Genomic DNA, 220,222 nt, shown 5'->3' with positions numbered 1-220,222 from the left:
CTGTGACTTCCTTGCAAATGGAGACAATGAAACCGTCATCCTAACAAATACTCGCTGCTACAGATGACACCGGTATCATCTGCGGTTCACTAAATGTTTGAGAAAACATATGAAGCACTAAAGTACAAGAAACATGAGTAACAAAAAGAGGTAAAAGTGAAAATAAACTTTCTCATTTTCCTTCTGGTTACACTCACCTTTTGAGTAGTCAGACATTTGGTGCACCATGTTTTTCATTTAACTTATTCGAATCGACTTATTCGAATTCATCTACTGCAGACAGAGTTGTAATGACTTGTAACGACTACTTTGGAAGAAATTCAACAAGAGAAAGAACCGTTTACCGAAGTTAAATGTAAATTTGCTAAACAGCCTACACCGATTTTGTGCGTTTTAGCTTGTAGTATAAAATTAAACACTTTACCATTAAAAAAATAAATACATTAACATAAATAAATTGACATCGATTTTGGCTCATGTCGAACGTAACATGGAAACACAACTGGTACCTTCGTCAAAAGCATCAATTTCAACCGAAGGAAAACAGTTAGGTGCATATGGTATGTTTATCTAATTGAAGGATTCTTTAAAGGAGACTTTAATTTTATTTGTATGTAAATTTGCAAATCATTATGTTGTGCTGCGATCAAGATATTAAACTCCAAAACACTGCTAAGTACTGCACTGAAACTACACCACTATTAAAACAGCACTTTTTAAAAAATAATCCATTTAAAATGTAGGTGTTTTTCTGAGTCTACAGTCGCCACCCACATGTTCGATGGCCGTGACGTAATCGTTAACTACGAGTCGAAAACACTGCGCGCTTCCTGCGCGTGATGAATCCAAAAGAGCGGTGGGCGGGACGATAATGTCAATCAACTGGCAGGCAATCAACCTGTCACCCGATTGGTCGCTTTTGTTGGTTCCGATTGGATTAGACCGGATGTTGATTGACAGCACCCAGTTAGTTCCGCCCATCGTGGATTTCCGAAGCTTCGCTCCTTCCATAACTAGATAATGGCGTCTGGGAGGAAAACAACCCTGGTTTGGGAGTGAAAGATAATTTAAGGAATGAGCTAAAGTGACGTTTTCGTGCTGAAGTGGAAAGAAGCGGTCTGAGGCACGAAGTACGGTTTGAAGGGTGTCACTGGGAGCGGGGGGGGGGTGTATGATACATTTCACAAACTGGTCCCTTGGCACGGAGCGTAGCGCATCGTTTGCCATCTTGCTAGCGAACTAATGTTAGAAGCGGGCGGCAGGTGAGATGAACCATTCCGGCCGCCTGGTTAGCGGTGACGTGCGGTTATTAATGTCCGGTGCACGGTGATGTCGCTAGCAGTTTGGTGGACTGCCTGGGGGTGCAGTGATGGTAACCGGCCTGGCGGGGCCGATGGCGACAGTAACAGTAACAGTAACACGAACACCGAATCGTTTTTGACTCGTCCTAGCCGTGAAGATCTCAGGATATCAGCGGGTGACATTAAATGCATCCCTGTGCCGCTGTAGCTGGCCAGCTCCGCACCCTGTAACAGGAATGCCAGTTAGCACCATTCTACAAGTTGCGAATTGGCTTTTTAATCAGACATCTACTTAATTATGTATATTTGCCAAAGTATGGCAGATGTTGCATTGTTTAAAACTTAAAGCATTCCAATTACTGTAATATGTTGCGTGGCTTTGCATCCATGGCTTCCAGTACCCAATCGTTTTAATTATTTCCTTACGCTTTTGTGGATCTCCTCTTGCTAGTTTATGTACTAAGTGAGTTTGCTCCGTTTCAGGTACTGTTTTCAGGAAACCTTTCTTTTTCCTAAGGTGCTCTACTTTCTGCGCCGAACAAGGTAGCTCACTTTGAACATTTCATATCCCCATGAATGGTGCAATGGTACAGAACTGCCATTCGGATCGTCTTACGGTTTTCATACAAGGATGGCTGATCCGAACTGCTCTTTCAGTAACTACAAGCCACAGGTAAGTCAATAAAGTTATTAAATTGGGGGGGTCAGCTGTAAAAGGACAGACCTTCGTAAGAACAACAATGATTTTCTAAAGCTGTTAACTATATTTCACCTGTAAAAAGAGTTACCTGCATTCATTGCTCTAGTTTCTTATTGGTAGTATTAAGAAGTAAAACATGGGGTTTCCCCTTGTTGGCTTACTTCTCTGTCACTGGTCTCCTTGAAGATCCACTTGAAGCAGGAGAGCATGATGGATGCCCAGCTCCTGGTACCAACAGCTCCCAGTGACAGGCTGACCTCAGATCTGTGCCAGAGTGTGCTGTACAACCGCTGGTCGGTGCTTACCGATGATGTCCAGCCTGCAGTTGCCACACATGCTGGCAGTCTGCCTAGGTAATGGACCATAGTGGGTTTGGTGGTAATTCCTGACTCTTCATTTCCGCGGATAGCCGTGAAGCCTAGTTTAGCACAATGTGTGTCAACTTTGTTTTTGCAGAAAACTTTCAATGGTCTGAGTGATAAAATGTAAGATTCTTTTATTTGTTTATAAGGCTCTTTAATAACCCTGTGACCTTTTGACCCCATACTCGGTAAACAGGAAACTCAGATCAGGGGCTGCTTTTTATCGCCAGGACTAAATTTAAGACATGGGGCGACAAAAGCTTTTACTACTTTTGTCCTGAGGACATCGGATTGTCTTCCAGTGAACGTTAGATCAGCTACCAGTGTGGGCTCTTTAAAATATATATATTTTTTTGTACATGCAGGAATTTTTATATTTGATTCTCTGCCTTTGTATTATTACCCGTGATCTTGAAGGATTTAATACAAATGAATTGCAGCCACTAACCAGTATATCACCATACATGTCAGTAACTTTTTAGGTATTTTATCATTGTTTTGAAATTTTTTGTTTAAATTTTTGTAGGCCTCAAAACAACGTTTCTCATTCTGGTAATGGTCCAGACATATATGGAATGGTCTCCAGTATCCTGGAAGAAGCAAATGGATCGGAGCGTTTTGAAGATTGGTATGTTCTGGGGGTGAACCTCTGGTGTTTAAATGCTGGGATAACCATGTGTGCGTTATTTGTTAAGCGCAGAGACAAAGTGTTTTTGTTTTTTGTCATTTATTGCTACGATGTTGGTACACTTTGCACAAATTCTCTTGCAGGGATCCAGTGTATGATATTGTGATGACATATCGAGACTTATTTCTCAGTTTGTTTGGCAATTTAATAATTCGTCGTTTCTGTAGAGCATTTCTGTTTTGAGCAAAATTTTTTATTTTTTTTTCTCTCCCAGGAATTCTTCATCAAACTTGTTTCCATCGTGGCCAGCAGACAGCAGTCAAATAAACCGGCAAGCAAAAATGGCGCACAATGCAAACAGATTTTCTGATGCGGCTATTGACTTCTATCAAGACGCTTTTGAAGAAACGCCAGGGGATGATGTGGAAAAGTTGTACCAAAGTTTCCATGGACTTGGCTTAATAGACACTTGGTTTCTTGAAAATCAGAAATGCCCAGATTTGGCCGCTTTTGAGCCCAGATGTTTTGCTGCAACACCATACACAGACAGCTCTGTGATCAAAGGTCATTCCTTTGAAGATTTTGTCTGCAATAGGGAAGAGTTTGGACCATGTCTGCAAGTAGCTAGTCAAGAAGTCGGTAATGTGGGATATGAGAAAATGCCCGGCAGCACATACGCTTTTCACAACCGTAGCAACAGCAACAATACGCGACTGCAGAAGGAGTCACGAATGGATCAAAACCGAGACAAGTTCTCAAGCCATGGTGGCTCTGTGGACAAAGTTAGGCTTCCGTGTGACCTTGCCAATCAGGCCCAACAAGATAAATGGCCGAAAAGGCAGTACCCTTCCCGAGGTTATGAGGACTACAGAGTCCACCCACTGCAATGGAAGAACACCTCCAACTCTCAAAGTTACTATGGCCAGCAGAACCCCCGGGTAAATGGAAGGGGCTGGAAGCAAGGTCTGGAATGTTCTGATCCAAATATCCAAAATGGTTATTCCTCCGACAGAATACCATATGGTCCTGGTCAGCAGAATTCCCTTGATTTCCCTTGTGATTTCACCCAAGCTGTGACCTCGGAGCTCCAAAACGTGGATTACCTGCAGGGAGATAAGAATGGTCCCACCTGGTCCACCGGGGACATGCCAGGTCCCTCTGTAGCATCTGGCTTATGGAACAGGAAGAAATGTGGCTCTGATAGTAGTGCTCAGGCACCCTTATCATGCAGGCCAAATGAAACCGTCTCCAACCAGCTGCTTACTCCAGGGCTCATGTCATCTTACCACTTCCAGTCCCCACTGTCACCTGGTGGCAGTCAGTACCACAGAGGCAAACCCACAGAGTGTCTTCCTAGTGCTTGGTCCCAAGGTATGCCTCCTGGGAACACGAGTCTGAGCTTCCCTGGCAAACATTCTAAGGTGGATCCACCGGTGCTGGAAGAAAACCCATTAGCATCTGATATTCCTAAAAGTTGGCACTGCGCTCCTGGCAGCTGGGGAACCTCACTTCTGCAAGAATATCCAGACAAACTCTACTCCAGCCGCTACAAGTGTAACTCGGAGGGCCGTGACGACATGAAGGGTATGAAGAAGAACAGCCATTGGTTTTCCCCAACCCCTGGTGCCATGGGCCCTAACCGGAACCACTACAACAACAACAATATCCTCAACAACTGCCGGCGCAAACAAGACCAAGACAGAAGCAGTGACTTGTCGCAGGTTGGACCACCTTTTCCACTCCTTAAAACGGGTCAAAAACAGAGCCCTGGATCGACGCAGTTGGGCCTCCATCCAACTAGTAGCAGGAAAGGCAACGAGGTCTTCTCCTTGCCTCCGTCAGCATTTCCTTTTCCTGACCTTATAGAAGATTTTCGCCAGCTCAGCCCCTTTGTCAGCGAGTTGCTTGGCAGAGAAATGCCGCCTCCTTTCTTTGGGTTTCCTTCACACTCCAGCAAGTATCGACCCATGAGGAACCGCACGGGTCCTGCCAGTGAGCTGTACATGCAGCTGGAGGTGTGCTATGAGCAGTGGAGGATCTTGGAGAAAGAGAGGAAGAAGGTGACTTGAATGATCGCAGTCTGACTGCAACTTGGGGTTTTGCAGATGATTGCTCTTTGATTCATGTAGACGTTAGTTGTGTCGGTTCATTAGATCTTCCTTTCTTTTCCAGACAGAGGCCAGTTTAGCCAGGAACTTTCCTGGGCGGAGAATGACTGGTTCCCACAACAGGCCCGTTCCTACGCTTCCTGCCAATCCATCCAGAGTTGACCGTTTGATTGTGGATCAGTTGCGGGAGCATCAGAGAGTAGGTGGTTGTGTACATTAGGTGTAACAGATTAGTGTGTGGCTCAGTGGGCTAAGCCTGTGTGCCTGTAATCAGAAGGTCACTGGTTCCTGGGTGCCACTACAGGAGGCTGCCCTTCGCAGACAACTTACGTTATACAAAAAAGAAGGTTTCCCCAGGGGGATCAATAAAGTGTTGATGATGATGATTATTAGTATTATTATTATTAATGATAATAACTTCCTTAGCTCCTTCCTTTATACTGCTGGTCTTTCTTGGTGTTTGGAATGGTTCATTTCTGCAGGTTATGACCCTGGTTGGGAAGATGGAGCATCTGCGTGGAGCTCCAGTGCATGCCAACATCAGCACCACCCTGGAATGGCACCTGGAAGCCATCCAGGTCACGCAAGCACGGCGCAAGGATGAGGTCATCAACTCCACCAACCGATACAGGCAAGGGGTACCAAGAGGACACGATGATAAAGGTACGGATCGTCAGTCATGATCTGTGGGGATGGTGACGATGCAGCAAAGTCTTAACTTTTTAATGTTTGTTTCGGTTTCGGAGCAGCAGATGTCCTGGCATTGGCGTCCGCCATCAAGGACTTGGCGGTTCTGACCCGCAAGGCCCGCACGGCTCTGTGGTGTGCCCTGCAGATGACCCTGCCCAAAAGCGCAGCAGGGACCCCTGCCGAGCTGGATCGAGCCCTGCAGGAGCTGTGTGACCCAGGGAACGATGAGGTGTTGGGGGTGACGCATAGGAGGAACCTGCAGCCTGCAGAGAGGAAAGGGGACGTGCAGGATCAGGGCCCGGGAGGTACTGGGGAGGCTGAGGAGGAGCGAGAGAAAGGCTCTGAGAAGAAACTGTGACCATGGGCTTGTGTTCTGTTGGTGTTACGGTTACTATGGGAAGAATCTTAAATGGGGAGGACATGAAGGTGAACACAGGCATAACGTGTATGTGAGCGTGCTTGAATGTTAAATTCTCCACATTACTGTTTTTGACCTTCAATTCGTTGAATGAGTTCAAATGTTCTTTCGAACGCAAACGCGCTCCATTGCCAAGCACCCAATCCTATCTTTTCTACGTACGTTGCTGACTGCGTGACATTTACGTTGAGTTGAGATTGTTTGCCAGTTCTTGTTCTGCAAAGCACTGTTCCCCCCCCCCCCCCCCTACATTTTACCGAAACGTGACACAGATAGACGTGTCTATGGATTGCCGTAGTGCTGTGTGAAACCCAGCGGACGTCTCGACGCCGCGTACCAAAAGAGCAGAGCCGGTTCGAGGTGGGTCGCTGGCACTTCCAAACTACCCAACTGAGGCAGAAGCTGTGTTGAGGTGCCATTGTGGTTGTTGTATCAGTTCTGTGCCTTGTTGTTCTCAGTGGTTTAAACTTCAGGAACTGGAAAAGACACGCTGACGTTGCGTAAATGTCCTAACATGAGATGACTTTAAAGCATTGGTAGAAAATAAGTTTTGTGTGTGTGTGTGTGTGTGTGTGTGTGTGTGTGTGAGTGAGAGTGTTGCTGCTAGTGAGCCTCTCTGTTTAATTAGTTGGGTTATAACCTGATACTCAGGATCACAACTAACACCAGTGGAGAGTTGAAAAGGATCTCTGTCTTAGTGAGCACTTATACATTATGTTATGTTACTGGAATTTAGAGACCATATTTATTTTAATTATTAAAATTGCGTTGGAAAAAATAGTATTAATGCATCTGGTAGTTTCCTACTAGATCAGAATTACATATTTACTCAGGAAATGTGTATTTAGTATATTGTTTTGAGCATGTTTAAATAATCTAACTATACTAAGTTACCAAAGGTAATACATTTAAAATACACTTAATTACCATTTTATGTTGATGTATATGTTTGCTACTTCGGCTTTTGCAGTATACAGAGCTTATCAAATAGTATTTCTACTATGACTTAGACAATCACCTCATTTGTACGACCTTAAAATACAGCATTTTTGAATGTAGGTAACCACACAAAAAACAGGAATGATTAATTTCAGAGTAGTATTACAGGAATGACTTTTTAGTTTAGATCTGATATAATACTTCAAGGAAAATGCATTGTTTTAACCGAAAATAATAATGTCAAAATGCAGAATCAAGAATAAGGCGGCAGTAAATGGATATTCAAACACCACAGCTGACGAACTCCTGTGCGTATTTACTCTCAGCTTCTGAGGTCCGAGGAAAGCCTGCTGGCCACTTCCTGTCATAGTGTTTTATAATAATCTACCTGTCTATGTATTTTCATGGATAAAAAAAAATAACTTACATGAAGGTTCATGCCCTTATTCCCTCTAAATTCATTTTCAGATTTAAAATCCTAGCATTAAACTTTCACTTTTTGTGGGTGGGTCGCAGCATTATTTGGTCTGTTTGCATGCACGCACCCTGGTAATGAGCACGTATAAAGATACCTGTTTTCTACATTTCTCAATTACCATAATGTACGTTGAAGTAGATGATATCATATCTACCTCGTTTTATTGACATTGATAAAGCACTTCAGGTTTTCATAAATGGAGGAAGATACGACGGACCACATAAGATAGCTTTCAGATCTGTATCTTCAGTTTGCTGTCCCTGTGAATTGTGTGGGCATTCGCAGTGCTTAGCTGTCAGACCAATTTTACTTTATTTTTTAACTTGTATAAGGTAAGGTATTGAGAACCCAGTAGGGGGAATTCCCCAGTCTCGCGCTCACTTTCATGCAGAATTTGGGTGGATTGACTGCGTGTGTGTGCTTTGTGCTCCGTGTTTCCCATCTCCAGCTCTAGTTTGTGTGTGAAATGATATGCAGTGAAGCCACTGCAGACCAGTTTGATCTAAAAATGATGACGTGTTTTGTAATAATTGTTGCTGACTTGTTTGTGCATTTGGAATTAAGACTTTGTTTACATTACGTATTAATATGTAGCCGGGAGAGTTTATGAATGTAAAGGGTCACATAGCGCCGATGATGCTATATATAGATCAGATAACACTATATATTTCAGTATTTTTCTTTTTAATATTTTTTGTAAAGTAGCACTGGAGAAATTGAATTAAAGTTTGAGAGTATATGTGCCTTCAGTTCATAATACTCCCCAAATATCAAATTATATATAGTGGCCACTGCACATTTTACCTTTTGTGTCAACTGATACTTTGTATATGAATCACATTGGCAGTTTTTTTTTTATTATTATTTTGCAACGTAGTATGTTGTCGTTTTCGTTTTATTGTAGCAATTGGATTTCACGGTGCATCGCCTCAGGGTGGCTGGTTGGGGTTCCCAAACCAGCAGGGAGATTATTCAATAATGTTGCTTGTTTCTGAAGGAAAAGCCCTGGTTGTTTTCACCTGGGTCCTCTTGGGATGTTTAATATAAAGTGAGGAGCTGCATGTCTGTTCTCTTTTAGCACTGTCCTAGCTTTAAAAAAAAAAAAGTTTGCAAATCGAGTTTTTCGTTTTTCACAGTTATGGACCGTTAGCAATATATGACACTTGTTTCGTTTTTCGTTCAGACAAATGGACTGTGGGACCCCATGAGTGTTGTGAATTATTATTTTTTGTTTTTATAATGTGAAGGTTGTTAGATGTGTGTACAGAGGAAAGAGTAAAAAAAACTTTTCTTAAGACATTGTAGCAGTTTGAGGCAGAGTAAAACGGATGTGTTTCGAGTTTTCGGTTTCTGCTCTTCATGTGCCATTGAGCTTCATCTGTGGAATGACAGGCTCCTGCAAATTGTTCGTTAAACTAGACAGCCACTTAAAATCTCTATGTATCCATAAAAGCCGAAATCTCGGCTGCTGTTTTTCCTGTAGACTTCCGTACCACATTTTAATGTGTGATCAGTCAGAACTCAGATCATGCCTCCTAGTCTTTTCTTTGTTTCGCCATCGACTATATGCCAGGATATCTAAGCTCTTGGAAAACGTTATGTAGGGAAAACTATGCTGAGCAAGGTGACCGTGGTGCAGATTAAGTCTGTGGAATACGTCGCGATGGGTTTGCCGTTGGAATTGGTGGTGGTTCTCGCTGTTGATTATACTGGCATGGAGCTGTGAATCTGTTTGTTGGCCAGCTAGTTCTCGATGACTATCGCATTGAAGGTGTTGTGGATGCCAGCCAGTGTTGGAGCTTCGTGGAGATATGAGACGAGGATTTAAATGCAGGTGGAGAAAAGGTGACGTGAAGGAGGCCTTTGCTTGCATATGCAAGTAGAGAGTTGTTGGAAGATGGTGTCCCCCCCCCCCAACCCCAATTTTATGCAGAGGCATGGCCAGTGATGCAGAGTAAGTTTTTCTTTTTTTTTCTGTATATTAAGGTAATGTACACGTACAGAAACACATGAAGCTCTGTATATTTTTTTTCCTTAGTAAATTTATAACTGGACTTTAAAAATCAGGTTATCATTCAACTGTAGACATAGCATGGAATGTATTTATGCAATAAGAATATGCCCAGTGTCTTGGATACTCGTTTAAGTAACATGGATTCTGTGAAACAAATATCTTGAATATTTCAAAGTTTTAATTGTACTGGGTGCTTGAATGTCCCTATTCTCTGTATTCTGCTACAAGTGGCATTCTTAAATCAATTTCTAGCTGCTTGCTTGTTGCTGTATCGGAACTTTAATTGACCTGAAGCAATAGCTTTGGAGCTCTGTGTTACTACTTCATTGTGACCAGCAGGGGGCAGGATGATTAGAGAAGTTGCTGCATTTCCAAATCCCCTTAATTGCATTCCATGAGACTAAGGCCATTTCTAGTATGAGAAGGTGTTTCAGAAAGACTGGTCTAATGTGATTGGTTACTGATAAAATCATACAGAACCATGAATTATATCATTTCCTGTATTGACTGTGATTTTCAAAAACGGTCAGTTCTGTGTTGGCATTCACTGTTCCCTATCCTTGCACTTTTAACAGAAGTATGTGTGAGTGTGTTCAGTCGTATCTTTTTAAAATCCCGTAATTGGACCACAGTGACCTTACTGCATATTGTTTTGTTTAAATGTCAAAAGTCAGTCAGCGTCTTTTAATCAGTTTTGTCATTTCGGGTTAATTTCTGTTCATCATTAGATGCGCTTAGGGGGAATTGATAGTAGAGTTTTAGTTAAAAGGACCCAAATTTTTCAATTAATGCAACCAAACATTTGGAAGAATATTTTTGTGATTTCTTTCCCCTTCACCTGGCCCACATTATTCTAACATTTGTTTGTTCTCCTGAAAGAGGAACTATCATTTCTGACCGAGACTCAGCACCTGTACCATTTAATAGCTGTATCGCATATTCTCCGTTATACCAGCAAAATGAGTGTCGTCGTTCTGGACTGATTCCGGAACAAAGCACTTATGTCAAACACTGTTCAGCCTCTTGGAACACTGTGATTTTTGCTGAAATCTTGTGTCTGTGACTAATCTTGTGGTGCACAGAACTTTATCAGTTGTTAATTGGAATTGGTAACTGACGTTTCCGTGTTTTTACGTAGCTGGTCATTCATGGCTTTTTGGTATTTGAATTGAAAGCGGATGGTATGAAGAGTAGGCGCCCTGCTTTTACACGGGAGACATTCCACTCGGGTTGAGTTTTTTTACGAAAGCCGTCATCCTTCAGTCATTTGTAAGAGCATTTCAGTAAATGCTGAAATAGGCCAGTTTTTTTTGTACCACATTTGAAGAAATGTTCAGGTTAGACAGATTTCAAAGATTGACACTATTCACTTATCCAAGTTGAAGATTAAGCTTCGAGATATGCCTCTGTACAATGAGGTTTTATTTTTGTTACTCTTTTAAATGAGCTTTAATCGTATATATTGCCACTTGTTTTATTTTGTGCTGTTCAGTATCTGTCTGGCTTGTCTGACACTTGGACTCCTACCTGGATGTCCATGTGAGAGTGTCAGTCTTGAGTTTGATGTTACGGTTCATGTTTATTGCATTGTGTTGCAGAGTTTTGCCTTGAAAGTTTTATGGAAAAACCTGGTTTGTGATGTTGAAAATGATCTAGCACATTACTGACAGAATTAACAAAATAAAAGTTGTCAATCTAACACCCCTCTGTATTCGTGTTTTGCCTTCCACCCAGTTGGAAATGCACATTTTTAAAGGTATTGCTGCAAGAAATCTTGTGAGTTTGAGGTTATTTGTCTGTCCTCTGGACCGACTAAGTCTTCTATTAGCTCCAATCTATTACGTTAAACCTCTCTTACAGCTCACAGCCGATGTCCTCCAGCAGGTCAGCCAGTCTCCGCCCAGCACGGCCAATCAGAACAGCCTGCCCCCTGATTGACGTCATCCTTTGGCATTGTTTACAAGCATCCCCTCTTCCCCGCTTGTAGCTGGAGATGTTTATGCACTGGGGGCATCTGGTGGCTGTTGAATGTTCTCCAGGAGAGTTAGAGATGAATTACAGCCGCCCACTTTCCTATCTCTCTTCATGTTGCCATTTCCTCACACACTGATCGTGCAGCTTGTGACGTGATGGTGTTTTAAATCTGGCCTCTTCTTCTGTCTTGTGATCAAACGGTAAGATTGACTGCCCAGTGATGCTACAGAATCTACAGATTATGTAACCCTTAGGTTAGGTCTGGCTAAGGCTGGATTGGGGGGATTTTTTGCAAGGGACATCTTGGAAAATCCAAGCAACGAAATCCCAGTGTCCGCCAAGACCTCGGAAACTTGCAAATACTTGTACACACGACTAAATCGTCCCATCAGCTAATTCATTTCCCCCAAAGAGATGGGCGCACACATGCAGTGCTAAATGCAGTCCTGCGATGTTTGTGGTGCAGTGATACGTTGCCAACAAAATATATACAATACCCAGGCTGACTATAAAGGGGGTAAAAGAGGAGGAGTTTCAGGGGCCGAGCAAAGTCTATGTGTGGCCCTAGCAATACCTTCTAAATACCAAATACTGGTAGGACTCCTGTCAATAGACTTAACCTAATAGTCACACACGCTTGCGTTTTAATCATGGTCAATGTGTGTTATGTATGTGCCCATGGCCTTTATGAGAGAGGGGAATGTAAACAAAATGGTTAGCCTCTTAAATTTTTGCCTAAATCTCCAATGAACTGAATTCACAGCCATTTGACACATTCCACCCTTTACTGGCACTGGCAATGCCACCCCCCCCCCCCCCCCCGGGACCCACACACACAAAAGACGGTGAGTTGGTCATGCCTTGGTCTCCAGCGATCTCCCTTCCTGCCACGTAACACCGGCTGCGCATATCAGCGGAATTCCCCCACCGATAGAGTTTCACCGCGCTTTCTGTTGCGGGCTGCCACTGTCCGTCAAGCGAGGCCAGGAAAAGCACATGAGGCATGCCCGGGTGGGGACTGCTGCTACTGGAGTTTCCAAAAGCGAGCGTTTAGTCAGTTTGCCCAGCGCCATTGTTTACTTGGAGATGGTTGCAACGGCTTTCCGGGGAACAGAAATGCAGCCGGTTGTGTTCCCTTGAGCCCTTCCTTAACTTCTTCCCAATATCCATTCTCTGTGTATTGCTTTCCTTAGACAGAATTCATTTTCGTCCATCCTTCCATCCATGTTCTGTAACCGCTTGTCCTATTTAGTGTTGCAGGGGGGCTGGAGTCTATCCAGCAGGCTATGGACACGAGGCAGGGAACAACCCAGGATGGGGCGCAGACCCATCACAGTAGAATTAAGTTGGCTGAAGCAATTCTGTGTGCTTGCTTCTAAGGATTGATTCTCCTATCCAGTCTGAGGGTTCTGGTAAGAAACCCAAATGAGTGGCATGTATTCATGCTTCCAAATATAAAAAGGGATAACACATAAATGAGATGTTCCTCCTTGAGGCTTTGACATGGAGACCGGTCAAAAAGGGCAATGCATTGTGGGATGGGTTTGCACCATGTTGGTAACCACGACAAGTACAGTGATGCATGTTCAAGGCAGCAGAAAGTGGTTTGGGCACCTATGCTTTTGCCATAGGATGGTAGCAGTGCCTTAACTACTGAGATTAATAACTTCAAGTGCAATGCTGTCATGTTATTACAGCTGTCGCTGACTTTTTAAAGCAACTGCTAAGTACGTGGTGGACAGATGCAGTGTATAAACAGAGCCATGGCAAAGAAAGTGAGAAGATCTTCATCTGTCCTAGCAGAGTGCAATGCAGAATCAGTCATCCAGAATGCAATAATGTATGTTGCATCTTGTGCCAGTTGTAAATGTAATTTAATTTCCACTGTAATAACTAAAGACATCCAAACAACTCACTGGGTAGCAGGTAATGTAGTGGCTGATGACATGGACTAATGCTGCTTGCGTCTCAGTAGTAACTTTAGTGTCCTACTTATGGGAAAGGTACTTAAGATCTCAGCACATATTCAGCCGTATGACTGAAGATGACACTTGGCGATGCATAGAAACGTCAGCTGAGAAATTAAATGCCCCAGTTTGCAGTGACGATGGATGCACAGTAATGTGTTCACGGCACTGAAATGACATCGGCACGCCCATGGCACACAGACATGTGCTTTGTGCGCTATGTTACAGCGACACGTGGAGCCCTGCGACGCCGTGGCAGGCGCGGACGGATGTTTTACTGACTGCTGATGTGTTGTAAACCATAATTTATGCTACCCTGTGTCCTGTGATCGCACGTAGCAACCATTAAGTACACATGTGGTTGACGGTGTTTGAATATGATAATGACAGAAACTTTTATGTAAAAGTTACGTTCAGTATAATTCCCACTGTTTTAGGATTTATTTAATAAAGTATTATCTATATTGAGAACACACTGGTATAGGCTACTAGAAAGTCGTTATATGTGATGAGTTGATAGTATTAAACTATAGTGTTCGATTAATGATTGAGGAAATGTTCGAATTTTCTTAACGGTGTTTAAACTCCTTTGTTCATTACGGGCCATGGGGTGAAATTATGACTGTAATGATTCTATATATATTTTTTTACCTGCTTTTTACTTTACTTTTTACAACGCCGTCTAAACTTGTAGTGCTCAGTTCTGCTAATGAAACTGGAAAGAGAAGGTCGTTTATCACAGTTTACTGGGAATCCCAGTCGGCTGGGAGCTGCGTTCATTACTACGGGACTCATTCACTGGTGTACTGGAGACGGCTGCAGTGGGTGCCTGCGCTGGGGCGGGATAGCTGCAGCTGGGCTTGCCAAAGAAAGTGAAAACGGCGCATTCCGGATAATTAGCTGGCTGCCATCCCAAGCACCGGTGCTGTACAAAACCCGGGTCTCCCAGGAGCGGCTGGCACAGCGGCGCCGCAATGTTTCCAGCGTGCAGGGGATGCATGCCGCAAAGATGCATGCCCACGTAATGCTCACATGCATTACTCTTAATATTCGTGTTTCTCTCGCAAAGGAGAATTAAGGATGTTTACGGTCTTTTCAGGACCAGTTGGGACTCACTTGTAAAATTACCGCACGGCTCCGTTAAACCGAAACCCAGATGACATCTGCTGACATATGAATATATAAGTCCAGTTTATACTGGAATTGAGCTTGAGGTTCAGCTAAATAGTCTAAGATTGTTTTGCTGCAGTCTATCACGATTTTTGTGAGTCCCCCCCATACACTGGCGGTGTGTGCAGGGGTTGCTTTAAACCCACTGAGAACACTGTAAGTCTATCTGCAGCAAATGATACGGCTATTTTGGAAAAGAGGCTGCACTGAAAAAGGAACGTCAGCTATTTGACATCATGCAGTACTGAAAAAAGGAAATACCCTAGTCAGCCCGCTACAGGGGACTGGGGGATATTGCACAGTGTAAGACGCTTGGTTAATTTTTTTTCTTGCGGAAATTTACCTGATTTCTACGAAATTCCGCGGGGATTTGTACGCAGTGAAGCAAACCATGGATACATGCATGTGACTGCGGAACTTCTCATCAAGTTCTTTACCGAGGACAAGGCGTCTGTTTTTCTCGTGAAAAGCTGAACTTAACGCGGTAAGTACTTCATTCCTATCATCACTAATGTAGCAGTTAAAAAAACACATATGAATATAAACAGTGGTTTTCGCATAAAAAAACTTTTTAAAATATCTTTTAGTCGCTTAATCTTTTCATTCAATCGTCCGTGCTTCTTTTTAAAAATAAAATTTGTACCGTGATAGACTCTAAATGTGATTTTAACAATTACCCGCTTTCAATATGGAATTCAAATGTTTTTATTTTGATATCGTGATGTTTGGATTTGACTGATTATTATGTCTATGCGACTGATTTATTCCCATTAATAAATGGCCTTCGGTGCCAAGCGGGCCCTGTGTTTTATTTATCAATGTACATATATAATATACATTATATTATATATATAATCTCTTGTGGGTGCCATATCAAACGACTGATCTCAGTCTGCTTCTACAAATGGCAATACCGTGAGACGGTTCTGGACAGCTGAAGTTATTTTTGGGACACCAAGCTCAGAGGAATGAGGTGACAAAGACTGTAAATGTCACTGGAAAGGTACATCCTTACGGTTTTACCATCCCCTTTTAACTCCATTCACTCTGTCATTAATGATTGGCAATGTAAGGCGAAAATCAATAGTCTGCAGCATACAGCAAGTAAATTGTAAAAAATGTCGAGCTAATTCTTTCAACGTTGCCTCTAGTAATAGTACACGTTAGTTTTATAATTTGCAAAATAATAACCCATGCGCAATAACTGCATAACATCAAGAATGTAGCACGCCCAGCTTTACGTTAAAATAAGGCCTTAACTTTTCTAAAAGCTTTGAACAAAATGGATTATTAGATATGAGAAAACTATAGGAGAGTTTGCGTGGGTTTCCTAAATCCACCGATCGCTGTTTAAATTTAGCCAATATAATAATAATAAAAAAACTTTCTTATGCGACAATTACCCTGTACTCGACTGACTGTAATTAAGGAATTTCCAACGGCACTGCCTTAAAGTGCGCCTGTTTGTTACACCTGCGGGCAAGACAAAGGGGAGAAAGACGCAATATAACACATATTCAATGGCAGTGTGCCGACTGTCTTTCACTGTTTTAACAACCTTTCCACGCCCTTTAATAAAATCCTTTTCAAAAATCATTTAACATTAAAAATATAATCTTTTTAAAGTACGCTTTTGCGGGGGACACATTTCACTGCAGTACTGCTGCCTTTGGGCAGGTTCGGATACTCAGAAAAAGAAACGCTATTTGGACCTGCTAAACCCTAGGAACGAGTCAGTGACGGCCTTAAGCGATGGCCGTAATATTTTGTAAAATCACCTCGGACACTGGTAACCTGACTATTTTCATTGCTAAGCACCCATCGTTACTAGTACTTGTGGCGTTCGGTGTTATAAATGTTAAAACTGATTTCCTCTTTATCAGGTACTGAAGTGTTTTTTTAAACATAGTTTGTAAATGCACGCATGCTAGACTCCGCTGCATTTTGAGGAACGTCTTCAGTGTTTACTAATGTGTATGAATTAAAAATCCACAAAGCGCTTTGGCAAAACTGAATTCACTGGGTCCCACTGTGATTAGTAAAGCAGAATAACGGCAGCTGTACATTTCACACATTTCTCAGCGCCGTCATACAGATTCCCAGAGGAACACTGCATTCAGGTAGTAATTATGTAGGAAATCACCAGGCAAAAATATTTTTGTGAATCATTCTAGAATTTATCTAAAATCATTAGCATACATTGCAAATGGAAACAGCATTTTTTTTCTCATCTTAATTCCATCATCACTTAGCGGCTGTTGTCAATTGATTGTAACTAATTTTATTCACATTGGCCATGCAGGTAAATAATTTGATACATATTTTCTGTTACCCTTCTAATAACCTAATATTACTAGATTACCACTGGCAGTTTGCAAAAAAAGTCAGAATTGTATAATAGTGTGGTTGAAAGATGAAGTTTCTTAGTTTTTTCCATCAGCAGGGTAACCTTGCTGTGTACAGAAGGCATTTCTGAATGGACTGTCTTTACTATTGTTGCTGCTGAGTAGGATGAGGCTGACAAAATATTGCCTGTGGTTCTGACTTGTAGACCTGGGAGAATATCAACCATGTGTTTCCTGGAGAACAGTCTGATAAGATGAGGTCACGTTGCATGAAATTTTGTGAAGTGGTGAGAGAAGAGTATCGTCTCTTTCATTTGTGATAAACACATGAACATTCTTTGTCCAATGCAGTGCCGAAGTTCTTCAATAAACCCCTGTCAGTTGAAAAGCAAGAGTATTAGTAATCCATTGTTGTCTAGGGCTGTAGGTTGTCTGCTGCAGTGAAACACACTGCAGTACAGATTTGCATTCATTAATTTTTAAACTTATAATAGTGAAAAGGGGTGGCATGGTGGTGCAGTGGTTAGCACTGTTGCCTCACACCTCTGGGACCCGGGTTCGAGTCTCCGCCTGGGGTGTGTGGAGTTTGCATGTTCTCCCCATGTCATCGTGGGGTTTCCTCCGGGTACTCCGGTTTCCCCCCACAGTCCAAAAACATGCTGAGGTTAATTGGAGTTACTAAATTGCCCATAGGAGTGCATGTGTGAGTGAGCTGGCCCCCCATTGTTCCCTGCCTTGTGGCCATTGCTTCCGGGATAGGCTCCGGACCCCCCGCGACCCAGTAGGATAAGCGGTTTGGAAAATGGATGGATGGATGGATAATGAAAAGTAATCTGAGTGACTGCATTTTCCAGCTTGAGACTGATGCAAAACCTAAATGAATTTCCAGCAAATGGCAGGGTTGTGTGTATATATATATATATATTTTTTTTTTAAATATTGCAGTAACATTTTAATTTGTGACTAGTGGTGCTGTGGAGTTTTGGGTGGCTTTCGGATTTGTCTACAACAATGATAATCAACCATATTTAAAACTGATGTAGTCTGGAGAAGGATAAGTAATTCAGCAGTTAGGGGTTCCTGAAGGATGTGCACTGCTGAGTTGGCATGCAGTGTGTCCAGTGGGTTTGTCACATCCAGCTGAGTCGTCTGCAGCTGACGATCTAAGCCACTCGCTGGAATGTCCTGTTCATTTTGGACAGCGCTAATCCCCGGCTCCCGTGTTTCACGTTACGCTTTGCACCGACGGAAACACCGACCCCTTTCACATTCGAGGCCCAAAGAGTCTTGAATGAGGAGAGTTTTGGCAAAACCGTGGGTGACTCGCTCGAGCTCCTGCTGCTCATTCCCCCTCTCCACTCCTCTGACAAAGTTGTTGGTGCCCCTGTTCCCGCTAATGTGACCTGCTCCCTGTACTTTGGGTCAGTGGTGTTTATAGCCGAGAAAGGTCAAAGGTAAATGGCAACCTGTGTAGAAGTTATCGGATATTATTGCCAGTGTTTTTCTTTTAATAGCCTTTTAATACAGACATTTGACTTTTTATATAAACATATAACTCAATCAGTTGGGATAATGTCTCATATGACAAACCACTGCACTAGCCTCTTACTCAGGATTCATATACCCATCTTCTAGATCCAGAGACTCTACAGATAGGGATTGAAAACAGTATTCTTAGATACTTACTGTGGTAACACTTTGCTCAGGTTGATCACTTTCAAGACTTGCACACACAATCCTTACGTTAGGATTGTATTACAGTTGTTTTAAGGTCTTTGAACTCATGACTTAAAAATGTCTCCATCATCATACTTTTGGCCATCAAGTCATTTAGTCACTCAACAAAGGCTTTGTTTCTCCCAACCAGGATGTACAGATGGACCAGGCTCTGTTTGGCGGAGCTCCGCGGTTCCTTACGCGGCCCAAAGCCTTCTCGGTTTGCGTCGGCCGCGATGCGACGCTGAGCTGCACCATCGTGGGCAACCCGGTGCCACTGGTCACCTGGGAGAAGGATAAACTGCAGCTGTCCTCTGGGGGACGCTTCAAGACGGTGGAGGACGGAGATGTCTACCGACTGACCATCTATGACCTCACTCTACAAGACAGCGGCCAATACACCTGCCGGGCCAAAAACAGTGTTGGAGAGGCCTACGCCGCTGTCACGCTAAAGGTGGCTTTGCCGTCTGAGATGGCAGAACAGCCACCCGTGTTCCTGGTGAAGCCTTCGTCTACGCGGGTGGGCCTTGGCGAGGATACCACCTTCCAGTGTCGGGTGGCGGCCTACCCTGACCCCACCTTCGAATGGGAGAAGGACGGGCGCTACATTGGCGAATCCAACCGTGTCAAGATCGTCTCGGACAGCGAGGGCAGCACCCTGAAGATCCAGTGTGTGCGCAACATGGACAGCGGCACCTACACCTGCCGAGCCCAGAACTCAGTTGGTCGGGCTCATGTGGCAGCGGCACTGGTGGTGGAGCTTCAGGACCGGCAGCTGCTCAACGCCGATAAAAGCACCTCCCTCCTGTCGCATCTACAAAAGCGCAAGGAAGAGATGCGCAAGGACATCTCCATCTACCGCACTTTGGATTCCACCTCGTCGTCTTCCTCGTCCTCCTTGGCCTCCCGGACCCCCGAGGGGCTCAGTACCCTGGGCCTCAGCCTCACCCAGGACCACGACCACGTCGCCGCCCTAGTCGTCAAGCTGCCCAAAGGCGTGTTCACTCGCACCTGCACAGTGACGGAGGGCAAGCATGCCAAGCTGAGCTGCTTCGTCACCGGGCACCCGAAGCCGCACATCATCTGGTGCAAGGACGGGGTCAACATCCCAGAGGGGCGCCGCCACGTGATGTACGAGGACCAAGCCGAGAACTTCATCCTGAAGATCCTGTATTGCAAGCAGAGTGACAATGGCCTGTACACCTGCAATGCCTCTAACCTGGCTGGACAGACCTATAGCGCGGTGCTTGTTATTGTCAAAGGTAAGCTTCTCCTCTCTATTTTAATAGCCGTTCTTCCCTAACAGAACAGTACTACAAGACCTTGAGCAATTAGTCCCCGTGTTCATTCATTTAGCAGACACTTTTGTCCAGATTGACATACAAATGAGGATAGCTTGGGGTCAGCTTACTTTCTGGGCACAGTTGGGGTTAAATGCCTTGCTCAAGTGCCCAACAGAGATATGATTACGCTGCTGGCCATGGGATTTGAACACTGGAGACACTCTGAGCTACACACTGCCTAAAGTAGTACTACAAACTGATGGTTGTACCATTAATATGCCTTGGCATATGGGGAGTGATGCTCGGTCTTATGGGACACATAACTTCATGGTCATCACTCACAAAAGCTTGGTGGCCTTTTTTCCAGGAACACAGTGACACAGTCACCGGTCTGAATTCGAGCTGGATGTCACTGTTAGCCAGCGTCTTTCATTTTGCACAGCGTGTGCACGGTCAGATCGTATAGAGTGTTGAGTCCTGATTCCGTGAAGAATTGTAGTGAAATTTCATACGATAAAATCAGCAGATGGATCGGCGGGTCAGCATGGTTTGACTCACACGTGATCAACTGAAGGGCAACGACCTCTGCCAGCGTCCTCATCTCATTCATCTGCCTCCTGTTTTCTTTCATGTGATTATGTGCCGTTTCTGCCTGGAAGAAACCCGGCCCTCTGCCTGGCATGTGTTTGGTCAGGCAGCTATCAAGCCCCCGCGGTTTCAGATTTCAGCTATTTTCTGCCACAGTGAGGATTCCTAACTGGGGATGATAGCCAGGAGCCCAGAGGCTGGGCGCCGGACGTGGGAATGGTTTCCATTAGCTGAGCACAGCCACCGATCCTGGGGCCTCCAGACAACAGTGACTGAGCCCCGAGAGAGTTCAGCCTAATCTGTGACCTTACGTTCAAAGCTGCCTTCGTATGGCACCGCTAAATTAACACCGGGGAATGTGATTTTGTGCTGGGATATGAGAGAATTGTTTGTTTTGGCCAGCTATGGTTGCCCAGGTTTATACCGATAGGAGTGAGTGAGCGAGTGTGTGTGTGTGTGTGTGTGTGTGTGTGTGTGTGCGTGTGTGTGTGTGTGTGTGTGTGTGTGGGGGGGGGGGGGGGGGGGGTTGATTAAAAACCTTGTAGGGACATCTGTTCAGTTTTCACAAGGGGAAATTCAGTTTTACAAGAATCTGTGACTGCAATCAAAAAATTAAAATGTTAAAAGTTTTGTATTTTGTTTGGTTAGTTTTGGTTAAGGTTAGGGTTAGGGTTAGGGTTAAGGTTAAGGTTGTCATTGTTGGGATTAAGGTTTTGGCCACAGTAATGAATGCATGGTCCCCCAAAGATATAACTAGAAACCCGTTTGTCTATGTGAGTGTGAGTGTGTGCGTGAGAGATGTCTGCTTTTCTTATCAAGTGTCTCTCTTTTGTATGACTTAGACATTAGCTGACCATCACTAGCCTGAGATGATTAAAAGATGACAGGCCCCAAAGGAGCTGCTGTTAAGAAAACTGGTGTCTTTAAATTGCTCTTAACACCTTTTTGAGTGTGTGTGTCTGTGATGATCTTGCCTGGACACTGTGATACCCATTATTTTTGGGTATTCAGTAACTCTATGTTTTAAGATGAATGGTGGGGTGAATGGTGTGGGACATGGAAGGGGAAAAATTGTCTGCCGACCAATCATTTGTTGGCAAACCAGACTCGTATTATCGATTGATCCGATTGGCCGATTGGATCTCCGTGACCTTTGCCCTTCCGTCTACGCCTCCTGCAGAACCCAAGGTGCCGTTCCGGAAGAAGCTCCAAGATGTGGAGGTGCGGGAGAAGGAGTCGGCCCTGCTGCAATGCGAGGTGCCGGTGCCCAACGTCAAGGCCAGCTGGTTCATGGAGGAGACGCGTCTGCAAGCCAGCTCCAAGTACCACATGGAAGACCAGGGCGTCTTGCGCAGCCTTACCATCCACAACGTCACCACCAACGACGATGCCGTCTACATCTGCGAGATGCACGAGGGCAGCCGCACTGTGGCTGAGCTGACTGTGCTGGGTAAGGCTAATCTGTGCCAGGCTGCTTATTTAGGTCTGCAGGTACCTTGAGATCTTTGTAGGCCTTCAGGCCTGTCCTAAATTGCTGTAGGCCTTGTACGAAGAGGGACAGCAGAACTCAATAAATCTAAGTTTTTGGGGGCATATTTTAGTTTTTTTTTTTTTTTGCAGACATTTATGAAAAGTTAAGATGTTTATTGTTTACATATATTCATGGGTGTGACGATCGATTATGGGGGCGGCATGGCGGTGCAGTGGTTAGCACTGTTGCCTCACACCTCTGGGACCCAGGTTCGAGTCCCCGCCTGGGTCACGTGTGTGGAGTTCTCCCCATGTCGTCGTGGGTACTCCGGTTTCCCCCCACAGTCCAAAAACATGCTGAGGCTAATTGCAGTTGCTAAATTCTCCTTACATGTGTTAGTGAATGCTCTGTGAGCGTGCCCTGTGATGGGCTGACCCTCTGTTCTGGGTTGTTCCCTGCCTCGTGCCCATTTCTTCCGGGATAGGCTCCGGACGCCCTGCGACCCAGTAGCATAAGCGGTTTGGAAAATAGATGGATGGATAATTCATATAATATATACATTGCAGTTGGTGCAAGACAGGAACCAACCACAGGTTGTAGGGTGCACACTCAGTCACACGCATGCTAAGTTTAGGCACTTCAGTTCATTTAAGGTTAATGTGTTCCTACAGACTGAGGAAATTGGCGGATCTCCTGAAAAGGTACCAGCACAGTGGGTGAACCTGCAGACTCCACACACAATTTGTGGTGACTGTGCTACCCAGTGCAACACCGAACTGCTAGGCCGGCACGATGTGCGATGTTAATACCAACATGGCATTTCATGCTATAGTCTGCTGGCTTCAAACCATCCATAAATTGCGCTAAAACATTTGCGTAGTCACAGGAAACCAAACTTTAGCAAGTTTTGCTATTTTAATGATGTTTCCTTTTCAAAATGATCTAGTACAGGTTTGAAAAATCATTCTGAAGTTTACTGCCGCTGCCTGCGATATCCGAGGCAATAGTTTCATTTTCGTCCTTTTCTATTGGACGGATTCATTGACTGCGTGGTGCATTTGTGAGAAATTAAGCAAAAAAAGTAGGTCAAGAGGAGAAAGGCAAACAAATAGGCATTCTTATTCTACTGTATGGAAATATTTCGTATTTTATAGTTACAGTGAGCAAAAGTAAGTGATTTGCGGCACTGTTTTGTGTCAGTTCGCACTACTAGCGGCAACAAGACTTTTTTTCACTGTTGATAGATAAGTCAAAGGTAGATAAGTTCTACATTTGGCCATATAGTTATTTTTCAACTTCTAAATATCACAATGTGATCTTTTTCTAGTCTCCTTCAGCCCTATTCAAAACATGCAAAATGTAAAAAAGAAATGATTATTGTTAATTACTTACTATGTTCCATATGATGTAAGATGATGCGGTTAAGTGTCGGAGTAACCTTAGTTTTAGCAGGAATTATACATTAATCGCAATAAGCAAAATAAATTAAGTGATGCCAAAGACAGGCTAGGCTACTCTCAGAGGCTAAAGGGGATCTGTCTGTGGCTAACCTCGCATTATTGGGTGAGTCCGTCATACCTTAATGTCTTCTTTTAAGATGTATTTGCACTGCAGTCCTGCCGGGGTGATATTCAACTGCATTCGTGTTCACTTTTAATGTGAAGTGCTTCCTCACAAATGATGTTTTCGCTCTTTAGTGGGATCCTCACCCTGCATGTGCCGTCTACCTTGTGCCCCCCGCCGAGCATTTCAGGAGGAAAATTTTAATCGTATGCTTTTTGATAATCGATTAATCGAGTTTAATCGGGTAATAGTGACAGCTCTGCATATATCTCTCGTCTTGTGTTTTGGTTTGCACCATTTTAGGAGTTAGTTACTAGTTGTGTTGTCCTGTACAATTACAATGACAAATTTAAGTAGAATTCGCAATAACTTGTTTTTTAGTCATGTGATTAGATCCGCCTGAGATTTAGTGCACCATGTGTAGGGCTTTTAATGGAGGGTTACCGCAGACACTAACAAACAAACATTTCAAACTAGTCTGGAACTAGGATACGTCAGAATGAAGGAACTGTCTCCTTACATTAAATGCTCCGATGTTTTTACTCTGATTTGTTTACTGACAAGTAATGGCATCGCAGCGTTTAGATTTATCTCTGCACTGGATAAAAGCACTCAGTTGGGCTCCTGTGGTTTGTGATATCCATTACTTTCTTTCTTGACCATAATTCAAGTGCATCGATATCAAGGCGGTGATAGTGAAATTGGAGACTAGGTCATTTTGCTTACCTTGTTACATTTCTCATAAAGTTTCATGCCCACTATGATTTGAGCTGTATATATAAATTTGATAGTAACGTTTTCGTTATGAAGACAGGGGATGTCCTCATTTCTCAGGCAACATCACCAAGAAGCTGCCCCGCAGGACGGTGGTTCCCGTCAGTGACACGGCCCTGTTCTGCGTGGAGCTGGAGCAGCCCTGCGATGCCGCCTACTGGACCAGGGACGGCGAACACCTCCGGGAGGACGGCCGCATCTCCATGGCCTGTCTGGGCCGGCAGTACACCCTCACCATGCGCAACTGCTGCTCCGCGGACTCGGGGGAGGTCTCCTTCGTGGCCGGAGACTGCAAAACCTCCACCAGCTTCTCCGTCACTGGTGAGATGCCAGCGTTGGGTCTTACCGTTCATTGCCGTGGTGCTGGTGCCTGTGATTTTTCCCTGTATGCAGAGGTGTAATAGGAAATTTTTTCCCCTGCCCAGTTTATATGTACTATTTTACATATTTAAGGACCCCTGTCAAGTGCTGGACCCTCTGAATCTGCCAGGGTATGCATGCCCCTTTATGATAAAGAATGTAAATATCAGATGAAATTAAAAACCAAAACTAGCAGTTTACCCAGGTGGGACCAGGACTGGAATTGGGGAACTCCGCCCTAACAGCATACGTAAATGAGAAATGGAGTTCCTCATGTGTTTGATGTTAGAATCGAGAAATGTGCACGCAGCTTTGTGGTGCTGTAATAGTAATAATCCCTCGTTTGGTTCTCTTTCCCTCCAACCAGCCCCCAGAAAGCATCCACCTGATCCTCCAGTCAACCCGGTGGTGCGGGACAAGACCAACTTCTCGCTGACGCTGTGCTGGTCGCCCCCGGAGACCGACAGACCCGTGCCCATCGCCGGCTACATGGTGGACCGGCGGAAAGTGGGGTCGCAGTCCTGGGTCAGGTGCACCACCGCGGGGGCCATACCCTCCTCCCAGTTCATGGTCAGCGACCTCCCTGAGGAGGCCGCCTACCAGTTCCGCGTCATCGCTGTCAATGACTTTGGTCAGAGTCCCAGCCTGGAGGTACCCGGAACCTTCTTTCTAGGTGGGTCCGAAAATGTTCTTTTTATATAACAAGCATTGTAATACTGGCATTCTGCACATTCTACAGCAGTGTTACAATATTTTTCTCTGTAGTCTATATGAACAATATTTCGACATTGCTTTCTCAATTGACTTCTAACTTAAAATACATATATGTGTATATGCACGTGAATAATTTGAATGTATAAGAATTGAGGTATATGGTGTATAACTATCAGAGATGGGAACTCGAGTTTGTAGACTGGATTCACCCTCGAGTCCCGTTTAAATTGACTTCCGACTTGACGTCATTTTTTTACTCTGACTCGACTCTGACTCGATAGTGACTCGTGAGCAGTACGGGTCTTTATGACTCTGTTGAAATCTGTTGAAATTTCTACATATGCGAAATATTGAGTGTACAACACGTCACGATGTGCGGCTGTGCACAGAGCTTAGGAACTGGAGCTGGACGTGTCTGCGGCCAGGTGATGTCAACAAACAGCACGCCTTGTCTGTTTTGTCACTAATATGGAAGCAATTATTCCGAGTTAGAAGGCATTACTTAGAAACAGGCATTGCTTAACCTGTGTCATAAATTATGTTGTTATACAGTCGTTGTGTTCGTTGGGCTTCAGTTTCCTGTCCGCAACATCAATTTTTTTCTGCACGCCAATTCCGCCCAGTACGACTTCTGGCTGCTATTCCCGGCACACAGCAGTGTAGCGTGCGTACTCCCAGCGTAGCGTGCGTACTCCCAGCGTAATGTGCGTACTCCCAGCGTAGCGTGCGTACTCCCAGCGTAGCGTGCGTACTCCCAGCGGAGCGTGCGTACTCCCAGCGTAGCGTGCGTACTCCCAGCGTAGCGTGCGTACTCCCAGCATCCTAGTTCTTTGTACTTGCATATGCCCTTAAAATGATGTTGAATAACGACTTTCAAGTAACTTAACTAACATTTCAAGTTACGAACGGCTGTTTGGAAGTGTAACCCGTTCATAAGTAGAGGAGCGTCTGTATATATATATATATATATATATATATATATATATATATATATATATATATATATATATATATATATATAGACACACACACACACACACACACACACACACGCCTAAGGAAGTATGCAGTTCTTCAACTGTTCAAGTGCTGATTCCCATTTAGAGGGCCAGTTAACATCTGTGATAACTATGTGTTCAGTTAGTAGCATTGTAGCCTTATGCCTCCAGGGCTTTGGATCCATCCCCAGTTCTCATCCGGTGTGTCTGCAGTTTCCGTGTTATCCCACCTATAGTGTGGGTTTCTTCCCATTAGTTGAAAGCAGTGCTCCTCAACCCAGTCCACAGGGTCCCCCAGTCAGTCAATTCAGTTTACCTTAGCATGTTTTTGGACTGTGGGGGGAAACCGGAGAACCCTGAGGGAACCCCACAATGACACGGAAAGAACATGCCAATTCCACACACATAGAGTCAAGGTAGAGACTCGAACCCGGGTCGCGGAGGTTTCAGGCTACCGTGCTAAGCACTGCACCACCACCTTACACATGGTAGCTTGTAGCCTGTGGATATAGTTTTCCCTTAGCAAAGACACCCCAGGGATTTTGCATAATCGCATGTCTTACTCCCTCCAGAGCCCAGCGCACTTGTGACCACTGGCCTGCAGGGCGGCGCCGTTGTGGCAGGTGAAGAGGCCTCCTTCACGGTGGAGATGTCAGGGGTGTGCTCAGGCAGCTGGAGCCTGAACGGGCGCGTGCTGCGCAGTGGCGTCGAGTACCTCATCACACACACCAAGAGCACGCACACGCTGCTCCTCCATCACGTGGGGACGGAGCTGAATGGGGCGGAGCTAAAGTTTACGGGCGGAGGCTCAGAGACGGCATGCGTCCTCAGCGTGAAGGGTGAGCTGGGAGTAAGGGGCCAGGTTTTACACACTGCCAATTTATTTCTCGTTATTTTCTTACGAGGATTTATATTTTCTTAAGATATTTTAAGATGTTTTAATTTTGGAGTAAAAACCAGTAGGCAGGAGAATTTGATGCCGGTTTCTCTTCTTGCAGCTGCCCCAGGGAGGTTCACCAGCAAGTCTGCGCAGATGGAGGTTGTCAGCTGCAGTATGCACAGCTCCGGCAAACTGCAGGCGGAGGTCTCAAACGCCTCTGTCCAGGTGCGCATGTCTGACGGTACCCGGAAATAGTAATGATGGAAGTTATGTTTGATGGAAGGATCATGTGTTGTAAATCACCCAGTCCTCTTTATTGATTGGGCAAATTGTACAGGAAATCCCACCCACTACTTGGTCCATAGTGGTTCTTTCATTAAGTCATTCTATTCTGTAATACATTTTTGATGCCCTATTAATAAAGACTCCTGTTGTTTAAAAAATATCCTGTTCAGTAGTTGGGTGAACTTTCCTTTATTTGGGATGGATACTGATTGTGTCTCTCTCTGCATCCGCTGACCCAGGTGGTTTGGATGAAGGACGGCCGGGAGTTGAAGCTGGGTAAGAAGTACGAGAGCATAAGTGTGGACCGCACGCGGCTCCTGATGGTGCACAACGTGACGGAGGAGGACGTCGGCGTGTACGAGTGCGTGTGCGACGGCGACCGGGTCTCCCTGCAGCTTGCCCTTAAAGGTGGGTGTGGCTTCCAGCATCAGCGTGTGCTGTCAGAAGTGGCCGGTGCACGCTGCACGGTGATTCACGCCACTCAGTCACGTCCGCAATGCACGGCCGTGATGTTATTTAACATTTTCTACCGCTGTAAACAGGTGTTGGCTGTGTGCCTCAGCAATTATAATGCTGTAAGTGATCAGAAGGTCACCAGTTCAAATCCCAGGGCCTCCGGTGAGGTCACTGCTGGGTCCCCGATTGCTCTTTGGGGGGCTGGAGGCCTGCCCATTTTTGGGTTCCCCCACTTTTAACACATCTGATTTAACTCCTTGCGCCTCCTTGCGCTAATTACCACACAGTTCTTGAGCTGAATCATTTATGGTGGAACAAGGAAAGAACTAAGCTACACAGGGTTCCGGCCCCCCAGGACTGGAGTTTGACACCCCTGCTCTAATTTGGCACAAATGTTCATCACTTTGATTTTAATGTCTCATAAATAAATAGTGAAAACGGCAGAACACCAGAAACTGCTATTTGATTGAATTGAGTTTGACTAGTGAAGCAGATTAGTGAATCTATCCTTCAGGGTCAAGCAGACTTTGTAGTCAAAAAACCAGCTGCTGATTGCATACAATATCTGTGGTGAAGATATTTAGAGGCCTACATTCAGAGGCAAGTAATATGCTTTTATTTATATCATTTGTGTATTTATGTTACCTTAAGATATCTTGCTTTGTGGTGTGTGGCAGTAAAGCTAATATGTATGTCGAATTTTATATTTCCAAATGAACTCCGTATAGCATTTAATTTCTTGATGAATATTAGCATTTTTGTTCATCGGCACAAAGCTTTTTTTTTTTTTTTTGCAAACTGGCAACTAAAAATTCTTCATCTCAGTACCATGCATGACCACTAGGGGGCGGTAACATTGGTTTGCATGCTGCCCGTATCCATGCACCGTAATTTTTGTCTGATGAAAGGTTCTAATATAACAGCTTCCCCAGGGCTGTAGAGGAAGCAGGATTACACATGCTGTGTTACGGGTGACCTTTAGCACATCATGTAAAGCGCCCTGTCTTGTTTGACGCGTGTATGGATTGGAGGCCTTTGACGCGGGACAGCAGGTGCCACTGAGCTCGCTGAGCCACTTGAAATGAGACGCTTGGCCCTCAGCTGTACATTCATGTGCACAGATGTGACAAACCCAGCCGGACGCACTCACACGTAACACATGACCCAGGCCGATCGATTAGATTCCAGGAAATCTTGGTTTCCTGTTTTGTTTGGCTACAAAATGTTTAACGGTTTTGATCCATTTCGGAAAATGGATTGTTTTCATGCTTGTTGTGAATTGGTGGATAACTCTTTCCTATGTCCAAATAACCAGCATGGAGTCTTGTAGGTTAAGATATGAAGAGTTTATGTTTGAACAAAATATTTTATTAAATGGTGAGAAAGTATGCCATTATTTGTATGTAGACAGGATCCCTTTTAACCCCGACTGACAGTATATAATGTAAGTTTTGTCAGTTTCGCAAGAATCTGTGATATGCGTTGGGCTCGTTGAGTTGTTGCATTTTATGCTTGTCTTAAGTACAAAAAAATTTGAAATCTCATGTGAGTTTTTGTACTTCTGTATATTTAATGATTTGCAACTGAATATTTGGATGATGTTTTACAGATTGTGTTTGATTTCTGCACGATTTAGAATGTTCTGGGTCCTTCATTGAATGAGCTTGATAGTGGCTGGCTGCTAGCGTTGTTTTGAAACTTCAGTTGACCAGAGGTATTAGAGTTTAGCCTGCCTGCCCTTGGTCTATTAGAGGAGCCCGGCAAGTTTGTGAGGAAGTCAAAAGGCAGTGCCCCTGGGGTGTCGGCGTCTCTCTCGGATGACCTGATGTTGACCTGTGAGGTGACGTCCGCCGATACTGCCGTGGTGTGGAAGAAAGGTCACGTGAAGGTCGAGCAGGACCAGAGAACCACGCTTATCTCAGAGGGCACACGACGCCGGCTGGTCATCAGACACGCCAAGCAGAGTGACGAGGGCCTGTACTCCTGCGAGAGTGCAGCAGACAGAATGACATTCCAAGTCAAAATAAAGGGTGAGCACAACGGCACACATGGAAGTGTGGGAGACGATGGATCGCAGGTCTCCTCGGTTTTCTGAAGGAAGGGTCAGGTGCCTTGCATAAATGATGGTGGAAAGATTAGCCATGCTGGTTCGGTTCAGTGTCCGGAACGGATTTTAGGTAGAGCACAAATTGTAGAAAAACACTGGTGCATTTCCGTATAGGAACGATTGTTACAAGCATGCTTCCTTTGAGTGGAATTGTCCTAAAATCACTTACTACCATTCATTTCTCTATCAATAATCATCCCCATCCACAGTGTGCAGAATGAAAACTGTAGAACCAAGGAATCAGACCTTCTTGTGTGTACTTTGCTGTGTAGATTAGTACTATTTTTTACTTTCTTGCCGCAGTATAATTATTTCATTATAGTCCTTCTGTTTTAGTTTATTTTGCTGTTTAATGGTAGAGGAAGGTTATACTAGCACTTTAGAATCTCATCCCGGCTGGTTTTTCCGTTGAGGGAGGCTTGTGGTTTAAGGTTTTGCAGTACTTAGCTCGGCTTGCACCCTGCAGAGACAAAGTCAACGTTTGTCCGGAAGACCGTAACGAAGACTGACTTTTCCGTCCTTCGTGGAGAGACTGTGCTTCTAACATGTGAAGTAAACCACACCGGGGCTCAGGGAAGGTGGATCAAGAATGGACAGGAAGTGAAGTCGGGTGCAGATGTTGCCATGGAAGCTGAGGGCACGACCAGGAGGCTTGTTCTGAAGAATGCAAAAGTTGGTGATGCGGGGATGTACTCCTACAGACTGGCCGACGACGAAATTACATTCAATGTGAAAATGAAAGGTAAAGGGACAATTGGTTAAAAGGCGCTTTTAATTCATTATTTTAATCTTTCAGTCTTGTGTATGTTCAAAACCTGTATAGATTTTGGTATTTTCGCTGTTTTATGTCCATACTTAGAAAAACAAAGACCTAAATATTGTAATTCCATGTTGTAGAGCTGTGAGCAAACGTTCTTCCACCATCAGTCTCTAGATACCTTGATGCCTTTGGTTAAAGTTTAAGTTCTTCATTTTCAATTTACTGCATGTGACTTATAGGTAATGTACCGGTTGCATGGTTATTGTAATGATAGTAATGATGGATTTGATGTTTGGTGGGTCAATCCAGTAAGTGCTGTCAATCACCCAGTCCTCAGTTCTTTGGAAAAATCCGAGCAGTATTTCAGTGTATTGGAAATCCCAATAACTGCTTCTTTCATCCATAGTTCTGCTGTTACTGTAGCTGGAAGGGTAGATCTAGAGCAGGCTTGTGAAGCTTCTCAGTGGTCACTGTGATATTTTCTCCTTAGAAACTCAGGCCATGTTTGCCAATAAGGAGGTGAGAGCCACTCTCTCACAGAAGGCCTCTCTGAGCTGTGAAGTGTCTGACATCCAGACCGAAGTGAAATGGTACAAAGACGGGAAGATGTTGAGCTCCAGTAGGAAGATGCACATGGAGGCTAAAGGCAAGAGCCGGCAGCTGGTTCTGGGCAGTGTGGAGAAGACTGACGCTGGAGAATACATCTGTGAAGCTGGAGGAGAGAAACTGGTTTTCAAAATTCAGGTGGCAGGTATGTAGCCGGTATCAAGTTTATTCATCTTAGGATTTTGAGTATATGTGCTGGGATTCATTGATTGTCTAAATACTTATTTGAAGACTTCAATTAGGGCATCATTATGAAGATTCTGGCTTCCAACTTCAGCATGGAATACTAAGGCAACATGAAACTCATTTAGAGACTTTGAGTGGGTCTTCTTGTTCTGGAATGTTATTAAGGACATAATCACAGGTCAGAATGGAGGGATCGTATTGATGCTCCTCTGGATTTAATCTTAGACTCTGTCGGTCTTTTTTGTACACTTGGGAAGCTGTTAATAAGACTGAAGAGTGAACTGCTGTTGCTTTCATAACAATGTCAGGCCTGTATACATTCATCCATGGTCATTGTGCTTTACCTCCAGTCATGGTTTTGATTCTTCACATAATAATTGTGTATATTTGTCTTTCTTGGACTGGTGTCCATATAGTCTCTTGCTTTGGAGGTGGTTAGCTGGATTTAATTATTCCAGATAATCTCCATTGTTAAGAGGTTATCATGGACATGTAATACACAATTGTTGGAGTTCTGAGCCACTCCGTTTATCTTGAGTTTTCAGTTACGCCTATCATGGTTATGCTCAGATTGTGGTATGTTCTGAGCAACAGAGAGGTTAAGGTTCTCCATGCCTGTTTTGATATTTTTCCATCAGAAGCTCAAGCTGCTTTTGCTAACAAAGAGTCTGTGCAGAAGGAGGTGAGTGCCACTCTCTCACAGAAGGTCTCTCTGAGCTGTGAAGTGTCTGAAATCCATACCGAAGTGAAATGGTACAAAGACGGGAAGATGTTGAGCTCCAGTAGAAAGATGCACATGGAGCTTAAAGGCAAGAGCCGGCAGCTGGTTCTGGACAGTGTGGAGAAGTCTGATGCTGGAGAATACATCTGTGAAGCTGGAGGAGAGAAACTGGTCTTCAAAATACAGGTGGCAGGTATGGAGCCGGTATCAAGTTTATTCATCTTTGGATTTTGAGTATATGTGCTGGGATTCATTGATTGTCTAAATACTTATTTGAAGACTTCAATTAGGGCATCATTATGAAGATTCTGGCTTCCAACTTCAGGATGGAATACTAAGGCCACATCAAACTCATTTAGAGACTTTGAGTGGGTCTTCTTGTTCTGGAATGTTATTAAGGACATAATCGCAGGTCAGAAGGGAGAGATCGTATTGATGCTCCTCTGGATATAATCTTAGACTCTGTCGGTCTTTTTTGTACACTTGGGAAGCTGTTAATAAGACTGAAGAGTGAGCTGCTGTTGCTTTCATAACAATGTCAAGCCTGTATACATTCATCCATGGTCATTGTGCTTTAACTCCAGTCATGGTTTTGATTCTTCACATAATAATTGTGTATATTTGTCTTTCTGGGACTGGTGTCCATATAATCTCTTGTTTTGGAGGTGGTTAGCTGGATTTAATTATTCCAGATAGTCTCCATTGTTAAGAGGTTATCATGGACATGTAATGCACAATTATTGGAGTCCTGAGCCACTCCGTTTATCTTGAGTTTTCTGCAACGCCTATCATGGTTACGCTCAGATTCTAGTATGTTCTGAGCAACAGAGAGGTTAAGGTTCTCCATGCCTGTTTTGATATTTTTCCATCAGAAGCTCAAGCTGCTTTTGCTAACAAGGAGTCTGTGCAGAAGGAGGTGAGAGCCACTCTCTCACAGAAGGCCTCTCTGACCTGTGAAGTGTCTGACATCCAGACTGAAGTGAAATGGTTCAAAGATGGGAAGATGTTGAGCTCCAGTAGGAAAATGCACATGGAGGCTAAAGGCAAGAGCCGGCAGCTGGTTCTGGACAGTGTGGAGAAGACTGATGCTGGAGAATACATCTGTGAAGCTGGAGGAGAGAAACTGGCCTTCAAAATACAGGTGGCAGGTATGGAGGAGCCATCAACTTTATTAACCTTGTTGAAGGATTTTTGTCATCAAATGCTTGGATTTCTTCTACCAAATTAAATGGATGTTTTAACATTTGTCACAATACTCATTGATGTGTGTCTGTCTTGGTGAATATGTTGACATTTGTCCATCTGTGATTGCTGTCTATATAACTTTCTGTTTTGTCTTTTGTTTGTTGTACTCAATTGTTTTGAAGTCCAGTCAAGTCTATATGTGGTCATCTTGGATTCATTGTGCTTTAATTCTCATCATGGTGTAGGATCACACATGCACATATGACAGAGCTTAGATTCCAGGTGGCCTGAGAGATGGCCTATCCCGGTATGAGAGGTACTCACTGGCCTAGGCACACAAGGGGGGGTTAGTGACCACACGTTTATACCTTGGCCATCGAGTACTTCTCGTACCAGGCTAGACCTTGTCTCAGGCCACCTGGAATCTATTCTCTGTAGTATGTGCATGTATGATCCTACAATGGTTTTGATTTTTGAAACACAAATTGTTTGTGTTTGTCTATCTGGTGGTGAAACTTGTCATTGTCTCTCTGGAATTGGTGCAATATAAGCTCTTGTTTTTGTCCGTAGTTAGACGAACGTAATTGTTCCAGGCAATGGTAATCTTCTTATTTAGACTGTCACCGTGAGTATGTAATAGAGGTTCCTCTTAGACTGCAGTCCCGCTTCCATGTCAAGTTCAGAGCCGTATCTGCTGTGGTCCAGTTCAGATTCTGGTTTCCCAGAGCAGCAGGTCTGATGTTTCTTCATGCCCATTCCAACATTTGTTTCCCTCAGAAAAGCAGGCTGCATTCGCCAATAAGGAGTCTGTGCAGAAGGAGGTGAGAGCAACTCTCTCCCAGAAGGCCTCTCTGAGCTGTGAAGTGTCTGAGATCCAGACCGAAGTGAAATGGTTCAAAGACGGGAAGATGTTGAGCTTCAGTAGGAAGATGCACATGGAGGCTAAAGGCAAGAGCCGGCAGCTGGTTCTGGACAGTGTGGAGAAGACTGACGCTGGAGAATACATCTGTGAAGCTGGAGGAGAGAAACTGGCCTTCAAAATACAGGTGGCAGGTATGGACCCGGAATCAAGTTTATTCATCTTTGGATTTTGAGTATATGTGCTGGGATTCATTGATTGTCTGAAATACTTATTTGAAGACTTCAATTAGGGCATCATTATGAAGATGCTGGCTTCCAACTTCAGAATGGAATACTAAGGCAACATGAAACTCATTTAGAGACTTTGAGTGGGTCTTCTTGTTCTGGAATGTTGTAAAGTACATAATCGCAGGTCAGAATGGAGAGATCATATTGATGCTCCTCTGGATTTAATCTTAGACTCTGTCTGTCTTTTTTGTACACTTGGGAAGCTGTTAATAAGACTGAAGAGTGAACTGCTGTTGCTTTCATAACAATGTCAAGCCTGTATACATTCAACCATGGTCATTGTGCTTTAACTCCAGTCATGGTTTTGATTCTTCACATAATAATTGTGTATATTTGTCTTTCTGGGACTGGTGTCCATATAATCTCTTGTTTTGGAGGTGGTTAGCTGGATTTAATTATTCCAGATAGTCTCCATTGTTAAGAGGTTATCATGGTCATGTAATGCACAATTATTGGAGTCCTGAGCCACTCCGTTTATCTTGAGATTTCTGCAGTGCCTGTCATGGTTACGCTCAGATTCTGGTAAGTTCTGAGCAACAGAGAGGTTCTCCATGCCTGTTTTGATATTTTTCCATCAGAAGCTCAAGCTGCTTTTGCTAACAAGGAGTCTGTGCAGAAGGAGGTGAGAGCCACTCTCTCCCAGAAGGCCTCTCTGAGCTGTGAAGTGTCTGACATCCAGACTGAAGTGAAATGGTACAAAGACGGGAAGATGTTGAGCTCCAGTAGGAAGATGCACATGGAGGCTAAAGGCAAGAGCCGGCAGCTGGTTCTGGACAGTGTGGAGAAGACTGACGCTGGAGAATACATCTGTGAAGTTGGAGGAGAGAAACTGGTCTTCAAAATACAGGTGGCAGGTATGGAGGAGCCATCAACTTTATTAACCTTGTTGAAGAATTTTTGTCATCAAATGCTTGGATTTCTTCTACCAAATTAAACGGATGTCCTAACATTTGTCACAATACTCATTGATGTGTGTCTGTCTTGGTGAATATGTTGCCATTTGTCCATCTGTGATTGCTGTCTATATAACTTGCTGTTTTGTCTTTTGTTTGTTGTATTCAATTGGTTTGAAGTCCAGTGATGTCTATATATGGTCATCCAGGATTCATTGTGCTTTAACTCTCATCATGGTGTAGGATCACACATGCACATACGACAGAGCTTAGATTCCAGGTGTCCTGAGAGAAGGCCTACCCCGGTATGAGAGGTACTCATTGGCCTAGCCACACAAGGGGGGTTAGTGACCAAACTTTTATACCTTGGCCGTCGAGTACCTCTCATACCAGGCTAGACCTTGTCTCAGACCACCTGGAATCTAAGCTCTGTAGTATGTGCATGTATGATCCTACAATGGTTTTGATTTTTGAAACAATAATTCTTTCTGTTTGTCTATCTGGTGGTGAAACTTGTCATTGTCTCTCTGGAATTGGTGCCATATAAGCTCTTGTTTTTGTCCGTAGTTAGACGAACGTAATTGTTCCAGGCAATGGTAACCTTCTTATTTAGACTGTCACCGTGAGTATGTAATAGAGGTTCCTCTTAGACTGCAGTCCCGCTTCCATGTCAAGTTCAGAGCCGTATCTGCTGTGGTCCAGTTCAGATTCTGTTTTCCCAGAGCAGCAGGTCTGACGTTCCTTCATGCCCATTCCAACATTTGTTTCCCTCAGAAAAGCAGGCTGCATTCGCCAATAAGGAGTCTGTGCAGAAGGAGGTGAGAGCCACTCTCTCACAGAAGGCCTCTCTGAGCTGTGAAGTGTCTGACATCCAGACTGAAGTGAAATGGTACAAAGACGGGAAGATGTTGAGCTCCAGTAGGAAGATGCACATGGAGGCTAAAGGCAAGAGCCGGCAGCTGGTTCTGGACAGTGTGGAGAAGACTGACGCTGGAGAATACATCTGTGAAGCTGGAGGAGAGAAACTGGCCTTCAAAATACAGGTGGCAGGTATGGAGTCGGTATCAAGTTTATTCATCTTTGGATTTTGAGTATATATGCTGGGATTCATTGATTGTCTAAATACTTATTTGAAGACTTCAATTACGGCATCATTATGAAGATTCTGGCTTCCAACTTCAGGATGGAATACCAAGGCAACATGAAACTCATTTAGAGACTTTGAGTGTGTCTTCTTGTTCTGGAATGTTATTAAGCACATAATCACAGGTCAGAATGGAGGGATCGTATTGATGCTTCTCTGGATATAATCTTAGACTCGGTCAGTCTTTTTTGTACACTTGTGAAGCTGTTATAAGACTGAAGAGTGAGCTGCTGTTGCTTTCATAACAATGTCAAGCCTGTATACATTCATCCATGGTCATTGTGCTTTAACTCCAGTCATGGTTTTGATTCTTCACATAATAATTGTGTATATTTGTCTTTCTTGGACTGGTGTCCATATACTCTCTTGTTTTGGAGGTGGTTAGCTGGATTTAATTATTCCAGATAATCTCCATTGTTAAGAGGTTATCATGGACATGTAATGCACAATTATTGGAGTTCTGAGCCACTCCGTTTATCTTGAGTTTTCAGTTACGCCTATCATGGTTATGCTCAGATTGTGGTATGTTCTGAGCAACAGAGAGGTTAAGGTTCTCCATGCCTGTTTTGATATTTTTCCATCAGAAGCTCAAGCTGCTTTTGCTAACAAGGAGTCTGTGCAGAAGGAGGTGAGAGCCACTCTCTCCCAGAAGGCCTCTCTGAGCTGTGAAGTGTCTGACATCCAGACTGAAGTGAAATGGTACAAAGACGGGAAGATGTTGAGCTCCAGTAGGAAGATGCACATGGAGGCTAAAGGCAAGAGCCGGCAGCTGGTTCTGGACAGTGTGGAGAAGACTGACGCTGGAGAATACATCTGTGAAGCTGGAGGAGAGAAACTGGTTTTCAAAATTCAGGTGGCAGGTATGTAGCCGGTATCAAGTTTATTCATCTTAGGATTTTGAGTATATGTGCTGGGATTCATTGATTGTCTAAATACTTATTTGAAGACTTCAATTAGGGCATCATTATGAAGATTCTGGCTTCCAACTTCAGGATGGAATACTAAGGCAACATCAAACTCATTTAGAGACTTTGAGTGGGTCTTCTTGTTCTGGAATGTTATTAAGGACATAATCGCAGGTCAGAAGGGAGAGATCGTATTGATGCTCCTCTGGATATAATCTTAGACTCTGTCGGTCTTTTTTGTACACTTGGGAAGCTGTTAATAAGACTGAAGAGTGAGCTGCTGTTGCTTTCATAACAATGTCAAGCCTGTATACATTCATCCATGGTCATTGTGCTTTAACTCCAGTCATGGTTTTGATTCTTCACATAATAATTGTGTATATTTGTCTTTCTGGGACTGGTGTCCATATAATCTCTTGTTTTGGAGGTGGTTAGCTGGATTTAATTATTCCAGATAGTCTCCATTGTTAAGAGGTTATCATGGACATGTAATGCACAATTACTGGAGTCCTGAGCCACTACATTTATCTTGAGTTTTCAGCAACGCCTGTCATGGTTACGCTCAGATTCTGGTATGTTCTGAGCAACAGAGAGGTTAAGGTTCTCCATGCCTGTTTTGATATTTTTCCATCAGAAGCTCAAGCTGCTTTTGCTAACAAGGAGTCTGTGCAGAAGGAGGTGAGAGCCACTCTCTCACAGAAGGCCTCTCTGAGCTGTGAAGTGTCTGACATCCAGACCGAAGTGAAATGGTACAAAGACGGGAAGATGTTGAGCTCCAGTAGGAAGATGCACATGGAGGCTAAAGGCAAGAACCGGCAGCTGGTTCTGGACAGTGTGGAGAAGACTGACGCTGGAGAATACATCTGTGAAGCTGGAGGAGAGAAACTGGTCTTCAAAATACAGGTGGCAGGTATGGAGGAGCCATCAACTTTATTAACCTTGTTGAAGAATTTTTGTCATCAAATGCTTGGATTTCTTCTACCAAATTAAACGGATGTCCTAACATTTGTCACAATACTCATTGATGTGTGTCTGTCTTGGTGAATATGTTGCCATTTGTCCATCTGTGATTGCTGTCTATATAACTTGCTGTTTTGTCTTTTGTTTGTTGTATTCAATTGGTTTGAAGTCCAGTGATGTCTATATATGGTCATCCAGGATTCATTGTGCTTTAACTCTCATCATGGTGTAGGATCACACATGCACATACGACAGAGCTTAGATTCCAGGTGTCCTGAGAGAAGGCCTACCCCGGTATGAGAGGTACTCATTGGCCTAGCCACACAAGGGGGGTTAGTGACCACACTTTTATACCTTGGCCATCGAGTACCTCTCATACCAGGCTAGACCTCGTCTCAGACCACCTGGAATCTAAGCTCTGTAGTATGTGCATGTATGATCCTACAATGGTTTTGATTTTTGAAACAATAATTCTTTCTGTTTGTCTATCTGGTGGTGAAACTTGTCATTGTCTCTCTGGAATTAGTGCCATATAAGCTCTTGTTTTTGTCCGTTGTTAGACGAACGTAATTGTTCCAGGCAATGGTAACCTTCTTATTTAGACTGTCACCGTGAGTACGTAATAGAGGTTCCTCTGAGACTGCAGTCCCGCTTCCATATCAAGTTCAGAGCCGTATCTGCTGTGGTCCAGTTCAGATTCTGTTTTCCCAGAGCAGCAGGTCTGACGTTCCTTCATGCCCATTCCAACATTTGTTTCCCTCAGAAAAGCAGGCTGCATTCGCCAATAAGGAGTCTGTGCAGAAGGAGGTGAGAGCCACTCTCTCACAGAAGGCCTCTCTGAGCTGTGAAGTGTCTGACATCCAGACCGAAGTGAAATGGTACAAAGACGGGAAGATGTTGAGCTCCAGTAGAAAGATGCACATGGAGGCTAAAGGCAAGAGCCGGCAGCTGGTTCTGGACAGTGTGGAGAAGACTGATGCTGGAGAATACATCTGTGAAGCTGGAGGAGAGAAACTGGCCTTCAAAATACAGGTGGCAGGTATGGAGTCGGTATCAAGTTTATTCATCTTTGGATTTTGAGTATATATGCTGGGATTCATTGATTGTGTGAAATACTTATTTGAAGACTTCAATCAGGGTATCATTATGAAGATGATGGCTTCCAAGTTCAGAATGGAATACTAAGGCAACATCAAACTCATTTAGAGACTTTGCGTGGGTCTTCTTGTTCTGGAATGTTATTAAGGACATAATCGCAGGTCAGAATGGAGAGATCGTATTCATGCTCCTCTGAATATAATCTTAGACTCTGTCGGTCTTTTTTGTACACTTGGGAAGCTGTTAATAAGACTGAAGAGTGAACTGCTGTTGCTTTCATAACAATGTCAAGCCTGTATACATTCAACCATGGTCATTGTGCTTTACCTCCAGTCATGGTTTTGATTCTTCACATAGTAATTGTGTATATTTGTCTTTCTGGGACTGGTGTCCATATACTCTCTTGTTTTGGAGGTGGTTAGCTGGATTTAATTATTCCAGATAGTCTCCATTGTTAAGAGGTTATCATGGTCATGTAATGCACAATTATTGGAGTCCTGAGCCACTCCGTTTATCTTGAGATTTCTGCAGTGCCTGTCATGGTTACGCTCAGATTCTGGTATGTTCTGAGCAACAGAGAGGTTAAGGTTCTCCATGCCTGTTTTGATATTTTTCCATCAGAAGCTCAAGCTGCTTTTGCTAACAAGGAGTCTGTGCAGAAGGAGGTGAGAGCCACTCTCTCACAGAAGGCCTCTCTGACCTGTGAAGTGTCTGACATCCAGACCGAAGTGAAATGGTACAAAGACGGGAAGATGTTGAGCTCCAGTAGAAAGATGCACATGGAGATTAAAGGCAAGAGCCGGCAGCTGGTTCTGGACAGTGTGGAGAAGACTGACGCTGGAGAATACATCTGTGAAGCTGGAGGAGAGAAACTGGTCTTCAAAATACAGGTGGCAGGTATGGAGCCGGTATCAAGTTTATTCATCTTTGGATTTTGAGTATATGTGCTGGGATTCATTAATTGTCTAAATACTTATTTGAAGACTTCAATTACGGCATCATTATGAAGATTCTGGCTTCCAACTTCAGGATGTAATACCAAGGCAACATGAAACTCATTTAGAGACTTTGAGTGCGTCTTCTTGTTCTGGAATGTTATTAAGCACATAATCGCAGGTCAGAATGGAGAGATCGTATTGATGCTCCTCTGGATATAATCTTAGACTCGGTCAGTCTTTTTTGTACACTTGTGAAGCTGTTATAAGACTGAAGAGTGAGCTGCTGTTGCTTTCATAACAATGTCAAGCCTGTATACATTCATCCATGGTCATTGTGCTTTAACTCCAGTCATGGTTTTGATTCTTCACATAATAATTGTGTATATTTGTCTTTCTGGGACTGGTGTCCATATACTCTCTTGTTTTGGAGGTGGTTAGCTGGATTTAATTATTCCAGATAATCTCCATTGTTAAGAGGTTATCATGGACATGTAATGCACAATTGTTGGAGTTCTGAGCCACTCCGTTTATCTTGAGTTTTCAGTTACGCCTATCATGGTTATGCTCAGATTGTGGTATGTTCTGAGCAACAGAGAGGTTAAGGTTCTCCATGCCTGTTTTGATATTTTTCCATCAGAAGCTCAAGCTGCTTTTGCTAACAAAGAGTCTGTGCAGAAGGAGGTGAGAGCCACTCTCTCCCAGAAGGCCTCTCTGAGCTGTGAAGTGTCTGAGATCCATACCGAAGTGAAATGGTACAAAGACGGGAAGATGTTGAGCTCCAGTAGAAAGATGCACATGGAGGTTAAAGGCAAGAGCCGGCAGCTGGTTCTGGACAGTGTGGAGAAGACTGACGCTGGAGAATACATCTGTGAAGCTGGAGGAGAGAAACTGGCCTTCAAAATACAGGTGGCAGGTATGGAGGAGCCATCAACTTTATTATCCTTGTTGAAGGATTTTTGTCATCAAATGCTTGGATTTCTTCTACCAAATTAAACGGATGTTTTAACATTTGTCACAATACTCATTGATGTGTGTCTGTCTTGGTGAATATGTTGCCATTTGCCCATCTGTGACTGCTGTCTATATAACTTGCTGTTTTGTCTTTTGTTTGTTGTATTCAATTGGTTTGAAGTCCAGTGATGTCTATATATGGTCATCTTGGATTCATTGTGCTTTAACTCTCATCATGGTGTAGGATCACACATGCACATACGACAGAGCTTAGATTCCAGGTGGCCTGAGAGATGGCCTACCCTGGTATGAGAGGTACTCACTGGCCTAGGCACACAAGGGGGGTTAGTGACCCCACTTTTATACCTTGGCAGCGAGTACCTCTCATACCAGGCTAGACCTTGTCTCAGACCACCTGGAATCTAAGCTCTGTAGTATGTGCATGTATGATCCTACAATGGTTTTGATTTTTGAAACAATAATTGTTTGTGTTTGTCTATGTGATGGTGAAACTTGTCATTGTCTCTCTGGAATTAGTGCCATATAAGCTCTTGTTTTTGTCCGTTGTTAGACGAACGTAATTGTTCCAGGCAATGGTAACCTTCATATTTACACTGTCACCGTGAGTATGTAATAGAGGTTCCTCTGAGACTGCAGTCCCGCTTCCATGTCAAGTTCAGAGCTATATCTGCTGTGGTCCTGTTCAGATTCTGTTTTCCCAGAGCAGCAGGTCTGACGTTCCTTCATGCCCATTCCAACATTTGTTTCCCTCAGAAAAGCAGGCTGCATTCGCCAATAAGGAGTCTGTGCAGAAGGAGGTGAGAGCCACTCTCTCACAGAAGGCCTCTCTGAGCTGTGAAGTGTCTGACATCCAGACCGAAGTGAAATGGTACAAAGATGGGAAGATGTTGAGCTCCAGTAGGAAGATGCACATGGAGGCTAAAGGCAAGAGCCGGCAGCTGGTTCTGGACAGTGTGGAGAAGACTGACGCTGGAGAATACATCTGTGAAGCTGGAGGAGAGAAACTGGCCTTCAAAATACAGGTGGCAGGTATGTAATAGGTATTGACTTCATTCACCTTGTTTGTTAGTTTTGTGTGAGTTTTTAGCTGGTTCTCATGAAGTTACAGTGGAGACTTTGATTTTATGGCTGAAAAGGAAAACAAATAGAAAACTTCGGGACTCTTGTTCAGAGAGATTGAATCTATTTTGACAAAAATGAATGCTTTATTCTTATATTTCGATCTTTACTTGTGAAGTTTGTACATCCTCCCCATGTAGGATGGGTTCCTGCGGGTACGCCTGTTTTCCTCTGCAGTCCACAGGCGTGCAGTTAGGCTAACTGGTATCTCTACATTAACTGTAATGTATTATTGTCTGTTGTTGGTGTATGGAGTACAACATAAAGCATTTTATGTGGACCTCCGTGTCTCTGTCATTCTCTGTCATGAATAGAAAGTGTTGCCAAATTCCAGAAGAAAGCAGCGATAACGGAAACAGTAATGGTACAGGAGAGCGAGAGTATCATTCTGACCACAGAGCTGATGTCTGAGAATGCCGGTGTCAGGTGGTTCAGGGATGGCGTGGAACTGAAGGATGGTATCAAGTATGAGATCAAGAAGGATGGCCTTACTCGTACCCTTATTGTGAAGACCACCGAGCTGAAAGACAGCGGAACCTACTCCTGCCAAACAGCGGAGGATAAACTGGAATTCAAGGTTCTGGTTAAAGGTTAGTTTTTCTTTTCTAAGCTTTGTCACGTTAAATAGACTAAGCAGACAGGAAAAGTCTAGTGGTTGGCGACGAAATATCATTGAAGTCTTGAATTCACAGATAAAATTTAATTACAACTCTGCCTCATTCATGTATGTTATTACCATGGTGAGAAAACAAAATGAAAGTACCATCACTGAAATTAGATGATATTTAATGGTAGAAGCTAAATGGTCTGAATAGGATTCTGTATCCAAGAATGCTGTATACCAGTAATTCAGGAGAGGATTACACATAAATTCTTTAGTATTTTCCGGTAAATGTACAGTCTGCAATCTGTATTGTATTGTCAATATTCTGTACACATTGTTTAATGGGTCTTAGGACTAATTTGTCATACTTTTCTTCTTAATTGATTTTTTCCCTGTGGTTTTAGAGCCTCCTTTGAAGTTCGTTGTGCCACTTGAACCGATGGCCGTAGAGCTTGGTGGCACCTTGATCATGGCCTGTGAGCTGAATCGGGTCAAAGGTGACGTGGTCTGGCGCCGGAATGGCATTGAGATTAAACCAAGCAGCAAGAACCACATCACCACTGATGGCGTGAGGCGGGTCCTGACCATGACGACTGTTGCCAAAGAAGATGAGGGCGAGTACAGCTGCGAGTCCAAAGACGACAAGACTTCTGCTAAGATGACCACTACAGGTTAGTAGGGCACTAAAACCATTGAATGTTTTTGGCAATAGCCATACTCTACAAGGCAGGGAGAGGTTGGAATGCTACTTACGCATGAAGTTATGATTTTTACATTGGGGATAAAAGGAAATTAATAAGCCAAGAAAATTTGAAAGACACGAGAATTTGTTGATGGTTTTGTATACTTTTATTCAGAAGCTCAGGTTCAGAAAATACAAATCCAAGCAAAAATGTCGTCCAACCAGTTTAGTTGATTGAGTATAAAGAGTCATAGTCACAGAGTACTCAGCTGGTTGGTTAGTCTGGAGTTGTACTATCTGAATTTGAACTTTTCACCTCTGCATTTATTCTGTATTGTTTCATATTAATTACACTGTTCTTGCGTACCCAAAAATGCTGCTTTTCTACTAGGAACGATGGCAGAGTTTTCTGGGTGACATTTATTGTATTAAAAATGTATTAAATCTAATATATGATGAAGAGGATTTGTGCTCTTCTGCAGCACCTAAGCTGGTGCGATTCACAGCCAAGCTGAACAACGTGGCAGCAATGGAAGGCAGAGACGCCACGTTTAAATGTAGCGTGACTCCTGCCGATGTCACCGTGAAGTGGTTCCGCGATGGAATACCTGTCCTCTCGGGGCCCAAATTCAAGATCACGCATGAGGGGACCAGCCACACCCTGACTGTCACTAACATAAGCAAAGAGGATGCAGGGGAGATAACAGCAGATGCTGAGGGCAAAGTCTCTAAGGCCAACCTCCAAGTGCAGCGTGAGTATTTCATAGTGTGCCTTTGAGGGAACTGTGTGTCCATTTATCAGTCAATTCACATTTAGTGTATTTTATTTAATAATCCACATTATTTCGCAGTAGTATGAAATGCCTATAATCAAAATGGCTTAAAATGTTGGTAATTACTGAAGGCCAGTTTAGTGCCCAGGTAAGAGACTAACATTTGTGATTCCTTTGGCAGGCATCCCGGTGACCTTCAAGAAGAAGTTGGAGAACCTCACTGTGGAGGAGGAGGAGGAAGCCAAGTTGGAGGTGGAGATTAGCAGGCCGTCCCCTGAGGTCAAATGGATGAAGAATGGTGTGATTCTGCAGCCTGGGCCCAACGTGGAGATCTGTGTTGACGGAAGCAAGCAGACCCTCGTCCTGAAGAAGGTCACTCAGGGCGACCGGGGCTACTACTCCTGTGAGACGTTGGATGACAAGACACAGGCTAAACTCACTGTGGAGAGTAAGTCAGCCTTCCTGTACTGAAGTATCTTCCACAAGGTCTTGGTCTTCGCTGCCATTACTGCCTATCTGAGAGTGTTCCTTCCTCCTGCAGTGAGGAAGATCAAGGTGGTGAAGGGGCTGGAGGACCTGAAGGCCAACGAGAAGGAGACGGTGACACTGGAGGTGGAGTTAAATCATGCCAACGTAGAGGGTTCGTGGACCAAGGGTGGGATTCGGGTGAGAGCAGGAACCAGCTGCCACTTCACCGTCCTGGGCAAGAAGCACACGCTCACATTGTCCCAGCTCAAGAAGGAGGATGCAGGAATGATATCTTTCCAGGCCGAGGGGGCCCACACTTCCTGCAGGCTTACTGTCACAGGTATTACCTCAAACACCACATGTTATTCACACAAGACTGTTTCTTTATCTCCATGGATATCATTACTGTTACTCTGTCTTAATATTACTGTGAGATTCATACTCAAGTATTTATTGTAATATTGGTCTAAATCCTTGGAAGATAATGTATCACATATTTATAATGTATGCAGGTGTGCCTAAATTTCTAAGATTATCTTTTGCATTGTAACATTATGTGTTTTGTGTGAAAATGTTTGGGAACGCTTTACATTAACTGAACCTTTATAATGCTTTTATAATGCATTCATAGACCATTCAGTGCACCCTCCTGATGCATTTATAATGCATTCATAGAACATATGGTACATGCTGTAGTATACACTAATGTATACTATAAACTATGAAGCTGTTAAGGGATGTTAGGATTTTAAGGTATACTTACATGATGCTTGTTAATGTTCTATGAATTCTTTATGAAGATTGTACTTAATGAATAGTGTTACCAAATGTTTTAAGAAAAAAATGCTAATTAAATGAGTGAGCTTATATTTGAAATATGACACACTGATGTCCTGGGCTTCTGCAGAACCTCCGGTAAAAATTACAAAAACACTTCAAGACATCAAGGTTCCCGAGAAGGAGAAGGTTATATTTGAGTGTGAGATCTCCAGAGCCAATGCAGATGTGAAATGGTTCAAGGTGGGCCAGTATCACTTGCCATAAAATCTGTCCACCAGATGGACCTTATATGCTGCATGAATTCTTTTTAAAATAATCCAGTCATGCTGTGAAACTGCTGGTCAATTTTGCTTTTCATTTGTCGCTTTTATACTTGGGCTGGGCGAAAATCATGATCATGTGACAGGAGTGAAAGGAATGGTGACTTTATTTGGTAGTTGGGAGATGAGATGGTTTTATACTGGGAGGGGAAATGAAAGCAAAGGACCTTGGAAAGCATGAAAGGACAGGGACTAAACAGGCCTGCATGTTTTAGGGTCATTTGCATGTGGTCCCTAATGGAAAGATCTCTTACCTTCAGGATGCGGCCGAACTTAAGCCAGGGAAGAAGTTTGGCATCATCTCACAGGGTTGCAAGAGAAGTCTCCAGATACACAAGTGTGCCTACGAGGACCAAGGCTTGTATGTTTGTGACGTGACTGATGACAAAACCGCAGCCAAGCTCACTGTGCACGGTGTGTTATTCGCAAATTCATTCTTCCTGCAACATGACTATCTTAATCTATCCATCTTCTAACTACTTATCTTAGTCAGGGCTGCAGGGGTCTGGAGCCTGTCCTAAGGCAGCTGGGGTACACCGTGGGTAGGATGCTAGGTCATTACGGGGCACACACACAGACACACTTAACCTTCAAAGACAGAGCTAAGATGGGACTTGAACCCCAAGTTGTAAGGCAACAATTGTTAGGGTCAATTGGGATATTATGCAAAAGGTTTTATAACATTATGATTATAATGTTGTGCTGTACTTGACCTCGGATCAAGCGGGAGATGATGGATGGATGTTTGGATGATCAAGGTTTCTGGTAAAACTTGACTTGGGGAGGCACATGTAATGTTGTAGTGCACTCTTCTTTAATATATCGATTACCCAGAAACTGTGTGTTAGTTACATACTCATCCCATGTTCATTCATCGTTAATCCTAGCGGTTGATGTGTTTCATGAGGTTTGTACTTGAGTGGTGACTCAGTTACTAAGTTACTTGTGCCTCCACTAGTAAAGTGTTACCCTGCTTTATTCTCAAGATTTTACCTCACTATAACCAATACGGCATCTTTTCTATTGGCCTCTTGTACTGCAGCTCGTGATATCAAGATAGTGAAGAAACTCGAGGACACCGAGGTAATGGAAAAGGACAGTGCAACCTTTATGTGTGAGATCTCCCATGACGAGGTGGATTGTCAGTGGTACAAAAACGACACCAAGATCAAGGCTGGCGACAATATCAAGTTGAGACAAGAGGGTGAGTCAGTTTGAGTACTTCAGCAAGCCTGACTTCTGATTAGGATTTATGAAGCTTCTCCCTAGGATGCTACATTTAAGTACACTGTGAAGGAGTATCGCAATAATATTAGCTTTGCTTCATTTTTTGTTATTGCCACAGGTCAAACCTATGTGTTGTTATTCAAGTCTGTGAGTCCAGAGGATGTAGGTGAGATTAAGTTCACAGCAGAAAAAGCTTGCTCAACAGCGAAACTGAAAGTTAAAGGTGAGCAAAGTTTTCTTGTGCGTATCCCTTAGCATTTTATTGCAGTAGCCTTATGAATTTTGAATATTAAAAACATCTTTTGATTTTCAGAAGCTTTAAATTCCGCTGTATTTATGCAAAATTCATGTTGTATGCTTATAATGGTATATGGTCAATGTTCAAAGTATCAACGTTCCTGAGTGAGTCTTTGGAAGACTTTGATCTGTAGTTGTTTTCCTGGAAATAGTCATCGTTGTTGACCCTGTAGTTGTTTTTATGGTGAGCATGTCAGACCATTAACAGTATGAACCTATGGAGCTCATAGTATCTAGTGACGTGGAAGCTCTTAGAAATCCTTCTGCATCAAGGGGAACAGGAGAATGGTTCCACATCACTGGAGCAACAAAACTGTGAGAAAATAGGAAGAGAGATTATAAAACAAAATCATCACTAGGTACAGCAGGAGGAGAAGATGAATCAAAACACTGAACCCTGAGATGCTCTGAGGTACCGCTGAGGTTCTGAGACTCAGCCGGATAGCTCTGTGAAGTGGAACTCTGCTGTGGAGCCTTGCCATTATGTCCAGTCTAACATTCAACGAAGTCAAGAATGGGCAAATATGACCTGGAGCTTTTGGGAAGTTCTAGCTTGCCAAGAAGCAATGAACAACAAACACAGGGAAATAGATGATGGCAATGGAGTAGATGTGAAGTTAGCCTTTCAAAATTTGCCTGTGCAGTTATGTATTTCTATGGATCTTCTTGGGGAGATAAGTCGATAACACACGGAATTCATTGGAATGACAGGAACATATTACAGTGGATCAAGGAAAGACTCTCAGTTCTTTGAAATTATCAGCTTTGCTGCATTCATTGTAACAGCTATGTGAACTGACTCGTTCATGCTATTTCCTGCCATTGCAGAGCTGCCGGTAAAGTTTGTGAAGAAACTCAAGGATAAGATTGCCATGTACAAACATCGTGCCCACTTAGAATGTCACGTCTCTCGAGCTAATGCCAGGGTTACGTGGTACAAGAATAAGGTGGAGATCCAGCCTGGTAGGAAGTATGAAATCGTCAGCGAGAACGTCTACAGGAAGCTCACCATTAACGACGTGGACTCTGAGGACGAGGACACCTACATCTGCGATGCAGTTGATGATAACACGTCTTGCAAGCTGTTAGTAGAAGGTAATGAGTAGCAGTATTGAGATGGCTCTGTAATTCAGAGCATACAAGCAAAAGACCTTGGAAATATCCACCAAAATAATTCTATGGTACAATCCTGCAAAGAAAACCAGCACTTCTCTGCCAATCCCCTGGTTATTTAGTTTTAGTTTTTCATAGCGACATAAATGTAAATGGAGTTAATCTATATTATTTTGCATTTTTCTTCAGATGATTTGAAACAATTGAATCATTATAAATTGAAATCCAATTAAATTTAAACCAATAAAATGAAGCCACCTGCAGTTAAGCCATCTGGTGGCCTTTGCGTGTAATTGAAATGGTGATTAAAGGTTTGTCGCTGGTTTCCACCCACGCCCGGTCCTACCAGAGCAAGCCATCAGCATCGTGCGGGAGCTGAGCGCGGTCGAGGTAACAGAGCCTGGACTGGCGCGATTTGAAGTTGAGATCAGCGTGGATGCAGTTAAGGCGCCCAAGTGGCTGCTGAGCGGTGAGCCGCTTAAGGTAGACAGCGACGTGCAGATCGAGCAGGATGGAAGAATACACCGGCTTACCTTCAAGAAGACTACACCTACAATGTCGGGACCAGTGCAGTTCACAGCTGGAAAGAGCAAATCAGTGGCTCAGCTTACTGTGAAAGGTAAGCCTGGCAGTCATTTGTCATCATGGAGCGTCGTTACGTTTGGATCTGTCACGTTTACGGTTGGATTCTCTGGTAGGAGACTTTCCGGCTTAATAAGACAGTGGACATTCCTGATGAAGAAAGTAAATGGATTTGAAGAGCAATGGCAATAGATTTTATTCAGATAGCAGGTAGAAGTTGTAGGAGATGAGCATCAGGTGGGAACTGTTGGGACACCAGCCTTTGGAGTTTCACAGCAAAAAGAAAATTAATTTCAGGTTTATTTGTCTAGCGCACTTTAACTACATTATATTGTCTCAAAGCGCTTCAGATTATCCCTGCCCAGAGCTCCCAGTGAGCAAGTCAGAGGCGACAGTGGCAAGGAAAAACTCCTTAGAAGGAAGAAGCTTTGGGAGGGACCTAGACTCAAAGGGGAAGCCCAAACCTCCAGGGGCCGGCAGATGAAGTCAAATGAGCAAAATGATGAAATCCTAATTTTTGGCTAAAAATAAAAATGAATTGAATAATCTCAAAACATTCAAATTTTTTTCCCTTTCAACCATTTCTGTGAGACATTTGCATGCAGTTTGTACTGTATTGTGGTTTTGGAAACTTTGCACCCATACAGTATTGTTGCAGTTTCTTAATGAATTTTATTTCGAAGCGTGTTTCGGTTATGGTGCGTGTGGTTCAGTGCCTGAAGACTCTATGCTTGTGGTCAGGAGGTCACCAGTATTTGGGTCCCTGAGCAAGGCCAGTAACCTTTAGTGTAGTTTGGGGAGTCCTGGCCTCACTTTCAATTGTACTTCAAGTTTGATAAAACCATCTGATAAATAAATTGTAACTTTTAAGATGATACAGGTAGCAAATATTTATTAGAGAAAAAGGGGCAAGACTTATTTGTACAGAAGTATGTAATTTTCTAAAAATATATATTTTATAATTTTATGTTTTCGTCCTGGGGTGGCATGGTGTGCAGTGGTTAGCACTGTTGCCTCACACCTCTGGGACCCGGGTTCGAGTCTCCGCCTGGGTCACATGTGTGTGGAGTTTGCATGTTCTCCCCATGTCGTCGTGGGGTTTCCTCTGGCTACTCCGGTTTCCCCCACAGTCCAAAAACATGCTGAGGCAAATTGGAGTTGCTAAATTGCCCGTAGGTGTGCATGTGAGAGTGAATGGTGTGTGAGTGTGCCCTGCGATGGGCTGGCCCCCATCCTGGGTTGTTCCCTGCCTCGTGCCCATTGCTTCCGGGATAGGCTCCGGACCCCCCGCGACCCAGTATGATAAGCGGTTTGGAAAATGGATGGATGGATGTTTTCATCCTTGTGCATGAAAAACATTCATTTATTTTTCCATATTTATTGTGCTTCCTTGATTAGAGCGCCCCCTGGAGATTGCACTGCCCATGAAAAATGCCACAGCCAAGGAGAAAGAGTCTGTCACCCTTACCTGCAAGTTCTCTGCCCCACCCAAGGAAGTCTGCTGGTTTAAAGGCCAGATTCTCCTGGAGGCTTCTAAGAAGTACAGGATGAGGCAAGACACAGCCCGTGTGGAACTCATCATTATGGACCTGGTGGGTGGAGACTCTGGAGAGTACCGCTGCCAGGCTGGGCCAGCGGAGACCAAGGCGACCCTCACAGTGGAAGGTCAGAGGTTTGGATATTTGCATGGGTTACCATCCTTAAGTTCACACTCCAGTGTTGCTGAGCCCTTCTCCTCGACCGGGATGTCCTGCAGCCCCTACAGATTTTGCAGCACACTTTTTCTCGGCCTTAGATCCTGATGCCATGCATAGTGATTTTTCTGTCCTAATGAATTATGTACACTTGTTGTTATTGACTCAGACAGTTTTAAAGCTGCACTTGAAACGATCACCAAGAAACCAAATAGACTAAAATGGGTGTAATCAACCTTAGTAAGTTTGTTATTTTTGACATGTTCAATCAAAAAAACATAAATTATGAAAACCTAGATTGTGAAACACAGAATAGCTGGTGTTTTTCCATATTGTCAATTGCAATTTTTTGTCAGTAGAAGTTAAAAAAGTTAAAATAACTTCAATATCTCAGGTTCCCCCCCATTGTGGATTCTCAAGTTCCTTTTTCTCCTTGTTATGGTTCACTTAAAACTATGAGTGTATCTACAAATTATAGCCTTTCCCCTGTAACCATAGAGAGGAAAGTGAAGATCACCAAGCACCTGCAAGATGTCCAGGTGGATGAAGATGGTGATGCTACCTTCACCTGTGAGTTGAACTACACCGACGAGGAGTTGCAGTGGCTGCTCAATGACAGGGCGCTCTGCTCCAATGATGTCAACGAAATCCAACACGTGGGAAAAGCACACACCCTCACTTTGAGGCGCCTGGCACCAGAAGATGGGGGCACCATTACCATAAAGGTCAGGGAGATCAAAGAATCTGCCTCCCTCAAGGTCAAAGGTGAGAATCATCAATGATGGATCCAGCTGCTGGTCCTTTACTAATGACGCCATAGCCTGGAATAAAGTGGAGCACTTGAGACTTGAGTAATAAGTGATTCTATTGGGACATGTGAGTTCTGTTAAAAGCCAAGTTTTTTCGGTCATCTTAAAGGCCACTGGGAATATATTTTGCTTCCCTGTGTTGGAATCCTACAGTTTTACTGCAGTCGCGTCAATACATACATCAGTATAAATTGATCGAAGAATGTTGGCTACTCCTTGAGGATTTCCTATATGATGCCGTCAATATTATTATTCATTCCCCCAGAGAAGCGTGCAGTGTTCCTCAAATCCCTGGATGACGTGATGGGGGAGGACCAAGGCACGGTTACTCTGGAATGTGAGGCCTCAAAGTCACGAGTCTCTCCCGTCTGGAGAAAGGATGGTGTAGTCCTGGCTGCAAGTGACAAGTACGAGCTCTTGCATACAGGAAAGGCTTTGGGTCTTAAAATTCATGACCTCACACAGGAAGACACCGGAGAGTACACCTGTGACCTTGGCACAGACCTGGCCAAGTCGAAGGTCACGGTACAGGGTATGTATTTAGTAACCTGAGTACAGGAAGCACAAAAACCCGAAAAGTATTCAATAAATCCCAGAATTTCTCCCTGGGATCAATTAAGTTAAGATTAACTTAAAAAACTTTAAAGAATTATTTGAATGCACACTTCAGATGTTGCAGTGAACTGTCCATGTTGATTGTTCCTCCGATGACTCGGTTGAAGGGCACTCATTTTTCTCCTTGGGTTACCTGCAGACTTGACCATCGGCATCACCAAACGACTGAAGTCAATGGAGGTCAAGGCGGGTGAAAACTGTAGCTTTGAGTGTATCTTATCACGGGAAAGCACTGACCAATGCTCCTGGACAGTGAATGGAAAACCCGTGACTCATGGCGGTCGCTACCAAATCTCTAGTAAGGGCCGCAAGTACACGTTGACTATTAAGGGAGTGACTGAGGCTGAAGCAGGGGATGTCATCTTCGCCATCAAAGGCCTCAGTTCCTCAACTACATTATCTGTGAAGGGTAAGCTGTCTCTCTTCTGCTCTTCTTCTTGATGTAATTAGTGCCATGTCTGAGTTTCTCAATTTTCTCCCACAGGGAAAGCCATTGTTGTGACCAAACAGCTACAGAACCTCAGTGTTGCTCCGGGTGAGGATGTTGAGCTTAGCTGTGAGACCACCCGGCCAGGGGTCAATATCAAATGGTCCAAGGATGGAAAGGCTATAAGGAAGGGGCAGAAGTATGACATCACCCAGATGGAAGCCGTTGCCAAACTGGTGATCCGTGGAGCCACAGCTAAGGATTCTGGGGAGTATGCATGCGAGATCGATGGTGCCACTACAACAGCCAAGCTGGAAGTCAAAGGCAAGATAGAGGGTCTCCGTAATGCTGTATTTCTATGTACGCTGAAAGCGTACAGTACTCATATTTTCTGGATTTGTGTGGGAAAGCTTTTACAAACTATGCCCTTGTCATCATATTTATCTGTCAGGAGGGGTCAAATCTACTCTTTTTAAATCCTGCCTCTAGAAAGGGACCATATCTTTATAAGGGAGCTGCAGGACATCCAGGCCGAGGAGAAGGGCTCAGCGACGCTGGAGTGTGAAACCAAGTGGCCTGCAAGCAAGGTGACCTGGCGGAAGGGAGTGACAGAGCTGAAGGCGGGCGGCAGGTACGAGATGAGGCAGCTGGGGAACGTCCTCGCCCTCAGCATCCGGGGACTGCAGAAGAGTGACGGTGACACCTACTACTGTGACGTGGGCTCTGCCCAGACCAGGGCGCGAGTTGTGGTGCAAGGTAAGACCTGAGTGTTCCATGGCTTGGTCGGCACTGAGAGCTGACTTAAAGGTCAGAAGTTAGTGCAGTGATTGGTATCTGGACCTTGGGATATGGTGCCTGGTTTGAAATCCAAGATGACTTGAAGCTGTAGAATGTTCAAGAAATGTACCGCCCAACAATTTAACATCAATGTTACAGTAAGAATGTTGTCTGCCAAATGAAAAACGTCATATAACATTAGCTAGACTTCTGGGAATGTTCCCTTAGGCTGAGATAGTATGTGTCTGGCCTCTTGACTGTTGCTCATGTTTTTCTTACTGTAGTATAAATTACTAGTTGATTCATTATCGCTGGTTTTATGCATGTCTGTTGTGGAGTTTCTTCAGAAAAAGGGCTGTACAACAGATCAGGTTTATGTACATTTGAAGCTATTTTTGAACCAGTTGCATGGCTGTGTTTCTGCTGTTAAATATGTATTCTTGATCTACACACAGTCATCTTGTTTGCTCAGTTCTTGTTTAGAAGATTCTGCAATTCTGCCTTTGCTGTTTTCTCTTGTTTCATGTTTTGTCTTCAGCTGGTTGGTGTGGTATGATGACCTTTGTCTGGTATTGTGTTGGTTGATAGTGGTGGTCCCAGTTCCCAGTCAGTTGGATGCTGGGAAGGGAGAATTTTCTGCGATTCCCTTACCTCTTGCAATATCTGCAGTTTGTCATGCATGTTGCTCTTTTGTTGAATTCCTTTTGGTTTCGACTGTTTTGACATGGATAGTATTCTTCTAACCATGAAAGAAATCCAGTCCGTTGAATCTTGTCAGGTCATCGGTATGCATTCCAATGTTTATGTTGCATCCAGGTCAGAAAGTGCAAATCACGGAGGAACCGGCAGATGTTGAGTGTTTCGAGGGGGACGTGGCCGCATTTACGTGTCGCATTAGCCCTGGCGATTATGTCGGCGTGCAGTGGTACCTCGACAAAACTCCCCTGCACAATAATGACCACAATGAAATCCAAGCCTTTCCTGGTGGGTACCATACCCTTACTGTGAAGAAGCTGACACGAAAAGACTCGGGCACCATCTCTGTAGAGGCGGGGGATAAGACTGCTTATGCCTCATTGATGGTCAAAGGTAACCATATCTTTCATCGCCTAGTATTCCAGTGCTTTGTTGTCCTGCCCTCATCATCATGAAAGTTCTGCCAGGAATCATTCATTTTATGCTCTCTTTGATTCTTTTTTTGCACTGGAATTAATACCTTCTGGACCTTCTTGCACCCTGTGGATAGTCGCAGAGCGCCACACCATTCTGTAGCGTCATAAGACACTGATCTATCTTTGTTTCATCCTTGGTGTCCACGATGTCTATGAATACATATTGTGGAGCTCTAAATGCTCCATCGCTTCTGCTTTTGTGTTGGAATTTTTGTATTATTCATATCATAATTATTTAAAATCTGCTCCCCTTTGGCTGATTATAAGCACACATATTTTGGCTGATTTAAACAGTTACAGAGTGTAATATTGCAGATTCTGTTTTAGAACTGGCTTGACCATTGGTACCTATGAAACATGCAAAGAGACTGGGAAGTTTTCTGAGAAGGAGTGGAGGGACATGAGCGTGACCTGGAATTACAAAGAAGAGCATTGTCTGGTTTGTGTTTTTTAGAGAGGCCTACAGTGATTCTTAAAGGACTGGAGGACTATGAGGCCACGGAGGGTGAGGACTTGGTGCTGTCGTGCTTGATCTCTAAGAGTTGTGATGTCCAGTGGTACAAGGATGGATGCTTGATCCGGGACTCCAGCAAGTGGGCTGTGAGTCACTCTGACAAGGAGGCCATGCTGACGGTTAGGAGGCTGGAGGAGAAGGACACAGGGGTTTATGAGTGTGAGGCAGGGCTGGCCACCACCAGAGCCCAGGTGACAGTGAAGGGTAAGGGAAGACTCTCTTTCAAAACCACATCATGGAGCTCAGTCACCTCTCTCTTTCGTGTATTTCTTTTCTCCTCTCCTCTTACACTGCAATCCCCTTTTCTGTCTTCTTTTTCTAACCCAGCAAATTTTTGCCGTTATACTTCCAGCGGTATTGGTACTCTAGAGCAACGCACTCCTCAGGAATCCAAACGGTCCACATTTTTGCTCCCTCCCAGCACCCGAAACACCTTTAGCAGGTATTCGATGTTCATGATTGGTTTGGAGCTGGGAGAGAACGAAAAATCGGACTGTCTGGGGATCCCAGAAGACTGGTTGAGAAACATTGCTCAAGAGCACTATACAATTTCTGCATCCCTGCAATACATCCAGTACTTCCGACTGAAGGTCCCCTGTTTGTCCATGGCCTGATTTCAGGATCTGCGGCATCCAAATCAGCCATCTTTTCTAGGAGAGAACGGCAAATCATCTTTTTGTTACCTATAGATTTTTTTACGTGCGTGTGTCGCTTTTTTGCTTGCCATTAGTTCGTTATTTTCTTGCATTTTATCACCAAGTAGAACGATTAGGGTTTCAATTAATTGTCCGTGAAAGATGATCTCCTCAGCATGTCATATCATTTTGTCTGTTGACTACGTGTTATATAACATGTCTGTCTCTGTCTGATACCTACCTAGTTTTGACTAATGAAGGAATATAAGTACTATAATATTACCGTAAGTTGTATTACATACATAAAAGGACAGATTCCGTGTGCCTCACCGCTCTGGAGACCAGGGTTGGAGTCTCCGCCCTGGTTCCATGCGTGTGGAGTTCAGCCTGTCCTGGGTTGTTCCCTGATTTGCGCCAGTAGCTTCTGGGATAGGATCCGGAGCACCGTGACCCTGAATAGGACATGCGAGTATAGAAAATCTTTGAAAATCAAGATTTTGAGATAAAATTCCCAGACATCGTCCGTGAAGCAGCTGTGCTTCCCACCATCACCTTTGGGAAATGTTGCTGCATTCGATTCTGCACAGTAAAATGGTGCTTATTGATTTTAGCTGCGGCTGCCGACTTTAAGGAAAGGCTGAAGGACGTGGAGGCCAAGGAAAGCGAGAGCGTCACCCTGCACTGTGAGCTCTCTAGATCTGGAGCCCCCGTTGAGTGGAGGAAGGGTGGAGTGGTGCTGAAGCCGGGAGACAAGTTCCTGATGAAGCAGAAGGACTGCTCCGTTGAGCTGAAGATCAGTGATGTTAGGCCTGAAGACAGTGGGGAATACTGCTGCCAGTGTGGGGACAGACGGACCACGGCTAACGTCCAGGTCAATGGTAGGATGTCACCACTGTGTGCATCACATTATTTTTGTTTCTCCTGGGTGAACTTTTTTTCTGTGAACTTGGTATACTTGTTCACATGTAATTGACTAACCAAAAAGTGGACTATGAGTATTGAGCAGGACTAAGCAACCCTGATTCTAGAATGCCGGTATCCATCCTACCTAATGAGTGACTATCTACCTGAGATCAGGTGAGGTTTTCCTGAGTCCAGGTAGGATGGAAAACCTGCTGGATATTGGCACTCGGGGATCAGGGTTGCCTGCCCCTGATATTGAGTGTCTCTGGCTGTGTACATTGTCTTGTTTTGTGTTAGTTTCCTCATCAGCGTTAAACTCCTTCTAACTGGTTATTAACTCTGTTAATTACAGCTTTGAGCATAAGCATTGGATTTTCTGTAATTGATAGAGGTTTCGCGTCCGGTTTACTTTTCATCGTCATTTTCACTGATGTCTGAAACATCTCCAGCACTTCCCGTAACGTTTAAAGAGCAGCTGAGGGATCAGACTGCCAACGAGGGCAGCGGTGTTACATTGCGGTGTGAGCTCTCCAAACCTGGGTCTACAGTGGAGTGGAGGAAGGGGAAGGATGTGCTCAAGTCAGGAGACAAGTTCCATATGAAGCAGAAAGAGGCCAGTGCTGAGCTGAAGATCACTGACCTGGCACTTGTGGATGCAGGAGACTACAGCTGCGTATGTGGAAGCCAAGTGACTTCAGCACACCTCACAGTCAACGGTAGGAGGAATGCTTGGTTTTACAAAGCAACTGGAACCTATTTGCACTTTAATAAACGTTTGTTCGGTGAATAGATCACTAGAAAAGGAATACACATGGAAAAATGATTATGTATAGTTTCCTGTCGATATGCTGGTATGGTTCTCTGATTGAAGAGTTAAAGAGAGATGAACAGCTGAATGATATTTTGATATGAGGAACAAAAATAGGTCAACATAATAAATCTCCAAGGTGGAATTATGGAGAAGGAGGCAGCGGCCCCTGGTGGAATTGCAAAGAATGATCAAAGGCACGTTTTGTGGTAATTTGAAAATGGTTTTGATTCTTTATCTTTTCCCGTGTTGATCTCATGACCCCAGTTTTTGCAGCCCTGCTCTTTACTGACTCTGCTGTAAACTTGGAGCTGCGACATTCTCTCTGCCTACTTCTGCTTCGGAGTCGTTATTTTCATTTCTGTGGATCTAGTTCACTGATCATTCACATTTGCAATGCTTGTTGTATTTCACACTTCATGGAACCCCAGAACTTCCCATCACCTTCAAACGCGAGCTGAAGGACCAGGAGGCCGACGAGGGCGGCAGCGTTACCCTGCGCTGTGAGCTCTCTAAAGCCGGAGCCCCGGTTGAGTGGAGGAAAGCATCAGAGCCACTGAGGTCTGGAGGAAAAATCCACATAGATCAGAAGGACACCTGTGCTGAGCTGAAGATCAGTGATCTGACACCTGAGGATGCAGGAAACTACAGCTGCCACACTAGGGACAAACACAGCACGTGTAAAGTCCAAGTCAACGGTAGGAAAAAGGACTTGCGCACTGTATGTCTCATTTTTTACCACTTTGAGACAACTGACATCAGTGTTGTTCATCTCGTTACTTCGCGTGCACTTCTGTTTGTTCAGCGCCATCTTAGTCACACGACATCCTTTCACATTGTTCTCCTGCTTACGATGTCTCAAGATGTGCAATATAATTGAAGATATTAATATCAGGGGCGGCATGGTGACGTCATGGTTCGCGCTGTTGCCTCACAGCTCAGGGACCAGGGTCTGAGTCTCCACCGTGCTTCCATGTGTCTGGAGTTTGCATGTTAAGCCAGTGTCAACGTGGGGTTTCCTTGGGCTACTCCAGTTTCTCCCCCCTACCCCACAATCCAGAAACATGTTGAGATTAATTGGAGTGACCAAATTGCCCACAGGTGTGAATGGTGTGTGACTGAGCCCTGGGATGAGTTGGTGCCCCATCCTGGGTTGTTCCCTGTCTTGTGCCTATAACCTCTGGATCCAACCCTGAATAGGACAAATGGCTACAGAAGATGGATAGATGGATGGGTGGATATTAAGATCAAGTTTGGTGTATCTCTAACCTTCCTACTTGAATAGTTTCGTTTTGCTTTATTCCAAAGTCCAAGACAAGCATTACCATAAAGATTTTTTGAAAAAGCGTTTATGAACCTACTCTTCATTTACAAAAACAATGGATTCATAGTACTTGTTGCATTTAAATGAAATGGTGATATTCTTCTGGTTGACTGGCCCTTAGAAGACTCTGTTATTCTTGTTGCATCAGTTTGTTTGTTTTTCTTCTCCCAAACTTGGGAGCCTAATTCAATATCTGGTTTGTTAGCTCTTCCCATCACCTTCAAACGTGAGCTGAAGGACCAGGAGGCCGATGAGGGCGGCAGCGTTACCCTGCGCTGTGAGCTCTCTAAAGCCGGAGCCCCGGTTGAGTGGAGGAAGGCATCAGAGCCACTAAGGTCTGGAGGAAAAATCCACATAGATCAGAAGGACACCTGTGCTGAGCTGAAGATCAGTGATCTGACACCTGAGGATGCAGGAAACTACAGCTGCCACACTAGGGACAAACACAGCACGTGTAAAGTCCAAGTCAACGGTAGGACAATCACCTGGGTTTTACATTTCCTGATGTCTGGAGTTGACACCACCTCATCACCTCATGCCTCATATTGTCTCATATTCAGTGAACTTTATGGAGACGGGTTCCCGATGTGGGAGAGATTTCATCATTGTGCGGATTTTATTACACATTCTGAGTTATCCGTTGTGTTGCATTATAAATAATTTATGAATAATTATATTTTGTTATATTTCCCTCCTATGCGTAGCAAATTTTTTTCTCTTTGTTATGCCTGACTGCAGTTCATGGTATGCAGTCTTTGTAGGTTGTCTTGCCCAGGAAGGAGAGCTGTAGCTGTAATGTATCTGGGAACCTAAGTTGAAACTGATTTCTTTTATGATATATTCATCTTTGAGACTCCTGCTTGCCTTCCAAGCACCTTCAAGGGGATATCATTCACCGAGGCAACAAACTTAGGAATTTTATTACTTAAAAAGGCTATTTCTGGGACTTTGCTTGCCTCTGTTTTCTGCATATCAGCTGTTAACAGTTTCTTAATTACATGCAAAAGAAAAGTCTGGAATTGAAAACCTTCTTTATATTCCTTTGGGCTTCCAGCTCTTCCAGTTATTTTTAAATGTGAGCTTAAGGACCAGGAGGCAGAAGAAGGTGGCAGTGTCAGCCTGCGCTGTGAGATCTCCAAACCTGGAGCTCCAGTGGAGTGGAGGAAAGGTGGTTTGGTGTTGCAACCCAGTGACAAGTATGAAATAAAGCAAATTGGAGCCATGGTGGAACTTGTGGTCCACCATCTGAAGATGGACGACATGGGTGACTACGTTTGTGACATAGGGGAGAAAACCAGCGTGGCCTCAGTCAAAGTCAATGGTAGGAAACTGTCTACATCCCAACAGTCATTTCATCCTAGTGCAGTTTCTGTTCTCAGAAACATGTTCACGCTCTGAAGATTTTCATGGATTCTCTTCTAAACATACAATTCAAAGACATTAAACTTGGATTCCATGTAGGTTCCCCTGATCCTCTCATCATTCTTTTTGTGGCTTTACTGCTGTACTTTTTCCAGCATATCACTTTTAAGAAAATGACTTGTGTATGTTATGGATATGCCTGTGGCATTTCCAGTTAGTCAGTGGAGCAATTTTGTGATTCGTGATTCTGTGCTCATCGCGAACTGAATAGTTTTTAAGCATGTGAGACTGCTGGGGCCTGTTCCATGAAGCAGGATTTCTTGCTTAGCTGGATGATTTATCAGATTTATGGTAGTCTGGGGGTCTGTGCTAAATGAAAGTGAATGAAGATAAAGTCCATTTAAACTGGGATACCTTAAATCCCACAGGTTCTCCAGCTAAGCAAGACATCCTGCTTTGTGATACAGATCCCTTGTTGTTCGTCATGTAACAAACTGAGTTGTGTGTCTCAACCCATGTCCCTTTTACAGCTAAGCTGCATTCAAAATAATGTCCGTTTTGTAGCAGAAATTTTGTATTCTACTTCTAACCACCAAGAAATGGGAGCATTATCAAGTAATTTCCGTTAATGGAAGTGGTAGCTATGCATGATCGGTTTCATTCTGTTCTCTTGTCTTTTATTTTTATGCGTACTATCTGTAGAAATATTTGTAGAAGTAACCCTTGACTGAAATCTTATTTGCATTTCATTATAAAGGTGTTTCATTGTACGAATAATGTGTTTTAGGTATATTAGAAAAATGGCTGATTTTTTTTTTATATATATCTTCCGTTAAATGGCAGCCCTCCCAGTTGTATTCACACAAGAGCTGAAGAATCAGGAGGTTGAGGAAGGGGGTAGCATTGTCCTCCGCTGTGAGCTATCGAAGGCCTGGGCCCCAGTGGAATGGAGGAAAGGAGGGGTGGATCTCTGCCCCTGCTCCAAGTATGAAATGAGCCAAGATGGCCGCCATGTCCAGTTAGTCATCCACTGTGTAGATCCAGAGGACTCTGGGGATTACACATGCGATGCAGGGAATCGGCAAAGTACAGCCAAGCTGACAGTGAAGGGTAGGCCAAAACATTTTCAATCATCTTTCAATGGGCATGTTTTCAGTTGAATTATCCTTTAAAGAAACTAGAATGATGTGTATGGGAAGTTGCACCAAACTACATTTAGGCTACTAATATGGTGAATGTGATTGAGGCTGATGAATATGGAGAAAAGTCATGTTTTCTTGGTCATGTGGAGGGTGCTTTTAGAAAGTGGAAAAAAGTGCCCTTGGCGTGCATCACGCTCTCCACAGCATTGCCGGTGTTCTTCCGAACACCACTGGAGAACGTGGAGGGGGAGGTGGGCGCTAGTGCCAACCTTCGCTGTGAGGTCACCAAGCCTGGCGCTGAGGTGCACTGGATGCGTGCGGGCCAGCCCCTCGAGTCCAGTGGGAAGTACCAGGTGAAGCAGGAGGGTGTCGTGGTGGAGCTGGTCGTCTACAACCTGCAGGTGGCAGACTCTGGAGAATACACCTGCGACACTGGGGACCACACCACGTCGGCCAGGCTGTCCGTGCAGGGTAGGGGGGCGGGGGGTCAACGAATGACTCTTGCCAAGAATCACCTATCAGCATCTCATCCGAATGATTCTGTTCCTTTTCTACTCACTCTGGCACTCTTACCCCTTCTCCATTGTTTCATTGGCCGGTGAACCCGCCTGTGTTCATGCTGAGCATTGTGGGTGAAGTGGCTTCTTTTCTGTTATGTCATTGAATTCTGCTTGTCACCCTGACGAGGAGATGACGTGGCAGCCATCAGTGTGCAAACTCTTACTTTCTACATGGCATTTCATGAAGCCACACCATCCATTTTCATCCCAGTGGGGGAATCTCTTGTTCCTCTTCTTTCCATCAAATCTTTATCTGCTTATTTTTTGTGTTTCCCCTCATTTTTGGATCTTGGGACTGGAATGTTTGAATGCTTGTCATGTATTCTTGCTTTTTGATTTAAAATAGCAAACTGTACTCTGATCTATGGAAGGTTCTTGCACCAACTGAAATTCCCAGCTTTGATCTGTAAGATAGGAGAACATGTGTGTGTGTGTGTGTCTGTGTACACAGTCCCCTGTCTTACTCTGGGTGTCTAACGGACTTTTCAAAACAGAGCTGGAGGTCACCATAGTTCAGGGCTTAGAGGACCGCATGGTGCGTGAGGAAGACGACGTGCGGTTTGAGTGCCACATCTCCCATGACAACGCTCCTCAGGTCCAGTGGATGCTGCAGGGCGTACCACTGCAAAATAATGAGATGAACTTGATCGAGGTGGAGGGCAAAGTGCACACCCTTACTCTCCGCAATGTCACCCAAGAAGATTCGGGCACCATTGCGTTTGCCATGGGCGCCCACACGTCTTCTGCTCAGCTGATGGTCACAGGTGAGGTGGCACTGTGACAGCCATCAAAATCTTGTCTGTTTGGTGCCACCTGAACTTTGAAGGCTTAAAAATATCCCCGGTCAAAGGTCCTTGGTTTGGGCCTTTGATTATTGAGAAAATAGTCCCACGTATTTTTTAATGCTTGAAAATCTTCTTTTTGGGCCTTGTACTTTACTTACTCTTATGTCCATCAACTGGCAGTGACTAGGGGTGGGTCATTTGTCACCCCCCAGTGTTAGGGTTTTCTGTCCTGTTGCTTCAGATGTTTTTTTTCCCCATTTTATGATTTTTTTGACTTCATGACACTAAAGAGGAAGCCTCCTTCATTCTTCATGCACAGCTGCCAAAGTGATGTTCCTTCGTGGTCTGCAGTGCCAGGAGGCACAAGAAGGGGGCAGCACCATTCTGAGCTGCGACCTGTCTGTGCCTGGCGCACATGTGCAGTGGACGAAGGGAGGCCTTGTACTGACGCCCAACAGCAAGCACAAGATAAGGTCAGAGGGCACAAGGGTCGAACTGGTGATCAACAATCTCACGCTAGAGGACTCGGGAGACTATTCCTGTGACACGGGGCACCAGCAGACCACAGCCTCAGTCAAGGTCAAAGGTGTGTGGAGGACAGAGAGGAGGCAATCAGCTCAAACTCGTTGGTGGTCACCTTCAATGGTGCTTTTGATCTTACTACCACCTTGATTGTTTGCAATGGCGCTGCTGTGTATTTGTTTGTGTGCTGTTTGTATGTGTTTGTGTCTTCCTGTCAAAGCTGAAGAAGATTCTGTCTTGACACTTGTATGTTGACTAATGGCACTGAGACTCCTTAGTCTTCCTGCAGTCCATGTGCCCAGTTTCTTCTAGTCCGTCCTATATAGCTGCTATTTTGCGGCTAAAGATCTCTTTGTGCTCTTTGAGACGAGGCACGTCAGTGTTTTCTGTATTTTCAAAACGCTTCAATTTTGTGAAACTAGCTTTTTATCCCAGTGGAAAATGAACACACATTCAGTTTGATAATTTTGTCAGTCTGTAATTAACAGCAAGACCGGGAACAGTGATGGCCATCACTCTCTGTGCTTCTTCTACAGATATGTTCTATAATGCTCATTAATGGCAGCGTGGTTTGCAAATACATTTTAGAAGCGACAGTAGACTTTGCTCGTGTGGTGAGTGAAATTGGATAGGAGAAATGAGAGACTATTTGTGTGGTCAAGTTGAGATCTTACAGCAATTGTGGACCCTGCAGTGTTTTTACTGGTTTTGGTAAACGGTGCAGATCAGATGCAACAATGACCTCTGAGGACTGCTCGTAACAAATGGTGGCCTTTCTTTCAATCCCTTCTGTCCTGGCAGCGGCTCCTGTGGTCTTCGAGAAAGAGCTGGAGAGTGTGGAGGCGAAGGAGGGCGGTGAAGCCTCCCTGTGTTGTGAGATTTCCAGCCCTGATAGCCTGGTGACCTGGAAGAAGGGCTCTCGGGTGTTGTCCCAGGGGAGAAAGTATACCTTTCAACACCGGGGATCCACGCGGGTGCTGGTCATCCACCAGCTGGGCACCGAAGATGCTGGCGAATACAGCTGCAGTGTTGGGGACAGGACAAGCAAGGCCAAACTGACAGTCAAAGGTAACTGGGCAACCCTGCCTTCCAGTTTGAACAGGTAGTTTGTTTGTTTCCTCAGCTTCCCCTTCTGGTCTTTGACATTGAGCAACTCTTAACTTTGCGGCTGAACTCATGCTACCCGAAATCTAACACTGAAACCTTTTATTACTCTTTTTTTGAACATTTATTTTTTGATTCCTTTTGATTAGCACCTCCGTATTTTTATGTTCCAAATAAACTTTTGTCAACGATACTTTTGAGAACCAAAAAAGAACAGGACATCATGTTCATATCTTGAAAATAAACCCCTATATGTCTTCTCAGCTCAAGTTTTATGTGATAGATGACATTTTTTGGGATCTTGGCAAAATTTTGACAATATGTACTTCTGTAATTCTGCTAACATGATATCAACACTAAAATATATATTTACACCTTCTCAGCGTAGGTGAGCTGTCTGCGTGTACTTGTGTGTACACAGTTGATCTGTTTAGGGCGGGGTCTCCAGCTCCGGTCCGGGGGAGCTGCTGTCCAGTAGGTTTTCTATCGTACCTGGCTTCTGATGAGTCACACCTGTACTCAAGTAAATATCAGGAACAGGAGTGGCTTATTAGAAGCCAGGCAGCATAGAAACCCTACTGGATAGTAACTCTCCTGGACCGAAGTTGGAGACCTCTGGTTTAGGGTATGAAAATACTTAAGCTGTCAAAGGGGAAGGTATAGAGCCCCCTCTCCACATTCTTGCCCCATGGCCATCTTCTCCGGCAGAGTGCGTGCGCATCACAGAGAGGCTGCGTGACGTAGCTGTGACCACAGGCGAAGACGCGCGATTCGAATGCGAGCTCTCCCAGCCCGATGTGACGGAGGTCGAGTGGCGGTTGGGCGCCAACTTACTGCAGAACAACGACCTCAACCAGATGTGCTGCCAGGGATGTAGGCACAGGCTGGTGCTGAGGATGCTCACGCCAGATGACTCAGGCCTCGTGGCTTTCACAGTGGGCGAGGAGAGGACTGCTGCCAACCTGCTGGTGCTGGACAAGCCCAAAGGTAGAGGCAAGAAGGCAGAAGGCGGAAGGTGGTCTTGCTCCAGCGATGGCTCGCCTTCGTCCTGTCTCTTGGCCATGAGAAGCTGTATCTCAGCATTGTTTCTCGCATGGCTGGCCCTTGACCTCCCTAATGCTTATGCTGACTGCTGCTACTTCTTTGGATGTAACGGCATGGTTATATTTTTAGAAATTACATTTATATAGGTATGTATACTTTTCCCTGTTGTCCACACCGTCTTCTTCTTTATTGCATCTTCCATGGCTTTCTTTTATAACAAGTCCTGCAAAGCCCTTTGTGATGCAATAAAGACACTGGTGAGTGCTGTAGCAGACAAGAAGATCGGTGTGGTTAGGGGTGCGGAAGGGTGAAGTGTTTCCCCGGCAGACCCTTCTGTTTTGATCAAAGAAAGACTTAAGTCTTCCCGGCCCATAGAGTATGAGCTTCTAATATAGCAGAGCTTCAAAGGCAGATGGCCTGGTGACTTAGAGGCAAAGCAGCTGCAGAAAGAGCAGACTGGTATGACGTATTCAAGGGTGGAGGTGCATGACTCAAGTAAACCCAGTGGCCACAGCATCTATGCTGGAAATTTCCACCAATCCACTGAGATATACTATGGCTGGGGTTGCATCTTTGTAGGACTATGCATGATCTTCATGCCAATTTCGAAGAATGGAACTGAAGAACATTTTCAGCTATGAAACTCAACAGAAATAATGCCCCATCTCTTTTCCTCCTTCTTCTATATTCCTGCCATTTTTCCCCAGCATTGTCTTATCCATTAACTTTTTCTCTTTCCATCTGTTTTCCCCTAGGGGAGCCCATCTTTTTCCAGCAGGAGCTGAAGAACCTGGAGGCAGTGGAGGGTGGCAGCGCCATCCTGCGATGCGATCTCTCCAAGCCTGGTGCCCCCGTGGAGTGGAGGAAGGGAGGCGTGGTCCTGCAGCCAGGAAGAAAGTACGAGATGAAGCAGGACGGCCGTCAGCTGGAGCTTCATGTTCATGACCTCCAACCTGAAGACAGTGGTTATTATACTTGCGATGCTGGAGACCAGCTGACTACGGCTTCCCTAACAGTGAAAGGTACATAGACACTCCAGACAAGTTGAGCATCACTACCCATTATGCGGTAAAAACAGTAAGTTAGGAAGCACTCCATGTATCCTTGGAATGGCAATGCTAGAGTAAAATAAGCTAAAGACCAGGTTGGACGTGCTCATTCTGAATGATGCTGTTCCAGGGCTTTTTGAGGTGCTAAAGGTTCACGGTGGATTGCCTCAGTATATCAGGCAAGAGTGAAATCTTAATGAGGGTCATGTGACCCAAAATGGCTGAGGTTTACTCTCTGTGGCCCGCTCCACAGTGGAGGAGGTGCGGATCGTGTCTGGCTTGAAGAGCACAGATGTCTTTGTGGGGGAGCAGGCCTTGTTCTCCTGCGAGCTGTCCCGCGGGGCTGCCAGGGATGCCCAGTGGTGGCTGGATGGTACCCGGCTGCAGCAGGGTGCCTTCGCCGACATCAGGGTCACCGGTGACAATGTCCACACGCTTGTCCTAAAGAACCTGGCTGCCAATGACTCGGGCACGGTCACCTTCAAGGCTGGCAGCCTGGTATCCTCTGCCAAACTGCTGGTGAAAGGTACCGAGAAACATCCCTCTATGTCTGCCAGTCAACACAGACTTCAGTTCTAGAGGGCAGCATTTGGCAAACGAGTGTAAAACACACTTCAGACAAGGGAGTAGGTTTGGTTTCAGCATTGGTAGGAACCTAATCAGCCCTGGACCCCTAAACCACCACAATATCGGTAGGGAACAGGCCTGAAATGGCCTTTGGGAAGTTCAGGAATTTGTGAGAGCTTGTGAGACGGTCTTTTTTCCTCAGGCCTGGCATTACGTAGCCTACATCCCTCAGCTTGTTTCCAGGTTGATAGCAGGAGATGATTAATGGATGCTGCGCTATACGTATCGTTGGAGGCTATTCTGGCAAAATATACCAATACATGGCAAAATATACCAATACATTAGGGGAGACACCCCTCCTCCCGGACTGCGGCAAAATATACCATGGGGGCTCCAGTCACTGGGCTGCTTTTTGTTGCCAGTCTGTCCCTGGGAGGGACATGTCCCTGCCATAAATACCCAAATCTACGCCCTTGACTTCAGAGCTGCAGTGATGTCACTAAACAAGAATTGCGGGTGGTGTTTGTATCACATGACCTGCTTGGCATTGACAGTGTGTGCAATATGCCTGCTATAAATGATAAATCAGCATCAGTAAATAAATCAGTAACATTTCAACATGTTCTGTTCCGTGACCACAGTAATTTTTATAAGTGCTGTTTTATGATGTTACGCTTAAGGTTGCTGAATCTGAACTCCAACCAAGGAATCTGCTTGAAACAGATAGAATGGTATACATTATCGTACTGTAGATGTTAAAGGAATATTTAGAGAAGCAGAGGCTAAAATTAGTGGATCATCTGTCATGCCATCACATCGTCACACTCAAGTTCTTAAATGAGCCAGATCAGGCTTGTCGCTTGTCGCCGACCAGCGGAGGCTGAGAAACTTAACTGGAGCGAAAGCCGTATCCCCTGCTCAGGGTATAACTGCAGCACCCAAGCTGAAAAGCATTAATGGTCGCCTGGGTAATACTGATCCGCAGGCCAGCAGCTCATGGTGCTGTGTCACTGGTTTTCTTTGAAGTTCTCAGCTGCTTCCTTAAGCCAATTGCTTACGATGGCCTGTGAGATTTTTGTCGAAAGGTCTTTTACTCTTTCTTGTGTTCATCAGCACTTTATTTTTTGGGGAGGGGGCATTGATGTTGCTGGCTCCTGCTATTGCTAAGCAACACTCCGAATTTGCAGATTATCTAAGTTTCTCATGTTTTTGGACGTAAAAAAAATGTTTGTTGGCAGCACAATGTGGCAGAGTCGACGGATTGATTAAGACCCGTGGCTTCTCTCTATATTGTGTGGATTATTTCTGGATGCCTCGTTTTACCTTTCGTCCAACATGTGCAGTTGGATCAATTGGTACATCTAAAATCCCCGTAGTGTGTGAATGTGTGTTTACCCTGCGATGGACTGGCGTCCCATGCGGGGAATTCCCTGTCTGGTGACCTGCTCTTCTTGGAGGCCCCAGACTCACTCTGAAGCTTTGCTAGATAAGCATTTATCAAGGTTGATGTATAGATGGATAGATGGACATAAAGGCACCAAGCTTTTATGTCTTGGGAATTTATTGCCCTGTTTATGCACTAACTTGACAGACGTTTATTTTCTTGCCTAGGAACTTTATTTACTACCTAAGTAGTAAGGTATTGACAGATGTACTAGGCGATTATTAGCCCACTTCACCAAGGGCAGTAAATTGTGTTACCGATGATGGTGTGAGGTTATTATGCCGACAGCTTTGTTTATGAGTGAGTGGACAATGGTTGTTTCTCTCATCAATCTTCTAAAATCCAAGATTTTAACTGAGCAGCTTTTTTAAATGATGGAGATGAAGTGAGGAGGGTGTTATGTGCTTGTCGTTCATGGGGCTTCCTCCAAGTTCTCCGGTTCTCCCCCTACATTCCAAAAACTTGCTGAGGTGAATTGGAGTTGCCAAATTGCTCATTGGTGTGAATGTGTGTGTGTCCTGTGATGGTTTGGTGCCCCCATCCTGGGTTATTCTCTGCCTTGCCCCCCGTGACCCTTAATAGGTTAAGCAGGTATAGAAAATGGCTGGATGGATGGATGTTGTTATACAAGTTTGTGTGAGTGAATCTTTCGTAACAAGGGGCAGCATGTCAAGTCATATAGATATGATTAAACACTAAGCAATAGTTACTGATTTATGAGAAGGGTTGTTATGGCCAGAAAGAGTGTGGAAATGCTGGTTTTGAGCTGGTCGTTGGCAAGTGTGCGTGAAGAGGGACAAGCTAATAACTGACCGCTTACACATCAGCCTTCTATCTACCTGCCCTGGCTATTTGCTGTTCCAAATTTCCTACCACCTGCCGGGTACTAAAAACTGCCTAACCATGCTGGGCTTTGCCTGTGAGCGCTGCCTGCACTTCCACTCACACCCCTCACCCCCTAGCTGTTTAACGTGCAGGGGTGCCAAGTTGACCATACAGCCCTGGAAACCTGGAGTACGGAGTGCAAGATGTTTTGTTCTGGAGATACGGAGTGCAAGATGTTTAGGGCACCAACTGAACAATGGAATGATTTTCGGACATATGCAATTTGTATTCAAATACTGTAGACATGTATTCCAGTCCAGGTGCTGGTGTAAATTTACCAAAACTCGTGGCTGAAAAAAATGATCCTACTCTGAAAATTCCAGGCGTTGTGATCTGGTCTCTGCACTGGGGGGCGCTGTAGAGCAGCACCTGATACTGGTCCTCGCTGTGGGCTCCCCCCCTCCCCCTGTGGCTTAGATCCTACGGTGGAGGTGGTCAGTGCCATGAGAGACGAGCAGGTGCTGGAGGGCGAACCCGTGGAGTTCATCTGCCAATATTCGCGGCCCGTGAAAGCAGTTTGGAGGAGGAATGGGAGGCCGGTGCAGCCGGACGGCCGGCGGGTGGTGGTGGAGCAGGACTGGAACGTGGCCCGGCTGTACATCAGCCGCGTAGCCGCCCAGGATGGAGGCTCGTACTCCTGTGAGGCTGAGGGCACCTGCGTGGTGGCCCTCCTAGAGGTTCAAGGTGAGCCTGTCTCTCATTGGGGGGACCACCTTGCTGCCTTTTGTCTGCTGCTTCGGCCTACTCGTCAGATCTTTACTTTTCATCTGGTTTATTATCCACCCAGTAGTCATAACGGGAATTGTATAGGTCTTAGAAATCAACTGAAGTGACTTAGGAACTTGGAAAGCTAATTATGCTGTCTGGAAAAACTCATCTTCACACTTGTGTTTGGATGTTTGTGTGCAGACACATATTTCAGGGGAATTAAAAAATGTATGCATCCCATTTAAATATATATAAATATATATATGGGGGTGGCATGGTGGTGCAGTGGTTAGCAGTGTTCTCTCTCACGCACTGTGGTATTGTGGGTGATCGTTTTCGAAGCTTGGTCTCAGCTGGCGTGCCTCAATCATTATAGTCAAAATTAAGTTAAAAAAGCACCACCCGAATAAGGGTGTAGCAGTGCGAGCAATGAATCTGTTTAATGATAATGGAATGTCCACATTTCCACGAAATTGAACAGGAGGCAAAAGCAGCTGTCATTGGACAGGTTCCTTGTAAAAGTTGCACAAAAAGAAACATTTTCCAGTGAGACAACAGATAGCAGTGATTCTGTTGGTTATAGTGAAAGTCGTCCTACAAAATAACCCTCCTCTTCTCCCCTCTCTCGTCTACCTTTGAAAAGAATTGTGGATGTTGTGGGGGAAAGTGCAGGTTAATTTGTTTTATGTAGTTTTACTTCATATTTTGTATTAATCATTTTTATATGAATATTTTTTAGTTGTGGAACTAATCATCTGAGTTTCCATTATTTCTAATGGGGAAATTCACTTTCATATACAAGTTGTTTGGGTTACAAACACGTTTCTGGAACGAATAATGCTCACAATCTGAGGTTTTACTGTGTGTAATATATATATATATATATATATATATATATATATATATACACACACATACATATATATATATATATGTATCATACAAACACACTCACGCATATATACAGTGATCCCCCCACTGTATTGCGGTTCAGCCATCGTGCCCCCGCTATATCGCAGATTTTTCCCTGACGCATCACAGTTCTTTGCGTATCGCGTACCTTTCTTGAGGTCTGATTATTGCGAATTCTTTGTGAACCCATACTGAGCTTAAAATCTTTTTATTTTTACATATTTCATTACATATACAGAGAGAGAGAGAGAGATTTGTATATACAGTGATACCTCAGTACTCAAACTCATTAGAATTCAAATTTCTTAAAAGTTGAACCAACCAGTTAAAAAAAAAAGACCTAGAACTTGATCTAAATCTCAGAAGTCGAACCGTGAACGCCGACCTAAGATAACTTGTACGCGCGGGGAGATGAGTCACGCGGCACGTCTCTCAGCGGAAACAAAGGGTAACGCTTCAGTCTCAGCCTCTCATTCGCTGTGATAGCATCGTTTCTTGGTGATAGTGCTTTTTTATTGAAAATATCAGGTAATACACTGCACTTTATATCATTTTGGTAGCCATTGCTCACCAAAAAGTTACACAATAGTTGTTACAACCTAAAAGTTTGCGATTTACAAACAAATTAAGGAATATAGAGTAATAATAAAAATAAACAATGGACCACATGGCATAGTGGAGTGTTGGCGCAGTGTTAGGGCATGGCTTGGTGTAGTCTTTGGGTACAATCTTTATTGTTTTGGAAAATGTTAAGAAAAAAATGTTATGCATGGCATACAATTTTGGCACAGTGTTTGCGAAAAATTAAGACATTTTTTTTTACTTTATAGATTCTTTGAATACCTTTATTTTCTTACTTTACAAATTGCTTAGATGTGTTTGGTATGTGGTCTTCCTGTTTGTATCCTGTTCATTTTATGTTTAAATGCTAAAAAAAAATATTTAAGTGTCATTTTTTGGGGCCGGGAACCAATTAATTGGTTTTTCATTATTTCTTATGGGGAAAATTCGATCAGAACTCGAACTTTTTAGCATTCGAACCTGAGTTCTGAACGGATTGAGTTCTGAGGTACCACTGTATATACATATACATTACATATTATTATTATTATTATTATTATGTTACTCATATCCTTAGCCCGACATCCACATATCATATGTGTTTTAATAAGTTTACATGTGTTTAAAGAGTGTGGGAGGGCTTAAACTATAAAAAAAAAAAAAAAAAACGTAAATTTATATGGTCTTTCTATATCACGGATTTTCACCTAACGCTGATGGGTCTGGAACATAACTTCCGCGACAGGCGGGGGATCCCTGTGTATATATTTATTCATATCTAGCCATATCTGTTTTCTTTTTATCGATGACGATTTTACCAAAATGAAAAAAGTGTGCGCACAGAATTTAAGGATTCCGTAGGAATTCTTAAAATCAAAATACTCTTGGAGCGCTGGTGCATAATTGTAACAGTGGAACTGAAAACTGGATGCGTGAATGATGGGGGAAATTGACACTCGAGGAAGTTTTTTACAGGGTGATAGAGGTGACAGAGAAATCAGACTGGATTTTTAATTCTGCCATTATAGCTAAGATCTGATCATGTTTTAAGGAGTCTGCTGAAACCATATCCTCATACCATGTTCCCACCAACAGTTAAGCCCGTTGACATCATCCAGGGGCTGGACAACGTGGACTCTTTGGACGGTGGGGAGGCGTTGTTTGAGTGCTCGCTGTCCCGGCCCGAGATGCAGAGCTGCTGCTGGCTGATTAACGGCAAGCCAGTGCGTGAATCCGCCAACGTGGAGATCGTGGCCTTTGAGAATGGCCGGCGCCACCTGCTGTTGCTCAAGGAGCTGCACCCGGTGGACAGTGGTAGGGTCACTTTCCAGGTGGGCACAGCAACCACATCAGCCTTGCTGACCGTCAAAGGTGAGCATCTGTGACACTGTGGTCCAGAAGAAGAATTAAACTCAACTAAAAATATTGAAAATTATTCCTAAAATAATGAAATTATTTCTTGTGGAAAAGATCCTACTGCGGATATTGCCAGCAATTTGATTGTTTATAAAAAAACTAATTCATTTTGACTTTGGGGTAAACGGGGAAATCCTGTGTTCATGGGGGCTGTGGTCGTTCCAGGCTGGCAGCTGGATGTCCTGCAGCCCTTGGAGGATCAGGCAGTGGTGGTCGGTGAGCGTGCAAAGTTCTGCTGCACGCTGAGTGAGCGCATCCCCGAGAACGAGGTGACCTGGTACGCCAACGGTGCGGAGCTACAGCCCAGCGACAACTGGACCATGCAGACTGAGGGGCGCTCGCACCACCTGGTCCTGCGCTGTGCCCAGGCTGGGCCCCCCCAGGAGATCACCTTCGCGGCCCGTGATGCTCTCTCCCTTGCCAAGCTCACGGTCATCGGTACGTCTCCCCTCTGCTGGCTCCCCAGCCAAAAAGACCTGCTTCTAATCCACTTTCTGAAGGTTTCAAAACACAAACCAAGTTGAGAAGACGTTATCTTTAAATGTGCTCTGCCCCTGAAAATATGAATGACAAAATATAGTCTTTTATAATGGATTTCTTTTATAATGGAACATTTCTGAAAAACCCTTATGAATTAATAATGCATGAATAAATGTAATGTCGCCTCATTGGATTATAAACGTTAACCTGGACCCATCTCCTGCATCCACAGCCCTCCCTGACCCCCCCGAAGACCCTGAGGTGGTGAATAAGACCAATCGAACTGTGACTCTGTCCTGGTTCACTCCCCTCAACGATGGGGGCAGTCCCATCCTGGGCTACCGAGTCGAGATGCGACTGAGCGACAGCGCCCTCTGGCTGCCGTGCCATTCGGAGCCTGTGCGCGATACAGAGCTTATGGTGGAGAACCTCAGCTCAGGTGTGGGGTACAGGTTCCGTGTGGCGGCCTTGAACAAAGCTGGAACCGGGGAGCCTGTCCAGCTCCCGCAGACCGTATACTTGGGTAAGAGGTCACTACTCTATGCAACAGGTACAGAAAGACCTCATTTTCAACCATCGTCCTTCATCGACCTTCAGGATAGTAGGCTAACACTATAAGTGCAGATGTTCAAAAATAAATCCAAATATTCACATGAATAAATCCGAGAAAGATCTCCTTCCTTCTGCTGTCTTTCCATTCACGTGCATGCTTTTTTGAATCTACGAATTAATTAATCCAGTTAATTGTTTGCCAGTGTTCAATTATTCTGGGTTTTTTTTTTATTCCCCATAACCTGCAATAGGAAGATTTAATCCGCTTATTTTGCTAGTGGTATCGCTGAGTTCAGATTCTGCCCCGTCTTCAGGTGAGGAGGCCTCCCGACCAGCGCCGGTGGTAGAGGAGGACGGCGGACAGCCTAGCCTGCCCCCAGAAGCGGCCTCAGAAGGGGACCTACACCTACTGTGGGAAGCAATCGCCAAAAAGCGCCGCATGAGCCGGGAGCCGACCTTGGATTCTATTTCTGAGTTGCCCGAGGAAGATGGCAAGGAGCCCAAAGGAACTGTATCTAAAGACAAAGAGTTGATTGTGGAACCAGTCCCAAGAAAAGAGGTAGACCATACCCTTTACACCAGCTCTGAGGATGAGTCCCTCACTGGGCCATCTCTGGTATCCTACCTCAAGAAGAGCAGCAAGGCCACTGTGACTCTTGGTGGCCAGGCACAAAGCATTTCTACCAAGAAGTTTTACGAGCACTTCCAGATGACCGAGCAGGTTCAGGAATCGGAGACCATGGAGTTGGGTCAGGATGATGAAGCTGAGTTGAAGGAGGCAGCTGTTAAGATCCAGGCGGCCTTCAAAGGCTACAAGGCACGCAGGGATTTGCGGCCTGTCTTCAAGGAGGTCTTCAAGGAGCAGACAAAGGAGCCCGACGGTACCATCCACCTGGAGTGCGTGACAGCGGGCAGACCTGATAAGGTTCGCTGGCTGAAGGACGGCGAGCTGCTGACGGACGGCAAGCACCACCACATCGACATCTACAATGACGGCACTTGCTCCCTCGTCATCACAGGAGTGACCACCAAGGATACAGGTGTCTATACCTGTGAGGTGTCGAACAAATTCGGAATGACCACCCACAGCGCCAAGGTGACAGTGGGTATGCCACGGGAGTCATCTGGCCGGCGACCCCTACAGGTTGCATATGGCTACAGCGCTGACAGTGAGGCGGAGAGTTCCTCGGGCAGCGAGATGGATGAGTCCCTCCGGCAGGCCAGCAGGCGACTACGGCGTCTTCTTGGCAGCCGGCTATCCGCAGACATGCCGGGCATGGAGGAGGAGTCCTTTGTGAGCGCAGACGAAGGCGAAATGCCGCCCCCGGACCCCCGCTCGTACCGCGAGGACGACAACTACATCTACATTCGCTTCAACACCATCGAAGAAGCCCAGGTGGCTTCCAAACGCTTCAGTGAGATGTTCACTGTACATGGGGTTCCTGTCGAGACCACCATCCTGGAAGGGATCCCCCACAAAATAGAACTGCGCATCATGAAGATGGGCTATGTGCAGGACGGCTCACGGACGCCCACGCAGGACAGGCAGCCTCCTGGATTCATGGCAGGGCCGTCTGGTAAACTTGAGCACATTGCTTGCATCCAAAGATCCAGGGGAATGTTTTCCATCTATTTACCCATCCATCTAGTACAGCTGTAGCCTGAAGCACAGCATACAGACAGAAACACATGCACACCACCATATATTATGGGCAATTTAGAGGAAACTAGAGTACAATTTTCACAAACACAAGGGGAGCATATAAACATTTAATTCAAATAAAACTAAACTAGTAATTTAGCAGTATTGTATTACAATCATTTATTATGCAAATTATTGGCCCAATGCCGCATGATGCATTGTTCAACTGATATATAAAAAATGTTATCAAAAGTAGTTTTCCCCAGAGATCTGACTGTGATTTATTTTCCCCCAGCGGCCCCCGTCTTCCTGACTGAGCTGCAGAGTCAGGACGTGCCGGACGGCTACCCGGTCAGCTTCGACTGCGTGGTCATCGGCAAGCCTCCACCCACCATTCGCTGGTTTAAGGACGGCAGGCTTATCGAGGAGAGTGATCACTACATGATCAACGAGGACCAGGAGGGCTGCCACCAGCTCATCATCACGACGGCAAGGCCCTCGGACATGGGAGCGTACCGCTGCGTTGCGGAGAACAACGGCGGCATTGCCTCCACGGTGGCAGAGCTCAGGGTGGACTGTGAGTCATTACTCTGGGTCCTAAGACGTACAGCCCATCGCCATGTTTGCTTCCCATTCACAAATGCCTGTGAACTGGTTCCAGTTAGTCTTAAAAGAAACAAGGCATTGATCCCTGCAGTAGGCGGGACTTCTTTGTGCTATTAACCAATCCCTGCTATGACCCAGAAGAAAGCAATGAAATAACCAATGAGAATGTCAGAACACGATGACCCTACGAACTATGGAACTTGGGGTCTTGTTACTTCCGTCACTAGAATTAGCTGTTCTTCAAACTTTTATAGATTTTGAGGATTTGATTGGATGATATGTAAATCCATTTGCATGTTTGTCCTTCACATATTGCTGAAATATTTAATTTGATCTCTCATGAGATGTAATTAAGTTATCAAATATATATTTTTAAGTATTGAGTTAGACTACCAAATAAACGTCCTCAAAATAATGTTAGCGGGAACATTGTAATATATTTTAACATGTTTGACAGGCACCGTTATCCTGAATCTGCAGCTATAGCTTTTGTTAAATCGCATATCCTCTCTTTCCTTTTGTTTGGTCTATTTTAGTGTCCTGCAGCTCTGACTATGATACTGCAGCAGACGCCACAGAGACTTCTTCATACATCAGCGCTAAAGGCTACATGTCCAGGTAAGTCCAGTTGGACCCGACCGCAAGCACTGTAAAAGGAACACCACAAAATCCTGGAAGAGTAGGCATAGAACTGGCCTAAGAAACAGAAAAATCAAAATGTAATGTTGCATGTCAAATGCTGACGGTGCATAGTAACTTGGTGTGTGGTTTTCTAATCAGGGAAACGGAGGCTTTCGAGTCTGTCACAGAAGAGGAGCAGCTCCCCCAAGTGGTCGATGAGCTGCGTGACGTGCACATCTACCCTGGGGCACCCATTGCCAAGATGCAGGTCAAGGTCAAAGGTCAGTCACCTGCTTCCTCATTAGATACCACAATTCACCTTAACCTTACAGATTACCTGTAGCAAATATACACCACATTGTCTGTTTTCGTCACTTTTCTTGGGCATTGTTTTAAAGGCATTAACGCAAAATATACTGCCACACTTTTCCCTGAGAAGATTAGCCCACATTTAAGACACCACATTTTTTTTTGTTTATTTATTTATTCATTTATTTTGCATAAATTATTCCAGAAATACTTTCACCGCAAACGTGAAATTACTTTCACTGTCCGCTTGGCCAGGCTACCCCCGGCCTAGAGTTTACTGGTTCAAGGACGGGCAGCCCCTGCGGCCCTCGGACCGGGTCCGCATGACGGAGGAGAGGGGCGTGCGTGGCCTGGAGATCCTCGCGGTGACGCGGGAGGACACAGGGGAGTACTCCGCCTACATCAGCAACGCTGCTGGCTCCGCCTACTCCTCCGCCCGACTCCTGGTGCTGGGTGAGTCTCCAGGCCGTACCAGGCTTCACCTCGACTTTAAACCAAAACATTAAAGGGATGTGTTTATAAGGTAGTAAAATTTATCCTGGAGGACCCCAAAGTCCAACACCAGATTTTGTATGACTATAAAGAACTTTCTAGTGCCTGTTAAGTTTGACTCTAGCATCCTCTCATTCTGGCTCCACGTTTCTGGCCTCTGATGCAGCAGAACACAAATTGTTGTATTGATTTTGCACTTCAGCTCAAGAGCCGCTCAATGTCTAGCTCAGTCGGTACCTGTGGCCTTAATGGCCGTTTAACATTGATTCAGTACTGTCAGGAATTTCATTCATTCTCTTGGAAGTAATGTGCACTCTTCCACAGGGCCTGGAGAGAAATTTCCAGAAGATAGTTCCAAAGTCAAAGGTAAATAGATGCTCTTGTAGGTTCTCCTCCTGTTTCTTCTGCTGTCCTCTTCTGGTACCTGACTTGCTTCGTTGTAGTGAACCCTGTCTTGCGTGTTGAATTGAAAATTGAGTCGTACGTCTTTTTTCTTGACCAGACGCAAGTAGTTTTTACATGTGATTTGACTTTAGGGTGGGTGCCCTGTGTTTGTTTTTGGTGAAAGGTGCCGAGCCCCTGGTGCCCCCCCGCTTCTTAGAGCGGTACCCCAACCGGACCGTGAAGAGTGGAGCTAGCATCACCATGTCTGTGAAAGTGGAAGGTGACCACCCCAGCAGCGGTTTGGGGGGGGGGGGGGTACAATGCTTTATTATTAGTGTTTTCTTATAACATTGTTTCGAGTAGTATTGTAATTCCTGCAACCCTGACTAGAATACTTGGATGGATGGAGGGAGGGAGAGAGTGTAGGTCAGTCATTTAAAGTAAGTTGTGGACCTGGTCTGCTGCTGCCAGGAGGACTTGGATAGAAAAAGTTATCCTGTGGAGTGAAAGAGGAGTTTCCATGTGGTTTTACTTCTGACTTTTTCCCTGCTGCCTTCCCAGGCTCCCCCCAGCCCTCCGTCACCTGGCTGAAGGAGGAGTCTGCCGAGGATGTGCTTTGGATTAAGCCAGAAACTCCCGGGTACAAGATGGCCAGCTCAGGACGGCAGCACAGTCTCATCCTGATGGATGTGAGCAAGACCCACACAGGCACCTACACCTGCATCGCCACCAACCAGGCTGGCCAGTCTGTCTGCACCGCCCGGCTGGAGGTGGAGGACGGTGAGCACTTCCCTTATGATGTCATTTTTGATGTCTTTATGATGTCATTTTTGATACCCTTATGATGTCGCTTACTTCCTTTATGATGTCGTCATAAATAAACCAACATGTCATTCATATTAGCTGGCGTGTAGAATGTTATGCTTTATCCAAGTGCCTCATATTTTTCATATGGAACCTACCCATAAGTTTACTGTATGTGTGCAGTAAATCGTGTTTAGACTTTGATTCTCTTTCAGTGCCAGAAAAGAGGACTGAAGTGGAGAAGCAAGCAGCCAAATCAGTTCAAGAGTAAGTTGATATATCTACAGGATTACAATAACATCCAACGATGCAGAGTTATGTATTTTCCCTAAAGCCACATTCCATACATTCTAAGTCTTGCTTGATTTATTAAATACAATCCCACTCACATGCACTAATGAAACTGAAACAACATCCTCCATAATTAGCTGGGTGCTACGATGTTACCTGTGTCTCCCTCAGGGCTCTCGGGATCACTGTCAGTCCACCCACAGACGAGCCATGCGCTAAAAGAGGTTGGAGCACTTTTCACATTTAAAGATTGTGTTGCATTACACAGTAATTTTAATGCATTGATACGCTCCCGTTTCAAGACGCATAATAATTTCCTTCTCTGTTCCCTGCAGTTGGAAAATCATCTAGCACTTTCCTGGGTGAGGTAGGCACGGAGGAGTTCATTCAGAAGCTTACCACCCAAATCACCGAAATGGTATCTGCCAAGATCACCCAAGGTGAGGAATTAGCACTGGAGTGTTCCACTGAAACTCTTCAGGGGGGGGATTTCTATAGCTGGAGAGAGATTATATTCTTGATTAATAACTGTTAGTCATCAGAAGGTGTTCTTCATTCAGCTTCTTAACTTTGTACTGGAATTTAATTGTTCTGTAAATACAAAGAAAGCAGCTACCTTCCGCGTGAGTGTTACAAAGAATATCTTTAATCATATTAAGATATATTCATGGGCCCCAAATATATTTATATTTCTTAATTGGTAGTGTTGGCTTACTGTATAATTAAACTAATACTTGTTACGTCAAACAAGACGTGTGAAGAGTGCTTGACATCAGAAACCTCTTCAGTTAAGCATGAGTGATTGTTGTGACAGAAGTAACAGGCTGGATATGTGTTGCTGTGCAAGCTGTTAAAAACACCATGCCTGTGGATCTCATGCTGCGTTCCATTTCAACTCGTAACTCGGAAATTCAGAGTTGGAAATTTCATTTGGATCACCTCCTGAAGTTGGAATTCCTACTCGGAGAGTCTGAGGACTCTACTGTCCCCCACCTCAGAATTCAAGATGGCCGCACCCTTTATCAACAGAAAATAAAGCTGTAGTTTTATACGGTTTATTAGCAATTACATCTTATTTGCGGCTCATTAAATCGGTCGTACGCACAGTACTATTCAAAAACTATCTGTGGAAGAGTTACTACAGTATTTTTATACACAAAACACCATATGTTGTCTTATCAACTGATATTGCTAACAATGGCTAGCAGTTAACCACGCTAGAATTGGAACTGGTTTCAGAAATCAGAATTTCTTACTTAGCCGGATAACTTGTTGGATTTAAAGTGGTCTGGGTTCAATGTAATTGAACGAAAATAAAGCCCATTTAAACCAGGGTACCTTAAAACCAACAAGTTAGGCAAGAAATCCTGCTTTATGAAGCAGGTCCCTGGTATTGTTAAATGGCTTTCCGACTTTTCGTACTGGAAGGCGATGAACACGGGTGTGACGTCACTCCCAGCTCCAGCTTCTTTCCTCCGAGGTAAATGGGACGCAGGATAGGAGGGGACCAGCATAAAGGATCGGCCTGCATGTGGTTTGACTTACGGCTTTGGGGCTGCTGCAGGTTCGGCTCATACAGATGCTGCCAAATGTACTGGTACTCCTCCAGTTTTAATATAACAATCTCATTTTTCAAGTTATACTGACAAAATTAGTTGGCATCCGCCGTGCCTTATTCCATATTGCACAGAGCACGGATTTTGCTTTTGAGTTATGACTTAGCACATTACTGTAAATGATATAACAAATGAAAATGACATCGAGATAATTATTGAGAGGTCTAACGTAATATATCGTAGCACAGCAGTTTGAGGCAATAACTGCCTTTGAAACTGTGTAAGGAGTACTGGAGGGAACCTTTTGGGACAGCATTCTCTGTTGCTCATGCTTGGTAAATTGAGGCTTTACAGTGTTTACGTGTGTGTGCAAATATATACGACCTACTTTGTAAACACCTGGAATTGTTGCCCACCCAAACCAGGATGGACCTTCCCACTGACCCCCTGTAGATCGTTTTACAGCCCTGTCATTACATCTTTTATCTTTCATCTCCTTCATCCATCCATCCATGCATCCCTTCACTCACCTGCTCACTCAACCATTCGTTTGTTATTCAGACAGCTTTCAGAACCATCAAGTGATCCAGTGGATGAGGTCATGGCCCAAATCCAGTATGTATCCGCTGTACTCTGCCCCATATACTATACCAGTTGAATTTCCTGGATTCTAGATGTTTCTTCAGTGCACCACCTGGCTTTCACAAGGCAGTGTTAAGCCCCACCTCCCACCAGACAATTGTCCAATCAGTAAATATCTACTTTCTCCCTGATTTATGGGATTTCTGTCCTGCCTTGGACTACTTGCAGATATTGAATCCTAAAATGCCAAAACATTGCAGCTTTAATTTCAATTGGCTGTTTAAAAAGCTAAGAACTTGTGGCAGCAGGCTGTGGATTTAATTGTATTGACTTGCTTTTAGTTTCCTTATTTCCTCCTAAAAAGTCTTTATGACGATTGAAGAACTTGCCTCAGAGGCAGCTATATTTTAGACATTGTAACTGTCACATTTCCTAGCTGCAATCAATATGACTTTTATTACGGTGTATCCTTCGGAGTGGCAGTTTACCCAGAATGCCCTCTAAACCAAACTCATACTGGATTTGATTTTGTTTTTCTGCTGCACATGAACAGTAATGTTTGCTAGCCTGCTATAAATGGAATGGGGCGTTTATACACTTTCACTGTGGGTCTACGGTAAAACTTAGACGAATGCTGTTTCGTTTTGTGGTCCCAGGACTATGTTGTCTGTTTTGAGTTTATACTCCGCATGTCACTAATGACTGTTAGCACTCTCTTCGTAGATGGTTGCATATGAGAAAAGTGCGATGGTGCTGTAGGGTATTTCTTTGACCGAAAGGTGATTTTTTTGGGAGTCTACATTCTCCGTCTTCAGAAACATTAACACTCGAGGTTTATTCAGATCCATTCAGGTGACAGCGAGAGAGATTTTGAGTTGTGTAGTTGATCACCTTCTTATGTGAAGCTCTCTGACTGTGATGTGAAATTTCATAGTTGATATTATTCTTCTCGCCTTCACCCTCGCCTGCTCAGTCATATTTCATATACGCTAGGGGTTCCCAAACCCCTATTCCACTGGCCCACAGAACACTGGACATTTTGCAGAGGGGTTGGTTCATAAAAGAAAAAATAAACTGTATACAGTAACCCCTTCACATTGACATGGGTTAGGGGAGGAAGGTACCCATGAATTTGCGAATAATATTTGGGTACGACCCATAACAGTCTACTAGCCTGAACGATAACATTAAAAAGTCTATTTAACCAATTTCTAAACAAACAGTTACAGACTGTACATTCTCCATGTCCAATTGCTTTGTCACTTTCTTTGTTACTTTTTCTATAATTTACAAACCTGACAAAAAAACTGTATTTGGGACCCATTATTAAACGTTAACGACACTGAAAAGTTTTATAGTTAATGTGAGAAGCGCAAAAATTCCACAAAGACAGCCAACACCTGAGTCAGGCTGGTTAGCGAGACAACGATGTAGTGTGTACTCAAGCCAAGACTTTTGATGTTAAAGATTTACTAGGCATTTACCCTGACAAATATTACATAACACTAGTTTGTTATTTATATAATTTTATGTGATCCAAATGATTTTCATTGTTCTTAGTTTACGCATTGTGTGCAAGTTTCTATGACCTTTTGCCAAGCTCAAAAAAACACCTCCCGCTAATTGTTCAACTCACGAATCACCAAAACCGTGAATGTCAAACTTGCAAATGTGAAGGGGTAACTGTATTTAACTTTTGTTTTAACCCCTCATGTTTGTGTGGGCTGTTTGCATTTTACTGGTCCATGAAATCTCTGTGTCGTTAACCGGACTGCGGAACTGAAAAGGTTGGAAACCCCTAATGTATACCGTGGTATGTGCTGATTTTTCTCTTCTGCCGTGTCCCGAACTCTCCATAGCCTCACTGCGCGTACCGGGGGCCGACAGCGATGATGAGACCAAGACTGCTTCCCCTCACCATGGCCGCTCGCGGCCCCCCTCCCTCATTGCGGACTCCTCCTCCGAGTCTGACGACGGCGATGCCAGAGGAGAGGTGCACCTCTCGCGGACGCATGGGCTTCTATCTGTGACCTGCAGAGCTATTGTTTCTTAGATAATGGTAACATTTTAGACAGGAAACAGGGCAGCCAACAACTCAACCATTATCCTGTAATTAACACATTTTTAGCAGGTAATTGAGAACATTTTCATTGCACTTCTCCATGAGGCATATATTACTAATCTAGTTTCTTCTCCTCAATCAAGCTTCTGTTAAGTAGGTTTTCGTTTGCACTCGTCTTGATAAATGGCAAAATGGAGGATAATAAATGATACGTAATTTCTTCGTTGACTTTATTTTGATGTTTAAATCATCCCTCTCGGCAGATGTTCGATATCTACGTGGCCACGGCCGACTATAACCCCACTGGTCCCAGTAAGGAGGCCATATCCCTGAAGGAGGGCCAGTACGTGGAGGTTCTGGATTCGGCCCACCCTCTCAAATGGCTCGTCCGCACCAAACCCACCAAGACCACACCCTCTCGCCAGGGTTGGGTCCCCCCAGCGTACCTCGACAAGAAGCTCAAGGTTATCCCAACTCAAAACCGACCCCCCCCTTCATAATGTATTTAGCCCATCGTAGTAATTACAGCAGGTAGCTTAACGCTAACCAATCTTGAGACTGCTGGGTAAGTCACACAAAGGGCTTCATGTACATAGCTAAAAATAACATCTACCAGGTACTACATGCAGTCGTTCTGGCAAGTGACAAAAAAGGTTCATGTCCAGATGTTCTATCACGTTAAGATATAACTGCACTGCACAGTAAATTGCTATTAATTTGGTGTTGTCCTTAATGGTCTGGTGATGGTATTCTTTTGTTAAGTGGCAGCCTGCATGCGAGTAATCACACCAAAAACACGTCATATTAAAACCTGAAACTTTTTCAGCTCTCGTCGGACGCTGCTCCCCCTGCTGGAGAGGTGGTGGAGCCTGGAGTAGAGCAGGTTTCTGAAGGAGAATACAAGAAGAGACTATGGTACATAGCCGATTAAATCTTACCCTGACGAAACTCTAGGTGGTTTTGTTTTTAGTCCAAAACACATCTGAGAACGTGCAACACCAACGCCAAAATGTGATGATATCCTGTAACTGACATCACCGGGCATCTAGAAAACCAAAGGAGTAAAGCCAAAGGATAATGGCTGCCTGAACCGTGGTGTGTTGATCCTGTATATTCATGTGTAATAATGATAAATGGACAATGTTTCTCAGCCAGCTGATTCAGGAGATCATCGCCAGCGAGGAGGAGTTTGTGAAAGAAATGAACGTTACTTCCCACCTCCTGAAGCATCTGGAGACCAGCTCAGATGTTCCCGCCAGCGTCAGCAGCCAGAAGGAGGCCATCTTCAGGAACATCACGGACATTGGTTCCTTCCACAGCAGGTTCCTCTTTTTGTTCTATTTATTCAATAGATTCGCTTTATAGCCAAATTTGTCATCTACTTGCATGTTTTTTTTTTGTAAGAAAGAACACTAAATGGGGGGGGGGTGGCCAAACTAGACTTAGTGATTTTACGGGGATGATAGTGGGGTAATATTTTGCCAGCCTGGGGTGGGGTCTCCGTCAGTATATTTTGCTGATCGTGATTTTTATTATGAAATAATTTACTGCGTTGGAGACACTGCGACCAACTGATTAACGAATTTGGCGGTTCTCTGGTGTACAGAAATAAATGCTTCATTGAATGTCCTGGGGGGGGGGGTGTACAATCGGAGGTAGCCACGTATTTACTTCGGGTGGGGGGGCATTTGGCCATCCCTGGCCACCTCTTAGATCTGCCCCTGACTCTACATGATGGAATGATCGTCTGAGTTTTTCAGTATGTTTATGCTTCTATGTATCTGCTACCCTGCAGCTCCATACTGCCAAGTCTGAGCGAGTGTGAGACTGACGATGACGTGGCCGTGCGCTTCATCAGAAATGCAGAGGGCTTCGAGAAGTATTTGCAGTACATGGTGGGCCAGGCAGAGGCCGAAGCTGCCGTCAGTAACAAGAACGTCCACCAGTACTTCAAGGTTGGCAAACCTGGATGTCATGCGTTGGCATCCATTTTGGCTCTTTTGGTCACAGTTTTCTCTAAGCCTTTGGTGTTCCAGCACTGCCTTGCGTAACTGACAGATGAGCGATCTATGTTGTGTACACTGTACTATTTCGTTCCAACAGGAATACACTGAGGCACAGTTGTCAGGTACTAAACCTTCAGAAGGTCCAGTGCTGAGCATGAACGCATATTTACAAAGACCTCTGGAGAGGATACAGAAATACAAGTCCGTACTCAAGGTAGGAGTTTAGGTTAACATACAGTTAAATTGCTCGATTACACAAGTTATGTTTAATTTCTTACAAAGTATTGTCCTTTTATTTAAAGCTGAAATTAACGGAAAATGTGTGAGTAGGCAAAAGCCCAGTTATGTTTTGTGTATGACATTCTGCATTATATTGACAAATGTTGCCCCGTTCTCTCATATCATGGGAGTCATGTGATGTCATTTTACCATTCATCCATTTGTGGCTGACTAACCATTTCTGGCATCTTTGATGTCATACAAGACACATTGTATTGTATGGTTTTTCATATTGTGCTTTGACTAAGTGATTTTTTCCAGAATGTAGACATTGATTCGAAAATGTGCACTACGAGTTCTCAGGTGCCGTGACGTTGCTGATGTATTTGAGTTCCTCGGGTTCTGTGGAGGGTCTGAGGATGGGTTCCTGTGTGCAGGAGCTGATCAGAAACAAGGCCAGGAATGGACAGAACTGCTGCCTTCTGGAGGAGGCCTATGCTGTCGTCTCGGCCCTGCCACGTCGCGCGGAGAACACGCACCACGTCTCCCTGATCGAGAACTACCCCGCCACGCTGGAGGTGCTGGGCGAGCCCATTAGACAGGTGAATCGGCTACGATCGAGAACACAGCTCTCATTGAGTGTCGTCAACGGAACGGGGCCTTTAGGGATGTTCAAGGTCAACTTTATTGTCATTGTGTAGAAGAACAACAAATGAGGTAGCAGGCTGTCCTAGTGCAAGGATCATACATCGTAACAGTAATAAAATAGAATAGAATTAATAACATTGTAACGAGAATGTATCTATGCATGCACGGTTGGTAGGGTGTAAAGATCCATACATTACTGTTCGTAGCAAAATGAGTCTTTATCTCGAGTTCAGTATAGACGTAGCTTGGGGAAAGAAGTTAACATTCACTTTGAGTTTGTTCTCATTCAGTGTCATCTGCCCAATGTGTGCTGTAGGGATGTAGCTGTTCACCTACCTATCTCTGTTCATTAATCTGTTTGGTTGCTTTGATATATGTTCCATGGCGCTGAATGACCTCAAGATTCCTGAAATATCGCATATGTGTTCTGCCTGATCATACTTTATGTGTCTCCTAAGGTACCTTGGACCACTGGAAAAGCATGCATTCCCGCTATTGTGTCTTTGTCCTCCAGTGAACAGTGTGTTTACCATCTTGTGTTCTGGCTCAGGGTCCCTTCATGGTGTGGGAGGGTGCCCCCGGGATTCGGACCTCGTCCAGAGGCCACCATCGGCACGTCTTCCTTTTCAAGAATTATGTCATCATCTGCAAGCCCAAGAGGGACTCCAATGCTGACACCCAAAGCTACGTCTTCAAGAACATGATGAAGGTGAGGGTCGGGCAGATGGAGAAACTGTTTCTTCAGCTTATTTCCTCCTAATGAGGAGTAGCCGTTGAACATTGCCATTCTCTGTCCCACCTTCTATCTTTCGTATTTAACCAAAGTTATAGGTTTTGATGTATTCTAGGTGAATCTCCATGGTAATGTCTGTGGATGGTATTATTGTGAAGGGCAGGGGTTCCTACCAAAAAAATCACAAATCAATGTTGGTGTCTTGATGAGTTACGAGTTGTTATGCCTTTTTGAATGAGCTGATGCTGTCGATATTCTCAACAGCTGACCAACATTGACGTGAACGAGACCGTCGAGGGCGACGACCGTGCCTTCGAGATCTGGCATGAGCGTGAGGACTCTGTGAGGAAGTACACGCTGCAAGCCCGCACCGTCATCATCAAGAACTCCTGGCTGAGGGATTTGCGTGAGCTGCAGCAGCGCTACCACATGCCTGCGTGGAGTGAGTGTCCTCCGCTCCCACCCCCTAATACTTCACGCCGCGGGTGTCTGTCACATGCTAAACATCTTCTGGTCCCAGAGATGTGCCTTATTCGACTTGCTTGTTGTTGACATGGTTCTCTCCAATAACTGCTTCCTCTATAGGTTCTCCTGACTTTGTGGAGATCCTGGCAGACTGCACCGCGGAGCTGGGGCAGACCGTAAAGCTAGCCTGCAAGGTCATAGGCACACCCAAGCCATCAGTCACCTGGTACAAGGGTGAGTCCAGCAAGTCGGCCCGTCATGGAGGTCACAGCATTGGCAGACACGTGCTGGCCGGACTTTTTTGAAGGTGCCCATCCATTGTCCATTCATGTGTGTGTCCATTTATCAGACGGGAGGCCCATAGAGGTAGATCCCCATCATATCATCATCGAGGACCCCGATGGCTCCTGTACCCTTATCCTGGACAACTTGACAGCAGATGACTCGGGCCAGTACATGTGCTTCGCCGTCAGCAGCGCTGGGTCTGCCAGCTCCCTGGGCAAAATCACAGTGCAGGGTGAGTTACCTCTCCCACCCCCTGCTGGTCGTCTAGATAACAAACTTACTTGTTTGATCCATTCGACTTAATTTCCATCCATCCATTTTCCAAACCGCTTATCCTTCTGGGTCGCGGGGGGTCTGGAGCCTATCCCTGAAGCAATGGGCATGAGGCAAGGATGGGCCCAGGATGGGGGGCCAGCCCATCACAGGGCACACTCACACACGCATTCCTATGGGTAATTTTGTAACTCCAATTAGATTGACAGGTCGACATGGAAACTCGAACCTGGGTCCCAGAGGTGTGAGGCAACAGTTCTAACCACTGCACCACCCTGCCGCCCCAGTGACAATTATGTTAAACAAATTTTGCTTAGTGCCTCGAAAAGTTTTGGGCCTGCCCTATCTGTTTATTTTGGTTGTGAGATGTCTTTCACTGGATTAAAGTAATCCAATGTTTTTATGGTGTGAAGTGCCCCCCCGCTTCGTGAACAAGCTAAGAAACACTCCACTCATTGATGGGGAGGACGCCCAGTTCACCTGCACCATTCAGTGTGCCCCACGACCCAAGATCAGGTACCTCACACCTAAACTCCTTGAGCCAGGCTTCGTCAGCTTGTATATATGAGTCTTTGTGCGTTCCAGCTGATTGGCGAATTCTTTTGTACTGTAACAGATGGTTTAAGGAAGGCAAGCTGCTTACAGATCAAGAGAAATACCAGACCTACAGCGAGGTCCGGAGTGGGGTATTGGTTCTAGTCATCAAGAACCCTGGGGAGAGAGACCTGGGCCGCTATGAGTGTGAGGTACTGCTTACGTTCTCCTTTTAAGTGACCTGCTGTCTCTGTATGATGTGTCAGCTCATCTGTTTACCTCTCATGCTTGTTGGTGCCTCAGTCATCTAACATTTGATCGTTTATCTAGCTGTCTAACCGACTGGGCAGTGCTCGATGTGCAGCAGACCTGATCTCGGCATCAGCCATGGCGGCCAGCGAGCGTAGGGGGGAGCAGGCCATCTCCATCGAAGGTAGGAGTGCCCTGGGCTCTGACTCAGGATAGATGTGTATGAGCTTATATTTCCACTGCTGAGTCACCACTGTGTCGTCATGACAACGTGATCACGTGAGCACCATACGATACATCGGCTATCCTTCGAGTGACTGGATGTTTTTCCTTTCTTAATTAGAGATTTAGATATCTGGATTATTTTACTTTTACGCTTTGTGTTGTGTTTTTTTGTTGGTTGGCAAATAAACGTTATAAAACAGCTACTTTTGTGGCATTGTGAGATATGTTGTGTGACTAAGAGAAGGGATAGACTCGCATTTTGCTCTCTAAAGAAATTGGTGTGAAAATGTTTACAAAAAGTTTCAAGTCTTGAAGTATTAAATTCCACTTTCTTGAATGTCGTTTCGCCCAATGGGCACAATGACCTTGAAAGAAGTGTCTTATTACATCACAAATGTGTATCCATGGTAACATGCAGCTTTTATCAGACAGTGGTTATAGCGCGTGTAACTGGTGGGCCCCACACCTCGGTTTCCGGTCAGTCTCCCAGCTGAGAGGAGGCAAGGAGGAGGGCTGACTTGCATTTGTTCAGGCATCTGCGTTGCCCCGTCACTGAAGAATTTACCGTGCCATTCGCAGGCTCGTTTGAGTGCCCGTGGTCTTTCCTCTAGATCTTTGGTGTGTTGTACGCAGTTAAGAAAATCCCAGTCAGCAGTACTGCTATTTCATCCACAAGAATGATTGCTCACTGCTCTCTGTGTCTCGCTTCCCCACTGTGTACTTATTAATCTTCATAAATAAAATGCAGAACACAATGGAACATGCAATGCCTTAGTACGTTCTACAAAAAAAAAAAAACATCCTATGTATTTCTGTATAATATTGATATTCAGTTAAACATAATTGTGCTGAAAATCCTTTAATTTATTGGCTTAAAAACAGGTTAAAAACTAGAATTAGTTATGCTGACTTGATCACACATGTCTAATCACAACAAAGGTACGCAAGAAAATTGTATTTATGTATGGAGGTTATGCATTCATAAGAAATGCATCAAAGAAGGGGTGCATTTCATGTGGGCATTAAAAGCTGTGGAAGAAGGAGTGGATTCATTCTTCAAACTTGGTTGCAATTCTGGTTGCTAAGTACGACCAGCAGAGTATCACAATGTAGAACTTGCACACTGGATTGAATTTTGAAACCTAAACAGTGGTTTTCACATTAGCGGTGGGAGCTAAGTAATGATTGTGGAGTTTGAGAAGGAGTTTTCCACTGTCATTGTCAGGCAGGGGGAAACTTGCTTTTGCTGTCCATTCTGTAGCCTAAAGCTTTGTGGCACATTACCTTCCCACCCCTTCAGCCTAACTCACATCAGCTCATCCGCTTCAGTTATATCCTACATATTAATACAACTTTCACAAATTCAATGAAAAGTGAGAACCCTCTTGTGCTTTTTTTTGGGAAACAAGAGTGTGGATTTATTGAAATTAACCTCCATTAATTTGCTTATTCAATGGTTGTTTGACCTAATTACTTAAAGAATTCAGAATTAAAAATGAAAATGTACTTTTTTTGCATATCGATTAATATCAGTACATTCCATTTTTAAAGCTAATTTTAAAAAGTTTCTGCTCCGCGAAATAACTTATGTACAATAGCTAGAACTTTTAAGAGGCAAGTTGACACATTAAGACCAGACTGAGGCAGACCACTGCATTTAGCTAACGTTGCCATTTTCCTTCTGTTTACCAACCCATCTCTTTCCAGCCCCCCCATATTTTATTCACAGCACTGGAACATCATTCATCGAGGCCCTTAAATATTTTCATGCCCCCCCCCCCCCCCAACCACCCCCACCTCTATATCTTTATTAAAGCTCCAGCCATAACTCGGCACCTTCTCGCACTGCTACAGTGCTACCAATTCACTGACATTGACCTCACTGGTGCCAGAGGGAGCATGGAGATATGAATTCAGTTAAGGTTCGAGTTTGGGTGGGGGAGGGGGGGTATAGCCTACAGATGGCAGTGCATGGTTAAACCGCCCCCCCCCCCCCCCCAAAATTATCTGACCTCAATACATTTGTTTGCAGGTGTTTCATTTCGTTTCTACACTGGCATTCTAAGGCCCTAACTCCAAAGCGAGACGTAGCCAGGAGAGACGGGCCATAGCCATGTCACGCTGGGGGGGGCACCTGGACATCATTTCAGCTCCCAGTTTCTCTAACCCCATCCTTTCCATCCTGTTTTCCTTGTAGTCACAGAGCAGGAGACTAAAGTGCCTAAGAAAACCATCATCATGTAAGTGTGCTCGACTGGCTGAGTGCATGCCCCCCCCCCATGACGGTTCCCCTCACTCACCCGCATGCCTGACGTTGTCGAAACAGCAGCCGTGGAAGGAGCCATATCTAGGGAATCATCTGGAAAGATGCCGCCATTATGGGTGATATCTGGCCAACATCCGGCATCCAGATTCAGCACCACCTACTGCAAAAAAAATGGCATAAAAGTGATTTATTAAAAATCCTTATGTTGACCTCTGGAGCTATATTCTGTAGAATAAGGCAGCATAATGTTCAGTGGTGGAATTTCAAAATTCTAGTGGTCAAGACCCGATTCCCTGCATATGTGCTCATATAGCACTGAACACATGCAGTTCTGGCTTTCTGTGCAGTGGGTAACGAAGCTCAGATTATCACTGTGCTTTTTTTTTAACGGACGTTTTTTGTATGTAAAATAAAAGCATTTTATGTTGTCTGTCTGATTCAGCATAAAATATGGTGGTAAACACTAAAATACAGTGATCACAATATAAATTGAATTCATTGTCTTCAGTGTGCGCACTTAGCTAATTAACAAATTACTATTAATAAGTTTACACTTTCCATATTCATAACAATAATTAACAACCATCCATCAAAAACAGCATTCAACCCGAAGGTAGCACTAACGCTTCTTGTGCCACTGAGCTTTGGCTACAGAGTGGAGTTACTGCTGAAGTTGCTAAAACAAGGAAATCAATTTTTTTAATTTTAGTTGTAATGTAAAATATGAATAAATAGTCTAGGATTACTTAAGGATTAGGAGTATGTAAAAGGAACTCGCATATAGAAAATCCTATGTATAAAGCAAATCTCATATGCGTCTGACATATCAGGTGTAGAGAAAAGTATGATAATATACTATAAACCAATTTAATTTCTAATGTGGTCCTTTGCCACAGTGTTGCATCAATTTATTTCCTTCCTGCTCCATTATTAAACCAGAGGAAGACAGTTGTTTCAGAATGTGAATATGGTCCAGTGACATTGACCTGAAATGAACAGTCATGGTCAGTGCTCTGGTTTATCTGACTGAACGGCCATGTAGTGCTGAAATGTTTTCGATGCACGAGGCTGTTTCTAACACCCCACTCACCCAGTGTGAAGGCAGCATGCCGTGCAGGACCAGTGGGATGGGCACTGTTATCAAACGGCGTGTGCTTTGTCCACCACCAGCGAAGAAACGATAACCACTGTGGTGAAGAACACGCGTATGAAGCGCCGTGCCTCGCCTGGGCGACCTGCCTCGATGACGGCCCGCTTGGAGATGAAGAGGTCTTCCGCTCGCTCCGCCACAGAAGCAGCTAAAAAGCCTACTGTCCCCAGTGTGTACGTCACCGAGCCTGAAGGTGCTTCTGCAAGGCCCGTGGAAAGACCCAAATGGGTCGAGGTTGAGGAGATAATTGAGTACAAAGTCAACAAGTCCCCCAAGCTTCTCAGGAAGAGGGGCTCCTCCCCTGCCAGAGAGCAAGCCCCTTTCTCCCGGCCCAGGAGGTCTCCACGTGAAGACCCGAACTCCAACAACTCCAACAACAAGCTGGTTCAACAGGATGGCCCCTCACTCCCAAGCGAAGACTTGTCCAACGCCAGCATCCAACCTCTTTCTTGGGAAGGGGATCAAGGGGTGGATTCAGCTGAAGGACAGCAAAATGTGGAAGATCTGATGCAGGAGTCTCACCATGAAGCGCCGGGGGCGGCTGCTGTCTGTGATGACACGGAGGAGCAAGACTGGCCAGATGAGGAAACTATCATTGTTGAAGAACCTGATGACGACGCTGATGACATTAGGAACAGGAATCCCAAGATTTTGATACAAGACGGCAGGGTGTTAACACTGGAGGACCTGGAAGACTACATCCCCATGGAAGGCGAGACGTATGGTTCTCCAGTAGACGGCAATCAATCAGTTGCTAATCAGCCCTGCGAGATCTCAGTTGTTCAGAGAGATATAAATGAGCCAATCATTGGTAAGCCAGTACTGCTCAACCTAGGGTGCCCCGTGGTACCAAAACCCAGGCCAGGCTTTTTCAGTCGCTTCAAACAGCATCTGTCCAGCAGCCTGTTTATGTCGGGAACCCCCCAACCTGACAGGCAACCAATGGGGGAGCGTGCGGTTCCCATACATTTTCCTGGTACATCCTCAAAAAGCCAAGTCGAGGTCAAGGTCAAGCCTTCGTACTGCACTGAGGTCCAGAGGGATGCCCACGGGGGCCACCAAAGCTTCAAAACCGAAGTGTCTGCTCGCACCTTCAGCTACACACCAGTGGGGGCACCAGTCACTCTACAGATCAGCAAAAGAGACAGGAGCCAACCTTCAGAACCTTGAGCGGCGTAGTTTCGGAAAAGCCCAGTCAAATTTTTGTTCCAGCATGTAGCCAGAAAGTGAAAATCCCATTATAAAAAGACTATTAAAAAAATAGCCCTTTTAGTCTTAAATGGGAACATTTCTGTAAGTTTTACTTAAATGTTAAGGCATATGTTAAATGTGCATTTCCTGCTAATGGCAGACCATTCCATATGAATATTATGAACCTAGTTCTATTTTTTCTGTATACAGTTTTGGAGGTAATTGCTGAGGATGTGTACTTTTGGGAAGTATGGAATTATAAAGCTTGGAATTTCCTGGGAGCAAATCACTGATCTTGTAAACCCCAAAACTGCATTACTGCCACATGTTATGACGACATGGTACCTTACAGTATGTTCAACTCAACCTAGATTAAGGCGGCCATCTGAATGATCAGTTAAAAACGTTTTCACTTCGAAGCTGAAGTGCACTGAGACGCATATTATCTAGCGACCTTTAAACACGGACGACTGGAAGATGCTTAAATCTTCTAGCAATTATTACTTATTGTACACGTTTCAGGAATTGCAGCACCTGTTTAAAATCCATGGGATTGCAGACATACTGAGAAAAGCCTTAAAAATACTGCTAAGACTCTCCGTGCTGTGAGAGTTCTTCGGTACGGAAATAAGTGCTGAAAAATGGTGAAGTATTGTGTATTAAAATGTTGCATTTCATATAAATTAATACCGATGTACTAAGACAATCATTCAAAATGACAAAAAAAATGCTTCCAATTGAAGTATTTATGTAATGTTTAGCAATGTGCTACATATTTACTGTATATTAAACGTGTGTAAAATGTCCTCATAAACATCTTGGCTATCATCTTCCCTTCATGATATACATTCACCACTAATAGTGATGTATGACTGCAGCTGGTAGTTGTAAAAGACTTAAGGTATGTGTTTGCTCCAGGTCATGTGAAGGACGCATTTATTTAATTTCAGTTTGTAATACTGCACCGAGGAATAGTACATATTTTGACTTGAGTCAGGGTCAATTGAGACAGTGTCCAGTGCTGAAATTTTTGTGTAAGGTGGTAGATTATTTTACTTTTCCCTAAAATTTGTACTATGAATATTTAACAAGTTGCTGTTGGTGTAAGAACACGAAGAGGAACAAAAAACATTTGCAAGGCTTGCATATTTGTACTGTGAAAATCAGAAGTCGAGAAATGCTTCAGTGAAGTACAGGGCGTGAGTTTTAGGACATGGCTGACTGTACAGCATGGGGTCACTCAGTCCGTTTCTCAAATTATTGCAGTAAGATGGGTTTTTATCGGTGCGAGTTTGCACATGATACACAGTGGATTACAGCTGGCTGCCTTGGTTGAAATGTGTGTGAGATTTTTTTGTGCCTGTATTGTTTTGTTGAATATTGTTGCTTGAAGCGTTACTGTAAAAAAGGGGACAGAAGATGACAGTAAATTGTGTGTTGAAGACTGGATACAAAAACAAAAAAAAAAATAAAAATCACAACTGTATATGGAATTATAGTGAATGTTTGGAAATTGTTGGAAATTAGTTGTGTTTGAGGTATTCCAGGTGTGTTACCAAATAAACCTTTTAACTTTGGTGAAATAAAATATCTTGAATCCAAGAAATCAGCTGGGTTTGGATTTCTTTCATTATCCACACCAAACAAAACTTCTAATTTATGAGTAATTTGACTCAGCAGAATATTCTATGTTCAATTTGTCTTTCGGTGTGTTCAATTTGTGCTTTGGACAAACATTAACATTCAGTAGTGTATCGGATCCTTTGGTATACCCTTCTTGATATAAGGAACCGTGCCAGATTGGTTTTTGCCGCATGTCAGATTGTTGAATAATGGACTTTATCTGGTTTAAGGTTCAGTATATGTGCCATATGATCTTACATATCATATGATCTTCAATATAATCCCTACCTAGAAGCCTAAGGAAAGTCTTCACAAAAAGACAATAAGTAGAAGTGTCTTTCTGAATCCGAATTGCTAATTTTAGAAATGCTAGTCTTCATTTACGCTTTATTCAGTGCGATCTATGTTTTCTGTAAAATAAGCTGTAAGCCCATGTGCTTTTTGGAACCGTTGGCCAGAGGAGGGGCCAAGGTTCAGTCTTACATGCCAGGCACCTTAAGCTCCTGGTCTGGAGAAACACAGGAGAAGCCAGAGACACTTTAAAAGGTCTAACTGGTGATGACAAGACAATGTTTATCTGATTCGTGCTGGATAGACCTAGAACACGCCCTGATATTTTTCTGTGCTGGAATTTAAGCAAGCAGCCTTGCGTTGGAATCAACATTCGACAGCTGTTGTAATTGAAGTGCTGATCCAGTCACATGGTGTTTAAGTGGAAAATGGAATAAGGGTTAAACATGGGGATTTCCCTTGTGGGTGTTTAGGGTTATTTTTCTTTGCGCCCTGATTCCCCATGTCTGTAGGTATGTCTGTAATCAGCCTGGCAAAGGCGGAGAACTTCTCACAAGTCTCCCCAGAAGACACCAGTGAGGATGAGACTATGAGTAGCCTTGAAGCTCAGGAAATCTTCATGGACCAAGTCTCCACGAGCAGTACTCCTTTGCATGGTTGGTACTCCACAAACACTTCGTTAAATATTTCAGTAAAATATATATGTAGTATGTTTGGCAACTAGTGTCAGAATATCTAGATTAGCAATAAACATGTCCTACGTCCCCCAGTGAGGTGAGTTAGATGCTGGGCTACCGGTCATATGAACCACAACCATGTTTAATCACCTGCAGATGTGAGCCCTGAGAGCATCCCAGTGAAGAAGTGGTACCAGATTGACTTCAGCCCCACAGCCTTCTGCAAGAGAGTTTTCCATTCCGTCTGTTCAGAGCCCCTGCCCTGGTTCGACCAACCCAGCCTTGACCTTCCGTCGTACAAAGATAAACTTTTACACATAAGTTTTCCTTTATGAAACCATGCATTTCTGTAATGGAAGATAAAACTTCGTTGCATCAATTTAAAGAGGCTATGAAATTCTGCAATGAAATGTCAACTGTAAATGCCAGTATTTTAACAGTGGTACCGTGTCTTATTTTCTGTCCAGGGACAACTCTGCCCTAGAGAAAACGGACGTTAACAGCATCAGAACCACGGCCATGGAGGTCAAAAGAGAAGTTTGTGTTGAAATCAAAGAAAAACTAGTCTCTACTGTGACTAGAGAGGAGTCAGCACCACCTGCTGGTGTGTATGTTCGTTGTGTGTGTAGCTTTGCAGATCCTGTCGTCTTTTCTGGACGTCATTGGCATTCAGATGATGTGATTAGTGACAAGCTGTGATTCCAAAGGTTCCTGGATCATGCAGTTTCTCTGTGACTTTCTAGGCCTTTGCGCCAGTCAGGAGACCATCGTGGACCTGCAAGCCCAGAGTAGTGACCAGACCTCTGTTAACAGTCATATCACTAACCGTCCCACCTCACTGTACAAAGTAATCTTTACCTGAAATACTGTTTGAATCGTACTTTCATTATAACGTGTGGTATGAGTTAAGATTATACCTTGGTGTATCTATTGAGCTACATCACGCACATCCGTGAAGCTTACCGTGTGTTACTGTGGTACATTGTGTGTTTCTCTCCTTTGTGACCGCAGGGTGGAGAACTTTCCTCAGCCGAAGATCACGCAGGAGCGGCAGACGGCGGCCCCTGCTGTCCTGTGATCCAGAGCGGTGACATAAACAACGACTCATCCAGTTGCTTGCCCAGGACCGCTGAGAACGAGGTGTTCTGCACAGCCCAGCCCATTTCAGGAAGTGGTGAGACAGGAAGAGGAAGTGATGTCATCATTTACCCATCATTGCACTGTTCTGATATCTAAATCATCATGGATACCACAATGATGCTTTTTAGTGGGAGCGGATGAGTGTTGAGGATTGCAAAAGCAGAGAACTGGTGACACCAGTGTCTCAGATAGTGGGGGACTAGAGGTGGAAAGTTCCTTTCCAGAAGGTACAAATCCAGACCAAGATTTTGTTCCAACCAACCAGTTCAGCATAAAGAGCCACAGTCACAGAGCTCTAAACTGGTTGGTTGAAGCAAAATCTTGGTCTGGATTCGTACCTTCTGAGCAGTATTTATCTACATCTAGTCATTACATGGAGTCAGCTTTGTGAATTTAAAGGTAGCTGCAGCCAATAGCAGTGAAAGCCAATGTGGAGCCTCAACACTGTAGTTCACTTTGTCTCAGTTGCTGTACATACTTCTGGCGGTACATACTCCTGACGGTACATACTCCTGGTGGTACATACTCCTGTCGGTACATACTCCTGGTGGTACATACTCCTGTCGGTACATACTCCTGGCGGTACATACTCCTGGCGGTACATTCTCCTGGTGGTACATACTCCTGGAGGTACATACTCCTGGAGGTACATACTCCTGACAGTACATACTCCTGGCGGTACATTCTCCTGGTGGTACATACTCCTGGAGGTACATACTCCTGGCGGTACATACTCCTGGCGGTACATACTCCTGACGGCACATACTCCTGACGGCACATACTCCTGACGGCACATACTCCTGGCGGTACATACTCCTGGCGAAGAGGAGTGATGGCACCCTAGGCACATATCAGCATCACCCAGTGGATTGACCGGCACTGACTGTAGCTGTCACACCATCCATGTTGCTGCTATGGCCAGGATGTTGGTGTAATAGACACAGGAGTTTTGGGGATGAGACAGTAATAACTGCGTCACGCAGGTACTCGGATGACGGAGCTGGAGAAGGTCCAGGAAGGCGAGAAGCAAAAGTTGCTATTCCAGTACGATCTCCATGAAGAGATAGGCAGGTACCTGCTGCCCGTGCTGGTTCCCACTCTGGGTAACCAAAGCAGATCGTAACTCATGCTCGATGGAAAGTGGAATTCCAGATATACTCACCTGTTTGTGAAAGTGAGTGTTTTTCTTATGGTTACTGAATATGTGAGCTCCTCCCTCCTCCCTGCAGGGGTGCGTTCGGGGTGGTGAAGCGGGCGACCCACAGGCAGAGCGGAGAGAGCTTCGCGGCCAAGTTTCTGCCCCTGAGGGGTGAGGGGCGGGCCCGGGCGTTCAGGGAGAGGAGCCTGCTTTCCCGCCTCTCGCACCCCCGGGTGGCCTGCCTGCGAGACTCGTTCTGCACCCACCGCACACTCGTCCTGCTCACGGAGCTGTATCCTCCACCTAGCCATCTGCCTGACACCGCCTGTGTGTAGTCGATAGCTCAGACAGCTAGGGGGCGCTGTGGTGTTCAGCTGATCGGAAGATCGCCGGCTTGAATCCCAAAGGGATTCCTTGCTTCGGCCCCTATGCAAGGCCCTCAATCCTTAAATGCTTCACAGAAATGTTCATTGCTTTGGATAAAAGCACTTGATGAGTAAATAAAATGTAATTTTTCTAAGTGTGTTTCTTGATAGCCTCAGCTAAGGAGTAAAGGTGCCTTTTTAATATCTCTCTCAAGTTATATTTTCAGTCGTTACTTTTTTTAATTCCCTCTTACAAATGGACTTTTCAAAACCATATTAATTATACTTAGCTGGTTACCTGGTGCTGTTAGATTGTGCAGAATGTCCCATTATACCTGCAATGCCATCTTCATCGGTAATCTGCTCCTCATCCTCAGTTGTCTCTATTAGGTCGTACCATCCAAAAAACTCCAAGATGGAAATTCTACTCGCTTAGTTATTTAATGCGATGGCATGGTGGTGCAGTGGTTAGCACTGTTGCCTCACACCTCTGGGACCTGGGTTTCAGTCTAAACCATGGCCTCATATGTGCGGAGTCTACATGCTCTCCCTGAGTTGTCATGGGGTTTCCTGTGGGTTCCCCAGTTCCCCCCACCCAGGTTAACTGGACTCACCAAAGTGCCTGTAGGTGTGCATGTGTGAGTGACTGTGCCCTGACATGCGTTGGTCCCCCCAATCCTGGCTTGTTCACTGCCTTGCGCCCATAAAGCTCTGGACCCCCCGCGACCCTGAATAGGACGATGACAGAAAATGGATGGGTGGTTGTTTAATGAATTTGCATAAGCCGGGATGTGGTCTTTTAACACCACTTTATTTCCTAAGTACGTAGAAAGAAAGTCTTGTTGTGAGTCGACAGGCACATACACTTTCCTTCCAGTGCCACATTCTCCTTTACCAGCCCCGCTAGCTGCTCTGAGAGAGGGCTGCTCGAGCACTTATTGTCGAAGAGATCTGTTACAGAGAGGGAGGTAGGTTCTGGTCTTCATGCCCTGTAATTTAAGCAATGCTGCTTTATGACAGGCTCCTCTGCTTTACGTGCGAGTAAGAGAAGCGGCCTGCCTTTTATTTCCAGGTGAAGATGTATATCCTCCAGGTCCTGGATGGGATTGATCACATCCACAGCATGAACATTCTTCATCTGGATGTTAAAGTATGTAATATCTGCTTCCCCTACCTCTTTCCTTCCATGATGTCCCATCACAGCCTGAAGTGTTAATCTTTTGACAAAAAAGGTAACTATTTTACTTGACGGGACACAAATACTTAGTAATACCTCAGCGACTACTGAAGTACAAATTATGATCAACTCGTGAACAAATATAGTCCCTACTTGAAATAGAAGAGGCATCATGATTCATCAACGATGTACTTGTGTTATTCTTCACTTATTCCTTTAGTCGTTCACAAAGGTTTACAGACTTAAGATACAGTAACAAATGTAGTAACTGCTTGGGATGAAAAATACACCGTGATTCATGAATGATAAATTACCTTAAGAGCAGAATGTAACTAAGACTTAGTTTATGGTTAATTAATACACAAGTAATTGCATTGTAATGTATTATTTGTGCCCAGTCAAGTAAAGTGTTACCACAAAAACAAATGAGGAACTGTGTGGTCTTAAATCTTGACAGGCTGCATGTTTTTCCTCCCTTTTAGCCTGACAATATTGTTATGGCCTTGTCCAAGACGGAGGAAGTCAAGATATGCAATTTTGGATTTGCCCAGGAGATAGACCTGTACGGACCCCAGTACAGTGAATTTGGGACCCCGGAATTTGTAGCGCCAGAAATCGTCTGCCAGCAGCCTGTTTCCAAGGCGACTGATATCTGGTCAGAAGAGGTTTTGTTCAGCGCTGTTGCGATATTTATGTCTGACAGTAATTCTAATGTAGGCGTACAAATGAATATCATTGGGAGTAATAAGGAGAATAGCTTCACTATGTTTTCTGTGAACCATTTTTGCACATTAATAATAGACAAAAACATAATGAGCGCCACAAAGTGATTCATCGCTATATTAAACCGCTTTGATATTTATTCGTTTTTTTTCCCCCGATCGTCTTGCCATCGCTGTTAGGTCATTCGGTGCCGTTTCTTACCTATGGTGAGTCATATCGCTGGAAATTTCTTTTGTACCGTTAAAACATCTGCCTGTATTTGCACGTATATTTCTGTATTTGTCATCTATCGTTTGTAAATGAATTCTAATAATGTAATCTATAGAGTAATGCAAAATGTTACTTATGCTAATAAGCAATGGTCTGGTCCACGTGCCCTGCAGTCTTGCGGCTCATTGCCCGTTTTCGGGGGAGAGCGACCGGGCGACCCTGCTGAAGGTGCGAGAAGCCAGGCTGCATTGGGACACCCCCCGTTTGACCTGTAGGAGCAAGAATGCGTGTCGTTTCCTCCAGAGGCTGCTCCAGGCTGATCCTATGTGAGTGTCACTCTGTCCTTGTCACCCTGTCCCAGCTGTGTGGACGGGTATCACATCCATGTGCAAATGTTGCTCCCACGGTACTGGGAAGTCACGTGACTTTCACGACCGTCCCCTCAGGGCGCGGCCCAGCGCTGCTGAGTGCCTGCAGGACGAGTGGTTCCAGGTAAAGGTGACTTCCTGTTTCCTGTAGAATAACCAGAAAATGAAGATATTCCTTAAGGGACCATCTCACCTTGTTTTTTTGGGAATTTGGAACTTGGGGAATTTGGAACAGTTATTTCGGATTTTCGATTTAATTGTTCAATGTGTAGTTTATGTTTAAAATACTATTCTTTTAATTTTGCAGTTATGACATTTTTGTGTGGAAAACCATAAAATACATACAAGTATAGAAGATCTCAGTTGCTGAAAGGGTTATGTATCTTTTCAGGTTCAGCCTGAAGATGATGAATCTAAAAAAATCAATACAAAGAATTTGAAATTCTTTGTTTCACGGAGTAAATGGCAGGTACTGTGCACCTTTAGAATATACGTGTGTGTAATTAACACCTACCATTTAGGACCACCCTCTTTATTTTAATTGAAGGATGGGGTGCAGTGCATTAATATACTTTTTTTTCTGTTTTGGGTCTGGGTCCATTTTCACTTTACTGGTTTGTCGGATGTAACTTGGGTTGGCGTGTGAGTTTGTATATAAACATTCAGTTCATAGTAAGAATTGGCATATAATGTGGTAGTGTGTGGTCAGATGGTTGCCAGTTCAAATCCCAGGCTTGGCAGACTCCTTTGCATTAGAATGTTCACTAAAATAAAAATCACAAATCAAATAGTTTTAAATATTGCCTTTTTGCCTGAAGATACCAGCAGTATGTTGTGCATAATTTGTGACTAAGTTGTGACTATTTGTGACTTTAAGGTTGTGTTCTGTCGCCCCCTAGCGCTCGCTCACGTGCTACGGTTCCATCCTCGTGCTGAGGCCAATCACGGACCTCTTAGCGGCCCCACAGCAGGACGCTTCTGCGCCCGTCTCCCGTCACCACGGCAGCCTGTCCGCTAGTGGCAGCTCCTCGGAATATGAAGAGCTGGACCAATGGGAGTCCTCCTCTTTGGGACGCCACCAGTGTAACGCAGAAAAGGGACCAGGCAAGGAGGCTGGGTGCTCGACTCCAGAGATCTCCAAGCAGAAAACAGCCGAGAAAAGACCTGAAAGTCATTCTGAAGTGGACTCTGTAGCTAAAGGAGCTACAATGGAACAGCGAAGCATCGTAAGTGACCTTATGTCAGCTGTTGATGCATCCAAACTGGCAGCTACTACAGACCAAACGTATGGCGTAGGTGACACTCAGCTAGCAAAAGAGTGCCAGGACAGGGCATCTCCTGGTGTACGGATTCCCAGAGGAAGTATCATCAAGAGCACATTCTTCACCAGCACAGAGGGATCGGAGGAGCTCTCTCCCTTATCTGCCCGTCGCTTACTGCTGCGGCAGAAGACTTTAACCAAGAGGCATGCGAGGACCAGGATGCGGCTATGCAGCAGTCTGTCCGGTAGGCTGGATGAGCCATTGCCGGAGGAGGACGTCCCCGAGGTCGATGTGTGCCGCAGTCAGAGTCTGAGCTCGCTGGCGCCCTCTTTTATGTCAAGCAAATCCTCTCCCTTCGAAAAAGGAGAAACACTTTCTCATTCTAACAGGTGGACGAAAAAGAAGGGAAAGTCGTCGGAGGAGCATCTACCAAGAGCCTGTTCCGTGCCTGAGTTTGCGGAGCTTACAGTGGGGATGGCAGAGAGGTGTGACGTCGAGTGTGAAGGAAAGATCTCGGATAGAGACTCTGAGAAGCCAGCAGAAGTGCCTGCTGATGGTTCCTCGGCAGCCTGTCAAACTACAGCTGCAAGCGACGTCAAGCAAAGCCTCGGCAACTGTCTTTTTGTCGATGAAGGCGTTGAATTAGATACTCCTCGATCAACAGACAATGTTAACAAAATAGGTCCATCGCAGTCTGATACCGGTGTGGTTCCCTGTGCTGAAAGCCTTCCCAAAATGGCTTCTACAAGTTTCTTTACGGCAATGGGAGAAGGAGACCTTTCTTCTGAAAGACTAGAGGAAGAGCCTCAAGAAGGCAACGGGCAGCTAATAGAAATGGAACCATCTCCTGCAAAGCCCTCGTTTATAGAATCCAAAACTCCAGTTTTGGTGGTTCAGGATGGAAAATTATCGACATCCCAGCATGGTCTTGAGTCCTTCGAAAGGCCCAGGCGAAGCGTAATGTGCTTCCTGGCTCGGGAGACTGTTGAGTCGGAGACCAGAACCGCCTTCCCTAAGATTCACAAAGCTATGTCGGACAGCAGGATCTCAAAGCCAGTAGAGTTTGCTGCGGTTAGGGTTTACAGCGCTTGTTCGTATGAGGAACCTTATGGCTGTGTGTCTGATCGAAATTATTCTCCAACTGAGCTGGAGGAGCCATTGGAAGCAACTGAAGATTACAATGAAAACGCAGATATCTATCAAGAAGCCATCTGTAAGGATTCTCAAGAGCCCCATGTGCCTTTTGTAAGATCCCAGTCATTATACCTGGTGCCTAAGACAGTGACATGTTCAGACTATGGAGCAGTTGATTCAGCCGAAGAAGTCTTCTCTAACCATCTTGAAGAGAACTTAGGCGGTGCTCTTGCTGGCTCACAGACATCCATTTTTGAACCTAACTTATTAAGTTCTGAAGAACCTGGGCCACATACCTGCTCGGGACAGTATTCCCTACCCACAAGCCCTAAGGAAACACAACCTGAGAAAAATGAGTTTGTATCACACCATCTGGAGAGGAATCATCAACTTGCAACACCTAGACGAGCAGGGAATTTTGTCAGCATATTGAAATTAGATAGCAGTGATGGTGATTTTCCAGTGAATTCTCCAGTTAGGGTCCCCACTGAGTCTCACGCAGATGCTGAAAACGAATTGTGGCCGCAAGATTCCATTTTACCACTTGAGGCAGACGGACTTCATGGTAAATCGGGGAAGCTGGCGCTCCTACGGTTTTTCCGCAGGCAGTCATGGACAGACCTGTCATCCACGCCTTTGGAGAAGGTAGTGAAGAGACAAGCCTCCGATGGAGATACGCCTGAGTCCAAGCTGCAAGAGCAGAACCGGACCCAAGACCTTTCTATTGCAAAGAAAGTGAAAGTGTCCATTTCCAACATGACCAAAGCTGTTCTGGGTAAACCATCCAATAAAGACAACAAAAGAGAAGGTAATTTATTATAAAACTCCACATCAGCGTCAGACTTTATTCATATGCTTAAATGCATTGAATTATATTATTATGATTCAATAATGAAATTGCTAAATATTTAACATTCTTCTTATTATTATTCATTACTGTGTATGCATTCCTGTATCCATTTCTCATCCTGAAAAGCAGCAGTATTCCTAAGTTCTGCAGAGGCGGACACTGATACCCAAGTTTCAACAAAGAGGTCGTCTGGACTCTTCTCTTTCAAACTGCTTGGGTTCAAGAGGAACAAAGGTTCAAGTTATCATCTATGGAGATTTTTTTTTTTTTTTTAAAGTAACATGCATGTCACATCCAGTACCTCAAAAACAGGGTAAAACGTTACTCGGCGGAGCACAAATATTTAGTAATATAACTGGGTTGCTACTGAAGTGCAAAATCATGAACGAATATAGTCACTTCCTGAGATGAAAGATACGTCATGATTCATTAATGATGAATAAACATGATATCGGTATTTAACTTCAGTAGTTTACAAAGGTTCGCAGAATTAACAAATATAGTAAATATAGTCACTGCTTGAGATAAAACATGTGTACCAAATTAATTAATGATGAATTAACACAAGATCATTATGAAACATGTGGCTCAGTGAGCTAAACCTAAACCTGTAATCTGAAGGTTGCTGGCTCAAACCCATATTCAGCACTTCTGAAGTTCTTGAGCAAGGCTCTTAACCCCCACCTCCCTGGGCTCTGCTGCAGGTGGCTATCCTTCACAGACAACTTACTTAACAAAAATAATAAAGGAGCAAGTTTAAGGGGGCATCAAGACAGTTTCCCCCCGGAGATCAATGAAGAATCAGTTATTATTCTTATTAACTAAGACTTAGTTTGTGGTTAAGTAATGGCATGATACTGTATTATTTGTGCCCCGTCAAGTAAAGTGTTGTCAAAAATAGTGTATAAGTTTCTCAAAAAATATCTGCCAGTTTGTGTAATAATGATAATATTGAGCCTAATGGCTTGAGCATTACAGAATCATAATTGTTCGCCGTCCGGATGGTGTGACTTAGAAATACCTGCAAAAATGTAGCTTGAAGGGAGTCAAGTCGGTGCAAAAATAGACCCTCTCTTTCAGAACCGGTATTCATCCAGGAGCTGACAGACCAGGCAGTGTCCTTAGGCCAGAAGGTCCTGCTCAGGTGCAGGATGACAGGCCACCCTGCCCCCGACATACAGTGGTATAAGGGTAAGGCTTCTGTGAGGCACTGGCAGCTGGTAAATTAGAACTTAACTGACATGATGACCTAAGAGAGGCGTATTTGTGTCCAGTCCAAGGGCGTCACAACCAAGCAGTAACTTTAGCTTATCATAAAACGCGGGCTTCATTTTGCATTGATGCACTTTAATTGAGATACCGACTGATGAGGCAGTTCGGTGCTGGGTGAGATCAAGGTATTTATGAACACCAGAGGCATGCATACCTAGCAGCAAATGAATATCGTGGATCACTGTACCATTTACACTTAATGAGATCCTTCCAGAGAGATGGAAAATGGATGGATCTACAGAGCAGCTAGTTCTTCTATCTCTTGTTGTTGATTTTACTTCTTCCCTTAAATATATTCTCTGTTTTCCTTTCTAACCCAGAGGCAAGGAGGCTGAAGAGTAACAACCAGGTCAGGCTGGCTATTGTAGACAGGGAGCTTCTGTCTCTGACCATCTTTTCAGCCAAAGAAGATGACCTGGGTAGCTATCGCTGTGTGGCCAGCAATGTAATGGGTCAGGCCTCCACCTCATGCACCCTCATCGTGTCCGGTAAGCCCTTGATGTTGGAGATAATTCCGGTAGAGCAAGTTACGGCTAGTCAAAATCAGGTGTGTTCATGTTCAGTCGCACGTGGATATTGCATGGTCAGTGTTTTAACAGGATTTGCAGCCAAAATTTGGTCTTCTGAAACAACGATACTAAAATCAGTAGCTCATAAGGGATGTTCATAGACAACCTGTTTCAGTGTGTGTTGAGCATTGCTAATACTAAACTCTTTGTGCCTCTGTCTGTGTCCAGAGCTGCCTGCATGTCCATCCAATCTTGACGTCTACCAGCTTCATGCAGATGGACTCCTGCTGGTCTGGAGACCTGTAGAATCAATTGCCGAGCTTACCTACTCCATTCAGCACAGCAGGGATGGTAAGGCTACCGCTAAAGCAGCTCTCCCTTCAACAGGATCTCATTCGGTGTCTGTATGCAAGAGCTTTGCAGTAATTTTTTGTAGGATCAGCAGAGTGCCGTAGAATTTGTGGACATTGTCTATGTGGATGTGCAGGTGGAGCGTGGATGCAGCTGGCTGTGGGCGTTGCTGACAGCTGTTACCTAGCCAGTAACCTCTCCAGGGGGGTGGCGTACAGCTTCAGGGTCGCCTGTCTCAACAGAGCTGGAGCAAGCCCCTTCAGCAGGTCTTCGGTTCCCATCGTCATCGGGTCTGAACACCAAGGCAAGCAACAGCACCCTCTGCTGTTCAATTGAGGGAAAACAAACCCACAAATAATACTGTCCTTGTAGGCTTCTCCATTTATTTAAAGCAACTAAAATCTCTCCATGATTAACCTTGGGGGCTCAGTGTTTAACATTTGGCTAAGTTCAATTTCATGATATAAGAATATGAAAGTAATGTATAATTTGGGCATTTTTTCTTAACTCCCAGATTCCCTTGCACCACTTATTTCCATGGACACCCCCTGGCCATCTGATTATGATGCTATCGGCCAGGTCACCCTCCCTTCCTCTTTGCCACAGACCAAGTACACGTTCCTCTCTGAAATCAACAGGTACTGAATCATCACACCTGCCTCTGTGCTGCTAAGAACTTCCCGATCAAGAGCTGCATTGACAGCCTTCATCATTTACTGAAGACAGCATTTGCGAAATGTGAAAGGTTTTGTTATATTGCAGCATACTGAACTCACTGTACTCTGTACTTGTGCAACATGAATCCCAGCATGCTTTGCAGAGGGCATAATGCTGGTTAGTTCTCAGTTAGTTTTTCCAAGTGTATTTGGAAATGTGTGCTTGTCCTGGGTTTGATTCTTCTGTTGCTGCTTTTTGTTCATATTGCCCATCGTCACGGCGATGATGACACCCAAAAACAACTTTAGCGTGTTTGCACTGTATACTATGCCAGTGAGTGGAATCACTTGTTCTTTTAGAAGAGTGTCAGTGTCAATATCGAGCCCCGCCTTGCCACTGCATTTAATATTTTTCCTCCCATTTTTATTGTTCTTGTTAATTAATTGTTCCATATACAGAAGCTAATTCAAGTATAAGCTGTCAATCAAAGCATCGATCAGCCGGTTTGCCCAAAGATTGTGCCTTTTCTCCTACAGGGGGCGCTTCAGTGTGGTTATACTGTGTCGGGAAGAACCAAGCAGGATGTTGTATGCGGCGAAGATCACGCCCTACAGAGCAGAGTGGCGCCAGTGGGCACTGCGCGAGTACCAGCTGCTGAGGAGGCTGTGCCACGCCCACCTGGCCCGGCTGCACTGCACTCTCATCTGGACCCACCACCTTATGCTGGTCCAGGAACTGTGTCCCGGGCGCGAGCTGCTGCGCCATCTGGCGGAAAGGTCTCGTTCACTGCAACTCCCTAATTAGATTATTAATTAGAAGACTGATAGGCTGAAGAGTCCTCACACCCGGGTTTGAACAGCTGACCTACAGGTTATCACGAAGACCTGCACGAACACCCGCCCTTTGTAGATCAGATTGCCTACCCCTCATTTACGCCATCTACTGTTGTATGTGTATAATGACACTCAAATTCCAGTCCTCGAATGTAAGATGGCCGCAGTTTTTTTTAGATGAAATTATGAGAGAGAAAAAAAAAACACTCATATTTAGAATGATAATATCAGACCTGTGAAGGACAAACTCTCAATATAAGATTTAATCAGTGGCACAGAGGTATTCGTGTAATAAATGGTGAATGAACGGAGATTCTGTATGGTGGATGTGTGAGACCGCTGACCCGCCCACAGGGACCTGTACGGCGAGATGCATGTCCAGAGGCTTCTGCAGCAGCTCATCAGCGCGGTCTTTTACCTGCACTGCAACCACGTGGCACACCTGGACCTCAGGTCTGACAACGTGCTAGTGGGGGAGGACAGCCAGCTGAAGGTGGTGGACCTCGGCTCTGCGCAGGTCTTCGTGCCGGGTCAGAGCCTCCCCGGGGGACACCTGGAGGACCTGATCGGGAGTCCAGGTGCGATTTTGACTCGTCTGCTGTATTTATTATAAGCTTTTCTTCGTTGTAGCATCACCCCTCAGCAGACCGAAGAACACAAACTAAACCTTTTGCTGTAACCTTTTTTCATATGATTAGAATGCATTTTATTGGCGTATATACGATGAAAACCAGTAATGGTTTCATTTAATAACTTTCCAAGGAGTTCACTACCTTTGCTGACTGTGGCCCTTTCTGCATTCTTAGTGTTTTATAAAATGAAAAACTATTGTGTGTTTATGCTGATTTTCTTAATTTAGTTTAAATCGATGTGTAATATGTTTTCAAGAATTCCAGGGTCGCACGTGCATTATTGAAGATGACGTGCTTTCGGAATTTCTTTTTCTCATTAGAATTTGTTTTCAGACAAACGTAAGTATTAATGTGAAAAGCTATAGGTTGTCTGTTTAGCAGTCATAGCAGTTTAGACTGTTCTACACCAGCTCCTGAAATCCTAGATGGCCAAGGGGTTGGACCGGAGACCGATGTTTGGGCAATTGGAGTGTTAGCCTTCATCATGTGAGTATACCTACGCAGGAGGTCACACCGTGGGCTTGATGTGAAGTTTGCTTCAGAAGTATTACTATTATAGTCTAGTATAGTATACTATTATTACTATTATAGTCTCGTGTACTTTCACTTTCTGGCTGATCCTTTTGTGATAATGCCTATCATTTCTGTACTGACCAAGTTGAATAAACGTCTTCCGTATCAGTACGATGCAGATGGTAATTACAGTTTCTATGTTAGCAGAAATGTCGTTTTTGCTCCGGATTTCTTTACGCTTTTATAGCCATTTATAGCTCTGTTACTCTCTCTGCTCACACGTTGCACCCGTTTTCACGCCCAGGTTGAGTGCTGATGATCCTTTTCACCCACCTGCTAACATGGAGGGCAGCAACATGGCTGCGACAGTAACCAGCAAACGAGGAAAGGTCAACTTTGGGAAATGCTACCCCAGCCTGTCTGAGGGCGCCCTCAGCTTTCTGAAAAGGACTCTGAGCAGCAAGCCTCGGTGAGCCCAGAAAGGCAGGTGGTGTGGCAGATGATAAAGGAAGATAAATTACTCCCTCCACTAAAATCTGTGATCTGCGATCAAGCCATTACAAAGTAGCAGGCCTTATAGGTAGTATTGCTAGCATTAACATGAATGCTAACACAAATACACATATTAATTTAAAGATATGCGCGGTGTAGACTGCATAGATAGTCTTGTTGACCAACTTCATGTATCAGATTATGTCAGGCAATCGTGGCCAGTGGGTGGGATCAGAACAAACAAACATTCCTGGGGGAATCTACACAGATGAAACACCAAAACGGCAGCATTGTGTCACTAGACTGACATCAATTCTGTTATGAAGTCTACGGCCAGTAGGGAGATCATTTCCAACATCTGTTGTTGCGTGTGTATAATGACATTTAATTTATAGTCCTCGAATATGACACGACCCCAGCTTTTGTAGATATCTTTTGGAAAAAATATTCTGAACAATATGGTATTAGGGTTAAGTCTTTGGCATGTTCGTTAGGCTTAATCTTAAGTTAGGCTCAATGCTTAAGCATTTGGTCTAGCCTTAGCATGTTCATTAGGGTTAACCTTAGCATTTGGTCTAGCCTTGGCATTAGCATGTTCATTAGGCTTAACCTTAGCATTTGGTCTAGCCTTGGCATTAGCATGTTCATTAGGCTTAACCTTAGCATTTGGTCTAGCCTTGGCATTAGCATGTTCATTAGGCTTAACCTTAGCATTTGGTCTAGCCTTGGCATTAGCATGTTCATTAGGCTTAACCTTAGCATTACGCAGCATTAATACTAACGTGTTTGTTATGCCTAGGCTGTCCTACATTTTCATTTGCATTTTGTCACCATTATTACAGGGTGAGGCCATCGGCTGCCGAGTGTTTTAGGTTGCCGTGGATACAAGGAGCATGCCAGCCCTTCAAGCACTGGGATACCGTAGTTTGCTTTCCCACAGACAAACTGCGGGCCTATATCCGGGCCCGGGCCACTGAGCAAGAAAGGTCCAAAACCACACTGCAGGTGCCACTCACAGCCTGCGACGGCGCCGACTGACGCCACAATTGGAGCGATAGTCCTCCTGCCTTGGACTGTTATAGGTACAGTGCGCTTCCTTATGGAGAAGGAGTCCAGCTCCAAGGTGACATCTGAGGTGAGTGGAGTGTGCAGTTTGCTTGTCTGAGTAAAGGCAGAGTGGCCGACCCCACAGGACATTATACATCCAGATGGAATGCCACAAAAGCACTCAGCCCTCGTGGCGGACAATTCCGCAAAACTTCAAAAAGGGAAAAGTTCAATTTTGCTTGTTTTATATTGATTGTAAAGTTTGCCTTATGAAGGTCTTGCCATTCAAAATGTGGTGGTGACTGATAATAAACTACACTCTTGTTTCCCCCCTACTTTTATTTACATGAACAAGGGCAAAATACAGACATGCACAATAAACACGACATGGAGTGTTAATAATCCCCCCCGCTCCGCCCCCACCCACAAGGTAAACTAGAAGGAATCTGTGAATTACAAGACTTCATTAAGGACATTAAATATATATTTTAAAAGCTGCCATAATACTACCAAAACACACCTTAGCAGTAGTTCTTCTGGTGTAGTCAGATTTCCAAGAATAAAAAAAATTGTATTTGAACGGACTCCTGACAAAGCAGCACCTGCACCCAAGAATTTAAAATGATTTAAGATTGAAAACGGTACAGTTCAGTGCTAAACAATTTAAACAAGATTTTTGTAGTAAATGGACTAAAAAAATGTAACCTTTTTTAAAAGACATTTACCCGTTTCAGTCACTACTATTCACGTGGAGGCTAGTTTAGGTTCTTTCCATTAAGAGCCAGAATTCAACTTATTTCCGCCTTTGCGTTAGATCACTAGCAACCTACAGAATAGTTTTAAATTCGCATTGTAGCCAGCATGTTACGGCACTAACCCTGTGGCCCTTGAGGATGAACTCCCTTAAATGTTTCTGCAATGTGCATTTATCGAAAACGCAGTACGTTAATTTGTAACAGCAACCATTTCTTGAGGCAAATTGCGGAAAGCGCTAAAAATGGCATGGATGGACTTCCTGCAGCGTCAAGACAAACCCACATTAACCATTAGCTTCTGTCCTTTGTAACAGAGGCCAGTGGATGTGAGACATTTAGTTGCACTTTTTTTAATAATAATAAAAAAAAAAGTCAGTCTAACTGGACTTCACTTTCTTCACCTAAAAACAGTAAAATGTCTATCTCCATTAAGCAGGTATAGAACAAAACAAAAATAAGAGTGTTCTGGTAGGTATCCAGAGATGGACAATAGATGGAATGGGGGGTGGAGTATGGCGTAACTGGAATGGCATCGTGCTGGTGTCCTCTTAGGACTTCTTGGCACTCTGGACCTTCGTGATTTCCTATGGACAGAAGAGAAAATGCAGACGAGTTTAATTCACAGCCTCATTGTCACTGCAGATGATGCATGTGACATCTTAAAAGGAAGCTATGGATACGCCAGGATTAATGCACTGGCATCAAACTCACCTCAATAAGAGCATCTTTCAGCTGCCTGTATGCATTTTCCAAGTCATCATTAACAATCAATACATCAAAAATTCCAGGTTGTTTGCCTAAAAAAAAAAAAAAAACAGAAAGCAGCCTATAAAAATCATTTCTCTTGCAAGACCATGTTCAGAACACAATTTCCTCTGGAATAAGTTATTACAGACTAAAACGGTAAACCACACAAAACCAAAAATGGACAAATACACACGTAACAATTATTTGCATAAAAAAAAATTGGTGGGTGAATATGACCAAGTAAATATTGTACTAGAAATACAAATATTTGTCAAAAAAATAAAAAATAAAAAATAGGTAGCACTATGCCCTGGGTGATTCACCGATTGTACAGTGATGGCTCTTGGAAGGAATGATTTCCCGAGGCGTTTGGCCGAGCGCTTCATATCGAGAAATCCGCAGCTGAATGTCCTTTTCTGTGTAACCGCAACACTGAAGCGAGTGAGCGACACTCTCCACGAAAAATCGACCAAAGTCTAGACGGTATCAATCTCTGCGTCATAGCATTGATAGCGTTCAGTTCCTCTCCTAGAACTGACCCAGCCTTCCTGATAGCAAAGCAAGGCTGAACAGGGAATGCATACAGCATACAGTGTGCCCCTATACCACCCAGGAGGAACAGACTTACTGAGCTCCATGTCAACACGTGCTGCATCCAGACGCTTCTGCAGACTTTCCTCAGACTCCGTCTTCCTGTCTCTCAAACGCTTCTCCTAACAAAAAGGAAACTAAAACTTCACTTTCCCTGTGCCAGCAGAAGACACTTCATCACTTTGATACTTTCAAAATATCCTACCATAACCCTGCTCTGGCAATGGATGGATGAATGGTTAAAATTTAAGTTCTGTACTGCTATTGGGAAATGTGACCCTCCCCATTAAGAAATGCAGACTGCAGCAACTTTCTTACCAAGGCTTCAAGAGAGGGCGGGTGGATTGTGATGTAAATCGGGTTGAGGTCTGTCTTCTTAATATTCATCACACCCTGCATGTCAATATCCAGGATGCAAATCAGGTTCTTTGCCTGGACGTCCTGCACTGCCGCTTTGCTGGAGAGACAACGATGCCGTACATCGGCCATAAGGTACACAATCGACAGCAACACCGTTTCTTCACTGCGCAGGTTTTTAAAAAGTAACCGATGCAGGTAGCACAAAGGAAAGTAAACATTAAAATTTAGCTTAATGTTGAATTCAGATTGTGTTTGAAGATGGGAAGATGCATAGCTCAGTCACTTAGGGATCCACGTCTAATGTTTAAGACCCGTTGCCGGCAGACCAATCATAACAACAAATTTATTTTTGTATAGCGCATTATAACAACATTACATCGTTTCAAAGCGCTTTACAGTTTCCGCACCCAGAGCCCCCAGTGAGCAAGCCAAAGGCGACAGTGGCAAGTAAAAAACTCCCAAGAAGGAAGAAACCTTGGGAGGGACCAGACTCAAAGGGGGAGCCCATCCTCCAGGGGGCAGCAGGGAGAGTCAAATAGGAGAGATGGTTAAGTGCCAAGTCACACTGTCCAAGTCATGAGATTTGAGAAATAACTGGAGAGCAGGGAGGTGATGACAAGCCAGTGCCGAGTGTTCTTCCAAATCGCCAGGCAACTAGAGGTAAGGCAGCGGGTCATACATGGAATATCACCAGTGGGCCTTTCAGCAAAGGCTGTGTCAACTGATTCTATACTGAAAAACCTATATGTGAGAGGAGAGTTTGCGCGCGCGCACGCGCACACACACACGCACCACGATTACTCAATAAATATTGAAAAGCACCAGTTCGAACATTCTCCTAAAAATCGATCACTTGCCAGTATGGCGGAAGGAAGATCGCACATAGCGGACGGAGATCCAAGTACAAATTAAAAGCATCGGGTGCATGTAAACACGTCACATTAAAAACGAATGAAAATGCAGTCTGTCAATATTGCAACGCAGAGCTTTTATGGCACAGCACGACTGCAATGGAAATACATGTTAAAAGAAGACATTCAGGTTTGACAGATTGACCCAGAAACACGAAGTTAGCCATAGATGTGCATCATTTAACCATTTCCAATGTCATCTGGCTTTCGTTAATTTCTGATGTGGTAATGAATCAGAACACATCCATGTAAAGCGCCTTGGGATGACTGATGAAAGGTGATATATAAAAATAAACTGAATTGAATTTAACCTCCGAGTAGCTTAGCTTGTCTGTCACAGACTTTTGCTTAAATTTACTTACAATCCCTGTACATCAAAAATAAATCACTGCTAAAGCAATGGTTGGCACCATCACTTTACCACATAATCTTATGGTACATATAACGAATTAGGCCTAATTTTTTATAAAGGTATCAGACTTTGTTTTGTACTCTTCTTACAAACGCAATGCAACACAAAGTGCTTTACGTATTTAAAAAAAAAAAAAAAAAAATGTACAAAAAGACATTAAAAAATATAAGTAAACAAAGGACAATAAATACAGGACATGACGAAACGTTATCATGGATGTCAAATTTGCATGAGGAAACAGAGGCAGGTTAACATATCGTTATTGTTTGTTATATATTGATATTGTTTGTTAGTCCTGAACGATATTGGAAAAGGTTCACATTGTGATTGGACGTTTTTTGTGAATGGGGTTGAAAATGTACTATATTCACTCAAAATAACTTTTTAATCCAGCAGAGTCCGACAAATAAGTTAGTGGCGCCTTTGCAAAGTACCAGTCGACAAATCACGTTCTACTTTTCAATATCGCATCTCTGTGGAATACAACACATTTCCACGCAGCAGAAGATGAACGGCTTGTCATGACCAGCTCTTGCTAGCTTTTCCCCTCGTCACTTATTTTGTTTAATTTCTCAAAACGCACCACAAGATCTAGGAGCGAGTCCAACAGCAGGGATGTGAATGATTATGACCGTTTTGGAGGGCACACATGCAGAGCAGTGGCAATAAACTATACGACTAACATATACCTGATAATGTTGAAAAGGAACAATCATTAAAATTGCAGAGCTTGCAAAGTTTGGTTTCCTATGACGGAGTTAGTGTTTTAGCACCGCTTATTGATTGTGTGAATGCAGCAGACTCTCGATCCTTGAGATGTAATCACAAGGACACGAAATACCATATAGATATTAATAAATAATCGCACATCATGCAAGTTTGTCAGGGTGGCGCACTGGGTAGCTCTGTCCCCATTTGGGGAGTGTCCCAGTTCACCCCATGTGTGCTTTCTCGGCAGACCCTCCAGTTTCCTACAGCCGTCCAAAAACATGCGTGTAAGTGAATTGGGGTGCCTACATTTTCCGTATGTGTGACTAAATCAATTGCCATGCATATTATAAACCATTACTCGAATCGTCAGGGTAAATTGGTAGACATCAAAAATTGAGTAAAATCAATGTGACGGCCCTTTATCCCTCTCGCAACAACCTCCTCATGAAAAGCAACCAAAGCATTCCTGTGTAACTTGTACTATCAGTACATCTTAAAAGATGTAAGAAACACACACTGGGATAACAAATATTACCCATACATACAACTGGCATACATACCTCGTCCCATACATATTGCCAGAGAATTCTGCACTCTCAATGAATTCACCCTTAGCAATACCAGCCTGCATGGCCTCCCGGGAAACATAATAGTAATCTGTAAGGAGAAACACGTGACAATTAAAAGCCTCTCCAGGAGGATCCCACAAACCTGCTAAGATGATTAGCAGCCCCCAAGCCCTTGCTCACGCAATAGTGATGGGAGAGGTTTGACAGATGGTGCAGTGCATTAGAAGGTCTTTACAGTGATGTGCATCAGCAATCAGGCTCGGAAGAAATTCATCTCCTTTTACATCCACTGCATTTATCATCAACATTTAAGCACTCTTACCTTTGCCATCCTCTTCCCCCTGTCGCGGTTTCCTCGTCGTGTCTGGAATGAAAAGGAGGGGGGGTGGGGGGCTCTAATTAGCCGGACACATCACAAGTTCACCATGCCGCCCCTGCTTTGACACAGAGCGAACGGCGAGCAGCCTTACGGGAGATGCTGAAGCCAAAGACGCCGTCGTACTCCTTGAGAAGCCTTTTCAGCAGTGTACTCTTCCCTGCTCCAGATGGTCCACTCAACACGATGGGTCTTGGTCCTGCCATTGCTGGGGTTCACAAAGGGACAGACAGATGGAGATCACAAGATTATACATCTAAGAGTTAGAGCACCCCACCCACAGCGCAACCTGACATCTACATAAAGGATGTGAAGAACAAACACTGAGGACGGTCCGGGTGACCACAAGGGGAGCTGCTGAAGATCTGGCATAAGTAAGGAGTGACTAAGCATGAGCTCAAAGTCCCACTGCTGGTCCAGCAATGCAATTATTCATCTAGCGTCAGCCAGCAAAACAGCCACAGATCATACAACTGCATTACATTTCATTATAGTCCCTCAAGCCAAATCGGTGCATCCACTGCCAATTTGGGGGGACGACTACCCTGATCTATTTTTCCAAATAAAAGGCTTACCCTCTCAGTTCCTGTGTACAATTCTGTGACTCCATTTACATTTATTTAACAAACATCTTTGCCTGGCGCAACATGCAGGCGAGTCATTAATACGCAGATGCAAGACATCCTTGCTACTGGTCCAATCTACTACTGCTCATTACTCTCATTTCATTGGTGAGAAAGGGCCAAAAATAGATCTTGTAGCAACTTAACCACAATACAAGCAAGTTAAAAATAAAAAGGAGAGGGGGGCAAATACGTGCATAAGACAGCATAAAATCCATTTTGCTCTGCCTTGCCCAAACAAGCCTGACCCAGCCCAGCTCCTTACACCTGATTGCGGGTCCGCTAATCAACTCCCTTGACGCAAGGTGCCAAACTGTGGGGAAAGATCTTAATTACACATTTTTCGGATTAACCGTTTTGAACTGAAAAGCAGCTGAACTGCTAACTTTAAAATAAAATTCCTGATTGTGTGTGTGTGTGTGGAAATAAACTTATTCCCATTCGCCAAGGACAGAACAAAAGTGCCTAGTCATTCCTCTTCTGCTACCACTCAAACACTGTCTGGGTTACACTCCCCCCCCAATATATATAATATAAATATCGTGTGTGTGTGTGTGAGATATATGTATATATATACATATATAAAAAAATAATGACACATAGATGTGGGAAAGGTTACTGAAATGTATTAAAGTTAAATATTCAGGAAGCAATATCCTCATTTACAAGTATAATGACACACTAATTTATTATTGGCTGCTTCCAGATTTTCAGCAGTGTTCTACAAATATTCTGAGTGTGGTCACAATGCGTTTGTAGTAATATTGGTTAATACCCTTCAATTCCCTCAAACTTTGTTGTTCTGTTCATATCCATATCAAGACCTAACCCAAACCAAGCTTCCAAGACCATCTGGAAGAATAAAATATTTGCTCTTACCTGCTCCCAGACAGTGTTGCGAGTTCAGCTGACTTGAAAGGAATGATAAGTCAGTACTGAGCCTTATCATCTAATGGCCCAAAGGAAGAGTAAGTGGAAGATGCTGCAGCCAAGGTTACTGCCTGAGCCAATCAGCTTTACCCACAGAGATAATTAACAGCGTGCTCGCTGTTGACAAGGAGATAGCTGTTCGGGCCCCACTAAACAGGCAACATGTGACCTGAGAACAAGTCGCAGCTAGAGCAAATAGCAGCGAACACACAGCTACATTAAAGCACATGTTGTGACTTGGGAGAATCATCACATACATATTACCATGATATAAATAAAAACAAACACACAAAACCACCACTCTCTCTCTCACACACACACTACTGGGGGGACCCTCGTTGTAGAAATTCCAAAAAGAAGAAGGTGAAAGGCTACTTTCTGCATAATTATTTACATGTACTTCCGCAGAATAAGAATAGTTCCTAATATATTAAAGCAGTACATAAAACCACATACAACTCAACCATCTGGAAGGAAATTCAGAACAGTAATTAAAGGCAATTATGCGTTTTGTCAGAATGTCATATATAGCTGGAATATCATGGGTATTGAACATGCGGATTGTATCAACTGTACTGTGTTCACAGGAACACTGGACACAGCAGTGTAGAAGGTATTACAAGAATCTTATAATCCAGCAAATAAACCTACCATATAGACCTAAGCATTCAACTGAGCTGAAGATAAAAAAAAAAAAAAGAGACGTGGAATGAGGACTTAGGACCAGGCAGGGAGTAGAACAAGGAACATTCGCTGTCTCAGGCATTGCTGTACTGGATGAATGTCAAGCCATGTCATCCATAATTTGATTCACGCTATTATAAAATTGCTGGCGTTAAAACTGGCTTGGAGCAGCTGCAGGTGACAGAGGCCCTTGAAGCAGAAAGCATCGACAGCCCCCAAGCTCCCTCTGTCACAGTCAGAGCCATGGCCAAAAATAATGGGGCTGAAGCAAAGCTGAGGGTGAAAGGTCGCATTTATCAATACCCTACTGCCCAGCTAAGCTGCGCATCTACTAAAGGGTTCCCAAATGAAAACTCATGGCCATAATTACATGCCTTTTCAAGGTTCCTGTTCTTCTGTTCTGATCTCATGTATATTTCAGCATCACTTAAAGCATTACGAATTAGGGTGGGGGGGGGGTGTTGGGGAAGATTAAGCTTTGAATACAAGACATTCATTTCACCGTAGGCTCGTAGTTTCCATTCCTGACCACCTGATCATCATGTGATCTGTTAAACTGGAATCATACCTAAACACTAATCAAGCCATTTTGATTGACGGAATGTTTCACATTCCAAACACACTGGAATTTTTAAAGACTTAAAAACTTTATATTAATGTAAATTTACCTAACCCTTAATCGTTCACTATTCCTTTAACACTTTTTACCCTATATAGTCTCCATAATAATACAACCAGTAAAACACCTAGACTGTGTATTGAAACAATTAAATCAGTGCTGATATCACTTAATTCTCAAATAATCGAACTTACCATTTCCTGTGAACGCCTTACATCTGCTGCTACCACATTCATTTAAAAACCTCATACACATTCATGTATATACGCTTCAATAAGTCATTGTACATGAATTCTGCACAAAAAGTGAAAATACTTAACTGCTCGTAAGCATTACGATCATGACAAAAAAAAACATCACTGTGAACTGACAATTAACACTAAATCGTTCCGTCCAATTCTATATATTTTAGAGAAGTGGTGGCTAAGCATATGCATTACTCATTAAGATTATACGAAAGATCTGCTAGCGATGTGAAGTCAGGTAAAAATGTAAGTGCAATTGCAGAACTGTATAGCGTCGGAATATTTTTTGCAACCTACCAGAGAAGAGTCTGGATAAAAATTTCATGTACATCTGGACTTAATCGTATGCAGGATCTCTGGAATGTCTCCTGCGCCCCTTTTAAGATTTATACAGGCTTCCTTCCGCAAGACAGCCATTAGCAACACAGCTCTGGCGTCATCACAGTGCGGCGAAAGAAACCGGATCACCATGGTGACTACGCCGCATTCGCAATCGTCCAATTTGGTCGTCAACAAACTTACATATCTAAAATGTACTTGCACTATCCCGTTCAGAAACAAAACCAGGTGAACAGTACAACCAAATCCATGAACTTAAAATGTTACATACGAAATGTCTGAATTATTAGCTATGTATTTTGATACTTTGATCAGTTTTACAATTAAAATTTGCCAAGACAAAGAAAAATTGAAAGAACCCAGCCCCTGAACTGAACTCCATGTTAGCTTTAAAAAGCCATCAATGTATAAAAGCATATTTTATAATCTATTATTCTGTTTTCGATTTCAAGCACGCCGTAATAAACCCCGGCATATGCGGGCGGATCTATCAACAGCATCACAGGGGTATCATGACTAAAGCACGTTGAAAACGGCGCATAAACAGCGCGTTGCCGTTCAGGAACTTAAAACGCTAAAAAGGGACAGACACGTATGAATAGTTTTTTGTTTTTAATTGTACGGTTACCGCGTCGTTTTTCCAATTTCTTACCATTTAAATGCAGCTCCCCCACTGACTATCTTACACGGCCGAGTGAGCGGCGCACAACCCGAGGAGCATAGCAGCAGGAAACATCCGGGACTTTGCAATTCTGAAGGCCGCATTTGGGTGGACTCGCGCCACATAAACGAGGACACTTCAATTACTACAATTTAGGGAAGACTAACTTGGACAAAATGTTTGGCTCGTCCAGAACTGGAGGTGTACGGGGAGGCCAAGACCAGTTCAACTGGGATGATGTTAAGACCGACAAACACAGGGAAAACTATCTGGGTAAGAATTACGAATAACACTCGGTCCCGGTTCGTGCATTTCAAGGGAAACCTTTAGCCCAATTTCAGATGGACACTGTAATTCTCAACACACATGAACTGAAACCGTCAAAAACTTGACTAAATTTTAACGGCATTACCTGTTTACCCTAAACGTAATAACGCGTAATGTCCGATCCCGAATTACGGAGTTATCTGTCAGCCATTTCCGCTGCGGATATCTGCTCCGCACAGTCTCTTTTTACCTTATAACGAGGCTCAGCCCTGCCACCTCATAGTCCTTCAGATCGAAAGTAGAACCATAGGCTGTGGCGCGACCCTAAGCAAAGGCCGCCGCGTGGCTCGCGTGAGGTCCCCAGGTGCACGCGCTAAGTCTCCGGCCCAGCCGCCTTTTATTGTCTGTTTCGGCCGCCACGTTTGCGAGAACCTGGACTGTCGACCAGATCTCCCCACCCATCTATGACAGTGAATGACCGCTACTGATATCATGTGCTCTGCTGGAATAATCTACAGTTTGATACGGCTTTACGAAATTTTGGACAAGTATGAGTGGTTGGGAAGTTAGTAAATTATACTATAAGCTTCAACTTCTACGGAAGCCTGGAAGTATTGCTCATGTATGGGTACTTTGCCTTTACTTAAGTAGAACAATCATTCCGGGTGTATCATCTATGATATTTGAAACATGTATTTTCCTAGTTTTAATTATTGGTTCCTGAGTACTTACACTGTTTGACATAGTTTGTAGTCTAAATAGCAGCTAAATTCTGCCATTTGCAATTACACTTATATTTTTAAACATATGAATTTTGTTGGCCTTTACTTCTCATATGATTTTTTAAAATGCTTGTAAGGGTTGTCTTATTAGGGGGGGTGGCATGGTGGTCCAGTGGTTAGCACTGTTGCCTCACACCTCTGTGACCCAGGTTCGAGTCTCCGCCTGGGTCACACGTGTGTGGAGTTTGCATGTTCTCCCCATGTCATTGTGGGGTTTCCCCCCACAGTTCAAAAACTCGCTGAGGTTAATTGGAGTTGCTAAAATTGCCCGTAGGTGTGCATGTGTGAATGAATGGTGTGTGAGTGTGTGCATGTGTGAATGAATGGTGTGTGAGTGTGCCCTGCGATGGGCTGGCCCCCCATCCTGGGTTGTTCCCTGCCTCGTGCCCATTGATTCCGGGATAGGCTCCCCGTGACCCAGTTAGATAAGCGGTTTGGAAAATGGATGGATGGTTGGTTATCTTATTAACACCTTAGTGTTATCCACCTTCTCCGGCTGTTGCTGATTGTGGCTTATGATGTCCCTGTATCTTAATTCTCTCATCGCTCACTGTGAACTTGTCTTTCCTCCACTAGGGAATTCCCTCATGGCGCCGGTCGGCCGCTGGCAGAAGGGTCGCGATCTAACCTGGTACGCAAAGGACAAGAAGGGCAGGGCGCAGTTATCCCGGGACGCGGAGCTGGAGGCTGTGCGCCAGGCGGAGCAGGATGCGCTTATGGTGGCTTTGTGAGTGCAGGCTCCTCAGTGAGCAGCAGTCACTGCACAATGCGCTCATCTGCTTAAATAACTGCTTTCCTTTCTTTTCTTAGAGGCCACAAGAATATAAAGAAACAACCAACCGGTCTTACTAGAGAGGTCTGTATTTTTAAAAAGTGACACGTTAATTCCATTCTTACTCTATCTCCAATCCACAAATCGGTGGTCTGCAGAGAAAGGGGGTGGACAGAACAGAGTTGCAAGAATGGGTCCATCTAACGGATCGTATGATCTCCTGCCGAATAAACGCAGTGCGAGAATCTCCAGCCTGCAGTGCTGACGTCATTTGCATTTGCCCACAGAGCGTGGCCCGTGGAACACGCTAAGCTTCCTCCTCAAAACTCAGAACACTTTATGTGTATGTGAATATTCTGGAATTGGCTGCGGTTCGGTGCAAACAGTGAACACAGTTAACAGGACACAGTGCAAACAGGAATGAATGACAGCTATCCAGTGCAAACATAGAATAGAATTCCTTTTATTGTATAATGAGATTAAGAGCAGCTCCTTCAGTGCAAACATTTATGCAGAACGCGACAAACAATAGAGTGCAAAAAGTTCTGCAGCGCTATATACATATGGAAGAATAAATAACTAAATAGGGTTTTTTAAATATATCAATATACAGTGTGATATGCAGTGTGGGTTATTGCACATTATTTAGGTATTATACGGTAATGATGATCATGTGCAGTAAGTAGTGGATGTTGGACACAGCAATGATATTGCACAGTATTCATAAGAGTACAATAGGATTAAAAAGATACAGAGAAACACACAGTGCATGCAGGCAAATGCAGTACATGCAGCAGTCCTTACAGTCAGCAAATGTTATGTATTACTTCAGCTGACGGTGACATCATGCTTGATTTTCAGGACTTGTCTGAATTGTGCAAAAGGGAGGAGGCAGACAGCGACACCCGAAACGTGGACCGAGTCTCTGGTCTCGGCAGTTCCAGGTGCCCTTTCCTCTAGGAAGCCGAAGCGACTGATGTTCCAACATTTATTAACAGTAGTAGATAGCAAAGCTGGGTGCAAATCCAACTTTGAGTTTAAACTTCTCTGCGCCTTGGGGTTCTTTGGCTGCTGTTCCCTTGTGATTACGGACTGAGAAAAGCAGTTACCGGCCACCTGAGGGTTTGCTTAGCCAAACATGAAAGAACACGTAGGCTTCTGCTTAAACATTTAGCCGTTCGGTGTTACCACTGCAATAAACAATTTAGTCTTCCCTGCAGATCGTCTGCCTGAAATGTTATTGTGAAATCTCTCATTACATTTTTACGTTTTACTTACAATTCAGTGTTTTACTCTTATTGTAGTGCTGGAGCAAGAAAAGTCATCCTCTCCAAGCAGGAAAAGGAGGCTATAAAAATGGGCTTGCCGGTGTTTACTGTAAGTCTACAGTTTTGTTGTTAGCTGGCCAACTGAATTTCAGTTAATGCAGATATTTAATGTACGAATCGCCTTAATTGTTATCTTAGCATCATAGATGTGAAGAGAACCAGGAGACACCCAGCAATAAGACTTCTGAGGACAAGGGGGAAGGTGCTGATGAAGAAAGGTGACCAGGTCTAATTTATGATCCTGTTTTTATCGTTAACGAAAGATAAAGCTATACGAAAACGGTTTTGTACACTGAAGTAGGATGCCAAAATTAACTACAACTAAAAACTATAAACATTGCTTCCTAAGCTAACTGAAATAAAACATGTCAAATACTTTACATTTTTACACTTATTTACACTTTAGTTAAAGTAATAATTTATTTAGCATTAGTACGTAATGTGCTCTGTGTATTCAAGTAGGGTTTTCTAAATAGCAGGCACAACATGAACAGCTCTGCAACTTTCAGTATATCACTAGAAACACTAAATGAAAGTATATCTTTAAAATTAACATGAATAAAACAATACTGAAAGCTAACTAAAACTAAACCGGATTTCAAGTGAAAATTGAAAATACAAAAATAAAGCTAAATTAAAAAAATCAAGACTTTGATAACCTCTGTAGCGACCGTGTCGCGTGCAACTGTATGCAGCAGGTGTCACCCGCAAATGCATCTCTTGCAGACGGAGTGACTCCGTACAGCGCGATGGCAAGAGGAAGAAAAAGAAGGAAAAGAAGTGCAAATCGGAGAAGAAGAAAAAGAGAAAGAAGAAGAGTCACCACAGAAGGGGGGAGTCCTCCTCAGGATCCGAGTCTGAAGATGACAGCGATAGGTAAACAGCTTCCATTCGTCCTTCCGTCAAGTCAGACCTGACATCCTTAATTAGGGGATTTTGAGCTTCTAAAAAGTATGAGGTGTGGTGGCTTGATCTGTAGAAGCTGAACAGAAACTCAAACACTGACTGGATCTTCCACTTTAGAAGACTGATGTTGCCCAACTTTGCAGGCTAACTGCAAGTTACACACACACACACACACACACACACACACACACACACACACACACACACACACACACACACACACACACACACACACACACACACACACACACACAGGTATTAGCAGTAATGTTTATAAATGGTCCGAGAATCATACATTGGACGATAACAAGCGTTAGTTGAATAAAATTCTGCTAATCTCAAAAAATTGGAAGTGTTTCCGTAATTTGGCCCACTAATGTATGTCTATTTCTGCATTTAGTTTCTTTAAAAAAATAAATCTCTATATTGAGTGTTCAGTGCATTTCATTTGCTATAGGCCTATATTGAACAATGCTTACAATTGATTGAATTTGTCTCCACCAAAGGGTGGCGCCAGAGTCTCGATCACGAAACTGCTCTCTGAAACAGGTCATGCATTTTCTTAGATGTTTATAATGCAGACGAGGAAGAAAGTGGGATTTAAGCAATTTTACATTATATCTCTGTCCAGTCTAAATGTAGCTTAACGTGGTGTCTTCTTACATCGGCAGTCTGTTCTGAGTTCCCTGTGGTACATCACTAACGCCTCCATGCAATGTCCAGTGAATGCTAATACGAATACAGCCACCCCCCGTTTAGCGACATCCTCAGTTAGTGACTATTTGCAAATATGATGATGATAGATTAATTCTCCGACCAATTGCTCATTTATGACCAAATATCGCATGCCTGACAACAGTGCGCGAGGTCTTTGAAGTAGAAGTCGCAGCTGTTCTTAAAAAAGTTGACTTCATGAAGGAAAAAAAAATTGAGTACGGAACGCTGAAGCAAAGTGATAAGCAGAGTCGAGGTCACACCTCGGCTACCGTGATTTTCACATAGCGACCGTTTCCTTAGCGACCTACCCGCTTTTAGGTGCACCCACATTTTTCACAGTGCTTTTAGTGCCGCAATAATACATTTTAAGGCTTCCCTACTCCCCATTTCCCCATTTCATTGATAGTTATGTAAAAGATTGTAAATAATAGAATAAAGGTGCAGGGAAATGTTTGTCTTTTTGAATCACAGCGCAAGCAAACAAAAAAAAACTGCAAAAAACTTTATTTTAAACAACTTACAAATGATCAAAATAATAACAATGATGATTGAAGAGCTTGACAAACTGCACATTTCAAAAACTCAAAAGATTGAAAAGTGTGCTGTACTTGTAGAAAAAGGTTCTGTTTGCCGCTGCCTTATGCTAAATGCGGGGGGGGGCGGGGGGGGACTCCAGTGGTCGCACACTTACCACGATACAGTATGTGTTTCTTAGACCAGTGTTTCTGACAGTGTACACTTCCAAATATTTTAAATGTGCTTTTATTATTATTAAATAATCACTTACATTTAGCCGTTTAGCTTGATAGTATATCTTTAGCTCAACAGCAGAAGCAATCATTAATAAAGCAAGCATTAATAAAATAGGCCCACACAAGCAAATGTTTTTAAAAAGGTGTGTGTTCATTTAAAAACCGTTTACATTTAGCTTGATAATGTAATCGACCTTACACTGATGTAGTCTGTATTTAGCTCAGTGGCAGTAGCAAACATTTACATCAATAAAATAGACCACTACAAAAGTGTGTCTGGATTACTTGTATTTATATAATGGTGTTTGTAAAGTGTTCTAATTTTGAACGAACAGGGTGACTCCATCTATATTTTGGCTGGAGGTGTGGGGGAGAGACGGACCCACGAGGATCTCCATTCATTCATTCATTCATTTGTGGATGTCTGTGTGTGTGTGTGTGTTTGTGTGTGTGTCTGTCACCTTCAGGAGGAGAAAGGACCACCATCGTCCTCATCCATCATCGGGCCGACAGAGTGGAGCCAGACCCCGAGATGGCTATTCATCAGTGGGGGCAAAGGCCGGAGCCTGCCCCTCCTCCCCGCTCCGGCAGCACCAGCAGCGGCGGCGGCGTCATGACACCGGGTCGTCCTCGGATGGGGGCATGGATGCACCCCATCGCTACAGTGGCCGCCCCCCCATCGGACCCGGTCAGAAGAGACGCCACGACACGGACTCTGACAGCTGATGGACCCCAAAGGGGCGCCCTCCCTTCTCCTGCCTCCACAGAAATCCTGGACACTTCAGTCGTTGTGCCACAGTCCAAAAACACTTTAAAAACATCCTCACCCTTTCCTCTCATAGCTGCCTCAAACTCCCAAACCCTCCACCACAGCTGACCAGTAGCCGTTAAGAACATTCACCAGCAGAGGGCAGTGTGGCCTTTTGTGCCGAATCCTAAGTATTCTTGATGTTCTTAATCAAATGCTTCCCTTCTGATTTATAATTCATATTACAACATTCTCTGTTCTTGGCAAGCTTTGTGAGGCAGCGATCAAGATGATTTTTAATGCTTTTATTGTTATCCATTGTGAACGTCGCACATTTTTTTTCTGTGACATTTAAAATTATCGGTTGACATGAGGGAAATTTTTGTCATGATATTGAGGGCTTTTGATACTTCGTGTAATTAATTCGTAAAGTAGTTTCTTTCAGTTGTCATTGTAACACAGTTTTGTATGCTACTGTAACAGATGCGCAAAATAAATTTGTTTCTTGCTGTGGCACAATTGATTATTGACTGATGCCTAATTACACTCTGATCTCTGGCTTCTAACCGTTTGCCTCATTCTTGTCACAGTCTTGCCTCATTTCCTCATTTGCATACAGAGGTAATGAGAAGTGTCTTGTGACTCCTAGAGATGAAGATCAAGGTGGAATAATAGCATAGAATCGTACAATTGTAGAAAAATACAATAAGTATAGAAATCTTTTTATAAAACAGACTACTGTATTTCTTCAAGTATGGAAGTGAAAATGTGCGATATCTATAACAGTGCCTGCGTTGAGATGGACTGAGAGGAGATGTTCTATTGGCTAGTATCTGGGGGCAGGGGGTGCCTCAGGACAGCAGAGTAGTCACAGTGGGGGGGTCTTTATGCAGCTTAGCCCCGAAAGAGTTGGCACAGCCGCGCGCACACACACACCACGATGTCAGGCCAGCAGGGGGTGCCGGCGAGAAAGCAAAAGGGCCTCCAGCGCCGGACACCCGCGTGACCCGCCACCGCTCCCGCGGCTCTTCATTTGTCACTCGTTAAAGGAGCGCCCCCTGCTGCTGGCACCGGCGCTGCATGCCACAGGCCGAGTTGCTAGGCGAGGCCCAGGGGTGGACAGACCCACAGAGAGGTGGTGGCTGGGGGAGGGGGCAGAAAAAACACCAAGACCTCAGGCCTCTGGAGTCACGCTGGAACACAATGCACCATGGGAGGGGGGGGGGGGGCATGAGTGATTGGGGGGCAGGGGAGGTGAGGCAGAGAGTTCAACCCACGGATGTTTAGCACTGGCCTAACCCTGAGTTACTTATAAAAAAACTATGCAGGAAAACTATGAAGTCATACCATTTGTAAATAGTAGTTATCAAACATAAGGAATAAATAAGAAACCAAAGACCACGCCCCAACAGATTTTTTCCCCTATTGGCAGCAGCAGAAAATTTTAGGGGCATCATTCTTGTGAACTAGGTCTCTAGGAATGAGCCTAAACTAGGTCTCTAGGAATGAGCCTAAACTCAAAACAACTCGCTAGCCCCATGGGTATCGATTCCAGGCGCTGAAGCCCAGGAAGGCTGGCCTCCCCATCGGCTTCCGCACCCACATGTGAGCCATTTCCTACCCAGCCTGAATTCGTTGTTAAGTAACCTGGGCAGGGTTATGTGAAACGACTCGAACTCCAACTGCGATAGCGTTCTCAGAATTAACTTTCACGGCTGTGTTTGTTCGGCCAACCAAAGAGTTGATTTTAAATAAAGATAAGAAATAGTATTAGAATTATGTAATACTGTGATTTAATGTGTAACCATGCTGCAAAGAAGTATGTAACTTACTGTTATGTTACCAAGAATATAAAGTTACGGATATTTTGCCCTCTTTTATCAATTAATCTAATGAGATTCTAATGAGCTTCTGCGCAATAATTGCGAATCCCCAGCACCAACCTAAGCACTGAATGTAACATCATAAATAATTATTACAAAAACAATTTACTCTCAAGGCACGTGTTAACACCCCTGCCGGGTGCTGACCCTAACCCTGTTGGTTACGAACTGCACACACTGTCCATCCCCGCGAGCTGGTGGGATGGTCCTGAGTGGTTAACACATTGCTTTCGGCTTTAACAAAGCCATCATTTCTGGGACCAGGATACCGGGGCGAGCGGCCCAAGACGAGATAATTACAGAACGTTTCGTGTAGATGGATAATAGCCTGAAGGCCAAAGTTCATCTTACAAGATTCTACCAATCAAGAGACCTGACACAAAAAAAAAATCTACTTTATAATTTCAGTCCGAAGGTGAGATGTATGGGGAAAAGAACCATAATTACAAGGCAGAAGCTGATTAATAGCTGATTTGTTTGGATGGCTTCATAAAATCACGGCCTTAATGAAAGGCATATAAGCCTGACCGGGCTAGTTATTGAACCTACTGCCTTTACTAAAGTCTACGGAGACAAATATGAGCTGATGTCACATCGAGTGAAAAATAAAATTTAACTTTCTTGATCCAAGCATCGCTCGTCAGATTGTTTAAAAAAAATCATCGTATAAAACTCACAAGAATGCTTAAAGCCTTCAGCGTCACACAAAAATTTGCAAGGTTTGTCATGTATAGCAAGACAAAGCTTATGCTCAGTGTTAAAAGAGAAGCAAATTTGCAGTTCGACTTGAAAACAGGATTACGAAAAAAAACCAGTTAATCTTGTATGCACATGCTTTATGGGTCATTAAAGTCAAAATCACAAAATTACACTTTGGGGGAGGGCAGTTTGTAGCCAGTCACTGGAGTCTGACGACTGGCTTTATTTGTATTGATATGCCCCCCCCCTCCCCCAGTTCCCCACATGTACTGGTCTGTTCCATTTTCTGACCTCCAGGAACCAAGATTCCATTTCGATGGCAAATTCCAGAACCTCTGTTTCTTGTGTTTCATTTTCCCCCCCACAAATCCAGTCCCTTGCTCTTTACACTTACGATGTGTTTGCCCTGCTCACATCACTCTGCAGCTTGGGAAGAGGACGTCTCTTCACGGTCCTGACTGTGGATGTTCCTACATGCACATGGTAAATATGAAATTGCTGTCGGCATTTCAGTGCTGAATCCTGGGTACGTTTCCTGCATAGGTACGTATTCTGGTCCTCCACTCCTGAAACGCCCTCTGATCGCCTCTCCTCTCCCTTCAGTGGACTTAATTTTGCCCACGCGCCCTGGGGGAACAGGAAAGTGGAGTCTGGGAGTCGTTACGTCTGGGGGGTCGTTTTCAGGGCCGGTGCGCGCCTGCGTCACCTAGGTGCAAGCGTGTGTGCTGCGGTGGGAAAGACGCGAGGAAGCGGGTTTTATAGAGGGTGAAATTGGTGCATATGAATGGGCCAGGAGACATAGACTCAATCAAGGGCTTTAGAAGCCCACAGTCCTCCAGGCATTAATGCCACAGAACAAAGGGCTGGGAATCAGGGCCAGACGCTTGTTGCTAACTACACCATGACATGCGGCAGTGGCAGGAACGGGTTACATTTTTGTGACCTTTAATGTGGATTGTGAGCAAATCTAACTCCAGTTCCACTGCACTGCTATTGTTACTTGTGTATTATGTGTAGTTTTCTCTGCATAATAACTCCTGATGTAAACAAAGGCCTCTCCAGTACTTTTATAAATCCACGTCAAGGGATTTATCAGAATCACAATCAGAATCAGATATACTGGCAAATTATGTTAAATCACTCATGGGATTTGGGGTAACACTTTACTTGACGGGGCACTATAACAATATAGTATTATGCTATTACTTAAACACAAACTAAGTCTTAGTTACATACTGATTTAATGTTAATTCATCATTAATACATCGTGATGCATGTTTTTTTCTCAAGCAGTTACTATATTTGTTACTGTATGTGTTAATTCTGTAATTCTTTGTGAACCACTGAAGGAACTATAGAAGGAACAAGTTGTAAACAACAAGTGAAATACCGATCTCATGTTCATTTATTGTGACGCATCTTTTATTTCAAGTAGTTACTATATTTGTTCATATTGTTCATTATTTGTACTTCACTGAATTATTACTAAGTATTTGTGCCCTGTCAAGTAAAGTTTTACCGAATTTGGTTCTGGTCAATGGTGTCTCTCAGGTTAGACAATATACAGTACAGACAATGAACAAATAATTTACAGAAAATATACAGTATACAAGCCATATATGGATTAAATTAAAGACAAGTGATACACATGAAGAGCAAGCAGCAGCAATGATCATTACATATGGGAATGAGATTGTACAATACAGTATTGGTAGACGTGAGACATAACCTGCAGACAAGCATGTAAGAGAAAGTTTAATATTGTGGGGGGACACATTAAGAATTTAAATGCAAAGGTCTATTTAATGAGGGCGGGAGATGAGTGAAGCCAAATTAAATATTGGGGGGTATGCCCTCAGTTGTAAATTTGTCCTGCAACAATCTGAAATCAAACCAAACGGAAATTAAAATAGGCTTTGATCTGAGATGTCATTACGTCATTCAGCTGATGGGCGAAAATGGATGAACAGAAACCTACCAATCAACATGAGATGCCCAGAGAGCTTGTCGACCAATAGCCTCGTCTCGATGTGGATTGGGACTGACTAGACTGCTCCCATGCATGACAATAGTGAAGCCAGAGCTTCAGGAAAGTCTAGTGAGAGTGAAAAAAACACCATAAATATAAATCTCACATTTAAATCTCAAACATATGTTCCTGATTGAACAGACACATTGAGGAAACGCTATTGCCTGTCATTGAATAGAGTGCATCTAGCTTCCTGTGAATTTTGCACACGCAGCTGAAAAGTATCAGTAGAAATATCAACCTACAATTGCAAACCAGTTTGTAAGAGTTCATGTGGGATGTGTTCAGGGTAGCTATGAGTTTTGTTGCATTCACTTGCTCCACTACGGGACTTTGATGCTGCTGGAGTTTTTCCACATTTTTACTTACGGGCATGTCCTTCCTGCTCCTGTCCTGCTCTTCAGCTCCACGCACCAGCAGCGTGGATGTAATGCCTGTGAATCAATCCTCTGGGGCCTTTCGTACAGATCAAAGGCACGCTCACTTCCTTCTTAAGTACTTTCTGGCAAAGCTTATACAGCATGTTAAAGGCCATCGAGAATGTAATTAACTGAAATTATCGTGTTTTATGGCACTTGGTAATTGCTCTCTTATACACATATGCAGACAGCCTTTTATTTGAAGTATGGGGCTTCTCATGAAATAAGACCCTTTACCTGACCTTTTCAATCGCGGGTGGGAAGAGCTGAGATGAGTCTTTGTCCGTCGGCAGACCGAAGTTTAGATACCGCATTGCTGCATGACAGTTAGGGACCTGTCTACCGCTGACAGAAACTGATAGACCAGTGTCAGGTGTCTGGCAAGACCCCCCTCGCCCCCACCTTTGTCTGGCGCTTACTATGACTCAGAGTCCTGCATGTTCATCACTACGGCGTGAACGCAAAGGCGGGCGGGGAAGGTGTGAAGCTGATGCCAATGCAGCCAAGCACACAGCTCTGTGTGCACAGGCAGAGTTTGTATAATAATAGCTTATCCCCCCCTCCCATGCTGGTAACCGATTGGCTGTATTCGCTAACGTTCGCTTCAGCTTTTACAGGCAGCACAATCTAAGCCCCCCTTAAATATGACATGTATTGTTTATCACAAAGGGTATAAATCACTAGTTGTTTCAGAATGAGGAAGCCGGTGAAAGAGGTAGGAACCGGAATGACCACATTAAGACCACAGGAAACTGGGTAATGTGGCGTCAGCTGAATAAACACAGGTTGCGGAGCCAGTAGGTAAAAGAACTAGCCATGCCGAGAGCTTTTTTCTCGCCCGCGCACAAGGGCGTCCTCTTACAGCATGGCAAAGGGGATTTGACTGAGGTTGATTTGAAAAAGCAGCCACCTGCCAACCGGCTGTGCCAGCACAGACCTCACATGCAACGGAACAACAGTATAGTAAGATTTTTAAGGTCATCAGGCAATGGATTTGCAATGTCTAGCCAGGCATTTATCTATATGCAGGTGTGCAGGCTTCATCACATGACAACACATATGCATGGAGCTGAAAGCCACTATGACAACTTAATAGAAGGTTCTTGTTTCCATATAGTACGAGCAGGCCACAAGTTTAAAAGGCGAGACAGGCACAGGAAATCGGTCATACCCGTGCTAATTTAATCAAAACGGACAGATCCAAGCTGAAGACCAAGCCGAGTCTGTTAACCCCAATTTAACACCCAAAATATACGCTGTATGGCTTCGACTACATTCATTTTACAGCTTCGGTCCGGAGCTGCGTTAAGGGGGGGGAGACGAGATGGAGGGAAACGAAAACAAAGACGAGAGAAAACCTTCATTCTACGCTTTAATTACAGTGCTTTTCTTTTAAAATGATTCAAAATATGTTTACATAAAAAATGTAAATCACACCATGAGAGTCTGCTTTGGGAATCCCACATACTGGTGCCTTTCCAGACACAAATCAATCAAGACTTAAAAAAAAAAAGGGGGGGGGGGTGTGTGCTTGGGGGATTGAGGCAATTATATGTTGATTTCCAGTACATAAAAAAAAATATATGTTCTTGCTGCAGTACAAATGCTTGGCAACTGCCACACTTTTTGTTGTTTCTTTTTGCAGAACACTAAGAAGGAAATGGCCTCAGACGTGCTCGCTGGGGCGAGTTTCTTTGCAGATCTGAACAGAGGGGCACCCTCAAGGTGACAAACTGTTTGCAGTAGTGCTTTCAAAATAACACTGCAGCAAGAGGAACGGCAGCAACAAAAGGCCAGAGAGACATGCTGGGAAAGGAACCCCACCACCGAGCTAGGAACAGCGATAGAACAGTTCAGAAAGAGAACCATTTGAAGGAACTAGAGTAAAAACCTACAATTCAATAAAGATTAACTAAAATGCATTATATATATATCAATAAGATTAGGGCACAGGTGAAAACAGACTACCGACTGGCTTGCTGGCACACAGCAGGCAGCCAGGAAGGTCCAGGATCAGAACATTCCTCACATGCATCGTTATCCTTTTCAGAAGCTTGGGGAGCTTTAATAGGTACTTTCAAAGTGCCTCTAATGTAAGAAAAATGACAATTCGTGTTGCAGGTTGTCACTTTTTGTTTTTTTTTTTTTATAAAGTTGACTTGGATGCATTTAATCGAGAAACATAACAGCGTAACATACTATTAACACAGGGCGCACTAAGCAGATTCATGCTTTGTCTGGTAAGATCACCAAAGCCAGGACATACTTTCATGAAGGGTAACCATTGCTACGAGTGGTTCATCGCCCGCCTCCGAGTTCTTCCATTTCTTTCAGTGTTTTACAAGGATGTGCCGTTTCACTGTGGTACCGGGCACCCAACCAAAAATAAGAGGGGAAAATGTTTCAGTGTACTCAAAATAACGTGGAAAGGCTGGCCAATACAGCGACCACGTGGATGTTTAAGAGAGCATCGGCGGGCTGCTTCTATCCCTTTCCAGGACTACATACAATGCAGGTCTGTCCAAGAGTACAGCAGGAACATGAACGGAAAGGCAGAGTACATATTGCATAAGAGTGCCAGAAGCAGCCTCACTAGAAAAGACTATTTACATTAAATAAGAATCCTGACTTCCAAAGCTTGCAAAAAAACAAAAAAAAACAAAACAAAAACGAGTGGCTCATAATTTATATTGACGAGAGATGAAATGAGGACAGCTTCCGGCATTCGATACCACAAAGTAGCGCAGTTTGCAACATCAGAGAAGTAAAGCAAGAGTGAGGAGAAGATGCAGAGGAGAGGGGGCAGGTCGGAGGAGGGAGCTATTTCTGGTTTCGGAGCTGATTGGACAACCAGTCCAGTCCTTCATAGAGCCCATCACCACTGGTGGCACAGGTGGCCTGGATATACCAGTTCCTGTGACGCAGAGAATGCAGTCCCAGCTTGTCGGTGATCTCGGCAGCATTCATGGCATTTGGGAGGTCCTGAAACAGAGAGGGGGGGGGGAATTAGACATGGTGAATCAGGAAAAAGGAGAACTGTGCTGCATTGGGACAAAGGCACGGTACCTGTTTGTTAGCAAATACTAATAGAACGGCATCTCTCAGCTCATCTTCAGCCAGCATCCGCATGAGCTCCTCCCTGGCCTCGTTCACTCGCTCTCTGTCATTGCTGTCCACGACAAAGATAAGACCTGCGGGGGTAGGGGATGGCATGCTCAATGACACCTCAAAAACGGCCGATGCTGAGTCACTGCACTGCATGCACACCACTAACCAGGGTATAACAAGGGGCAGACAGTAGTAGTATACAGGTTGTTGCTATGATACTGGTTATTACTGTATCCTGCTCCATAATTGACTGCCCCACCCACACACTTAAGTAATAAGTTACCAAAACAAACAAGGAACATATTTGAACTTGGAGCCAGTAGCATGGCTGTCAAATGTTAGTGTCGGGATGGGAGGCTTCATACACTATAAAAGTACATTTTAAATGAATAAAACTGTACATCTATTACAAGACTTTTGCTACTTTACATCTGCAGAATAACAATGATATGGTTCAGCCTGGGTCATTTCAGATTTAGAAACTTGAATTCTGGTTTGATTATAAGTCTGGTTATTCTACATTCGAGCCTTTTGCCATTCTCCTTCAGGCTACTGGCAAAAGTCCAGCTCATCAAATTACTCACTCAGAAGCTACAGTGACTCCAGCCAAGGAACAACCAGCCGAACGGCTCTCTCCGGATGCCGGTGCAGAACTTACCCTGTGTGTTCTGGAAGTAATGGCGCCACAGAGGTCGAATCTTATCCTGGCCACCAACATCCCACACTGTGAAACTTATATTCTTGTACTCCACTGTCTCAACGTTAAAACCTTGAGCAATGCGAAAGAGACGGTCCATAAGGCAGGGCACACCAGCATACAAAACACTTGGTATGGCCCACAGAAACAAGCATCACCTCTATGTACATACACAGAATTTGAACACGCACAACATACAAGCAAATCAGTTCATTTTTACACAACCTCTCCCCCATCCTCAGCAGGTTCATGCCTATAGTATTCAGAGCTTTACCTGACATTGAAATTTCAGATAATTTAATTAGATTTAAAATAAGTCATCAAAATTAAGCAAAATAAACACCTGCTGAAGAGATCACAGACTGGGTGGAGACAAGAGTTTGACAAGCACAACAGTGACAAAGCAGCCTAAGGTAACTGCTTACCTATAGTCGGAATGGTGGTTACAATTTCCCCAAGCTTAAGTTTGTAAAGAATAGTAGTTTTTCCAGCAGCATCAAGACCCACCATCAGGATTCGCATTTCCTTTTTGCCAAAGAGGCCTTTGAATAAATTTGCAAATATATTTCCCATGTTTGACAAGATACAAACAGTGATCTGGAAAAAAAAATGGTGAGAGAAGGCCGAGTAAAATATTTATTTCAACCTGGGGTAAAAGAGCAGGACAATGTTTTGTTTCTCAACATCTAATGGAGCTAGAAACCTATGACAACGAAAGAAACTACAAACCATTCCTCTATATGAAAGATATCCCTTCTAAGATCTGCTACGATAAGCCATTAGCAACCTACACATTCCAAGTTATCAAAAATAAAACAATATGTTTGTCTGTGAGCCCACTACAACATATTTTAATATAAAAAAAAACACATTTAACAGGATGGGTAGTTTTCAAAATTGAAAAGGACAATGCAAAAGATCTGATAAACATTCTCATCTGTGGCATTATAGAAATACAGAGTCACAAGACGAAAAAACACTTAGTACCATACGACCTGTCTGAAGCGTAAATATTGACTAAGCACATGGACATATGGTGTATTATTTCCAAGTTATAAGCTGTGACAATGCTGACTTCATCGTGCCCGCCTGAGCCCCCCTTACACTGCTCCAGCAAACTTGCAGGAATTTTTTTAAAGTGACTCACAGTTCAACCTTCATATGCAGTGCTTGTACATACGGGATAAGGATGTATGACCTTACACCCTCCATGCATTGCACAATGACTTCATAAAACATGAGGATTATCACTGATAGGCCGCAAATCTTATCCTACGAGAACACTACCACACTCTGTGTTAACAGATGACTGATAACCAGCGCTCCATAGTTCTCAAGCAACAAGTCAGTCATTATAGAAACGTCACCTGAGCACCAAGACGGTTTTCTTCCCTGTGACCAGTTTCACGAGACAGAAATTTAAACTATCCCAATGGCTGAATGAAAGGAAGTTCATCATTTTGTGCCAGTCAAATGTTATAAATATTCTTGATTAAAAACCTTTATCGTATATAAAGACACAAATCAAATGTTCGCATCAAAGCCTAAAAAAATACTAGACCAGAATATGCTTAAATTCTTAGTTAAAATACAGCGCACATAGAATTGACCAGAACCGTCAAGTCAACCAAAGCTGAGCATCTGACATCTGAAAGGTCACCCAAATTACTGATTTGCAATTAAGACTGTTGTCTGTGACTGTATTGTGTGGTATTTGGCCTGTTGTTATATTTCCTTGTCGATATAACTATAATAAAATTAGTTACGTTTCTTAAACTTGATTAAGCTGGAACGGGGAAAAACAGCTAAAACTTAGTTTAGTTTGCAAAGAGAATCCCATATCATGAACTGGACAGCAAAGTACTTGTTTTTGTTGATGCCGTACGATTAACTGGCCGATAACCTGTAAGGGAATACTGAACAAGCACAGAAACCGTTCATAAGCTAGTTGGAAATACAAATGTTAAAACATATAAAACACATCGACGCACTAACATATTCACAATGAATACGTTTAGCCAAGCACCCCCGCAACGAACAGCCTGCGAGTTTAATCTAAGGTAGCTAAACCTCGCCAGGCCGCAACCGTGAAACCTTTAGTTAACATCTGCCTTAACGTTAACCAGCGAACATCTACGACTGGGGGGTCACTAGCTAGCTGTGGACAAGTCCGGATGGAGGGGGGGGGGGGGCACGTCGTCAGCTTGCCAGAATGACAAAGGAACATAACTGCGGAGATCGCCCCCCATAATCAAAGGTCCCCTAAGAAGGCTAACTGGATAGCCGGCTAAGCGGCTTCTCTTACACATATCTGCTGCTAATCACGACTGAAGACCAAAAATACAATATATCCGCCTATTTGTTACTTCAGACCTGTTCACATATATATTTTATTCCAAAAAAACCTAACCAACATCCACCGTGTGCGCTTCTTGCTCAGCGCATGTAGCCGACAAGCTAAGCCGACTAGCACAACTACTTGTTTACCTTTTAAGAAGAAATCCCAGAATCGACCACGCGGTTATTTTCACCTCGTTACCTCGGCAGGCGTATGATATATTTCGCTTAGTTAATTACTTAAGCCGAAATCTTTAACGAGAAACGTGCCGAAAACGCCTCACCAAAAGCTACGCCGACAGGGTCGTCGCTTCCTCCTCAAGGCGTTTCCACAAGATGGCGGCTTAAAGGCCACGTCGCTGAAGCGCTCGGCTCGTGGGTGTGCGCTGCGCTCGCGGAACCGCGCCGGTGGGTGGGGCTTCGCACTGCAAGCACGAGCAGCGTCCGCACACGTCACAAGACGCAAACATCCCGTAGCTGGTTTTTTAAAGGAAAAAAAGCACGGTGACATTAGAGCTGAATACGACAGGGATGTGTCCATTTCATATCCGTTTTCAATATATTATTAGAGTAATCCAGAAGCATACATAAATCTAGTGTTATATTTGTACCAGGAAAAATCCAGATAAGTAAGCCTACTTTGGATTGTATGCGTACAGTTCATTTAAAATACATGTATTATAAAACAGAACGTTTAAAAATAAATATTGTTTTGACTGAAAAGCGCAATGGATTCACGATTGTACAAGGATGGTACAGATAATTTAGAGATGATAGTAACTGCATGTTTGTGGACTGAGAGAAAAAAACACAGGACTAGAAAAGCATGCAAACTCCACATACAAAAAGGTCAGGGGCAGAACTTGAACGTCCAGGTACCGCAGACTGAGCCACCCTAGTGCCTGAAAAGTATTTTTCCATACATCCATCCATTTTCTAAAAACTTATCAAGGTCAAGGTCGTGGGACGGCCTGGAGACCATCTCTAGGCGTAAGGTCCTATGGACCTAGGGCAGGACATCGATTCTTCTCAGGGCACATACATGCACACACTGGTACAGTCACATGCGATGGGCCAACTATCTACATACTGGAGTAACTGGGGAAACACCACACAACACAAAGAAACTCCACATAGCTATCGTAAGGTGCACCTCAAAAAGAAAGACGTAAACTTGGAGCTGGGGCAAATTTGAACCCCCAAACCCGGTGGTACCCATTAAGCTATCATAGTCACTGGAAGACTGGAATCACTGGAAGACTTTTGTTTCCTATCCCATCCACTGATGCCCCCTATCCCATCTTCACTGCCATTCCCAAATAAGGTCCTCAATTCTTCCTTCATGCCTCATGTGAGATGGTTTTGGTTCCTGTCCCACCCAGAACAATACAGCAATAAACAAGAGTGTATATAACAGCTGCAGCATGTAGGAAAGATGAGTGTCAAGTCATATGCATTTGAACCATATAAACGCTGAACTCATTTTGGTTTACCTGTCATTAACCCTTATTGCACTGGAGGCTATGAAAACCGAGCTATATTAAATAAAAGCAATATAAGCACACAAAAGTGGATCATTTCATGTATTTTAAAGATAATTACAAGTGATCTTCAGCACTCCAGACTGATACCAGACTTGATGACAGACAGATTTGTCATATACTCATTCTTGAGGGCTGCAATAAAGAAACCACTGTCACCCAGCTGATACGCGGACTTGTCAGTCACCTTCTGCAGGGTTTATTACATCCCTCGGAGTCACGGGGCTCAAATATCACTCCGTGACAACTTGATGAGCACTGAACACATAGAGCAACACATTGTAACTGTTAGGATGAGATTAAAAATGCCAGGAGCTCTCAAACTCCCGCTTTCGCAAACCCCGCAATTGGCAAAAATACCAAAAGTGAATAAAATAAATTTCATTAACTGGTCACATCTCCAGGAACATAAGCCAGTGGCATGATTGGATCTGAAGCTTCAGGCATCATATGCAAGTAGAATTTCTAGTACTACCGGTACATTAGAAAATCCATGCACATTGAACGCTTGATTGCAGACTGGTTAACCATTTTTAAAAAAAAATCATATATCGTAATCCTTCCTTCGGTGTAATTAATAATTCAAAAATGTGGCGTGTTCAGTCGAATATGCATTTTTTTTTTAACATTAAATGGATTACAATTGTAAAGGCTGCTTATTTGTCCCCCCCCCCTCCCCCCCAAAGTTATTTTTGGCTAAATGCTGATACCTTAAATTTTTGAAGGGCCAGTTTCAAATTGCAGAAATGACTCAAATCCGTGTTTCTCTGCGCCTCTATAACATCAATTCAACATTAATAGCCAAACAATTTCTTAGGTCCTAGCAGATGCATCTTTTCTAACAAGGCAACCATGCTGCCAACATAGAAACAGTAGGCCTGTAGGCCCTAGTTAAATATATCTTTGAACGCTAACTCACTAGTAACGGATTTGTAAAGTAACTTCAAATCCGGGAAGTCACATGACAACGACGTAATTACAGTGTTTATTTCCGGGCCAGAGGTGGTTTCTCACCAAAAAAACAGGTGCTACAGTAAAACTTCTATCATAACTTCCACTTTTCTTCCATATGAAAAGATGCCCATCTTTAGTGTATAGTGGTGATTACAGTGCAATATATTTAAGGTGGGTGGTGCTATTGCTACAAAACCTCCTTGTTTCCATTGACTCTCCCCCTCCTACCTCCCAGGTGTCCCCGACGAGCGCTGCAGACCCCTGGTACCCATCAATATTGCTGTCCCCTGCGTGCACAAAGCCGCATATTCATACTGGCAAATTTACCGTGCCATTCAACCAGACCGGGGTCTTTCTGACCAGGTCACCCAGACAGTTGGCTTTTCATGGGGTCGTTGGGTGTCCCAGGACAGCCGCTGTTATTATGGGGGTGGAGGCGAGAGGACCCGCGTAGTCCTGGCCCGCCATGAAAAAGTCCCTCTTGTGCCGCTTGACAAGTTGGATCCCGGGAGCTGGACAATGCTGTCTATGTGTGAAGAAGACAGGTGTCTATTGTTGGGAGAAATGAAGGGGAGTGGGAGATCTGTTTTAATAGTTATGACTGGTATGAGAAACGCCATGGAGGGGATGCTATAATCCAGATAGTTGGCGGTTTAATGATGCTCATCCCTTTGTCTTTGGCTGCTTAACATTTCCACGGATCATTTCACCGGCGCATATAACAACATATATTTCTGAAACAGGAACATTTAAATGAATACACTATAGGTAAATATCCATCCCCGAGGTCAATACTGTAGTTTTCGCATTAGCGGCCTCGACTTAACGTCCGATTTACGGGACCCCACTTTAACTGGGCTAAAGGATCTTCGTTCACCTTAAATCCGATAAGTTATCCGGCTAAGCAAGAAATCCTGCTTTGTGAAACAGGCCCCAGACGTATTACAAACCAACACGTGTGTTTTAAAAATCCTCCCAACGTATTTTTAATGGTCTTATATACCGAGTTACATTGTTACATTGATCTCTATGAAAATAACCCGTCCTGCAAAAACAAATAGCATGTACCGCTAATAGCGCTTCGGGAGCAACTCACACATCCACACCGTAGGGGAAATTTAGGGTTAACACGTGACCAGAAAAATGTTGGAGGACATAGGATGACCCAAGAAAAAAGTCACTGGACTTAACCTGTCACAGCGCAGCCTGATGAGCCCTTAATTCTATGTCATATTTATTTATGTATATGTCATTATTGGGCCATGTGTCCATACGCCGTTTTCCAAATAGGTTTACACAAGCCGTTTCATAAGATGAATTCATAAGAAAAGCGATGAGACGGTTTAATGATCTACAAGTATGTGCTTATACATGACTAGTAACCAGATTGCAAATCTCAATGACTAACAGCCGGGGAAAATGAAAAAGACACGGAACTTTGCGCAATCCGTCAACTAGTCGATGATGATCTATTGACGCTATAAGATTACATTTGATCAGTTTTAATGGGTGCATCAAAAGCTGGAGAATGCCGTGTAATTCCTCGGAAAACACTCCTCTCCACAACCCATTACCACGTTTGTGGGATTTATTAGGGACCAATTGAGACTGTAGCGCAGCTTCATTCTACACAGTGTTTTCTGGGTAGCGCCACTAGATGGCGAAATCTAGTAAAAAAAAAAATATTAAAGTTGCACTATATCAGCCGTTTTATACGCTAATGAAAGGTTTCCTGGGTGCTGTTAAGACACAGACAATTGTGGTACTGGTGGAGTAAAGTATCCTTTATTAAACGTTTGTTGTCATGCGTTTTGATTGTTTAATTTTTTAAATTTAAAATGTCAGCGACATTTTCACGATAATAAGGTCGTTCTTGTTCATAACATAGGCCTTGGTTTTTTTGGTGTGTTGCGTGGAGTGATGTGCAGATATATAAAAACGAACGCATTTTGGATGTAGGCATTGAAATTATACCGAATACGCGTATTATCGGTAGCAGAGATCTGAAGGTTTCCATTGCGATTACTTTCAAATAGCATAGGCCTCTGTTAAAAATATTTAGGATTTTCAGAATATTTTCAAATATGGAATTTAGTAGAGTATGTGTTTCATTGAAAATTGTTTCAGCTTTTTAATCACTTCTGTACCCTTACGATGACAGAATGAAAAAGGGGAGGCAGCTCGGATCCACTGCCTAACCTGTCATCCCCAAGGACTAATGGACGCAGTAGCCTAAGGTATGGGCCTTTCATTACCAGCGGAATTAGCCAAGTGTAAAATTACTTTATGAAGAAGATTTTGCAGCTCAAGAACCTTAAACAGGATGACTAACTCAATCAGGCTTCGAAACTCAAATCATCTGTAAATCATAAGCTCTTAAAAACATCTAAACCGAGGACATCCTGCGTTTTTCACTATACCTTAATTCAGCCTATAGTCACCATTAGGCTTTTCCTGAGTTTCAGCGTTTCGCATCAAATGTGAAGCTCTATTAAATCACGTGGCAAAGTATGACGGTCATAGTGTCATAATTTGACGCGAAATAGAATTACAATTTCATTAAAGATATCCAACACAAACCTCTGATTAAGTGATTTTAAATACGGACCTGCATTTCCACAGAAGGGGAATCGTTGCGCTTTTGGGTGTTAGAGTGGCATTTTCATCACTTGCGTTTGCTGCGCAGCAAATCCGCTCAGGGCTATTTCCCAAAGGATATTGAACGCGGTTCAGTTCTTGCCCGCGACGCTAATTGTTATGCAGGCTAAAGTTTCGGTCAGTGCGTTTGTTGTGTTTAAATGCCAAACATCCGATTGCTCTTTCCTTAAAACGAGGGCTGTCAGGTTTCCAGTGCCCGCGTAAAGCAACAGTTGCCAGCAATCCCAATAGTAGACGATGCCTGTGCCACTGTCAAAATAGCGCAAAATGAATTGGCCAGACGGACGATCTTTAGCCAATTTTAATAACCTATGAATTCTACTTTCATATTTCTGTCCGTGTTGTTTACGTGACCCTGCATGTTGTATTTGTTATAAACTGTCAGTAGTTTAGTATATTTCGTCACTTCGCTGTTTTAAAGATTATTGTCTTTATGATTTATGAGAGCTGTTATGAGTTTTATTTTTATATTGAACAATGAGTCAATGTAGCATAATGTTTAGTTTGTCATTACGAAACAAAATCTAATTTGCGAATACCAGAGAGCACAAAATTTCGTAAACTTATGAGTTTGCATAATATGATGGACTTTGAGGATATACTGGGAAATTTTATTCTGCATCATCAAAACAATCCACCTTACATGTCATATAATTTATTGGATTTATTATATGTCTAAATGCCGATAGCTTTAAGAAACGAAGTTTAACCATCTCCAGTTTCAATTTGTATTATGAGTATTGGTTTAATAGAGAGGTATGATTCACAGGGAACAGAACCTGAACCTTCTAAATAATTTACAATCAGTGGTAAATCAGCGTTACGCCGAGGCAATAAAACACACTGACGTTTTAAATAAACTTAAATCGGAATATCAAAACGGAAATTCGTAATCATATTCACCCAGGCCGACAAGAACCAGACAGCGATCCCGCCGCTCACGAAGCCGCAGACTCAATACTAAAACTACGAAATGTCCAGCAGCACGCGACCCCCTTCATACTGGTACAAGAATATTTAGCTGGCAACTTACAAACAAACGTTGTACTCTATTTAAAACAATTAAATTGTCTTTACCATAATCTGAGTAAACACATTTTACTGGGTTTAAGCATTTATATTATAAATACCCAAACATTTTAAGGTATTTACATAGACGTAAAATAAATTAAACACATCGGAAGGCTGATTTGTGAATAAAGCATAACGGAAATGCCAGCGCTTGGATTTCCTTAAAGCCTTCATTGAAATTGTTGCGCGCGATGCCAGTGGATCCGTATCTTAAGGGATGCGCGCACGTGCAGCTTCATTTTGCGGCCGGGAAGCATCCCTCCGTGCATAATCCACCAGTCTGTTACAGTTTAAGCGTACGAATATCTCCTTCGCTTGATAAAACATTGCATTTATATTGAAAACACCAATGTCAATGTTCTGCACGACAGCACAAATAAAATGTATTTTGTTTGTGTTACTTTGCAAGCTATTAAATTTCCCAATAAATCCAATTAATGCTAACCCGCACCTAGTAGTGCAATGCAATACGATTGGTGAATTTGGTACAATTTAACTAATCTATTAAATAATACACATTTATTTGGAGATTAATGGGGAAAACATTTTTGCACTGTAGGTGTATACTTTAAATAAAAAAGGTTCGTTTGGCATTTGGTTTTAAAAATTTGCGCACTTTACGAGGAAAATAAAAAATAAAGGAGGGAAGGACATAAAATTATAGGGCACATCCACAATTCACACGTTTATATTTTTGCATTTTAGCAGCTTCAGACTTGGGAGTGAAATCCGGACAGGTTGTTATAGCGACCCAATCCACAGGGGTCCCCATATCTATTTAAACCCCACCACCTCCCCCTCCCCTTTAACCCCCCTTCTGCCTTTAAAGAACATTATATATCACACACGGCATGCCGATGCCCACAAGTCCTAATGAGTACTAAAACACTATCTTCTTGCAATTAGCTCATTCCTGTGTGTGTGTTCAGCCTGACTGACACGGGGGAAGAGAGCGCTAGAGAACAGTGTAATCTAAATTTCCCCTTTGGCAATACATGCTGATTGGGTCCCAAAAGCAAGCTGCTTTAAACTTTTAATATTTGACTCCTGTGTTCTGCCTTGACTGGTCGCGAAGGGCTGTCTCTGAAGAAGCTACATTCAGACAAGAGAAAAGATTTCGTCTGCATTGAGATTTTTTTTCCATTACAAGCGTGTGTGTGCGCGCGCGTGTGTGCGTGCGTGTGTCTGAGGGGAAAATGTTTTCCGAAACTTTTTCAAGGATGATCTACCTTGGATGTTTCCTGTTTCTTTGTGGGCTTACGCATGTCATGGCAAGTTATCCTATCTGGTGGTAAGTTTTATTTTCTTTTTACTTTTTACACAAGTATTCCACGCCATTCTTCCTTTATTCTAGATTTTCCCGATTCTCCACTTTTAGTGAAAGTTGCTGCATAAATTTTCGGTGCCGTTCTTAACAGTATTAACAGGTACAGTACTCGAGTAATATATGATGTTATCCGATATTATGCCGATGCACAGTTAAAGGGTATCGTGTGGCACTTTAAAGAGGCACCATTATTTGATCCTGTTGGAAAACACAGGCCGAATTCAGTACACAATGGTGCAAACTGACACGAACACTTGAAGGTGATTACAAAGCTAAGTCAAGTGAAATTCTGTACGGAGAAATAACACGAGAAGCAATAAGGCTAGAGACAAGTGTGATAGGAATGAGTTAAGACGGAACGACCAATGGTTATGAAAAAAAACGCAGGATTTAGGTGCATGCTTAACTTCACTGCTGGGTAAGGGTGTTTGCGATTGTACGAGAATTGTTAAGAATGCAGTCTGGACAAGGGTCCACCTTGTCGATATTTATTACAAAACAGGTGCACGGCATTTATACACCGATTACTCCTGTACGGACAAGGCAGAATTGCGGGGAGGCGTAGACGAGGAACTTAGACAGCAACCGAAACCATGCAGATAAACCCTCAATAGTCTACGGATGACTTATATTTTACGGATATATTTCTGTAATGCATCATCAGGTGTTGATAAAACTACTACTTAATAGGCTAACGATAATGTAATGTAAAATGCGCTGCATTAGGTTTCACAGGCGCGCGTACGTTAACATTTTATTTTAGTAGCTTTCGTAATTATGGATATTGTAGTTAGTACGCGTTTTGAAGTTTAAACGTACTGTATTTGAATACAAAATGCAACCATTCAGACACACAACGATCTGGATTGTCAGAGCGCGTGGTTGTAGCCTAACTGTCATGAATAAATCGAATACAACGCGGATTAATAAAAATGATCGTAAATAAACGTAAGTTGTACCTTCCCTTTGTGGATTCTAGCTATTGATTATATGATTACAGAATTCACAATTACTCAATGGAGTGTATTATTATTATTATTTTTTTTTACAAAGTGATAGATTCACGTAAAACACAAGTTGGGCAGAGCAATTTTTGTTAACTGTAACCTTATTTATACAACTTAACAATAAGATTAATTTCCCGACGATAGTTTTTATTGCTGAAAAGACGTTGAAATATTTGGTATAGTAGAATGTAGTTCTATTATGCACCTGTTCACTTGTATTTAAACTATTTGACCACATGAAAACCGAAAGCTTTAGAGCTGTATTAAGTGATACGATTTTTACGCAAAGAAAGCATACGAACAAAATATACTAAATTGAAATGTAATGCAATACAAGACGGCTCAACTTGAAATATAAATTCGCTGAATCAGCAAAAAATGCACAACTTGATTAAAATTATAATAAGGAGAAAAATTATTTGCCACCGTCATCCCACACCTCATTACAAATTCCTCTCGCATACCGAATCAAGAGACAGAATGCGTTATGTAATTATCGTCATTAAAGCGCAGAGCTTATGACGAGCTTGACTCATATAGCCAAACCGTGTATGTATGTTGACAGATATATTGAAGCAGGGCAGAGCTATTTCTTTATGCAGTTTTATTTCGTATACGCTGTTTTGATATGACACACTGCCGTTGGGGACACGATTTATGAATCTGTGCACATTAATCGTCGTTACTTTGATTCGCTATTTAAAACTAGAAAAACACCTTAATTAATTTCTTTATATGCTATGTTGTCAGTTTCAAAAGAAAAAAATACAGACATTTGACTGATTATAATTACAGTTTTTGTTTTAAACAGTTGGATGTCCTAATTTTAATTAAACAAATTTTTAAGAACAATATATATATATATTTTTTTTGATTAATATGAGGACATTTATTTCGATTCCTCAAAGATTGTACGACGTCACAAAACATGCACCCAGCAATTCAAAAGAAATAAAAAAGTAAGTTTCAGCATCGTGTAAATTCCGCATTCCAACTTAATAAAAATCAGTTCGCTGTGATACTAGGTAAGACTAATCATCGGTTTCGATAACGTGTGAATGTCGTCGGAAACAGCCCACAGCACGTAAAACCGGGTTGACTTTTCGCAGTCGACTCAGAATAGGATTACCTATCAACAAACTAATAACGCTCCCTGCGTTATTACCATTACAATTCTGGTTATTATAGAATTCCTTATGAGTAACTGGAGCACGCGTTCCTTCCTTGTCATACTGAATATTTTTACTACTATTAAAAATAACTATTGCTGTTATGGTATAATGACAACGTATAACGCATGGGTAATTTTAATTCGGCCATCGCAGCTATGAATTTCTGGGGCAGTGCATCGGAGTCCCCCAGTCCTGTCCCGGGGGGGTTGAAAGGTTTCATGACGATGCATTAGTCACAGGATGCATGAAGGAGCCTCACTCACGCAACCCGCTGTTTTTCAGCAGAAGCCTTGCACAACTGCGTCGACAAGTAACTCATTTTTAAATTAATTTACTCTCGAGGTTTGCGTAATTCTGTCTACGAGGGAAAAGTATTATCTTTAAAGCATAAGCCCTTGCAATGAAAGAACAGTTTAAAGCGCAAACCCTCCCTTCAAACGGGAAGGTGTTCCAAGAAAATATCAATGTCTGTCACATATTTATTGCTCCACATGTAATAACATAAAACCTAATATTTACAACAAGACGTAATGTTGCTTTATATTTAAAACTCGTATCTCGAATTTCTAGATTCGTTTTATTAAATATACAGAGGGAATTGAAGCTGTCAATCCTCTATTTAGGTTATCAGTCAAAAAGTTAGAGTTTCAAAATATAAAATCCTGGTTTTGCATACAGGGATGTTTTTGGCCAGTCTGCTGAAAAATTTGCCCCGTAAAACAATCTTCCGAAGGAACTACTTTTAGCGTTTCATTTCTCTGCTGCTATGTGTCGCGAGGCGATGTTCACGCGGAGTTTACAACGCCCCAGATGGTTTTATTCGGCGCGCCTCATCAACCGTAACCCATACAAAACCCTAATCAATTTTTCACAAGTTTTTACAGCGTAAATTAGGTATCATTTTGGTGTCATTTACCATCGTGGTTTTATCCTGAAGTAACTCTAAATTGCAATTTTAGTGGTTTTATCTTTCGTGGGGGGGGGGGGGGGGGGGGGGTGTTGAATTACTATTTTATTGGTATTCTCAAATGCGGTTTAATCTGGAGGGGACCTGTTCCAGGAGTGACAGGAATTTGAAGGCAATTACTTTAAATATGAAGTTATTATTGTTCCTTTCAGATTAAATGAGCTGATAACAAGGACTTAATTCCATGGCAAATGCTGAATGGCCTTATTCACAGAGCCCTGCTTATTGTAAAGTGACTGCCCTGTGCTATGATATGCTTATGTCTTGGCGCAGATTCCCACCCCCCCCTCGTTTACCTCCCACTCCATTCCGAATGCTCCCCTCTTATTCCGTACCGGTCCTTGGCAGAGCATACTGGTCAGGCTTAAACACAGACTGGGCGCGGTTATTGGTGTCGTACGGCAAAGCTGTGAAACTGGCTAGCGCGCAGACCGGCTCTGACCCGCGTGATCAGTGTGACCCAGCCTGCTGTGCCGTAAGTGGCCAGTAGCTGCTCTACAGCTAGACGGGTAATGTATATGCGAGTGTGGATTTCTGGCACGGGAATTGTGAAAAAGCGAAACTGTGTTTTATCCTTTTGGAGATCAGATATGTTTTAACCCATAATCATACAAACATTAGGTGATATTGCATTAGGTGATAACTACATTTCGTTGTGTGAAGTTCAGAAAGAGTCACATCTGGGTTTGTATGAAGCCCAGGATAAGAACTTCAGCTTCGTCACGCAGCAGGTGTTGCACATGTGGAACATGCATGCACACTCAGTTCCTACTGAAGCGCGTCAGACCACTTGGGTGAAGTTGGTTACACTGTATTGTCAGTTTATAGCAGTGTTTCCCAATCTGGTCCTCGGGGACCAACAGCCCCTGTTTTTGCTCCATCTGAGCTCATTACCAGACACAAGGGAGCTGGGAGTGAACAAAAATATGGACCAGATTGGGAGACACTTGTTTAGAAGATTAAATTCTATGTCTGGACCGCAACTGAAATATTAGGCAAAATATTCAAATGATTGATGAGTGCCTTTTCTTCTGACGCTGCAGCGTGTTAAACTACAGATCTAGTCATATCTTTCCAAGAAGCACCTCTCCTATCACAACAAGAGGTACTGTGGCCATTGGAGATCCGTGTCAAACAAAAGACACGAGGTTCAAGGTGACAGTCTAGAAGAGCTAGATCTGTTGTCCTGGGAGGCTGGTAAACTTGAAAGACCAGGCTGAAATCTCAAAATAAACCTCCCAAAGCTTCTTTTGCCACAGGGCGACACATCAGTTTGTGTTACAGAAGAACCAAGACGAATCAGGTTTAGCCTAATTGTTTCCAAACTACCTGCCTAAAACTGGTGTCAAGTAACTTCAAAAACATTCGCCACATTTGTCTAGTTATAGTCCCTCAATTGTTCCCACGGCTTACGATTGTGAATCCAGTGGCATTTTCTGGTCACTTTCAAGTGAATCTTTTTCCAGAAATACACAGAGTAGTTTATTTTGGGCTATAATGAATTCACTTAACTGTGTTGTGACAAGAATAGAGACTGGTGGATATCACATAAAACACATTAGACACCTTCCAGGATACAGTTAAATCTGGAGTTTGTATGTGACTCATTATTGGGAAATATGGTTGTCATTGTTAAAGGTCAAAGAACTGCTGACCTTCTTAATAGCAAAGCGATGTATGATTTTTCCTGAATTGCTTAAATGCTGTTGCTTAGGGAATTTGACGATGGTGTGGTATGCTAACAGTGCCGTCATGAACAAATTAGCAGGACAACTTGCCAGGCAATTTCCTTTTGTAAGTGACACTCCTGTCATTTTCATTTACTGGATCCCGATCCTTTCTCTCCCAGGGTAGTTTGTCTTAGTTTCGAGGACCAGATTAAATCAAAAGGCCCAATCTTCTCAATCGCCACGGCTCCCGATCTGCATGGCAGGATTCCAGCTGATCAAAGCACCCAGCCCCTGGGTATGAAATAAAGCCATCAAGTTCTGTGTTTATGATTTGCGATTGGCGGGCGGGTCAGCGTGTTGATCTAATCTGGCCCGAAGAAAAAGCAAGTCAAACAAACGACATACTGACGCAGAGATGGCGTTTCGGTCCCACGTTTTACCCCTCAGCCGGTTCCAGCTTATCAGCAGAGTGCGTGTAATGCCGCAGTGTCTGCGTTGTCTGTACCGAATATGATGGCTCACCCCGAAAAGGGCAGGCTAGGCGCGGAATGTACTGGCAGACGAGGCTCCAGAAAATAGGAGGCTCTCGGGCCCACGGCAGTTGATATGGATTCAGGGAGGATTAGAGGGTGCTTTCCGTTAAGCCTGTGTCTTCTTAACGTTGTTTGAAGGGAGATGACATCCCTCTGGGTGCCCGTTGCGAGAGACGCGGGTCTCGATCAGGCCACGTTCACGGCTGTTATTTAAACACCCCCCCCCACAAAAAAAAAAAAAAAAAACACCCCAGCCTGCAGACCTGCCGTGGCACAGCAGGTGTGGACAGAGTGAATGGGTTTCCCCCCCCGCCCTCTTCACCCCCCCCCCCCCCACCCCTCGCAAGGCAAATACCTGGAGGTGAGAGGCTCACTGCACATTCCTTCTCTCTAACATTCCCTCTTGATGTCAAAGTTGGCTCCATGGCCCCAGGGGCCACGAGTGAAGGGGTAATTCTCAGGGCTTCTGCACGGGCTTGTTAAAGTATGCATTAAACCACGGGCTGGTTCCACTCCAAATTAAAAGAGGGCAAAAAAAAAAAAAAAGAAAACAGAGAATCTGAGGCTCGAATTAAAAGGCAATTCTCCTCTCGATCTCTTAATTGCTCGACATCAAAAGCCAGGCCGAGGCTTTGCGGAAACTGGGGAGGTGCACAAGCACAGCGGCGGCAGGGTAGCGCGGCTTAACAGGCAAGAGTGCCACCGAGGGGCGGCCCAGAGCAGTTCTGCTGTGAGACGGGGCGTGCAGAGCGTCTGGTAGGTCATTTTTAGGCCGTACGTAACATAATTCATAAATACTCAGCAATCCAGGCACAAAATCTGTAAACTGATGCAACGGCCGCAGAACATGGCGAGCTTGTAGATACCATGTGATGTAGAAAACGCTGGTTTTCTCTTTCATTATGGGTAAACACATATAATATGGTACATCACCTGACAATCTGAATGGGCTACCGTCAGGCTCTGTACGTGCACCAATGGAAAACCATGAAATAGTGTAGACTGCAATTGATTATATGCTAAGGGCTTCCACTGAGTTCTGGAATGTTCTCAGAATGTTCATTACCTCCCTATGGAAGTAACACAAGAAACGTCAAAGTGAAATAATTTCACGTATGGACCATTGCCCTCAGAGTGTTGCTACTGCATACGCACCTGTTTCCCTCACTCAACGCATGCCCCAATTCAAACTTTCAGCACATCTCAGCAGTTTCCGTTTTTATGGGTATATGCACTGGTGATTGTTGGTGTCACATCTCCAATTAATTATCGACTTTACTTTGGCTACGTCTTCACCTGGAAGCCGTCTTTCGGCAAACAAAGTCACGCTACATCTTTCCGTGACTTGATTCCATGTGCGGATTGAAGCCCGGGACGTTCATAGCCGAAGCGTCCGATTAGCGTGGTTAGCTTGCCGCAGATTCAATAATTCCCATGTTTATGCCATGAACTCTACTCCAGACAAGGTAATAGGGGCTCGTTCCTCTGCAAGAAGCTTCTTGCAGAGTCCCAGGTAGGCCGTGCAGAAGGCTACAGAAAGGTCACGTTGTCATACCTAGGTAGTTTACAAATCTCTCTCTTGTCTTATGTGAAATCCCTGATTGAAAATTGTTATCCTTTGCTGGTTCTCTTTGGATGACTTAGTCGTGGACGCCTAAAAGTTTCACATTACACAACATTTCCTTATATACGTTTCCTGATAACAAGGAGCAAATGCTGACTGTCCTGTGGTACGATGTGTTCACTGTAACAATTAAATTTAACATTTTAACAATTAGATATCAAAGTATGTAGGGAGGAGCGGCATCTTTTCACTTTTTCAAATGCAATGGAACGTCGCAATTTGGAGCATATCAGAGATGCAAGGCCAAACCCACTGCTTCAGCATACCTTCTTCAGGACCTTTCGGCATGATTTAAGGAACAGCACGATGTTATATGATTAGTTCAACATGCAACATGACAGGATGGAAAAGCTGATCACCCGGTTTGTTTGGCACTATGGATTAGACGCTTCTTGAGTTTGAAGAGGAAGTGCAGCACACGTTGTCTCCGGGCTTGGAAATGCCTTCTTAGATGCAATTAGTGCAAGAGGTCACACTCCAGCATGCTTGGGGTCAATAGTGATTACCTCTTAACATAGCTACAGAGGTCAGCAGAGAGTAGACTCGTTCAGTTGCGTAAGTCTGCCCACACCTGGCTTTCGTGGTGATGCCGGAAGTGAGTCTCACAAATACTTATAGCCCTTGATAGGCAACATGCTGTTGACTGGTACTCGGACTGGATTGAAACCTGGTGATTACGTATTTACACCTCCTGGTGAAGAGCTCCGGCAGTTTACTGCTTCGGCTAGGCCTAGTCTCCCCCGCTATCCCCCGAGCCAATGAGATGACTGCACCATGACTTAAACCGCCTAGGCCCAAGTCAAATATGGGACTTGATGTTTTGCATGTTGCACGAGTTTAGAGATTTGTAGGTGATCTGAGGGCGTTATTGTCGCCATATTTTTTCTGCAGTAATTTGTTTTGAGAGCCTAAGTTGATAACAAAGAGTGTTAACATTCCAGGAATGTGAAAGGAGAGAGGATGAGACCACGTACACAATTGTATCTATTCCATGACACATTCTCCCATGTATATGAGTCTGTAACTCCATAGTTTGCCCTGATAATCTTATTGCTGTCAATCACTTTATGCGGTTGAAGACCAAGATAAAACTGGCTTTTACCTTCTCTAATATCAATACAAGAGAGATGCTTTCAAGACCTTTTCTTGCTGTAATCCTCTGACAATCACCTTATAGAAATTGGCCTTTACTCCCACCGACCGTGTACAGTAACGAGAATTCCGGCGTGAAAATTTGACCCTTTCAGTGCACGTTGGATGAATCAGTCTGCTTTTAAGCTGTGTTTATTAGTGACAGTTGATGTGGACCAGCATTAATTTGTGTGACATCAGGGCGAACCCGTGGATCAGCTGACTGCGTATGCTTAGATGGGCGTGGTGGGCTTTGATGAGCAGGGAAGTGGGAGGAGTCTGTCTGGATGAGAAAAGGGATGTGGGGATGTGATAAGGTGGATGTGGTGCAATAAAAGGGAGATCCTCTTTACAAATTACTTTGATGCGACAACAAGCAAAAACTTACATTTATCGTCTTTGTATTGCTGAATATTTTAGTAGTAATCCTAATTGCAAAAAATCATGGGCTTGTGAGATTTTATTCAAACTCGTGGCACTGGAAATATTCAGATACAGGAATGAGCATAACAGATTGAGATATCAGGTGAGATATAATGTTTTTGAAAAGTCTGTGCCTGTGACTGGAAACTGCTGCCTTTTCGTTGTGTTTTTAACGCATTAATTTCTGAGTCAGGACACTGGCTAAGTTTGCAAAGTTTTGTTGCAAGCTATCTTGTACTGTAAGTAAAGCCTGATTATAATTTTTTTTTTTTAAATAAAAAAATGAATGGATGGCACAACCCAGTATTTTAGTCAACTGATCATAATGATAACAGACATGAAGGATGAGAGGTTTGGGAGTGGGAGGGGTGCACTCAAGAGATACAGTGTGACGACCCCCCCCCCCCCCTCCTCCAAGCTTCATGGTCAACAGGAAACAAGAACGGCTATGGTCACAAAATAGATTTCTATCCACCAAATTAAAGTATTTTTGCTCAAAACTCAAGTTCGAGATTTAAACCAGTTTGGATATCCTCAAATGGTTGTTAGGAAGGTATGGTAACTCGCACACCTCCAGGGTTGCAGGTTCGAATCTCACTTCCGCTCCTTTGATGGTGGAGTTTGCATGTTTTCCCTATGTGGATTTTGCAGCTTGCAGGCCAGGGACAGTTAGGCTAACTGGTGTCTTGAAATTCCCAGTAGTGTATGCATACTGTGCCCTGCGATGGACTGGCATCCCAATCACGCTGCCTGGGGAAAGCTACAGTCCCTCCAGGCCTTGCTCAGGACAAGAGGTTGGAATAGGAATGTGCTGGAATGACTGTTCTATATGCATCCTAAAGTAAAGGTTAGTGATTCATAAAGGAAAACGAGCCGACGTCAGAATTTGTAACCTTTACTTTTTCACCATTCGCACAGTCAACCTGGAGGTGACCCGTATGTACGTACACACACTTGTTAGCATGCTTTATCAGCGTGTGCGTCAGCTTCGATTTATTTATTTTCCCATGGAAATATTCAGCATGATTTGTACACAGGCAGCTTGTTAAACACCCAGGAGATTTGGAGGGACATCCTGTAATTTGCCCCAGTTTTTGGGCATCATTATGAATGAAGTCTACTGCAGACAATTACTTGCAGTTCTGATGGGAGAATGACCTAAAGTAACTCTTGTGAAGAAAGTGAAGAACATTTTGCATGTGGGGTTTGTGCACTTGAACCTTTCAGTGAGCAATATGGTGAAGAATGCATTCAAATGTATTCATGTACAGTAGTAGGTCTGGTTGCATGTAAATACCGGATCTACATTCATATGTACTTTTCTAAAATGTTATTATATGGCTTTTCATTATGGTTTTTCAATTAGTTCCTTTGTGTTGAGTCCAGTAATTGAGTCACTAATCTCGTTTTTAAGGTGATAGCAAGGCCAAATATGTCAGAAGTCCAAAGTTGATGGAAATTATATCAGAATGACTACAAGCAAAGTCAGACAAGTCAAATGGAGCGAGTTCCTTTTAGAAATAGCAAAATGAAAAATCAGTTATTTTATATTACCCCTGATTTACTTGCATAAGAGAACACAGGGTTAGGGGACATAAGATCGAGGGGACACAGCACAAGGGGACACAGTGTAAGGGGACACAGGCTTAGGGGACATAGCGCAAGGGGACACAGTGTAAGGGGACAGAGGCTTAGGGGACATAGTGTTCAGGGACACAGTGGAAGGGGACATAGAGTAAGGGGACATAGAGTTAAAGGGACACAGTGTAAGGTGACACAGCAAACGGTATTCCAGCACACAGTATATATTCTATGTAAATGACACATCTATCCTTTTTCTGTAATCACTTGTCCTAGCCATGGTTGGGGGGAGTTTGGAGCCTATAGGTACAAGGCAGGGAATTAATTACTCAGGATGGGGCACCAACCCATTGCAGGGCGCATACACCCCCACGCTTGTACTCATATCTTTATGGGGACCGTCCATTAATTACTATGGGAAAAATCCCTAATCCCAGCAAGTACCCAGAGGAAACCCCACCACAACATGACGAGAACATGCAAACTTCACACACGTGGAACTCTGGCAGAGACTCGATCCCTGGTCCCAGAGGCAGCTAAGCACTGCACCACCATGCTACCCCAGTTGTGGCACATTAAGGACATAACAACTCCTGAAGATCTAAAAACAGCACTATAGTAGCGTGAGGTCCCGTCTGGGAACAATGGACAAACTAGCAGCATTTTGACATTAGTCACAAATTGCCCACAGGAAAGAAGGCTGCCTTTTAAGGTAATGGAGACGAGCGACCTGCTAATACACACAAACATTTTTAGCCTGAGCAAGTTCGATCATGAAGCTCATCACCCACAGAAGGTCGGATCCTTAAACCAGCATTGCCGTGGCTTCTGATGCTCAGCTCCCGCTATCTCACCTTAAGTCGTTTCCCCCCCCTATCTCATTATTCTAAACCAAAGGCCTATTCAGTGCATGGGCATTAAAGAGGTTGCGGTATCCTGTAATTACAAGGGGTAGCTTCCAACTTACGAACGGAGGTGTATAAATGGCTTTTGGCTAACACTGGGCTTTCATGTCAGACCAGGCCCGACTTTTCTGCATGAAATCGGATTGCGGTTTTAATCCATCCACAGAGGCCCAGACAGTCCCCTGAAGAAACAGACGTGCAGATTAATCGGTGCACCTGACACACATCTGTCTGATAAACTGACTGCCCCCCCCGCCCCACCCTTCCAGGTCTCTCGCTGTGGGCCACCAATACTCTTCTCTGGGTACCCAGCCCATCCTGTGTGGCTCCATCCCTGGCCTGGTGCCCAAGCAGCTACGCTTCTGCCGCAACTACGTGGAGATCATGCCCAGCGTGGCAGAAGGCGTCAAGATCGGCATCCAGGAGTGCCAGCATCAGTTCCGGGGGCGGCGCTGGAACTGCACCACCATCAACGACAACCTGGCCATCTTCGGGCCCGTGTTGGACAAAGGTTAGAACCTCGGGCCCGTTCTGAGTGCCTAAACACACAAAGCACTTTTTTTTCATGTTTTTGACAGAACAACAAAAGTAACTGGTGCTGTAAGCTTTTTTTGTAGAGCGATATATTTGGGGGGATACAGTTTACTCAAAAGAGCTTTAGTATAGTAATAGTAAGTATAGTATAGTTTAGCATAGTAATGTTAACTTCCAGGTTTCTGTATGGCCTACATCGGTCCAGATTTATGTGACACTGAGACACAGCTGACACTCACCACTGAAGACTAGAAGCAGTGGCTTTGTTGACAGCTTTGTTTATTCTTCGCACTTCACAACACAAGGTGTTTCTCTGGGTTTGTCTTAATCTGCTAGTTAAACCTGACCTCAGATCTTCAGGCGGTTCCTTCATTTCTTAGCTGTCACTTCTAGCTATGTGTGGCCTTCAGCGAGGCAGCAGTTAGCTGCTTGGTCACCAGGAGAGCTCATATGTTATGGAGTGTCGTGAGACTACTGTTCCTGAAAGTCACTTGCCTTAAGAGTGTATGTTTTACTCTGAAAGTCTTACTTTTAGTCTAGAAATTGGAGGGACATGTTTGGTTTTGTGGACAGGAGTGAAGGGAAAGCAGTGATGGCTTACAGTGGTAAACGGACTGCATTTATATAGCGCCTTTCCACTCTTACGAGTACTCAAAGGGCTTTACATTTTATGCCTGACATTCACCCATCCACACACATTCACACACCGGTGGCGGAGGCTGCCGTGCAAGGCGCCAACCTGCAATTTGGGGTTCAGTGTCTTGCTCAAGGACACTTTGATGGGGTCAGGAGGAACTAGGGCTCGATCCCCAAGGTACCACAAATCCCATTCTCAGAAGGATGCTTTCTGTAATTACAAAATGCAGGCATTTCATTTTCTCCTTGGGTCTGAGGAACACAATGTCACCATGACCACCAGCATAAACTACCAGGCGGCGTATTCATGGGCGAAGTGTCATCTAGTGATAGAATTAGACGGGAGAGTATCCAATTGTTCAATATAGTAACGAAGATGATTCATCTGCATGGCCCGGTAGTATAGGTAGTGGGTAGAGTTGTCCAGCAGAGCCACGGTACACATTAACCTTACACAGGGACGGATTACGGACCGGGCCAGCGGGGCCACTGCCCAGGGGCCCTTGGGGTGCAGGGGGCCCGTGGGGCCCCTAGCCCAAAACAATTTGCAACGCTTATCAACAATGTATTTTTGTTTGTCTATTTTAGAGGGCCTACATTCTTTGATCCTCTGCTTACAAGGGCCCCTAACCCTATAGGGAGGGAGTTTGGCTACCAAGGGCCCTTGAATTGTGGTGGTTGTGGTGCTGGTGGTGGTGGGGGGGGGGCCCTCGCGAACGTTTTGCCCAGGGGCCCACACAACCCATAATCCGTCCCTGACCTTACACTATCCATCTTGCAAACCTCAAATTTGTAGTTAAAATCAGTGCTGAGATACTCCAGACTGGATACCACATCTACATCTTTGAAGAGGGGAGCAAAATCATGAAGACGAAAACGAGGGCAGATTCCTCAGCCTAATTTTTTCCCCATCTGCATGACCGTGCCTGGGGGCCACATAACAGCGAGGAAGCTGACGGCCAGGAGTCGATGATTGATTGGGGGGGGGGGCGTCCCCGTTTTATGCAGCTGGTATGCTGTTACTGCAGCCTGGGCCACCACTGCTCCGGGGATGCAGCCTCTTGTGTGGCTCCGAGGGGACCCTCAGGTTATAAGTAGGCGATTACCCAAGGACACAATGTCAGAAAGGGCAGCGTCAGGATCGATTTTACAACAATGTCCTAAAAAACCAACACGACGACAAAAAGACGACCATCATCCACGTGCCTGTTTGCCACTCGCCAAAATTCTGGAAGCGGCATGCATCCTCGGGCGATGCATTTTAACGATGCGCACGACTGACAAACGCGTGACAGGGACCGAGAGTGTGAATGTCTGGTGATGAAAAGGACAGGCTGCTGCATTTCGGAGTTTCGTCATTAGTGTCGAGACGCTCGAGCCCTTCTGGAATGTTCCAGGTGATTTGCAGAAAAGGAAGCCTCGAACAGAAATGCGTAAAATCAGTAAAATATTTTAAAATTACAACACTAAATATATCAAAATAAAACCAGATTCTCAAGCATTCTATATAATTTGTCCAATTTAATTCACCTGCCACTGCTGCTTGTGATTTTTGCCCCCGGCGACTGCTGTATCTGCACGAAAACCACCAGCCTGACTGTTCAAACGGGTCCCTTTTCACGCCACTCTCTTCAGCTGCCTGCCAACTTAGTTCCCCTTTGAATATCAGCGATGCGAGTCTTTCTCCAGTAGTATATTTAGTCTGTTTTGTCTTAGATGGCAAACGCCGTTTGATTATTTTTGCAGATCGTTTCGAAAAGGGATGTTAAATCCTAGTTTAAATACATCAGTCAGGATTTGCCACCCAGCTATGATGAATTTCCATAGATGAGAGTGATGCATTTGTACACATAGGGCCAGAGAACAGCATTCTGTTCAGAAGGGAATTCCCTGGAATACCCCCCCTCCCCTCTGGACCCCCACCCTTGGTAAATTCCTAAGGGGTTATTTCAGGAACCGTAGCAATAAAGGTATATTGGGTCATATTAAGGTCTCTTGGGAAGATGTTTGGATAGAAAACTTGTGTTAGCACATATGCTAATCTGTATTTTAGTGTAGGGGCGTCAGTACTGGGGGAACCGCACATTAGCCTTTGCGTTATAGAAAGTCATACAGTAAATGGGTGTACAGTTATTTTTTGGCCTTTCAAAAACCAGTATAACCAGTATCAAAGCACACAAAAAAAAGGTTTCTGCATCTACATTTATCTTACTACTACTATACTAATGTTTTGCACCCTGGTTTGGTATCAGATATGCATCAGCACTAAATGAGGACTGTTAAATGCGTCATCAAATCTCTAAATGCCAAAATGCGTTTTAGTTCGGATTTAGTTGAATTAGGATTCATCACGGTGCATTGGATTCACTGTTAAAATGGCACCCTGTAAGTTAACATTTTCATGGCTAGGATTTATCATCGTCGCTACAAAAAAAGAAAATTCCAACGCAAAACAAAATGATCCATCTACCGGTTCATTTCCCAAATTAGTATCCAGGTTAAATTGTCTTTAAACCTCCATCAACTTGCTCTCTGAAGGTGAGAGCAAGCTGGTCATGAAGGACAGCCACCCATAGCGGCAGCCAGGGACCTGGGGGTTAAGGGTCTCGCTCACAGACCCACAGACTGGGCTCAAGCCAGTGACCTTCTGTTTACAGGCATAAAGGTGTTAAATATTAAGATAAAAAAAAAAATAAATGTGTTATTGCCTTCCTGATTGTACATACAGAACCGTAGTTAAAAAGCATTGCACACATCTGACGGAAAGCGTAAATATACTTCGTGCTGATTTGTTGCGAGTGCGCTTATTGCGGCTGTTTTGTTTTGTTGTTGCCCCGTTTCACTGGTGTAAACGTTAACTGTTGCACGTGACAGGGCTGTGGCCGACGCAGGCCTGCATTATATGCCACCAGGCAGCCAAGGACAGGACTCTGCAGAGTGGGCGGGACGCGGAGTCGGGTATGGGGGTGGGTGAATTGTAAGCCTGTCAACTTGCTCTGAAAAAAGACTAATGTATACTACGGTAGGAGGTAGGGTTGTTGGGACGGGGTGGCCTGGGGGGGGGGTGGGGTGGGTCAATTGCTTTTAATAAACTCTCGAGCGATTGTTACACTGATGGAGAAGGGTTGAGCTCAAGTAGACAAGTAATGATATGGGTTCACAGCCTTGTGCCATTGTGTTGTAAATAGCCACTACCCCCCACCCCCCCAGACTTTGCCGCCCCCTACTCTAAATAGCAGAGACTTGACTGCAAGAGGGAGATCATGGTTTGTGTGTGTGTGTGTGGGGAGGGGGGGGTCAGCTTTTTTGGTCTTAGCTTTAGTTAATCATTTTGATTGGATTAAGGTCACCACGGCCCCTAACAATGTGAAAGGTCAGCGCCGGCAGATTAAGCTCTTTGTCACTAGGGGATGAGTCTAACCCTGATCCTTTGATGGGGTTTAGTATTAGCAGTTTTCATTTCACTTGGCTTGATTGATGCTTGTACTCGTCCGGCGCGTCCCCATTGTCCCCACATGTCTGTCGGTCTGCTGTGCCAGTGGATGCCTGTTTGTTTTACCGTGCCTTTTTTGTAGGGCAGCTGAAAAGAGCATCAAGAACATCAGGACCTCGCTTGTATGGGGCTAAAGGGACAGGGGGACCAAAACAAGAATAAGAAAAATGTACACTAGGCTTTGGAGGAGGAGAAGATTTAAAAACACGATCCACGTGGGGAAAATGTCCGTGCGGCTCCACCCTCTGAGATGCTTTCCTCCAATCGGATAATCCAAGAGTAGTGGAGGGGGGGCGTGTCAGTGTCGGGCTTCACAGGACAAAAAGCCAGCCAGGATTCTCTTCGTTTACCAATTACCACAGACAGGAAGTCCTAGCAGTCACATGGTCAAGGCTACCCAATGAAAGACAACTGAGCTCAGCAGGCATACAGTGCAGAATTTTATTTGCATTCTCAATTCGTCCAGCCATTCATCCATCTTCTACCTGTTCCTGGTCTGGGTTAGAGGGGAGCTGGAGCCCTCTTCCAGTCAACACAGGGGATATACAGAGTCGTACTCTACTGGCAAATTTAGAGGTACCAGTTAGCCTCTCTGCATGTCTTTGGGATGTGGGAGGAATTGCAAGTACCTGATGGAAGCCCATTTGCGATAGAAGGAGAATCTGCAAACTCCACGCACACATAGCAGAGGCGGGATTCGAGCCCCTTGCTCGGCACTGCTACATCACTGTGCTCACCCTCATTAACACTGCGCTTTAAAATAAAACAGAAAACATTTCTTGTTTTGACAGTACTGACATGGCATGGTGAGTGGAATATTGTGACACACCTAATTAAGGTCAAATGAGTGTTGTATAAAGCGGCATCACCGTGAAGACCATAATGATGGCTGCCAGTTCATGTTGACAGTGATTAATGACGACAAGAACATATATAATGAGGTAGAGATGCGTAGGAGTTCCATTCATTCCTGTTTGGGAATTTCCATACCTCTGGCTGGAACGTATATTTAAACTAAACACAGAAGTTCCCGGTGAATGACAAAGGTAAATTAAGCATTGTTTTTGTTAGTGAACAAATGTAAGAAAATGGCTGTTTAGGGGTGAATGAGGCAGTAATTACGGCTGAAAGTGCACAGGAACAGTGAGTGGAAATAACGCGTGAAAGAAACATGAAATTCACACTTCAGGTTGAGTTTCAACACCCCTTTATCTCCCTTTATCTGTTCAAATCTTTAGGCATGATTTAGCCTTGCTGTAGCTGTTTTGACTGTCTATGTGAGTTACTGGCTACTGGTCAATCATACTCATTACTGGAACACAAATACAGTATGAGCGCGTATTCAACATTGCATTAGCTTGTTGCTAAGCAATACATTTATATCAAAAATGACTTATGTACCTTATAATTTTACTTCAGCCCTATGTAACAGGTTATTATCTTTCCAGAGCTCATGACATTTTTGCAACCTTTGGCTAAGTATCCATTTTTGCAGCTTTCACCCGTTTTTGGGGTGTCTGTAATCCACTGATCTCAGGCAGCAACACATCAATCCTGACCTGAGACTTTTTTCTAGGGTCTTCTGGTCGATCTGTCCAGTAGGAGTCCGGGACACCTCCATGGGGGCTTCATACACTCCATGCCAAAACGCAGTGGTCCTCCTCAAGCAGGCCCACTGCGTTCGGGACGGAGCATGTCTTGTCTTTCACGGTGCCGGCAGGCTTACTGCTGGAGGATTAGCCCAAGCTAGTTGTTGGCCATGTTGGAGATGGTTGATCATGCTCTGAGAAGGTCTCCACCATTGTGTAGTTCCTTGTAGGTCAGGTGAGCACTTTATAGCCCATTCCAGCTGCTGATCACATTCTACACAGATTATCTACTGCTTGAGCTACTAACTATGAACTAACTCTTGTTTAATGTAATCTACCTTTTTTGCTGATGACATTCTGAGTCAGACAGTCCAATTAGTGTTAATGTTTTATTTACGCTAGCTAGCAAAATCATTCAGGTCGATCATGACAACACATTAAAACTCCTAAGATGCATCTCTTATGTTTGACCTTCGTTTCGACCCCACAAACTACAGAACATTAGAAATTTACAAACGAGAAGAGACCATTTGGCCCATCAAGCTCGCTTGGGGAAAACTTAACTAATACCTCAGAGTTGTTAAAATCTTATCTAGCTCTGGTTTAAAGGAATCCAGGGTTTTAGCTTGTGCTACACTAGCAGGAAGACTATTCCGGACTGTTCTGGCCAGTTAAATGCAAAGTGCTTTGTGACAATCACTGTGTTTGAAAGCACTATATAAATAAAATTGAATTGAATTGAATTCCATACACTCCGGTTTCCCCCCACAGTCCAAAAACATGCTGAGGCTAATTGGACTTGCTAAATTGCCCATAGGTGTGCATGTGTGAGTGAATGGTATGTGAGTGTGCTCTATAATGGGCTGGCCCCCCATCCTGGGTTGTTCCCTGCCTCGTGCCCATTGCTTCCGGGATAGGCTCCGGACCCCCGCGACCCAGTAGGATAAGCGGTTTGGAAAATGGGTGGGGGTGGGGTGAATTCCATACTCTAACTACACGCTGTGTAAAGAAGCACTTTCTCAAATTCATTTTAAAATGTTCTCCCGCTAATTTCTACTTGTAGACTTACAAACTCAAATAAGGATGAAGGTTTCGTTTTTGGGGCAATGCTTTGACAGTGTGGCTTTTGTCACCTTCTTCTGCTCCCTGTGCACATGCGTGTTCCTAAGTCAGTGTGCTGTCAGTCACTTCCCCGCCATACCTAGCTAATGCACATCGGATCTGCAGTGGAACAGCCCCCTGCCTGAAAGTGCTAGAATTCATTTAATTAATTTTGCCACTCGGAATATACCGTGCTGTCTGTCGCTGCAGTGACTATGCATACAAATGCTCCTGGCTAAGGAATTCTTAATTTCTTGAAATTACTCACTGGATGAGGTTTATTAGAGGGAAATGACCTCATTATTTGTTAAGTGCTTAATAACAAATTTGAAAGAGTAGCTGGACTAAAATCAGAATTATAACGAATTATTTAATTTAACATAAATTTTTTTTCTCTTTCAGTCGTCAGTACATCTCCATTCCCATTAAGTTTATATTTATTTATAGTAATTGTACAGCTTTGCCCCATTTGAACTTTATTACGTCATTTTATTTCTCCTCATGCTATCTGTCTTAAGTTCTGCTCCATGTTGCCCGTGAATGCACACACCACCGGTACATTGGTGGAGCTCAGCAACAAAGTGAATTGCGATGCTGATTCTTTTACTTATAACAGAAATAACTTGAATTTTTTTATTTTTTTTCTAACATTTTTGGATGTTGGATTTCAGACATCATTTATCTGGAAAAAATATAAACGTATAATATAATATAATATAATATAATATAATACAATATAATATAATATAATATAATATAAATAGATACTTAACATGCTCCTGAGTTGTGATGCCCAACTTAACCAGCCCAGGAAAGGTCAGGCAATTCCGGTTATGACCTCTGACCTTTAGATGAGAAACTGTTACCATTTAGGATGTGATAGGAGGGCCCTCCTTTTCATAGAATGCATGTTTCTCCATGCCGGGGGGAGAGCAGCACACCGGTATATCATTAACTCTGCACCAAAGAAAGGAGGAGTGCAGTAAATAGACTTGATGGGGGGACCTTAGTGCACTCCCTGCTGGGTCCTGCTTGGAGCACAATATCTCCGCCACCATGAGATTAAGCCAGAGAGAAAGTGCTTTTCACCATTCACACGCCCTTTAGATTGTTTTATTAAACCGTTTGAATAGGGATTTCCCCGTCTGCCCACAAGCAGGGTCCAGCCAATGCATAGTTTTCTGTTGCTATGACTTAACTTGGTCCCCACTAATCACCGGCGAGGGCAAATTTCATATAAAATATCTGGGGCCATTGTGGGCGTAACGCGGCGTGACAGTGTCCGCAGAATGGGGGATTCAGGCCCCCAGCAGGTAATGTGGACGGGTTGCCATGCTGGGCTCCGCCAGGGAGAGGTGGGGGGGGAGCTTCTCAGAAGCGATCACCAGTTCAGGCCCGCTGGCACATTCCTTTCTCAGGTAGGCCCAGTCCCTCCCCTAGGTGTCTGGACATCCCCCCCCCCCCACCGCTCTCTTCTATACCCGGATAATCTTCTTTTCCTTTCTCCTTCCCCTCTTTCTGGCCCTTTTCGGATCCGCCGTCTCCGTCGTGTCCTGACCCACACTTTATTGGCTTCCTGATAATTAAAAGGCAGCGACGGGACGGTTTCGAATCGGAGCTGAATGGGCGATTTTCACCGCCGTCTTTTTACACCTCCGGCCACCTAACCGCTCGGCTGGATGGGGTCGAGAAGCCCCCCCCCCAAGTTTTTTTTCTTTCCCTCCCGGCCGGCCACATCAGCGAGTTGCGGGAAGCTCAGGATTAGCGCACCCCCTCCGCTTCAGCAGGTGGGGGCGAGGTGGGAGGGGGGGGGTCAGTGGCCGCACTTGCCCCCATAATTAATTTTTAATCGTCCTGCACCTCCAGAGGGCGACATGCTGGTCGTGAGGGCAGACGTGACTGTGTTCTTTTTTCCGCTGTCAGGGAACGCCGGGGGAGATCCGGCTCAGGGTTTCCACGGACACAGCGGTTCCGGATCCCATGGCCGTGCGGGAGACGGGATCCGGCGGGGGTCCCCTTTAGTGTCGCGGAGCACGGCGCCGCTGGTCTTTCCGCCAGTCGGAACCTGCTGCCACGACTTCCCCTCTGCGTTCGCGCGGAGTGAGCGCGTGCAGAAGCCGTGCAAGACCGTACAAGACCAGCGCGCCCGTACTGTAAAGATGTGTAGCTTTAAAGGCTCAAGTACGAATAAAGGGGAGAAACTGTAGATCGTATCTTAAAAGAAAACAGTCTGGCATGAAGCTCTGATTGGTTTTGCCTACACTTTCAAATAAATATAAACGATTCTTTAAAATCAATTTAAAAACAAAGTCATCCGTGTGTATTGTATGGTAACTAGTCCCAAACCATGGATTAGCCGTTTCCATTGCCTGCCTGGTTCGAGTGCCGCTTTTTCTGGGGTGTAAAGGCCACTCAATTATACCTCTGTCAGCTGTGTTTGTCCTGTCATGTCTGTGGATGTTCCTGCTCTCCGGTGACTCTGCTGGTGCCGGGGGAGCAGAGAGGGCAGAAGCAGGGCGCCTATCAAAGTGTCATCGGCGTTATGAGTATTTAACATGAGCCACTGTACTGATTGTCTGATGGTCCACAGTCATGTTTTATTGCAAGACAATAATTATTCCTGGTACTGTGGTTAAATTATAGGACTGAACCTCAGAATGTCAAAGAATATAAAAAAAAAAAAATGACCAGAAGTGGACAATCCTGGTCCTGAACGTTTTAACTAACCAGTTGCCCTGTAGCAGTGACACTTTATTCTTAATTGAATCTGCTGACATACCTCTGAAAATGAATCAAGAAAGACTTTTGGCTTCCATGGCAGATTCTTAGTAGCTTCATTAATCCATATTTTCCCTCAGGGACCAATCAATTAAACTGATCTATTGATTCATTGATTTAGAGACAGAGGGTGAGGAATACCACACCCGTAAACAGGGACCTTCCCTGGCGTCGGGCGCGATCGAGTCTCACCGCCCTCTCTGTCCGCAGCCACGCGGGAGTCGGCCTTCGTGCACGCCATTGCCTCGGCCGGCGTGGCCTTTGCCGTGACGCGTTCCTGCGCCGAGGGCTCAGCCACCATCTGCGGCTGCGACACGCGGCACAAGGGCCCCCCCGGGGAGGGCTGGAAGTGGGGCGGCTGCAGCGAGGATGTTGAGTTCGGCAGCATGGTGTCCCGGGAGTTTGCCGACGCACGGGAGAACCGGCCTGACGCCCGCTCCGCTATGAATCGCCATAACAACGAGGCTGGCCGCACGGTAAGACCGGCACTCTGCTTCTAGAAATTACCACGCTTCTACCAGCATCAGAGATTCTTCCACCCCTCTAACTAATTATAGCTAATTAAGAATTCTGTTCAATGCTTTATTCAGACTCATTGGGCAATTAAGAACTATGTGCATATTCCTACGTGTAGTTTTGTGGTTTAGTGTTTGGCTTTAAATTTGTGAATTGAGTATATCAAAGACATTGTTTGTTTTGATTTCCCACAAAAGCTTATGCAATTGCATGGACGTTGGAAAGTAATTATCCACATCCATATTCAGGTTACTGTTACTGCCAGACAGGACGGCATGACAAAATAACAAGATGAGCTTTGCTGAGGATCTGCTGTGGGTCCTATTGTGAGAGCAGATTATGTGTACCGTCTGAGTAAAGCTTCCCTTGGGATGGGGTGTGGCATGACAGTATTGGCAGTATGGACACTACAGATCTGTTGCATAAACTATGACTTAAATAGTTGTGGTGGTATAAGCTAGAACAAAGGGTACAGTGACAGGTGAAGTCCATGTGGAGCCTTAGGCAAGCTTCACCGATGGCAGTCACCCCAACCCCTGGCGTGAGGAGTACGTAGAGCTCGCTAAGTCGGCACCCCTCAGAAGATGATGCCCTAGGCCGTCGTTAATGTTGCCTAAGAAGTTGACTGGCACTGTACTTGATTTTCACATGATTCTTCTATGGATATTATTTGACTAACCTTTCTCGTGGTCCTCGTCTCCCTCCAGTCCATCAGCGACCACATGCACCTGAAGTGTAAGTGCCACGGGCTGTCGGGCAGCTGCGAGGTGAAGACCTGCTGGTGGTCCCAGCCGGACTTCCGGGTCATCGGCGACTACCTGAAGGACAAGTATGACAGCGCCTCTGAGATGGTGGTGGAGAAGCACCGCGAGTCCCGGGGTTGGGTGGAGACACTGCGACCCAAGTACGCCTACTTCAAGCCGCCCACCGAACGGGACCTGGTCTATTACGAGAGTTCGCCCAACTTCTGCGAGCCCAATCCAGAGACTGGATCCTTTGGGACGCGGGACCGTGCCTGCAACCTGACGTCGCATGGCATCGACGGCTGCGACCTGCTGTGCTGCGGCCGTGGACACAACACGCGCACCGAGAGGCGCAAGGAGAAGTGCCACTGCATCTTCCACTGGTGCTGCTACGTCAGCTGCCAGGAGTGCGTGCGGATCTACGACGTGCACACCTGCAAGTAGGGTTGCCCTCGCAGGCAGGCCCGTTTCACCAGGGGGAGGGAGGGGGTGAGGGAAAAGGGGAAATGACCCACACAAGCTTTCCAAGCTCGGGTTGATGGTCACCTGCAGTGAGGAGGAGAAGTAAGATCTTTTTGTTTTGGCCAAACTGTTGGCCATCAAGTGGCTTCACGGACTTTATTGACCCAGATGATGGCCGTTCGTCATCCGTGGGGCACCGTGGGGGGTGAGTCAGCCTCTTTCCTGGGGTGACCACATTGTTCAGGCTGCAAGCCCTGTGGGCACGATCTCTGTGGAGCATCAGTCGATACTCATGACCACAGCAAGGGAGGTATGGCGGCTACTCAATCAAGGATCTGAGGGCTCAATCCATTAGGAGCGGGAGTGCAGCATGGCGTAAATTGCAAATGAGACTACAAGACAAGGGTTTTGAGAGAGTCTTAAAAACATACTTTTTTTTGTGACACATGGTGTGATTTCATGTGAGGAAAACTGCCTGAGGAGGTCTCCATGAATCCCAGGTTGCAGCAGCATGCCCAAATACCCGCAAACCTTCTTCCCTCTACCTGGAAGAGTCCATTTCCCAGTGAGTTTCAGTGAAGTCCCAATTGCTCTTAACTTCCACTGCCCTCTGAAAGCTTCTTTGCTTCATATTAGTTGACTTGAATGCCGGTACGTTCACATCAAACATTATTTTTTGCAACTTCTTCCTCCCACATCAAAAGCACACGTTTATTTTAATTTTTTTTTAACATTATATTTTCAATATGTAAGTGTTATCCAGTATTGAGATTGAATGGATGTTGTGTATATATAAAACATAGTGTTAACCAGCTACTAACATTTGGGTACGAATGCACTTGCACCTGTGTGAATGTATTGTTGTGGTGTTTTAAAGTTTTGTTTTGTTCTCCATTCTTTAAAATTCTCACCTTTGTTCTGATCAGTTCCTGGCATGCTTACCTCGCTCTGCCGAAACCCATAAGTTTTTTGGTTGTAGTTTGTAACTGACCACAACCGCATTTATAAAACAAAGTTCAGATTTAATCAGCTGGGCCAAACATTTGTTATGTGCTTAAATCTTGAGGATAGCTGCATTTTTTTTTCACATGTTTTATCAAACTGTTTGGTGACAGAACAACCGACAAGGGCGTCAGGCAAACGAAACGAGATTTGAAAAGTCAGCACTTCTGCGGATGGATGGTGGTCTTTACTTTGTTGCTAAGGAAACAGTGGCGGCAGCGCCTCCTGCAGGTGGGCCCAGGTACCCATCCCCTTCCCAGGAGATGTGTGAGTCATAAGGGGGTCTTATCCTGTGGGCTGAAGCAGAAGGCAAAAGGTTTGCAAAGAGGCAGGGTTCCATTGGGGGACTGCTATTGGGGGCGCACAGTGTGCGTCTCGTTTGCCGTTCCTGATCGCTCGCAGCACTTTTTATAATCAGTTCCTCTCTGACACAGCAACTGTCCTGAAATTTGGGGATTAAACAAAAACATGTAACTGCATCCATCACCGAAAGCGGTGGCTTCTGGCCCTTGTCTCTCTTTTGCTCTCTCGCCCTTCACTAATTCAGCTAATTTAGCACGAACCGCAGGCCTGCACCTCTTCAGGCATAGATGGCAGGATCAGAACCAGAACGCAAAATCTGGGTCATCGGCTTCGACGGGTTTTCAGTTTGGAGAAAAAATAAAGACCCTCTGCGCGAGACTTGTTATAAAGCGCCATCCTGGAGCCTGACCAGACTTGCAGGTGACAGCCTGGGCCGTGAGGCAAAGATAACCACATGGAGGCGTGGCTATCCAATGACGACACCTTCCCCTTCGTTTGCTGCTACACCACATGGAGGCGTGGCTATCCAATGACGACACCTTCCCCTTCGTTTGCTGCTACACCACATGGAGGCGTGGCTATCCAATGACGACACCTTCCCCTTCGTTTGCTGCTACACCACATGGAGGCGTGGCTATCCAATGACGACACCTTCCCCTTCGTTTGCTGCTACACCACATGGAGGCGTGGCTATCCAATGACGACACCTTCCCCTTCGTTTGCTGCTACACCACATGGAGGCGTGGCTATCCAATGACGACACCTTCACCTTCGTTTGCTGCTACACCACATGGAGGCGTGGCTATCCAATGACGACACCTTCCCCTTCGTTTGCTGCTACTCAACCATAGCTACACACTATTAAAGATTATATATGTATTCTCTTCTTTCTGTGAAAGACACCGTGTAGACATAGATTTGAGAGAAAGGAAAAAAAGATGTGAAGTTTTGTACTACGTCAGTTTTTCATTTATTACTCATTAATAGTAAGCATATAGACCTAATTTAAGTGTTGCTTGTCTATAATGTTTTGGAGGGATGAGGAAAAATGAGATTATAGTCCTGGTTGAGGGCAAAACATTCCTATATACTTTCCCTAATATAAAAACTAAACAAAAAGACTAGTATCTGTTTCAGTTTGAGTGTAATGTTTTACTGGTCTATCAGTGTGTTTTCCTGTCATTTAACAGAGCGAAACCCCAAGTGGCTCATCTTTGAAAGCTACTCGGCAAGAATATTTTATACATTGTTACTACTGTGATTTTTTTATTTTTTTTTTGGGGGGAGGGGCATGAACTGAATTTCTAATAAGGAGCACACACCTGCCTTTTAAACATAACTACATACAGATGTCATTTGTTCTTTTGTTCTAAAGCAATTTTTCTCATGGCCTGGAAATAGAATATATCAGTCCCTACAAATGCAAACAAAAAACATCTCTGATGAAGTCTTCGAGGAATGTCCTTAAACAGCAAGTACTTCATTAAAAGGACCCTTTTTTTTACCTGTCTAGTGGTATGTTAGCGTATCTTCTGTCATCTTTCAAAGCACAACATGGCATATGTTACATGTTCTTGTCCTATTGTCTTGCATTTCAAACGATCCTCCCCAGCCTTCCCACACAGTCCTTGACTCCGTAAAACTACTGAACAACTAATTTAATAGTAAAGTATGCTGTATTGTGTGTTTGTCTGTCTGAATGTTTTTTTTTTTTGTATGATTTTTTTCTGCTTGGGGAAAACATTCTGCATTTTGCTCTAAAGTCTCAAGATCCAAAGTTTTGTACAAACTTGTTTTGTGGCTTTTTTATTCCTAAAGTCTGATGTTTTATGATTATTTATTTTATAATAAATGTATATATTAGTGAGAGTATATATTTGCAGAAAGAATAATGTGTCTGAACAGTGTTGTCCTTGTCGCCGTCGTCGTTTTCCTCTGTAACACTGTAACGGTTTTACCTCAATTCCTTGTTTTTCACTGACCAATCACAGTCCATACTGTGTGTACTGCTATATGTACTAGCCTTATAGTCGTTAACTTTATAATAAAAGGAAAAACAATTCTGAGATCTAGACTCTTTCTTGGCGGCATGACAAAGTAGCCATCTGCATTGAGGCCTCCTTTATTTTTGATATGCCGACAGGCAGATTCAGTCAGTGGTGGGAGGTTGGCAGTACAGACATTTAACTTTCCTATAAGACATATCTCAACCTTCTCAGATAGTCTTCCTGGAATCGAACAGGGTGACTAATGGCGCATGGCCTGCGACCGATGGAAGGGCTGTTCGCACATGCACAAGTTATGATGAAATCACACAGAAGTTGCCATTAAAATCAAGGAGAGTGAGATAAACGAGAACGAGGTTCCCTGATGCCTCTCTGCCCACCATGCGTGTTCTATGTGTCTCCTCTCCATAATTGGTGCACATGAAGCGGTGTGCTTCTGTTTCTGGGACATGGATTGGTTCTTGTCATGCACTGGGAAAATATTTGGAAAATATTTCAAAACGTGTTTTATGCTCTACCCACTGTGGTTATTCTGTTGATCAATCAATCAACGGCATCATTAACACCCACTCTAAGCATGAATCTAACAAATGCTTTCCTTGCCTTTGCATTCTGGATATCTGAGCATCTACATGACAACTTGTGGATAACGCTTTTAGCCACATCTCTCAGTTTGCCTTGGTAAGACCTGTGGAAAAATATGATGCTTAAACACATCCATCCATCCATCCATCCATCATCCATCCATCAACCACTCATCCCTCCATCCATCCAATCACTCATCCATCCATTCAACCACTCATCCATCCATCAATCACTCATCCATCCATCCATCCAACCACTCATCCCTCCATCCATCCAACCACTCATCCATCCATCATCCCTCCATCCATCCACTCATCCATCCATCCAACCACTCATCCCTCCATCCATCCAACCACTCTTCCCTCCATCCATCCAACCATCCATCCATCCATCCATCCAGGTTGTGATGAACCTGCACACTATGGCAGGAAACACAGGCCACATGCTGGAAGGCACATGAACCAGTTTGAGCTGGAAATCTTATTTAGAAACGTTATTTTTAACCAGAGGCATTTAATATCAGGTGTCATTATAGCTAAAAAGTGGACAGAACGAAGAATTTTTTGTTGTCTAATTTGCATCTATGAGCGAGTCACACCACAGGGCAGAAATCTCAACAAATGCAGGCCCACAAACTAAGACCCTGAATCATGGGGAACCCTTCTTCCCTTCTTAGAGTCTTATACTCTAAGAACAATGAGAAACCCTGAGAAGTGAGTCATCGTTACTGCTCTGCTTAAATAAGAGTGAGAGTTAGCTGTCATTGGTTCAGGGCAAGGTGACACAAACGCAGGCCAGGTGTGACAGACTGACACTCTCAAGACTTGAGAGCTGCATGATGCTGCCCACTTTATAATCAACGCCTTCTGCAAATTTACACCAGTTTATCATGTATATTAAGTCTTTTAATAATCCTTTGTTAACTTATGTTTTATTATATTTAGCTTTTTTAACATTATTAATATATTACAAAAACATGTATTGGATTTAATTAATAAAACTATGCAAAGTGTAGGAAATTGTTTTGCCCACCGAGCCAAAGCGTAAATAAATTTGTAATATAACAGCAAGAATGACATAGTGGCTCAGTGGGCTAAACTATTTCCTCACACCTAATGGTATGTGTGTGTGTGTGTGTTACTACCCCAGTCCAAATGCATGCAGTTAGACTGGCAGGCGTCTCTGCACTGCCTGTGTACTGTATGAATGTGTTACCTGAGATGGGATCAGCTCCAGGCCCCTGACTGGAACTGAGACCCAGCACGGCTCCTTGTGCTTGCAACCACTGGTATCTTCTCTAAAAAAAAAATGCAAGAGATGCATGTCACATCTCAGGCGACAGTGGAAAAATTAGATCTCCTCACCCCCCCTCCCCTTCCCGGCCACCCAGGTCCGATCCCGGTGATGGGATGGCAGAGGATGAATGGACCCTGAGGAAGTTCAATCCTGGGGTTCCTGCCTGGCCTTTGCTGAGGTCATTATTGCTCTACTCTCATGGTCCACCTGCTGATAGGAAGGAGATGGGGGGTGGGGGGCAAATTGCCCCCCCCCCGGAAACGTCATAAGGCCGAACCACTATAAATGCAAAAGATTAAAATGGAAGAAACTAAGGTATCTCTTCTGGGATATTTTGTCACCATTCAAAGGGTTGGGGAAAGAAAGAGGGTGTTGTCACTCCTTTGGATGGAAGCTGGGAATGGTCGCCATGGGGGACAATGCTGCCATTCTTAAACCAACCCCAATCTCCCAGGATTTTCTGCAAAAATCTTTAATAATTTGATTCTTTTGAAGGCCCTAGTGGCCAGCTGAGCTCTTTAAGAAACAATGATAAAAAAAAACGTCTTGTTGGATGGACCATAGTAATGAGAGCATGCTTTCAGAGAAGGGCTGATCTGTAGCAGATTAGGCCTAGTGTGAATAGATCCAGGCGAGGCCTAGAGCGAGGGCTCAGCCTGCACCCCCGATACTTATTCATCCCCGTACAATGTCACCACCAGAGGCATGGGCTCCACGCTAAATCACAACATTACCAGAAACTGATACACATCCCCTTCAGGAAAAAATAAACGCTTTGGTAACTATTTATAACTATTATTAACTATTTGCTATTTATAGGGGTTTGCCTTCGGTTGTCATCCTCGGTAGAGTTACGGACTGATGATGTGTTGCGTGTTTAATATATGTTTTAGATCAGGCCAGAGTTCTTCAGAGATCATCTGAGCAGTCAAAGTCTCCCTCTAGGTAGTGAATCCTTAATTATTTGACTAAAACATATAGATCAGTTTAATTCAGTCTCCTGCAGTCTATAGGTTGCAGGTTTCCACACAGAGTGCTTTAAACTGGAGAACTGCTTGGCAGGAAGACAATCTTTTCTGTTTCCTGGATGTGAATATGTGTGTAAATCCTGGATAAGACATAGAACAGGCAGAACCCCCCCCCCCCCAAGAATTAACCTCACAAATAGCTGCACCCTAACCTCCTCCCTCATGGCCTCAAAATAGGCGGAAAGACTTAGAACAAAACCCAAAATAAGTCACAGGATGGGGACGAACCGGGTCCTGAAACTGGCCGTCCCCCCGGGTCGGAGGAAATGGCCCCCCCCCCTGCCCAGCCGGGGCTTATAACAGGACTGCCACTAACGTGAGAGTGCCGTTGTTAGCAGGTAATTGCCAGGGGAGTCAAAGCTAGCTCCAGGTATGGAGGGAACTTCCTAAGTGTGAGAACTTTGACACGCTCAGGCTTCGGCCGTCTCCCCAGATAACCATATAAAAGAGGACAATGGGTCTAATTGCGATCAGTCGCCTCCTGCCTGCCTTTGTGGCTTGAATTTGCCGCCACTGGAAGAGCAGAGGACTGCCCGGGTCTTCACAAAGGGATGGGCTCTGTGCATTTCAATACAGCTCCTCAGTTGAGGGTTTGTGTGTGTGTGTGTGTGTGTGTTTGTGTGCATGTTTGGGGTGGGGTTGTGATGTGGGCAGGGACACAGGGAGCTGCCACTCAATGGGAACGCTTCACGCATCCGCTGGTGTCACGGTGACAAAACACCATCGAAGTCGCACTCCTCTTCGAACTGACCCCCCCACTTCACTTTCTTCTAGCCTTTTGATGTCCAGAGAACCCTAAAACCATTAGGACAGATTCAGGACTTAATTGGAATGGTGCTACTTGACCTGTATCCCTAAAACTGTGTCAAATGAGGTTCCTGAGTGCCTTAGGCCTGCTAACGTCTCGGTAAGTTATGTCCACGGGGGATTAAGACGTTTTGCTCTTTCATTGCTTCAAAAGACAAGCAACCAAGCTTTGGTCATATTCCAGGAACCGACAAACCAGTCTAACTCCATAATGCCATATTCCAATAATCAAATATTTAGTATATACTAGTACACTTGAGCATGAAGTTAAACAAAAGCTAATTGTACAGTCTGGGAAAAGATCATAAGGGTGACTTTTTGCACATTGAAGGTCTATTTTTGGGAGAGTCTAAATCTCTTTTGATGCACCTTGGAAGCTCCAGTCCTTTATGGGACTTTCAGGTCTTTGTAGATCAGCTTCAACCAAGGATTATGGGCTTAGAACAACAGGGTCTAATGGCATTAAGCGCACTTTGCTTACCCTGTGAAGGCACAATTTAAGAACAGCCGCGCATATCCCGACATGGACTGTGTGTGGGGCAGGGGGGGCTTGGAGGTCAGGAAACCCCTCCCAGATGAGTTGAGCGCTAAGGAGGAGATGTTGAGGGCGAGAAGCGAGACTGACTGCATGGCCAGTCGGTCATTCCAGTTGTGCAGGGGTAAAAGAGTGGCCACTGGATGAAACATTAATTGAGAAGGTCACTGCTTGATAGGTGACGTGTGGCTCCGTGAATTATGATGCTGTGCCAATTACTGGAAGGTCACTGGTTCAAATCCCTGGGTTGAGAGCGTGATTTTCACTGATGGGCCCTTGAGCATGGCCCTTAATCTCCAAGTGCTCTAGAGACTGTCGGACATTCTTTCAAAAAACATTTAACTTGTTATGGATAAAAGCAGCTGCTAAATATCTAAAACGCAGCATAATGCTAGACAAGCTGATCACTGTGAATGTTGCCTGCAGGCGACTTGTCCAGAGCTTCTGTTGCCAATGTCACGTGACCTGCAGTTAGAGGCCAGTGGGATCCAGTCAGCTGCTGTCGTCATTCTCTTAAGACCCAGTGTTTTGGCTGCCTGGCCCTCCAGGATGCATTAAATCGATGATTAATAGGTACAATAACAGATTATGGAAAGGTGCCCTGTGCCAAAAAAACATGGCCGACTCACCTCCATTCACGGGATTTATTACTATTCTGAGCAAATCATCAGTCTTTTCTCGCAGAAGTGTAACTGGTAATAACCTGAAAGGGCTTAAGGTTTGTCACGCCAGGGACCAGGGGAATGCTACGAGGCCGTCTTCCCTCTCCACCCCTGACTGACGCATGCCTCCGCGATCCTGCTGCACCCCTCACGACGCCGTTGAGCTGACCCACCCCCTTTGGACCCTGGGCCGATTCACAGTTGAGGGAGAGAGAGTGTGGCTCCTTAAAGTTGACAAATCGCAGAGCCCGTGTTTGGGGTGGATCCGCCGTGAACGCAGACGTGCCGGGCGGTAGCTAATGGGCCGCTGTAGGCCACACTCCGAGGCTTGGCTTTTGACACCAGCAGGTACGACTCGCTTTAAGGAGGGCAGACGTGTCGGTTTGAGCTGGGGAGGGAGGGGGGGGGGGGGTTTACAGTTCCCAGTAAAATGTAAAAGACTAGAAAAATGAAACTGTAGAGGCCTCAAATGATATTTAAATCTATTTGTATCCAGCAGATGCAAATAGCACATTACAAACACATACGCTGTCAGGAAATCGACGAGGCATAAGTGCAGAGAGGCTGAGGCCATGTATATGCAGCATGAGTGATTGTCGTTGCTGTCGGAAGCAGTAATATTTTAGGTTTTTTTTAAATTATATTACGGATTCTGATAGAAAAAGGAGAACCAGTCAAGGCATTGCAACGCCATTTCATAGACAAACAAAATTGCGGTTGTGGAACAGCTAGGACAACACGACGGTATACAACGACATCCAGCAAGGACAGTGACATGAACTGTGTGAGATCAGGAGGCACGTCAGAGAGAGAACAAAAAAGCCTGAGGGCACTGTGGGATCATGTGACCCTTAGCGATGGTCCAACTGAAATGGAGCATTACGAATACACAGCTCTGCTAAGGGAGACATTGGATAACTGCCTGACTGAGGGAGACTGAAACCCGGAAGCCGTCTCCCAACGGTAAATGTGCCCTCCCAGTGAGTGCCAGACGGGGGTGGGAGGGGAGGCGTGGCCAGGCCTGTGTACAGTGTCTGCGACTGCACTGCAAACGTGTGGGCTGCTGGCCCCGCGGAGGTGAGCGATACAGTGCCCCCGAGAGCCACTTCCATTGCGTTTGAAGTGCTTGTTTGTATTGTTGGGGGGAACAAAGGAATTCTGACATCTTTGTAGATCCAAGAGAGCATTAGTCTCGGGCGGGGGGGGGGGGTGGGGGGGTGGAGGAGGTTGCAGGCGGGGCAGTGGTGATTTTGATGGGATAGGGTGTGGGGGTTAAGGGGTGGAGGCAAAAATGAAAAAAAGAAGGTGCTGGGAGGAGAGTGTGTGCGTGTTCGTGTTCGTGTGTGCGTGTTCGTGTGTGCGTGTTCGTGTGTGCGTGTTCGTGTCTGCGTGTTCGTGTGTGCGTGTCTGGGTTGCGCTGGGAGGGGGAGGGCCGGCGCTGTCCCCTTCGGGCAACTGGTGACGCAACAATGCCATTGACTTAAGTAATAGGAGCAGCAGGCAAGAGCCAGTGACTGCAGCGCTGAGGCATGCTTTGAAAGTCACTGATGTGCAGGGCTCTCCCAGGACCACATCAAAAACAAGCAGGCAGGCTTGGAAAAGAGTGTGAAAAGCACCATGCCTGGAAAAAGATGAAAAAATCCTAAGCTTGATCTGTATCTTTGGAAGGGGAAGAGTTGGAGATGAGCACCTTTTGTTTAGGATGGAACTCCTGGGCGCTGAGGTCACACCTGGCTGAGTTTGGCGCAGGGTTTGGTGCGTGGCGGCTGGCCTCTTTTGGATGAGAGAGGGCTGCTCTGGTGGCTCTCTGTCTCGCGGCTCCGCACCGAAAACGCACATCTGGTTTCCCCCAATCATGATGTGCTACAATGTAACGTTTTTTTTAGAATTTTACAGAAAATAGCTGTCATTTTTTTTACAGTAGTTTCTCTTTTTTAAAAGCTGCAAAACTCTGAAAAATTACAGATATTATCCCTGAATTAATAAACCAACTTTTATTTTACGCACAACTCCAGTAATGAAAAATTACACGTATTTCACATTTTTAAAACGAAAAATTCTGTTTAATTTATACTGCATGTTTCCCACTTTCTCAAATTACGTACAAATTTATCGAAAATCACAACAATTAACTGTGATGTAAAATGTAACTCATAATTTAAAGATTTATGACCATTCTAAAAATTTGACATTTTTCTTTTAATTTTGAGGTAAACCCTATTGTTTTTACATTACTTAGACATTTGACTTCTAAGTACAATGTTTTTTTTTTTATTACTTTCATTCAATCAAAGACTGAATGAAATTGCACAGGGAATTATACTCCGCTGTAAGGCAGCATCGGCCCTCATGTTCATGTAGACTGTCAGCTCCATGTCTTCCAAAAGCATGAATCTGGTAATACAGAGGACTGATACTCAGCATCCATGCATGTGTTAGCCCACCCCCCCCCCCCCACACAATCTCAAAAAAATGAGACCACATTTTTTTTCCTTTTCATATCTTTTTCATATTGTGGGCGTGTCTGTGGGAAATCTATAGGTTGATATTCATTACAGGCACTAAAGAAAGACATTACATAATATTGCCATAAAAAGACAACTTTCCCCATGTTTGCTGCGCCCCACCTGTCTGGTCTCTTCCCCACTAGTGGTGCCCCCCCCCCCCCCCCCTCACACTTTGAGAGGCAAGGAGCTGTACCATTGCAGTAAACATTATGTGTCTGGCCGGCACAGCATTTAGCAGAAAAACAGGAGGAATATCAATGGCTGATCTATCTGGTTAAGTGTTATTTATATGACGTTTATGGTGTGTATGGTTACTATATTGTTTTGCAGTGCAAAGGGGAAAATGTCACTGTTATGTTTTCATTATTCATTGTCATGTAATGTGGAGGACAAACATTTCTAGCCATCAATGATATGCACACAGTCAGACTGTGTTTAACAAGCTCATTTTTCTATGAACCGTGAACTGAACTTAACACATTTACTAAAGAACTTGAACTGGTTTGGAATTTTGTGACATTGCGAATCACTGTTTACGTCCAGATAAAATCTTAGTAATACAGGATTGCTGCCTTAGTTGTGATGAATGAAACAGTTAAAAAAGTGAGTTAGTTCTCACTTAAAATGGTGAAGTATGAACGTGAGCGTATTCATTTTGACTGTATGAACTAAACTCTGAATTAGTTAACATGAAGTGTGAACTTGCACCGATTACTGCTTAGAACTCTACCAGGATATCCAGAATGTCACAGCTCTGGGTCAGTGTGTCTAAGCCAAACGTCTGCTTTGCAAGAATTTAGGAGATTAAAATGTAAAATAACAGTATATATCTGTTGAACTTTTGCAATTGCCCATTTAATTAAGGTATTTGATCATAATAATATTAAGAAAAACTGTAAAATAACAGTATTTTTCTGCAAAAGAAAATTTTTTGTAAATAATGTTTTTGCACTTCATTTGAAATAAAATATTTTACTTTAATTTCACGGTTTTTGTTTGGCAGCCGCTGCTGCCAGTCATTTTACCGTTTTTTAAGAGATTTTTCTTTACAGTGCACATGATACTGAAGCGCTTCACTTGCTAGCCTTCACCTGCATTCCACCAGAGCTCGTGGCAAACTAAAAATGACCGTAAGCATGCAGAAAACATGTAAAAACAGTCTGTGTGATAATGTGTATGAAACTCTATAAGATAATAAACATAAGGATTTTTGAAGGATCTGATTTGAAGCTCCCCGAATTTAATGTCACAGGGTTATGAAGGAACAACTCCTCTGTTTACCAACATTTTCTCAGGTCAGACCAGTGGTAACTAAATTCTTGCGTTTCTGTTCAGATTTCTCCTCTGGCCTTGGATGCCCTCGTCCACTTGCCCGTTCCCCGACAGTGCAGGCCTCACGTGGGGCTGATGGGCCCACAGCGGAGGCCTAAATGTACAGCCTGAATTTTCTGTCCCCTGTCAGCGTACATGATACTGAAGCGCTCGTCGCTTCTGCTGCGGCTGGGCCGCCCACAGCTGAGAGGGACCCGTCGCACTCCGAGACGTGGCTTTCACGCACCAAGCTAACAAAAAAACGGACAATAAATCACCCCTTTGGGCCGACCCGCCTATTGAGAGGGCCGGCGCTACATGTCCTGGCTACCCTATTCTGCAGGGCGGCTCTCATTAGGCCTTGTATAGTACAAGGACTCGGGGAAATCAGACTCCCATAATCCCTGTAATAAGGTCAAAGGTCGCAGTGTGGTCGAGTTGCCCTCAGAGACCACCCCCGCTACTGCTGGTGCTAAGCCGACAAAGGATAATGCACAGTTTGCCGTCCACCCAATTAGGAGCACAATGCGGTGCTTATCAATGACACCCACGGACGCTGAAAGGCGGGACTGGCCCCCGGCGCACCCTTTGGGAAAGAGTCCTGTCTGCCTGTTTGATCCCCTGAGAGAGCCCCTCTCAGTTTCCCCATCTCCCCCATAAATCTCACTGGGACTTTGTGTCGCTCCACGCGGTCAACCTTTGGCTGAGCGGGTGATAAGACACAATACGTTTCTATTCTGGATCCTGGGCACATTTTCCAAAAAGCATCAGAGTGCGATGATGTCTGTAAATATAGAGGGGTTCCTTCCTGTTTATTGCGGAGTCCTTACCTCTGGAAAGATCGCACTGTGGATACAAGAAAGCAAGTCCAGATGTAATCCAGCCTCTTAAGTTAACTCCTGAAACTGATGGGTTCAACAGCCAATCAGTGCAACCCAACAGAACTTAAGTAGCCAGTAGCGGCCACATTAACCAGATGAGCCCTAAGTGTTTAAAAGTAAAACCAGGACTCAGAATTCCTCAAGGTCTTCTATAATGATACAATGCAAGGGTTGTCCTGCAGTTGACATCCAAGTGTAATCCCTGCTGTGCAGGCAAGCCATGTGTGGCAGTTTTGAGATGCTGGGTGGAATACATGGTCTGGAAAACCACGGAAACTAGGGAGACCTGAGCAAAAGGTGCTCTACTCCACATGTGTGAGTCGTACGCTAGTCCTTACCACCTCCTGAGCCGGTATTGTCCATTGACGGGAAGACCTGTGAGAAAATTCAAGATTCAAATCTTTATTGTCATTGTACATGACAGCACAATGAGGATGGCTTAGCAACCTCCCAAGTAGTGCCAACAAAAGCACAAGACATGTATTACCTTACAATGGGAATGGGAGAAGATGGGATAGTTGGGAATTCCACATCGAGGAAATCGTGGAAAGTGGCAAATAAATAAAATCAGATCAAATAATGGCCTGCTCAAAATCCGGAAAAGGCAAGAGTGAGATAGTTCAGAGGCTCAGTCTCAGGCTCAGGCTAACTATCCACAGTGGTGTGAGCTTTATCCTGTAGCACAACGAGGACATGCAGTAACGGGAAACAGGTGGAAGAAGCACTGGCCTTTAATGATAATATCATCCCTGCTCACAGATCTCCTTGGCTTTTGAGTGATTTTGGTCGAGTCCTGGCGTAACCTCTAGTGTTAAACTAATAAGCGGCTGAAGTGTCACCCTTGTGAGCGAAGTGTTGGACGACGTCAAAGAAGCACAACGTCAGGAGCTGCACACTGTGTTTGGCCGATCCCTGGCTACTTGTGTGTGGGGGGGTGACGGAGTGCATCAAAGGGCATGACAGAAAAGTATGTGGTGTACGATGGTGCCAGGAGACAGGAGGTGAGCGGTGGGATGCAAGGACTAGGTAGGAAGGCGAGCAGGGAGACAAAGAGGTCAGCCAGACTGGGATGGGTTTCAGTTGGGGCCTGACTTCACCCATTCACCTTTTCACCTTTCGGCAATCTCACACAAGCTAGCCTTTAATAATGGAATGTTCCCATTGTCGCTCAGCAAATTTGGAGTGTGCCATGATTTCCTCTTCTGATTGGTGCACCTTGCTGACGACACGTCTGGGGGACAACCCCCTTGCAGAATGCTAACTGATGTGACGTTAATGTAAGTGCTGGATTTGTGCGGTAATTTGTGATTTATTTAGGTGCCCAAAAAAAAACGAAATGAAAAAAAGGATAAAGTTACAAAAAAAAACAATTGAAATTGAAGTGAGGAGGGGAACTAAAGTTACAAGAGGTCTCCACAAATCTAGAGCCCAAATGCCCCCTTTCCCCCTCCTATAAAGGCTTCTGATTGCCAAGTCCAATCAGGGGACCATACCATTATGCAAACAGTTATACAACCCAGAATTTACATAACATGTATCTACCATACAAAATCCAAAAAGAAATGTAAACATAGATTAATTATCAAGAAATATAATATAAACAATTCGATAAACAGCGGTAATCACCATTAAAACACAAGTAGATTAAAGTCACCCCACTTAAGTTGGGCTGCACAATTCCGCTCTGCAGGCACAGCCCCTCTGCCGTTATATTTAAAGCGCATTTGCTCTGCGCTCGGATCCCCACATAGCAAGTAATAGCTAACACTGTTGGTTTACATGCTGTGCGTTTGTGGATCTCTTTTAAGCAAAAATGAAAGTAAACATGTTTGATGCTCTGCCTTGCGATGTTTTCTAAACCACCAGCGCTATACGAATTGTTTGTGATGGTTGACCAACGCGCTAACGGTATGAGGTTAGTTTGAAACCAAAAAAACTGCGTAACTGAGGTTAACGGGGCAGAACAGACGCTGTGTGTATGCGTGTGCATTACCTTCTCCCAAATCCCCATCTATCAGTCACGCGATGACATCACTCTTTAATTCATCCTGAGGAATGATATCGATGAACATGTCATGTGACCCAGAGACAGCTAAAGCCACGTCATGTGACAGCAAATCCAGGCAGAATTGCTCACTCGGGCATAGTTGGACCTTGAAAATGAGACCCCACAAGTAGTGAGTCAAACTGAGACAAATTGATCATTTGAGTATGTTGTTTCATTTGTATTTTCATGTATACCCTGTTAGGTAAGATTGGTGCCGGTTCCGGGACTGAGACGAGCGTGTGTGTGTGTGCTTGGGGTCAGCTATTTGTTCTTGTCCATCATCGTGGAATATGCAACCTGTTAGTGACAGGAGGCCAGACTCCTGAAGTGGGGGGTAATGGACGCCCCCCCCCGTGATTACCTGCACACAGAAGATCACCTGTAAGGAGATCACGTCTATCTGACCGTCCCATCTCATGCCTGGGGGGCACCTTTGAAAGACTAGCTCCTTGTGTTTTAGTCCAGTCCAACGAGTTAATCTTTTTTTTTGTGTACATGCCGGCTGAGTGGGGGGGGGGGGGGGGGGGGGGGGGGTACGAGGAGGAGCAGAGGGGTGATGTCTTGAACTCTAAACGAATGCTAACTAATGTTAGGCAGAGTTAGTTGCTGGTGCCTTATCAAAGCCCGGCGTCCCCCCCCCACAGAAACAAACACTGATTATCGCTGACTGAAAAACCCCGACCTTCTTCTTACGAATGCAACACTAATCAAAGAAGAAAAAAAAACATACACAGAGAACAAAATCAGAAGAAACACTTGACTATTGATCAAGGAGATTGATTGTCCTTGAATGAAGGAAGCATATAAACAAACAAACGAAAATCAACAAAAGTTAAACAAAAGGAACATTATAACAAAATTAAGAGAAAATGTATTTTTATGTGTTTCCATTTATATAATGTAACAACTAAGGAAAAGAATCTACAATTATTACTACATCTGTACATTGGGCTGGGTTCTTTTATACTCGTATCTTTGATCTTACCCTTTGGCCTCAATGATGCTGCACGTAGAAGACGGACCAATAAAGAGGAGCCTGAAATGAGAGACTCGTGGTGATACTGGTGAGAAGGTGCTGTAGGTGTGTGTCTCTGTAGCTGAAGCTACTGCACCTGGAGGAGGTGGATGGTACTGCAGCTACAGCCGCCACAGCCAGGGAGCCTCCTCCTTGGCCCGGAGTCTCTTCCCTTTTCCTATTGAGTATGGCCTGTTACTACTCTATGAGAGAAAAGGCATGGAATAAGCTTTAAAGGGCCCACAAAGTAACAGGTCCAGATGTAGCGAACTGACAGCACCAAGCCCTAATAACAGGCATCCATTGGCGACTGATGTGTCGAGCCTCCCCTCCCCTTGAAATATACTTGAGCTTCAACTTATGTTTCACAAAGGACTTGGAGCAGACGTGCAATGTCTCTTTGTGCTTGACATCAATAGAAATATGATAAATAATGATAAAGACAGGGCTACATTATTTCTGATGAGAGCATGCAGTATCAATGTATTAAATTTGCTGGGTCACCAAAAAGTCAGGCCCCGAAAAGGTGGAACAACCTCCGAGCTTTTGCACTACACCCCTGCCTACAGGAACGTAAATAACTGACATTAGGGTCATCAGACGAGCTCCAGGTGGACAGTCTTGACATGCTCCTGACGTAATTCATGCATCTTATTCTTAACTGATAACTAAAACGCTGTTTATATAGCTGACTGATCGTTAAAGTTTTAGCATCTAAGCTGACCTCATCTTAATGCTTTCCGGATCAGGGCTGCCAAGACACCATGAATGGGCAATAGGCATAAAGCTAGTGGAAGCCAAAGGCAACTCTTCACCTCACAATATCATGGATTTCCCCATCAGGGAGGAAAATGCATTGTGGGAAGGCACAGCTGGAGTTGAGGTCTGTTAAATCCCCCCAACACCCTCCCACCAATGTCACGCATCCATACTCATCCCCGTCCGTCCACACTGCCTGTCCCTGCATTACTACCGCAGGTGTCCTAACCACCAGCGGAAATTCAGGGGTGTGTGTGTGCGTGTGTGTGTGTCTGTGTCAGTGTGTAGTATGTGTGAGTTTGGAGGGGGGGTGGGTATCAATGACAAGGTGACTAGCAGGGGGAGAGGGGAGGGGGTTATTATTAGCAGGGGCTGGAGCTGGCCTTTGCTAGTTCCAGTAATTACTTCACAAAGGGTGGGTGCTGGTCTAGCGACTGCTTTTCCCACACTGCACTGCAGGCTCAGAATTCCAAACGGTCCAGGACCTGCAATCTCACCAGCTTTAGCAGGCTAATTACTAAGCTGTCCCATTCTTCACTACACAGTAATTGCATTTTAGTGCCTTTTTTATTGACGTGAGCCCTGCCCCCCTCTCTATACCCTCCAGTATAGGGGGGCACTTAAAAAAAATAGGAAGAACTGAAAAGTTTACAGATATACAGGAACCCGCACTGCATGCAGCGGGGGTAAGTGATCTTTCAATCAATAAGAAATTTACTTTCCCCGGATTTGAGGAAGAGGTCAGTCATGTCTCTCCATGTGATCCTGCAGGGTTACTACCTACATCGCAACGCTCCTGGAATGATAATAGAAAATTCTGACCTTCACACGATACACAAAGTTGTGTACTTTCACATTATTCGACGATTAAATGTTAATTCCTTCAAGATCAGAAAAAAACTGTCACTCAAATGGGACGCTGTCCCTGTTCTCGGAAGGTTGCTGGTTCAATTCCTACTCCTGGCAGAGTGATGTCATCTTTGGGGCCTCGACTAAGGCCCTTAACTCCCAGCTGCTCCTGGAAATGGCAGATCCAAATGTACGAGGCTTTAGATAATAGTGTCTGCTAAATAAATACATAAATAAATAACTAAATGACCTATGTTCAGTGTCCCAAGGATTATTTCACATTTGCTTTCCAGCAAATCGTGCGTTTAGTGACATGTTAAGCTTTGGAGAAGATTGTCTTCTAACTGAATGATGGAATAGTGACATATATCAAGGCTGATTTTCCTGTGTAAACTAAGATTTACAAATAAGCTTTTCTTTCCAGCTTACAAGGCGGCTTTCCTTGACTGACTACTAGGAGTGAAGATCAAATTATCCATGAGACATTTTCAGAAATATCCAAATTTCAGGAGCCCTTTAATAATTTTATTGCACGTGATATTTCAGGATTATAAAAAAAAAAATTTTAAATCCAGGCAGCAGATATCAGTATTTTGGCAGCAAAGTGCCCGGATTTTTATTGAATGGTCACTCCTTCAAATCCTGAGTGAGTTTCCCCTTTTGTAAGCTTGTGTGAAGCCCTTTAACCGGAACGACTCCCAGATCAAATTATAAACCTATAAAGTGAGTGGCTCAGAGACATTGACGCTGCATCGGACGGCACGCTAAGTCGCAGTGCATCCGTAAACATCCCAGGGTGGCATTTCTCTCTGACGTGCTTTTTTCGCAACTTCCCCGAGTGAAAAGGAAAGACGAGGAAGCGTGTGATTCACAAAACACTGTCCCGCCGATCCAGACAGTTTATGAGAGCTTTCCTGGCGGGACTCTGAAATTTAATTTGAAGGGACAGGAACTCACAGTTGGGCTATTGTCTGCGCCGGCCTTACCTTATCTGTGGAACCTAACATGGTTAGCAGACTTCCTGACGAGGAACGACAGACTGACTTTCACCTACGTACCCGGAGACGTTAACATGGACAAAGAGGTATAATAATCTGGAATATTATCATCCAATTTGGATCCACACAAACACACACACACACACACACACACACACACACACACACACACACATATACGCACATTTGTAATCATATCTTTGTGGGGACTCTCCATTCATTTCTACTGGGAAAAACCTGTGTTAAATGACACATTTGTGAGTCTCACCAGAGATGAATATTTCTTATAAAAATCTCACTGAAAGGCAGAACCGTCTCCACTGGCGGTACTAAAGGTTCAGACTATGTAGGGTCTCTCTGGGGAGACCCGTACATGTTTCACCTGCTCTTAGCTTCGCGTAGCTGCATCCTGATCTTCCTTATGATCACCTTTTAATCATCATAAACACAAGCACAGGTACAGTTATCTATTCATCTATTTTTAGCTATTTATTTAACTTTTTGAATTTTTAACTGACTATGGAGCTGAAACCTCCTGGATTTAACTCGAATCCTAAAAACAATTAATCGCGGTCATACTTTTAACTACTTTTCTCTACAGACACATGCCCTTCCTACAACCTTCATAACTGATTATATCTAACTATTGTTATGCTTGAACCGAGACTTAAGGCCCGAAATTCACCAGTTCAGTGAGAGCATTTTCCAACGCCTGCTTTCAGCCACACGGACAAAGACATGGCAGGCCACCCATAATCAGGTTCTGCTTCAGGTTTAACGTTTGCTTGGTTTTGTGCCAATGGGGACAATGGGTGAATGGGCCAATGAGTTTTTAATCTAACGGAAAAGATGGCAGTGGGAATCTGGCTGCCTTTTGGGGTGGGGTGTTGGGGGGGGGGGCTTTGTGTCAGAGCCCAGTGTGAAGAAGTCTAAATCTGCTAAGATATGATGACACCGGCCGGACCTGAAATGCCAAGGTTACCGGACACTAATCTCCCTAATGCCACGGTCTGAATGGGAGATATGCAACCACAGTGAGCATATTTATTTAATGTCCTGGTGGGGCTGTTTCAATCAGCCTGAAACCAAAGCTGCAACAAGTTCTTTTTCCCACCCCTAATACATTATTCTTCAATGTTCTATTTAGTGGAAATCACTGCTCTCCCTCCCCATACAAACCCCAGCCCAGAGAAAACATCTCATTACGGGATTTAAAGAAATCTGGTCACATTCTTGGCTCTTTCAGCCTGTCCCGCTTTTCTTAAATATAGTTACTTTCCTTTCAAGACGAGCGCAAATTCTCGACGTTCCAGCACCGGACAACCAAACAGTTGCTGCTGGAAATGGGAACGAGAGAAAGGAAGGAAAATAGCTGAAGGATTAGTGGATCTAAGCAGTGGATAAAAGGATAAGAGATTCTTGGTGTGATCCAGTTTAGTTTGAAAGATGGAGGGTCTTAACTGGGATTTGAGACTTTAGTTTGCTTTGTGCTGTTGTTTTCGTCCGAGACCGATGCTTGAGAATTGTTTAGAGTTTCTGTACATCGTCCCACCCCCTTATAGTACCTGGAGCCGTATTCTTCTCGAGATTAGCTGCTTGTCTGATACTCACTGTCGCTATCAAGTGAGATGAAGCTCAGAGGACATCCCGAACTGAACGACGGACGAGCCTCTCTACGCGTCGTGTCAGATGTCTGCCTTTGTCAGTCATACCCTGGGCGGCTTCGCCATCCAGGCACCGGGGGAGACAGACCGTCTAGGGGAGCTTGCCGCGTGGACCCAACAACCTGCTACAAAGTCAAGGTCTAACCGCCCCATCGATTAATGAATTCTGAGGAGCACCAATCACCACAAACCTGCCTTAAAAAGACACCCATTCCACCCCACTGTGTAATTACTCAGTTACCTAATTCATCTTCGCCATGATCTCCACATCCCAGATTTTTTTTTCCCCCGAACACTCTGACACTGATGACCCCGCTGCGGCTGTCAGATGGGCTTTCAGTGGGATTCAATAAAGCGAAATGACAAGAGGTCTTGGGCTGCGCAGCGTGAGCAGCAGCCGGCAAAGCGGATCCTGCCTGCCAGCTACTCAAGGCGTTTATTTAGCCTTGAGGTAGACAGGTGCGTTCGGGAGCGACACCAGACGAAATGTAAAGGGAGGCCCCCCTTTGCCGGGAGGACAGGTGTTGGAGCGCAGAAGCATTACCTCCAAGGATGGGTTTAAAGATGTGGCACCCTCTCTACTCACGTCTCTCTCTCTCTCTCTCTCTCTCTCTCTCTCTCTCTCACTCACTCGAACGAAACACAAAAAAAAGAAACAAAAAATGCAAGCCTTCGCGGTGCATTTTTTCCCCCCGCACATGGGATCTGTGTGTTTTTTTATCGGAAATGAAAATGGAAGGTTCGCGTTCTTTAAATTGCTAAAACGTAACGAGACCAACCAGAGTCTTCGTCTCAAAACTGGTTTTAGGCACGACGGTATTTTTCCTTGCTCATGACTCATGCATGTTAACATAATGCGACAAGTACAGAAATGCATCCCCCCCCCCGAAAAAAAAAGCATTGATGTGTTGTCTCCCGGCTCTTACTAAAATGTTTAAAATGATTTTTGAGATAGTATCGCACAGAGCACTGCTCCTAGATCACAGAAATTAAAACAGTACGAATGAAAATGTTTGACTATATCACTCATGCTTCAAGCATGCTCTGAGTTGTGCATTTGTCTGGCTGCATCATTTTCTGCATGCATCACCATGTATGTCTCTTAGTGAATTATCGAACTGCAAAATATACAACTTTTTTGCATCGTACATGAAGCACATTGGGAGTCACAGCTTGTCTCAGAAAAGTATCGCTCACGTATTTGTTAGCCCAACAGCATGCAAGGCTTTTTTCGCCCGCATTTGGGTTAAGAACACAAAAAAAAAATCAGTGTCCTTCCGTGTTCCAAAGACTCCGTCTCCAGCGGAAGTGAGAGATGCTGCTTCACATTCTTGGGTTTTGGCAGCCAGTCCTGAGTCCGCTACGTTACATCATGCTACGTGCTGCTCCGGGCTCCCTGATCAGTGCTGAATACTTCATGTAAGAAGAGCTAAATTGTTGACCTCTGCGGTGGAAGCCTTGAATTAATGACTTACTCGGTACATGGAGAACATTTAGCCTGGCTAACATTGGCTGAGATGGGTTGATTCAGTTTTTGAACCGCTAAGCCGCGGTCATTAATGTGTAGCTCTGATTTGGTCTATGATATAATGATATAATGATATAATATCTATAGGAGGCTACCTGCAACATTTCCTGCTGTTACATTCCTTACAAATTTGCTATTTGTTCAATAGATTGCTCACCAGTGACTATGGACATGTGATGCCTAGATATATGTATTTAAAATGTAACAATTTTAATAATGATAATAGATACTTTACTGATCCCCATGAGGAAATTCTCTTTAGGCCTCCCCAAACGTACTCTCTGTAGGTGAGAGCAGGCTGGCTGGGAAGGGCAGCCACCCATAGCAGCAGCCAGGGAGCAGGAGGGTAGGGGTCCTGCTCAACGACCTGCAGACTGGCTAAGGCTGGGCTCAAACCAACAACCTTCTGATCACAGGTACAGAGGCTTAGTCCACTGGGTCACACACTGGGATAGTATAGCCCATAAATTGGTAAATGTGACAGGCTACTTGTGTGGCTGTTCAATGAAAACACTTCCAGGAGCGTGGAAAAAAAAGCATTTTCTCAGAATCTTCATTAATAAATAAACCTGAAACAACAACATGAGACACCCTTAGCACAACAATAGAACCTGTCCTTTCACAGCTGCCAGTGAATGGTTCAGTGTTCTAAATGATACTGGTAATGAAACCGGAGTACCCGGAGGAAACCCCACGACGACATGGGGAGAACATGCAAACTCCACACACATGTGACCCAGGTGGAGACTCGAACCCGGGTCCCAGAGGTGTGAGGCAACAGTGCTAACCACTGCACCACCATGCCGCCCCCTATGGCAAATCAAAACTATTCTATTATGAAACTAAAATTAGCTGCATCAAAAGTGCTGGGGTAGTTTGCAAACCTTACAGACTATCCACAAGGTAATGAAAGTGTTACATGCATGTAAATGAACGTTTCACACTTGTCTGAAATCGAAAATCTCACTCCAGCCAGATGACCAAAGTTGACAAACCTGTATCAGTCGACAGGAGGATGGGTGTAATTCCATCTATAGTGGAAAAAAAGGTGACAATCGGCAAAATAGTGGACATACGTGGTTTTCATCGGACAGCAAGGAATAGGACATCAGTGCTCTTCAGCATGGCTGTGACTGTCATTCTCTGCCAACAACACCATCCTTAAACCAGACGCATCAGTGGTCAGAGGACCGGCAGTGGCAAAGTGTCCCGGCGAGATGGATCACCACACTTTGAAAGCGTATCCCTTTCCAGCTGTTACCCTGCAGCCCTGACCCCCCACCCCTTCCCCCCCAAAACTGCTAGCTTTTCAGAGCCAGTATTAATAACTGCCTGGGTTCAACTCCAGCAATAAATGCACGATGCAGAGGGCCAGGAAAAAACACACAGGCATTAAAAAGCAGAAGCTGCAGGAAGATGCTTCATTTCAGAGTGTGGCCATTTTTTAGTGTTTGTCTCTAACAACGTCAACTTGGTGATGCCGGATAAAAGAGAAAGATTGAATGAGGCACAGAGCATGGAAGCGGCAGAGGAAGTCAGGCTTCCACACGCAGTCGATGAGGGGGGTGTGGCGCACGGGAGGATCGGCACGATCGGGGCATGAGAGATCATATCAGTCATCCCTGTTCGGGGTGCTCTCCTGTCCCATGTCCTGTGTGCCCTGGGATGGGTTTCTCCAAGAACCAGTATTGGTGAGTGTGGAAAATCAATAGCATGGACGTGTTCCATAAATTCCTCACTCACACAGAATGGAGTAGTGAAGTGATATTCAAAAGGAATTTTTATTTATTATCTGAAGTGAAAGAACAGGTACACAGTTCCACATATGCCATCTTGCGCTCTTTTTCATAATAATAATAATAATAAAGGCAGGGAACAACCCAGGATGGGGGGGGGGGGGGCCAGCCCATCGCAGGGCACACTCACACACCATTCACTCACACATGCACACCTACGGGCAATTTAGCAACTCCAATCAGCCTCAGCATGTTTTTGGACTGTGGGGGGAAACCGGAGTACCCGGAGGAAACCCCACGGCGACATGGGGAGAACATGCAAACTCCGCACACGTGTAACCCAGGCGGAGACTCGAACCTGGGTCCCAGAGGTGTGAGGCGACAGTGCTAACCAGTGCAGCACCATGCCACCCCACAATAATAATAATATTATTGCTTGGCAGCGAAGGGGTTAAGGGCCTCGACCATGGTCTTGCTAAGGCCCGGGGTGAACTGGCAACCTTCCGATTACAGGCTTTTACAGTCACATGATGCTCCCTACGCGCATGCAGAGGAGACCCCAAACACACGTAGCGGAGAGGCTTGGGGTTTGAGCTCAGGGGCAGTCCATCTGGCGCCCCCTGAGGATTAAGGGTTAAGGTTTAAGGCCCACTGGATATGTGGCTACTCTGCTGAGCACTGGTTTCGAACCAGTGACCTTAGTAACTGGTCGACCTTGGGGGGGGGAGGAGGGGGCGATTAAAGTTGACTAAGTAGCGCCTCCTCAGAAAAGGCCACCGTGGGAAATTGCCCATATTGCCCTCGGCGGGATCTTCCACTGGATGACCTTCTGGTTGCAGGCACAGAACCCTGACCTGCCCCCCGCCGAGCGTCATGATTGCTTTTTTATAAGGGCATCCGAGGTTCCCACACCACCAGGAGATTCTCAAGTCACCGGTATGTGCATGCACTTGCTCTTCTAATCCGCATGTAAACAAACAAACGGGGAAAAACAAAGAGAAGGAAGGCAGCTCGATCTGAGGCACCTGTGTCACCATGTTCAGTTTCAAAGAGACAGGCACCGGAATGAGCCTTGCATCACCCGAGCCTTTCGTCTCCTTGCCCAGCGCTGGCACGGGCATGCGGAAAGGCTGCCAGTGGTGGAACCGTCAGGAGCTACGCCCGGCGCGTCGTAAATCAGGCCCGTCACACCTGAATGCCGAACTGCGCTTTTATTGACAGCGGCACAGTAGCCGTATTTCCTTGTAAGTGTTGCCAGGCGCAGAAGCCTGTGAAAGATACTACAAAGGTACCTTTTTTTCCACCGTCACCTGAGAAGACCTGAGGTGTGTCTCACCTGAACTGGCAGGCACAGTGACACGGGATGATTCCTAATTCCTCCCATTAGACAGCTGGACGACAGTGCGGTTAGATTCCCAGCATTCTGCCAATTGTGAACTGGAGTTGGCAGAATGCAGTGTATAGATAATGCTTACTCTCCGCAAGTGATCAGATGTCAGGCCTTCCATCACACATTTACGCTGCTTTGATATAGATACCTCAACTTACCACTGAGCTGATATAGACACCTCCTGTTTCTGCTCCCTCCCCTCTCCCTAATCTGCAACGTTTTTACGTCAGACTGGCGCGGGCCGACAGATTCGGGCTCCGGAGGCGCGGCCAGCATCCGCCGCAGGACCTTCTGACTGATTCCTGAAGCAGGACCAATGGAAGCATTTGAGCGGCGTGTTTACGTGAAATGGGAGAAGGTAAATTTGTACTTGTGCTCTGTTAAATGACCCGAGGCAAGAATGTCCAGAGATCAGCTAGTGATAAACCTCCGATGCAAAAAGCTGCCGCCGTGACATACGTTAAGGCCTTTTTGAACACTAGGAAATGTCAAGTTACACAATTGCCCATCAAAGACATTAGTTATGTCTCAAAACACAATCTGGGCAAATAAAAAAATCGAAAATTAAGCCAACCTTTGTCGTTCACTTCATTTCATTGATTTTGTTTTTCAGTTCATCCATTCATCCATCCATCCATCCAACATTTATCCTAGTCAGGGAGGAGGGTGAGCCTAGAGCCCATCCCAGACGATATATGGTACACTTGGGAGACCCCCTGGATGGGATGGTACACACATTCACACACTTACACACATTATTGATCAAACTTACTGGGCAGGCCTGTTAACCTAGATGGTTGTAGATGGTTATAGCCTGAGCACCTGAGAACACGCAAAGACCACACAGCCAGACTGTGATTAAACCCAAAAGAAAATGACATATGTAACCTTTGATCTTCCATAACAACTTCTCTAATATGGGACTGCAATAAAGAAATGCACTTTATTTTAAATTAAGCACCATTTATACAAAATTCATAGCTTTCGATTCTTATTTCCTTCTTCGCTGAGTACCAACTAAAATGCCAGATAAAGAAACAGTCCTCGGATTTTTCACATGAACTTATAATAATGTTGATGTTATATTCAAGAAGCTCAAATGTCATCTCAAGGTGCCAAACAAGCTACGCTGCCCTTTGTTTTCCTTAGAAGTCGATCTTGTATGCAGGCCAGATGCAAATTCAGCGCCTTCAGGAGGGTTTAAACTTCAGAAAAGATGCTGGCAGAGGGCAAGGTATGACGAATCTATACCAGAGTACGCTGTCCTTTGAATAAAAGCTAACATGAAGGAACTTAATGTAACATGAAGGAATTTAATATAACCCTGAACTTTCTCTGCTGTGATAAGCAAATGTGACCAGGCCCCAACCACGTTGAAGTCCGACCAAGAACCATCTCCAATGCCGCAACCACACCTAGCAATGTGCCGTCTTCATTTGGGAGTGTAGAGGGCTAGTGCTATATTACTACAGCCATTAGTGTGGCAAAAATATGGCTACAGCCATATACATTTCCAAATTATAGTTTATTACACTTTACTCAATTGCATACAACTGTTGACTTTTGAAACTTAAAATCCAGTATTAAAAACTATCTGTGTGTCTGTGTGTGCAGTTCCCTTGTTGCAATTCCCCAAAAGACCTTCAAACAGCTTCACCTATCCTAACACCAAGAAGAGAGAGCACATTACCCCTTCTCTCAAATGCTTACCCTGACTCCACATCTCCTGACTAACACCAGGAAGAGAGAGAACATTACTCCTTCTCCCAGATCCTTACCCTGACTCCACATCTCCTAACACCAAGAAGAGAGAGCACATTACTCCTTCTCTCAGGTCCTTACCCTGACTCCACATCTCCTGACTAACACCAGGAAGAGAGCGAACATTACTCCTTCTCTCAGATCCTTACCCTGACTCCCCGTCTCCTAACACCAAGAAGAGAGAGAACATTACTCCTTCTCTCAGGTCCTTACCCTGACTCCCTGCATCCTAACTAACACCAAGAAGAGAGAGCACATTACTCCTTCTCTCAGATCCTTACCCTGACTCCCCGTCTCCTAACACCAAGAAGAGAGAGAACATTACTCCTTCTCTCAGGTCCTTACCCTGACTCCCTGCATCCTAACTAACACCAAGAAGAGAGCGAACATTACTCCTTCTCTCAGGTCCTTACCATGACTCCCCGTCTCCTAACTAACACCAAGAAGAGAGCGAACATTACTCCTTCTCTCAGATCCTTACCCTGACTCCCCGTCTCCTAACTAACACCAAGAAGAGAGCGAACATTACTCCTTCTCTCAGATCCTTACCCTGACTCCCTGCATCCTAACTAACACCAAGAAGAGAGCGAACATTACTCCTTCTCTCAGATCCTTACCCTGACTCCTCGTCTCCTACCACCAAGAAGAGAGAGTACATTACTCCTTCTTTCAGGTCCTTACCCTGACTCCCTGTCTCCTAACTAATACCAAGAAGAGAGAGCACATGTGAGCGGAAGGTTGCGGGTTTGAGCCCGGCTTTGGCGAAATAGTCACATGCCTGTGCCTTTGTGCGTGGCCCTTAACCCCCAGCTCCAGTGGTGCCACTGCAGGTGGCTGCCTTTCGCTGCCAGTGGTGCCACTGCAGGTGGCTGCCTTTCGCTGCCAAGCTCGCTCTCACCTACACGTGTGTCATGGAGAGCAAGATTTTTCCCACAGGGATCAATAAAGTGTCATTACATTACATGCTTTTACTTGTCTATTTTTACATTGTGTGCTTAATTTTTTATCTAATTTGCTGTAAACCGCTTTGAATGAACTGTGTATATGAAAATGTTCTGCGCAAATAAACGACTTAAAGGAATAACATGTCATAATAAGCTTGTTCATTCCATCATAATCAAAATCACAATGCTGTAATGGTTACCTTGATCATTCGGAATGTCCGCATAAAGTCAGGAAGGTTAAAATTTAAGTACAGTACCAGTCAAAATTCTGGACCCTTGAGGTTATGTAGTAAGTACAGACGCTCCTCGACTTACGAACTTTCAACCTATGAACTTTCAGACGTACGAACAAAGAGGACCGTAAGTCCAAAATGCGTTCGTTGGGTTCCCGTTTCCTGTCCGCAACATAATTTTTTTTTTTGTTTGCCAATTCCGTCTAGTACGACTTCTGGTCGCTACTCCTCCCACGCAGTCCTAGTTCCTCGTACTTGTATGTACCCTTAAAATGACATAGAATAATAACATATGAACATTTCAAGTTACGAACAGCCGTCTGGAACCCCCCGCCACAGTCACTCAAAATAAATGCTATAGAGGTCCTTTAGCAGACTAAAATCAAGGTACTCAGCTTGTGTCCAGAACTTGCGGAACCTCCATCCAGACTGTTGGAGAAGCACTCCCAGTGGCTACATCTGGAAGCTGGTTTAAAGAACGCCAAGGGTCTGCAGCACTGTCAGCAAAGCAAAAGGGGGAAGAGTCAAAAATTTGAGGAAATTTTGAGATGTTGGTCATTGCAATGTTTGAAATGTATTACTTTCCTTGAGGCGCTTCTATATAAGGTGAATAAGATAGCTAAAATAGAGACAAATGCATTAGCAGTTGTGTCCAGACTTTTGACTGGCACTGTAAGTATGTATATAGCTATGGTGGGTTTTCAGTGTTTTATGGCTTGTAGTAACATATTATCTAGCCACAAAGGCTTAAACTATTGGTTTTGAAGAAGACGTGTCAGGACTGTCTTCAGTGACATTCACTTTGTGTTGGAATTCTATTTACTAATGTCAGTACTTGATTTGCTCTTGGCTTCTCTCGATTGCGTCTTAACAAACTAAGCTAGAGCCATTTATCTGCCTTGACCCAGATCAGATTGTGAGGGGTTTAATGTACTGTCTGCTCCTCATTGCAATCTTCTGCTGTACTGTATCACAACTGATAAGTCAGAATTTTTTTAATAAATATTTGTTATTTTTACGCTCGTAATGGCTGGAAAGGCACAACTAACAACTGAACAGAGGACTTAAGTCGAAATTTGAGTGAAGAAGGGTTCTTTCTTCACCAAATAGCCAGAAAGTTTAACGTTCCTAGGCATGGAGTGACCTACTGTTTACAGAGAAAAGGGCTGGCAGGAAGCAATAGTAACCGGAAACAGTCTGGGGCAGGAAAGTGACGTCAAAGGCTGGAGATCAACACTTAGTTGTAACTTGCAAAAGAAACTGGAAGATTACTGTAATGGTCTGAGGGCTGTGATTAATGTGAACAGAGGGAAACCGGTATCTCTTAATACCGCCAAGCAAAGACTGAGAGCAGCTGGACTGCATGGTTGAGTTGAGAAAAACTTTACTTAATGAGTACTATAAGCTAAACAACACAAATACTGGAGTATTCAGGACTGGAAGCAAGTCTTGGAGATGAACGAAAGTCCATCCAAAGGACAGGTTGAGGAAGGAAATGAGCATCTAGAAAATGAGACAGAATTAACTTTGCTTGAAAAGGTGCCGGGAGGGTTTGGACACAAGTTATATCCAAAAATTGCCGGAAAGGATGCTGTGAATCTGTGCTGCTGTGTTAAAGGCAACGGGTGATTATTTTGATGAAACTCATACTTAAGCATTCGCATTCATTAAATTGCACTTACAATGTACGGTAAATAGTTACATTACACCAAAACAGCGAAACATTCCTGTTAAGTATCTCTATGTTTTTTTGTAATAAAAATTTGAAAAAGCAGTTTATCGCTTGTTTTTTTAAAAAATCAGAGGGTCGGCCCAAACTTCTGTTATGTCATTAATATTTCCATTGCGTCAGTTTCGAACCTTAATGTCAAGGATGGAAATGTACAGGAAGCACAGGTTAACCTGTTTCTCATAGCTGTGCTATCAAACGATGTGTTTGATATCACAATATGACAGATTTCGCCATTCTGGAGCCAAATGGCATGAAGAAGACTGATTGTTCCCATTGGGGTGGTTCGCCTGGACAGCACAGGACACGTACGTTTGAGGGGAATCCTTGAGAAAATGAAGCTGACGATAAAACCCAGACCACCTAGGAGTTGCATCCTGAGCCTGTAGGATCGGGCCTGTCAGCATTTAACTCTCCTCAACCCCTGGAGGGATTTAGTTGAGAGTCTGTCAACCCAACACCCCCACCCCCCCACACACACGCACCCTCTGAACATGTAAATCCAAGCAGAGACAAAAGTGTCTGCACCTTCATCTGTAGTGGTGATCATAGGTGTGGCGGCTGGGGGGAGGGCGGCTGTTCTGTTGAAGGGGTTTCCAAATCTGTTGCTGGGAAGTGCAGGGGCGTGAGGGGCGTGGCAGGTGGCAGACGGAGAAAGCCATGCCTGGCACTGACTGGCATACCGCTAGCTGGGTCGCCACTGCAATCTGCTCCAACAAGCCGCGCATTCCCTTCGATTACCTACCCCGAGTGGGACAGGTTTGCACACTTGCTTTGTTGCCTCTCTTAAGTGGGCCCCGGTGACTCAGCCCAATTAAGGAATTATACAAGGCGGGGCTTGCAAATCTACCACGCCACTCCATAAAGAAGGCATTGTTGATGTACGGTCCAAGTCAGACGTGAACCGGAACCTTATAAGGGCTTAAATTACGGCTACAGAAATTGACTGAAAAAAAAATAACATTAGAGAATCACCCTTTGATGAGCTCCTACAAATTACAGTATGGTTTGTCAGATATTTCTGTCATTCAGACCACAGACAATTGAGCAATATTATTCTGCTTGTTAAAGTCTTCCATATAACAAAAAGGATAATAGACATTTGGATTTAATAAAAATAGAAGAAAGTTCTAATTAAAGGCTTGGATGTCCTTAACTGGTTTAAATTATAAGCTGATAAGTAACAGAAACAATGATGATTAATACATGCATCATTAAAGCCAAAGTAATAGCCTATAATAGTACGTTAATAGTACTTTTGCTTAAAGTCATGTCTAGTAAAGCATAGCTTTATATAACGTTTTGTTCCTGTGCTTCTGTTTTGTTTAGCATTTTACGTGTGTCCCTCGACGACGAAATAGGAAGTTATTAATCAGGTCATTATTCTGTGCTTTCCGGACTCGCGAGTTGCTAACATTTATTAGCCTCTGTGTAAGTTTTCAGTCCGTTACGAGCTTCAAAAGGAATGAAAAGGCGTCTAGGGGAATTTCCCATTTGACAGTCATTCCACTTTGATGGGCTTAATTAAAACAAACACCAAAGAGACTATTTTAATTTATTGAAGGGGTTGGGGGACCATGTTGACTTTGAAAGTCCCTTAAGACCTCAAGCAACATGCCTGGGAACTTTCAAGGTCAAAGTGGAAAATCTTTCTTAGCATGTTAAATCCCACGATCATGTAATATCGGGAATAAGAAAACAAGGTGACACTGTGATCCAAGTTTATCGCTGCTTAGGTCAAACAAACTGGTGTTGATTTGAAAAATGAAGTGACCAGACAAAAGCAAACAGATTTGAGGATCGTGACCAGCGGTCACTCATAACAGCATCATACTTTGTGTAAAGATGAACTCAAAATTCGACCAATTCAATCCCACAGAAATGCAGAATGTTTCACAATTTAGCTGATATTCATGACACTCTATAAATTGAATTAGACATTTAGATTTGTTTCCAAATAGATAAATTTAGGTATGGTTGAAATTGTGACCCATATAATTTTATCCATTTAACAGTAGTAAAATGTTATTTTAAATCGTTTAAGCTGGTAATACCAATTTTTGGAAGCAGAAACAATTGTGCAGCTAAAACGAATTCGGACAGCTGATGAACGCAGCCAAGGCTAATTGCTTAATTGCATTTTCTAACAATGTGCTAATTAAAACAAAAAAAATGAGTCGCTATTAAATAGCTCATACAAGTCATGAATAAAGCCTTGCATCAACTGATTTTTACACTCATCTTCTGTATGATTTTTAACAAGCGCTTTGTGGCAGGAGTCCCAACGCAGTAAGTTCTAGAAGATAATCATCGCTTTGAGATTTGAGGGGGCGAACTTCTCACAAGGAGGCCCTTTGGAAATGGCACCGGAGTGTCTACTGCGAACAGGGGATGAGTGCAAAATGTTATGTAAATCCCCTTAACGACCTTTTCAGGCGGCCAACAATCACTACACAAAGGTGACTGGCAGCCGACACCGTGAGGCCTATTTATCTCTCACCCCGGCCCGTCTCGCTCCACACTGCCCCCTACTGTGAGAGGCGTGGGGTACAGTGCCCAGTGGCTCTCCCTGCCAGTGGGCAGAGCCAGCGACGTCCCTGGAGCGGGGGCCCCTCATGCAACTGCGGGGGTCGGTGTAATAATGTCCTATTTGTTTCCTGGCCCACGACCCCCTCCTGATTTGGCCCCGGCCCTGTCCCACCACATCGGGCGCAGGAGGAGGCGTCCACGCCTGTCCGTCTTCGTTCCCGGGGCCGTTCCGCATCCTACACCCCCCCACACCCCCCGCCCCCCCGATGGGCCCTGACAGCGTCCACCGGCCCGCTAATGTTTCACATGATGTGACCTGATGGAACGCTGCGTTCGCCGTGATTATTATGATTGGTGCGATCTGCGCCCTCCTAGGGCAGGGAGGATTTGCATAGTCTGCAGACGTGGCCAGTTTCCCCGACATACACCTCTCCGGAGGCCCACGCATCCAGTGAGGGAAAATCCCCCTCCGGATGCACATAATCGCATACGCTGAAGGTCCTGCTGGCCCAGAACCCCTTGCTGAGAAGCTTTATGCCTTCCAGGCCTCTTCCCAGAGGGGAGCATGGCCGCCCCCTGAGTTGTGAGCCCCAGTTCCTGCGGTGAGGCCTGTTTTGTCCCTTGGCGGTCTTCCTCCATTCAGTCCGGCTGACCAGCCCCGTTCCCCTGCTTGGGAACTGAAAAATCTAATAGGATTTATGTTCATTTGTGTTTGAATAACCTGAGGAATGAGCAGCGCTCACGCCCCAGCCACTTGTCATCTTACTATTTGCATCATTTCGCCAAATTTTTGGAAGCGTCCGATGGGTCCACAGAGACTTCATGGAGAACGCGCTGGTGGGCCAATGAGTGGGTCGGGAACCAAAGGGCTGGGGGCGGTGGTTGTTCAGGACACGTGCCCCCTACAGTTTTCGATGTAACCCACTGTCTAGACACTCGAGGTATCACTCCAGGAGAGGAGCTGCCGTGACGTGGCGAGGAAGGACACTGAGCGCGTCTTGGGACTGCATGACGAGCGGCTTAATGCCCAGTATCGTCGGGATCTTCCTTCCTGTTCCCAGCACAGTGTGGTATGTCGCCGATCTGGGTGCTGATGGCAATTAGCTGATAGACAGGTTATAAACAGGGGCTGACTGCTTGCGCGACGATGACAGCGGTTTATTATTCTGAGCCGGATATCTTGCTGTCGCCCACACTTTCCTGTTTGTTCGTTTTCGTTTGGAACGCCAACACAAATGGAGTAGTCGACGGAAGCCACCTGAAGGCTGTCTGTGGCGCAGACAACGAGCCGCCCAGGAATGTCATACAGTCTCCTAGTTTCATTTCGTTTCAGTGCGTTTCGCTTAAGACCCTGTTCATTGTTTATATTTTGTTTTGTGTTGTTTTCCTTTGGGCTCTCCTCAAGGACAGACATCAGTCTCAGCTGAGAGTCTGTTTATTTTTACTCCATTTTCTCTCTCACCGAAGGGGAGTTTTTGTGTTTATTATTTTGAGCGGATAATTTGATGACCCATTCATACTCATTTACCTTTGCCTTTTTAATGGTTTTTGACAGTTTCATCAGATAACTAATGTCGTTTGAGCTAGCGGATAGTCCTGATTTTACGTGGTAGCTATAGAAATCACGACAATTTTCCTGCTCTTTACTCCACGTTAAGCATAGTTTTACAACAATGTATTTCGAATCATGCGTAATTACAAATGCTTAATATGCGCTGCTGTTTCAGTGTTATAAAAAGGTCTTAAGATAACATAACGTAAGCATTTGATTTATTTTTGCTAATTGTCTACGAGCGGAGTGTTCCATTATAGCCTGCTCTGATGAAACAAAGGAAGCTGCAGATATACATTAAATAGTGTGGGAAAAATCTCGATGTAGTGTTTTAATATTACATTGATGCACGCGGCTAGATTGGATGCGTGAGAGTAATCATCAACCCTGTAGTCAGCTCCTCCTGTCATCACTGCTTCATGCTACTGGTGGAAAGGCTGATACATTGTATCATTCATGACTGTAGTATAAGGCACATCTGAGGAACTTCAAGATATAGCTATAGAGACAATACTAACGTAAATGTCATATCAACAAAATGCAGTACTTTGACTATTGATCAGTTAAATTGTCGTTAAAAATTCCTGAATGCCTAGAACCATACCTCCGGCATTTTTATGCCGGACAAATTAACTTACGATTTTCCTTCAGTTGGGTTTGTAATTCCTTTTCAGGGTAGTGCTAGCTTTTTTATGTCTTAATTCTTTTTTAATTACTGACAGAAGCAAAAAAACAAAAAAAAAATAACCGAACAGACAAAAATGTGCTGTGTCAGTGTTCTCTCCCAGCAAACATCTGCCGAAATTCACCAGTCGCACCTGTTCTCCTGTTCGCCACTGCAATTTCATACTGGTGCCGTTCAACACGTGCTGTTTAAAAGCCAAACGGAGCTCTGCTCCCCGCTTGATCTCATTAACTGCATTTATTAATGTAGCCCCTAGGGGCATTTTTCAGGCCGAGGGGAATCACCAGCTATCGATGCTGCCGCGGAGGGTCACGGAGGACAGAGCTCGCATTGTTGGAGGCCGGGCTGCTTGGCGTGTGCCACATCATGCTCCAACTCGCTGCCGCTATTGGGAGGTAGATCAGACACAGTACAATTATAAAGTTGCTCAACGTCTCTCTTTCTCATCAAGATTTCACATGTTTGGGAAAAGGCAGATGCAGAGAGCAACACTGAAAGGAATTGAATTTCTACACCCCAAGGTATTTTTTTCCTGCATTTTTTCCTGCGTTTTTTTTTTTTTTGCATCATGCAATTACTTTAATGCAAATATTTTTATCTTGAAGTTCTCAAGTCAGTCCTGAAGAAATAATCTTTGGGGTACTGGGAGTTACGGTCGACATTATGGGGCTCAGCGTTATAATTCAGGATGTTCAGTAGTTCAGTAAAAAAGCAGTAAATGATTAGTGCCAGCATGTTTCAGCAGAACCTTTCACTTTTCAATAAGCTGATACGCAACTTTGAGCAGTAACAGTTTCAGGTGCTTGTTGTTGGACATTCGATATCTTCATTTGTAGCTGTCAAAGCATGTTCTGGGGTTTTTGGTTGTGTCTGGCAGTTGGAATAAAAATAACAATATCTGGAACCGAGGGGTAAAACGGTCCTGACAAACACCCGCTATGTCTATCACCCTCCACGGGATTTAACAGATCCAGCAGGTTCGTCTGACGCCATTTTTTCCTGTATTACTAAATATTACAAAAAACTGCAGAACAAAAATGACGACGAATTAGGCCAAACCAGGTTATTTATTTGTCTTTCCATCTTAGTTGCTGTAGTACTAACTAATCTCACAGCAGAGCATCCAGAAGCAGATATGGTAAATGGATGGATTCGCTAAAAACCACATTTCCCAAAATGCACAACTCTGCGCGAGGTGGGATTGGGTAAGGAGCAAATGCATTAAATGTAGTTGATGAGAAAGGACCCTTCACAGCACAGCCTGAGAGTGGAGAATTGCCAGGGCGCCAAACCCAGCAGTCCATGAGATGCAGGTCAATCGTATATCACTGCCCTTCCTATCCGGTGTTCGACGCGGCTCTCGAAACCACATAAACCACCCGACCCTATACCACTCCACCCACCCATTAAGCAATATCATTCGTTTCAATAGCTGCCATTGTCGGCAACCCCTTTATGGTCCTTCGCTGTAATAGTAGTTCGGGGCTCATTGTAGCTTGCCCGGCATTTTCTTGCGTACCCATGGAGACGGAGAAGTCGTAGACTGAAGAAGCGTTAAATTCCATAAAAATTCCCTTCCGAGCTTCAACAAGACCTCCTCCTACAAGCACGACGATGGAAACATGCTGATTCAGCTGAAAAGGGACAACAGCAATAATAAGTTAATCATACTGTACCACATTTGAAAATGGCAGTAAGAATATAATAGTGGTCATACCTCGCTTTTTTTTTTTTCTTGCTAGGTCACAGGTGAAAAGTGCGCAAAAACCCAGAGTGATGGCACCATCAGGAATTCCTTCACTCGTTTAGTGGTGTTGAAGGGTAACCGGGAGGGACTACAGTCTACTGACAATCAGTCATTAGTAAGCCATCAAAGTAATATAAATGTCAAGGCAGTATGTCACTGACAACACACAAATAGTCTTTGACTAGTGGATAAATCAACTCTGTAGCACTACGAAATAAAAGAATTAGCTATGCTACATCCTATTTGCCCGAGATATTATGATAATTACATCCACACTCTGTATAAAAAGAAAATATATTGATGCTAAATGGTTCTGTAGGTTTATTTTTTTTCTGTTTTTGCCCAGTTTACTTCAGAACAACTGCACCATCTCCCATCAGCTACCCTTTGATGTTCAGCCTTAATTACGTGATTCAAAGCAAAATGGGACATTTTTGTTTTAACCTTAAATTCTCCATAGGCATGCTTTACACATGCCTATCATACCTCGCATTTTTTTGGCAGTTGAGGAATTTAACCTGAAAGAATGACAGCGGAGGAACCACAAAAAGAAACCGCATCTTTAGAGAGCTTATTAAACAGTCCGTCCCGATGCCTTTGGTGAGAGCTGTCGACCTCAAATTTGAAGGAATCTCCTAAATTAGACCTTTTACACGTTAAATGTTATGGCATTCTTAACGCGGCCTCTAATTTGATTTAATGTCAATGCTGTAGGAGGGGAACATTCTCCGAATGGAGGTGAACCAAAATCCTGGGTGGTGGGGTTTCAGAATCACTTCCTAACACAGGAACCACAAAACACACGCTCATCTGAACACATCTGTAGTCCTCGTTAGCCATATGTTGCCTTATGATATTTACGCCAAGTGAAAAATTGTTGTTCGGTGTCTTTTCAGTTACAGAAACGTTCCGGATAATTAGTTTCTCTAAGGCTAGGCCTTGGCTGACGGTGAGAGACGCACACCAGATGGAGGCAGTAAGAAATGCCCCAGAGTGTTTTTGTCAGACAGTGCGACTGAATCATGGGAAAGCCATCGCCCAAAGGTCTTTAGCCCAGCCTCAACCCCGCTTCCTTCAACGTCAGCCCTCAGCCATTGATTAACAGCACCTGACATCCTCAACCTGCCAACCTGGAGCGGAGCATTCTGGGAAAACATTCCGGCACATTCCACAGCAAGCTTTGCTGCAACAGGTCTCAGTGGAAGGCATGCTTTTGAAGTGGCATGGATGAAATCGCTACGCTGGAACCATTTTTAAATGGGCACTCAGATTATGAACTGACATTTGTTAGATATAATTCACGTTTTTCTCAGAGTCAGACCGAAAACATTCTGACAACTATTTCCGTTCACCTGGGAAATATGAGAGATATGCAGGGCAAGTACCATGTGTCTGCCTTTCATGACCCAGATGGGCTCCTTTAATAGACTCAGGATCACAACTTATATTACACCTCTTTTCAAGCTTATTTTTCTAGGTCTGAATGTTGAATCTGCACCATTTTAAAACAAGTCAATGAAAAATGTCTTAATTGAGGTTCAGCTGTTAGCAGCATTGACACGAACCTTCATGAAGCTGTAGCCTGCAATGTAGTACTAGATTACTACTTACTGCTAGATTACTAAGTAGCTTTACTGCTGGAAAAAACAAGGTTCACTAAGAACTCTTCAGCAGGACAGGAAATATCAACAAAGGTCAACCTTTATCGCTGTGTATCACCTTCTGCTTCCTTTCAGCAACTTGGTTCTTCAAATTATTGAGGAAATTAAGTCAGACAGTGGAGACACGTGCCCATGGGCACATACACACACACACACACACAGTTGTGTAATCATATCCTTATGGGGACCGCTCATTCATTCCTATGGGAAAAATGCTAACACTAACTATGAGAACCTTAACCCCTACCCAGCCCTAACCATAACCATAGGTAACCAAACAGAATCCTAGAGTTTTTAGTTTTTTCATTGCAGTTACAAATTTTTAAACAATAAAAATTAATAAAATAGAAGTTATCCCATATGGGGACCAGGAAAAAAAAAACAGGTATTTATCACGTTGTGGGGACATTTGGTCCCCACAAGGTAAGGTATATCTGGATCACCCACACACACACACACATACACACACAGACACACACCCACACACACACACACACACACAAAATTCCTGCAGCTGTTTCCTCTATGGCACAGCCGTCTGGCATGCAGCTCTTTTAATGATTCTCAGAGTTTGGTGCAAAATCCGAGGAAACAGATATTAGGAGGATATAAACAACTTAATGCACTCATTTGTGCCCAAGACACTGTATTGTGCCATGTGATCACAAGAACAACCTGTAGACGCCGTCGGCCTTCTGTAATTTCCTGAAATTCTCTATGCATAGATTTAAACTATTTCAACTCAGCAACGCATTTTTAAATCCCTGATTTTCATGCAACTCTTCAGTTGTTCGCTACGTCATTTATTATTTTAGAATGATGATTTCGTTACACTAAGGTAATATTGTCTTCTTTATATAGTTGCAGACGTTTTCATTATAAGGAAGCCAAACATTCAATTAGTGGTTCGGAAGGCAGGGAACTGGGTGGCTTTACAAGAATCGGGTTCAAGTTGAAGCATCTAGTCGCGCAAGTAAACCCTCTAAGCAAATATGCGATGCTAACAATCTTAGATTTACAATGACTTAATTAGGCTTAAATGCTATTATGTTGATGACGGGATTTAGCTATAAATTTTGTATTGTGCAATATCAGAAATGAGTTGCATATTTACTCATTTGTGAGCTCTCGATGTATTACAGGATGTGGATATTGGAAAAGCACTGGCAGTGTCTGCGATATTGTTTCGGGACATTATGATTTCTATTGTTATAACAATACCATCACTATTGCATTGTGTTGTATCCTGATTGTACATAATTTTCTTTGCAAAAAGAAAGATGTGTACTAATTGAAGTAAGCAAGAGGTGGTTTTAGTGGCCTAAATACTCAGCATCTGTACATTTTCCTACCAGTTGTTGATCCAGGTACTGTCACTGGTGAGATCGTAGAATCCGACAGCTCTTCTTCCCTCACCATGTTTTAAGCTTGCCCTCTGCTGACACTCGTGAACAGAACAGCTAAGTACTAACAGGCCTTTTCAAAGCGTACGGCGAATTAGGTGAAGTCTCTGTTTGCCCTCATTTCAAGTATGAATACAAAGGAAGGGAAAGGGAAATTATAGAACACACACTAATCTGTAACTGCAAGCAAACCACAAATTAGCTCTGGAATCAACGTGAACTAATGAAATCGATTGAGCATGCATTATACGCTAGGCGGCTAGAGGTAACTGACAATGTTTTAATGATTATTATTCAACGATTATTAGTCTAATGCCTGATGGAAACTGTGCCCCTTTCCCCAAACCATTCTTACGTTTTAATGTTATATTCTAAAGCTTGAGACATTAGTAGACAGACAGGAAACATAGAGTGGCCGATTTGGGTCAGCCCTCATTCTTGGATGAAAGCACGTCTCAGCTTAGGAAGTAGCTGTCCGAAGCCTTTTCCTCGCTGGGGAACCTCCGTCAACCCCTCAAAGGCTAAGGGGTTTTCCCAAATTCATCTCATTGTACGGGGGCTTGTAGTAACAGTGCCCCGTGATTGATTGGAGAACATCTAGTCTAGCTAGACTCACCGTGCCACGACAATCTGCTGGACTGCTGAACTCCAGCACTGTGATTAGCGGGCAATGCGGCAATTATGTCAAATAGCCTTGATTACAAACATAAAGCGCCTTCTCTAATATTAGGACAAGAATTTACAGCCTCTAAGATATTAATGACTAGCTGGGGGGCATAGTGAATGAAGTCGTGCAATGAGAAATGAAGACTTCTCTCAGAATTAATTCTTATTTTTAACATTCAGGCATGCTCCCAAGAAATGGAAATGCGTAACAAAGGTTTATAATGAGAGACTGGGATGTTGCATTATTCCGAAACTCCCAATTTCAATGCATTCTTTTCTGGTTCTTAAGAACAGATCAGATATATTTTATTAATTACACCATAGATAAGTATTTAAGGTAAATTCAGTTGGTTAAAATAAGCAAAGAGCTATAGTAGAAAGTCAAAAACAATATATTTTTACTCACATTTGAATTAAATTAAAGGTTTTAAAACACAACATTAATTTCTGTATAAAAATGATTTTCATTACATTTAACGTAAGCATATACAAATACGTATATTGAATGTTTTTTTGTAATTGTTGAATAACTTGGGATCTTGCTATAATTTATTAAAGGTATGCTGGGTACTTAATGATGTAACATGGAATACGCCGTCCATACCAGCGAGAGGGAAAGGTGTAAGTTAATGTCCGTGGACTGAGGAGCCGTTTATTAAGCTCTGCAGTTAGAATGTCAGAAGTGCGATACCGTTATGGCAGACAGAGAGGCAGACACAGGAAAAGTGAGGCAGAAATCGAGAAAGATTGGCATGGGCTCCATAATTACTGGATAAAAGCTCTTCCATCCGAAGAAAGAGCCTGTTGCACAGAGAAAACAGTGTTTCTTGCAAGTGAAGACAACGGTTGCTAAGAAAATATGCTGAAAGCTTCCCCCGGGCGTTTGGCAGGGCAAAACCACAAATTAAGGTGCCGTGGTGAGGAGGCATTATAGGGCTCCTCTGTGTGGTCCTCTATCCACCACAGGCCCCTCGGCCCAGCGCCCCCTGCCGGGGCTGCAGCGACATCGCCCTCCCCAAACCACAGGCCGGGGATCAGTTTCAGCAGCTTATGTAAAACGAGAGGGAGATGATCAGGTCTGTGACCGCTGCTCTTCCGTCACTGTTTGTTGTCGCTGTTGTTTCCCGGCTGTCTGCCATTGGCCTGCACAGAAGCGCAGTGGGTCCTTTACATAGGGAGATGTCCCACAGAGCGCCACCTGCTGGGCACCAGGCAACATTTACAAAAATGTATTTATGAAACATGTTATGTAACTTTCCCCACCTCTAGCTCTGTATGTGTGGAGTTTGCATTGTTCTCCCTGTGCAGTCCAAAACAAGGTGAATTGGTGTTTGCCCTGCAATGGACTGGCATTCCATTCAGGGTGTCCCCTGCCTTGTTCTCTGTGTTGGACTGGCAACCCGTCCAGGGTGTCCCCTGCCTTGTGCCCTGTGATGGACTGGCATCCCATCTAGAGTGTCACCTGATTTGTGTCCTGTGCTTGCTCATAGGCTCTAGACCCTGTAGTAGATCATTCCTTTTGGAAGATGAACAGGATGGATAAATGCTATTGTCATATTACTATTATATTATGATCTTAGAAGCACAGAAGTTGAAGCATTTCACGTTTTTCATACATAATTAAGTAGAAACCATCTAGCCTCTGCATACTACTGGGGAATTTCTGTGGTCCCTGCTGCCATAGAATAAAATTTTGTGCTGTCCCAAGTATGATCACATGAACCACAATCTGTGTACTTATTCAACACAACACGTGTTACCTAAAGTAACACATAACCATCACCTGGCTAAGTGGTTTTGAAAATAACAAATTCTACCTGCAGTCGAGTGGATAATTGTAATTTCTCTCTATGCGGCATCATTGGGACTGTTCTGAAATTCTGTTGCAAAGGACTCAAAATCCATCATGGAAATGACGAATTAGTAATTCTGTTTAAGTATTCTCAAATTCAGCCGCGAGAACGTACTTTAAATTCATCACCGTGATTTAATTTCACGTTAAAGTACATTACTTAAAACATTATGTTGTTTCTGTTACTTATAATGAGTGGACGAATTTCATCATGCTGCAGATGTTTAAATTTATTTGCCTGTTTGGTTGACGTACAACAGCGAGATTGTTTTTGGCGAAGCAGCATTACGTCATTGTTTAAATCGTCACTAGAGGGAGCCAAAGCACAAAGCATGCGTCATACCTGCAGTTCTCAGAAAGGCAGGCATGCATTTAATCCAGTCGTTGAACAAATTAATCATACTAAATCGAAAGACCATAATGACCCATTCTGAATCTGTATAAGATTCTGTACATTTTTTTATATCTAGTTCCCAGGAAATAAAAACATTTATAGTCTCAGAATGACGTTTAAATAAAGGTTAACAAAGCTGTTTGGCTATTATGCAGTCACAGCTTTTGTTTTTAGATGGCAGACCATTTGTCACCTAAGGAAAACTAGCTTGAATAAAGCAGGCACTCACTGTTCTACATGCTGAAAATTTCTGAACACGTTTAACGTTACCATTGCTGCTGCGGGGTTTGTTTTAGGTATTCATCATTAGTACCGCTGGGGGGTAGTGGCAGCTTTCGAAAGCCTTACTTACTCTGTCCAAAGAAAACAATCAAGACACGTTAAGTAGCCCAAAGGTGGTTGTTGTGACGTTACAAGTGGAGCGAGGAGCTGGTCATGGGACTAGCATAAAGCGTGTTCTCGGGACCAGCTGGAAAGATATCGATGTCGAACGCCGGGAGATTATGGTGTTTGCTCTACAGTTGTGGAGCCAGGCTGCAACCGAGTGTCCACATGCCAAAGATGGAAAAAAAAGTAAAAGAGATTGAGAAGAGGTGTGAAACATTCGCTTTTTTAAAGAACTGTCGTCATTACTGGCACCTTTGGTGCTGTCAGTTTGCGCTGTTTAAATAGTTACAGAAACAGCGGTGGTCACTTTGGAAGAAAACAGCAGATGTGTTTTGCTTGCAGTGAAATAAAAATGTGTGAAAACTCACTTATAAATCTTGCGGCGAAAAGGTGCTAATAGATTGTTGTGTTACTTTACAGCGAGGTCAGCCAGGAAGTGACAGAGTGTAAATATTTTTTTTAAATGTTTTGTAAGTTTTGCAAAAATAATTGACCTAATTTGGCACGAGAGGTTAGCACATCTCTGGACATGCTTATGGACTGAAAAAAAATTCTCCAAATATCCCTTTAAAAACATGTAACATCTAAAACCTTTGATTCCCAAACTAAATGCACAAATAGAAGTGGCAGTTTTAATAATGTAAGATGCAGGAATTACCACATAGATGACAGGCTCTGTCCAGACACTGACAAAATACTTTCATATTATTCAGAAAAACATTTATGATTCTACAATGTGTAAATGTGCCTCTTTATAGTATAATACGCATCATCAGACATAGTTCCCACTTTGTCTTTGGTGTGGAATATATAGCACATTGCTAAGACATGAATGGAAACATTCATATAAATGCCATTCATGATGCTTCAACACTTCTAAATCAATGAGTCATCAAATAGTATGTCTGATGGTGCAATCAATACCCGCCATAGACCCAAATGAGGCAGGCCTACATCATACCCAGACAATGATTTTTTTTGTCTTTTTGTCTGAGGCACTGGTGCTTGGGATGACATCATTAATTATGCCACGACTTTGGAATGACTGCAAAGTCCTTCTGGAAGAACATCCCACTCCTTTTGTGTCCCAGGGCCAGTTTCCGACATAAGAACAAGATTGCCACACGACTGAAATGATTAAAAACACAATAACTGAGCTGAATGCCAGAGCGATGCAAAACATAAGAAAGCAAAAGAAGACGAAATGACTGTCGCGTCACGGGAAACTCAGGTGCCGAAGACACGGGTCTGATTCGACGGGCAGGGTCTTGGGTGGAGTCGCGGTGCCTTGAGATAAGTCAGCGGGTAAGCGAGTGAAATCAATCCTGCTCTGAAGGCACCAGACGAGGACAGGCAGACGAAGGGAATTCGGGGAGGACTGGGACAGACATGAGCTCGGCAGGGGGGTCAGGTCAAGGCCACACAAAACCACAAAACCACAGCGAAAGCACAGCTGGCCAGTCACCACATAGGTCAACGACGAGCTTTAACTGGTGAGGTGCTGGTGCAGAACCTTCTCGTAATGATCCGGCGTGCTCACAAGGGGGACGTGACATCCATCTATCCATCCATCCATCCATCCATCCATCCATCCATCCATCCATCCATCCATCCTTCCATCCATCCATCCATCCTTTTTCAGAAACCGCTGTTCCTTTTTACAGCTGCAAGGGGTCAGGAGCCTAGGAGGATATTATTAAATATCGCGACATATATATGAAACAAATAGTGTGTGGTTGTGTTTCTGACTCTGTCCTGTGACGGAACTCGCTTTCAGTCTCATGTTTCCTGGAATACACTCCTGGCTCGGCGTGACCAACAGTCCTGGAAGATGGATGGGAGGGATAATATTATAAAAAGATCATTTTTAAGTGATGATGGAATTCCAAATCTTTTGCATTTTGCAGGTGGCCTGTTACGAGTTGCTCTAAAATATCAATGACGCCATATGCTTCAGAACATGCTTTAGAACAACATTCGAGACGGATTTCCTCGCCAGCGAAGCCGTTTTGCCTGAAAGCCAGGAAACATTTGCATATAGCTACAGAATTATTAAGTGTAATTATATCATGATGAGATCTGCCGCAGTTTGCTGATAGCTGAAATGTTACAAAGCGCCCAGCAGAAAGGCCTGGTTCATGTTTATGTTCTGCAGAATATACAGCATGACTTCATGGTCTTGAATGGGCCCCCAGTCATACGTACTCTTGCGATACTTAATGTAAATAAAAATCAGGGAGATTTCATTATTTTGTCACTCTCACTCCTAATTGTTTAATAGCGCAAAGGAATTTCCTGACACAAAAATGGTAGGAAAAATAACACAAAAAAACCTAATGCAATGTTGTTTCCAGAGGGGGGGGGGGGGGAAACCAGGTCATCTGTCTCCCTGCCCTGGGTCAAGGGGGGCGAGGCCAAAAGGACCCTCTAACGATTAAATACGTCAGAAGTGTAACATTTATCCAGCCCCACAAGTCCTCATAAGTCAGGTACTCAGAAAAGCAAACAATTACAGCAAAGGTACTTCATGGCCAGATGTTTCCCATAATTAAAATATTTTTTTTTAATAACCAGTTCGGTATAAATTTTCCAATAGACAGCTTTAAAGCAAATAAAGAAATTCCAAAAGACAATTTTAAAGCATTCAAATTGGGAATGATAGTATATTTGTAATATGACTGAATTTTGAATCTTGTTGGTAGGGCAGCTACCCTTCCCTTGGAGACAAAGTTGCAGCTTTACCTTTAATTTAATGTTTTTAAAAGAAATCTAATTGGTTTAGCACCTTGGAAATGCACTTGAACACTAAGTGCTGCACCAGTTATTTTCCTTAAATGTGAGAACCACTTAATTCTTTCTTTCCTATTCCTTAATAAAAGCACACAGCGTCCTTAAAGACCATCATAAAACAAACTGGCTTTCTGAGGTGTGTAAGCGGCCGCCACTACTGGCCTTACTTTGGGGGAGGATTTGGGGGGCAGAAAATCGCTGTGGTGAAGCTGGCATTCACAGATATATCGCCATTAGCAACCAGTATACAAACACGTGAAGGGGGTTGCGATGGCGCCCATGCGGAATCCACCCCGTCGCTGTAAATGCCGCTTTCAGTGCCCCGTTTTGCCGCAGGAAGTGACGACACCTCAGTCTGCGCCGAACCCCCACTTTTGGCGTGCGAATGAAATTCTAGCCCGTGGTGCTTATCGTCTAAAGATTGGGGCTCACACCGCTGTGTACCGGGCCAACCATCCCGGTCTAGCTAGCTAAACGCATTCATTGCCACCCGGTTCGCTCAACCGGTGTCATGTAGCATCTCATTCCCGTTTGTGAAAATCTATCATGTTATATGCTATGTTTTGTTATGCTATGACTTTATATTACGCTACGATTCTCCTGGATGCTGGGGAAAGTGGCGGAAAGCGAGAACTTTGCAGCATGAATCCAGCAGGAAGTCGCGGCTAAATTAGAATTCCCGCTTACTAATTTTTCATTTTTTATGTTTTACAGGATTTTTGAACCATAATTATTGCGTTTCAGCACCACTCTCCGCTGCCGGTTCAGATTTTCCTTCGTGACAAACAGAGACATATTGTGAAGCCATTAACGGAACCTTGGATGGGTCCGGTCTGGCCTCATTGGGCCGGTGATGTCACTGTGCATGAGCTAAAGGCAGACAGGGCTGAATCGAGTTTCTCAGCCCGACCGCTGATTGACTGAAGGGTAAACAATGTTTTAAAAGAATTAAGTAACAGTCCCCATCATTATCTCTTGCTCTACTGGTTTTTTCATGACCTGTGTTTTCAGATTGTTACATTGTGTCAAATTTAGTCATATGTCTTTTATCGAGAATGCATGTTTCTACCAATAAAGACAAAAGGATCTTATGTTAATGACCCGCAACTATGTAGAAAACAGTTAAACACTTCTCAGAATAGAAAAGAGTTCAATACTCTAAATATTTTCCAGAGATGATATGAAAGCCAAGCCATGTAACTAAACTAGTTGTAACTGAGGTGTGTCACCACTGAGAAAAGCTGACAGCCTTGCAGTTCAGGACATAACTGCTTTTCAGTCTCGAGAGCACTGTGTCAGTATCGGGCTGCGTCATATGCTCGGTTCCGGACGGCGTATGCGGGGTTGGCCTCCCCACTGCCTGAAATGCCAGCATTCTGCAGTCTCTGAAAAGACCTTCAAACTGCCTACAGCCAGCAGGCAAAAATCAAGTATGCAGCGTAATCCCAGAACACATGGTAATTAGCAGACTGCAAGTATTGCACTATTTGCAATTAATCTGGCCAGTGTACAACATAAATATGATGAACACACAGCAACTGAGTAAAGGTTGGAATGGTTGGGAACTGATGAGCCCAATTAAACAACCGCTGAATTCTTCAGCATTTACTTCGGGTCCGTTTTAAATTATAATGTGCTAATTAACTTCTGATTGTTGCTGGACTTCCAGCCATTACCAGGGATTCTTTAAGCTATTGCTGAGAGGCAAATATCAATAAGGACATCACATTTAACCGAAGTCACCCGTATCGGCGTCATCGATAATATCCTGTCAACGGGGTACGGCTGGTCATCTGCCATTCCGGGCATTTTCCCGAGGGGCTGATGGATATGTGGACTGACAAGAAATATAGTAGGGGCCTCCACGGTCGACCAAGCGATTCATGGGCACCTTTTACGGGGGGCTGTGGGGGCCCCAAAGTCCAGGCCTGATTTTTAATCCCAGTCCAGCCTTGTCTGTAAATAACTAAATTAGTACTTAAAAAATAATATATTGATAAAAAATAATAGCGAGGAAAAGGAAAAAATAAATCCTGATATTTAAATATTGTGCTTCAATTTCCACAGTACTAACCAAGCTAGGGTTAGCTATTACCATTCCGTTAATAAGGATCAAGGATTTTTAAAAACATTTGATTTATTCTTACTGATAGGCAGTGCTTATTGATGAATGCAAAGTGACCGATAGCTGACAGAGGCGGTGAGATGAGAGAGGCTTGTAGCAAATCCACACTTGTAGTCTTTTGCAGCATAAACAAGGGGTGACACTAGGACCTGGGACTGCACCATTATCATCCCCGGGGGGTTGGGGGAAGTGGGGGCAGACTAATGGGCATCAAGGCCAAGCCCCAAACCCCTCAGCTCAGACAGACACAGCTCACATCCTGTCTGAGGTCAGACCCTCCTGGAAGCCGCCTGCCCGAGACAGACGTCGCCCCCTTACAAGTCTGTCGGTGTGTGACGCCCCGTTCCTGCCTATTGGTCGAGGGGAACTTCTCTCTCACGTGTGAGAGGGGGAGCATGAGAGAGGAAGGGATGCACACCGGATTCACCTCCACATGGATGTCGCTCCCTGTGTTTCTCCCTGAGGAAACATCTGCTTCTCAAAACGCCACTGACAGGTCACTTGCATTGTTCAGCATTACATAAACTGAACTAAATTAAAAATAAGCTTTAATACATATAGCTTGTCTTGGGTCAACTGCCCTTATATAAAGTGAATTGAATTTTCTGTGCTAGATACGAAATTATTATTTGCTTTTTAAACACCCCCCAGGCAAAGTACATCAGGAGTGTTTTACACTATATGTATTTGTGCTTTGCAGTATGTTTGTCTGTGGTCTCTGTACTTACTGCTGTATGCAAGAGAATTTCCTCTTGGGATCAATAAAGTTTATCTTAATCATGAAGGTGTCACAACTGACTGTCCATCTATTCTCCATAACCATTATCCAGGTGGGGGAGGGGGGGTCAGTGGATGAGGATGAAGAACTCATTAAGTTTGTATCTGTTACACCCCACCTGTAAAGCTTTCTATCATTCTTTCCATTTCTATTAACCTTGCAATCCTTAGTCACTGTAAATGTGGATTTCAGCTGCTTACCACCAGGGGGCAGCCTGGCATAAAGAAATTCATACTGCTCAAAAATGTAAGTTTGACCAAGCACTACTTCACTGAATAATAATCCTTAAACTATGACCAAGGAATAAGGGATAGCATCTTTCAAAAATGGCCTTTACTGACTGATGATGGTAGAGGCGTCATTCTTTTGAACCAAATGACTCAGGACAACCTACCTGGGTTGGGAAGACCATGCTGGACCAGTGCTGCCTGTATATGCAACAGGAGTGTATAAGTGTATAAGGTGAAGCAGTTAAAGCTGGCAGATTGCAGACTGGAAGGCCTGCATCATCAGCAGTGGGTCTATGGCCAGTCATAAGCCAGTAAGCATGTATGGTGAAGCTAGGTCAGGATGTTGAACAGAAGAGTAATACTTCATTAATCTCTGAGGGGAAATTCTCTTTTTGCCTATGCGGTATGAATCACCCCTAGAGTTAGGCGTTAAGGGCCATAACCATGGACAGGTCAGGATTCTGCTGAGGCCGGGGCTGGAACCGGTGAACTTCTGATCACAGGCACAGAGGCTATGATCCCACATCTCTGTAGCTTTGGGCACTATGTATCACTCCATCAAAGCTCCGTGTCTTAGCATTGCACTCAAGGCTGTAAATGTGGAAACTTGCGGGGCGCGGTACTCTCTGTTAAGGACCTGAAAGTAGACAGGCTTTTCTCAGCTGAGGCATGGTAGACGAGGCCTGGCCAGGGAATCCGAGGCCTGGCCAGTGAATCCGAGGCCCGGCCAGGGAATCCGAGGCCTGGCCAGTGAATCTGAGGCCCGGCCAGGGAATCCAAGGCCTGGCCAGTGAATCTGAGGCCTGGCCAGGGAATCCGAGGCCTGGCCAGGGAATCCGAGGCCTGGTCAGGGAATCCAAGGCCTGGCCAGTGAATCCGAGGCCTGGCCAGGGAATCCGAGGCCCGGCCAGGGAATCCGAGGCCTTGTCAGGGAATCCGAGCACTAATAATACCGTGTGTTTACCAGAGAGACTAGCAGAGGGGAACATCATTTAACAGTCATAGCCAACAAACTCTTACAAGCCGAAATTTGCCGCACATTTTTAAACAGAGTTCTGAATTGTACGAAATATCTGACTAATATAAGGGCTTTAATATTTCTTGACAGCAATCAGAATTTGAAGCATCCTGGGCCTCGACAATTCAAAAGTATTTTCCCCAATTTATCAAAGGCACCATTTCAGACTCAAAAAGGAGGGAAGCATCTCTTGCAGGATTTTGTCGATTTGTCTTGGTTCTCACTTAACAACAGTGACTTTTGAGAAGGACTGAATTAATGGCAAAGTCTTTGCGTGGCCACGACTCACTCTATGGAAACAGCCAATGACAGGGGCCCTAGGGTTGCTCAGTGAATGTTATCCAACCAATGAATGTTAGCCATTAAGGAGGTGTAAAATAAAATATGAATGGACGGCATGGCTAAGCAGCTGCGATGGTTTGGGAAGCCTGTGGCGGTACCTTCCGGGCTTGCCCATCATTGTGTAAACTCTGCAATCAAACAGAACCTGACTGATAAATCTGTTTGGTCAGCGCACATTAGTGAGCGTTAAAATAGCTGCGCTCTGCTATGAAACAGCTCCTGCCCTAATCAGCGCCCGAACCTTTGCCTTGCCATTTGAGATCCTCGGAAAGACCCTTTATGAGTAATTTTGTTTGCAAATACTGTTTTCTTTCTCAGTAGGAAGAAATCACGCAGAGAGCACTTGACCTGGTAGCCTTGCATATTTACCTCAAGCCGAGATATGAGTTGGGTACATTGTACTTTAATGATGTTTTAATACTGCCTGCTCATAAGGTGAGTGTCAAGAGCGACAATAGAAACTCACAGCTTCACAGCAGCCTGATCTGTGCTGCAAAATGGGAGCGGTCTACCTCTTTACATTGGGCAATTTAACCATTTTTGCCCTCCTAAACTCGTTTGCATTCATTTATGCCTATTAGCTGTTTAGCCCGATTTAGCCTACCGTTAAGACACCTGGTTAACTGTCAACATACATGGCACCAAACAGCCTGAATATTTTTCCAACCTGACTTGCACATGGGTAAATAGAAGGGCTAAATGTACTGAAATGACCTCCATGTATTTGTCTCAGAGGCCAACAATCAAACCTCACCACACAGGAACCTTCAAGTGGGTCCTAACCAGGCTCCTTATGAGCCACAGGGAAGATATACTCGGCAGAAAACCTTCTGCTGGTGTTGGTCTGAAAAGACACGTGTGCTGACCACTGAAGGACACTGGGTGGTCACTGTCCGTATGACTCAGGTATGAAGATGGGCAGGGAGTTATCAAACCCTAGAGCAGAATCTCATTCAGACATTTAGTTTAACTCGTTTTCTGAATTATTTGAAGTGCAGCATACCGGTACAAAGGCATGTGTCATTTTTGACTTATTTTAATGTGACAATATACAATGACATGTAATATACAGTACAGGAAAGAACTACCATACCATACCATACCATACCAACTTTATTTATAAAGCACTTTAAAACAAGCACACAGGACCAAAGTGCTGTACAGAGAATTACATACATTAAGAGATGTCTGATCCCTCTTATAAACCAAACTTAGATAGATGCCTTTTTGATGGTGATTATCTCAGAGGAAATATGAGTAAACGTGAGTAATGCTTGTAGAGGATAATCGGCAAACTATTTCTTACACAACTGGATAATCGGACACAGCATAGGCGTCACATGAGGGTGCGTTGATTTGTCACAGTGGCTACGGGGGGGGGCTTTGGGAGACGACTCTGCTTATTTTTCCAAAAACAAAAAAATAAAAAATAAAAAAAGGGCAGGCCACAAGAATCAACCAATTGAGGGGGGTAAATGCGGAGTGAGCGGGGTAGGAAGGGAAGGGGGTGGTGGGGGGGGGGGGTGGTAAATGATGCAGACGACGCCTGAAACAGCACAGCCACTCAGACGCACCGTCAGCCTCCAAACCTCAGGCCACAAATGATGTCTGGAGCATGGAAATCTTCAAGTGGGCCAGAGCGGAAGCGGGGGGGGGGGGTTAGGGGAGTGGGTTAGGGGAGTGGGGACACGTTTC

At 44.1% G+C, this 220,222-nt stretch overlaps 7 protein-coding genes across 62 annotated transcripts; 5 read left to right on the top strand and 2 right to left on the bottom strand.

Moving 5' to 3' along the window:
* The first annotated feature begins 964 nt into the window (after nt 1–964).
* On the top strand, nt 965–11,337 carry LOC125740045 (uncharacterized). 3 transcript variants are annotated; one of them, XM_049010741.1, is made up of 8 exons: nt 965–1,130; nt 1,819–1,974; nt 2,188–2,354; nt 2,890–2,991; nt 3,266–5,051; nt 5,164–5,298; nt 5,582–5,762; nt 5,852–11,337. In XM_049010741.1, exons 2-8 carry the CDS (start codon nt 1,933–1,935, stop codon nt 6,145–6,147), a joined length of 2,709 nt encoding a protein of 902 aa, XP_048866698.1. In that variant the 5' UTR covers nt 965–1,130; nt 1,819–1,932; the 3' UTR covers nt 6,148–11,337. The 3 variants fall into 3 exon arrangements, with proteins under 3 accessions (XP_048866698.1, XP_048866696.1, XP_048866697.1); XM_049010739.1 differs by having other exon boundaries at nt 5,849–11,337; XM_049010740.1 differs by having other exon boundaries at nt 1,785–1,974; nt 5,849–11,337.
* Nucleotides 11,338–14,967: 3,630 nt separating this feature from the next.
* Nucleotides 14,968–111,727, top strand: LOC125740851 (obscurin-like). Of its 50 annotated transcripts, none has more exons than XM_049012580.1 (106): nt 14,968–15,233; nt 18,962–20,072; nt 21,862–22,131; nt 24,550–24,810; nt 25,217–25,522; nt 27,134–27,400; nt 27,560–27,666; nt 27,966–28,134; nt 29,934–30,212; nt 30,756–31,031; nt 31,540–31,568; nt 33,464–33,710; nt 35,475–35,518; nt 36,608–36,839; nt 37,518–37,793; nt 38,473–38,748; nt 39,562–39,837; nt 40,518–40,793; nt 41,472–41,747; nt 42,560–42,835; nt 43,240–43,515; nt 43,934–44,200; nt 44,694–44,963; nt 45,166–45,432; nt 45,526–45,792; nt 46,360–46,472; nt 46,813–46,966; nt 47,595–47,756; nt 47,898–48,002; nt 48,905–49,171; nt 49,539–49,808; nt 51,170–51,436; nt 51,964–52,230; nt 52,540–52,806; nt 53,029–53,298; nt 53,374–53,640; nt 53,806–54,072; nt 54,910–55,182; nt 55,720–55,983; nt 57,026–57,292; nt 57,767–58,033; nt 58,557–58,823; nt 59,655–59,921; nt 60,504–60,770; nt 61,655–61,921; nt 63,618–63,884; nt 64,622–64,888; nt 65,633–65,911; nt 66,724–66,990; nt 67,271–67,543; nt 70,331–70,597; nt 73,190–73,465; nt 73,676–73,948; nt 74,223–74,513; nt 74,857–76,119; nt 76,480–76,761; nt 77,327–77,408; nt 77,571–77,692; nt 77,976–78,173; nt 78,537–78,578; nt 78,781–78,876; nt 79,158–79,376; nt 79,616–79,667; nt 79,863–79,915; nt 80,027–80,131; nt 81,809–81,862; nt 83,689–83,822; nt 84,155–84,355; nt 84,718–84,806; nt 85,043–85,213; nt 85,687–85,846; nt 85,995–86,111; nt 86,554–86,718; nt 87,315–87,473; nt 87,762–87,939; nt 88,083–88,196; nt 88,312–88,479; nt 88,934–89,036; nt 89,137–89,266; nt 89,385–89,487; nt 96,562–96,705; nt 96,883–96,991; nt 97,194–97,330; nt 97,470–97,573; nt 97,738–97,900; nt 98,850–98,937; nt 99,096–99,296; nt 100,277–100,337; nt 100,442–100,519; nt 101,029–101,201; nt 101,449–101,475; nt 101,653–101,805; nt 101,926–101,971; nt 102,239–102,316; nt 102,747–105,051; nt 105,220–105,327; nt 106,174–106,284; nt 106,686–106,853; nt 107,103–107,225; nt 107,362–107,529; nt 107,740–107,863; nt 108,419–108,658; nt 109,070–109,293; nt 109,758–109,833; nt 110,165–110,329; nt 111,195–111,727. In XM_049012580.1, exons 2-106 carry the CDS (start codon nt 18,971–18,973, stop codon nt 111,388–111,390), a joined length of 23,997 nt encoding a protein of 7,998 aa, XP_048868537.1. In that variant the 5' UTR covers nt 14,968–15,233; nt 18,962–18,970; the 3' UTR covers nt 111,391–111,727. The 50 variants fall into 50 exon arrangements, with proteins under 50 accessions (XP_048868537.1, XP_048868538.1, XP_048868534.1 ...); XM_049012581.1 differs by having other exon boundaries at nt 35,475–35,750; nt 36,564–36,839; nt 40,518–40,561; nt 41,516–41,747; XM_049012577.1 differs by having other exon boundaries at nt 35,475–35,750; nt 36,564–36,839; nt 41,472–41,515; nt 42,604–42,835.
* LOC125740856 (obscurin-like) lies at nt 61,934–63,609 on the top strand. The gene is made up of 2 exons (XM_049012619.1): nt 61,934–62,424; nt 63,008–63,609. Exons 1-2 carry the CDS (start codon nt 62,040–62,042, stop codon nt 63,292–63,294), a joined length of 672 nt encoding a protein of 223 aa, XP_048868576.1. The 5' UTR covers nt 61,934–62,039; the 3' UTR covers nt 63,295–63,609.
* Nucleotides 111,728–111,832: 105 nt separating the features above from the next.
* Nucleotides 111,833–121,782, bottom strand: guk1a (guanylate kinase 1a). Of its 4 annotated transcripts, none has more exons than XM_049012621.1 (8): nt 120,230–120,733; nt 116,926–117,039; nt 116,778–116,819; nt 116,447–116,543; nt 113,811–113,949; nt 113,530–113,614; nt 112,866–112,951; nt 111,833–112,738 (listed from the first exon to the last, which is right to left on the bottom strand). In XM_049012621.1, the coding sequence occupies exons 1-8, from the start codon at nt 120,261–120,263 to the stop codon at nt 112,703–112,705; spliced, it is 633 nt and encodes a 210-aa protein (XP_048868578.1). In that variant the 5' UTR covers nt 120,264–120,733; the 3' UTR covers nt 111,833–112,702. The 4 variants fall into 4 exon arrangements, with proteins under 4 accessions (XP_048868578.1, XP_048868580.1, XP_048868577.1 ...); XM_049012623.1 differs by lacking the exon at nt 120,230–120,733 and adding an exon at nt 121,345–121,469 and having other exon boundaries at nt 111,835–112,738; XM_049012620.1 differs by lacking the exon at nt 120,230–120,733 and adding an exon at nt 118,334–118,454 and having other exon boundaries at nt 111,835–112,738.
* On the top strand, nt 120,781–127,723 carry c4h1orf35 (chromosome 4 C1orf35 homolog). Its single transcript, XM_049012618.1, has 8 exons — nt 120,781–121,205; nt 122,558–122,708; nt 122,792–122,837; nt 123,615–123,697; nt 124,058–124,130; nt 124,220–124,299; nt 124,808–124,957; nt 126,924–127,723. Exons 1-8 carry the CDS (start codon nt 121,109–121,111, stop codon nt 127,180–127,182), a joined length of 939 nt encoding a protein of 312 aa, XP_048868575.1. The 5' UTR covers nt 120,781–121,108; the 3' UTR covers nt 127,183–127,723.
* Nucleotides 127,724–134,363: 6,640 nt separating this feature from the next.
* On the bottom strand, nt 134,364–138,817 carry arf1 (ADP-ribosylation factor 1). 2 transcript variants are annotated; one of them, XM_049010914.1, is made up of 5 exons: nt 138,661–138,817; nt 136,465–136,636; nt 136,001–136,111; nt 135,301–135,425; nt 134,364–135,216 (listed from the first exon to the last, which is right to left on the bottom strand). In XM_049010914.1, exons 2-5 carry the CDS (start codon nt 136,610–136,612, stop codon nt 135,055–135,057), a joined length of 546 nt encoding a protein of 181 aa, XP_048866871.1. In that variant the 5' UTR covers nt 136,613–136,636; nt 138,661–138,817; the 3' UTR covers nt 134,364–135,054. The 2 variants fall into 2 exon arrangements, with proteins under 2 accessions (XP_048866871.1, XP_048866870.1); XM_049010913.1 differs by having other exon boundaries at nt 138,527–138,726.
* Nucleotides 138,818–145,529: 6,712 nt separating this feature from the next.
* On the top strand, nt 145,530–170,908 carry wnt3a (wingless-type MMTV integration site family, member 3A). The gene is made up of 4 exons (XM_049011257.1): nt 145,530–145,891; nt 157,210–157,451; nt 167,282–167,547; nt 168,295–170,908. The coding sequence occupies exons 1-4, from the start codon at nt 145,797–145,799 to the stop codon at nt 168,772–168,774; spliced, it is 1,083 nt and encodes a 360-aa protein (XP_048867214.1). The 5' UTR covers nt 145,530–145,796; the 3' UTR covers nt 168,775–170,908.
* Nucleotides 170,909–220,222: the final 49,314 nt, after the last annotated feature.

Source organism: Brienomyrus brachyistius, chromosome 4 (genome assembly GCF_023856365.1).
Source record: "Brienomyrus brachyistius isolate T26 chromosome 4, BBRACH_0.4, whole genome shotgun sequence".
NCBI classification, from domain to species: domain Eukaryota; kingdom Metazoa; phylum Chordata; class Actinopteri; order Osteoglossiformes; family Mormyridae; genus Brienomyrus; species Brienomyrus brachyistius.
This window is presented reverse-complemented; position numbering and strand designations above follow the sequence as displayed.

Excerpts from the sequence above, each read along its gene's own strand:
- guk1a (XM_049012620.1), bottom strand. The coding sequence starts at position 118,403 with ATGATAAGGCTCAGTACTGACTTATCATTCCTTTCAAGTCAGCTGAAC. Across the intron at positions 116,544-116,777 it reads GGGGGAAGAGGATGGCAAAG|ATTACTATTATGTTTCCCGG; the intron begins GTAAGAGTGCTT and ends TTCTCCTTACAG. Across the intron at positions 112,739-112,865 it reads TGAAAGATGCTCTTATTGAG|GAAATCACGAAGGTCCAGAG; the intron begins GTGAGTTTGATG and ends TTCTGTCCATAG.
- LOC125740856 (XM_049012619.1), top strand. The coding sequence starts at position 62,040 with ATGGTGAATGTGATTGAGGCTGATGAATATGGAGAAAAGTCATGTTTT. Across the intron at positions 62,425-63,007 it reads GGCCAGGCTGTCCGTGCAGG|AGCTGGAGGTCACCATAGTT; the intron begins GTAGGGGGGCGG and ends TTTTCAAAACAG.
- LOC125740851 (XM_049012564.1), top strand. The coding sequence starts at position 18,971 with ATGGACCAGGCTCTGTTTGGCGGAGCTCCGCGGTTCCTTACGCGGCCC. Across the intron at positions 42,836-43,239 it reads CTTCAAAATACAGGTGGCAG|AAAGTGTTGCCAAATTCCAG; the intron begins GTATGTAATAGG and ends TGTCATGAATAG. Across the intron at positions 101,202-101,448 it reads TCCAAGGCGACTGATATCTG|GTCATTCGGTGCCGTTTCTT; the intron begins GTCAGAAGAGGT and ends CATCGCTGTTAG.
- wnt3a (XM_049011257.1), top strand. The coding sequence starts at position 145,797 with ATGTTTTCCGAAACTTTTTCAAGGATGATCTACCTTGGATGTTTCCTG. Across the intron at positions 145,892-157,209 it reads GCAAGTTATCCTATCTGGTG|GTCTCTCGCTGTGGGCCACC; the intron begins GTAAGTTTTATT and ends CCACCCTTCCAG. Across the intron at positions 157,452-167,281 it reads CGGGCCCGTGTTGGACAAAG|CCACGCGGGAGTCGGCCTTC; the intron begins GTTAGAACCTCG and ends CTCTGTCCGCAG.
- arf1 (XM_049010914.1), bottom strand. The coding sequence starts at position 136,612 with ATGGGAAATATATTTGCAAATTTATTCAAAGGCCTCTTTGGCAAAAAG. Across the intron at positions 136,112-136,464 it reads AACCACCATTCCGACTATAG|GTTTTAACGTTGAGACAGTG; the intron begins GTAAGCAGTTAC and ends GCATTGCTCAAG. Across the intron at positions 135,217-135,300 it reads TAGTATTTGCTAACAAACAG|GACCTCCCAAATGCCATGAA; the intron begins GTACCGTGCCTT and ends TCTCTGTTTCAG.
- LOC125740045 (XM_049010739.1), top strand. The coding sequence starts at position 1,933 with ATGGCTGATCCGAACTGCTCTTTCAGTAACTACAAGCCACAG. Across the intron at positions 2,992-3,265 it reads TCGGAGCGTTTTGAAGATTG|GAATTCTTCATCAAACTTGT; the intron begins GTATGTTCTGGG and ends TTTCTCTCCCAG. Across the intron at positions 5,763-5,848 it reads AAGAGGACACGATGATAAAG|CAGATGTCCTGGCATTGGCG; the intron begins GTACGGATCGTC and ends GTTTCGGAGCAG.
- c4h1orf35 (XM_049012618.1), top strand. The coding sequence starts at position 121,109 with ATGTTTGGCTCGTCCAGAACTGGAGGTGTACGGGGAGGCCAAGACCAG. Across the intron at positions 121,206-122,557 it reads ACACAGGGAAAACTATCTGG|GGAATTCCCTCATGGCGCCG; the intron begins GTAAGAATTACG and ends TTCCTCCACTAG. Across the intron at positions 122,709-122,791 it reads GATGCGCTTATGGTGGCTTT|AGGCCACAAGAATATAAAGA; the intron begins GTGAGTGCAGGC and ends TTCTTTTCTTAG.